This window comes from Manihot esculenta, chromosome 10, assembly GCF_001659605.2.
Source record: "Manihot esculenta cultivar AM560-2 chromosome 10, M.esculenta_v8, whole genome shotgun sequence".
Lineage (NCBI taxonomy): Eukaryota > Viridiplantae > Streptophyta > Magnoliopsida > Malpighiales > Euphorbiaceae > Manihot > Manihot esculenta.
In genome coordinates, this window is record NC_035170.2 from 1,989,484 (window position 1) to 2,271,493 (window position 282,010).

General features: G+C 32.7%; 31 protein-coding genes, 4 long non-coding RNA genes, 3 other non-coding genes and 1 pseudogene across 62 annotated transcripts; 18 read left to right on the forward strand and 21 right to left on the reverse strand.

Annotated features, from left to right (window-relative positions):
• The first annotated feature begins 457 nt into the window (after positions 1–457).
• On the forward strand, positions 458–17,849 carry LOC110604501 (nudix hydrolase 2). Of its 9 annotated transcripts, none has more exons than XM_043960597.1 (10): positions 459–859; positions 1,268–1,466; positions 1,633–1,698; positions 2,045–2,153; positions 15,558–15,586; positions 15,909–15,986; positions 16,736–16,801; positions 16,988–17,224; positions 17,326–17,373; positions 17,515–17,590. In XM_043960597.1, the coding sequence occupies exons 1-6, from the start codon at positions 657–659 to the stop codon at positions 15,921–15,923; spliced, it is 621 nt and encodes a 206-aa protein (XP_043816532.1). In that variant the 5' UTR covers positions 459–656; the 3' UTR covers positions 15,924–15,986; positions 16,736–16,801; positions 16,988–17,224; positions 17,326–17,373; positions 17,515–17,590. The 9 variants fall into 9 exon arrangements, with proteins under 9 accessions (XP_021625436.1, XP_043816532.1, XP_043816533.1 ...); XM_043960598.1 differs by having other exon boundaries at positions 16,779–16,801; XM_043960596.1 differs by having other exon boundaries at positions 15,558–15,986.
• Positions 17,850–19,146: 1,297 nt separating this feature from the next.
• Positions 19,147–23,868, forward strand: LOC110624958. The gene is made up of 5 exons (XM_043961128.1): positions 19,147–19,724; positions 19,957–19,976; positions 20,712–21,512; positions 22,078–22,606; positions 22,731–23,868. Exons 1-5 carry the CDS (start codon positions 19,223–19,225, stop codon positions 23,687–23,689), a joined length of 2,811 nt encoding a protein of 936 aa, XP_043817063.1. The 5' UTR covers positions 19,147–19,222; the 3' UTR covers positions 23,690–23,868.
• A 4,305-nt stretch (positions 23,869–28,173) lies between these two features.
• Positions 28,174–29,960, reverse strand: LOC110624488 (UDP-glycosyltransferase 76F1). The gene is made up of 2 exons (XM_021769667.2): positions 29,291–29,960; positions 28,174–29,214 (listed from the first exon to the last, which is right to left on the reverse strand). The coding sequence occupies exons 1-2, from the start codon at positions 29,760–29,762 to the stop codon at positions 28,316–28,318; spliced, it is 1,371 nt and encodes a 456-aa protein (XP_021625359.1). The 5' UTR covers positions 29,763–29,960; the 3' UTR covers positions 28,174–28,315.
• A 252-nt stretch (positions 29,961–30,212) lies between these two features.
• LOC110624489 (17.3 kDa class I heat shock protein) lies at positions 30,213–31,034 on the forward strand. Its single transcript, XM_021769668.2, has one exon. It carries the CDS (start codon positions 30,349–30,351, stop codon positions 30,844–30,846), a length of 498 nt encoding a protein of 165 aa, XP_021625360.1. The 5' UTR covers positions 30,213–30,348; the 3' UTR covers positions 30,847–31,034.
• A 10,515-nt stretch (positions 31,035–41,549) lies between these two features.
• On the reverse strand, positions 41,550–43,768 carry LOC110624456. Its single transcript, XM_021769611.2, has 5 exons — positions 43,336–43,768; positions 42,915–43,244; positions 42,422–42,788; positions 42,126–42,245; positions 41,550–42,028 (listed from the first exon to the last, which is right to left on the reverse strand). Exons 1-5 carry the CDS (start codon positions 43,552–43,554, stop codon positions 41,925–41,927), a joined length of 1,140 nt encoding a protein of 379 aa, XP_021625303.1. The 5' UTR covers positions 43,555–43,768; the 3' UTR covers positions 41,550–41,924.
• A 2,112-nt stretch (positions 43,769–45,880) lies between these two features.
• Positions 45,881–48,433, reverse strand: LOC110623878. The gene is made up of 5 exons (XM_021768893.2): positions 47,963–48,433; positions 47,489–47,815; positions 46,721–47,150; positions 46,521–46,640; positions 45,881–46,430 (listed from the first exon to the last, which is right to left on the reverse strand). The coding sequence occupies exons 1-5, from the start codon at positions 48,257–48,259 to the stop codon at positions 46,321–46,323; spliced, it is 1,284 nt and encodes a 427-aa protein (XP_021624585.1). The 5' UTR covers positions 48,260–48,433; the 3' UTR covers positions 45,881–46,320.
• A 25,248-nt stretch (positions 48,434–73,681) lies between these two features.
• On the reverse strand, positions 73,682–76,489 carry LOC110624959 (receptor-like protein 53). Its single transcript, XM_021770437.2, has one exon. It carries the CDS (start codon positions 76,377–76,379, stop codon positions 73,806–73,808), a length of 2,574 nt encoding a protein of 857 aa, XP_021626129.1. The 5' UTR covers positions 76,380–76,489; the 3' UTR covers positions 73,682–73,805.
• A 13,382-nt stretch (positions 76,490–89,871) lies between these two features.
• On the forward strand, positions 89,872–92,771 carry LOC110625038 (rop guanine nucleotide exchange factor 5). Its single transcript, XM_021770534.2, has 7 exons — positions 89,872–90,508; positions 90,595–90,711; positions 90,809–90,963; positions 91,107–91,181; positions 91,268–91,558; positions 91,665–92,021; positions 92,116–92,771. Exons 1-7 carry the CDS (start codon positions 90,226–90,228, stop codon positions 92,617–92,619), a joined length of 1,782 nt encoding a protein of 593 aa, XP_021626226.1. The 5' UTR covers positions 89,872–90,225; the 3' UTR covers positions 92,620–92,771.
• A 112-nt stretch (positions 92,772–92,883) lies between these two features.
• TRNAP-AGG lies at positions 92,884–92,955 on the reverse strand. Its single transcript has one exon. It is a non-coding gene; the product is annotated as a tRNA-Pro (tRNA).
• A 1,732-nt stretch (positions 92,956–94,687) lies between these two features.
• Positions 94,688–94,759, forward strand: TRNAD-GUC. Its single transcript has one exon. It is a non-coding gene; the product is annotated as a tRNA-Asp (tRNA).
• Positions 94,693–95,564, forward strand: LOC110625039. Its single transcript, XM_021770535.2, has one exon. The coding sequence runs from the start codon at positions 94,983–94,985 to the stop codon at positions 95,514–95,516; it is 534 nt and encodes a 177-aa protein (XP_021626227.1). The 5' UTR covers positions 94,693–94,982; the 3' UTR covers positions 95,517–95,564.
• Positions 95,565–97,356: 1,792 nt separating this feature from the next.
• Positions 97,357–99,604, reverse strand: LOC110625040. Its single transcript, XM_021770536.2, has 6 exons — positions 99,185–99,604; positions 98,649–98,715; positions 98,166–98,338; positions 97,911–97,986; positions 97,767–97,825; positions 97,357–97,646 (listed from the first exon to the last, which is right to left on the reverse strand). Exons 1-5 carry the CDS (start codon positions 99,305–99,307, stop codon positions 97,809–97,811), a joined length of 456 nt encoding a protein of 151 aa, XP_021626228.1. The 5' UTR covers positions 99,308–99,604; the 3' UTR covers positions 97,357–97,646; positions 97,767–97,808.
• A 9,733-nt stretch (positions 99,605–109,337) lies between these two features.
• Positions 109,338–109,880, reverse strand: LOC110625351. Its single transcript, XR_002489573.2, has 2 exons — positions 109,710–109,880; positions 109,338–109,623 (listed from the first exon to the last, which is right to left on the reverse strand). It is a non-coding gene; the product is annotated as an uncharacterized LOC110625351 (long non-coding RNA).
• A 2,879-nt stretch (positions 109,881–112,759) lies between these two features.
• LOC110624960 lies at positions 112,760–114,745 on the forward strand. The gene is made up of 3 exons (XM_021770438.1): positions 112,760–113,413; positions 113,879–114,442; positions 114,518–114,745. The coding sequence occupies exons 1-3, from the start codon at positions 112,760–112,762 to the stop codon at positions 114,743–114,745; spliced, it is 1,446 nt and encodes a 481-aa protein (XP_021626130.1).
• A 2,986-nt stretch (positions 114,746–117,731) lies between these two features.
• Positions 117,732–117,804, forward strand: TRNAA-UGC. Its single transcript has one exon. It is a non-coding gene; the product is annotated as a tRNA-Ala (tRNA).
• Positions 117,805–117,811: 7 nt separating this feature from the next.
• Positions 117,812–121,104, reverse strand: LOC110623861 (cucumisin). The gene is made up of 9 exons (XM_043960757.1): positions 120,991–121,104; positions 120,796–120,881; positions 120,525–120,616; positions 120,171–120,414; positions 119,570–120,080; positions 119,404–119,477; positions 119,109–119,324; positions 118,854–118,965; positions 117,812–118,780 (listed from the first exon to the last, which is right to left on the reverse strand). The coding sequence occupies exons 1-9, from the start codon at positions 121,093–121,095 to the stop codon at positions 118,028–118,030; spliced, it is 2,193 nt and encodes a 730-aa protein (XP_043816692.1). The 5' UTR covers positions 121,096–121,104; the 3' UTR covers positions 117,812–118,027.
• A 1,770-nt stretch (positions 121,105–122,874) lies between these two features.
• LOC110624961 (cucumisin) lies at positions 122,875–126,689 on the reverse strand. The gene is made up of 10 exons (XM_043960755.1): positions 126,564–126,689; positions 126,083–126,171; positions 125,752–125,843; positions 125,375–125,618; positions 124,771–125,281; positions 124,557–124,660; positions 124,214–124,438; positions 124,016–124,127; positions 123,704–123,917; positions 122,875–123,509 (listed from the first exon to the last, which is right to left on the reverse strand). Exons 1-10 carry the CDS (start codon positions 126,660–126,662, stop codon positions 122,977–122,979), a joined length of 2,223 nt encoding a protein of 740 aa, XP_043816690.1. The 5' UTR covers positions 126,663–126,689; the 3' UTR covers positions 122,875–122,976.
• Positions 126,690–129,213: 2,524 nt separating this feature from the next.
• Positions 129,214–132,926, reverse strand: LOC110624962 (cucumisin). The gene is made up of 10 exons (XM_043960756.1): positions 132,797–132,926; positions 132,303–132,391; positions 131,972–132,063; positions 131,644–131,887; positions 131,037–131,547; positions 130,844–130,947; positions 130,500–130,718; positions 130,312–130,423; positions 130,002–130,215; positions 129,214–129,877 (listed from the first exon to the last, which is right to left on the reverse strand). Exons 1-10 carry the CDS (start codon positions 132,893–132,895, stop codon positions 129,345–129,347), a joined length of 2,217 nt encoding a protein of 738 aa, XP_043816691.1. The 5' UTR covers positions 132,896–132,926; the 3' UTR covers positions 129,214–129,344.
• Positions 132,927–134,639: 1,713 nt separating this feature from the next.
• Positions 134,640–138,663, reverse strand: LOC110625331 (cucumisin). Of its 2 annotated transcripts, none has more exons than XM_021770948.2 (10): positions 138,497–138,663; positions 137,801–137,889; positions 137,611–137,702; positions 137,284–137,527; positions 136,685–137,195; positions 136,233–136,336; positions 135,932–136,150; positions 135,644–135,755; positions 135,340–135,553; positions 134,640–135,258 (listed from the first exon to the last, which is right to left on the reverse strand). In XM_021770948.2, exons 1-10 carry the CDS (start codon positions 138,596–138,598, stop codon positions 134,732–134,734), a joined length of 2,214 nt encoding a protein of 737 aa, XP_021626640.2. In that variant the 5' UTR covers positions 138,599–138,663; the 3' UTR covers positions 134,640–134,731. The 2 variants fall into 2 exon arrangements, with proteins under 2 accessions (XP_021626640.2, XP_043816791.1); XM_043960856.1 differs by having other exon boundaries at positions 135,644–135,758.
• Positions 138,664–143,667: 5,004 nt separating this feature from the next.
• LOC110624611 (cucumisin) lies at positions 143,668–148,118 on the reverse strand. Its single transcript, XM_021769819.1, has 10 exons — positions 148,034–148,118; positions 147,853–147,944; positions 147,675–147,766; positions 147,152–147,395; positions 146,491–147,004; positions 145,415–145,518; positions 145,117–145,335; positions 144,885–144,996; positions 144,587–144,800; positions 143,668–144,277 (listed from the first exon to the last, which is right to left on the reverse strand). Exons 1-10 carry the CDS (start codon positions 148,112–148,114, stop codon positions 143,754–143,756), a joined length of 2,196 nt encoding a protein of 731 aa, XP_021625511.1. The 5' UTR covers positions 148,115–148,118; the 3' UTR covers positions 143,668–143,753.
• Positions 148,119–154,329: 6,211 nt separating this feature from the next.
• LOC110624612 (ras-related protein Rab2BV) lies at positions 154,330–156,378 on the forward strand. Its single transcript, XM_021769820.2, has 3 exons — positions 154,330–154,476; positions 154,559–154,786; positions 155,487–156,378. The coding sequence occupies exons 2-3, from the start codon at positions 154,622–154,624 to the stop codon at positions 155,970–155,972; spliced, it is 651 nt and encodes a 216-aa protein (XP_021625512.1). The 5' UTR covers positions 154,330–154,476; positions 154,559–154,621; the 3' UTR covers positions 155,973–156,378.
• Positions 156,379–156,582: 204 nt separating this feature from the next.
• On the forward strand, positions 156,583–158,510 carry LOC110624963 (annotated as a pseudogene).
• On the forward strand, positions 158,375–163,980 carry LOC110624396 (mitochondrial substrate carrier family protein B). Of its 5 annotated transcripts, XR_002489406.2 has the most exons (9): positions 158,375–158,831; positions 160,401–160,577; positions 160,692–160,841; positions 161,133–161,234; positions 161,317–161,387; positions 161,508–161,575; positions 162,028–162,133; positions 162,262–162,352; positions 163,116–163,980. XR_002489406.2 is itself a non-coding variant. In XM_021769510.2 (7 exons), exons 1-7 carry the CDS (start codon positions 158,634–158,636, stop codon positions 163,355–163,357), a joined length of 1,008 nt encoding a protein of 335 aa, XP_021625202.1. In that variant the 5' UTR covers positions 158,375–158,633; the 3' UTR covers positions 163,358–163,980. The 5 variants fall into 5 exon arrangements, 1 of the variants encoding a protein (XP_021625202.1); XR_002489405.2 differs by having other exon boundaries at positions 162,028–162,352; XR_002489408.2 differs by lacking the exon at positions 162,028–162,133.
• Positions 163,981–164,777: 797 nt separating this feature from the next.
• On the reverse strand, positions 164,778–171,388 carry LOC110624739 (protein FAR1-RELATED SEQUENCE 4). 6 transcript variants are annotated; one of them, XM_043961077.1, is made up of 5 exons: positions 170,617–171,388; positions 170,357–170,453; positions 166,002–168,193; positions 165,846–165,899; positions 164,778–165,271 (listed from the first exon to the last, which is right to left on the reverse strand). In XM_043961077.1, the coding sequence occupies exons 3-5, from the start codon at positions 168,045–168,047 to the stop codon at positions 165,122–165,124; spliced, it is 2,250 nt and encodes a 749-aa protein (XP_043817012.1). In that variant the 5' UTR covers positions 168,048–168,193; positions 170,357–170,453; positions 170,617–171,388; the 3' UTR covers positions 164,778–165,121. The 6 variants fall into 6 exon arrangements, with proteins under 6 accessions (XP_043817012.1, XP_021625706.1, XP_021625705.1 ...); XM_021770014.2 differs by having other exon boundaries at positions 166,002–168,197; XM_021770013.2 differs by having other exon boundaries at positions 170,357–170,498.
• Positions 171,389–172,751: 1,363 nt separating this feature from the next.
• LOC110624138 (protein DA1-related 2) lies at positions 172,752–178,406 on the reverse strand. Of its 2 annotated transcripts, none has more exons than XM_021769246.2 (12): positions 177,891–178,406; positions 177,542–177,687; positions 176,403–176,487; positions 176,186–176,309; positions 175,116–175,236; positions 174,854–174,937; positions 174,558–174,677; positions 174,196–174,408; positions 174,054–174,116; positions 173,816–173,934; positions 173,339–173,397; positions 172,752–173,256 (listed from the first exon to the last, which is right to left on the reverse strand). In XM_021769246.2, the coding sequence occupies exons 1-12, from the start codon at positions 177,952–177,954 to the stop codon at positions 172,943–172,945; spliced, it is 1,512 nt and encodes a 503-aa protein (XP_021624938.1). In that variant the 5' UTR covers positions 177,955–178,406; the 3' UTR covers positions 172,752–172,942. The 2 variants fall into 2 exon arrangements, with proteins under 2 accessions (XP_021624938.1, XP_021624937.1); XM_021769245.2 differs by having other exon boundaries at positions 177,542–177,711.
• Positions 178,407–190,078: 11,672 nt separating this feature from the next.
• LOC110624486 (serine/threonine-protein phosphatase PP1 isozyme 4) lies at positions 190,079–193,826 on the forward strand. 2 transcript variants are annotated; one of them, XM_021769665.2, is made up of 4 exons: positions 190,079–190,552; positions 191,186–191,745; positions 191,894–192,123; positions 193,516–193,826. In XM_021769665.2, exons 1-3 carry the CDS (start codon positions 190,351–190,353, stop codon positions 192,080–192,082), a joined length of 951 nt encoding a protein of 316 aa, XP_021625357.1. In that variant the 5' UTR covers positions 190,079–190,350; the 3' UTR covers positions 192,083–192,123; positions 193,516–193,826. The 2 variants fall into 2 exon arrangements, with proteins under 2 accessions (XP_021625357.1, XP_021625356.1); XM_021769664.2 differs by having other exon boundaries at positions 190,080–190,552; positions 191,894–192,118.
• A 551-nt stretch (positions 193,827–194,377) lies between these two features.
• Positions 194,378–203,093, forward strand: LOC110624485 (protein NEDD1). Its single transcript, XM_021769663.2, has 10 exons — positions 194,378–194,804; positions 195,108–195,220; positions 197,910–198,170; positions 198,270–198,374; positions 198,961–199,026; positions 199,195–199,416; positions 200,400–200,972; positions 201,478–202,083; positions 202,356–202,532; positions 202,610–203,093. The coding sequence occupies exons 1-10, from the start codon at positions 194,645–194,647 to the stop codon at positions 202,715–202,717; spliced, it is 2,391 nt and encodes a 796-aa protein (XP_021625355.1). The 5' UTR covers positions 194,378–194,644; the 3' UTR covers positions 202,718–203,093.
• A 4,544-nt stretch (positions 203,094–207,637) lies between these two features.
• Positions 207,638–211,618, forward strand: LOC110624964 (putative disease resistance protein At1g50180). 2 transcript variants are annotated; one of them, XM_043960924.1, is made up of 2 exons: positions 207,638–211,003; positions 211,199–211,618. In XM_043960924.1, exon 1 carries the CDS (start codon positions 208,088–208,090, stop codon positions 210,983–210,985), a length of 2,898 nt encoding a protein of 965 aa, XP_043816859.1. In that variant the 5' UTR covers positions 207,638–208,087; the 3' UTR covers positions 210,986–211,003; positions 211,199–211,618. The 2 variants fall into 2 exon arrangements, with proteins under 2 accessions (XP_043816859.1, XP_043816858.1); XM_043960923.1 differs by having other exon boundaries at positions 207,645–211,004; positions 211,206–211,618.
• A 2,869-nt stretch (positions 211,619–214,487) lies between these two features.
• LOC110624869 (probable disease resistance protein RF9) lies at positions 214,488–217,508 on the reverse strand. Its single transcript, XM_043960925.1, has one exon. It carries the CDS (start codon positions 217,353–217,355, stop codon positions 214,503–214,505), a length of 2,853 nt encoding a protein of 950 aa, XP_043816860.1. The 5' UTR covers positions 217,356–217,508; the 3' UTR covers positions 214,488–214,502.
• Positions 217,509–219,093: 1,585 nt separating this feature from the next.
• On the reverse strand, positions 219,094–220,276 carry LOC110624873. The gene is made up of 2 exons (XR_002489487.2): positions 220,192–220,276; positions 219,094–219,520 (listed from the first exon to the last, which is right to left on the reverse strand). It is a non-coding gene; the product is annotated as an uncharacterized LOC110624873 (long non-coding RNA).
• A 9,817-nt stretch (positions 220,277–230,093) lies between these two features.
• On the reverse strand, positions 230,094–234,768 carry LOC110624872 (folylpolyglutamate synthase). Its single transcript, XM_043961130.1, has 10 exons — positions 234,653–234,768; positions 234,440–234,473; positions 234,030–234,113; positions 233,855–233,911; positions 233,661–233,721; positions 233,367–233,422; positions 233,157–233,234; positions 231,427–231,591; positions 231,055–231,348; positions 230,094–230,120 (listed from the first exon to the last, which is right to left on the reverse strand). The coding sequence occupies exons 1-10, from the start codon at positions 234,766–234,768 to the stop codon at positions 230,094–230,096; spliced, it is 972 nt and encodes a 323-aa protein (XP_043817065.1).
• Positions 234,769–237,596: 2,828 nt separating this feature from the next.
• On the forward strand, positions 237,597–241,570 carry LOC110624965 (putative disease resistance protein At1g50180). The gene is given in 3 exon segments (XM_043961135.1): positions 237,597–237,646; positions 238,168–241,168; positions 241,368–241,570. Coding segments are annotated over 3 exon segments (3,096 nt in total). The 3' UTR covers positions 241,413–241,570.
• LOC110624871 (putative disease resistance protein At1g50180) lies at positions 241,335–243,531 on the reverse strand. The gene has a single exon (XM_021770292.2). It carries the CDS (start codon positions 243,304–243,306, stop codon positions 241,693–241,695), a length of 1,614 nt encoding a protein of 537 aa, XP_021625984.1. The 5' UTR covers positions 243,307–243,531; the 3' UTR covers positions 241,335–241,692.
• Positions 243,532–255,204: 11,673 nt separating this feature from the next.
• LOC122724895 lies at positions 255,205–259,445 on the forward strand. Its single transcript, XR_006352290.1, has 2 exons — positions 255,205–255,787; positions 257,129–259,445. It is a non-coding gene; the product is annotated as an uncharacterized LOC122724895 (long non-coding RNA).
• Positions 256,111–261,027, reverse strand: LOC110624868 (putative disease resistance protein At1g50180). Its single transcript, XM_021770287.2, has 2 exons — positions 257,114–261,027; positions 256,111–256,479 (listed from the first exon to the last, which is right to left on the reverse strand). Exon 1 carries the CDS (start codon positions 260,940–260,942, stop codon positions 257,139–257,141), a length of 3,804 nt encoding a protein of 1,267 aa, XP_021625979.2. The 5' UTR covers positions 260,943–261,027; the 3' UTR covers positions 256,111–256,479; positions 257,114–257,138.
• LOC122724896 lies at positions 260,789–261,399 on the forward strand. The gene is made up of 2 exons (XR_006352291.1): positions 260,789–260,922; positions 261,114–261,399. It is a non-coding gene; the product is annotated as an uncharacterized LOC122724896 (long non-coding RNA).
• Positions 261,400–261,992: 593 nt separating this feature from the next.
• LOC110624870 (folylpolyglutamate synthase) lies at positions 261,993–270,336 on the reverse strand. 4 transcript variants are annotated; one of them, XM_021770290.2, is made up of 16 exons: positions 270,106–270,336; positions 269,825–269,976; positions 269,672–269,737; positions 268,955–269,064; positions 268,326–268,386; positions 266,848–266,931; positions 266,673–266,729; positions 266,479–266,539; positions 266,114–266,160; positions 265,895–265,972; positions 265,157–265,321; positions 264,785–265,078; positions 263,952–264,030; positions 263,590–263,742; positions 263,096–263,256; positions 261,993–262,424 (listed from the first exon to the last, which is right to left on the reverse strand). In XM_021770290.2, the coding sequence occupies exons 1-16, from the start codon at positions 270,302–270,304 to the stop codon at positions 262,368–262,370; spliced, it is 1,824 nt and encodes a 607-aa protein (XP_021625982.1). In that variant the 5' UTR covers positions 270,305–270,336; the 3' UTR covers positions 261,993–262,367. The 4 variants fall into 4 exon arrangements, 3 of the variants coding, with proteins under 3 accessions (XP_021625982.1, XP_043816862.1, XP_043816861.1); XM_043960927.1 differs by having other exon boundaries at positions 268,955–269,140; positions 270,083–270,249; XM_043960926.1 differs by lacking the exon at positions 264,785–265,078.
• Positions 270,337–272,133: 1,797 nt separating this feature from the next.
• Positions 272,134–273,848, reverse strand: LOC110624150 (probable glycosyltransferase At5g03795). The gene has a single exon (XM_021769270.2). It carries the CDS (start codon positions 273,294–273,296, stop codon positions 272,226–272,228), a length of 1,071 nt encoding a protein of 356 aa, XP_021624962.1. The 5' UTR covers positions 273,297–273,848; the 3' UTR covers positions 272,134–272,225.
• A 1,332-nt stretch (positions 273,849–275,180) lies between these two features.
• On the forward strand, positions 275,181–278,669 carry LOC110624131 (PRA1 family protein A3). The gene is made up of 7 exons (XM_021769237.2): positions 275,181–275,654; positions 275,826–275,866; positions 275,968–276,046; positions 277,778–277,864; positions 277,944–278,032; positions 278,133–278,204; positions 278,292–278,669. Exons 1-7 carry the CDS (start codon positions 275,497–275,499, stop codon positions 278,393–278,395), a joined length of 630 nt encoding a protein of 209 aa, XP_021624929.1. The 5' UTR covers positions 275,181–275,496; the 3' UTR covers positions 278,396–278,669.
• Positions 278,670–282,010: the final 3,341 nt, after the last annotated feature.

The following is a 282,010-nucleotide window of genomic DNA, read 5'->3' on the forward strand; positions in this document are numbered from 1 at the left end:
TTTAAATTTAAAATTTTAATCATTTAAATTTTAAATTAAGTGATTTCAATCAGACCGGTTCGGTTCGATTCAGTTTCTGATCAAAATCAGTTCGATTCGATTTTCATAAACACTAAAATTTCGATTTTTGGTTTATTCGGTTCGGTTTGGTTTTAAACCGAACCGACCGAATGCTCACCCCTACTGGATACAACCCTTGCCTCTTCCCAATCGGCGTCGGCTAGGGGTGAGCAATATTCGGTTTAAACCGAAATAACCGACCGAACCGATTAATTTCGAAAATTTGATTCGATTTTATTTTTAATTCGGTTTGATTCGAATTTAATTTTTTGAAAAATCGGTAATTTCGGTTCGGTTCGATTTTAAATTCAAAATTTTTTATTAGACCGAACCGAACCGAAATCACCTATACTACGTCGTTTTAAAATGTACCCTTATTTGCCCTAAATCTAAAAGTCGTGCCATTGAGTAGAGACGCTAATCTCCATTCTACGCCGCCTCACGTCACACATGCCTCTGCCTCTTCTCTGAGCACTGAGCTCCACCACTTCCAGCGGGTCCACTGTCCACCGTCCAACCAACCTCCACTCTCCTCCCGACATCGATCGATTAACCATCGCGGCTAACTCGGGTCATCGATCTTCACTACGTTGCGGATGTGCGACTTAGTTAGCAACGTCGACTCCTCCACACAATCGTCGGCGTCGGTCGTCGCTCTCCACGCAATCGTCGGTCGTCGCTCTCCAGTCCATCGGCTCTCCGCGCCGTCAGCAACTTGGTTGTCCTCAATCCTCTGTCTTCCTCAGCCCTCAATCTTCCTCAGTTCTCAGTCCTCAATCCTCATCAGCAACTGTAAAAGGTAAGTAATTTTTTTTTTATAAAGAGTATTGAGTCACTATTGAGAAAAGTGTTGGTTGTGTAACTTTCTTGTTTGAGGTATCTTATTAAATGTTCGATTAGCTCCTAATCCATGTATATTTTCTTTCTTATGACCAACATTTTACTCGATTTTCAGCTTGAGCTTGCTATGTACGTAAGAATTTAGTGTGTTTTGGGATTATTATTCTAATGGTTGAATTTTAGAATGTTGTTCTTGTGCCTGCGTTCTTTTGCAAATTTGAAGTTTAAGATTTGAAATGAGTTTATCTTCATGCCTGAAATATGGAAAGTTTGCTCTCGTATATGTCTACTAGAATATGAGAAAATTTTACATGGTTGGGGCAGATAACTTTTTTTTTTCCCTCTATTTATTTGTGTGCTTATGCAGGCCCCTTGACTTAATTTACTGTGAATCTGTGTCAATTTTGGGAAATTCTGCACCAATTGAAAATGGTGTTAATCATGTTAAATCGCTTCCTGCATCTAATGATGATCATGAGGGTGTAATAGTTTACATGAAGGAGCCTATGGAACCTGACGTATTTCTCACCTTGCTCAGAGCTTCATTATCACTGTGGAGGCAACAGGTATTTGTTACTCTAGTACAATTTTATCTAAGCATGCCTATGAGTTAATATGTTTACTGGTAAATCAGTTATGTGGTTAATCAAGTATTTACTAGTTTACTCGCTAGTTTGAGTTAGTAGCAATTGTGATAGTACTGAAATGCCTTTTAGCTTATCTTTTATGCAGGCGAAGAGGGGAGTTTGGATTAAGTTACCCATTGAACTTGTAAATCTTGTAGAAACTGCAGTTAAGGTAATCATTTTATGCTTCTGTAAAATGAAGTGGCCACAGTATGTAAGGGTTGATGCCCATATAATTATCCAATTACTCTCTAATTATGATCTCTTAAGATAAGTCAATTATGTGCATTTTAGATGGAGTAAACAGTCAGTTGTACACCCAACAATTTTATCCTGTGAAATATCGTAAGGAGCCCATCTTGTTGCATTATTTTCCAAAAGCAACTGTGGTAGGGTTGGATATATTCATTCTTGAATCAAAATGATAATTTTGGTGGTCGCCTATGTGAAATTTTATATGGATGATTCCCCTTTTGGTGAGACATGAAGTTCAGGACAAACATAAAATATTTTTACAGGAAGGATTTTGGTACCACCGTGCTGAGCCAAGTTACCTTATGCTTGCTTACTGGATTCCTGAAACTGCAAGTACAATCCCTACTAATGCTTCACATAGAGTAGGTATTGGTGCTGATGATCTGAGATCCAATAGAATAGGGTTTTACAAGGGTTTATGTATTACAGAATAAGGCTTAAGTTTCCTGAGGAGGGGACTCCTCTTTTATACATTGTCTTGCTTGCTGGTGACGTATAAAGGCCTCTCCAGGATTGGGCCACGCGTCTCTGCCATGCGGATTCGGAGGTACTAGGGTATCAGCCGCCTGCTCCATGCGTAACGGCCTCTGATTCTCCTCGTGCGTACGTTTAAGCGGATCTGCCAGGCTGTCTGGTGAATATTACTCTGGATCCTGGGTTGGGCCGAAAGTCGGGCCGGACACTAGGCTTGAGAGGAGAGAGCCTGCTTCGTGTGGCCTGGGCCGTTATGACTGAAGAAGCTGGGCCGAGCCCGGTCTTGAAGGTTGAATGAGCCAGGCTTGTTGGGTATATCAGATACGTGGGCCTCTATGTTATGGGCCTTTAGCGGTGGTTAAGCCCCTGGTCCGGGGTGAAGAAATCCATCGGTCATCAATTGCCCCTTCACCTTCTCGGGAGTTATTGCTCCAACTGCCGAGGGGGTGAATATCAAGAACCATTATGGCCGCGTCTGTTCGTGTCTAGGTGTCTTTATAATACCCTTTCCTCTTTTTATCGTTGCGCAGTTTCTGAATCCTATATGCTCTTTCCTCTTTCGGGCTTTTCTTTACTTTCCGCGTTTTCTGCTATCTTTGCTTTCTTGTCATCATTATCTGGACATGTCCTTTCTTTCCTTTCCCATGAATACCTTTTAAGGACTCTGACGGCATTAGTTGAGAATTCGGCTCCCCTGTCCTGCAAAATACAAACTTTCGGATATATATTAACATCGCCTCCTTACCAGTCCCAGGCATTCTATGGGAGCAAAGGGATTTTTCTTTCAAATTTGTCTGTCTATTTCCTTCTTCCGGCGGGATTTTTGTATTGCCCCAGGAATTTGCTTTGATCTCGCTTTTATCATCTCGACGGAAGATTATCCTAACTTATCTCTGTTTTGGGACCCTTTTGCAGTACCTGAGATGAAGATGAGTCAATTCAAAATTTTTGAGGATTGAAGGTTACCTCTAAGGAGTTGGAACGTTGTTTCGGAGATCCTTCTGGTAGGGCGGTCGATGGGTGGGACCATTCGGCAAGTTGCTGAAACTACTTCGTCCAGGATTTCTGGTCGACCTCCCCCCCCCCTGTTATCTTCTTTTGATATAAATGGAAGTGGCGCAAATGCTCAGCTTATTGTTCCTTTTGATCTGAAGTACCAGTATTATTGCTCCCTTCGATGTGAAGTACCAGTATTATGTGAGACTGGGATCTGCTGCACTCAGTCAAGTCTCCAGCGATTTCTTCGAATGTGTACTTCGCGATCTCTTCGGGGCCATAGCCCGAAGACTTATGTTTTTCATGTGTGGTGCACAGCCGGCATACAATATCTGAGCTTGTTCGAATGTACCGTGCATCACATTCGGGTAACCGACCGTTTGCCCAGGGGGACAGTGAGAAATGCTTATGGGAATCAACTTGTTCAGTTCCCCTATAATAGCAGGACAGATCTTGGCCTTTTCTGAAAAACTCACATTCCGAGCTGCGAGAAGTCCTCCGAACTGAAGACTAGAATAGTAGGGTAGGTGATAATCATAGATGATGAAGTATCTGGATATGTAAATCCTTTAAGGGTGGTCTTCCATTCTGTAATGTAGGCCTTTGTAACGTGCTGTAATGTACTTTTCCTTTAATGAAATGCTTGTTTTTCATACTTGAGCTTGTTCTTTTCTCTGTCATGGATGAAGTACTGATATTGCTCTTCTTCGTAGCTTTAGCCAACTAACTTTTGTTCTGTTTTTTTTTTCCAAGCTGAATTGACCGTATTTCGTGAACTTCTTCTTTTAGTCGATGAGCCGAGCCTCAGGCCTATTTAACCAATTGGACGGGCGGTTTTACTCTTCCGAGCTTGACTAACCGACCTGTGAGCTCGGTCTTTTCTTGATGGATTGAGCTTTGAGCCTCCTTTAGCCGACCGAGCTCTCAAGTTATGTTTTCCGAGCTAGACTAATCCGACCTGTGAGCTCGGCCTTTTAATCCTTGAGTTAATTTCTGAGCTCTCAGCTCTGTATGATCCCGAGGTGCTCTTGGCTCCTCTTTCCGATCTCACAGCCTTTGTTTAATAACGATAAATCAAATCTTATAACTTTTTAAGTGATGAGCAAGTCTGACCTTTATCATGCTCCCATTTGCTTGTACTTTTGAGTCTTTTCATGACTTGCCCCTCTGTTTCCTCGGCATTTACCATAGGGATGGTAAAGTAGTAGGCTAAGTTGCTCTGACTGATGAGTTGGGCTTGTATTATGTGGATGGCGAATGGGCTTTTAAATGATGGGTTGTCATCGTGTACTTGGCCCTTGATAGATGTAGATAAGCCCAGCGATCATCCTTTTGCCCCTTTACCGTCTCGCCGGTTATTACCTAACCGTTGAGAGGGTAAACTTCGAGAACAATTAATGATCGCGCCGCTCCAAGACAAAACTGTTCAGATCAACGCCCTGCCTCATAATTACCTTTCGTTTCGAATTCCTTCTGTCTTTTGAAGAACTAGCTCTTGTCTGCTCTCTGTCTTCCTGCAACTCCTTGTACGGTTTTTCATCCCATCGTGTTCTCAGGTACGCTTCCTTGTTCTTCCATGGCAAGTTCAAAGCTTCCTGATGTTTTTGACCTTGAGTCGCATATTACACCTTCCAACATAACTAAGCATATTTCTCGGAGGCTCTTAGATACTCCACTGTATCTTATTCGAGCGCCTCTTCCCAATGAGAGGATAGTTCTTCCTTACCCTCCCCCTCCTGGTTTGATCGATCCCCAAGAGAATCGCCGTATAGTGTTCTTTCTAAAGCAAAGGGAATTCGGTCTGCCATTTCCTTTTTCCCCTTTCTTTACTGAGGTCTTCGAATACTTCGGGGTAACTCCTCGGATGTTATCCCCAAACTCTATTTTATTCATGTCTTGTGTTGAGTGTATCTGTCTGGGTTGGGGTTTTACACCCACGGCCTGTCTGTTTGTCACCTTTTTCCGCCTGGTTAGGGCGAAGCAAAACTTCTATTACTTTTCCCCCCGTAATGGGTTATCTCTTCTCACGGGTTATAAGGATTCTATAAAGGGCTGGGTAGAGAATTTCCTTGTGGCGGAGCTGAAATTAGGGTCCTGCCGATCGTGGGAAGTAGATCTAACGTGGGGAGAGATCTTTCCGGGCTGTAACGATTTGCCCCAATTGAGTCTTATTGAGCAGGTGGGGCTGCTTCGACTGACTTCCGTTGAGAGGAAGTATGACGTCGAAAAGTGTATGTTTGCTTCCAACCTTAGGGATATCCGTGACACGGGTATAGTGCTTTGTCCAGTTATTCTGTTTCTTCTTTGCTCGTAATATCAGAAAATATGCTGACTCTTTATAACTTCTTGTTTTTTGCAGCTTCTGAGGTTAAAATGGATGGCATCAATTTCCCCAAGAACTTTGACCTGTCTCGGGAGAATATGCATGCAATTTTTGACGCCTTTGGGGATGGGCGTTCGGTAGCTGAGATTGCTGCGGAGCTGGCTCAGATTGCTTCCTTCAAGAAGGTCAGCCGACCTCCCGTCAAAGCTTCTTCTCGAGCTTCCAAGCCGAGCTCTCGCAGCACTAAGTCAGCTCGGCCATCAAGCCGCGGTGGGTCGAGCTCAACTTTGACGCTTGCTGAAGGGTCTAGATCTGCTCCAGCCTCCTCAGAGGTCGTGAGGGAAACTTCCCTAGCTATTGTGGAGCAGACCCAAGTTCTTGAACAAGTGGAGCGGGGTGCTGCCCATTCTACTGAGGGGGTGTCAGGGGGAAAGTCTGAGTCCCCTGTTGAAGACAAGGAGACCTCTGGGATAGGGATGGAGATCATCGTCCTAGAGGATCAAAGCCCAGAGGTTTCTGCTAAAGGTGCCCCTGCCCCTGTGAGGACTGAGCCTGAGGGATCTGAGGGCGTCCCATCAAAGACCGGGGGCAAGCGTCCGACCCCTTCTGGAACGCCTGCCCCATCTCCTGCTCGGAAGAAATCCAGGACTGCTGCGGGTCCTTCCCCACCTCTTTCTCCCATTGGGAAGGGGAAGGGTGTTTCTGCTGTTCCTTCGTCGTCCCCTACTGACAACGTTCTGAACCTATCAGGCATCACTTCTGAGTCTCCGGCCACTGCTGTTGCCGCACTTCTCCGGGAGTGGATGTTCGGCGGAATAACAGAGGCTTCGGATCCTCGTCTTCTGGCCCTGACTGGTTACTTGGCCAGTTGTACCAAGGAGCAGGTGTCCTTCCAATCTCGCTCCCGTGAGGAGCTCGGATCCACGATTAGAGAAATGCTTCTGATGGTAAGTTATTTTTTTCACTTCTCTTTGAGTTTGCTTTGTTTCTTTTCTTGACAATTGTTCTGCCGTACTAGGTGTCGGGCCTATTTATGGAGGTGGATGCCCGTGACCTCTCTCTCCGGGAGTCCGTGGACCGCCGGATCGAAGAAGAGCGTCGCGATGAAAACCTGACTGCCACCAGTGAAGCGAGGGGCCACCTGGCGGCCGCCCGGGAACAGATCCAGTCTCTCCAGGTGGAGTTGCATTCTGCGCTGGAGGCCTCTAAAAGAGCTGAGGACAGAGCGGCTGAGGCGACAGAACATAGCAAATCCCTGGAGTCAGAGCTGTCTCGTACTCGCGTTCTCCAAGAGTCCGATGAGAGGGCAGCTGAGGTGGAAGCTCGTTGTGTAGAGGTTGTAAAGCAGCTGTCCTCTATGACAGCGGCCCTTCAGGAGAGGGATGAGGCTGTAAGCCAAAAAGCTGAGGTCCAGCGCCAATATGAGGCCTTAAAGGCCGATTTTGAAGGGCTTCAAGCTCACCTGAATGAGGTGAGGGCTCAGAGGGAAAGTGCCCTAGCCCGGGTGGAGGTCCTTGAGCAGGAATTGGGCACAAGTTCTGAACGTATCAAAGATCTGTCTTCATCGGCTGAAGAGTTCAACTTTCGCCAACAACAGCTAAAAAATGAAGTCAGGGCTTTGGAACGTAAATGTTTAGCCCTGCTCGAGGTGGTAAAGTATGCCGAAGGGAAGGCTCAGCTAAAGCGTGAACAGTGTATAGCGGAGTATCAGGAGTCTGATGAGCTGAAGGTTAAAATTGAACAGGCCTGTGAAGCTCATCTTCAGGACTACAAAGACTCTTCTGAATTTAAGGAATTTGTAGCTGAGGCTTGTGAAGAACATCTTGATGAGTATAAAGCTTCTGGTGAAATGAAACAGGCTATCATTGATAAGGCCTTCCGCATGTATGTAACTGGCTACAATCGCGGTTTAAGAGAAGCTAGACAGGCTCCTGATATTCCTTTGGCCAAGCTTCGTAGGCGCGAAGTGGACTCAGATGGCGAGTCAGTGCTATATGGGGAGGATGATTTCCCTTTGCCCCGAGGAGATTCCCGAAGGAACATAGACCGGCCATCTGAGTCTTCTTCAGGGGAATCCGAGCTAGGGTCGGAGGAAGATGATCCTGATTCTGAGAAAGAAGGCCTCCACCCTGGGTCAGAAGTTGCCCCTACTATTAATGTTCAGAGCTCTGGCCCAAAGGACACCGAGCTTCTTTCGGAGGTGACTGTAAATAGAGATAATATAGGCGAGGGTGTTCTTACTGATGTAAGTCCTTTAAGGACTATTTATCCTCCCACCTCGCCGGAGAGATAAATTGTAACAGTCATTAATGAAATATCGGTTTCCTCTTTTTTGTTTTTCATATTTCTTGAAATTTATCTTTCGTATTTGTGATGTGAACTACATATTTTCATTCATAAGCTCTGAATTAATCTTAAGTTGCGAGCTCAGCTCTTAGCTGATAGTCTGAGAGATCAAATCTCGTACCTTTTTAATGGCAACAATCATGTCTATTTTTTGCTTTTAGTCCTTCTTTCTTGGTTGTGACTTTGTATATTTGTTTTATATAAACTGATTTAGGCTTTGATTATAGCCTTTTTATCCTCCTAAGGATTTCTTCATTTATGAGTCCTTTTGGAGAGAGCTCGGCCTTTTTTATTAGCCTTTATTCCTTCAGCTTTTGAGGATGTAAGTCTATCCGTGCTGGGAGCTCGGTCTTCAGCCTTGGTGAACATAGATCTATCCGAGCTGAGAGCGAGGTCTCTTGCTCTGTAGCTAAACTTTTATTGTTAGCATCTATTTCGAGATCGGCGCTTTTTTAGCTATTAGGCCTTGTGCCTTTTTAGTAGGTCGGAATCTGACTATCCGAGCTGGAAGTTCGGCCTCTTCCTTCGTACCTTGAGTTTTTTTTTTTTTTTTTTTTTTTACAGCTCTGGGCTCTTCTCTTTCCGAGGTCGGAATTGGATTTTATAAGTTGTCCCTGCATGTGGTGTGGGGAAATTTTTCATTTCGGGAGGCTCTTAAGTCCTTCACCGACCTATTTTTGTTTCCAGGAGATCTTACGGGATCCTGGTTTTCTTTGAATTTCCGGGACGACCTCGGGGCCTCGCCGGTTGTTTTTGTTTCCAGGAGATCTTACGGGATCCTTGTTTTCTTTGAATTTCTGGGACGACCTCGGGGCCTCGCCGGTTGTTTTTGTTTCCAGGAGATCTTACGGGATCCTGGTTTTCTTTGAATTTCCGGGACGACCTCGGGGCCTCGCCGGTTGTTTTTTGTTTCCAGGAGATCTTACGGGATCCTGGTTTTCTTTGAATTTCCGGGATGACCTCGGGGCCTCGCCGGTTGTTTTTGATTCCAGGAGATCTTACGGGATCCTGGTTTTCTTTGAATTTCCGGGACGACCTCGGGGCCTCGCCGGTTGTTTTTTGTTTCCAGGAGATCTTACGGGATCCTGGTTTTCTTTGAATTTTCGGGACGACCTCGGGGCCTCGCCGGTTGTTTTTGATTCCAGGAGATCTTACGGGATCCTGGTTTTCTTTGAATTTCCGGGACGACCTCGGGGCCTCGCCGGTTGTTTTTTGTTTCCAGGAGATCTTACGGGATCCTGGTTTTCTTTGAATTTCCGGGACGACCTCGGGGCCTCGCCGGTTGTTTACTTTGGGGTTTTGTACAAGATTCAGGCTCATTGGCCTTACTGTCGCTTCGTCATCTCAGCTGGTTTTGTGCCTAACTGAGGCCTTGTTTCAGGGGATCTTATGTAGAACGTTATTCATGAAGATAATCACATTGTATAAACAATTTTTATTTACTCATGTCTGTCAAAATACAACGTTTTTTCTTTACGAATATTTCAAGGAAAATACCTTTTTAAGTGTTGGATGTTCCAAGCGTGGGGCTCGGGGTTTCCTTGCATGTCTTCGATTCGGTATACCCCTGGCTTGACCACTTTTGTTACCTTGAAAGGTCTTTCCCAGGTTGGTGCTAATTTGCCTGCGGCTACTCTTTTTCCTGTAGCTTCCAGGTTTCTTAAGGTCAAGTCCCCTACCTTCAAGCTTCTTTCCCTGACCTTTTGGTTGTAATATCGTGCTGCTCGTTGTTGATAAGCAGCAGTCCGGACTTGGGCTTCTTCCCTGACTTCTTCAAGAGCATCCAGGTTGCTTCTTAACTTGTCCCCATTAGTGTCCTCACTAACAAATTGGACTCGATGAGTGGGGATCTGCAACTCAACTGGAACTACGGCCTCTGTGCCGTAAGCGAGTGCGAACGGTGTTTCTTTAGTGGGTGCTCTTGGAGTAGTTCGGAGTGCCCATAGGATGCTATTGAGTTCTTCTGCCCAATTCTCCTTTGCACCATCCAGCCGCTTCTTTAATCCTTGGAGGATTGCTCTGTTAGTGACTTCTGTTTGGCCATTAGTCTGAGGATGAGCCACGGAGGAGAACTTATGCCATATGCCCATGTTTGTCGTGAAGGTTTTGAAAGTGCTGCAGTCAAATTGTCTGCCGTTGTCTGAGATAAGCACTCTGGGTATGCCAAATCTGCAGATGATATGCCCCCATACAAAATCTATCATCTTTCTGGCTGTGATTGTGGCTATTGCTTCTGCCTCTGGCCATTTCGAGAAATATTCCACAACCACCACTACAAATTTCCTTTGCCCCGTAGTCTTGGGGAAAGGTCCCAGGATGTCAATTCCCCACTGTGAGAAAGGCCATGGACTGGATATGCTTGCTTGAGGAGTGGCAGGGGTCCTGATGGCGTTAGCAAATCTCTGACATACGTCGCACCTCCGGACAAACTCTTCTGCTTCTTTTTTAACAGTGGGCCAATAGTATCCTTGCCTGAATATTTTGTTGGCTAATGTCCCTGCTCCCTCGTGAGCTCCACATAGGCCTCTATGTACCTCTTCCATTATCCGCGTAGCCTCTTCCGGGCTCACACATCGGAGCCATGGGCTGGACTTCCCTTTTCTGTATAAGGTTCCCCTTATTACTTGGTAATTGGCAGCTCGAGCTGCTATCTTTCTGGCTTCGTCTTTATCTTCAGGGAGCTCACCCTTCTCTAAGTATTTTAGATAAGGACTTATCCATGTTAGGCTTTGTTCCACCTGCAGTGTCGTGTTTGCCTTTTTGAAAGCAGGTGTACGGACATGCTGTATATATACTTCATCGGGAAGCTGTTCTAGTTCTTCTTTGGACAACCGACTAAGCAGGTCTGCCTCCTCGTTTTCATCTCGAGGTATCCTTTGAAATCTGACGATAACTCCCCGACTCGTGAGCTCGGCCTCTATAGTTTTGACTTTATCAAGATAGTTCTGCATGATAGGGTCCCTAGCCTGATATACTCCCGTGACCTGGTTGATCACCAATTGAGAGTCGCTATTTACTTCGAGGTCGGTTACCCCTACTTCCAAGGCTACCAACATTCCATTCACCAAGGCCTCATATTCGGCCATATTGTTGGAAGCCTTGAACTCCATCCGTAAAGCATAACATACTTTAAAGCCCTCCGGCCCTTTAAGCATTACCCCAGCGCCACTGCCCTCAGCGCCTGATGCTCCGTCTATGTGTAGTTTCCAGTTAAATTCTTGGGAAAGCTCTCCCTCTCCCTCCTTTCTCAGTGTCTCCGAGGATGATCCTTCCTTCTTCTCATTGAATGAGCATTCTGCTATGAAGTCAGCCAACGCTTGAGATTTTATAGCTGTCCGAGGTCGGTATTCCAAACAATAGGGGCTGATCTCTACGGACCAAGCCAACATTCGCCCTGAAGTTTCCGGCCTGCGTAAAATCTTCTTTAGGGGTTGATCTGTCATCACAACTCCTTGATGGCCTTCTAAATAAACTTTGAATTTCCGGACTGCCAACAACAGGGCATAAGCCGATTTTTCTATGTTTGAATATTTGACTTCGGTATCTCTAAGCACCTTGCTGACGTAGAAGACAGGCTTCTGCTCTCCTTCTTCCACCCTTACTAGTACTGCGCTGACTGCTTGCTCTGAGGCTGCCAAGTATATTAGGAGTTCTTCCCCTTTTATGGGGCTGCTGAGCACGTGAGGCGAGCTGAGGTATTCCTTAAGCTCTGTGAAGGCTTTTTGGCAGTCTTCTGTCCATTCAAAATTCGAAACCTTCCTCAATTTTTTGAAAAATGGTAAACACTTTTCTGCCGACCTCGACATAAATCGGTTAAGCGCCACTACTCTCCCAGTTAATCTCTGGACGTCCCTTACACAGGTCGGCTCTGGCATATTCAATATGGCTTCTATCTTCTCCGGATTGGGCTCGATGCCTCTTCCGCTCACCATGTATCCCAAGAACTTTCCTCCTCTGATGAAGAAGGCACACTTTGCTGGGTTCAACTTCATTCTGTACTGATCTAATACCCCAAATACTTCCCTCAAATCTGTCGTGTGTTGTTGGAAAGTTGAACTTTTGACCACCATGTCATCCACATACACTTCCACGTTTCTGCCGATCTGGTTTCTGAAAATTTTATTCATCAACCTCTGATAAGTTGCCCCCGCATTTCTTAACCCGAAGGGCATAGCCCTATAACAGTATGTTCCATCTTCGGTTATAAATGAGGTCTTGTCTTCATCCGTCTTTTCCATTGGGATTTGGTGGTAACCAGACATAGCATCCAAAGAGGACATATAATCAAATCCGGCCGTTGAGTCGACCATTTTATTAATGTCAGGGAGGGGGTAACAATCTTTAGGGCAGGCCTTATTCAGGTCAGTAAAATCTATGCACATCCTGTATTTGCCATTTGCTTTTTTAACTAACACAGGATTTGCCAACCACTGCGGGTACATAACTTCCCTAATAAAACCTGCCTCTTCTAGCTTCTGCACTTCCTCCCGGGTGGCTTGCTGCTTCTCTCTTCCCACTACTCTCTTCTTCTGCTTTACAGGCTTGGCCTCGGGGAGGACATTCAGTTGGTGTGTCATCACTTTTGGGTCAATTCCCGGCATGTCCGAGGGCTTCCATGCGAAGGTCAGCGAGTGACTTCGGATCAGGGCCATGGCTTTACCTTTTTGTTCTTTGGTGAGGCCGGCATTGAGACTGAAGACCTTACTCGCTTCTTCTTCTGATAGGGAGAAGGTCTCCAGCTCTCCAACGGGCTCTGTCCGGGCTTCCTTTGTCTCATCCCTGACCTCCAGAACTTCCGAGTCAAGCGCTTCTCCGGTTGAGCTCGGTTCCGTCACTGTGGCCAAGTATACTGCCCTTGCTTCTTCCTGGCTGCCCTGTACTATCCCCACTCCTTCCTCTGTTGGGAACTTGAGTGCCAAATATCTGATGCTAGTAACAACTTCAAAGTTGAACAACGCCGGTCTCCCCAAAATCGCGTTGTAACTCAGCGGGAGCTTGACCACCAAAAACACCTCATGATGGGTACGAGCTCTGGGCGCTTCTCCCAAAGTAAGAGCCAGCTTCACTTTTCCTTCTACGAGTACCGGTGCCCCTCTGATCCCCTTGATTGGTGCCTGGTCTCGGACTAGCTGCTCTTCCGGAATCCCCATCTGCTGGAACACTCTGTATGGCAACAGGTTGACCTTGCTCCCGTCGTCTACCAAAACCTTCTTTACCCGATAATTATGAATGATGGCTTCAATGACAAGCGCGTCATCGTGGGGCATCTGAATGCCCTGAGCATCTTCTGAGGAGAAGGTGATGGTCAGGGGAGAATGGTCAACGATCTGCATGACTTCCGCATTGCTGGTCTCTCCTTCCCGGTTTCTTTTCTTGCCTCGACGGCTCATCCGTCCTCCCGTTCCTCCAACAATCATGTTGATGGTCCCACTGGACCCATCATTCACTGGACCACCTCCAATTCTTCTCGGCGTCTGAGCTGCCGGGCCGGGCTGAGGCCTCTGCCCCTCCGATTTCTTCACAAAATTCTTTAGGTGCCCCCTTTTTATCAACCTCTCGATTTCTGCTATCAACTGGAAGCAGCTGTTGGTATCGTGGCCATGCGTCCGATGATATTGACAATACTTGTCAGGATTCCGTTGGTCTGCTTCCGACTTCAAAGGTTTGGGCCACTGGAGAAACTCCTTATCCTGGACAGCCATGAGCACCTCGGCTCTGGACGCATTTAATGGAGTCGGTTTCTCCAGGACCCAAGGAGGGAGCACTCTTGGTTCAAGAACCCGAGGAGGAGGAGGCCTTTGATCCCTTCTTTCCCAGGCCTGCTTATACGGCTCAGGCCTCTTTCCACGCTTCTTCTCGTGTTTCTCCGGCCTCCCCTCCTCCGGGGCTTTCTCTTTTCTTGCCACCCCTTTGGCAAATCTACTCGTTACTAAGGCGTCATCCTGCCTTATATACTTTTCTGCCCTCTTCATCAACTCGGCCAGTGAGGTCGGAGGTTTCCTGCTCAGAGAACCAAAGAACTCGGCAGAGGTTGTTCCCTTTTGCATGGCCTCTACCGCCCTTCCTTCGTCAAGCTCGGGAATCTGCAGGGCCTCCGTATTGAAACGGGCGACATACTCTCTGAGGGATTCACCAGCTTTTTGTCTCACTGTTTCCAGATAGCTCGTCTTCCTATCTGCTGGCACCCCGGCTACGAACCGGCTGATGAAGCGGGTGGCAAGATCTCCGAAACTTTTAATGCTTCCGGCCTCCAGGCTGTTGAACCATGCCCTCGCTGGTCCCGAGAGCGTTGTTGGGAACACCTTGCACATCAGAGCATCTGACAGAGTTTGCAACTCCATGAAGGTCTTATAGTTCATGACATGCTCTCTCGGGTTACCAGCCCCATTATAGGCCGCCATCGGCGGCATCATAAACTTCTTGGGAACGGTCTCCTGCTGTACTAACTTTGAGAAGGGAGAAGAAGTAGGCAAGGAGGTTTGACTCTGATCTTTCTTACCTAGCTCGGCCAGGAGCTGCTCTTTCAACCTTTTCAGCTTTTGGTTCATCTTCTCATCTTCAGGGCTGGAGCTTTTGCCCAAACTGCCTTCCTCCTCCTCCGTTTCAGTTCCCGTTTCCCTGGTTGTTTTGGCAGAATAGTTGTCCGCCTCCTCATTTTCTATCAACTCCCTTGCCCTTCTCCCATGGATCCGGGCCTCCGGTTCTTCTTCTTCCCTGGCGTCATGGCTGTTAGTTTGGAGGCGGTCAGAGGTGGGTCGGGGCTCATTGGTTCTGGGTTCTTCCACCACTGGGAGTGTATTCATTGGGGTGCTAAGTCCCCTCTGTTGCATTATCTGCCCCAACCAGTGAGCAGTAGTCTGTAGCTGGAGAGCCATAGTTTGAATGTCCTGGTTGGACAGGATCATGGTGGGAGTATTCCCTGCCAAGCTTGGCGAGGGATTAAGAGGAATAGGCGTTTGGTTATTCAGCGTTGTAGGGCTAGAAAAAGAGAACTGCTGCCCTTCTTGGGCAGAGCTCAAGTCATTTGGGGTGTTAAGGTTACTTTCTTGGAGGTTTGCCATCGTGGATCTCAGTGGGTTTTGAAAGTGAAAACTCCGGTGATGAAAAGATCTCCTTCGTTTCCCACAAACGGCGCCAATTGATGATCTGAGATCCAATAGAATAGGGTTTTACAAGGGTTTATGTATTACAGAATAAGGCTTAAGTTTCCTGAGGAGGGGACTCCTCTTTTATACATTGTCTTGCTTGCTGGTGACGTATAAAGGCCTCTCCAGGATTGGGCCACGCGTCTCTGCCATGCGGATTCGGAGGTACTAGGGTATCAGCTGCCTGCTCCATGCGTAACGGCCTCTGATTCTCCTCGTGCGTACGTTTAAGCGGATCTGCCAGGCTGTCTGGTGAATATTACTCTGGATCCTGGGTTGGGCCGAAAGTCGGGCCGGACGTTAGGCTTGAGAGGAGAGAGCCTGCTTCGTGTGGGCTGGGCCGTTATGACTGAAGAAGCTGGGCCGAGCCCGGTCTTGAAGGTTGAATGAGCCAGGCTTGTTGGGTATATCAGATACGTGGGCCTCTATGTTATGGGCCTTTAGCGGTGGTTAAGCCCCTGGTCCGGGGTGAAGAAATCCATCGGTCATCAGGTGCTATTGTCATTAATGACAAAAGAGAGGTATTTTCTGCAACCTCTTTTACAGTTTCCGCTTGCTCTTATTCTGCTTTGCTTTTATTTTATGTCACTTATCCTTATTCTCTTTAAAACAGATATGTTAATGTTCTTTACTTTCATCATTCCTCTAATCCAAAAGCTGAGTTTTCTATTGATATAAACATAGGTCTCAATTTAGTTCATCCCTTTCCCCATGTGTTTGCTGTCTAACTCTCACATGTATGTTGTTGATCTTAAAATGGGAATCCTCTTGGCTGTTAACTTCTTGTTTTAGACTCACATACATATATTGCTGGTCTTGAACGAGAATCTTCTTGGTTGTTAGGTGCTTGTTGTCTAGGAAAAAAGTGGCAGATTTCGAGGAACAGGGGTGTGGAAAATTCCCACTGGAGTTGTTGATGAGGTACATGCCTATTGCCTACAGTGAGGAGTTATTCAATGCTTGACTAATCATTTCACTTCATGTTTATTTATTTATTTAACCGTTATGTCTTTTTTTTTTTTTTGATATCTGATTTTCTTTGTCTTGGTGGGGTTCGTGAAGTAATCCTGTAAATTTTCTTTGTTTGTTTGAGAAGAAAAAGGAGCCTCTATTTTGGAATTGCATGTTAATATATATTTCTCTTGGTATTCAAATTCTCTTGTCTTCTGGTTACAACCGATAAATGATTAGAATACAATAATGATTATAATTGCAAGTGTCATACAAATTTCATATAAATTTGTGTTGTTATTCACAAGTGTTACAATAATGATTAATTTTTATCATAATTAATAATCACGAGTATACTATTGTAACATAAACAAATTCTCGTTTAAGGTGCAATAGAACATGGTGGAATCTGATTTCTTTCTTTTGAAATTAAAAAATATATACCAATTTAATATTAATTAAATTCTCTTTCACGTAGAATAAAGGAAGATCATTTTTAAATATTTTTATAATTAATTTAATAAACCTCTTAAAATTGCATTCACTTAATTTGATAATAAATGCGATTTTATTCCGATTTTCAATCTCAATTTCTTGGGTGGACTTGGCTCATTCACAAATAATTTCATGGGAGAAACTGCCTATGGAAAGTAAATGAACTGTGAACTTGGCTCATTCACTGATCAATGATCAATAGCTTTCTTATTTATTTTTTACAGTACTTGGGTGGACTTATAGCATAAACTGTTCATTTGTCTTCAGGATATGGGGCATCTTCTGGCAAGGTAAATATATTCTATGAGATCAATTATCTGTATTTTTTAAATTAAAATCTTGAATAGCTACCTTTTTTCTCCAAAAAAAAAAAAAAACTATTTGTCTCAATAATTTATGCCTACATGTTCATTTGTCTTCACCTACAATGCTAATTTTACATGCCTGATCAGTTGTTATTTGTGGAATTTTAATAGCCCTCTGAGTTAAACACATACTCTGATATAGAGGCCGTGTACAATTGTTTGATGAATGAATATGAAGTTAAGGAAGAGGATTTGATCTTGTATGGCCAATCTGTTGGAAGGGGACCTACCCTGCATTTAGCTTCTCGTTTAGAGAAGTTGAGGGGAGTTGTTCTTCACAGTGCAATCCTTTCAGGCATACGCGTCTTGTGTCCTGTCAAGATGACATTTTGGTTTGACATTTACAAGGTGAGTTTAGTGCCAGTTTCCTTGATATTCTATTCCTTTTTGTAATAGTAAATTACATTTCTTATTAACTTTTAATTGGAGAACTTGTCTATTACTTGCAGAATATTGACAAAATACGGCAAGTCAATTGTCCAGTTCTTGTTATACATGTAAGTTCTTGTCATTGTTATTCTTCATAATATTGCATTACCAGATAACTTCAGTTATGAAAACTTAAGAGTGTAGAATAGTTTCACATTGATTGAATGGAAGAAGGAAATTGAAGCAAAGTTTGAAGAGAAGTATAATAGTTTGCAGAAACTTGTAGAAGACCAAAATCAGATGATAGCTCAAATGCGTGAAGAACTACAGGCAGCGAAGATGGGACAGCAGTCTTCCTCATTGATGCCATCATCATCTGATAGTCCTCCAGCTCATAGATCTCTTGGTGATTCACATATGGATTAGCATGATGTCATTACTCACTGACTTAAATAATATATTTTATGATATGAACTTGATACTAGTTGGATCCATTATGTATTTTGAGATATTTTAAGTTTCTTAGTGTTGAACTATAGTAATGTTTTGGACTTTTAGATTGCAGAATTATGAAATGAAGTTGATGTGTATATATTGTTTTTGATGTTTTATGTATTGGAATGTGTGTGTACATATTGATATTATAGCAGGTTTATGAATTTATTGAAAAAATGATATGAATCAGATTTAAATGTATTTATTAGTGACTAATCAGCCACAAAAATAAATTAAATAATAAATATTTTTTTAATTTTACTATTAATTTGGGACGAAATATCGAAATAGCGACTAATTGCTCTTCTCTGATACGACTAAATAGCGACCAAATTAGCGACAAAAACAACGACCATTTCGCGACCAAAATTTAACGACCAATTTACTTCCACATAGCGACCAAATGCTCTTCTCTGATGCGATCAAATAGCGACTAAATAGCAACTAAATTAGCGACAAAAACAGCGACCATTTAGCGACCAAAATTTAACGACTAATTTACTTCCACATAGCGACCAAATGCTCTTCCCTGAGGCGACCAAATGCTCTTCCCTGAGGCGATTAAATAACAACGAAATAGCGACCAAATTAGCGACCAAAACAGCGACCATTTAGCGACCATTTAGCGACCAAACAGCGACTAATATTTCTAATACCTAATTTGCCATGACACCAAATTAGCGACCAAAAAATGGTCGCTGATTGGTTGCTATTTTAGCGACCAATTTCCAGATTGTCGCCAAAAATTTAGCGACTGGCCAAACACCGACCATTTCATTTTGGTCGCTAAATGGTCGCTATTTCATAATAGCGACCAAATTCTGCCTTTTAGCGACCAAAATTTTGGTCGCTAATTCACTATTTTTTTGTAGTGTATATTAGTGTTTAATCTTTCCCTAGTTAAAGGTTTTATACCTACTTGAATTAATCTTATATGAATATATTTATACTTTTTACTTCAATGGTGATTTAATATTTTTGCTGATAAAAGAGTTATTTTTTTAAAATATTTACTTAGCTGAAAATCTATTTCCTCAGTTTTTATAATTTGTTTTAAAAATATTTAATTTTGAAATTTTATAAATCTGTTCCTCATCCACCTTAAGATCTATAGCCTTGATAAAATCTTCTAATATTAATTCATTTTTATTTATTACCTTTTTAATTTTTGAAGAGTCTGAATCATCTGATTTAGTTGTACTTGTAGATTTATACAAAAAATAATTTATTTTTTAATTATGAATTATGTTGGGTCCACTCCCTGTTCTATCCTCAAAGACATCTACCAATGGCTAGCTCAGTTGAGATATTAAGAATCCATTTTAACGGTTGTGAATTAGTTTTATATATATATATATATATATATATATATATATATATACATATATATATGGTTCGGAGCTGGTAACAATTTCCACATGTATGCAGTTTTATAAAAATCCGCTTAGTTAGATCCTGTAAATTAACCAAAAGAGAGCAAAAATGGAAGAAACTCCAGCAGGTTCGCCGCCTCCTCATGTGCTGATCTTTCCTTTTCCAGGACAGGGATTTGTGAATCCCATGCTCAATCTAGCTGAGCTTCTTGCCCTTGCTGGTCTAAAAATTACCTTCATCAACTCCAACCACAACCAAGAACGTCTCATACGATACACCAATATTCAACCTCGATTTGGCCGATACCCTGGATTCCAATTCCTGACTGTATGGGATGGACTTCCGGCCGACCACCCACGTTCCGGTCACCGGTTCGTGGAGCTGTTTCAGTCGGTGAAAACGGTGAGCATGGGAATGTTGAAAGAGATGGTGATTGGAATAAGGCCAAGAGTTAATTTTATGATCGGAGATGGGATTATGGGATATTTGATTGATTTTGCTGATGAGTTTGAGATTCCAATTCTTCATTTTCGAACTATTAGTGGTTGCTGCTTCTGGGCTTTCTTCTCCATGCCTAGCGTCATTCAAGCTCATCAACTTCCTGTCAAAGGTATGTATTTACTTCCATAATCAAAAGAAGATGACAAGTTAATCATGGATATTAATATTAATTTGTAGTTAATAATATATTAATTTTGCTACTCTATTAATTAATATATATAATAATAAAAAAAATTTTACCTTAAAATTATTATTTAATTTTATTTTTTATATTATAAAAAATTGAGGATATGAACATTGGAATGAGGACAAGAAATTTGCCTGCTTGCTTGCTTGCATAGGTACATACGAGCTCGGAGTCGTATGTGCACATCATTTTTGTCTAATAGTACAAGGATAATACGAATATATCCGGTGTTTGGTTTATTTGATATTATAAATATATATTTTTAAAATTAAAGAAAAAAGGAAATAAAATTAAATATCCGAAATATTTTTTGTACCATCATATATTTTAATTTTTAAATAAAATGAAATTTTAATTTTGAATTTAAATTTATTATATTTTAAAAAGTCAATATTCTTTTATAAGTAAAAGTTTTTGAAAATATTAATAATACAAAATTTATTAATTTTTTATGAGTACAGATTTATATTTAAATTCAAATTAAAATCTTTTAATTTTTTGAAAAATATCTTAAGGAAAGGGACATGGATTTTTTTTTCATACCTTGAAAAAATAATATAGAAGTATAAAATAAAAAGTAATTTATTCAAATGTAAATCTTTTTAATAAATAAAGAAATTTAAAGAATATAGTTCTTTCTTATTATCTTATTTTTATTTTTTAAGTGAAAATAATAAATTATTTATTATCCAAAAGAATTGAAAATATAAAAGATAAAAGAAAAACTATATAATGATGTTATAATTTTAGGAAAAATGACAAAAAATATCTCACATTCTAAGAGAATAAAAAATTATTAAATTTGCAATTTCAGGAAAGTAGTAAAAAATATAAAATTTATACTTTTACTATTTTAACACTCATTTAGAATAAATTTGTATAAATTAACATTATTTTTTCTGGTAAAAGTTGTATTTATTGCAAAGGGAGGGAATATCTTTCCGGAATTCATGTCCGGAATACGATCATGAGACATGTGAAGTCAGTGTCATCGCAAGAAGAACAAGAACATTACCTTCTTATCAGGAAGGTAACTGTTGCATGACTTCCTCATTTCTTGCAATAAAATTTTCAACTCCCCTCAATTCTAGTATTAAAATGGATCAAATTAAGGCAACTCATTTGAGTAAAATGGAAAAAATTACTCCAAGTTCTCCTCCTCCTCCTCCTCATGTCCTAATCTTCCCTTTCCCAGCACAAGGCCATGTAAACGCCATGCTTAAACTAGCTGAGCTTCTCGGCCTAGCTGGCTTAAATGTTACCTTCCTCAACTCTGAATACAACCATGAACGTCTTGTTCTATTCACTGATATTCAAGCTCGTTTTGCTGAATATCCTGGTTTCCGGTTCAGGACTATATGGGATGGTCTTCCAGGTGATCACCCACGTTCCGGCGACCGGTTCATGGAGATGTTTGAATCAGTGAAGATGATAGCTAAGCCCATCTTTAGAGAGATGTTGATTACAATTAGACCACCTTTGAATTGCATTATAGGAGATGGAATCATGGGATCTGTTGTTGATGTTGTTGCTAATGAACTTCAAATCCCAATTATTCATTTTCGTACTATTGGAGCTTCTTGTTTCTGGGCTTATTTCTCTCTACTTCATGTCATTGATGACAAGGAACTTCCAATTATAGGTACCTGTCTTCTTCTTCTTCTTCTTTTGGTAATTCCGACATTTTCAAGGAACAGAGAATTGTCGGATGTTTAAAACTTGAACTAGCACATTACAAGACAAATACTTCGTTATTGAGTTAGTGGTCCCTGCATGAACATATACGTATTGTTTTTTTTTTTTTTTTTTTTTTTTGTCCACACTAGAAAAACAACAGGTGAGCCTAGTCACTTCTTGTGTCCGAAGAAGGGAAGAGCAAATTTAATTATTTTTATTTTAAATTTATATTTTAATTTATGTTAAAATAGTAATTTATATTATCACATTATTAATAAGTAGTGTACAATTTTTAATTAAAAAAATACATGTAATTTAATCAATTCTCAACTTTAATATATATAATTTAATTTATATCAAAATAATATATATGATATAATTTTTATTTCAGTATTTTTACGGTATTCATAAATTACTATTATTTATTAAGAAGGTGATACTATATTACTTTAATACGACTTGAAATATTAGACTCTAAATGAAAACACGGCGAAATCACCGGTGTTATTTTGATTTTCCCTTTGAAAAATATCACTAAAAAGCTTATTAGCTCATTGAGTTGAGTTGAGTTGAGTTGAGTTGACAGCTAACTTCCTAAGGCAAAATGGAACAAAGCTCATCAAATCCTCCTCCTTCTCCTTCTCCTGCTGCTGCTCCTCATGTATTAATCTTTCCTTGCCCGGCCCAGGGCCATGTCAATTCTATGCTCAAGCTAGCCGAGCTTCTAAGCCTTGCTGGTCTTAAAGTTTCCTTCTTGAACACAGAGCATATCCATGAGCTTCTGATCCAGTTCACAGATGTTGAATCCCGTTTTGCCAAGTATCCAGGATTCCAATTCATGACCATATCTGACCATCTCCCTGTAGATTTCCCACGGACGGGTAATCTATTATTGGAAGTGATGGAGTCAATGGAAGTTAAGAGTAAACCAACTTTCAAGCGACTTCTGATTGAATCTAGGCCACCAGTAAACTTTATCATAGGAGATGGAATCTTTGGATTTCCTCTTGATGTTGCTATTGAGCTAGGAATTCCAGTTTTTCGTTTCCGTACAATTAGTGCTTGTTGTTTCTGGGGTTACTTTTGTATTCCTGATTTGCTAGAAGCCTGCGAACTTCCCATCAAAGGTAAAATCTGCGTCTCTAGCGTTGCTTTTTGCTGGAGGAGTAGTTGAGTTTGAACTTGTTTACAGATATTTGATAATAATTCTATATTTTTTCTGACGAACAACTGTTTGTTGTGAATTTGAAGGAGAAGAAGATATGGACAGACTTGTAACAAAAGTGCCCGGCATGGAGAAGTTTCTCCGGTGCCGAGATCTTCCAAGTTTCTGCAGAGTTAACGACATGACGGATCCCATTCTCCTAATGGTCCTCAACGAGACAAGGCAAACTCCTCGAGCACAAGCCCTCATCCTCAACACATTCGAAGACCTGGAAGCACCAATACTATCAGAAATCCGCAAGCACTGCCCCAAAACCTACACCATTGGACCCCTCCACGAGCTCTTGAAAACTAAACTTAGAGCCATAAAGAAGCAAGAATCATCGTATCAATCTTCCAACAGTCTCTGGGAAGTTGACAGAAGCTGCATCACATGGCTGGATACTCAACCTTCTGAATCTGTACTCTACATAAGCTTTGGAAGCATTACAGTGATGACGAGAGACCAACTCATGGAATTTTGGCATGGGATTGTTAATAGCAAGAAACGATTTTTGTGGGTTATAAGGCCTGACTCTGTTACCAATAACGATGGTGAAGTTGAAAAAATTCCTGAGGAGCTTCAAGAGGGACCAAAGGAAAGAGGATACGTTGTGAAATGGGCACCACAGGAAGAAGTTTTGGCACATGAAGCCATTGGTGGGTTTCTAACACACAGCGGATGGAACTCCACGTTGGAGAGTATAGTGGCTGGTGTGCCGATGATTTGCTGGCCTTATTTTGCAGATCAGCAATTGAATAGCAGATTTGTCAGCGAAGTTTGGAAGCTTGGATTGGACATGAAGGATTTGTGTGACAGAGGTGCTGTGGAGATGATGGTGAATGATCTGATGGTGGATAGAAGAGATGAGTTTGTGAGATCAGCGGCTAGGATGGCAGAGTTGGCGAGGAAGAGTGTTAGTGAAGGTGGGACCTCTTCTTGCAATCTGAATCGTTTGATTGAAGATATAAGGTTGATGAGTTCTGTGCAAGCACATGATAATTGACAAAGAGTTGCTGATTCCCCTAAAAATGGAGCTTTATGTTTTAGAATTAAAGAATAAAGACTGGAAGTCATCGTCAAGTTTTGGAAAGTTGTGTTTGGAGTTGTAGCTTAATTAGTTTTAATTAATCCCTGATTATGATGCCATTTATGATTAATAAGAGCTTCGTTGTACCAATGAAATGAGTGGTTTTAAGAAAAAAAAATTATTTTTATAAATAAAATAAATACTCATTAACGCGAACAATATTTAATTTCATCCCACTTAATCTTAAAAAAAAAAAAAACGTTTCGCTGTCAGATGCTTGTCGCTAAATTCATTTGTGGTTCTGTATAATTGCGAGTTGATTGCAGCAACCAAGCAGAAACTGTCAGAGATTTTTATTTGATTTTTGCCCTGGAAAATTATAATGACAGTGATGTGATGCGAATACTTGGTATCAGTCTGGAGTTGGTTCCATTCGACTGAGAATCTGTGGTCGTTTGAGCTTCCTCCCCCTTTCGTTTTTCTAGTGTTGCTTCCCTTAGCTAAGAAGAGGAAGATTCGATTGTGATCGAGGAAGATCTCCCTTCGTTTCTATGGCGTAGGATTTCCATCGTCCCCAGTATATCTTGCCATGTGTGGTATTTCCTATACTAATTGTTTGCTCTTCTTTACTCCAGAGGCTTTGGTTAAACTGCCATGGGTCTTCTCCTCAGGTTATTAGTTGGTTAGCAAGGCTGTAGCCATTTTTTCAAGGAGAGACTTCTCTGATGTAGACAGAGGCTTATGGTATCCAAGAAGATACTGGAAATAAAATGGAGGAGATGATGAAGTAGAAGCCATTAAAGATTTTGATGCTTAAGTGAGCAGAGCAAAGTGGTCCAGAAAATAGATTACAAGTTGCAACCTTGAATATTAGAATGATAAGATAAGATATAGTTGATCAGATTCTCAAGATTTTGGCAAGAAGATCCCTTTCCCCTTATAGAAAAATCCACTTTCCCCTTCAAATTTAGAGGCTTCCTCCATCATTAGCCTTTTAATTGCACTTTCTACATTTCCTCTATCCAAATTATTTTCTAGGTGTATTCCAACTCCCCAAACACTGCTCACATATCTTGCATTTACCATTTGGTCCCCAAAATTTGGCTGACATATCATAGGGACCCCTTCACAGAAACTTTCCAAAGTTGAATTCCAGCCATTGTGAGTCCAAAACCCTCCAGTGGCAGGATGCGCAAGCACTTCCTGCTGGGTAGCCCATTTCACTATAAGTCCTCTGTCTCTAATCATCTCCAGGAACCCATCAGGCAATGGTTCTAACCATGCAGTACGGGTGAGCAGTATTCGGTTCAAATCGAAAAAATTGATTGAATCGAATTAATTTTAAAATTCGATTCGATTTTTATTCAATTCGATTCGGTTCGATTTTTAATTTCAAAAATTTCAATTATTTTGATTCTGTTCAATTTTGATAAAAAAAATCAAAAAATCAAATCGAACCAATTATATTTTTAATAATATAGAGAAATTAAATTATATTAAAATTAAAATATTTTAATTAAATTTTAAAATATTAAAAATAAAATGTAAAAAATAAAAAATTTATTAAAAATTGAAATCGATCAAATCGAATCGAATCGAAATAAATCGATTCGATTCAATTCAATTTTTAACCAAAATTGATTCGATTTGATTTTTATAAATAATAAAATTTTAATTTTTAATTTATTCAGTTCGGTCCGATCGAATGCTCACCCATGCAGAGCCATTAACTAATCAATAATTTTATATAGATTAAAGTTAGACGGGAAGTCATGGTTAAAATTATTTAATTTAAATTTAAGTATGTTCTGAATAGATTATTTTATTATTTTTCAATAATAAAATATATTTAAGTCGAAACAGTTGAATATTAGTTGAAGAATAATGTGATAAATTATCTTCCATCACTATTGCCATCACCGTCTATCACCCTTAGATATGAGTAAACTTTACTTTTCTAAAAGTATAGTTTTAGAATTTATTATTAAATATTAATAATATAAGATAATAAAATCTTTAATTCTTTTATATAATTAAATTTAATAATGAATGAATTTATACTTAATTAATATTTCAAGTCTTTAAAATTTTTTCTCTATAATTCGAAATTACACATATTAGTTGAATTTTTAATTCTTTTCTATAATTATCTTCTTTATTTATAAGTGATATGTTGCATATTTAATTAATATATAAAATAAGATAAAAAAAATTGAATATTTTATTTTTATAAAAAACTATTTTTTTAATTATTTTTAATTCTAAAAAATAAAATAAAATATTATGATTTATTCTCTGTTAATCAACCATTTTGAATTTGAAATCCGAATAGGAAATACATTTAAAATTTGAGAAAAGATATTTTATTTTTTTTAATAGGTGAAATGAATTCATAAAAAAAATATTATTTTATAAACTAATATTATATAACTAAATAATTTTATATTATTTTATATTATTATTTTATTTTAATATGAAGCTGGACCCAGTATTGGTTCAAAATTCATGAAGCCTTCCTGACAGATCGGTCTAATATCTCCAGTCCCAATTCAGATCCACAGAGCAGATCGAGTCACTTACAAATTCAAGTCCATCCACCACAGGCTCAGTCCGGTGATGTGACGTGTTGAGGGACAATAAGTCCAATCACTTCGCAGTCCTACACCCATGCACGCATGGAGAATTAAATGGCCATCTGTCGTTGAGAGAACGTCTGACATTTTTATATATACGAACCCGCATGATAGAAGTATGTGAATCGTTACGCGTCACTAACAAACAAAAAGGAATGAATAAAAAGAGAGAAATAATTTTCTGTCTATCTAAACTGAATAAAAAGAGAGAAATACGTTTTTGTCTATCTAAACTTACACAAGTTACTTGTAAACTCTATTCTGAACATCCAAGTAATATAAAAATTTTAATACTCTTCGACCAAACCACTAGTTAAATTGAATAAAACGTAATTCAATTGATTTGGTTACTCAATTTAGTTTAACTTATTTACATTTTATGTATAATTAATTTTTAACTCATTGTAAACCTAATTTTATTTATATTAATAAAAATTTAATAACAAATATTTAATTTAGTTTAACTTTACCAAGTTTATTAAAACTTGAATGGAAAGAATTAAATAAATTTTTGAAATTAAAAAGTAAAATTAAATTAAATTAAATTATCAAAATATAAATTAAATCGATTTTATATGTGTGAATAAGAATAAATTACAATAAAAATAAATCGAATTACCAACAAATTTTATTAATGTATTTCAAAATTTAACTTTTAATTGAAAATTATATTGAATATATACACAAATTTAAAATAAGTTGGTATTATGAATGAAAATTCTGAATTTATTAATAATTTTTAAGAAAAAAAATAATGCTAAAATTTACTACTAACTTTTCAAATCTATTGATAATTTCAAATTGATTTTTGATCCATTAATAAATTTTAAAAATTTGGTGTGTAAATTACCAATAGATTTTAGATTATCAATAAATTTGAAAATTCTCATAAATTTTAATACCAAAATTTTATATTTTATGTATTTATTAATGAGTTTTAAAATTGATTGTTAAATTTATAATACACTCACATATTTATTTTAATTAGATAATACATTATTTTACTTAAAAAAATTAAATATAAATTAATTAATCACGATATAATTTTATTTCAATTAATCCTTTTATTTCATTAATAAAAAATTTATTAAATTCATTTAAATGATATAACTTGAACGATACTGTATCAAGTTAGTTAAATTTTAAAAATATAATTTAAATAATTTTTTTTAAAACTGAAAAAATATGATTTAAATAGTTAAATCGGCGGTTCATTGATTGTCCGATTGATTTGCATTATTTTATATGATTTTCTTACATTAAATCTAAAAGAATTCTATAAATTTTTATTTGTGCAAGAGAATTAAGGGAAACCGAGAGAGAATAAAAAAATTGATTATTTTATATTGTTTAGATAAAGATGCATGAATGTAACTTTTGCGCTCTACACGTTTCTCCACCGACAGTTTTTTTAACTTCTTCGGAAACCGACAATGAAATTCAGTCATAACAAAAGCACGTGACACTGATAAAATGTAGACAAAATTATATTGAATCTCCTTCTATTTTTTTAATCTCTATTTTGAATTTTTTTTAAAAAAAAGGGTAATTTTTTTATGATTATAATATTTTATTAAATATTTTTTCCTTATTTACCTTTCAATAAATAAACTATTTTTAAAATATTAATTAGATTTATTGTACTTGTATAAATATTTTAATTGAATAGTAATATATTTTTTATCTCTATTTTTATTAAAATTTAATATATTTTTTATTTTCTTTAATTTGTATGTAAAAATATTAAATGGCAAATTTAAAAAAAAGGATAACTTTTTTCTCATTCTAGTGTTTCTTTCATTTCATTGAAATGTCATTGCAATTACGTTTGGAGCTCAAATTTTTCTTTAGTTAAATTTCGACAAGATTCTAAAACAAGACCCACAAATTTGGAAAACACCCACATCACAATCACAGTTTAATTAGGCATCGCTGGCTTATTGAATGTCCTAACAACAATGTCTTATCATTATGCCTGAAAAATAAAAGACTCTAATGATAAAATATGACTAATCAAGCCATCCAAAGATTGGCTTGAAGACCCATCTTTGCTCAGGCAAAGCTTTGCCTTCTCCTTCAAATTCAAGGTCCTGTTTCTGATCTCTTCTCCTTCTTCCTCCACCATTAATCTTCTGATAATCTCCTCCACCTTCTCTCTTTTCAGCCCACTTTCTATCTGAACCCCAACTCTCCACACATCACTTACAAATCTTGCATTAACTCCTTGGTCACTGAAGCAAGGCATACAAATCATAGGAACTCCTTCACATATACTCTCCAATGTGGAGTTCCATCCATTGTGTGTCCAGAATGTAGCAACAGCTTGATGAGCCAGCACTTGCAATTGTGGAGCCCATTTCACTATGTGTCCTCTCTCATTTACATCCTCTAGAAACCCATTAGGGAGATGCTCGAGCCATTGCTTGCCTTGGACTAATCCGGGTCGAACCACCCACAAGAATGGTTGCTTGCTGTTGGCTAACCCCCAAGCTATCTCCAAAAACTCAGCTTCAGTTATTGCAGCTATGCTACCAAAACTCACATATATTACTGATTTTGGTGCTTGTTTGTCTAGCCAAGAAATGCAGCTTTGATCTTGAGTTAACAAGCTACTTGATAAAGCATGAGAGCATTTGTGAAATGGGCCTATTGGGAATACTGGGATGTGAAATTCATGGCGAATTGTAGCTAATGCAGATTGCTCAAGCTCTTCAAATGTGTTCCAAATGATTCCTGAAGATGACTTTGTTTCATTAACCATGTTGACCACTAATTGATAGAGTAGTTCTGGGTGGCATGTTTTGACCACTGGAAGATCCTTCACCTTCAATGGCGGAAACTCTACCACTGGCTCTTCTATTTGAGATTCTGATACAAAAATAAATAAATAAACAAACAAATACACACTGTGCCAATCAGTTAATCAAAAAGATCATATCTTTACCTTGAATTGGGAGGTACCCTTTTTCCCTTAGAAATGGGAAGGTAGAAAAAATAAGAAAAGAAGAAGCGCCACTAGTTCTCAACACAAGCCTTGGAAGGTTAAGGCTATTAGAAACAGATTGTGTGAAGTGAAAGATAGCATCTGAGATCAAGCAAGAAACAGGTTCATCAGAAACATCAGATAACAATCTAGACAAGCAATCTTGAAACGGGCCAACACATTTGATGTTAAGAAGTGAAAGTAAAGCTAAGACATCTGTTGTTGAGGCCTCAGTCTCTGTCAAGTTTTCTTGAATGAAATGGAAGTTGAAGTGGGGATATTTTGAAGAGTCTGGAGAGTTGAAGGTGGTGTGGATTATTGTGATGGAGAAGCCTTTGGAATGGAGAATGTTTGCTAGTTGAATCATTGGGTTGATGTGGCCTTGCAGTGGTAATGGAAAAAGAACCAATCTTCTTCCCTTCCTTTGCTCCATGGATTCTGCTTGATTTTCTTAGCTTACCTGAGCTTCTGAGCTTTGATTATGAAGAATAATAGGTGTTCTGCTCTGCTATGCCTCGACATGAGCAATTGAACATTATACAATTTCTTCAACTTGTGAATCTCACGTGCTTACGTATTTTAACCAAGAGTATTTTTATTATTTTTCTATAAATAATAAACATTATACAATCTCACGTGCTTACTTGAACATTATACAATCTCACGTGCTTACTTGAACTTGTAAGAGTTTATAAATGGGCGTCAATGAACTCCTCCCCCACAACTGGAGCCCATGGGGAATGGGCTCATATTCTCTCCACGCAGATACACCGTCCACGTTGCTTCTCTCCATTTTTCTTCTACATTCGGGAAAGATCTCTTATCGTCTTCTTCATGAACCATCATGAACTCACCAGAACTACAGAACCTTTGAGATCCATCACAACACAGTTGAGAAACTTCTCTATATATACCTCATTCCTTCAGCTCTTCAAATCACAAAGCAAAGAAATCCCAACAAAGCCTTCTAAGCAATCTTATTCTTCTCTCAATTCTCATCTCAAAAACAGTCAGGAATTATGTCTCTTATTCCAAGCAGTTTCTTCGGCGGCCGGAGAACCAATGTCTTCGACCCCTTTTCTCTGGATATCTGGGATCCATTCCAAGACATCCCATTCCCAAGCACAGCTCTCTCAGCTCCTCGCTCTGAGCTCGCAAACGAAACTTCAGCGTTTGCCAACACACGCATAGACTGGAAGGAGACACCGGAGTCTCACGTTTTCAAAGCTGATCTTCCAGGGCTGAAGAAAGAGGAAGTGAAAGTGGAGATAGAAGACGGCAGGGTTTTGCAGATAAGTGGAGAGAGAAGCAAAGAGAAGGAAGAGAAGAATGACAAGTGGCATAGAGTTGAGAGATCAAGTGGGAAATTCATGAGGCGATTCAGGCTGCCGGAGAATGCGAAAGTTGATCAGGTTAAGGCAAGTATGGAGAATGGAGTCTTGACAGTGACTGTGCCTAAAGAGGAGGTCAAGAAACCAGATGTGAAGGCTATTGAGATCTCTGGTGGAAGAAAATAAAGGCTAAATTCGATCTTTGGTGTGTTCCAGTTTGGTCTGAAATGGTAATATAGTACCATGCAATAAACGAGTAGATGTCTGTGATCTTCATTGTAATGGGTCTTATGGGCTTGTTTTGTATGGAGTTGTTGTTTTAATGTACTACTGAGTTCTCTTTGTCAATAAAGATTTGAGCTTTGTGTTTTCTATTTTCCATTGTGCATTGTGAATTTCTGCGCTTGATATTGTACTCTAAAACCTGGAGCCTGTCTACCTCTGCTCATAACTAAAAACTAAGCCTGCCTGTGTAATGGGGTTGGTTTCCACTTTCCAAGCTTCCAGTTTCTGATCGCATAGCCCAATGTTCCAAGCACTGATGGAGAATGATTATGAATTCACCATGAAAAAAAACGACCTTTTTTGCTTGTTAATTAGTGGAATATAACGAAATTCCTTTCAGAAATAGAATGTTGACAACTTTTTTATTTTTTGGGTACACAAAGAAGAACTGGAGAACACTAATTCACTCTAGAATATTGATTCGGTGGTCTATATTTCTGAGTGTTGAGGTTTGCGGTGTCCATCCTTGTGCGATGCTACTCTCTCTTTGTCGGTATGCATGTCTTGCGATAGTCTTTACTCTTCCGATGAGGCACTTGCAGCCTGGTTGATTTGGGTCTGGATTTGATTCGGTCTTAATCCATTGATAGGGTCCTTATTCTCTGTCTGGGTTGAGTGCTATTTTTATGGGCTGGTTCCATTTGGTTTGTCCTTGAACATGGGCTTGTAATTTCCTCGATCAATGGAATCTCTCAATCTTCTTATGGCTTGGAAAAAAGAAGAAAATCACATGATTAGTAGTAAGCATGCCTGCCCAAAACGGTGAGCAACACAGCAGTCATCAGTAAGGAGTATAAATATAATGTGGAAACTCCTAATAGGTTTGTCTCTTAATCTTAATACTAATCCTCATTTTTTTAACCATAATTAAATTATTAAATTTATATTTAGATTCCGTTTATTTAAAAAAAATATTATTTTTTACATTTTAAGAAAATTAGTAAATGGAAATATTTTCTTAATCTAAAAAATTAAATTATTTTTAAAAAATATGTTTCAAGATTCACATATGATTTTCAGCCAAGACCATCATTGACTTTGCTATTTTATTTAGGAAAATTGGAGGATAATCATTTGGGCCTGATTGAAATATTTACAAAAACAATATTTTAATTGAATTTTTACGCTATCCAAAATTTGCATTTCTTGTGAAATAAAATATTTTTTTGATTAAAAAGAACCATTCCACATTTTAAATATGAAAATGATTTTTTGTAAACCTCTCTATTTTAAACGAGGGTTGATTATTAATATCCTTTGTTTACTTTGTTAAGAAATAATGATATGAGTAATCAAGTTTTTAATTACTGTTTAATTTAATATATAAATAATTTAAAACCCTAAAATCAAAGCAGAAGAAATTTTAAAAAAAAAAATTGTAGAAAGAAAGAATCTCTTCGAGCATCATTCAGTAGGTCATGCCTGTTCTTAAAGAATTTTGAGCACCCATGTGCTGACAAGTGACAACTCTTCTGAAGCCATGGATTAATTAATTAATTATTGATTAATTGGTTATTAATATTTTTTTTCTTGCTTAATTAAAGATTTCACATCCTTATACAATAAATAAAGGCTCCTTCTCTTGCTATATGAACCAATGAAATTATAGCTGACTTCAGATTTTTAATTGGAACCCAAGTATGGAACTACCCTCTACCGACTCTCACCAATGTTTTTTTTTTTTTTTTCTAAAATTCAAACTTGTTTATGAAGTTGTATCCACTATGGTTATGGATTTGTTAAATTAATTAAAATTTTATTATGTCTAACATAAAATCTTTGTCAATAAACATTCGGTAAACTAATTTAATTGTTGATATTACTTTGAATTATTTATATTATTTAATTTATATAATTTTAAATATTTAAATTATTTAGATTTTTTATTAAAATTAAAATAAATTGATCAATAATTTTTTAATAAATAATTAAAAAATTTAATTTTACAAAATATAAAAATATTTTAATTAAATAATTTTAAAATAAAAATAAATTAGTTAATTTTAAAAACTCAAGATCTGATAATATTTCTCCCTAAAATTTTTTTGAAGCTTGAAAGGTAAACAAACGAGCAATTGTTGATATAAATGAAATCCAAAAAATTTGTAATAATATTATATTTTGGAGTTTAGATAATAATTTTTTTTTTAAATGGGATTGGAGATTAATAGTAGGATTTAAAATCTCTCAGATTTATTCAAATATACTTATCATCAGATTAAATACGTGAATATTAAATAATAATATTTTAAAAGTAATTATAAAATTATAATCAGAAGCAAATGCATGGTAAAGACTAAAAAGGTAATTACACAAGTATTAATTATACTTTGTCTCACAAAGATATGTTTAATTTTTTTTTATCCATTGTACACTGTTTCTAATTTTTAGATAATAATTTATTTATTAGCTTTTTAATAAATTTATATTTAATATTTTTTATTTCATAATTTTTATTCATTTTATTTTTAGAAGATAATTTTTTTATTAAATTTTTAATTATATTTATTTTAAAAATATTAAATTTTATTAAATAGTATTTTGAAATATTTATTAGAAATATATTATTAAGTATAAAAATAAAAAATAAAAAATGAATAATAATTTTAGAGCTATTAAAAAAATAAATAAAAATTATGAGACCGTATATATTAAGAAAGTAAAATTTATTAATTTTAAGAATAATTTAGTCATATAGAGAATGTGAATGATGTATATTATATAAATTTATTATTTTAGCTATAATATTTATAATTTTTTAATAGAAATAAGGAGTAAAAAAAGACATGAACTAATATATTTTTTATAATAAAATATTATTTTTTAAATTTAAAATATCAAAATTTTAATATTTTAATTAATATAATGGTAGATGAAATAAAATTAGCAACGTTGGCCGGAAAGGAGTTATGTTGTAGTTGGCTAGAACTTACAAGAAAAAAAGCATTAGGTGGTGGTGGACGCTAACGGCAGTCACTCCGACGCTCAAATTAATATTTTAAAAGACAAAAAGAATGTAATGGATTACTTAGAATTTAAATAGTATTAAAGATAGCATACATTTATCTCTGTGACCACTCTCCTTTTATATTATAAGGAGATAGAAATAAATATAATATTTTCTGTGAATCCGGCAATGATATGGCCGACTGCTCAATAAGAGGTATCGCTAGGTAATAACTTGGTAATCCCACAATCTCAGGTGAGATGGGAGTGTGTCTGATAATGGTAATTTTATGCCAAGACTCGGCCTATCTGAGGAGGAGGGTAGTTCAACTCCATCCCTTTCAACGCCTAGCTAGTATAGTATATTGTACTTTGCTCCCATTGTTTTCACGAACAAGCATCGAGCACATCATTTCCTTTGTCACAAACAAATATAGAAATAGAACTTCGCCTTCAATTGGTGGGCTTAATAATGTTGGGGACGATAAGAAGGTTTTTAGACTTTCAAATGCTTCTGCACACTCTTCTCCTCATTCAAACTTGTCTTTTCCTTTCAAAGCCTTAAAGAATGGGAGGCGCCTTCTAACTGAGTATGATATGAACTGATGAACTGATCCAGGGCAATGATCCACCCATTCAGCCTTTGCACCTCATTAATGGTTTTGGGTGCTTCCATATTTTTGGATGGCATTAATCTTTTCAAGATTTTTCTCTATACTTCTTTCTAAGATTATATATCCGAGGAACATTCCCGCTTTTAATCTAAAAGTATACTTCTCAGGATTCAACTTCATATCCGTCTTGACCAGGATGTTAAAAACTTTTCGGATATCTCTTGGATGGTCTTCCAAGAATCAACTCTTTACTACCATATCATCCACATACACCTCAATTGTTAATCCCACCATTTCCTTGAAGCTTCCTATCACCAGCCTTTAGTATGTTGCCCCTGCGTTTTTCAATCTAAAAGGTATTACTTTGTAGTAAAAAAATCCTTTGTCTGTTAGGAACGCGGTCTTTTTTACATCTTCAATATCCATCATGATCTGGTGATATCCTGAAATGGCGTCAAGGAATGAGACCACTGCGTGTCTTGAGATCGAGTCCACTAGTCTATTAATGGATGGTAATGGGTAATAATCTTTCAGACATGCTTTATTTAGATTAGTAAAGTCCACACACATCCTCCAATTTCTGTTAACTTTCTTTACTAGAACCACGTTGGCCAGCCATGTAGAATACTGGATCTCTTTTATCAACCCTACACTTAGAAGCTTACCAACCTCTTCTTTGATCACCTGCTACCTCTCTAGTGCGAACTTCTTTTTCTTTTATTGGACCGGTTTGACAGTCTTATCAATGAATAGCTTATGGGTGATGAGAGCTAGGTCTATATCTATTACATCCCTTAGAGACCAAGCGAAAGAGATTACTTGGATCTTTAGTTGAACCTTCGTTGCAATACCCGGCTAGACCCCGGCATCAGAATTCCTATTTTCCGGTGGAATCTCGGATGTCGGAAACCTCTAGAAGGGTAAAATATATTTTTTCTAAAATGTTTTCATGTGTTTTAAGGTTTTAAGTAAGAAAGAAATTGAGTTTTTGAAAGAAAAGCACCAAGGAAGGAAATCCAGGTTCGGCCGCCGAACCTCATGTTCAGCCGCCGAACATGGTGCAGTTTAGGGAGCATCTTTGGCCCCCAAAGGTGGTCTGGCCAGCCACCTATAAAAGGCCCCATGTCCGAAAATGGGCGAGTTTTCTTCTCCATTTTCGGGTAAAGATGAGTTCATGTCCTTCCATGGTTAGTTTTGATGTTTTCCTTCAAATCGTTCACGTTTTTTATGAGTTTTAACTTGGTTTTGAAGTTTTTAAGCTCAAAATCGAAGTTGTGAAGCTTGGAGACCTCCGAAACTCGTCTTCCTCAAATCTCCAAGTTAGGTCATGCCTTCTCTCGATCTTCAAGAGGTAAGCATCGATCCCCACCGTCTTTGATGTTTGAGCAAGTGTTATGAAGAGTTATGGGGTAAAAGATGCATGATTAGAGTAGTTGTAAATGTTAGGGTTTAGGTGAGTTAAATGATGAAATGTGAGTTTATTGTATGCTATATGTTAATGTGGTTGGGGTATAGGCTAGTTTTAAGCCCCTAAATGCTTAAGAAAGTGTTTATGCATGTTTTTGCATGGTTTGGTTTGAGTTTGGAGGATTTGGGAGGCAAAATGTGCATGAGAGGCTTGAGATTTCCCATTCTGGAAGAACTCAGGTTCGGCTGCCGAAGCCATGTTCGGCAGCCGAACCTGCCTGGGGAGGCAGTTCTGGCTGCCGAACCTTGCCCCCGAAAGTTTAGACTTTCGGCTCTAGAGGGGATTTTCGGCCGCCGAACCTGCCCCCGAAGGTTGGTGAGTTTCAGCTCTCGAACCACTTTCGGCCGATGAACCTGCCGCCGAAAGTGGCTGAGTTTCTACTCTGGAGGGACTTTCGGCCGCCGAACCTGCCGCCGAAAGTGCCCTGTTCAGCCTTCCTTTGCATGCTTTCTATGATTGTTTTAAGGTGTTTTAGGTGGTTTTTGGAGGGATGTTTAGAGTCATGTTGATGTATGTTTGGTCCCTCATTTGAGTCCACCTGTGTAAGTTTGGACCCGAGGAATCGAGGACCCCAGCAGTGAGATAGCTGCTTTAGAGTCTTTCCAGAGTCAGCCTGAGGTGAGTAGAATGGATCTCTATGTTTCAAAGTAAATAAATTTTGAGCATGTTCATGCATCACGATTGCCATGATATATACTAGGTTGTTTGCATTAGAATTCACGAATATATTGCATTGCATACTATGATGTTGATGTGGATGGATGTTGGATGATCCAGTAGTCCTTGATATGATATGATATGGTATGATACAGAAGTCCAGGTCGAGGCCCATTCTACGCCCCTAGCACAGAGTAAGAGAAAGTCCAGGTCAAGGCCCATTCTACGCCCCTGGCACATTGGAATGTTATGTTATGTTATGTTATGTTAAGAGAAAGTCTATGCCCCTAACACTATTGGATATGTAGAGGACTATTGGTGACAAGTCCATCCTTGATGTGAATTGTTTGTGATGTGATGCATTTCATGCGCATAAATTTTAATATACTGTTTTTACTATTCTGCTCACTAGGCTCTAGTAGCTCACCCCTTTCCCTTAAACCCCAAGTTTGCAGGTTCGGGATAGACCAGGAAGTCAGCAAGAGTAAAAGTTATATGTATGTAATAGTTAGTTGTGGACATGAAAGATAATGTAATGTAAGATATTGTATAGAACTGTATTGAGGATTAGTATTGTGCTTGACCCTAGGGTTTATGGTTAATCCCTTTTGATACATGATCTTTATATAATGTTTTAATAATATGATGTAAACCAAGCTTGATGTATGTAATGTTGACCCAGCTAGAGCATTTGATGAGGGCTCTAGTGTGGGGTTTTTATGTATTCAGTTTCAGTGCATGCACAGGTCGAACTTGGTGAATGAAAAAGTTTAAGTTTTTATGGAAATGTATGATTATGTATGGGATTTATCAGGTATGACAGGTTGTATGTTAGGCTTGCTACGGATCCCGGCGACCTTAAATCGATTTGGATCCTAGCGCAGGTAGCGGTCCGATTTCGGGTCGTTACATTCGTTTCTCCGATTAATGCAGTGCCAAACTGCACCTTTTGCTCCTTCCCTATTTGGATCTCTTCAACCAGATCCGCAAGTTCTAGTTTTATATGAGATTTTGATTTTTCCAACAAGTCGATGGGCACAATTTCTTTTCTGAGGCTTTTTGCAGGGTATTCGTAATCTTCTTTGGTTGATTTCAAACTATCTCGAACCACTGCTATTCTTTCGGGAGTTGGAAGCTTAAGACACATAACACCCATATTAATAACAATACCGTGGCAATTTAGGACTGGACATCCGAGTATCATGTTATATGCAAATAGGATGTCTACCACCACAAACTCAACATACAAGTTTCGCCTATACTTTTCATCCTCGAGTACCAGGTGAAGGTTGATGGTGCTCAGTAAACCACAGTTTTATCTCCTAACCCTACTAAAGGGTAGGAGACTCTGACAAAGTAGTTTTTATCCAAGCCCAACTTGTTAAAGACATTTAATATAAGAAGGTTAACATAACTATCTATATCCACTAGTACTCTTCTTACTTAATACTGGTTTAGAAGAATTTAATGATCAGCGGGTCATTTTAGAAGAATTTGATTGCCTTGTCTGTAGGGCCGAACCTTACCTCTTGCCTGGTCCATAGCTCTTGATGAACACATAGGACATCCTCTGCTACTCGCTTATTTTTCCCTTTACCCTTGTGAGGTCATTAGGTGATGACATGCACTATCCTGGCCGTTTTCAAAAACAGGGAAGGAAAGCTCCTTCTTTATAGAGCAATAGAGAACAAGAGCCTGATATATACCCAAGTGATCAGAGAGAACTCAAGGATTTTCCCACAACGGAACTAAATGATATAGCTGAAATTAGATTAGCGACGTGGCCGGAAGGGAGCTATGCTGCGATTGGCTAAAACCTGTAAGAAATGAAGCATAAGGAAATTGTGGATACTCACGGCAATTACTCCGACGTTCAAGTCAGTATTTTGAAAGACAAAGAGAATATAATAGACTACTTAGAGTTTGAGTAGTATTAGAGATAATGTACCTTTATCTCTACAACTGCTCCCCTTTTATACTGCAATGAGATAGAAATAAACATAATATTTCATGTGAATTCGGAAATAATATGGCCGACTGCTCGATAAGGGACATCACTAGCTAATATATGGTAATCTCGCAATCTCAAGCGAGATGGGAGTGTATTTGATAACGGTAACTCTATACCAAGACTCGGTCTATTGGAGGAGGGCAAGTCTTATTGACAGACTGAATGTTGAAGTGTGCTGGTCTTCCTTTCATCGGGCGAAACCGTATTTCCCACTTATCAGATCTCTGCCACATGGCTACTATTTTGTGATGAAAACTCCTAACTTATTTTGAACGGATATTAATAAAAATTATAAATAATTTTAAAATTATAAAAATAAAATATTATTATTAAAAATAATATTTAATAGTAAATTATAATTTATTTAGCTCTTAAAAAATAAAAATAAAAAAAGCTTAATCGGTAAATAAATTAAATTGAACTTAATTAATAAAAAATTATATTTTAATACAAAGTTACGAGGCTCTATGGATAAACTACCAAAAAACAGATTTTTATACAAAAATTTAGGTTCTTTTATAGTTTAATATTTATTCCATTAATGTATAGTAACTAATCTTAAATATCAAATTTGATAAGATTATTATTCTCATATTAGAAAAATTATATAATTACATTTATATATAAATATATTTAAGTAAATTTAAAAGATTTCAAAATTTTCAATTTCCTTAAAAAAAATAAGTGCAAAAACATTAGCCGGTTTAATAGTTTACTATATAATAACACACTTAAATAAATTATTATTTTATATTTATAAAATTATAATTTCAATTATATTTTTTTATTATTAAAAATTAAATAAATTATTATTTTATATCACAATAATAAAAATAAATATAATATTTTTTAAATTATTACTCTTGATATATGATTAAAATTTAAATTTTATTTATTTTATGAAAAATATTTTTTAGTCTTTGAAATAATTAAAAAATTAAATAATAAAAAGTAATTTTTAATAAAAAAATATTTTAATAAAAAGTAATTTTTTAAAAAAAACTATATTTTACATATTAAAATTGTTAATAAATTTTATTTTTAATATTTATAATTATTTCCTTAAATTAATTTTAATAATAATATTAATGACTAATCAGTCAAATCTCAAAAAAAAAATTAAAATAAGACAAACTCACAATATTTACGACATTTAGTGTCATATCTGAAATTAATTTAAAATTGATTTGTTGAAATTATTTAATTAATAAATTTCTATTGAAATTAATGAATAAATCATGTTTTAAACAATTAACATTTAAATTCATAAAATGAAATATTTCGTGGCTTAATTACTGTAAGCCATATTTTTTTTTTCCTTTAAAAAGACTTTCTTTTATCATTCATAAGAAAACTTGATAATTGGATGTTTCATAATATATATGCAATTTTATTAGGTCTAAATTTAAAAAATTTTAAAAAAAAATTTGAAAGCTAAAAGGAGTATTATTCTTTTATAAAGTGTAATCTATTTTTGACTTAAAATTGAATAAATATAAAAATAAATAAATAAATAAATAAATAAAAGCTGATCGTTTCATTTCGGCGCGGTGGAGTGATGCCAACTCAGCTCACATGCATGAGTGTTGCTTAGGTGGTGTCTTTTACTTCTTTACCTTTTTTTTTTTTAATTTATACACTTCCAGTGGCTCCCTCCCTTCAAAATAAAGAAATTTCATAGGAAAATTAAATTACGTTTATTCAATTTCCCAGATCAGCAGTATTCGGTTCAAATTGAAAAAATCGATCGAATCAAATCGATTTAAAAGTTTAGTTCGATTTTTTATATATTTCGATTCGGTTCGGTTTTTAATTTCAGAAATTTTAGTTATTTCTGTTCGGTTTGATTTTGATAAAAAAAAACTGAAAAAACCGAACCGAACCGATTAGTGATAATAATATATATAGAAAAATTAAATAAGATTAAAATATTTTAATTAAATTTTAAAATATTAAAAATAATGTTTAAAAAATAAAAAATTATTAAAAATTAAAACCGATCAAATCGAACCGAATCGAACCGAATCAGACCGGTTCGGTTCGGTTTCTGACCAAAATCGATTTGATTCGGTTTTCATAAATACTAAAATTTTAGTTTTTGATTTATTCGATTCGGTTCGATTTTAAACCGAACCGACCGAATGATCACCCCTATTTCCCACCGGTCTACTACTTCACACTTAAGCAATTTCCTTCCTCCACCTTTTTTCTCCTCTTTTTTTTTTTTTTTTCTTTTAACTTTCTTGAATAAAGCCCTATTGCCTTTCGATAAAGATAAATAATGAAATCCCTATTACCGTTTTTCATTTTTCTCTATTTAAATAGTTATCGTTGACGATTAAAAATTAGTTCAAATTGAATATTTATTAAACATTCTAAATAAAAAAATTAAAAATTTTAACACTAAACATACTTATAAAACAAATTACATTTATTTCCATTATAATGATAAACTGATGCTCATAGCTTTATTGTTTTACACTTGTTCTTTTCAAAGAAAATTATGGTTTTGACTTTCTATTAAAAAATAAAAATAAAACATATTCCCTTAATAAAAAAAAATATTCATAATTAAATATAAATTATTATAAAATATATTTAAATTATTTATTTTCCAATAGTATAATTAATTTTTATTTGTTAATCTCTACAAGTTACAGCCAGCTGTCTACTCAACATGCATTTTCCAATTTGGTACTTACCATGTTTTCATCCCTTTCTTTAAAGCCTATAGCAGTGGCTCACAACTGTAACATGCAAATTTTCAAATCTACAAAGCTTTTATTTTATTTATTAAATAAATAACAGATATTGAATAAGTTGATCACTGGATCAAAGTAAACAGATGTTGAAAACCCATTGAAATCATAGCACAATTATTAAATTTTTCTCCCTAAAAAAATTCATAGACAATATCAAAATGCATTTTCTTCTTATTCCAATTCATGCCATGGGAAATAACATTCATTTTGACATAAATACATATATTATACACCATAATTTCAATAAAATAAAATACCCACCAATAAACATAATCTGCTTAGTATTTTTCTAAGATAAAAACACAATTTTCTTCCTCCATTGCTACTTTTTTTTCTTGCTGCTATGCCCAACAACTGCTGCAAACTTTTCCCTTGAAAAAAATCAGGATTTCTTACTGCTGCTTATTTCTTGTAAGCTAAACTTGCATTCTTGAATTTCTTTAATTGAATCTTCTACCTCTATAATGTCCAATAAAACAATTACTGATTTCTTGTAAACTTGTATGAATTCAATTCTTGGTTCAATACATCCACTCTTGAGGCACACATTTTTCATGACTGAGCACATTTTCTGCACCTACATCTCCCTTCTGCTGGGCCAATCTGCCATTTTCAATGAAAGCATCTGCAAAACCCCCCCACAAGGAAAAGTTTCATACATGAAATTTTCAAAAAATAAAGTGTTAAAAAGTATCAAATTCAAGTAATTTCTCTTCGCATACCATAATCAGAGCCAAAAGCACCATTAAAGCGTGGCTTGGTATGGCCTTGCATGTTCAAGTCCTTAAGCTTCGTATCTAGAGACTGAACAACATTTGCTGGAGCAAGAACCCTGGAGCGAGCTGAGCATACAAGAAAAATTGAACACTTGATGTTAATTTATGTAATTCAGAAACCACCAAGAGCCTAAAGGATAGCAAAGGATTCTAAAATAGGATCAAAGTTAGGCAAATAACTAGAGATGCCCCCGGAAGATCCCTCAAATATGCAACAAGATCATGGCAGTAGATAGTTTTACCTGATTTCTTCTTACGATCAGAGGTTTTGGTGTATGTGCGAGGCAAGAAAACCCCAGTACCAGCACATTCTCTTTTAGCGTTAGCGCCACCGAGAAAAACACCAGTACTCTTGCCTGAACTATTGTGTGATTGCTGATGGTGTTGGTGCTGAGTTGATTTCACTTGAAGAGGCGGCCAAGCAGACTGAGGGAGACCCAGAGGAAGCATACATCTTCCTTTTTCATAGGCCATAACCCTTCTCCCTCTTCTCTGGTTTTGGTATTGTTGCTGGTGCTGGGGCTCATCTTGTTTGCTTTCTTTCACTTGCTGCCTTCTGCAGACTGAGTGGCGCAGTGGCCTTGGTACTTGTTTCTGCTTCAAAGGATACTGCAAAGAGAGATCAATAGTTAAAATAACTTCTGTTTGATTAAATTTCAAAACTATTCCCCAACCATACTGGCTCTTTTTTTTTTCCTCCTTCCTTCGTAGCCAAACACAGGGTAGCCAATTTACCTGATTCAACTGACAAGCACTCTGACCAAAACTTTGGCTCGACGAAAACCCAGTTCTCCCATTTTCCTCTATGGTATCTGGATTTTTGCTCGTCGCAGGACGCAGCAATCCCCTCCCTTGTTTAGAACTATTATTCTTGTCTTCAATTCTCATCTTTAACATCGAAACAGGACCAGCACCCACAGATATCAGATCCCACGGGTCACTTTTTAACCCAAAGGGCGTCGTTGGAGGGGAAATCTCACCGTTTGAACTGCCGCTGCTTGACAAGAACCCACTTCCAATTCCACCGAGTATTGATTCGGGTGATCCGGCCATGATCCAATTTTTCTATCGAGTCATACAAGCAAAAACACATCAACCCCAATTCTTCTCATCCCCAGAAAACTCAAAAGCAAAATAAATCTGATTCGATAACTACCTTATGAGGCTCAACAGCCACTTTCTGTGTTAGGCGCCGAGTCAAGCCAACTAGGAAATCTTCCTCGTCATCGCTCTCCGTTTCAGTACAACTCAGAACGGATTCAACCGGGGAACTTAAAGCAGAAATGGAACCAAACGAATCAAATTCGTAAGGAAACTCAGCGGGGAAGCAGAAATTGGATTCAAGATCAGTTGTATAATCATTTTCTTCGTCCATAGTAGCTATTCCCAATTCCTCTGCAGAAGAGAACTCAGATAGAAGAGAACACTACAGGTGTTTGAAAAGAACAGGCATTTACAGAGGTAGATATAGAGGAGGTACCTGGCGGTGGAAGATTTAATAATTTCCTCCGTTGGAGCCTTGCTGGGTTTGCAGAAGGGTGGCCCTAAGAAGGAAGGGAAAGTGAATAAAAAAATTTGAAAAATTAATTTGTGGAAGTCCACGTATGCTCAGGTGGGAAGCACGTCATATTTTCTGCTTTTCGCTGTGACCATGCATGCATACATTTTTTTTTTTTTTTAAAACTCCCCGTTTTAAATAAATCAAATATAAATGAACTCTTCTTCTTTTTTTTAAATAGTTTTTCAAAATTATGTTAAAGTCTTTTTCAATCCGTATTGTTTTTAATTTAAATAAAAAAATTTTATCATAAATATTTCAGTAAAAATTTTGATCTCACATACATCAAATATACTTTTTTTTATAAATAAATATTTTTACATTTTTAAAATATGCTAAAATTATACATGTATTTTTATTTTAAAACTTAATATTTGAATTTTTATATTTCGTTAAATTTAAAATCCTTTATAAAAATATTTTATTAAAAGTAAAATATAGAAATGAACCTATTTACTTCTGAAAAATTAATAAATATGCGTTTGATATAATTTAAGGGTTTAAAAAATATTAATTTTTTTTTATCATGCATGTTGAATTGTATTAAAAGCCCACGGGGGCGTTTGGATATAAAGTTAATTTGGCTAAAAAAATATAAAGAATCTAGTTCAAAAGTATGAGAAAAAAAAAAAAGCCCAGTCCAAAAGGCTTCCAAAACACATCCACCACTCCATCTTCTTCGACCTCGTCCACAGGCACCAACGAGAAAAAGCATTAACTGTTGGCGATCATGTGATGACAGAAAGCTCGCATACACACATTTAACTCATAGCCAGAAGGTAAATTTAAAAATTTACACTTTAAAAAACTAGAAAGACAAAACATTAAAAAAAAAAAAAGACATACCCAACTCTTACCAAACTTAATAAAATTAGTTTCAGCAAAAGATATCACTTGTAAACAAAATGATATAAACAGATATGCAAAACCACAAAGATTCAAAAACTATACAATTAAAAAATCAGGATTGGAGGAGTCGACGTGATAAATGACATCCTCACCGAAAACAAAATCTCTTTTTGGTCTTTGCTTTTTTTTTTTTTTTTTCAGCAATCCTATGAAAAAAAAAATACTAATTACTTAAAGTATTTTAACCATTTTAAAGATTACTAAAGAAAAAAATTAAATGAAATATTAAGATATAAGTACTAGACTTAATAGGGGCATTCGGTCGATTCGATTTAAAATCAAACCGAATCGAATAAATCAAAAATTAAAATTTTAATATTTATAAAAATCGAATCGATTTGATTTTAATTAAAAATTGAATTAAACCAAACCAGTCTGATTCGATTTTGATTTTTAATAATATTTTCATTTTTTATATTTTATTTTTAATTTTTTAAAATTTAATTAAAATATTTTAATTTTAATATAGTTTAATTTTTTATTATTAAAAATAACATATTATTATTATTACTAATCGATTCGATTTAATTTTTTTAATTTTTTTTTATTAAAATAAAATCGAATTAAAATAATTAAAATTTTTAAAATTAAAAATTAAATCAAACTGAATTTTAAAATTAATTCAGTTCGATTAATTTTTTTAATTTGAACCAAACCTACTCCCTGACGAGACTGTGAATGGTGGTATACACGTTAATTTTGGATATGAAAATAATTTATTTTATTTAATATTTAATTATATCTCCAAATTTGAATAGTTTTCGGGAAATTGGGAGTATTTTTTATTTAATATTTTGAAAATGGGAGTTACAAATTTCGCTGTTTCTTGGACACATGCACTTTACGGGAAAAGTAAAAGAAAAGGGTACATGCACTTGCCAACAGCTGACGGGCGACAACTGTCTAACATCCTACCGCTTTTTTCCTTCTTTTCTTAACATCCTTAGCGCCTGAGCTTTGAAGAATAAAGTTCACTTATCCATTTTGATTCTTTTTGTTATGACGTTAAAAATTGCTAATCAAATAAAAAAGTCATTTAAAGTATATTAAATTATTAAAAAGAACATTGAATAAACTTTAATGGAAATAATAATAATAAATTGCTTTTATTTTTATGAAATATGTCAAATACTTATATCCTTAGTTCCTGTATTTCAATTTATCAAATATAAAAAGTAAACAATAATTCTCCCTGTTAACAATAACAATACAAGCAAAGCCATTAACGAAACCCTAAGAATTAAAGAGCTGTTCTTATTTTAATCTTTTAGCTGCCAAGGGACATTACAACACTAGAAGAAGGTTCAAGCATGAACTTTCTCAAAAGCTTCTATTTTCCAGGAAAATCTTCCCCTAAATAAATAGCATAAACCACATACTATGCCTAGAAAATCAAAACGCCATTGTCCCTTACAAAAGAACCCTAATTTCAACACATAACCCACTTATTACAATAATATAATAATAATAAAATACCTCTCTTCTACTACACTATCTGGCTTCATTCCTATTGCTGAATCATCTAAAAAAACTTCCCAAAAGAACCCAAAAACTAATAATCCTACCTTTCTTAAATTCTCATTTCCCTTCTTCAGTTCATTTTCCTATGAAAAAAACCACAATATCATCTACCTCTGTACTTGTCTCCTGTTTCTCCAACAAAAACAACTCTTATCAGTATGTCCACTCTTGAGGCAAGCCTATTTCATGGTTGAGGACACTTTCAGCTCTTAAGTTTCTCTTCTGCTGTGCCAGAATTGCATTCCTTCTTGCCATTAAAGCATCTGCAGAAGACCAAACATCTTCCAAGCTTAGATTTGAAAGTACTAGTAAATTAATCACAGTGATTTAATTAATTAAAAGGGCTTGCTTACCGTAATCAGAGGTTAATGAACATTTAATGCGTGATTGAGCTTGGATGTTCTTGTTCATTTCCTCGAGATTCAAATTTAAAGCATGAATCACTTTTGCTGGGAGTAGCACAGTTGAGCAAGCTGAGAAGCCAAATGGGTTTCAGATTAAAGTCGAAGAAATTGCTTGGAGAAAAGATCGAGTTCGTTGAAGTGGAAATTACCTGATTTCTTCTTGGAATCAGGGGGGTTGCCGTATCTACGAGGCAAGAAAACACCAGTACCAGCACATTCTCTTTTAGCACCAGATCCACCGAGAAATACAGCTCTCATGCCTGTGGTGGAGTGTTGCTGTGATTGATGGTTTTGATTTGATTGAACTTGAAGAGGTGGCCAAGCAGACTGTGGTAGACCCAGAGGACGCATGCATCTCCCACTTTCACAGCCCACTACGTTTCTAGCTCTGCTCTGGATCTGTTGTTGCTGGGGCTGGTGCTGGTAGTGGGACTGTGTCAGGGGCTGCGGGTGGTGCTGCTGCTGAAGATGGGGCTGTGGTTGTGGCTGAGCTTGCCACCCCACCTTCACTTGCTGTCTTCCCCAAACTGAAGGGCACTGAGGCTTTAGCAGCTGCTCTTGTCTCACTTGAGAATGGTACTGCAGTAAACAGAAATTAAGACCCATTAGCCCACCAAAAGAGTTTCGAAGAAAATGCTTTTCTATTTTACAAATCAAAAACCCACTTAAATCAAATGCGCTTAGAGCTAAATTTAAGCTGAAGTTCTCACATCTAACTTCCATTTTAATATTTCTTGGGAACAAAACAGAGCAAATCCATTTGCTTAGCTACTACCCACTTGTTAAGCCAAACTAAACAAGCTTTCCCGTTTCATTTTTTTATGCCAAGAAAGATTTCCTCTACTTGATTTCACTTTCGCGTCCTCTTCTTGACATTGAATCAGAGCATTTCCTCTGTCTTAACCTGTGTATATTACCTGATTCATTTGTGAAACAGGGTGGCCAAAGCTCTGGCTCGAGTAAAGCCCTGGATTCTGATTTTTCAGAGTAGTGTCTGGATTTTGGGTCCTTACAGGATCCAGTAACCCCCTCCCTTGATGGCTACCGTACTGGTTGCCTTCATTGCTCATCTTTAACCTAGCGACTTGGCCCGCAGCCGCGGATATGAGATCCCACATATCGTTTTTGGCCTCGAAAGGCGTTGTTGGCGGCGACAGAACCCCGTTTGGGCTACCGCTGCTTGAGACGGAGCAGCTTCGCATTCCACTCAGTGTCGACTCGGGCGACCCGGCCATGACCCACTTCTATTGAGTAAAAGAAAGGCAAAAAAGCACAAAAGAAAACGTCAAAAGCCTTCTTCAGTCCCATCGCGATAACCGAAAAAGCACAGAGAATCTCGCACGAATAACACAAAATTAGAGACAGAGAGAAAGCAAAAGTGGAAATAGTACCTCGGGTTTGAGAGTGAGTTGTTGAGTCAGCCGGCGAGTTAACCCAGCTAGAAAATCGTCTTCATCACTGCTCTCTGTTTCAGTAGAGCCAACAACGGACTCATCCGGCGAGCTAAGAGAAACAGAGGATCCAAAGGACTCAAACTCGTAAGGAAACTCAGTGGGAAAACTGAAACCATGCTTACACTCAGAACTCAACCCATTATCATTAAAGTTCTCCTTGTCCATGAGCAACTCTTCCTCAGTAAGAAACTCAGCAGGAAGCCAAGATTCAACGTTTTCAAGAAACAGAGACATAAATAAAAATCTTCAGAGGAAGGAAGAAGAGGTAGAGATGGAATGAAAGTTGCTGGTAGAGGAAGATTTAATAATGAGGCAGAAGAGTTCGCTAGGTTTGCAGGAAGATGGGCCAGCAAAGAGAGAAGGGAAAGTGAAAAGGAGGTGAGGGAGAGAGAAAGAAGGGGGCCAGTAGAGAATGTAGAAGACAACCTGCTTTTATTAAGGTTTCAGGGTCTCATTGAGACAAGATTTACAAAAATAAAAAATAAAAATAAAAATAAAAAAATTATTAATTATAAAGAGAAGGATGTGCAAACAACTGGAGTGGCCAGTGGTTGGAAACAATTGTCCTGCTATGCCAGAGACCTGCCATTTGTCCATAATTAGGGTAATCATACCTAATTATATGAGCTAATGCTGGGTTGTTATTTTTACCTTCCCAGTAATATATATATTTTTATTTAAATCGAAATTTTATATATTTAAATTAAAAAATAAATTTATAAAAATCGATTCAAATAAGTATTTTTCTGGTAATTTTGGGGTTTTTTTATAACAGGATTAGTGGGTTAATGAATCTAATCAAGTAGATTCTTTTTGTTAATGAGAAGGATGATTTTGAAATTTGTGTTTGTAATTCCAAATTGGGGAATTATGGAATTTTGTTTCCTTATCCCCACTTTTGTCTTGTTAGTTTTGAATCAAGTTGTATTTAGGTTTTAATGTTGTTTCTGAACCCATTTTCATTTGTTTTGCATATATGTTAGATTCAGTTTTTTTAGTACTCATATTTGTTTTATAGATACCTATGACTTCCGCTCATATTAGTTATTTTAATAATGATTAATTATTTAAAAATTTTATTATTTAATTTTATATTTTAAAAAATTTATTAATTAGTCATTTTATTAATTTTAATTGTTAAATATTTAAAAAAAAGTTTAAAAATGCTCCTAACATAAAAAAAATTAATTAATAGATTTTTTAAAATATGAGAATCAACTAATAAAATTTTTCAAATTATAAAATTAAATATATTAATTAATAATTTTGTTAATTTTAATCATTAAATATTTAAAAAAATTAAAATGCTCCTAACATAAAAGAATTAGTTAATAGGCTTTTTAAAAATATGAGAATCAATTAATAAATTTTTTAAAATTATAAAATTAAATAATAAAATATTTAACTTGTTAAAATTAATAAAAATACTAATTAGTAAAATTTTTAAAATATTAAAAATAATTTAATAATAAAAAATTAACTAATAAAATTTTTAAAATATTAAAAATATTTTAATATATTTTTTAAAATCAGTGAATCAATTAATAAATTTTTTTTATAGTATAAAAATTAAGAATTTATTTCATTGGGATTAAATTAACTAAGGAAGTTCAAAATTCTAAAATGTTAGCGGCTTGTTTGATTTTTTTTTTTTTTTTACAATTTTCCAGAGACTTAAAAAATTTATTTTCTTGAAGTAAAGGAAGTAATTTACTTGTTCAGAAATAAGTTACTCTCTGAAAAATAAATTTCTAAAAAATAGAAAAATTGAATCAAATAAAAGCTAAATAATAATTTTTTTAATTATTATAATAGTAATTAGCTAAATATTATAGGAACAAATTTTACATAACTTACTGCTTTAAATTTTAAATACTAGTATTTTAACTAAATTAAAATATTAAATATATTTATAAAGTTATTGTTAAATAAAATATTGATATATGATAAATTTAAGAAAATTTTCCATTATTCAATCAAAAACTCATTTCTTATTGAAAAAAAAAATTTCTAAATTTAAAAAATATTTCATACACAAAGTTCAGTATTTAAAATTGGTTTTATTTTGTTAAATTCTACCTTGCGACTTTCTAAAAATCATTAATAAGTTCAGGATTTTTTAAATTCTATTTCTTCATTATTATTAAATTAATATTCTTTATTATAATATTTGGTTATTTGATTTATTTGAACAACTTCTCATTGTAATTAATTACATATAGTTACAGTAGAAAATGCAAAATAAATATAACAAATACATAAAATATAATCATAATTCATGATGAATAAATATTAAGACTAGATGTACATTGAAATGTCAAATTTTGAATAAATTTAAAATAAATAATTTTTTTTAAAATTTTTATATTTAATAAAAGTAACAATATAAAAATTAAAATCTCTTGAATTCTTGCGATAATTGGTTTTGAATTAAAAGTAAATATTATCAAAATTGTTAAAATTTTTGTAAAAAATAATTTCATTAAGGTTATTTATATCAAAATTATTTAATAACTTTTTTTATTTTATCTTTTATTTTTTGTTTATTTTAATTTTAAATTTATTTCTTATTTTTAATTAATAATTGCTCTTTACAAAAATTATTTAAATTTAATAGTGACTATTAGAAATTTTTATAGACTATTAATACTTAATATACTTATAATTAATATTAAAATTTTATTATATTATTTTGTTATTTTAAAAAATAATAATTTTTATATTTTTAATGATAAAAAATTATGTTTAAAAATAATAAGAATAATGAATAAATTAAATCAATTTAAATTTTATTATTAATTTATTTAATATAAAACATTTTAATCAAATTCTATTATATTTAAATTGATTATAAACAAATAAATTTTTTTATAAATAGAAATTAATTGAATTCTATTAATAAATTCAATTCTTTTCTTAGAAGAGTTGCGTATTAAACAAAGGGTTTAAGGTTTTTTTATCAGTTCTATTTTATATTTCTAAAATTTCATTGGAAAAATTGATTTATTTCAAAATGCTGAAAATCTTGATTTCTTTCATTTTCCTAAATCACTGTTCTAATTTTCACCGTAAAATATGTTATTACGAATATATATATATATATATATATATATATATATATATATATATATATATTTATTTATATGACTGAAAAATAGTTGAATATGATATGTCAGTTTAAAAAAGATAATTTGTGATGGTTTTAAATAGTCATTGGGACGCTCATACCAATAAATTTCTTAGGGGGGGAGTGTATAAGAGAACTTTTGATTATATGAGTTAAAAAATCTAATATATAATATCTTTTATATAACTAGATCTCATCGGAGCTTTGACCATATTCATAAGGCAAACCTTTTATCATTTCGAGTGTTGATCATTATGATGATCGAATTTTTTTTTTATGAATGAGACTTAAGTGACCGAAAATTACTGTTCATTAAGATTATAACACTAACTCCTTTTGAAAATTGTTAAATTTAGGTCAGCCTAACTCATTCAAAAATTAGTTCAAGGAAAAAGACTGTCTATAACTCATATAAATGGCACGTTACCAGTGGCGGAGCCAGGAGCTTTCCTTTGGTAGGGCACCACCGGCTGTAACTGCACTGCTGCGGCACCACCGGCTGTGCCGCTGCGGCATCATCGGCTGCGCTGTTGCCGCACCATCATCCCCTTCAAAGCATTTTCCGATCGCCGGTACGGCACGTGCCCCCTTGCCGTACCCTCCTCCGCCCCTACACATTACCCATTTCGACAGCTGATGTAGTATTCAACACATCTCTTTACGTTTATAATTTTATTGGTGCGTGACATATTCATGAGAAATCCAACATCGGATGGGAGGTTATGATATTATGTTAAATTCATGATATGTCTAACTTACCCCAAAAATTAGCTCAAAAAAAATATTGCTTATGACTCATATAAGGGACATATTATTCTTTTTTACAATTGATATGAAATTCAACAATATCAATTTGTTTTAACGGATCCACATATTTTTTATATCGATTGTGATTTCGAAATTTGATGTTTATATACTATTTCGTTTTCTAGTGTTTTTCCTCTTTTAAAAGAGGTTTTTTTTTTTTTTGTTCTAAATAAGAATGCTGTAAGAGTTGTAGATCTTTTATCTAGATTTAGACATTATCTGATTAACCCATAAATTAGCAGTACTTATTTTAGAATTTAAATAGCAGTTTGTGAATTTATTTTTTTTACAATACTAAAATAATAATTTAGCAGCCATTTAAAGAAATTCAATGTTTTACTATATCATAATACATTTTAATAAATTATTTGTTGTATATTTAAAAAGTTATAATTTTAAATACACTTTTTTATTCATTATTAAAATAAATAAATTATTATTCTATGTTACGGCGACATCGATACATGTTATGATTTTTAAATTATTATTATTAATTTATAATTACACTTTAAAAATATAAAAAAATAATTTTACAATCCTTATTTTAAATTTATTTTTATAGTAGTATAGTGAATTTGTATATATTTAATTTGCATACTTTGTTTATTTTATAAAATGAAATATTTTTACTTTTTTATAATACTTTTTAGAAAAGTATTAATGCAATGGTTGAATTAGCATGATCAATATGTATAGAAAATCATACAAAATGCATTGAGATCTCATTAAGATTTAGGGGTGAGTTTATAATAATTTACTTTACAAAGGGCAGTTTTACAATTTTTCTTATAATGATATTTCTACATGGTCGGTTATAAATAATGGACTATGATGATTGGGTATTAGGGAGTAAAATGAAAATTTTTAAAGGCTTAAATAGTAATTTATACCATAACTTAATTAAAAGTTGAAGCTAATGACAATGCAATGCAATCCATAATATAAATGAGAAATGATTTATATCATTACCTTACTGAATCTAATTTTCTAAACGTCCATTCTTTTGAGAAAAATAAAAGAAAGATTCTTTTAATTTCTTGTAAATCCTCCCAACTGGTTAATACTAATAGGAATCTTAATTATTAATCAAACCCATAATGTTTAGTAAATAAAATGTTTTAATAATTGTTAGCAGTTCAAACACTCAAGCTATATTAATGTCTTGAAGTTATAAAAATCTCTTTTAAAAAAAAAACTTGATGACCGTCGGGCTTTTTTTTATCCTGAGTGAGGCCGGGCCCAAGAGGAGAACATTAGCCCAAAGCCCATCAAACCCTCTTTAAGCAAGATCGACCCAGCATTTCAAGTCTAGATCCGGATGCGCGGGGTAAACCAGGTCCACCCTGAGCCCGGGTCCAATAAAAAGAAGTCCAGCTCAGTGAAGTAAGGTGGGAAAGAATAATAGGCCCAAACATCTCACAACCCTAACCGCATGCACGCTGAAGAGAATTAAATGGCCGCTTAGCATGGGAAGGAGCTCTGACACACCCGTACGTACGGAGCTGAGTGACATAGACAGCTAGTATTGTAAAGAGGGGTAGATATACATGAGAAACAAAAGAAAAGAGGGGGCTCCCTTCTTCTTCCTTCTCCTTCCTGGACTCCATTGTTATTTTCTCTTTCAACTCTTGCTTAAATATATTACTCTAATTCATAAAATCTGACTTGAATGTCGGAGGGTCTCCACCGGGGCGTCCCTAATAGACCCCTGACCGTTTTTTCTTATTTTACAGGTTATTTCATAAAATAGAACATTGAGAGACCCATTTGATGGACCCATATGATAGACCAAGAAGAAAGTCAGATCTATCATGAAAAAGGGGGAAAAAAGATCTATCAAAACTATATTAGATGATTATTTAATATTGCTTAAATTTTTAGTTAAATCTATCAAAATAATTTTTAAAAATTATTATTTAATAAATTATTTTTTAATGAAATAAATTCTTGATACTTTAATTCATATGGACTAATTAACATTGATAGTCATATGGGATTTTGAGTGAAAGAATTATTTGAATCTTAATAATCAAATCAATATGTTTGCTAAATAAAATAAAGTGCCAATAATTGTTAGCGGTTCAAACACTCAAATCTTTATTTGATATTAAAGTTGTGAAGTTATAAAAACCTTTTTTTTCAACACGGAAATTATTTTTAGATAATTATTTATTATCATATTGTTTTTTTATAATATAAAATAAAGTCTTTGTATACAGATGGTGCAGTTAAGAGTTGTCCAGAACCTGTGGGTTGTGCTGGGATTTTTAGAAATAGTAACGGTGATTGAATTCTTAGCTATCAATCTGTCTTGGGTACTTGTACAGCAATTGAAGCTGAGAGGCATTCTTTTGGGCCTTCGGACAGCATGAGGGGCATTCTTTTGGGTCTTCAAACAGCATGGGATAGAGGATGAAAATTTGTGTAGGTTCAAACTGATTCACAGGTGGCTATGCAATTAATTAAGAAAAGTTTAGATGGAGCAGGCCATGTTAGAAATCTAGTTTATGAGATTACGATTTTGGTGGGTTATGCATGAAAAGTTTATTTCAAGCACATCTTTCGTGAGACTAACTCTGTGACGGATTGCTTAGCAAAATCGTCAGTTGGTGGCCCTCTTGGGATGCAAATTCTGGAAACGCCTTCTATGAAGTCTCGTTACTATTTGCAAGCAAATGCTGTTAGAGTTATATGGTATTGTGACTTTGCTTAAAGGGCTTAATATCCTCATTGCTATGTAAAAAAAAAAAAATAAAGTCTTTGCACTTATAACTCATATTGAAAGTTTTATTTATTATCTTATTTTATTTATTATAAATTAAAATAGAAGATCATACTTAAAAAAAGTAAATTACACTCATATATTTAATCTGATAATAAATACATCTGAATAAATCTGAGAGATTTCAGATTCTATTTTTTCAATTTTTCATTCTTATTTAAAAAAAAAGTTAAATTGCATTAATACATGACTTTGAAATTTAACTCAAAAGTACATTTACTGCTGTGACTGCCAAAGTTGAATATGGTTTGCATAATTGAGAAGTAGCAGTTCAATTAATTACCTTTGGTCATTGTGAGTAAACCAAAGGCACAGTCAAGTCATTTGAGACATCTCTTGCATTATTTGTTATTATTGTTGGTTTGGTTGCATGCCTAATTCCTTTGCTCAAACACTTACCCTGTTCTTCTCTTGTTTCTTATTATTTATGACTGTCTGAAAAATCAAATCAAAAGTCTTGGACTTTAACTCTTTAGATATATCAAAACCCGTAAATGATAGTACCATCATTTTAATTTAATAATAATATTATTAATTACATCTTTGTGACGTGTTCAATGTAACACGTTTCAATTATTAACTATCTATATACATAAATCAAAATACTCTCTAGTCAAATGAAATTTTATAAAATGATGAAATAATTATTTTTTCAACTGTATTAAAAAATATAATCTTTTATTAACATTATTAATTACAAATATCATAAGACTATTTCATTAGAAATTTTATGTATAAGAAAATTTAATCAATCAAATTTCAAACAAATAAAAAGTTAAATGCACGAAGGAAACTCAAATTCATATTATGAGAATTTTACTTTGTTTAAAAAAATCTGAAACTCTAAAGAAATATGCTTAGGACAAAATGAAAATTCAACAAATACGAAAAATGAATTTCATAATTAAAACAAAAAGTAAGTTATAACAATTAGTTTGCGATAACGTATACAATATATGAGATTCAAAAGGATTAGGTGAATTTTTCCATTTGATTCGACCAGCAGAAAGTTCCATTTATGAGATACAATAATTAAACCACCAACACTTTAACTCTGTCAAAACTTAGAGCGGAAGGATAAATTTTTTAAAAATTCGTACTACAATAAAATATTGAATGCGAGTGCAATAGACTTTAATGACTAAAGAGTTAACCTCTATATAAATTAGGTGAGTCGTGCACAACATGACGAAATTAAGATAAGGTGTTGATCTCAAACACGCTGGTATTCTCCTTGGTACATCACCGACATCATGAATGTGCATGAAAAACAGACTAACATGACGCACACAACAGACATGGTGTTAGTTAAGCGGCAACCACATAAGGCGAAAGCATATTCCTGTCAAGTCCAATAGGACATGACGCAAGGGGTGTTAGAATAATCAACCAGTATATATATCACTAATGTAACCCAAAATTGATTTCTCTCGCTTGGATTTTCTCTGTTTTACACTCACTGAGAAACTCTTGAAAATACTTTCTCTTTTCTCCCATAAGCTTTCTCTTCTTTTTTTTTTTTATTTTATTTCTCTTTACACCACTACAAAGATTCATATCTGATTTAAGTGTTGGGAGTTTTCACTGGACATTACTGATATACCATTGATTGTTTTTTCATATTTTGCAGACCCCTTTCTTAATATCGATCATGGAGGAACTCATATCGATTCATAAGTTTGATCAATAATGCCTATCTAATTATCAAATGGATTTTACTTGTAAAATGAAGAGATTAAGTTTTAAAACAGCTCTACTTAAAAGAGGATTGTTCCTAAATATCACAGTTTCGTCTATAATTCCATAATATAATTGATTAATTACGTATGTAATGATTGAAAATTATTATCTCATAAAACTAAAAGCTAAGTTAACAACGATGTAAAAATAATTGCATCGGTCTCTTTGCAATAGTTAAAAAGCACACTTAAAAATATTACTATATTAAAATTAAAACATTTAATATATAAATAGTATAAATTAAAAATTCTTAATATTTAAAGAAATTTAATTTTTAATTTTTATATTATAAAAAAATTTATTAGTTGATTCCTGATTTCATTTAATAATTATCAAAAAGAAAGTTTTAAATTATTATGTTAAAATAGTTATGAACTCAAAATAATTTATTACACTCCTATTATACTTAAAAATGCATAATTTTCTTTTCATTAGTTAGTATCAGTTGAATTTTTAAGTGATTTTATAATCAACTTATTATCAGTATAAAAGTAAATGTGAAATCTCTTATTTATTAAACCATACTAATTAAATTTTTAAAACCATTTGATAATTAATTTTATATTCACTAAAAATAAATATACACACAAATTAATGAACATATTTTTTCATATTTGTTTTGATTTTAAAACAATTCATTATAGTCGTTGATGCTATCATTAACTACGTTGAGTTTAGTCAGATATCAAAATATAAATTGGAGTAGAAGGCAGGTCTTAGATTTAACTCTCAACCCTCTTCCCTTTGACTCTTATAAAAAAAATTAAAAATAATTTAAAATTTGATAAATTAACGAAGCTAATTAGTAAAATTTTTTATAAAATTAAAAAATTAATTAATTTTTTTAAATAATAAAAATTAAATAATAAAATAATAATGACCAAAATTAATGAAAAAATTGATTATTAATTTTTTCTTTTTAAATATTAGGGATGTGTAATTTTTTTTTAAAAAATTGAGAGATTAAATATTAAATTTTTTATTGAGTAAATAATATATATATTTTTTAATTTTAAATTGTTAACTGTTTTTTAGTATTTAAAATTTTAAAATATAGTAGTGAATTAAAAAAATATTGGCCATTAATTAATAATAAAAAAATTAATAAAAGCATGATTGAGCAAAATCAAAGGCAGAAGCCAAAAGAAGTAAAAGGTCCAAAATTGGTTAGGGTGGACAGATTTTGCTCGCCCAAAATTGGCACCAGAACCCTTAATAATATTAGCGTGTATGGTCAGAACACAGCAGACACCTCAGCTCTTGCCCTACTCTCCTTCTCCGTTTCATGGAAATCTCGTGATTTGTCTTGTGACCTGATCTTTTCCCTCCGTGTAATATCTTTGGCTGCCTTGGAATCTGAATCTTTGCTTACGTGTCTATAGTACAGATTCGGCAGCTTAACTGTCGTTTGTCTTTTACTTGCTCTCTCTCCGCTCTCCCCGCCTCTTTTTGCGCCTAATCCTTTTCCATTTCGTTCTGCCGTTATAACGCCCGTTATACCTTTTTTTTTCCTTCAAAATCCTTAAAATCTTAAAAGGATATTTTATTAGTAAATTAGTTTTAAAAAATCATATTGATATAAAAGAATAATTTTTTTACAATATTTTTAATTTGAAAAATAAATTTTAAATATTATATGATTATTTATTATCATTTTATAGGAAATATTTCGTTTCTGACTTTTTTTACTTATTTATATTGAATTTTTTCTGTGCACTAAAAAAATAGAAAAATATAAAATCATAATTGTGAAAAAAAAAAAGATCTTTTAATGCTTAGTGTTGTACAAGTGTTAGCGCCGTCCGCCTGAGCTTTGTTTGGAGGCCGTTGGCTTGGGGGAAAAAAGAAAAGGCCCGGACCCAACAAGCACTATGAACTAGAATTGATAAATATTCCCGCCAAGAGGGAATAAATAATAAATTTATTAAAAAATTATATTTATATTATATATTTTTAATAAATTTCAGGAGGAAGCAAAAGAGGATTACTTGGTGGGGTCCTGACTCACCAGTCACCAGTCGAAAGGGACACCGCCACCACACCACATCACACCATTTGGTAAAAAAATACCACCAAAATTAAAATAAAAATAAAGAAAATAAAGAGTTGTTTAAAGAAAATTAAAAAAAAGAAAAAAAGAAAAAGTAGAAATTTTGATTTGATTTTGATAAAACCTGATTTGATGGGAATTGTCGTATTAAAATAAGTCTAAAATTTTATTTTTCTTGTAGGGACAGTGAGAAAATCCAAAATTAATGGGTATACGATAAGGTAGGAAAAGGAAATAGAGAGCGTATGGAGGACAGAATAGTCATTTGAAAATGACGTGAAGTTCTTGGCGGTGGTGAGAGATCATTGCTTGCGATGGTCAAAATAAAGCTGTGAAGATATCTCTTCTTCTATACTCAATCGAGTGTGCCTTTCCCTCTTTGCTTACAGTGATCTCATTATTATGTCTACACCTAGGCATTAAGTTTTAAAAAAAATTATTATTTAGTTTTGATATTATAAAATTATTTTTTAAATTTTAAAAAATTTATTAAAATTTTTTTATTATATCTAATCATTAAAAATTATAAATATTTTTTTAAATATCTTTAATATATAAAAACTAATTAATAATTTTTAAAAAAATTTTAAAAATTAATTAATAAATTTTTTAAAATTATAAAAATTAAATAATAAAATAGTTATCAGTAAAATTAACAGCAAAATATTTATGACAAAATCTAAAGCCCTTCAAAATTTTATAAAAACATTATTCACTGTAGTATGATCTTTGAAATATTTTTATTTATAAAATATATTTTAAAATAATAAATTAAATAAAATTTAAATAAGAGTTTGATTGAAAATTAAACAAAATAAATCAATTACAGAGTGTATATAATTCAATTTAAAATAATATTTAATTAAAATTTAAAATAATTAAATTTGAATTTGGATGGAATTAAAATTGAAATTAAATAATAATAATATTTAAAAATGAAAAGATATTTATTGAACTATAAATAATTAATTAACAAAACGAGGGTTCGAGGGAGGAGACCAAAAGAATAGAGAAGAGTGGGGCTCTTTCTTTGTCTGCCGGCCAGCCTGCATCAACTCCTTCTCTTCTTCTTTTATTATAACCCTGGAAATTCAATTATCTCTTTTTTTTTTTAAATACTATTTAAATTAAATAATAATAATAATATCTAATAAATAAATTAAAGAAAATAGTAGTGGGAGACTCACAAGTATAGTACAGGTGGGGCCTTGGGGGGCTTTTATTTTGCTTGAGTTTCCCGCAAATTTCTTTCAAATTTCCCGCCGAAAGCCACGGACTGAATCGACCCTACTCATTTCTCAAATCTCATGTCCTTTTCCATCTAACTACGTATTATTATTTCTCACCAAAAACAAAAACCAAGTGTCCTAATCTTCTTTCAAAATTTGAATTCAACGGTCATAATTTCTATCCGTCTCTCCTGTCAATATCTATTTCTTATTTGGTTTAAATTGATGGCTTTTTACAAAAAAAATAAATTTAAAAAAATTAATTATAATTTATACCCATGCTATTTTACCATACAAAACAAACACTTACAAAATAAAATTATAAATTTAAAATTAAATAAGAGAATATAATTAACATGGTCACTCTCAACATTTGACTAAAGGAAGGAGGAAAATACCCATCATCAACCACCATCTTGCTATTTGAACTTATTGTATTGTTATATTCCAGTGACAGCCCAACTTAATATTCATGCATTGATTTTTCTATCACAGCCAATCAAAAAAATCAATAATTTTTGTATTTCAAAAATAATAATAATTATTAAACGGATAGGATCTCTAATCATTGAAATTTGATTTTATAATATTGATCCAACTAATATATTTGTTAGATTTAAAATTCAAATACTAAAAAAATTGAGAGTCAGCTATTTTAATAATGTGAATTCAAAAAAAAAAAAGTTGCATAATAAAATTAATATAAGCGGAAACTGATAAATTAAATATTTATATCAAATTTAATATATAATTAATTAAATATTTTTTTAATTTAATAATTATTAAACTCATGAAATAAACTTGTGAAACTCAATTAATTAATTTGTTGAAAGTTCAAGGTTAGTAGTATTTCACCCTTAAATTTATCTTAAATTTAATTTAATTATTTAATTATATTTAAATGAATTTCTGAATGTTTATAAATTTATAAATTGAAATAATAATAGTTTCAATCTAAAATTATGTTAGATTGGAGAATTATTATATTATTAATTATATTTAAATTTTATACCTCATTTGAATAAAATTTTAAATATATGAATACTTATAATAAAATTATATAATAATTACAATTCTCTAATTTTCTAGGACTTAATTAAAAAAAATTATCCTTGTAACATTATTTTATGTTAAAAAAAAGTGAAAGGTGGTGAATGGGACATGAGAAACTTGAGTAGCTATCAAGTTTTCCATTATAAACGTTTTTTTTTTTCCAAGTGAAGTCTTTCCCTGCTCTCCATTATCGACTATCTTTTGGCCTAGACCACCTTCCATTTGCCCAACCAGATGACTTTTGTTTGTTTCCTAGGAATCCATTGATTCTTGGGAAAAATTACTTATTAATCTTAGTATTAGTTGATTTATTTATTTCTTAAAAAATATTAATTAAATAATGTATATATTTTAAAAATTTCAAAAAAATAATTTTAAATTTAAGATTTGAAGTTAATAATCGCTGGACCACTGGTCCTAAATCCCCGTGGAGTCCTTGTAGAAGAAATATGTCTAAAATCTATAGCTTACCACAGGAATTGAATTATTGGCGCATAACTCAGTCTACAATTGAATAGACCGAGCTAATCATAGATGGATGAATAGGAAAAGAACCTAATTACACCATACTTCTATTAACACAATGCCCCTGTCAACACAAGTACAGGAAAAAAAAAGAAGGAATATATCTATATATAACTCTGTATAATAACAAGAAGTGATATTATAATAGAGTGACGATTATATATTAATAGATATTAAAAAAAAATTAAAAAAAAAATTTGAACTATTCTAACTAGACTCATCCGCGCATACTAAAATTTTATTTTATTTATATCTCGAATAATGAAAAAAATTCGGTATGAATATGAGCAATAATGATTTTAAAATTTAATGAGAGGAATTTTTAAACTTTGTTTTCAAAACTATAAAAATTATTTAATATATTATCAAAATTATAAAAATTAATTGATTTTATTATAATATAAAACTAAATAATAATTTTTTTAAATTATGGAAGGGACCCAGCTCGATATTAAATAAAAAAATAAAAGATTAAGTAATCGGATACAACTGGGTTTATCCATTGATTTTACAGCTTGAAAAGGTGAGCAGTGATCTTATTGTACCTTTGGTCATCATATTGTCTTTGAGATATTGTGATGGGCACCTAATTTCAGAAGTTTTATTTCATGATGTAGGGGTGGGTCCCCTAACACATGCATAGGATACCATCAGATTTAGGTGCATGTAGGGTAGCTTGTCCTTCAACAGAAGTCATCACATGGGACAACGGTCAAAATCTTGAGACAAGTGACCTACTATTTATTTATTTATTTGTACTTAATTTTAACAATTAATTTATACTTTTTTTTCCCTTCTCCTCCTCGGAGATAAAAGGACAGAAACAGTTCGAGAGGGCCGAGGAAGAAATAACATAATTTGAATCGGGTCAAAAAATAATTTTTCTTTTTATATAAAATTTAATTTTATTTACTGGAAAAATATTTTAAACAAATTTTTTTTTTCATAAAAATAAAACATTTCCTCACACATGGAAAAAAGTATCATAACATTTAGCTCAATATACATTATTTTAAGGAATTATATTTTATTTTATTTATATTAATTTAAGTTTTTCTTTTATTTCTTACAAACAGCCCTCAGACGAGTAGGGAAGAAAAAATATAATGGAGGAAAGTTTAATATTTAATTTTAATATTATAAAAAAAATTTAATTAATTAGTTAATTAATTTTAATTATTAAATATTATAAAAAATTTAAAATACTTTAAGTATTTAGCTGTTATTTTTAGTAAATTTTTTATAAATTTAAATAACCAAATTATAAATTTTTAGTAAATTATATGAATTAACTGATAAAATACTTATTAATTAATAAAATTTTTAAAATTTTATAAATATATTAATATATTTTTTAAAATTAATAAATTTATTAAAATTTATAAATATATTAACATATCATATGAATTATTATTATTATTATTATTTTATATAAATTAATAATCAAATGACTAAAAAAATTTCAATAATTATATTATTTTACATTTTAATTTAAATATTTAAATTCTAATTTAATTAGCTTAATATTTACTCAAAGTAATTTTAGAAATTTTTAAAAATTAAAAGTAAAAGTTAAGATAAAATATTAAATGTAATATTTTATTATCTTTTAAATATAAACTAATTATATATATATAAATACTATTAATTTATATTTAATTATAATTAAATATATACGGTTAAATATGTTAATTTCAATTGTGGATAGATTTTGTTCTGTATTAATAATTTATTTTGGATTAAATAATATATTTACTATAAAATATTTATAATTATTATTTTAAAATAAAATTTATTACTGTTAAAAATATAAATTATATATTTAATAGTTAAATTCTTTAATTTTAATTTTAAAAATTAGTTAAAATTATATTCAAATATAACTGTTGAGTTAATTTATTTAAAATTTAAAATTTTGAATTAAAATAAAAAATAATATAAATATTAGACTTTTTCGATCAATTGATCAATTAAAATCCAGCTAAACAACTAAATTACCATATAGATTATCAAATTTAAAAATTTACAAATGGACTAAAATTACATTAAAATGTAAAGATTAGACTAATTAAATTAAAATTAAAGGATAAATACATACAAAGGTTGAGTTTTTTCGAATCAATTAGCTTTATTTTTATGTAGTCGGTAAAAAAAACAGCTTTTTGAAATGCTCTTCCGATTTTGATTTTTTGAAATGATCGTCTAACTCAATCATTTAGAATAGTCATCTGATCTAATCTATTCGAGTGGTGATCGACTTAGAAGTTATTCGATTTATTGGAGTAGCATTCGACCTGTGATGTCTTACGTGTAAAATTGTTCAACTTAGTCTATTGAAATAGTATCCGACCTGATCTATTGAAGTGATCTCTCGATCTATTGTTTGTCAGATTATTGTACTGTTTTACTACCACCTGTTAAATACCCAAAAATGAATTTTAAATTGTCATATAAGTGGCATTCTATTCACAGGACATTCTCCAAAATTTGGATGCCTAACCCTTTCTTATCATAAAACATGGAATTTCATTTGTTTTTATAACTATATATGCTTAATATTTATGTAATTTTAATATTTAATTTACAAATAAATTCTATGTTCTTATCATAAATTAAACTTTCTTTTTAAGATAACATTGTTAAATATAATATAGATTATGGTTATAAATAGGATATTATAGATAAGAAGAAGCCTGTCATTCAAGGAAAAGTAAACTAAGTAATTATACCAATGCTTGCTTTGCAAGTGATAGATTAACAATGCAATTAATTAAACACTAAAAAGTAAGATTTTTTAAAAAGTAATTTTTAAAATTATCCATATATAAAATTTTAAGGAAAAACAGAGCCTTAAAGGAATTTAATAACAATTTTTTTCTTATATGCTATCAGATGTATATTAATTCCTAATAATTAACTAGTACAAAAAAAAAAAAAAACTTAGAATCTTAAATGCTAAGCAATAATAAGCTTATCCATGTGATTAACACATCAATAATTAGTTACCCAGATCTGGACTCTAACTTGATTTTGGACCCATACACAAAGAACAAGCACATCATCATCAATATTAAAAAAAAAATATTTTCCATATTCTTACAAGAATTGATTGGTTATAAGCTACAATGAATTTAACCCTAAATCTTAAAAACCAGACAAATTTGCATAATATGGGAGACTGGAACATCAATATGTCTCAACCTTTTGCAACATTTGGTGGTGTTCATTAAAAAATATATGTAGACGAAGGTGTTGTTTTATTTGAATTTTTGTGAAAAGTCCTATAGTTTTCATAGCCATGCATTAGGAATAGGAAAAATAATGGATTAACATGGTATTTTTTTAGGAGTTTGTTTAATATTATTGTTACAATATTTATATGAGTTGAAAAAATAAAAAAAAAATAATTCAACTAAATTTAAAAGGCATCATGATGACATGTACAAGGATTACAAATAAATCTAATAGATTTTAATTCGAATTTTTTTTAAAGCTAAGAGTTATCAAATTTAAAATCTAATTTAATTAAGTATCGCACGATTTGGATGATTTTTGATATTGGAATCGCCGAGCACGATAATTTGCGTCTAATTTTCTATTGAAAACTTTTAAGGTTTGGGCAACTATTTCACTTTTCATTTTTCTCAATTGAAATCATAAGCTCATGTTAGTAAAGAATGAATAACCATCAAGACCTTTTCTTATTTTAAATTAGGAGTTGGATTATCACAACCTTATTATCTTGTGGGAAAGATTAAAGATTTAAATTACCACAATTTTATTTTTCTCGTGCAAGAAAAATTAAAAGTTGATTTCCACAATTTTTTTTATTAGATTATCATAATTTTATTTATTATTGTGAAAATAAATTAAGGGTTGAATTAACACAAACTTAAAATTACATTATCACACAGGCTTGTTTATCTCATGGAAAAAATTAAAAAGTTGAATTACCACAATTTTATTTATCTTGTGAAAATAAATTAAAAGTTGGATTATTACAAAATTATTTATTTTGCAGGGAAAAAACAATTAAGAGTTCCATTACCGCAATCTTATTTATCTTGAAAATTTAGATTTTTCGTTATCAGAATTTTATTTATCTTGCAGAAAAAAAAAAATTGGAGTGTGATATTTCAAAAAAGAGTTCTTATAGTTTTTTTTCTTAAATATAAAGTCAAATTAAATTTGTATTTGTTTTTTAAATTAGAAATTGGTAGAGTAGAATTTGAGATCTCTTAGATTTACGTAGATGCACTTATCACTAAATTAAATCTGTGAGTGCAATTTGCCCTTCCTTTTGATAGCCTAAAATATTGAAAATAAATATTAAAATTAATTCTAACATGTATTAATTATAATAACTACAAACATTTATTCTAAAAAATGCAAAAAAAAATTTGAAGTTGTATGTCTTAGGAATTAAACATTTTGAAAGGAAATGATGATATTTATGTTTTATAATTCTATTTATAAAAATATCTTCAATATTATCTATGTGTGATTAGTGGTGAGAATCGTTGGTTTCAAAATTGAAACGAACTAAATAAATTAAAAATCAAAATTTAGTATTTATAAAAATTGAATCGAATCGATTTTACCTAGAAATCAAATTGAATTAAACTGGTCTACTTCAGTTCGATTTGATCGATTTGAATTTTTAATATTTTTCTTTATTTTTTAAAATCATTTTACACTTTATTTTTAGTATTTTAAAATTTAATTGAAATATTTTAATTTTAATATAATCTAATCTTTATCGGTTCAGTTTAATTTTTTTTTATCAAAACTGAATCAGACTAAACTGAAATAATTAAAATTTTTGAAATTAAATATCGAATCGAATCGAAATGAAAAAAAATTAAACCAAAATTTTAAATTATTTCAATTCGATCGATTTTTTCAATTTGAGCTGAATACTGCTCACTCTATACCTGTAATTATCCTTTCTTTCAAAAACATAAAGATATATTTATTTTTTTGTATAAATAATAAATTTATATTATATTTCTTTAGACTCTCAATTTATATTCTCAATTATTAATTATATTATTGAAAAAATAAAAAGTATATTAAAAATTTAATTAATAAATTACTATTAAAAAATAATTTATAATTTGAACTAAATAAAAAGAGAAAACAAGATTATAAAATTATTATATATTAATGATATGGAAAATTCAAAACAAAAGAATTAATTTTATAATCTCTTAATTCTAGCTAGATAAATTACGAATGAATTTTTTTTTAAATAAAAAAAAAATCGAATGAAAAAGTTGATACACAATCCTCCATGCAAAAAAGAAAATTGACCTCAAAAGAAACGCTATGAACATGGATAGGGCAAAGTTCGATTCTCAGAAAGAATAAATTTCCACCGCACTAATGTATAAAAAACCCCAAAGCAAAAAAGGAAGAAAAAGATGTTCTTGTGATTGGCAACAGAGAAAGTGCAAGAAAATCGTAAGAAAAAGTGATAAAAAGACAAAATAATGATGCAATAACTAGGTAAGATACCATATAGAAGACGGTATGGAGGAGAGACATGTTTCATTGTTATACGAGAAAGGAGTTTAATGTGTCGGATAATGCCTTGTTTGGGGAGATTCTTGGAAGTTGCCTTCCACTGCTTTTGCTTCTCTGTGTCATCACTTTTGATTTAATCCCCTCCTCCATGTCTCCGCCGTGTCACCACCGCCGACTGTCTTTAGCCTTCATTATTAAAAAGCTTGTTGGTCTAGCTAGGGTTTTGGGTATTAAATTAATAGTTGAGCATTTTCATTTTCTTTCACTTATTAGTTTGATTAACTCTTAAATTTAAAATTAAATCACTCATTTATGATAAAAATTTATTTAATGCTATTATTAATGATTTTTGATAATTTGAGATGCAGAAAATAGAATTTACAAAGTGTTCTGAAAAATTTAATATGAGAGAGGAGTGTTTTTATCTTGCTTTTCCCGTGGCGTGTCACGTCCTTTTTGATACAAATCCACCTTTTCTTCAGTATGGACTCGTACGTACGGATAATGCAGTGATCATTTCTGTGTCAGGCGGCCATTTAATTCTCTCCGGCGCGCGAGCGGACAGGGTTGCGAAGTGACCGGGCTTATTGTCCTTTATTCTCATAACAGGGTTGGAAAGAAAGAGGCCGATCCCAGGAGAGGCCTGGTCTCAAAGCCGAATGGACTGCGCCGGTCTGACTAAGGGGTTTAATAGGAGTCTGGTCTCGAAACTGAGTGGGGTGGACCAAACTCAGTCGGGAAGCGTTGGGGCCTCTAAGTCACGGACCGTCTTGATGGGTCAAGCCAGGGCCCGGGGTAAAGAAATCTAACGGTTATCAATTTTGATTTGTTCTTTAACAAGTTTCGAATCAGGATATTATAAAAAAAATTAGAATATATTTTTTTTCCTTTTAATTAAAGTCTTTTTCAACAATTTTTTTTTATTAAAAAATCCAAAGTGTAGATGAATCAAGACTGAATTAATTATAAGTTCGATTTCATAGTACGATTTTGGTTTTAAATAGTTTTGATGGTTTGGTTTAGACCGGATCAAACCGGCAACTAATTTCAGTTCAGCCACAAATACAGGAAACTTCAAATTCAATACCTATCTTATGCGATTATGAATTCGGTTCCAAAGAACTATTGATGAATTTCAATTCCAATTTTAACCGGTCTGGTTTGAAAGTCAAAACCGGACCCAGCCTGTAAGCAGCTAATGTGAATGTTTATGCTTAAGGATCACTACTGCTCTCTAATTACAAGATTCGTGCGAGTCTGTGAATATAACTCAATATGAAGACATTGCACCAGAGACTTGCCAGTTGCAGACATGGACAAATCATGCATTCAAGCCTTTCACGGGCTCTGCACACAGAAGAAAAAAAAAAAAAAAAAATTAAGGCCTTCATCTTCATGGCACTTACAGAGTTCCAAGTCCCCACCAGAATTGCTGGCAGCTTCTATTCTGGGTTTTTGACTATGTAGAAGCTTACATTTAATACCTCATACAATAACTTACGAACTGCAATCAAGCTTCACCAAATTATAGGGACCACATGCAAATTCTGCCAATTTTTTATGTCAACCTGTGACCCTACTTGTCTCCAGTTTCTAGAATTAGGTCTTCAAAATTTTCGGATCTTAGCTGGACCTGAAAATGCAATTTTCCGAGTAGAAAACAAGGAGTTTGCTGAAGCAAAGATTGAAAAAAGAAAAGGGAATTAAATATATCACATGATTTACAAATGTACACTTGAAAACATGCATGGCTTGAAGAACTAGTTATGAAGAAATGAATGCATGTTCTTCAGCTTATTTTTCAAAAATTAATTTGTACGTAGAAATAATTTATTTTGCATTGTCTGCTTAAAATGTTAAAGGATTTAGGAAAAAAAAAACAAAAACTCCACATCCGTATCCTGCCAATACAGGTTGCCACCTAAATCCAATTTCTTCTTCCTTTGATGTTGATGTTTGTTGCCTCTTTCCATTGTCACATTTTTCCAGTGGAAATCCACACAATCCCGGGTTTCCTTCATATGAACTGCTATCGAATGTGTTGAACCCAAAATATTTGTAGAAATGTTAAATCTGTCCCTCTTATCTTTAAAAACCCATCCTCTCTTTAAAAATTTTAATATCTTTTCCTTTCTCTCATATTTTCTTTTCTATAATTCTTCTCCCTTCCCATAATTCCTCACTTCTGTCACGATTACGATTCTTCTTCATTCTCTCATATTGCTGGATCGATTTAGTTTAAAATTAAACCGAATTGAATAAATTAAAAATTAAAAATTTAATATTTATAAAAATCGAATCGAATTAAATTTTATTTTGATTTAATTAATTTAAATTTTTAATAAATATTTTAGTACTTTAAAATTTAATTAAAATATTTTAATCTTAATTATATTCTAATCTTTTTATATTATTAAAAATAATATATTATTATTACTGATCGGTACGGTTCAATTTTCTTGATTTTTTTTCTGATAAAAACCATAATGAATCAAAATTTTTTAAATTAAAAATCAAATCGAACTGAAATAAATAAAAATCAAATTAAAATTTTAAATTAATTCGGTTAAATCAATTTTTTCGATTTGAACCGAATACTCTCACGCCTGTATATTTCTCTCAAATTACTCTCACATAAGTTTTTTCCTTTTTTTATTTCTCTAAAATTACTCTCCCATATTTCTTATCTTCTGATTCAATAATCTATCGCCAGAGTAGAATTTTTAATCAAGATAGGTATGTATTTTTATTAATAATTTTATATTTGATAAAATTAATATAAATGAAAAGATTAATAATAAAAAAATATTTTTATTTTTATAATTTTATCTATTTAATTGGATGAAATAATGTGTTAGTGGGTACGTGAAGTTGTAGTAATCTTTCATACAAGTAAATAATTATAAATTATTTATAAATTTATGCGATATTATTGTGTTATTTATAATTAGTTAGTAAATTTGTGCGTATAGAAAAATTATAATTTATATGTACAGTGATAGAATAAATTAAATGAAAAAAATTAACGTTGTATTTATTTTTGTAGAATTATATCATAGGATAATTTTTACAAATAAAAAGCTAAAATTTATTTATATATGGTGTTTGAAAAACGTTTGAGTTGGGATGAAATTAATAAAATATAAATACCTTTATATATATATATATATATTTTTGTCCATATTAAAAAATATAATATATTATTAATTGTTATTATATATTTTTATTTTTTATAATTAAATTCAAATTTAAATGGTAAATAAAAAAATTTTTTTGATGTATATTTTTTACAATTAAGTACAAATATATTATCAAATATTTAGATGGAGAAATTTTTATTGGAATAGAAATGGGTGAAAATAAAAAAAATTAATAAATAAATACTTTAAATTTATATAAATATATGTTGGAAAAAAATTTTATAAACATATTTAATGTGATAAAAATAGAAAAATTTTGCAAATAAAAGGGTGAAATTTCTTGTTTGGAAAAATGTTGAACTGGGATGAAATTGATAAAATTTAGATATTTATGTTTATATAATTTTTTTTTGTCTATATTAAAAAATATAACGAGAATTTGACTTTAAAACTAGAATTTGCATCCACGCAGTTTATTCGACTTTAGAACTAGAATTTGCAGCTTCGGAAGAGTTTCCGAGAAATGGGTGAATGAATCTTCTATTTTATTGTATCCAAGATCTAAAATTTCCAAATGTTTGCAGTTGGAGATGGATAATGGAATTCTGCTTGGCAACTGATTGCCATTGAAGTTCAAGTACCTGAAGCTGCTGCCTGCTGAAAAAGTTTCAGGGACGGTTCCATAGAAATTGTTCATGCCCGAATGCAACACAGAAATGGTGTCGCTGAAATTTCCCAAACATTGTGGGATGGAGCCGCTAAAAGTATTATTTGACAAGTCAAGAATTTCAAGAGATTTCAGCTTGCAAGCTGCAGAAGAGACTTCTCTTCCCAGTTTATTGGATGAAAGAATGAGAACACGTAAGTTGACAAGTTTGAAAATTGAACTTGGAATTGGGCCATAGAAATTGTTATTGCTCAAATCAATGTATCCTGAAATGGACCCAAATGACCTGTGAGCTGATTATTCTTGAGGATTAAAGTGTCCAACTTGGGTAGGGTAAAAAGAGAGGGTGGTATTGCTCCATTTAACAAGTTATTGGATAAATCCAGATGGCGCAGAGTTGACAGCCTGCCTAATTGGAAATTAAGGGATGGAGCCTGTAAATCGATTATTTGATAAATATAAATAAGAGAGAGTGAATTCTTTCTGTCCACCTCTGAAAGGAGTTATATTTAAATAAAATTTTTTATTTTTGTGTTTCTATTTTAACAAATATGAGCTTTGGATGAAGTGTTTGTTTTGGTCTGTTTTGTCTGGTAGTTATTTGCATGTGTTGTGATTGTGTTGCACTATTCTCCTTGCTTGTAGATAATTAGTTATCGATTTGCATGTGATTTTGCAACACATGCAAGATCCTTAGTTGGGAGATCTTCAAACGGAGCCTTAAGAGTTTTGTAGTATCACGGTAGTCGGTAGTCGGTAGTCGGCGCTATAACCTGTTCAGTTTCTATGAGTAGGTCTCAATAGCCTAAGTGGCATAGCTCCGTCCTTGTGAAGTCCACTAACCCCTACTCGACAGGTGCACAAATTACTTCCGTTCTCCAGGGATTTTTTTGTTGTTGCTACTCTTGGCCTGTCTTTTGGTATTCTGTCGTGACTTGTGAGTTGAGTTAGCTTTTGCATGTGTTGCTTCAGGCGCTTCCTAAAGATAGTGGCTTCTCTCCTCCTAGGCCCTTTTGGTCAGAAAAAGCTACGGGGGAGGAGTTAACCTCTATAGCTTTTTTTTTTTTTTTTTTTTCTTGGTTGACAACGATATCTATAGAGGAGATGGGATATCAACTGAGTCTGAATTCGAATCTCCTGCTTCGCGCATAGGGCTCCACTGTTTTTTAGCTTCTTTTTCTTTATATCTTTTATTAATGGGTCTTGTGTTATGTATTGTAGTTTTCTATTCGCACTGCCGAAATCGCATAGGGGCCAAGGGGAGCCTTAGGCCGCTGAAAATTTTAAGTTACTTAAGGATATCTAAGAGAAATAGAGTTTTTCATAGTTTTTTAGAATAATCAAAACTTAAACCTAAAAGCGAGTATTTTTCCTTTTATATGTTTTCTTTTATCCGCTAATTACGTATTGACAGAACGTATATCATTGGACCACCTATCTCTGCTACGTTGATACGGACGTATGAGGGAATCAGATCTCTGCCTCATGCGTAACGGCCTCTGATTCTCTCTGTGCGATGGGTCCACAAGGCAGATGGAGGAGTCTTCCTTTTGGTTCTGGGCTGGGCCGGAAGATAGGAATAAAATTGAGCTGAAAGGGAGTCGGCCCGAGAAGCAGTGAAGGCTGGGCCGACCTGGTTGAGAAATTTAGAGGGGGCCTGATATCGAGGATCGAATGGGCCTGATCTGTCAGTGCATAGGATGTGTGGGTTTTCGGATGATGAGCCATTGTCACGGGCTTAGCCCTTGACCGGGTAGGAGAAACCCAGTGGTCATCAGGATGGTTAAATAATTTTTCGTTGATCTCAAATAAACGGTAGAAAAATTACTATTAAGTCATTTAATTTTTTTAGAAATCCATTATTCATTTCTGTTTGAAAGTTATCTAATTAAAAAATATTTATATTTTATAAAATCAAATTATTTAATTTTTCTGTTAAAATATTTATTAATTTATCTTGAATATTTATATTATTTACTCCATAAATTTAAGACTACAGGTTGATTAACTGTTTTTTGGACCAAATAATTTAATTTTATAAAATATAGAAATGTTTTAGTGGAGTATTTTCAATATAAAAAAATTTAATAAATTTACTAAAACTCAAGAATTTATTTATAATTCTCTATGAATAAAACTCTAATTTCTAATATTATTTTCAGAACAATCGCCCTTAGTCATATGTGATTATTTCTAATCTTCAACATCAATTCTATGTATTTTATTTAATTTTTTTAAATATTTATAAAATAAAATATTCCTCATTATTTAATTTATTTTTTATACTTTATTTTTATTATTAAAAAGTGTTACATGTTCATTTATATTTTAATATGTTAAATTATTTACTAAAATTTAAATTTAAAAAAAAATTATGAGTAGTATTTAGATTATTTAATAGATTTCATCGACTGTTTGACTAAAAAAATAAATTTTAAATCTCAATAAATGAGTTTATAGATAATGAATTAGATTATTTAAATAAAATTTTTTTAATATATATAAAAATTAAATAGTATTTTTATGGATAATCGATTAGACTAGGAAGAAAAATTCTAAACACTCATATTCAATGTTTTATTCTATTATTACCACTAATTATGTGATTTTTAGTTTTTTAATATTTAACATAAATTATAATTATGAAAAAAATAATTATTGTTATTATTATTATATTAAATAAATTTTTTAGTCATATTATTACCACAAATAAATATTTAACTTTTTATTTTTTTTAATACTCTTGTATTATCAAATTTAAAAATTTATAATAATATTAAAAAATAAAAAATAAAAATTCAGAGACGATAAATAAGAGTTTTTATAAAAACCTACAAAGTATGTTGATAACTTTTAAGAATTACTATTACATTTTCAATATTCTTCCTAAATTTCAAATACTATATTTTTATTTTTATTGTTATTTTTTTAAAAAAATTGAGATTTAAAAATTGAGCGAGTAGAAATTGAAATATCTCGAATTTATTCAGATGCACTTATCACCGGACTAAACTGTAAATATTATATTTTTATTATTTATTCAATTAGTAATTTTAAAAATTAGAAACATCTAGACAACACATAGCTAATATGATAAATATCAGGAAATATTACCTGGACTTGTATGAACAATCTTATTTTTTGAACCTTCTTGGCTTTTGATATCCTTCAACCATCTTCACAAACCATGCAGGCTTCCTTGTTTTAAACACAATATATCCCATTGCAATACCAAATATGACTCCACATCCATACCCTATCAATACTTGTTTCCATCCAAATCCAAACATGGATTCTGAATCATCTTCTTGAGGTGATGCTGTTGGCTGTTGCCTCTCCCCATTGTCACAATTTTCCAGTGGAAATCCACACAATCCCAAATTTCCTTCATATGAACTGCCATCAAATGTGTTGAACTGCTTTCCTCCAGGTATGGATCCTTGAAGTCGATTATATGAAACTCGAAACACTTGCAGAAATGTTAAATCTGCCAATTCCATAGGAATCCTTCCAACGAGAAGATTCCAAGAGAGGTCTAGTGATTCCAAATTGGACAACTCCCCCAATGATGTTTGAATATTGCCTGTGAGTTTATTGTGTGATAAGTTGAGTAGCTTAAGTGATTTAAGCTCTCCAAGTGATTGTGGAATCATCCCTGAGAATTTATTGCTCGACAAATCAATGGTTGTCAGAAGTGTTTGGATTTTCACCAACTCAATCACTAATCCTTTGAGTGTCAGAGTCACAGAATAGTCATAAGCATTATTTGGCTCTCCCATGTATTTCATTTTCACATCAAAGTTCATCATTGCTTTGAAATCATTGAAATACTCTGAAGGCAAAGGTCCTGTAAACATGTTCTTAGAAAGATCAAATATTCGTAGCATTGAGAATGAATAATTGGCGGAGGAATCATTCACCAAACCATGCAGCTTATTAGATTGCAGCACTAGAACTTGCAACCCTGGAAGAGTTCCAAGAAAATCGGGGAACGTGTCATTTAGGACATTGTTGCCAAGATCCAAAAATTGCAAACCTTTACAATTACAGATGGATGATGGGATTGTCCCTTGCAATTGATTGCCATTGAAGTTCAAATATCTCAAGCTGCTGCCTACTGAAAATGCTTCAGGAATTGTTCCATGGAAATTGTTCATACCCAAATGCAAAACTGAAAGGCTGGTGGTGAAATTCCCCAAACATTGGGGAATGGAGCCATTCAAACTATTGTTTGACAAGTCAATAATTTGGAGGGCCTTTAGCTTGCAAATTGAAGAAGGGACTTCTCCTATCAATTTGTTGGATGAAAAGAGAAGAGCCGTTAAGTTTACACTTTTGAAAATTGAATTTGGAATTGGTCCTTGAAACTTGTTATTTCTCAAATCAATGTAATTCAATTGATTATCTTCGAAAAATGAACTTGGAATCTGACCACTGAGATTGTTGTTTCCCATTCTCAAATAATAAAGTTGTGTAAGATTTTCAAGCGAGGAAGGAATCTGGCCATTGAGATTGTTGAAGGAGATGTCAAATAATGAGAGTTGCCATAAGCTTCCAAGTGATAATGGAATTTGACCAATGAAATTGTTATAATTGAGGTATAAGGCAGTGAGATTTGTAAGATTTCCAAGAAAAGATGGAATTTGACCAGTGAAATTGTTGTAAGAGAGATCCAACATATGGAGTTGTGTAAGGCTTCCAAGTGATGACGGAATTTGACCACTAAAATTATTATAACTCAGGTACAATGAAGTGACTTTCTTAAGATTTTCAAAAGAAGATGGATTTAGAGCATTGAAATTATTATGAGAGAGATCTAATATGGAGAGTTCTGTAAGATTTTCAAGTGAAGATGAAATTTGACCACTGAAATTGTTAGTAGAAAGATATAATGAAGATAACCTTTGAAGATTTTCGAATGAAGATGGAATTTGACCGTTGAAATTGTTACTAGAGAGGTCTAACACTGTGAGTTTATTAAGATTTCCAAGTAAAGATGGAACTTGACCACTGAAATTATTAGTAGAAAGATATAACGAAGATAGCTCTTGAAGATTTTCAAATGAAAATGGAATTTGACCGTTGAAATTGTTATGAGAGAGGTCTAACACTGTGAGTTTCTTAAGATTTCCAAGTAAAGATGGAACTTGGCCATTGAAATTATTGGTAGAAAGGTATAATGAAGAGAGCTCTTGAAGATTTTCAAATGAAGACGAAAGCTGGCCACTAAAATTGTTATGAGAGAGGTCTAACATAGTGAGTTTCTTAAGATTTCCAAGTAAAGATGGAACTTCACCATTAAAATTATTATTAGAGAGGTACAATGAAGAGAGTTCATGAAGATTTTCAATTGAAGATGAAGCTTGATCACTGAAATTATTGAAAGAGAGGTCCAACTGAGATGGAATTTGACTTTGAGAGTTGTTAAAATCATTGTAAGAAAGATCAAGGCCAATTACATTACCAGTTTTGTTATCACAAACGACACCATCCCATCTGCAGCAATCCGTGCCTTCTTTCCAGGAATCTGTCTTGGGATAAAGAGATATGCTGGTGGAGGATACAGTTATCATGGATAAGGATATCTTCAATTGAAGCAAAGCAAGACTCTGGTCATGCTGGCACAACATTGCTGCAGAAGAAGCTTGAAAATGAATGTGAAACAAAAGGAAGCATAGAAAGTGAGGAAGCCATGATAGACAGCCCATTCTGTTGAAGAAGAAATGGAATGCTAAATTGAGAGTTGGAGATATATGCAAGAGTGTTGCTATTTATAATCTGGTGAGTGAATTTGCAAGTTATGACTTGTTTGTTTCTTATGAATTTCCACACTTTGTTTTCTTTTCTATATGTATGAGTGGAAAATTAAAACACATAAATTATTTAAGCAGTGTTAAAGACAAAATAATGAGTTGACTTGTCTTGTCTATATATTTCCAATACAAATATAAAATTAAGCAATTCATTATCATGACATTTTGGCAATTTACAAAAATAATAAAAGTCTTTTTCTTTGAATACACATAATGTTTAATTTATTATTTAAATTAAATCATCCACACAAGTTGATGAAGAATGAAGACAGATCTCAGGTGGAATGAATATCATATGTTACATGTCCCTTTAAATCATTTATGGTAAAAGTTTCCCATAGCAGCCATATATGTCTGAAATCTGGATGAGTCAATCTGCATTTTTTTAAATACTGTTTTAGATTTTTAATGTTATTTGAATATGATAGAAAATCACAATATATTAAGTAATATATTTTTTAAATAAAACAGCCAATTAGTCTTATTTTGGGCAGGGGACGACCACTTCTTTCCCCTGCCCAGAGGTGGGTTTAATCCCTCCCTACCTCTGGCAGGGCTGTGATAAATAAAGGGTTTTTTTTTTTTTTTTTCTTTATTTCTTCAGATCTGAGCTTCAATGAGAATTTATGTCTATGAATTTAGTCTTTTTATCGTTAGTTTTGGTTTGTCTGTATTGGTTGGCGTGCATGTAAGGTATTCTTCATTGTTATGTTTTCTTTGGTCCTTGCATGTCTGAGGAGAAAGTCTTCCATTTGCGAGGAGATCTTGTCTCTGGAGCCTTCCATGGTGTTTCTCTTCGTTTGCGCGCTCCGATTAGTTCCAGAGGAAGTGTGTTATCTTTTTTCTCTAAGATCTCTTCAGCCTTTCCCTTAGTTGGGATGGTTGATCTCAAGGCTTTTAGATTGTCGGTGAGTTCTAATTAAACTTTTTTATTTTAAAAAATATATTAAAATATTTATAAAATATTAAAAAAAAATCAATCATTTATTAATTTTAAATATTAAATATTTTAATAATTAAATTTTATAATATGAAAAAATTTATTAATTAATGCTATAATTTTATAAAATATAAATTAATTAGTCCTTTCAATTAAAATCTTAGACTTTTTTCGTCATTTAATAATAAAAATTAATTAATAAAATTTTTAAAATATTTTATTATATTTTTTAAAAATTAATGAAGTAATTAATTAATAGAATATTTTAAAATTTTAAAATATTTTAATATATTTTTTAAAATTAAAATATTAACTGATAAATTTTTTTAAATTAGAAAAATTAAATAATAATTTTTTTATAAATTAGAAAAATTAAATAATAATTTTTTTAAAAAAATTTGAATTTATTTTATCACCATCTATTATAAAATAATAATAATAGTAAAATTTTGGGCCTGCATAATAATAATAATTTAAGACAAGACGATTATTATTATTATTATTATTATGACAGTCTGGACTAAGGCAAGGATTTTATTGGCTTCCCAACTCAATTCCATTTTTCCTTGTCTAAATTCATTGACTTGACTTGTCTTTTAAAATCAATTTACCTCCCTTCTTAACAATTGTGGCCGTAATAATATTTTTCTATCATTTATGAATTATATTAAATATTTTATCGTTTAGAACTATATTTGAAAAAAAAAAAAATTCAGTGAAATATATATTGTCTATGACTTATTTTGTATAGAACATTTTTTTAACAAACTAATTTACTTTTTATTTTTTTATTTTAAAAAATAAAATATATTAACAAATTTATATAAAGATAATAATAAAATTTTTAAAGTATAAATAATGACTTAATTTTTTTTAAATTAAAAATATTTTTTATTAACTAATATTTTTAAAATTTTCAAATATTAAAAAATATAAAAAATATTTTTATGAAAAAAAAAATCAAAATATTCCACATAGTTGATTGAACGAGAGTGTTTATAAACTAATGACTAAAATATTTTTCAAACTTCTCTTTGTTATTACTTTTTTCCATTTAGAATTATTTATGATTACACATTACTTGAGTGATATTGTATAATAATCGTTCAAAATAAATTATATGCTATAATCTTAAAATAGGGATCATGTGGCAAGGTCTGATAAGTCTCGTTCAAAATAAGTCATGTGCTGTCACTTTAAGATAGGGATCACGTGGCAAGGTCTGATAAATCGGTACGTGGTTCCACCTATAAAAATGAAGATCCGAACATTGTGACACCCAATTCTTTATCAAGACTCGGCCTCTCATAAATAGGTTGAGTCTTTATATAAAATTATCTTTAATCTAATAAACCCCTATTACACCTATAATCACGGAATCTCCTAGCAATTAGCCGATACCAATTGGATTTTTAGGAAATATAATAATTAACCTCATCTTCTTATAGTATAAAAACTAATGATCACATACAACTACTGTTAAGTTCAAAACATTACATTACACATGCCCTTCTTTTTCAGTTTATTGACTTGAGGGTCGCAGTGGCTGCCGTAGGCGTCAACCACCTCACGTTCTCTTTCTTGCAGATTAACCAATCACAACATAGCTCTGTTTTAGCCACATCATTTGGTTCCATTGCTGGAAAATCCATTGAAATCTCTCTATTCATTTAGATTAAAACCGGTCTCTTATCCCTTTTCTCTTAAAAAATAAATCTTTCTTTTCTCTCTCTCGAAATGGCTGACTGTTCACGAGCTGCTCTAAGATTACTGCCATTGTGGACAAAACACATCCTCTATGGTCAACGAAACAAATCTCAACTATCAGAACAATGAGCAATTGCTCCAATACATCAAAAAGTTTCAAGTCACTCTCAAGCAATATAAAGCTTGGGGGGAGGCATCATTCATGACTCCCTTGGAGGGAGAGGAAGCCTCCGTAGATACCCCAAAGACTAAAAAAAAAGCGATCCAGACACGATCCAAAGAGAAATCCAAATTCGAGGAAGAAGAGTTATCAGACGATGTTTTAAAAGATGTGGATTGGAAGCTGGTACGGGATGTTCAAAGGTATTGGAAGGAGTAAGAGGAGGACTATGACTTGGATGATGCCTCACTCCTATCAAAAGAGATCTTAGGAAAAATGACAAGAAAGTCAGATGGCCTTTCAAACTCAATTCTGAGAAAGTTGAAAGGTGAGAGAGGACCAAGTACTGTCATTTTTACAAAAACCATGGACATACAATGGAGGAATGCTGACAGCTGAAAGACGAGATCGAGAGGTTACTAAGGGACGGCACACTTTGAAAGTTTGCTAGAAAAGATAAAAGAAAAGAGTTTAGAACATGAGATAGAAACACTAGTCAATCCTAATGAAAATAAACCCATAGGGGTTATTTACATGATTATAGGAGGACCGAGTGGCAATAAGGATCTATAGAAGTAGAATGTCACATATATTCTGTTCCGAAATCAAACCTCGAGTTTTGAAATTGGTCAAGTTAGATGACCGAATCTTTTAATTATTCTTGAAAGTATACTTGAAATATTATCAATAAAACTATGATGTATTCTTCAGTCTTTTTTGATATATAAATCAAAAACATTGGATGGAAAAAAGCACAATGACAAGAACAATGTCATAAGGCGGGTATCCGCCAGGCAAGCCACAAGGGGAGAATCCACCAGGTACATGTCCAAGTCTTAGTCCCGATTAACTAAGACATTTTATGCCAAGCCATAAGATGGGTATCTGCCAGGCGAGCTAAAAGATGGGAATCCATTAAGGACATGTCTGGGTGTTAGTCTCGATTAACTAAGGCATTTTATGTCGACGCTACAAGGCGAAAATTCGCTAGGCATATATGCGGCATTTCATGCCAGCGCCACAAGGCGAATACCTACTAGGCATATATCCGGATGTTAGCCCTGATTAACTAAGGCATTTCATGCTGGCACCATAAGGCGAGTATCCTTCAGATGAGTCACAAGACGAGTATCCACTAGGCCACACAATCGGGTATTAGTCCCATTTCAAAAAAAGTAAACAAGGCTTTTTATGCATAAGGTGGGTATCTGCCAGGCCACAATCTGAGTGTTAGTCCTATTTCATAAAAATTTCTAAGGCATTCTATACGAACCCACAAGGTAAGTATCCGTCAGGCCACGCAATTGGGTGTTAGTCCCATTTTACAAAAATTTTCTAAGGCATTTTATGCTCAGACCACAAGGCGGATATTCGCTAGGCGGGTCTTTGGGTGCTAGTCCTAAAAGACAAAGGCAAATTTCTATTAAGAGATGCCACAAGGCGGGCAAGTCTTTGGGCGTTAATCCTAAAAGACATGCCAAAAAACACGACAAAGTGGGTATCCGCCAGGCACATGTCTGATATTTGTCCCGATTAACTAAGGCATTTCATGCCGATGTTACAAGGCGGATATCCCCCAGGCAAGCCATAAGGTGAGAATCCGCCAGACACATGTCTGGGTGTTAGTCCCATTTCACAAAAAAGTAGGTGGATATCCGTCAGGCCATAATTCAGGTGTCAGTCCTATTTCATAAAAACTTCTAAGGCATTTTATGCCAAGCCATAAGACGGGTGTCCGCCACGCCACGCAACCGAGTGTTAGTCCCATTTTATAAAAAGTTTCTAAGGCATTCATGTCTAGGCCACAAGGCGGATATCCGCTAGACAAGTCTTCGGGTGCTAGTCCTAAAAGACAAAGACAAGTTTCTGCCAAGAGGCGCCACAAGGCGGACGAGTCTTCGGGTGTTAATCCCAAAAGACAAAAGCAAATTTCTGCTAAAAAATGCCACAAGATGGGTATCCGCTAGGCGAAAATCCGCCAGACACATATCCAGGTGTTAGTCCCATTTCACAAAAACTAAACAAGACATTTTATGACAGGCCACAAGGTGGGTATCTGCCAGGCCACAATTCGGGCGTTAGCACCATTTCATAAAAATTTCTAAGGCATTCTATGCCAAGCCACAAAGCTGGTGTCCGCCATGCCACGCAATCGAGTGTTAGTCCCATTTCACAAAAAATTTCTAAGGCATTCATGCCCAGATCACAAGGCGGATATTTGCCAGGCGAGTCTTCGGGTGCTAGTCTTAAAAAACAAAGGCAAGTTTCTGCCAACAGACGCCATAAGGCGAACGAGTCTTCTGGTGTTAATCCCAAAAGACAAAAGCAAATTTTTGCTAAAAAACGCCACAAGGTGGGTATTCGCCAGGCGAGTCACAAAGTAGGTATCCGTCAAGCGAAAATCCGCCAGACACATGTCCGGATGTTAGTTCCAATTAACAAAGGCATTTTATATCGACAACACAAGGTGGGTATCCGCCAGGCAAGCTACAAGACGGGTATCCGCTAGGCCACACAACCGGGTGTTAGTCCCATTTTATAAAAAAATTTCTAAGGCATTTTATACGCAGGTCACAAAGTGGGTATCCGCTGCGCTAGTCTTTGGGTGCTAGTCCTAAAAGACAAAAGCACATTTCTGCCAAAGGACACCACAAGGCAGATGAGTTATCAGATGTTAATCCCAAAAAGACAAAAGTAAATTTCTGCCAAGAAACACTACAAGGCGGGTAGCCACCAGGCGAGTTTTCAGATATTAGTCCTAAAAGACAAAGTCAAGTTTCTGCCAAAAAGCACCACAAGGCAGATAATTGTCCGGCGAGTTTTTGGATGTTAGTCCCAAAAGATAAAGATGAAGATGAAGGTATGCAATTCTTACACAACTACTGTTAAGTTCAAAGCATTATATTATATAAGCATTTCTTTTCAGTTTACTAATTTAAGCGTCGAAATGACTGCCGTAGACGTTAATAATCTCACGTTCTTTTTTTCGCAGATTGATCAATTGTAGCACAACTCTATTTTAGCCACATCATTTAGTATATTAATTTAAGTGAGATAGATAAATTTATGTTTAATATGTCTATATATTTTTATTAAGATTATGTGAAAGATCATTGATAACCCTCACTGTATATATAAAATTTAATAAAAAAATATTTCTCTCAATATGAACATGTCGCAAGTCTTTGAAGACCAAGTCCCTCAGTTTTTAAAAGTGTTATTATGAGAATGTTACTGTTCTTATATTTTTCCGTTGAAAAAATGTGATAATCTAATTAAATCTTTAATAATTATATTAAAATTAAAAAATAATTAAAATAGAATAAAGGAATCAATAAAAACTATAGAAAGAAAAAAAATTAAATAATAAATAAAGGATTGTAATTTTTGTTTAATAATTTCGCGTGTCTAGTATTCAAAGTGTTAATTGGACTTATATCTATTATTTGTGAAAAAAAAATTACATTTACTATGACGATATACACATCCCAATTTATCCGAATTTGAATTAATATATTATTTTTAATACTTGGATTCATTTTAAATTTAATTAATATTTACTTTGAATCGTTTATTTATTATTTAAATTTAATAATTATTATTTAAAAATATCTGAAACTATCTAATTTTTTAAATTAATATTTTCATAAAATATTTTTCAATAAAATTTACATCTTAAAACTTTAACAGGTCTAGTAAAATATTTAAATTCTATACATTTTAGAATACAAAGTACAAAATATATAATAGTATATAAAAAATATATTTTTACATTAATTAATTAATTAAATTTAAATATTTTAGATTAGGTTCGTAGATTCCCTATTCTGGTTAGCACCATCTTTGAATCCTGATTCAATCCGGCCAGGGCTCCAATTCTGTTTATTTGGGTTAAGTTTCATCTGTGTTTGTTCTTCTAAATTGGGCCTTGTATTTTCTCTTGTATCAATGAATATCGGGCTTTTTTTCGTTAAAAATTATAAATTAACTTATTATACTTTAAAAAATGGCATACGTTAAATATACTGATTATAAATAATTTTCAAAAAAAAATTAAATTACATGATGATGTGTTTAACCTTTTAGGAATAATTGCAAACAACTATAACCTTTACTATTATAATTTTATCCAATTTTAACATATTCAATCTTTCTTGTTTTTTTAATAAACTCACTCTAACTGTGGTATTGGATTTGAAGAATTAGAGCGAAATTCTGAAATTAGAGAGAGAAGTGACTAAGAAGGTGGTAGTGTTATTGCTGTCAAATTTTCATGGCTGACGAAAAGTAGGCTTCGATCTCAATTCATCTTCGTCTGGTGGTGTATAGTTTTAGATGGTCCGTAGACGTTGGTTTTGTGCTCTGTTCTTGTGAAGACGTCTTTTGGATCTATGAGGTAAGGATTGTTGTCTCTGCAAGATGAGCGTTGTACTGCTGGCGTTTAGTCTGGCCATGGTCGATTGGCGCTAGAGTTTAGTTGAACAATTAATTGTAAGTGATGATCTGAGATCCAGAAAATAGAGTTTTACAATGAATTCTGTAAAACTGAAAAAAGCTTATCCCTAAAGGAGAATATTTCTCCTTTTATATGTTTTCTTTTGTCTGTTAGTGATGTGTAACAGAATGCATGTTATTGGGTCACCTGTCACTGTTGCGTTGATATGGACGTACAAAAAAATCAGATCGCTGCCCTATGCATAACGGCCCCTGATTCTCCCCGGGCGCGCATGCGGATAGTCCCACAAGGCGAATGGGCTGAATTCCTTCCTGATTCCGAGCTGGGCCGAAAGATAAGATTAAGACTAGATCCAGAGGGAATCTATTTATTGGGCCGAAAGGACTGGGCCGATCTGACTGAAGAAACTAACTGGAACCCGGTCTTTGAGCTGAGTGGGCTGAACCTGGTTCTTGGAGGAGGCTTAGAAGCCTTCAGATTATGGGCTGCCCTAATGGGTCTGGCTTTAAATCAGGACGAAAAAATTCAGCGGTCATCAGCAGGTATATTTAATTAGATTGCATGGTTAAGAGTATATTAGCTAAAAAAAAAGTGTTGAATAAAATTATTGAAAGTGATTTTTTTTTTCTATTATATCTTATTATGAATCTTTAATTGCACAAATTTATGACTTTGTACGAAACTTATTATAAGTCTTTAATCAATAAAAAAATAGTGGATAGAGCAGAACAAAATGGGTAAAGTAGGGACTTTAGCCCTTTTTGAAAATCCTATTAAAACTTTTATATATAAATTTATTAATAATTTTATTTTTTAAATTAAAATTAAATAATTGAATATAAGTTATTTTGTTAGAAATGAAATGTCCAAAAATAAAAGTCGTTAGTAATTATTAAATTAGTTGTAAGGTTGAATTATAAAGGCGGGATGCGGAAAATAAAATAAAGAGAATAAACTTTGGAAAAGGTAGAAATTGAAACCATACTCTATACATTTGGATGTAAAAAAGTCAATGCTCATTTTCTCAATTTCTCGCAAAGCCCAAACCTTTTGTTTCTTTTAAATCTTTGCTTCTTTAAAGATAGCCGTTGGTGGCTCACTTTTGCCTTTATCTTTTATTATTATTATTTTATTTATTTATTTATTTTTTTAATTTGAGAAGCTCTAAAAGGTTTGGGACCATACAGCCGTAAAAGGGTTAATGTGTCCTGTGGAAAATTTGCATGAAAACTCACCAACTCCTCCTATACTATGAATCTCATGCTTTGTCATAATCATACCAAGTTTAGCTTTAACTTTCTCAACCATCTCACTTTAAAATTTATATTAACAATATTATATATAAATTTATTAATATTTTTATTTTTTTAATTAAAACTAAATTTTTTATAAATAAATAGAATATTGTTATTTAACACTATTTATAAATCAAAACAATTGATTCATTTTAATTTTAGAATCAATCCAAATCAGATTTGATCTGATTCATAATTCAAATCGGTCCGTAGACAGATATACACAGCGAAGTGTATATATATACTATATAGTACATTATGCATCGAAAACCTCAAAAAGCAACCCTATATCCCTAAACGGCTAGGCCCCCAAAACTTACATCCATTCAAAATTCACGGACAAATTTACCATGTTACCCTTGCATGTGGGCTGTTTTATTATAAATTACCACTTCTAAGTTTGGTAATAAAGATTAGTTAATCTTATAAAAATAAATAAATATTAACTAAACATGGAAGTTTTTTAATACAAAATTTAGCTTAATTAACTCGGAATTACAGCTACAAATTCTCCATTTGAGATCCAATTATAAAGAATTATATTCTAAATTTTATGTTGGGTCACTTTTATTTTTTACACAATAATAATATATAAATTAATTATTATAATATTATTTTATTTTTAAAATTTTTTTCAAAATCTCTTTTACTATTTAATAAAATTTAATATTTTTAAGATAAATATTATTAAAAAATTAATAAAAAACTATTTTTTAATATATATAAAAAATAAAATAAATAAAAATTATGAGTCGAATAAGTAAAAATCTTATAATTATAATTATGATAGTTGACCAATGAGATCATATATATTAAAAATTAAATAACGTAAATAATGTAAAATAATTAAGTAAAGTGCTTTAATTGAAAAAAATCCAACAATAGTAAAAATACATTTAAGATCTTTAATTTTCAGCGTAACTATTGGTCCAATCCTTACTATCTAAATGTAGATTTTGACAATTTTTCCTTGAGTAGCAATTAGAAATTAGATAAATTCTTAACCTTAAATTAATTCTACTAGTGACTTAATTATTAAAAGTGCCAAAAAAAAGCATTTTTATAAATTAATTATATCTGTGCTAAAAATTCAATCTATATTAAAACTCCGTTTACTTTTAAAAATTAATTTATATTTGAAAAGTAATTTTTATAAAAAATAATTTTTATAAAAATATTTTATGTGAAAAATATTTTTTAATGAAATAATTTATTTTTTATTATTTAATTTTAATTTTTAAAAAATAAAATTTATTAAAAAAAATTATATATAAAAATTTTAATGATATTACACGATAATCATCTAAAAATATATAATGTACTGTCACTCAAAAATAGAATCACGTGGTAAAAATCTAATTAGATAAATCTAATTAGATGATATTTGGTTTCACAGAAAGAAAATGAGATTTAGATGTTTTAGGTCTGCTTTCGTTCGACTCTTCGTCAAATACTCACCCTCTCCTAGAAAGGTGGAGTCTCATAAGAAATTATTATTAGCGATCAGCAGACCTTCTTTTACGTTTGTAATTATATAAATCTCAATCAAATAGCCGGTGAGATCACTTATCAATGAGCCGATCACATTATTATCAAATTACTATAAAATATTATAATTAATTTTATTTTTTTATAAGATAAAAGTTAATCACAAAAATAAAAATATATTATTTTCTTATACAACTACTACTCAAAAGTATTATAATTCTTTCGCTCTTTTCTTCAATTTGCTGACTTGAGAGTGTCGGAATGACTGTCGTAAGCATTAACTATATTACTTTTTTCTCTTACAAGATTAATTAATTACAAATCTCACCGTTCAAGAAAAAGAAGTTAATTTTCTTAAAATTATTTATTTTTTTATTTTAAAAATATTTTTTATTGATTAATTTTTTTAAATGTCTCAAAGACTCAAACACCCAAAAATATTAAAAAATATTTTTCGTTAAAAAAACAACCTAAATTCATTTCATAACTTCAACCTAACTCACCTGCTTCATAAAATAAATTATAGGTGAGCAAATAAATTTTTAATAATTGCAACTATAATTATTTTCAATAAATACATGCAAAACTATATAATTAGTGGGGCTAATTTGAAGCTTAACAATTTATTGTCAACTTATTGCAAAAATATGTTAAGATAAGCATTTCTTTTTTTTTTTTTAATTACCATCAATGGGTATTTAGATTAATTTTTAACCTAAAGATTAAGTTTTTTTCTTCAAGTTATTCTAATAGCTATTTTTGTACATTATAATTTGGTAATTTCAAAATAACTAATTCTAAAATAATCTAAAATTTTGAATTTTAATTCATTCAACGTTGGTTAAGGCTTATAAACTTAAAATGCTAATTACTAGTAATTTAATATTTTTGCGGTCAATTGAAATTTTAAATTTTTATTTTTTTTATTGATTTGAGTCTAAATGTTTGTAAAACTAGTACAAAGTGGAATTTTTTTAATATTTTAATTGTACATTTTTTTTATTTGAAATTTATTTGTAAAAAAAAATTAAATAAATTTTTATAAAATTATGTATTATTATTTTTAATTTTCCAAATAAAATAAAAAAATAAAATCTTACAAAATACTCAATTTTACTAACATATCGGTTGACTATAATTTTTTTAAGAGATTTATAATTTAGTTTATGAGTATTGCCATTATTAATAAGTCAGTCTCTACATTTTCAGAAATCTATTAAAATATCTTTATTTTTTCTCTTTGTCAACAAAAATAGTCATTTCGTCTATTTTTAATATTTTCTATCGTTAAAAATATAGCAAAATACCAAATTATCCCCTTCTTTTCATCCTCCTCCTCCTCCTCCTCCTCCTCCTCCTCCTTCTTCTTCTTCTTCTTCTTTGATTCTTTGGTTCTTCTTTTTCTTTTTCTTCTTTGATTTTTCTTCGATTTTTCTTTTTATTCTTCTTTAACGAGGAGTTTTTTCTTTTTCTTTTTCATCATTATCATCATATTCTTCTTCTATTTCTTCTTCTTCTTCTTCTTTTTCTTCTTTTCCCCCTTTATCATCATCTTTTTTTCTTTTAAGGAGGAGGAGGAGGAGGAAAATGGACTATTTCGTTGATGAAAAGAAACGATAAGAACGTTTTAATAGATATGAGAAAAAATAATGACGTTTTACTAGATTTTGAAAAATGTAGGGACTGACTTATTAATAATAGTAATATTTAAGGACTAAATAAAATATTTTATTTGAGGGTAAAATTGAATTTTAAAAATTTTCTCATTCATTTTTTATCTATTTTTAACGAAAAAGATGATGAAAAGACTATTTTATTGATGAAGAGAAAAGTTAATATAAGGACTGACTTGTTAATAATGCCAATACTCAGAAACTAAAATATAAATCTCTCAATTCTTTTTCTTGAAGAAAGCATTGTTTCTAATTATTATATGTATATATTAAAATTTTTAGCTTTTTTTTTTTCTGATAAACATAAAGGAGATAATAAAAATGGAAAGTATTTTTTTTAAATAATCATCCGAATTTAATTTTAATGAAAGTGTATTTTAAATTAATGATTATGAACATGTTACACCAAAATCACTTGAAAAATGGCTCTAACGTTGATTTGCAAAGACGATATGTTGATTTGCAAAGACTGATATCGTATTCACTTGCATGCGTATATATATAATGAATTTTCAAAAAATGTTTTAATTATGATCAATGTTTTATTTAAATAAAATCATAAAGTTGTAAATTTTTTTTTTAAAATTGAACAGTATTTTCTCCTTTATTTATAAAATAAAGCTATTTTATTTCATACAATTTAAAAATATATAATTAAAATGAATAAATTAATAAATTTTATTTTATATATTTTTTAATATACTCTGTTTTATTTGATTTATTAAAAAAAATTATATAACGCATATTATTTGATGTCACTTAAACGAAACTGTATTAATTTGCAAGAAAAGGAAAGTGAGGTAATTGATATCTCTAACAATCATTTCAATGTTCAAAGTGTAAATTAAATTAAAGAACAAGTGTAATGATCTGTTTTATAGTTAAGAATAATTGTGTGAGAATATATATTTTAATTTTTGTATTTATTAATTTTTATATTATAAGAAAATAAAATTAATTATTAAAATTTTTATAAATTTAATTAATATCGACTAGTAAATAAAAAATCTCGCAATTATAGATATATTAGGGATTGTATTATCCAACGGTAATTTATCGTGAGACCTCATTCTGTAGGTAAGAACACAAATCTTAACAAAGAATTGAGATTTGTAGCATTCTAATATTCTTTTTTATAGATAAAACCATATACTATCTAATTAAATTCATGCCAAACACGAGACTTTTATATTTAAATGATAATTTATAATTTATTTTGAATAATTATAATATTTTATACAGCTATATAAATAAATTATTATTTCAAATAATATATGAAAAATGATAATTTTTTTAAATAGAGTAATATGAAATTAGAAATTTGAAAATAAAAAAAATATACTTAATGTAATTTTCTGGTTAGGTGGATTACGTTATGTTTAAATTTTGAATAGCTTAAAAATGAGTAAAAACAAAAAAAATATTAATGTTTCTCGTCATAAGGACCACCAACAAAGTACATTTAAAAAACATTAATTTCATGACATTTTTTTCAAAAAAGAAATTGTGATTTAAAAATACAGAAATACAATCCTTTCCACTAGTGGTACCGATAAGGGCAAGAGTGTAGTTTCACTACCATCGTCACAGTCGTCCGCTCAAAAGCATCTGGCCGCTGTATTTTATTATTATTTTGAATGTATTCTCTACTCAGAGACTGAAAGCGAGAGAGAGAGAGAGAGACGTTAGCCATGGCATGTGTCCATTCTCAGTTACCGTTTTGAGCTTCAAAATTAAATTTCAATTGAGAGAGAGAGAGAGAGAGAGAGAGAGAGAGGGGCACAGTAACTAGAACTTAGCATACAGCGAACCGAATCTGACTTTCTTTCACCTCACATATATCCCAGTCATGTGTGTTAACAGCAACCTGAATCTACCATGACCCACTTCAAAATCAAGCTGTTTGAGTTTTTGGGTTTATCACTAATGGGGTTTCTCTGAGCGAAAGAAGATGTCTTTGGTGAATCTTACAAGAATCTGAGCTTTTGGGGTTTCAAAAAAATTTATTCTTTTTCATCAACAATGGAAAGTGCAGTGAATAAGAATAGTGCAGCAGGAGGATTTGACAAGAGCACAAATGGGTCCGAGTCAGTGACTGAATCAAGAGATAGCAGCAGTTTGAGTTCTGTGTCTAGTTCTGCGGAGGAAGTGAAGTCAGTGGGGTGTGCTTCGCCTTCTCCTTTGGGTTGGCCTATAAGGAAAGCTGGAGAGTGCAAGAACTTAGTAGCCTCTGGAGGAAATGAAGATCAAAAGAAAACTCATTCGGAGGATTCCAAGTTCAAAAAACTAGGATCGAAGATTTCAGGTCGGTGTCTCTGTTTTTCCTTCTAAAAAATTTTCAAAATTTAAATGCTCCAATTTGAATTTTGAATCCATTTCAAATTTGTGCAGAGATTGATATGATGAAGGAGAGGTTCGCAAAGTTGTTGCTTGGTGAAGACATGTCAGGGTCTGGAAAAGGGGTTTGCACAGCTTTGGCTATATCAAATGCCATTACTAACCTCTGTGGTATGCTCTGCTCTCGATATTTATGTGTTTTTGTGTGTGAGAAGTGCTTAAAATATTCAAATTCATTATAATTTAATCTTGGTTATGCAACATCTAGTTACTATTTTTGGGCAACTGTGGAGGCTGGAACCACTGCCCCCAGAGAAGAAATCAATGTGGAGAAGGGAGATGGAGTGGCTTCTTTGTGTTGGTGATCACATTGTGGAGTTAATACCCTCTTGGCAAACGTTTCCTGATGGTAGTAAGCTAGAGGTGAGTTAACTTCTAGGCCAAATTTAATTCCGAATTTTAAACATAAAACTTGCTTAATCTGTGTAGAACCCCTTTTTTTTATGAGAAGGTCGTTTTTCCTGTCTTTTCTTACTTCCAAGTGAATAATTTTCTGCATTTTGTAGGTCATGACTTGCAGGCCAAGATCAGATCTTTTTATCAATCTCCCAGCTCTGCGAAAACTGGACAACATGCTTCTTGTAATATTTAGTAATACTTGTTTAATTTTGGTATCTGTAAACTTCTTGTATTCTGAATGATCAACCGTCTGAACCTTCAATGTCAGGAAATACTAGACACTTTTGCGGATGCAGAGTTTTGGTATGTTGATCAAGGCATTGTAGCCCAAGATGCAGATGGGTCAACTTCTTTCCGCAAAGCAATTCAGAGGCAAGAGGAGAAATGGTGGCTGCCCGTACCCCGTGTTCCTGCAGGTGGTCTTAGTGATAATTCAAGAAAACAATTGAACCATACACGCGAATGTACACATCAAATACTAAAAGCTGCAATGGCAATCAACAACATTGCCTTAGCTGAAATGGATGTTCCTGATTCATACTTGGAGTCACTTCCAAAGGTGTAGCCTTAGAACTTGATCTCTCTCCGCTAGCATGTAATAAATTTCTTCTACTTCGCATGGATTTGTAATGACATTTAGTTCTATGTAATTTGTATTTTTCCAGAATGGGAGAGCTTGTCTAGGAGACCTCATATACCGGTATATTACTACGGATCAGTTTTCTGCAGAGTGCCTGCTCGATTGCCTAGACCTGTCCACTGAGCATGTTGCTCTTGAGATTGCGAACCGTGTAGAATCTGCGATATATGTGTGGCGTAGGAGAGCTCATTCAAAACCTCAAAATAATCCAAATCGGTCTACTACAAGGTCATCATGGGAGATGGTCAAGGACTTGATGGTTGATGTAGATAAGAGGGAACTGCTTGCAGAAAGAGCCGAAAGTCTCCTGCTTTCCTTGAAGCAACGTTTCCCTAGTCTAAGCCAGACCACATTAGATACCAGCAAAATCCAATTCAACAAGGTTGAACTTCCTCCCTTTAGCAGGTTATTGATTCCCTTAAAGTGCATTATATTTCTTGATTCATGTTAACTAGACTTGCCATTCCAAAATCCAGGATGTTGGAAAATCCATTCTTGAAAGCTATTCAAGAGTTCTAGAGAGCTTGGCATTCAACGTCGTGGCTCGTATCGATGATTTGCTATACGTTGATGACTTGACAAAACATTCAGACAAATTATCAGTTCCAACAGTCAGTGTCATTGCTCACAAGAAGGTTTCAATTCCCTACTCTGTGCCTGTCTCAGGCACACCATACAAAACATTTAGTACACCGACTTTTTCGCCTGCATCATCGCTCATTAGCCCTGCAAGGGGAGAAAGAACTCCATTTCTCCACAATATTACCACCTCCAACAACAGCAACAAGCCTCCCCGTCGTGGGTTCGGAGTAAAACGAGTCTTGACAAGTTATCTTGGTGTTGATACAAAGGCAAAGCTGTGTGGGAATTCAACTGAGGCAACATGTCCTAATACAAACACAAATGGCGCAGAAGGTAGAGGGCATGAAAATGGGACAGCTAAATCATATCAAGATGCACCAAAATATACAGTAGACTAAAGCAGTTAGCTAAGAGATTGGTGGGCAGAAGAGAGTTGACATATGTTAGTATGAGATTAGGAATAGTTTATAAGATAGAATGCCTCTTGCTGTAACAAATTATTGTCGTTTAATTTATTGGTTAAATGGATTGTTTGTCTTGTTGATTTTCACTGATTTTACATCATATCAGGAACTTTGATAAATGGTTTATTTTGCTTGTCTTGTTTAGTCATATGTTAGAAGTGAAGTTCAGGAAAGAAGGGGAAAAAAATTATCAAAGTGGGGGCATTCCGAGAATTGAACTCGGGACCTCTCGCACCCTAAGCGAGAATCATGCCACTAGACCAAATGCCCGTTTTGTTTTCCTGTGATTGTTTTTATTATTTATAATAACTTCATTATTATAATTTTTTAATTTCAATTTATTTTTTAATTTATAATTGAATAATAATAAATTTAATAAAAAAATTATTTTATTAACATAATAAAAATTGAAGAACTAAATTGTCCATTATTAAAAAACATGATTTGAATTGTTGGTTTTAGTAAATTTTAAAAAACTATACAGTTAATTATCAAAAATAATATCATTATTGATTAAATTGTAAGATAAGAATTTATATTCGTAATGTGATATTAAATATAAAATATTATTATCCATACAAATAATCGTATTTAATAAAAGTTTAATAATACAATATTAATATATTTCACTCAAGCATTATTGTTGTTGTGATGTGGTAATTCTTTGTATGGAAATTAAATAAAGGTTGTTTTCTTTTCAAAATAAGTGACAAGAAAAAAGTCTAGACACTTATTATTATTGTTATTGTTTCATTGTGAAAATAGAGAGGCATTTTATGAGTTAACTCAAAATAGATAAATTATCATGTCGGTACCAATTTTGCATAAATTTCATTATTATCAATTTAATGAATAATGATGAATACTTCTTGCTACGAATTCATAAATTAAATTAAATTAAATTAAATTAAATTAATTGATAAATTTTATTTTTAAGCAAATTATTTTGAAAAAACCATTACTTTAAAACTTTTAAAATTTAAAAACTTTTAAGATGTAATTGTTATAAATACAACTCTCTATTTTTTTTTCCTTTCTATTATGATCACAACCTCTTTAATGCCGATCTAAATCTAATTTCTGAGAAGAGAAAGTTATTTTTTTTCCTGACTCAGCATTAGTTGCTTTTTCCTATTGTTGAATTGGAGTTGAGCAGATTTTGAAATTCTACTAGATGATTGTTTTAATATACTTTTTATCTTTTCACTTACTTTTGTTGGTCTATTAGTTGATTTGTATTGGAGTTCTTGCAAGCAAGTGTGGTGACTTCCCATCTCAATTTATGTCGTTTCTTTGGTGGTAGGAGAATAACTCGCGGACGTATACAGAATAAATTTAGAGTTTTCAATTCATTAAAACCTACAAGAGAGTGAGATGACTAGAGTTTTACTGTCTCGATTAACTATAGTGTGTGCTACATACATAATGAAAATCTATTTTTTTGAAACACGATTTAAGTCTCTATTTTATACCGAATTTTTCTTACAAGTCTATTTCGTTATTCTCCTAATTTGGTCAATGAAAAGGTTATGGTCTTAGACTTTCCATTAGTAATTTCAAGTTTGCTCTTCTTTCTCTAATCTTTCGCTTATACCGAATTTTTCTTACAAGTCTATTTCGTTATTCTTCTAATTTGGTCAATGAAAAGCTTATGGTCTTAGACTTTCCATTAGTAATTTCAAGTTTGCTCTTCTTTCTCTAATCTTTCTTAAGCGACAAGTTTTATGTGTTGAGCCGCCATTGTTCTTTCTCTTTGAATCTATTACTCAAGTCAAAAAATCAAATTTGCTTTATCCTACTAGGGTTTTCTTATGGGTTGAGTGTATATGAACTTGCATTTTCTAGTTACTTTAAATCTGGATTATTAAGCCTCTGTATGTCTTTAGATTTAGATCCGGTCTTAATAAATTCTTTTGCCTCTTGGCAAAAAAAAAACTTCATAAAAAAAATTCTACAATTAAAATTAATTAGATATAAAATAGTTTGATAGCTTATCAACCAGGTCGTTGTAGTATAGTGGTGAGTATTCCCGCCTGTCACGCGGGTGACCCGGGTTCGATCCCCGGCAACGGCGATATTTTACTTTCTCTTTTCTTTTTCTTTCCCACTTTTGTAAAAGATATTTAAACGGTTGCGTATTGCACACTCCTCCTGTGCATAACCGTACTTTTCTGTTAGTTTCACTTTAAGCCACTTTCCCACCCATTTCCTACGACGAAGAACAAACTCGTCACTCCACCTTCTGATCAAATCAGAAATTCGTCAATCAAATCAAATCGAGATCACCTCAAATCACGATGACCACCAGCATCCACATCTCCGCCCTCGACGGCATCGTCAATGTGAATTCTCTCTTCACTTTCGCTGTCTTCGTCGGTCTCGCTTGGAATCCAACCGACCCCAGTAGCTCCCTTGTCAACGATCCCACCTCCCCTTGCGTCGCCGGCCCCGCCATCGTTGAGAACATTGTCTCCTTCCACGTCTTCTCCTTCAGCTCGTTCCTCTTCTCCAGCTTGATCGCTCTAGCACTCAAACAAGCTCTTCGTATCTCCAAAACCTCCGGTTTTCCCTCTAATTCCCATCACTTGCCCGAGTTATACGTGCGCGTGAACAAGGGTTCTTTTCGCGTTGGGATGCTGGCTTCGGGTGTTGGGTCGGTTGTCGGGTGCGTGTTCTTGATGCTGGCTTTGATTAATGTGGTTCAGTTCAAGCTTGGGACTTTGGCTTGTGGAAGTGGGTTTAGCTTGGCTGCTGTTGTACCTCTTGTGATTTTTGTCTCTAGTGCTCTCTTGATTTATTCTTGCATCGTTTTGTATGCCTTTTTTTGTTAGATTACATCCACGAGGTAAATTAATAATATATTTATGAGTTTGTCTGTATTTATGAATCTTTTCTCACTTGTCTGAAATTGAAAATGGAAGTGCTTTTATTTTCGTGTAATAATTTGGGGAAGAAAAAAAAATCTGTTTTTGGATGCTTGAGGTTATTAATGGGGTGTTTTGGGTTTTTAGTAGCAAAAAGATAAAGGGGTTGTGGGCGGAAGTTGGAATTTCGTTGGGTTTGTGGAAAAAGGGATCTTTGAATGTGCAACCCTGCAAATTGGATTTTAGATAAGAAGGAAGAGTTTGCATGTGTTAGGTGCAATGCGATTAATGCTTATGAGTTGAATGTGATGTGAGTAATTAATAATCTATTTATGAAGGGGGGATGAATTTTAATGCAGAAATTAACGTGCCCTGTGATATTAAGAACTGACTGTGATTGATGAGGATAAGAAGCCAGAGTTTGAAAGGACAAAAAATTTTGATAGACACAGATATGGTTTAGTGTTTCTTCTTAATTGCGTTTGAAATTAAAAGAAAAACAGACTCTCAAGTAAAACAAAACAAAACAAAACCCTGAATCGACTTTTTAGATTGTATGGGTGCTCGCCGTTATCAGTTAGTTAGAGTTGCCCTGAACTCTTGGGAATTAAGATAAGTAGGCTGAAGCATGTGTTAAGTACTTGTGTTGCATTTGGGCAAAGCTAGTTCATCGTGTGGTGCTTAAAGCTGCGTGACAAGGAGATGGATATTAAAATGAAGCTTTCATGCTTTGAAGAAAATGGAGGTTTTCATCTGTTGTCAACTTCTTGTGAAAAGCTCTTCTTTGCTTCCTCAGGGATAAAAAAACAGAAATGGAGGTAGCAAAGACCAGTGAGCAATAGATGTCATGGGCTTGAAAATGTCGAGGTAATTATGGATCTATTATGAATGGAGTAGATGCTGCAATAAATAAAACCACATTGCGTCTGGTGCTGCGGCCTCTATAACTAATGGAATTTACGTGTAAACATCAGCAGTATAAAATCTTAGGAGGCTGAGAATTTCTTGTGCATTGAACTGAATTTGAACTTAGAAAATGGCAGCTCTCTTGTCTATTTGCTCGGTGATATTCCTGATAATACTCGGGATCGCCAGGTTTAATGGAGTTGATGGAGCTGGAGAATGTGGGAAATCGGCTACACAAGTTGAAAATGCTGCAGTTTCTGAATGATGTGCTGAGATAAGGACAATGGATAAGGATCCAGCCTGCCTTTGTACTGTTATGCTTTCTAATACAGCCAAGAGTTTTGAAGCCAAGCCAGAAATTGCAGTCAACATTCCCAAACGCTGAAAAATTGCTGATCGTCCTGTGGGCTACAGCTCATTTACTTCTCTTTTCCCCATTTCATCTTCAAATCTCAGTTTTATTTACAGCCATATTTCAATTGTTCTATTCAAACTGGCTCGTCTCTTGCAACTTATACATTGCTTTGAAAAGCAACATCAGTCATGGTATTTTATAATATACTTGCTTATATGAATATGCTGTTCTCTAGAAGCTTTGATCTAGTTCTTTCTAGCCAAGAACTGTAACTTTACATCCATGCATAAATGCTTCTGAGCTCTTTTTAGCTAGTTATTTATGCTTATATAATCTCTGCCCAAACAGTTCTTCATTTTTTTGAATGCTTCACTGAGAACTGTGAAAAAATAGTTCTTTGGAATAACGATATTTCTCGCAGTGGAAGTCATTTCTGTTCATGACCACCTTCATATTTCATTCTCTTTTACCATTTAACAGTTATAGACAAATGCTTAAAGCTAACCTGCATGGATCTGTCTCACAGTAAGATATGATCAGGCTTGAGAGAGAGAGAGATTTAGCTCTTACTTTATCAAACTCTTTAAAACAAAACATCATATACTGTGTAAAACATTAGTTAGGACATTTTTTTACCCAGCTAGAGTTAAAAGGGGAAGGAGATCGAGAGAGTTGAACCTTCAAGTTCAACTTTGATACAGTTATATCAGACTAAGCCTGAGACCGCAAAGAGTCCTACAATACCAATACATAAAGCCTCAACTCCCTCTCTAATATAGTCTAATATATTTATCTTCTTATTTCCATAGTATTGAGGAAGATCATAGTCATCATTCCTGTGACATAAACAAACAGAATATTTTTAAGTCCAATAGATGATGGGTTAAAGGCAAAGAACAAAATTAGTAGAAAATAAAAAGATAAATTAATTAATTATTTATTAAGGATTTGCTAACCTTAGCTTATAGATGCTAATTTTTCATATTATGGGGCTAAAGCTAGTAGTAGAGTGAACCTGCATAATCATATTATCAAAATTAATGAAATTTTCATAATTTATAAAGAAAAAAAAATAATTTTTCATATTTTGGTTCACATACCCTGCCACCAATTCCCTCTTGAAGCACTGTTTGAATTGTTGCCATTGGAATCATCACTTTTATCATCTTTCTTCAACTGTTGATTAAAAAGAAAAGAAAATTCAGTTTAATAAAGAATATACAATTAATAGTAATTAAAAAAAATTATAAATTTATTTTACATTAAATTTGAGTCTAGTCTAATTCATTTTAAAATTTAATTTAAAAAAAAGTCTTTGCTTAAAATAAATGCGAAATTTAAGATTTTATACTCACACTATGATGAGATTCAGGGTTATTGGTCCTGGGAGAATAATTCTCTTGGCCACCATAATAGATAGATGAGCTGAAATAACAAGGTTCTGCTGTCTCATTTTGATAGATAGAACTTGCATCTTTGCCAAGTATGCCAGTGCTGCTGCCTGCCTTGTTGCTTTGAGAAGAATTACCTGAAAAGAACCCAATTAAAAAATTTTAAATTAAAAATTCTATTTTCATTCCACTAATAAAAAAATAAAGATACTACTCTAGACCTTAAATTATAATAAGATATAATGTTGAGTTTTTTTTATTTATTTATTTTTTTAATGGAACATTTAAAGTCGGTGCATATTCTATGTATACCCAATCTAGTTAGCACACAAATCAGACAAAAATCTACAGTTGAAAAACTGTTGGGTTAGTGATTCTGACAAGTTGTACTTAGACAAGTTGATGAGAGAACTTGAAAAAGATGCTAATCCAGGAAAGAGCACATACCTGGATTCCCATATTTGCCTCCGCCACCTTGATTTCCCATGATCCCTGAAGAGTCCCTCCCCAGCCCCTAAATTTTGAAGAATAATAACAAAAAGATAACAAACTTTATATCAATATCTTATATTAGGCTCAATCAAAATAACAATAATAATAATATAATTTTTTTTTAAAAAAATAAAGGAAATGCAAATCTAGATTCAAGATGAACACTAGTTAGTCAACTATGCATTACAGTAACATTGATAGGGACATGAAAATTGATAAAACTGTATCCATGGATTGGAGGCTATGGATTATCCAATGAAAAGTAATAGAGAGATTTTTTTTGGGTTATTTTTTAAAACTTTTGTTTGTTTTTTACTTTATGAAATAAAGAATTGAAATTGATTGAAAAATACCCATGAAAGCCAATGAAAATAAGTATTATCACATGAAGCTACCATCTTTATCAATGGAGATTAATGGGCTAATAATAATATATCACAAATGGGTCCAAGAAAAATCTGATAGAAATGAATCAAAAAGAGGATGATTACCGTTGATGGAGAAGAGAAAATAGACCCAAAAACACTTGAAGAAGAAGAAGCAGAAGAAGAATCTTTAGGACCAAAGAGATGATCAAAAGAAGAAGCACCACTCTGTTGTCTCTTGTTTTCCATGAAATATACCTAATAATTAAGACAACAGATACCTTAACCAAACTCTTCTGTCAACCAACTAACAAAACTGTACTGTTTCTTTAAGAAACTATAACGACCTCCAAAGAAAAGACACTAAAAGGGGAAAAAAAGAGGTAGCAGAAGCAGAAGCAGTAATGGGTAGATAAGATTTGCAGAGCTAAAGAACAAGAGCAAACAGAGAGCACGTGAAGATAGAAAGATGATTTGCAGAGTTAAGAGCAAATGATGTCTGCAATTTATAAGCCCAAAAAGCAATAGTTTTGTCTTTGGATTCTATTTCTAATTTGCCCTGCAGCAACCCATGTGCCTCTATTCAATTTTCTATCGACACATGGATTCTTCATCTTCTCTCCAGGTGGAAAATCCTTCTATCTCCAACCCCTTTTAGCCACGTGTACTTTCTTGTCCATATCTTTGACTCTGTTTTAATTTTCTTTTGCTTTCTTGCTGTTTGTTTCATGGGAAAGTGGATAAGGTCGTTGCCTTACCCCTTCAACTTGGGCTCTTGGGTTATGATATTATTTTGCCTCTTTTGCAAAAAATGGTTGACCCCTCATCCGATTCTTTATCCATTTTTTTCTTTTTCTATTCACTTACTGAAATCAAAGAAGATATGAGAGGTGGCTCTTCCCTGGCTCCAAATCTTTCAAGAATCAATGGCGGAATATATGTTTTGTAAAAAGGAAGATGAAGTATGTTTTTCACGTGCGTTTGCATGCCTTTCTTTAATCTTTATCATGTTCATTGTACACAGCAATTTTGTTCCATTGTTCGATTTTCTTAGGAATTTTTTTGATAAATTAAATAAAACACATATTTATATAAATATTAATTTTTTTAGCTAATGATTATTTATACAATTTATAAAATTATTTTTTATTTTAAATTCTCGTTCCACCTTATTTAATCTCTCTTTTTCTTGAATGGATTTTGTTAGTAATTAGGTGATCAAATGTTTATCCTCAACTACAGAAGTCGGCGATCTTCGAGGAATTTTTAAAAAAGAAAAAGTCGGCGATTGAGTTGGTAATTTCATGTAGTGCATGAGGATAAGGATTTAAATTTTGTTAATTTTTTAAATCTTTTATACAAAAATGAGAGGTTTAAAAAATTAAATATATATTTTTTTAAAAATAAAATTAAATATTAAAAATACATAAACGTTAGATTTATTTAGATATATTTATCATTAAATTAAATTAAAGTTATGAGTATATAAATATTTTTTTTATAAATTATTTAATATTTAAAATTTATTTATTTAACTAATTTAAATTTATATTCAATAACTTAATAATTTAACTTTATTAACAATATTTTATTTTTATAATATGCAGTAATTTTATTTTTTATGTGAATTTTTTATATGGAAATATATGTGTAAAATTATGGTATTAATTTTAAAATTACTCATTATTTTATTTCATTAAATTTCATGTGTACAAAGATATCATTGAAAGTAATTGACTTTTTTGTTTGAAAATATAATTGACTTTTATATGTTAAAAAATGCAACTTTATATGTTAATTTAAAAATTTGCTAAAATTGCAAAAGGTTGAAAAAATAAGTTTAAACTGAAATATTAGGATTAAAATGTGAAAAATATGTAAAATTGAGTCTTTTTTTAATCTAATTGTAATGCATTTTTTTTCAAATTCAAAAAGAAAATCTCAAAAAAATTCTGTATAATTAAATTGAAACAAAATAAGATTGAAATTTACCAACCACCGACTTTAAAAATGGAAGCGTTCATATTTGATTTCAATTAAAAATATTCCCTTAAGTAATTAACTAAAATAAGAATCTATATTTTCAAAAAAATTGTAACTTTCATATTCTAAAAAAATTATCATTTTTTTAGAATATAAAAAAATAATGATTCTCTTCCTTTAAAAAATTAATTATACAGAGACTTAATTTAATAATAAGTGCATTTAAATAAATTAAAAAAATTTTAAATTTTACTATTTTAATTTTTAATTTTCATTAAAAAAATAAATTTATTATTTTTTAATAAAATTAAAATTCAAAATTCAGTCCAATTAATAAAAATCAACTAAATCTAATACAATTTATGATTATAATTTATCTTTCGTCTAAATAATTTAATTATTTTTAGTTTATTCAATCAATAATCAAATTGAATTCGATAAATATAAGTAATCTGTAAAGAGCATTTAATGTTGATTTGACCAAATCAGTCGGTGAAATCTTATAATTTTGAAAATATTTAAGTTTTTCTCTTTAAATAAAAATAATAGATTGAAGTAGTATTTGATAGCTTTCAAATTTATTCGGATGTATTTATTATTAGACTAAATCTATGATAATAGATTATTATTTTTTATAATTTTTTAGTATTTGAAATATTTAAAGAATTTAATTAATAAAAAAATATTTTTTTATTAAAAAAAATTATTTTAAAAAAATTATTATTTTTAAAATAAACAATTATTTTTAAAATATTAATAATTTTATTTGATCAAATTTTCAATCTAAATCAAATACTGTTTATCTCTAATTTGAATTTTTAAATTCTATTCTTGACATTTCAAAGTTTTACAATGCAGCGTTATCTAATGATTATGGATATGGATTATGTATAAGTTGATCTGTTAACATTTTCTCAAATAATTTAATAAAATATTTATTTTGAAGAGAAATTAGTATAGAAGTATAATAATTTAAAGAATAATATATGGAAAGAGAATAAAGTGGGGATAATATAATAACAAGGTAGATTACTTGTTACTTATTGCTGTTGTGCCATAATGCAAGTGACGTGGATGTATAGGATTGGAGGGTACTTATCTTTTCTTAAAATTGTTGTTTTATAATTATAGGAATCAAGATAATATTGATCCTAATCTTGGAATCATTAGCACCAAATCCTTTTAATTAAATTTATAAATCATTGGCTCTTTTGAAGATGACAACCACCTATGCAATTAGTTTTTGATAGGAATTAGGAATTTCATCAACATCTTGATAAGATTCTCTTATTTTAAACAAGACAAATTTCTAATAAAATGCTACGGTTTGCCTCTTTCTTTACACTGTATTTAGATAAATAAGTGAAAAATTTTTAAAATAAAGAAAGATAAAATTTTAAAATTTTCTTAATCTAATAATTTAGTGGATTGAAAAAGTAAATTTAGAGTTTATAAAATTTTCAAAAATTATATTATGATCGCTGAGATATTAGTATTCAGATTGAAATCCAACTCTAAAAGAAAAGTCAGACTCAAAATCTGATTCTATCAGACCTCTCGCAGTTAAAGCAGACTGAAGGCCCGAACTCATAAGAGAAGAGTCCAACTCATTTAACATTGAGAGTAAGAGAGCAAATTCAATTATGCTATAATCTTATCAGCACTGTAGCAGGAGAATAGTTATATGTTCTAGAGAATAAAAAAAAAAGAATAAAAAAGAGAAACACGATCCATCTAGACCAAATTCCCTGATAGATGCAAAAACCCTATTTTCTTTCTGAATCTCAGATTATCACATACTTTTTATAATTTTCTTCAAACACAAGATTTATTTAATATAACTATAGAATTACTTTTTGAGAAAAATAATTTTTAAAAAATATTAAAAAATTATTTAAAATTATTTTTAACATAATTTAATCATAATAACACTAAAATATCAATGAAACGACATATATATGCAAGTAAAGTGACAAATCAATGTCCTATTTCCTAAAGTAGTAAAGTCCTATTGTCATTGATGATAGGGGCCAACTTTAGATTATGTGGCCATAATTCATGTCCCTTTTATCCTTTAATTTATTTATTTAAAATGAAAAAAAAAAAAAAAGATTATATGCTAACTACAATTTTCTAACTATCAAATATTTATCTCGTAAATTAATTAAAAATTGTTTGTTTGATTATATGCTAATTATAAATATACTTTTTATATGGAAAATCATTGTTTTTAATTATTATTTTATTAATCCATTGTTGGGGAAAATTGAATAGCAAAGTGTATAATGATAAATGTGAGATTTCTCAAGTCTGAAAATCTATTACAAAATTAATTAAAGGAAAAAAAAATTCTTTGACCAGTAGAAGAACATATATATGAACGATGATTCTGAGATGATAAAACGACAACGTATGAGATATAGTTGAAGAATTTAGTAGGATATCTTTGATTCTTTAGGTTCGTTTTGGATAGCTTCGGATAAGTGCAAACAAAAACAAAAAATATATATAAAAGAGAAAAAGAGGTCAACTTTTATATATATATATATATATATATAATTTAAGGCTAAAATATTTTTGAGGAAGGTTCCATTCAAATAAATTAGTTAATAAAATATTTTTTATCAAATAAAAATTAAATAATTTAAAGAAAATTAAATAATTTAAAGAAAATTAAATACAATTAATAGACTATATCACGCGAATTAACTTTTGAAAAGAATAATTTTTTATTTTTTATTTTTTATTTTCAAAAAATAATTGACATATAAGTGATTTTCTAAGGTGGGTCATTGGTACAGCCTCTATGGATCTTTGGCATTTGTCCAAATCTTTTGCTTGCTTTACCGCTTCACTAAAATTCCCGTCTGCCTTCTTTCAACTTTATTGCTTTCTATTATTGCACTAAAATAACGTGTTTTTATTTTTTTAATTGATGGTTAAATTTAACTTTTTAAAATTTTCTAATAATTTTATATTGTTAGATTAAAATCTAAAATTCCTTTAATTTTTTTAATTATTGTATGGATATTGATGTGATTAAAAATAAAACTTAAATGTAATTAATCAATTTATACAAAAAAAATATGAAGGGATTGATGTTTATGGATATAACTCCAACACAGATTAATAAACTCATGAGTGAATGTAATGAAATATTTTGAGTTTAAAATTAATTTATAAAAATTTATTAGTTTTTATACTGTAAAAAAATAAAATTAGTTATTGAATTTATTAAAAATCTGACTAGTACAAACTAATGAATATAAAATTTGGTAATTATAAATGAAATGAGAATCTATTACATTATATTTAATAATTTTTCATGAAGAATCAACCTATTCAAAAGATGACGAGTCTTAGTGATGCATAGAGTGTATGACGTCTTGATTTTCTTTTGGAAAACTTATGTGGCTGCATACTAACTTATTAGATCCTTTATACGTGATCTTCCTTTATACGTAACCCTACTTTATGATAACGTATTCCATCACACGCCTCACTAACTTATTTTTATAAATGGATAATTTTTCTCCATATATTATATTCATCAAGTGGAGAATCATTTAGGAAAAAAAGTCATTAAAATTTAAATATTTAATTTCCTATATTATAAACAATGTTTGATTAATGAAATAATTAATATTTAATTATTACAAAATTAGTAAAAAAAATCTAAAATTTTCATCAAATAATCTATTTCTTTTATAAAATCTTATTATCCCCACATTAATGAAATTATATACATATATTTTTTTTATTTATTTAGTAAAAAAGAGAGAAATTAGATGAGAATCTCAATTTATAAATTTTATTAAAAAACTAATATATTTATAATAAATTAAACGTGTGAGTACTTCAGAAAATAGATATGAAAGAGTGGATAGATGAAGGAAAATTCTGGAACTTTGGCAGTCAAAAAATAGGGAAATTCACAGCAAATTGCACAAAATGGGAGAGGAACATATTCTAGTTGGATATATAAAGGTAAATGAAATAGAAATGTCAAAAGTTGCGTATTGCAACTCTCGTTGAGAAAATCATATTTTAAAAATTAATTTAACCAAATAATTTAGTGTGACATGGGATTTCAATGTCAAATAGAGTCATAGTTCTAGAAGAAGCATTGAATCGGGAAAAAAAAAAAAAAGAATGCAAATGTGACATGGGTGAGCCTAAGCTATTTATGAATTGAAAAGGAGATGCAATTGCATGGTAGTGAAGGAGGCGAAGCAACCAAGTCAAATTGCACCAAAATATAGAATCATACATATGTAATATTCTTTATCTTTTTTTTTTTATTATTTTTTTATTCTTTTCTGGGTTCTGGAATACATACATGTAAAGTCATTTTAGGTGTAGTTAGGGTGAACAGTATTCGGTTCAAATAAAAAAAATTGACCGAATCGAATCGATTTAAAAATTTAGTTCGGTTTTTTATACATTTCAGTTCGGTTCGATTTTTAATTTCAGAAATTTCGGTTATTTCAGTTCGGTTCGATTTTGATAAAAAAAACCAAAAAAACCGAACCGAACCGATTAGTGATAATAATATATTTTTTCAATAATATAGAGAAATTAAATCATATTAAGATTAAAATATTTTAATTAAATTTTAAAATATTAAAAATAAAGTGTAAAAAATAAAAAAATTATTAAAAATCTAAACCGATCAAACCGAACCGAATCGAACCGAATCAGACCGGTTCGGTTCGGTTCGGTTTCTGATCAAAATCGATTCGGTTCGGTTTTTATAAACACTAAAATTTTGATTTTCGGTTTATTCGGTTCGGTTCGGTTCAAAACCGAACCGACCGAATGCTCACCCCTACGTGTAGCCTCTGAATTGCCAAAACGTGATGAATAATTGGCCTACATGGAATGGTCTCGAAGCATTTCAGTTGGGTTTTTTAAATTCAATTTTAGTCAGTTTGATTCCTACTTTTTAAATTGAGTTATTGATTTGAATTGGTTGAAATTTTTAATTTTTTATATATTTATCGTCGAAGGCTTTTTGTCTTTATGGGCCTTGAAATGTAATAATATTTTGTAGGTAAAAAAGAAAATTGATTGACATGTCACATTTGAATTAAAAAAAAATACTCTAAGAAAAGTGAGATGGAATAATAATGGTTTATTTTTCTTTAATTAATGTTTCGAGCATAACACTTTTAAAATTTAAAAATAACTATTTGTTCGTTTAGTGGATCCTCTTTATATGAATCTAGATGAGTAAATCAATTTAGAGTCTGAATACCACATAATTCATACTACAAATTGATGTGGTAGAAAATAGAATTGAACTGCAATTAGTCAATCTGTAAAAGAGAACATGCGAGGTGGTTGGTGTTTATGGACAACCATTCTAATGTTCAAGTTAATCAACTAATAAAATGAGTGAATGTAATTAATTTCTTTAATTTAAAATGAGTGTGTAAAAATGTATATTTTAATTTCTGTGCACATTTTTTTTTATACTATAAAAAAAGATGAAGTTAGTTATCAAATCTTTTGAAAATTCGACTGGTATCGACTATTAGATAGGAGATCCTATGTTTGTAGGTATAGTGGAGATCTATTAGGTTACATCTACTAACGTAGCTTTTCATGAACATTCGATCTACTCGAGGGAAGGCAAATCTTAGTGAAGCAACTAAGTATTGTCCTAATCTTACTTTCTATGAGTGAGACCTTTGCGACCGTGTATCAGCTTATTAGATCTTTATAGGGATGTCAGTTGGGCGGGTTTTCACGGGTACCCGATCCGCTCAAACCCTATTAGGACGGATTTGGGTTTTTACAAAACGGATTTAGGCGGATTTGGATTTGAAAAATTTTACTTGTCTCGGATTCGGGTAGGGTTCAGAATTAGATGATCAGATACCCGTTACCCGAACCTGATTAGTATATCACAAAACTAACCCTAACCCTAATCCTTAATTTCTTTTTTTCATTTTTACTTCCCTCCCTCCGTCGGCACCTCTCTCCCCTCTCTCCCCTGCTTCCCTTCCCATAATTCTCGATCGACTCCTCTCTCCTCCACTTCATTGACGACTGCCGGCGCAGGCCAGTCGGCATCTCCTTCTCTCTCCAGTCGGTAACATCTCCCACAGTCCCACTTCCCAGTCAACGCCTCTCTCCCCCACTTCACGGACGAGTGCCGGCAGCCCAGTCGACACCGGCAATGTCTCCTTTCTCTCCCCAGTCGACGATAAATCTTCTTTCTCCCGATATCTCATTCTCTCTCTCCAATGGCCACATCTCCCACTTCTTAGTCGGAGACAACTCTTCCCTCTTCCCCGGTCGGCATCGGCGACATCTCCTTCTCTCTCCTCAGTCGGTGACATCTACTCTTTCCGATTGACCATTCTCTCCCCCACTTCACTGACGACTGCCGGAGACAACCCTTGCCTCTCCACAATCGGCGTCGGCGACATCTCCCTGGAACTCTCCTCAGGTTTGCAATCAAATTTTTTGATAATCAAGATCTTTTATGTGATTAAAGAATTTTAGAATTTATGAACTATTAATTAGATTACTTGGATACGGTTAAAAAATTTAATTATTTGTTATTTGATTATTGTTCTCCAATGTTTCTGCTGGGCATTTCTGAGTTGTGCATATCTTAGGGATAGTTTTAGGTTGAATAGCTAATTGAGGTTGATATTTGGGTTGTGCAAATTTTCTAATTCAGGTTTGATATTTGGATTATAATATCTAAATTTTTAATTTTTTTTTTCATTGAATTGAATTTAAAAAAATCGGGTTCGGTCGGGTTCGGGTACTGTACGGATATTGTTAAACAGATTTAGAACGGATACGGGTAATAAAATTAAAATACTAAACGGATTTGGGACGGGTTCGGTAATTTTATATATAATCGAGTTCGGATTTGGGTACTCTCAATTTCGCGGGTACCCTACCCGTTTACATCCCTAAATCTTTACCATGTGGTCTGTCTTATGGTGACAGCTCATGATTTATTTTGAGCGATTATTATATTATATAAGAGATCTCTCCATTTGTCTTTAATTCTTTAGATTCGAACGTTACAGTTGTCTTCACGATCTTAAACACGTGGCATGTCTAGATTGACTCTTCATGCTTGGGTCGTTTTGTCTTTTATTGAGAATAAATGATAATTACTTTGTTTCTTAAACCATATTCAAAATTTACGATTAAAATCATAATATAAAAACCATTATTCTCCATCCATTTTCACTTTTTCTTAACTGTTTTCTACTCTTCAAAAAAGACTCAACTGCCCATTCTCTCATTCTCGTAATTCCTTAAAATAATTTTTTTTCAATACTCCTTTTATAATTATATAATAATTTTAAAATATAAAATTATATAAATTTTTTTACATAATTATAAGTACTATTCTATTAATACAGAGTCAATTTATTAAAAAGTAAAATACTTTTAACGAGTATTTACTTCACTTATAAAAATTAAATTTTCGAATTCACTTAAAAATAAAAGTGATATATCACTCTCTCGATACTTATTAATTAAAATTATATAAATATGAGACGTGTTCAAATAAGTATAATTAATTTAAGATGGGTAAATATAATTTTAATATATTTAAATTTAAATAGAGAAGTTTTCACGCATTTCCTTTTTAGGGTTATTTTATGTGCAACTTAAAATACGATTATTAATCAATTCTGGCATTTTACAATTGTATCCCTCAATTAGTCTAGGAGTGCTTTAACGTTTCAGCCCTTCACACTGTCTTTTTCGTATACACTTTGGTCATTTACAATTTCACCCTTAGATTTTCTTCGGCCCCTTTTCATGGTGTTTTTTTTTGGGGCCTAACGTATATTTAGCCACTGTTTTTTTTGACTCCTCTACCAATTATTTTCCAGTAGGCTTAGTCCTTTAGAAAACGACATCGTCTCAATGTTATTGGCTCTCGTGGAACCCAGCATGCATGCATTTTGATTTTAAAATTATATTTAAAAGTAATTTTTTAAATTCATAATTTTAAAATTATATTTAAAAATAGATTTTTTTAAAATTTAAATATTTAAAATATATATTTTTTAAAAAATTAATTGTTTAAAAATAATATATTTTTTTAAGATTTAAGTGTTTATTATGTTATAATTGAGCTGTTTGATAAACGAAGATTTTATTTATTTTTTATTATTAAATCAGGTTAAATTTACAAACATATTTACTCTTATTTTTCTAAATTAATAATTTAAATATTTTTATTTTAATTTTATAAACTAAAAAATAGACAATTGTTTTAAATAAAGATAAAAGAATTTTTAAGTTGATGGAATTAAAATATAGATAATAAATAATTAAGTTTTTTCAAAATAAGTTATTAAATTTAAGTCCTAATTGAAGCTATACATATAAAAGACAAAGAAACATGCGTGATTTATGGGCAACAAGCAGCCGTATAATCAAGAAACAGTGTGTGTGAAGTAATCAGTAAGATTTCCACGGCTTGCATTGAAGGTTTGAGCAAGATAACTGCCATGAGCTTCTGCATTCACCTTCATCACCATCACAACACTTGCACTCAAGCCCTAGTGTAGCAAAGAAATTCGTCGAATTCACTGCAATAATACAAACCCAAAATATATATATATATATATATAAATCTTAAATCTTAATTAATTAAATAAAATCTTAAATAAAGTACCTTGTTTGAGTGATAGCGCTCTGGCTTCACCGCCTCCGGCTGGGTGCTGATCATGAGACATGGCAACGATGATCAACAGAAAAACAAAAGCTGCAAGAACCTTAGGCATATTGATTCTTGTTTATGAAAATGTAGGTGTGAGAGAGAATTTGAAGGCAGTGGCTTGAAAATTAGGTATCACAAGTCTGGAAGATATATATAATTTATTATTAGTATAGAAATGATAATGGGCAACGCGTTTACCCCTCGCTTAAGTCATGTGTGTGTGGCCCACACAAAAGATTCATTATACTCTAAAAAGAAAAACGTAGATATTGATTATATCTGAAATAAATAAAAGTATTTACAATTCAAATACACCTTTAATTTGCAAAAAAAAAATAAAAAAAAAAATACACATGATGAAAGAGGATGGTCTTGTGCATCGGAGCACACGTAAATGGAGAAAAGAACTGGATGGTGAGCCAGAGTTGGAAGATACTGAGGAGGATATGGAGGATAATACTAAGGGGGAGAACAGATGGAGCGCCGTCTTTTCATGATATGGTGGTTAATGAAGGCGGAGACACTAGGGTTCCTGAGAATATTAGTATTCTTAATACTGATAATGTGACTGATGTTCTCTCGGATAAGGAGGCTGATGAGGAGAAAGATGAGCTTTGCCCTGAGATTCGGTTGTCTAGGAAAGAGAAAGAGATGTTGTATAAGTCATGGTCTCGTTCTTTGTTGATCAAGTTAATGGGAAAAAACAATAGGTTATACCTATTTGTTGCGAAGGATCAAGGAGCTGTCGAAACCTACTTCCCCAATAGATATTATTTCTATTGAGAATGGGTTTTACTTGATGAAATTCAACAGTACTGATGATTATGAATATGCACTCCTAGAGGGACCTTGGGTTATCGCAGACCATTATTTGACTATTCGCAGATGGTGCCCGGAATTTGATCCTTTCCAAGCAACTTTTGAGAAGCTTACCATATGGATTTGGTTTCCTTGCCTCCCAATAGAATATTATGATGAGAATTTCCTTATGAGAGTGGGAGCTAAGGTGGGTAAACTAATAAGGGTGGATACAAGGACGAGTTTGGTTTCTAGAGGCCGGTTCGCTAGGATGTGTGTTGAAGTTGATCTTTCTAAACCTCTTCTTTCAAAATTCAAACTGCAAAAACGTATTAGAAAGATTGAGTACGAGGGTTTGCACATGATTTGTTTCAAATGTGGGAGATTTGGTCATGTTGCTGATCATTGTCCGGCGAAGACTCATAGTAGCAACCCTGACGTACCGGTGACGGTGACTGTGGTTGACAATGAGGGTGTTGACGCAAGATTCAAAGATGTTAATCCGGAAATTTTAGAAGATTTTGGCGAATGTATGATGGTCCGGAAGGAAAGAAAGCGTAATCCTAGAGGGCAAGGAAGGCAACAAAATAATCAAGATAATGCCAAACAATGAGATTCTAGGAAGAAAGATCTGTCGGATAAGGATGGGAATCGATTTCATACTTTGAATGAAGTTGTAGAGGAAGATGTGGTGGTTAATGAGAAAAGGGTCTGATCAAGTGCATGGGGCTACAGAACAACACATTTCTACTACTGCTGGGTCGAAAGGGAAAGGGGTCCAGGTTGAAAGAAATTATGGGCCTAAGAATATTCTTGCTACTATGCTGACAACTCATAGTGGTAATAGAACCAGCCCTCATGTTCCAAGAGCGAAACCAGTGAGTATTAGTGGTAAGGAAGTGATCCCTTGTGCTTCAAGGACAACACCTGGGTCTTCTAGTGTGAGACCTGCTGTGTCGAGACAAGTAACTGCCGAGAAAGAACATGTGGTGGTCAGGGGTAGTAGAGGGTCGGATGAGGTTCATAAATGGGTGGTTGCTCAGAAGGATGGTAGAGTAGGTCTTGCAAATTTAGAGAATCCTACCGTGTCTGTGGATAATCATAAAGACCCTCAATTCCCTCATCCTTCTGCGCCAGATAATGTTGGTATAATAGAGAATAATACTATGGAGATAGATACTGCATTATTAGGAGCATCAACCTCAGTTAATATGGGTATTGATCAGGCGGAAAGGAATGGACATGTGGAGGGCCCTGTGGATGACCTTATGAGTATTTGATTTCTCTTAGTTTTTCTCCTTTTGAAACTAAGATATCTCGTGGGTATATGGTGCTTTTTACCCTTTTCCTTTATTATTATTATTTTTTTAATGATTATTTCTTCTTGAAATTGTCAAGGGGCGGTTTTGTCAAATTTTAGAAGGGCTGTTAATGAATATAGAAGGCTTTATAAAATTGATGTGATAGCCTTATTGGAGACTCGTGTTTCTGGATCCCAAGCTGATAAAATTTGTAAAGACTTGGGGTTTGAACATTGGCTCAAAGTTGAGGCTTTTGGTTTTAGTGGAGGCATTTGGGTTTGCTGGAACAATAATGGATTTGAGTTGGAAGTGCTAAACACTCATCCTCAATTTATTAATTGCAGAATCAAGCCTACTTGGGGTTCTCCTTATTGTTAGCTTTGTATATGGGAGTCCCAACACTGGCATTAGACGCATGTTATGGGAGGACCTTAGACTTTCTTGTTTGAATATGGATGAGGAGTGGGTGGTATTGGGAGATTTTAATGCTGTGGTCTCTATAGAGGAACAATATGGGTATCGTACTTATAATGCCAGTGGTTCTAGAGAGTTTCAGGATTGGCTTTTTGATACTACTTTGGTGGACATGGGGTATGAAGGGGTGCCTTTTACTTGGAGTAGGAGTGATGGGAGAGATGGTATTAAGATGGTTAAATTGGATAGAGGAGTATGCACAACGGCTTGGCGGTGGAGGTTTGCTGAGGCTAGGATTGTTCATCCTCCTAAATTCCATTCGGATCATTGCCCTATTATTTTATCTTTGGGAGAGCAACCTTTGCCAAATGGTAATTTCTTCCGTTGCCAAGCGGCTTGGTTTGCTCATCCTGATTTTGTTGATTCTGTTCGTACTATTTGGAATCATTCTAATGAGCTGTGGACAATATTGAGAGTCTACAACAAGGATTAATGAAATGGAATAGAGAGGAATTTGAAAATATTTTTGCTAAGAAACATCAACTTTTGAGGAGAATTGAAGGGGTACAGCGTGCTCTTGCTTTGAACGAGTACTCTCCTAATTTAGTCAAGCTAGACTTTCTTTTACATCAGAAGATGGAGGAGGTTTTAAAACAGGAAGAGCTTTACTGGTTCCAACGATCAAAGGAAGAATGGATTGTCTCTGGTGAGCGAAACACTAAATTCCATCATCTGGCTGTTAAAGTTAAAAAGAAGAGAAAATTAATTTCGGCGCTTCAAGACTCTAATGGGCAATGGGTGACTGCTGAGGCTTCGTTAGAAAATTTAGTTGTTCAGTTTTATAAGGGCTTGTTCACTAATGATTCGACTTATGTGTTGTCTAATCTTGAAGGCATTGCTTGTCGTCGAATCCCTGAGGAGCTTCGTGCTGACCTTGAGAAATCGTATGAGAAAGAGGAAGTGGCTCGAGCTTTATTTCAGATGGCACCTTTTAAAACTGCTGGTGAGGATGGTTTCACAGCAGGCTTTTTCCAACGTTCTTGGAGTGTTTTAGGTAATGTTGTGTGTGATCTTGTTTTGGGTGTTTTGCATGGTAATCCCTTGCCTGATAGGCTAAATTCCATTTTAATTACTTTGATTCCGAAGGTTGAGAATCCGACCCATATTGCTCATTTTAGACCAATAAGTCTTTGTAATGTTTTATACAAAATTATTACAAAGACTATGGTTAATCGGTTAAAGTATGTTATGCCATTCTTGATTGGCCCGGAACAAAGCAATTTTGTGCCATGAAGGCAAATTGTGGATAATATTGTTATATATCAAGAGGTGCTCCACTCGATGAATAAGACTAAAGGGGTTAAGGGTTATATAGCTTTGAAGATCGACTTGGAAAAAGCCTACGATAGACTTAATTGGGACTTTCTTGAATTAGTGTTATCCAATACTGGGTTTTCAGATGCTTGGATCAATAATATTATGAAGTGTGTCAGCTCGGCTACGTTGAAATTACTATGGGATGGTAAAAAATTAGAAGGGTTCAGGCCTTCCCGAGGGGTTCGGCAGGGTGATGCTATGTCCCCTTATCTTTTTGTTTTATGTATTGAGCAGTTGAATAATATGATTGCTGCATTTGTCAATGAGGGGTTATGGAAGCCTATACCTATATGTAGAGGAGGACCAGCTATATCTCATTTGATGTTTGCCGATGATATGGTCCTCTTCGCTGAAGCCTCGGTTGAACAGATGGGTTGTATCTTGAAGATTTTGAATGATTTTTCACTTGTGTCTGGGCAACGAATAAATTTCAGCAAGTCCTCCATATTTTTCTCTCCAAATATTACTTCAGATTTGGCTGAAAGTTTAGTGAATATGGCAGGGATGGCTAGAACTGATAGTCTTGGCAGCCATCTGAGGATGCCTTCGATTCATGGTAGAGTGGGTCCAACTTCATTTCGGGAGGTTATTGACAAGATGAAACATAGATTGTTTGGCTGGAAGGCCTCTACGCATTCTAAAGCAGGGAGGGTCACTATGATTAGCTCGGTTCTTAATGCAATTCCAGTGTTCTTAATGCAGATTACAGTGCTTCCTATTTCAGTTTGCAAAGAAATGGAAAAGATATGTAGAGACTTTTTATGGCATGGAAATTCTAGTGATAAGAAGTTGCACCTGGTCAATTGGGCGACGGTGACTAAGTCTAAACATATGGGTGGACTGGGTATACGTTGTATGAGACACATGAACTAGGCACTTGTGGGGAAGCTAGTATGGCGAGCTTTGCATAGTTGTGATGAGTTTTGGGCTAAATATTTGTTTAAGAAATATGCTGCTGGTAGAGCTTCATGGGATATGAAGATGAAAAGTGGAGCATCTATGAATTGGAGGGCGGTGTGTTTTGGTTTGGAGCTTCTTCGTAAAGGAATCAGTCACAATGTGGTTTATGGGAATGAAATACTCTTTTGGACAGATTCATAGCTGTCTATAAGACCTTTAATTGAGTTCGCTTTGGTGCCTGCTTCCCATTTGAGTCTATCAGACAAAATTCGCAACTACTGGATGTAGGATGGAATTGGGATGTCTTGAGGGAAGTTCTTCCCCAAAATATTTTGAGCTTCTTGCAACTGTTAACTCTATCTAATGGTATTGAGGATGCTGATGGCGTGATTTAGAGCAGAAACTCATTGGGTAGGTATTCTGTTAAATCAGTATATGAAGTTCTTTTAAATTCTAATGGGAAAGACCATTAGCAGGTTTGGAAATGGATATGGAAGGCTAGAGGAAACAACGGGTTAGCATGTTTATGTGGGAGGTTGCTCATGGAAAAATTATATGTAACGTAGAGAGGAAGAAGAGATGTTTCACTAATTTTGATGGTTGTGGCTTATGCTCTTCTGCACCGGAAACGATCTTTCATGCTTTAAGAGATTGCCCTTTGACAATGCGATTGTGGAATCAACTTGGTGTTGAACAAATTGAGAATAATTTTACCAATGATGTGTTTAGGTGGCTAGCCTCTAATTTACAGAGTATTGATGCTCAGATCAATGGTGTTTCTTGGGATATTGTGTTTGTTGTCGGTTTATGATGGCTATGGAAGTGGCGAAATTTCTTTGTCTTTGATCGTGATTCTCACCACTCTAAGCTCTCATCGGATTTTATTTTGAAGGAGGCCAAAACGGTCCAGGTGGCATGGTAGAGAGACTCGCTGCACAAGGATGGGTTGAAATATTTATCCTTCATTGCTTGACAACTAGGTGGCTTAGGATGGGTAACTGTTAACACAGATGGTAGTGTGAATTCTCGTGGTGGAGGTTGTGTTGGTGTCTTCAGAGACCATTTCGGTTGCTGGCTTGGCGGTTTTACGCTTGCTTTGGGTAGATGTGATCCTTTGGACGCGGAGTTGTGGGGAATTTACAGTGCTTTAAGGTTGGCTTGGGAAAGAGGGTGGAAGAAGATTGAATTACAATCTGATTGTGCAGTTTCTGTGGCTTTAGTTCAAGGACAAGGTCAAGGAGCTTTCATAATTGCTAATTTATTAAGAAACATCAATAGCCTTTTGCAGTAAGATTGGGAGGTGGAAGTTAAAAAGATTTTTAGAGAAACTAATAGTGTTGTGGATCATTTTGAAAGATTAGTAGTGGCAGGAGAGGCTGAGCTTGTGTGGTTGGATAATCCCAACTGTGAGGCTGACTTACTGCTAAATGCATATTATATTAGAGTTGTTTGGCCTAAATTAATTTAATTGGGATCTCTCCCTCCTATATATATATATATATATATATATATATATATATATATATAAAATAAAAGTATTATTTTAAAAAATATATATTTATTTTACATATAATTTAATGTTGGTCGAACTTCATCTACTCCGAACGAGATCGAATTAAAGAAAATAACACTGACCCAAATCTCATGAATCCCCTTTAACTGATCAATCCAGCATTTTAAACCTTGATCCAAACACGCTGGCTGGGCCGAGTTGTCCGCAAGTTCAAGTCCAGTGAAAAGCAATCTAGCCCGATGATGTGATGTAAGAAATGATGACATGTCCGGTCACTTTGCAATCGCAATCCTGCCTATACGTGCGCTAAAAAAATTAATGGCCGCTTGACTTGAAAATGAATCTGACACGTTTATACATACAGTTCTGATTGATAAAAATAGATAGTATTGTAATAGAGATGTCATTAGACGATACTAACAGATAAAAGGAGAATAAATAAAAAAAATAAATAATAAAGGAGAAATATTTTCTTTTTTATAAATTTTATTTTTTAAATCTCATAATCTCCTAATTAATATTTAAATTTAATAACACGCATGCTTTTCTTAATTTTATTTTATAGATAAATTTGCAAGTAGCCATATAAATTGACTTGACTTGTTGACTAAAAAGTCTATAATATGTATGGATTACAATATGAAAAATAACATCATGATTTAATTTATGTCTTCACCTTAGTCAAAAAGAAGAGGACTTCTTTGACGGGGAGGAAACCCAGATGTGGATTAATTTCTTCATCTGCAAATAATTAATTAAAAAAAATCATTACCACAAGATCCGATTCAACAAATCCAAAAACACTTTTTTTTTCTAGCCTTAAAAAAACTACAAACTACTTCAGCAAAACGGCTATACAGCATAGGTCCTTATTGACTGGGATTACGTGTTGAGAGGATGAGTAATTTTTATTTTTTATATATATAATTTTTTCTTTTTGTCGTTTTTAGTCCTTTCTGGTTTATGGGCAACAGATTCATTCTTATTGTACTAATAAATTGAAATTATTATATTCAGTGTTTCAAATGCATTACCAAAGAAACTTCTTACTACCTAGTATACTAACAAAGATAATTTAATCAATAATTGTTTTTTTTTTATTTATTTCTTTTCAATGACTGATTCTAGACTTCTAGTTTTATTTTGAAATCAGATTATAAGCAAAATATTTTGACATAGTGAAGAAATTTCTTCCAAAATAATTAATAACAAGAATAAATTAATCCATAAATGTCTTGTTACATTCATATTATTTTTATATGGTAAAAATCTAAGTCTTTATTAATATAGTAGAAATTTTAGCCATAAATTAATAATAATAACAATTTAAAATTTATTGTATTATTTTTATTAATATAGTATAAAATATTGATTTATTTATATTTTTTTATAATATATAAAAAGTGAAGTTAAAATTATAATAATTTTTTTTCCAGTGGAATTATAAGCCAAATTGCTTGGCAGATACTAATGAATTGTTGAAAAACTGACACACAGCTTATTTTTCAATTGAGATTAGGACTCTCTTTTGTCTTTGATTGATTTTTCTAATGGATTTATTTTGGAAATTTCTTGCATCATCTTAGTTCTAACTATTAAAACCCAAGTACTAAAATAGCTAATAAGTATATTAAAATTTTATTAATATATTCTTTTAAAATTAATTAACAACATGGGGATGTAGCTCAAATGGTAGAGCGCTCGCTTTGCATGCGAGAGGTACAGGGTTCGATCCCCTGCATCTCCACTCCATGTCCTTTTTTTCTTTTTCTTTTTTTTTTTTCATTAAAAAAACTGAAATCGATATTCATAACTGGAGCAGATTACACAGAAAGAAACAACAAAATGCCACAACAACAAACAACTGCATTGGTGCATCATTAACTAGATTTTCAAAAGCAATCAAATTTATTGATCAATGGAATTCCACCCATTTCTAGAGAATTCAAACGTAAATGGCAAATCTCAAACTACTCTTCAGGATCAGAAACAAATGCCATAATGGGACTTCTCACTTGATGCACCCCATCATCCCAAATCAAACCACCTGAGTAGGAGCTTGCAGATCCACCAAAGGTAGCTTCAACTGTCACAACAAATGATTGCTTTTCTCCCACAGACTTGAAATACAGAACACCTGGTTCAACTTCGATACTAAGACCCGACATAGCTTTTAAGATTGCCTTGTAAGTAGACGATGAGGATCCAACATTTGTGACAGTTCTGTGAAAGACGCGAGTTACAGATTTCCCAGGAACAGCAGATAGAGCAAATGAAGGATAGTTTAGATCCCACACTGTTCCATTTGTTTCTTCAGAACATGCACTGTTGTCCCCTGTCACAAGCTGAATTTGTGTCTCATTATACCCTTGTCCGCACAAAAATTTCACGTAATCAATCTCTGAAGCATCGTATACCAATCCAGGATCAATGGCTTTTACAGGATTTATGTGTCCTGATCCGTAAGCAAACTCTGCATCTGCATTAGAAGCAGCACTCATGGGATAGGCTGTTGTCATTAGAGCAGACTTGATTGCAGCAGGAGACCATGTTGGGTGAAATGACTTGACATAAGCAGCTGCACCAGATGCGTGAGGACAAGACATTGATGTTCCAGAGATTATGTTGTATGGAACTACTCTGTTGTCCCATGGTGCTCCTGTCACTGTTGTAGCTCCTGACCATGCTGCTAAAATGTCAACTCCAGGAGCTGTCAGGTCAGGCTGCAGGTTGCCAGAATAAGTTAATAACAGAGACAGAGTAGATGAAAATGAAATTGGAGAAAATTTCTATTACCTTGAGAATATCACTTGTTATTGGATTAGGTCCCCTTGAAGAAAATGAAACTACATATGGAGCAAATGTATCCTTAAACCCAACACTCTTCAATATTGCAGCAGTTGCTTCACTGGTGAAAGATCACAGAATTAATTCAACCATTGCAGAAGATACTATTGCCTAAACTTTAAAATGTAGTAGTGCATGTTAAGACTTATAGATTTGCATCTGCTCATTGTATGAGATCCTATTAATGGAGAATTTTGCAGATACCTAGTGGAATTCAAGTAGTTCAAAATATCTGTTTGATTGCTAGATGTTATTATGGAAACTGGTAAAGCGAAACTGAAGGCCACATCTTGGTAAAAATCATCAGGCATTACTACTCCAGCTACACCAGCAACTATGGTGCCTTCTTCATCGAAACCGTTACAAACAACTACTTTTCCCCTGGCAGATGTCTTGTTCAATGTGTCTAGGCTGCAAAACCTGCATTTCAGAACAAAAACTCAGTACAACATTTTCCAATTTTACATCTGCTGAAGTCCTAGGATTCATTATTTTGTACCCTTCTGATGTATCTCCACCATTGATGATTGGGTACATGACATTTCCAGGGTCAAAAGTATTTATAGAAATTCCCTGCAATTGAAGAATGAAAACTTCTGGTTTAGTTACCAATCCAGGAGATGACACAATGATCAAATGATGAACTTAAACTTGTATGCTCTTACCTCATAAATTGCTCCATTTCCTAATTTCACCTGGCTCACGAACTTCCTGTCAATGGTGCTAGCAGCCACAGAAAGAGACCAAGGAGAACAATTTGAGACTGATTCAGGATCAGGGCCTTCGTTGCCAGCAGAATTGGATGTGAGAATCCCATTCTTCATTGAATGGAAAGCTCCAATTGCAATTGAATCCTCAAAATAATCCGTAGGCCACCCTCCAACTGATAGAGATATTATATCAACTCCATCAGCAATTGCATCATCAAATGCTGCAAGAATGTCAGCATCCGAACATCCATCAGACCAGCAAATCTTGTACACAGCAATTCTTGCAGAAGGAACGCCTCCTCGAGCAGTGCCTGATCCAAGGCCTAGTAGGCTTGCCTTGCTTACTATGTCGCCTGCTGCTGTTGATGCAGTATGAGATCCATGGCCTTCTGAATCTCTCGGGGAAGGGATTTCTTCAGGGCCAAATTTCCTTTGGGTGTGGTAATATCGAGCACCAATTACTTTGCTGTAAGTTCACACACAAATTATAGAAGATTTCAGTTAGAAATCCCATGAAAACTTATTTTGTGAGTATCAGGATGTTTTGAGGCTTTACTTGTTGCAGGTGAAATTGGAGGGTTCTTGGCAAGTGCCCTTCCATTTGGCAGGAGGTGGACCAAATCCTTCATCATTAAAACTTTCAGACTCAGGCCAAACTCCAGTGTCGAGCATTCCAATAATGATGTCGCTTTCAGTAGTTGATCTTGTAACATTCATGGGGAAACCCATGAAGTCCCAGGACCTTGTTGTCAGGAGTTTCTTCGTTTGACTTGGGAACACTGACACTATTCCTTTCATCCCTAATCCAAAAAGAACAATAAAAAAACATTAAGCATTCTGAAAGTTGGGATTTCTTCTAAACAATTTTATTTTATTTTTAATGATATGGGAGTCATTAGCATACACCTACCAGCCAATTTCTGCACCTCCTCTTGGGTCAGCTTAGCTACAAAACCATTGAAGCTCCTGTGATAGCTGTGGAGTAAATAGTCTGGCGCCCCACTGGTCAATGCAATATCCATTTACCAAGTTAGATTGTCTAGAAACCTTAATATTTATTTATTATGCTTAAAAAGATTAAAGAAAATGGGACGTCAGAGACATTAAATTCATAAATTTTTGCATTATAGAAAAAAAAACATTTATATTTAATTTATTATTCTAATAAGTGAATAACCAACCTGCCAACAACTTGTAACATGGTGAGGTGAAATGCTGATGCACTGAATTCACCTTTTGGAAGGTCACCCATGTACACAATATACACCTGCTTCCACAAAATGAAATTATTATTAAAAAACAAGAAAAAAATAATTTGGAAAATAAAAAATAAAAGTAATTAAATTCAAAGAACTATATAAGAGAAAACGAAATGCCTTTCGAGCTTCATGGGGTGTGGCATTGCAGCAAACGAGTAGGGTAGAGGAGAGGCCTATAAGATTAAGAAGAAGCCAAACTAGGGAAAAACTCTGACTTCCCATTTCAGCAAATCTCTTTGCATGTATGATGATGAAATGTGAAAGAAAATAGACTCGGCTTTTATAGAAGCTCAGAAAATAAGTCAGCTAATTTTGCTTCCATCGGATTTTCAGACATTTATTGTTAAGCTCGTCAACTAAGAAAATATCAAAATCCTGCCTGCCTAAAAGTTAATTATTTTTACATATATATTTTTTTATTTATGCATTGACTTCTCTACATTGTAATAATTTATCTCCTATGTATCTGATTTTTTATAATTAATATGAATATTTAATTATCTATGATTGGAAAAAAAGAAAAGGAAAGTTCAATCAAATCACAACATTGTATAGGGCGATGATGCAAATGTTACGCACAGTACAATGCAATTACACTAGAAAACATTAGTGTTAAACATCGAGGTGATTTACAGATTGTCAACGTTAATTTGGATTTTTCTTGATTTCTTTTTTTTTTTTTTGATAAATTATTTTTTAATTTCTAAATTATGTAATAATTAATAAATGTTTCACTCAATTTTAAACTTGAATGCTTTCGTTTCTGAATTTTTATTTTATCGAAAATACCGTTAATGAAAAAATAGAATCATTGAATTATCTTTCAAGTTTTATGGTACTCAATCTTTCTACTTTAAATTTGATAGAAATATTGAATTATCCTTATAATTTCACAGTACTCAATCTCTCTATTTCAAATTCACATAGATAACTAGTAAATCTATGGAAAGAATGAGATTTAGACACATGATGGATATAAATTCATACCAATAACTAGTAGATCCATAAAAAAAATGAGATTTGGACACATGATGGTATATGAATATCGGGTTTGGTATGAATGAATGTCGATAGCGAATGAACTAAATAATGAGCTAAGAACAATAAATGTTTTGGGTTCTAAATATTTTTGAATGAACTAAATAATGAGCTAAGAATAATAAATATTTTGGGTTCTTAGTATTTTTGGAGATTATGAAAAAGTATGAGTTAAAGAGATCGAAAACAAAGTGTCAGTTGGGTTTTCTAAAGTGATGAGGATTCTCTTCCATATGAAGTACAACGGATAGATGTTCTTTCGAATTGAGCAATTGTAATAAAGACTTTTTAGTCGACTTATTAATAATATACTATTACTTGAAGTTAGAGATGCAAAAGCATACATATTTAAGATGTTGTACCATCGAACTTAAAATTAGTAATTAGAGCTACTAGTCCCTTACATAATATCTCAACTAAATTTTCTTGATCAAACCTCGTCCTAACCTGTTTAGGATATCAATTTAGATTTAAATATACTTAAGCTATTTGGATAGAGCATACACATGGCACGATCCTAAAAAATGTTTAATTTTATATGTTATCTCAGACCGTTGAACATCTCATTTATAAAACAACCTCTCTCCTTGTGTTGTCTAATCTGGGGTTGGTAATGATACGCAAGACGAGTACGAATCATGGTTACTGGACTTGGAGCAACATAACTTGTATTTGGTTACTCATCAGAAATTGATACAAATTGACTAGAATCTTGAAACAGATATCATTGGACTTGGAGCAACACACTTTCGTTTAACATGATTTGAAGAATATGATTTGTGCTTGGCTGAATTTAAAAGACCATGGGAATTTGAACTTTTAACTCTAAAATTTGTCCTTAACACGCGATTTATTTTTCATTTGTGAATTATGGAAACTTGTGATGTCTCTGTTTGATTTTTTTTTTTTTTTATCCTCTTTACATTTCTTTATAAATTCTACCAACTAATAAAAGTTGAGATATTTAAAGTCAAGAACATCTCAAAAACATTTTATTTTATTGCATTTATTGCAAAAGGGAAGTTTTATTTGTTGGCTTAGTTTGGAAGGAATGACAAATCCAAACTACTGAGAATCCTGGATAATATGTGCTAAAATAGGACTTCTCACTTTATGCACCCCATCATCCCAAGTTAAGGAACCTGAGATTGCAAAATTGCTTAACGCAGCTTCAACTGTCACAACAAAGGATTGCTTTTCTCCCACAGATGTGAAGGAAAGAACATCTGGTTGAACTTGGATGTGAAGTCCTGGTGGAGTGTTTATAATCGCCTTGTAAGTAGCTGAGGATGATCCGACGTTTGTGACAGTTCGGTGGAACTCGCGAGTTACAGAATGCTCCAGCAGCGCTGACAGAGCGAAAGAAGGGTAGTTTAGATCCCACACTGTTCCACTTGTTTCTGCAGAACAAGCACTGTTGTCTCCAGTCACAAGCTTAAGTTGTGTAGCATTGTACCCTTGTCCGCACAAAAACTTAACATAATCAATCTCTTCAGCATCATACACTAATCCAGGATCAGTAGCATTTACAGGATTTATATGACCTGATCCATAAGCGAACTCTGCATCGGTATTTGCAGTAGTACTCATAGAGTAAGCTACAAAGAGCAGTAAAAACAAGAATGGTGGATCCAATCAGTATCTAGACTAGAACTTGAACCATCAAAAGATGTCAGAAATAGTTAAATATGAATTCGCAACAAAGAAACTTTGATTGTCTGATTATTTTAAGCACCATAATGTTATTGAATGGCTTTTACACATACTTTCTTCTCGCAAATATAACCATTACCAGTAGTCATTAGAGCTGATTTGATGGCAGCAGGAGACCAAGTTGGGTGAAAGGACTTTACATAAGCAGCTGCACCAGAAGCATGTGGACAGGACATTGATGTACCAGAGATTATGTTGTAGGGAACTACTCTGTTATCCAATGGCGATCCTGTCACAGTAGTAGCTTCAGACCAAGCTGCTAAGATGTCCACTCCAGGGGCTGTTAGGTCAGGCTGCACACGATAAAGAAGTCGCTCACAAATGGAGGGAAAAAAAAATTATGACATGCAAGAAAGAAAAAGGAGAAAAAAAAGGAGACATTCTAATTCACCTTGAGAATGTCAGTTGTTATGGGATTAGGTCCCCTTGAAGAGAAGAAAATAACATAGGGAGCCAATTCATCCTTCTCTTCTATGCTCTTCAATATTGTTGCAGTTGGTTCTCTGGCAAATTATCAAACTGTACTGAATCAATACTATGTAATAGAATTATATTATGTCCTTTCCAGTCAAAAGTATCTCGAAATTACCTTGTAGTGTTCAAATACTTCAAAATGTCAGCTGAATCCTCTGAGATTACAGGGGAGATTGGAAAAGGGAAACTAAAGGCCATATCACTGTAAAATCCTTGGTCCAATTCCATAACAGAGCCAACAGCACCAGCAGCTATTGGCCCCTCCCCGAAACTGAGAGAATCACAAAGAACAATTTTCCCTTGCACCAAAGTCCGGTTCAAGGTACCTTGGTAGCAATATCTGCAAACACATAGATCAACTTTTATGTTAGACAAATTGTCATGCCAATTTGATTTCAAATCAACACTTTGCATCAGTGGAATATGGGTTTGACATCTTTAGCTTAGATTCCATTTACCTGGAATAGGTACCATTGCCTTCTGAAGTAACATTTGGTGCATCACCACCGTAGATGATTGGGTATGAAGAGTTTCCAGGCGAAAAAGTATTTATGGAGAATCCCTACAGCAGAGGAATATCACATTAATTAAGGTTATGGTTTAGTAACCAATTAAAACAGAATATAAATCAATAAATTGGCCTAATCAATAGACTGAAGCATGCACTCTCACCTTATAAAGTGCTCCATTACCCAACTTTACTGGGGTCAAAAACTTTCTGTCTATGTTGCTAGCTGCAACAGAAAGAGACCAAGGTGAACAATTAGAAATTGATCCAGGACCGGGGCCATCATTACCGGCAGAATTGGATGTGAGTATGCCATTCTTCATTGAATGGAAAGCTCCAATTGCTATTGAATCTTCAAAATAGTCCATAGGCCAGCCTCCAACTGAAAGTGATATTATGTCAACTCCATCAGCAATAGCATCATCAAATGCTGCTAAAATGTCAGCGTCTGCACAACCAAAAGACCAGCATATCTTGTAGACAGCTATTCGAGCAGAAGGAACCCCTCCTCGTGCAGTCCCTGAGCCCAAACCAAGTAAGCTTGCTCCATTAACAATGTCCCCAGCAGCAGTTGATGCAGTGTGACTGCCATGGCCTTCTGAATCTCTGGGGGAAACAAATTCCCCTGGGGGAAGGTTTCCTTCAGAGTCATAGTATCGAGCTCCAATTATTTTGCTGTGATTATGGGGGAAAAATGTTAGAAGATAAGAAAACAATATACATATGTTGTGTCTCCTTTTGTAAGTTCTGTAGCAATTTAAAATTTACTTGTTGCAAGTGAAATTAGAGGATGTTTGGCAAGTTCCCTTCCATTTGGCAGGAGGTGGACCAAATCCTTCATCGTTAAAACTTTCAGATTCAGGCCAAATTCCTGTATCGAGGACTCCAATAATGGTATCACTTTCTTTAGTAGATCTTGTAACATTTTGGTGGAACCCCATGAAGGTCCAAGACCTTGTCGTATGGAGTTTCTTCTTTTGACTAGGAAACACGGACACTACACCTTCCATGCCTGAAAAAGAATTTCAGTCAAGATTACTAAATCGTGTGTATTCTCTTTTGTCCTGAAAAAGAAGTTCAGTCAAGATTACTAAATCGTGTGTATTCTCTTTTGTTTCAGCATAATATTTTAGAGGCACTCCCACCTGCCAGTTTCTGCTTCTCCTCTTCAGTCAATTTAGCAACAAAGCCATTGAAACTCCTATGATAGCTGTGCAGCAAAATATCTGATGCGCGACTGAATAATGCAATTCATTTAGAGAGTTAGCTTCTTCATTAACTCCATTGTTTGTCATACTTGAACACATTTGATTATTTTGTTTATTTTTAGATATCTATTATAAGACATATTATCACATGCATCATGATCATTTTTAAATTGACACATTCCAATGCACCACCCATGAACCTTAAAAATTTTTTCATCCTAAATGTCTTATTTTTCCCTTGAAATCTAAGGTATGGTTAAATGTTAACCTGCCAACAACTTCTTGTAGCATTCTGGAATGAAGAGATGCTGCAGAAAATTCGCCCTTTGGACGATCTCCCATGTACACAATATAGACCTGCATAAAAAAAATTGCCAAAGATTAATAAAGTGATTCAAGTAAATTTGTGCTGTGTTTGTTCTAGTGAAATTATAAGATATATATTTCCATCATTACCACTAATAAGGGTAACTATAGCTTTTGTATTTCAATAACTAATATATATATATTTTTTTAAAAAAATAAGACACTTAGGATGAAAATTTTTTAGGATGCCTGATCAAGGGTGAAATGCCTAGCTATGTTGAGCAAAGTCATAAAACTAATGCATGATTTTTAAAACAGGGCAACAATTTTATGTGCTTATATGCTCAAGTAAGTAAGACACAATAATTAAATGAAAGTATTAACACAAGTCATCAAATTCAAAAGAATGGCAGCAAGTAAGGGAATATAATATAATTAAATGCCTTCCGATCTTCTTGAGATGTTCCATGGCAGCTGATGACAAGAGTAAAGATGAGGCTTATTAGTAGAAGCCACGGAAGACGGGAATGTTGATGTGCCATTTTAGGAGGTTCCTCTGCGTAGGAGTTTTTTTGTGCATGTGTGAAAGAACAGAACATGAATTAATTTATAGAAGGAAAAAGTCAACTTAATCTTCATAGCTTTCTCAGACTTAATTCATAGAAGCAAGAAAGTCAACTTACTTCCATAGGGTTCTCAGACATGTATTGTTAAGCACGTCAATCAAGAAAAGTTGTTCCAAAGCTGGCTAGTTACTATCTTGTTTAGTTTAGGAAAAATATAACAAAATTCCACTTAATATAATGATATGCTAGGACGATATGCCAAATATCCTAACAACTTAAAATAGTTAGGAAATGGACCATAATGCATATAAGATGTTAAGGATCCTATGCCTCTCCTTGCATGTCTGAATTAGAATTTGAAGAATTGGAAATGGTAGACTGGACTGATTAATACCATAAGAATAGTTGTCCTGAGTTGAATATAGAACCAGAGAGTTAATTAAGTTCTTATATCACATTAGTCCATTATCAATCTAAAAGTTTGAACATCCAGGAAATGGTTTACAAAAGCATAGAATTTGATGTTACTTTTTTTCTCTAATATAACAAACAAAAGCTAAATGACAAAAAAAAAGGACACAAATTTCGCAACATCATCCTAAACAAAATTGAATGCAAAGACATCCAAGTTGTATTGTTAGTATCCACTGACACCTTCTTTGTACTAAGTTTATGTTATGTACATATAGATACATATTTCTGAGTGTCCAATTGATCGATATTGGAGTTTGACATTTTCTATTTTTCTTGAATGAGTTGTATTGAAACTATCAAGACAACAATGTTGAAAAATATTGAAGTATGCAACCTGTCAAAGCTTAAAATCATATATGGTAGTGTGACACAGTAATGCCCCAACGAAAATTAGTATAAAGGTGTTGATTGTCCTTCTTCTAATTAATACGAGATCACCCTTTCAAACATTCCCTCAGAAGTAAATTTAGTTACTAAAACCGTTGGAAACAGAATATTTTTGCTTCATCGACATGGGGAAATCACTGTTGCCACTATAGACTGCAGATAGGATAAAATTATTCGCTTATTAACCTTTGATTGAATGCTTAATTGTACAGTAGAAATGAGGAGAATTCAATAAGGGAAATGAAGAGAAAAGAAAAGAAAGAACTGTAATTTCCTTCAGGTTGTTGGGACAGATTAAGGAGATAAATACAATTTCTTCCTTAAGCAAAAGGAAGAAAGTAACTATTTTGCCCTCAATATTTTCTTATGCCTAACTATAGATATAAGGACAATAAGTAATTTTAATAATTATTTGTCACATTCCTAACGTGTCCTTCCAGGTTGGAGATAAATATTTGGAGAGAAATAAGAGAATGTGGAAATAAGTTTTTCCATCCATTGTCCTCTTTTTCCTCTTTACTATCCAGAGAATTTGAGAAATTGGACAAATTCTTTTTTTTTTTGTTTGTTTTCTCTTCTCTCCATTTACTTAAATCCCAAAAAAGATTAAAAAAAAAAAACTTAATTGAGTGAATATCATCGTCCAATAGGAATTATTTCTTCAGGCATTTATCAAACAAGCAGGATTATTTCTACCGGTTTGCTAGGTGATAATCCTAATTAAGAGGATGCAAAATTCATTTCATGTTAACATCTAATGGGGCAGGAGACAAAATAGAGTAAATGGGGTGAACTGGTATAAGTTGTCACAGAAGGCAAAATTAGGGTTTCCATTTCTTGCAAATTAAAAAAAGAAATTTACTGAGTTGGTTACATATCACTAGAAATAAAAATGTATCAAGATCATAACCAGCAATTTTCACCAGTGTTAAAAGAGAAGAGATACCCGGTTGAGTTCAGAAACCCCAAAACATCAGTTCCATCGCTACAGCCATTGGACATGGAAACTGATAAGGGCCAGCTGAAGGCCACATCATTCTGCACTGCCGCAGAATAAGCAATTACGGAAGGACAAAGCCCTTACTTTTTCTCGCTCTAATGTTGCCAGTTTTAGCGTATGCATCAATTACTACATTGCAAGTTTATCGAAAAACCTCCATGCTCGATCCAGATTACGGGATTTACGCAAGCCATTCATTAGAGCATTGTATGCAACTACATTTGGAGCAAAACCACTTCTCATCGTCTCATCTCTTAAGATGAAAGCTTCATTCACATTACCAGAAACTGAAAATCCATGAATCAGGTTATAGTATGCGAAATTATATGGATTGAACATTGAAGCCTTTTAGTAAGAAGCCTGAATAACAATTTTGCATAAATGCTGAAATCTGGGTTTAACAAAATGCACGTAGGCGTTTCGGTTAATCAGGGAAGCAGAAGTTGCTTTTCTGAAATGGAGGGCAGTTTTGAAATTAAAATATTTATAGGGTAAATTTACTGTCCTTCCAATTTTAAAAAAATCCCTCTGAAATTGATGACTTATTTTTCATTTGTGGATTGTGGAATTGTGAAGCCTCTGTTAGATTTTATTTAATGTCTTTATAATTGAAAGCTTCTACCAACTAATTAAGAAGTTCAGATATAAAAATACAAGAAATCTCATAAACATTCTATTTTATTCATTTGACATAAAAAAAAAAATTACATTGCCAGGCTAGCAGACAGAATCCAGTCAAAGTAAGCTTGCTTTTACCATATTTGTTGGCTTAGTTTGGAAGGAATAATTATCTAAAACTACTGAGGATTTTGGATAACATGTGCTAAAATAGGACTTTTTACTTTATGCACCCCATCATCCCAAGTTAAGGAACCTGAGATTGCAAAATCACTTAACTCAGCTTCAACTGTCACAACAAATGATTGCTTTTCTCCAACAGATGTGAAAGAAAGAACATTTGGTTGAACTTGAATGTGAAGTCCTGGTGGAGCGTTTATGATCGCCTTGTAAGTAGCTGACGATGATCCAACGTTTGTGACAGTTCGGTGAAATATGCGAGTTACAGAATGCCCTGGCACGGTAGACAAAGCGAAAGAAGGGTAGTTTAGATCCCACACTGTTCCATTTGTTTCTGCAGAGCAAGCACTATTGTCTCCAGTCACAAGCTTAAGTTGTGTAGCATTATACCCTTGTCCGCACAAAAACTTAACATAATCAATCTCTTCAGCATCATATACTAATCCAGGATCAGTAGCATTTACAGGATTTATATGACCTGAACCATAAGCGAATTCTGCATCCGTATTTGCTGTAGTACTCATGGAGTAAGCTACAAAGAACAGTAAAAACAGGAACAATTAAAATTGAATTTGCAACAAAGAAGACGATTTGATTTTCTGATTATGTTAAAGCACCATAAGCCATTACCCTTTTATCACAAATTTAATTATTACCTGTAGTCATTAGAGCAGATTTGATGGCAGCAGGAGACCAAGTTGGGTGAAAGGACTTTACATAAGCAGCTGCACCAGAAGCATGTGGGCAGGACATTGATGTACCAGAGATTATGTTGTATGGAACTACTCTGTCATCCAATTGAGATCCTGTCACAGTAGTAGCTTCAGACCAAGCTGCTAAGATGTTCACTCCAGGGGCTGTTAGGTCAGGCTGCAATCGTTAAAGAAGTCGCCTCTGTTATGGTGGAGAAAAATTTTATGACGAGGAAAGAAAAAGGGAAAAAGAAGGAGAAATTCTTCAATTGACCTTGAGAATGTCAGCTGTTATGGGATTAGGTCCCCTTGAGGAGAAGGAAACAACATTGGGAGCTAATTCATTATTCTCCTCGATTGTCTTCAGTATTGTTGCAGTTGGTTCACTGGCAAATTATCAAATAAACTCTATTGAATCAATACTATATACTAGAATTATATTATGCCGTATTTTGAGATTACCTTGTACTGTTCAAATACTTCTTAATGTCAGCTAAATCCTCTGATATTACAGGGGAAAGTGGTAAAGGGAAACTAAAGACGTCATCAGTGTAAAATCTTTGCTCCATAACTGAGCCAACACCACCAGCAGCTATTGTCCCCTCCCCAAAACTGAGAGAATCGCAAAGAACAATTTTTCCTTGCACCAAAGTCTTGTTCAAGGAACCTTGGCTGCAATATCTGCAATACATTACACGATCAACTTTGTATGTTAGACAAATTGTCATGCCATATATTTGATTGTAAATCAACAGTTTGCATCAATGGAATATGGATCTAATATCTTCAATTTAGCTTCCTTTTACCTGGAATAGGTACCATTGTATAGTGAAGTCACATTTGGTGCATCTCCACCATAGATGATTGGGTATGAAGAGTTTCCAAGTGTAAAAGTATTTATGGAGAATCCCTACAGCAGAGGAATATCATAGTAAATAAGTAACCAATTAAACGGAAGCTATATCAATAAATTGGCCTAATCAATAGAAGCATGGATACCTTATAAAGTGCTCCATTACCCAACTTTACTGGGGTCACAAACTTTCTGTCTATGGTGCTAGCAGCAACAGAAAGAGACCAAGGTGAACAATTAGAAACTGATCCAGGTTCTGGGCCTTCATTACCAGCAGAATTGGATGTGAGTATACCATTCTTCATTGAATGGAAAGCTCCGATTGCTATTGAATCTTCAAAATAGTCCATAGGCCACCCTCCAACTGAAAGTGATATTATGTCAACTCCATCGGCAATAGCATCGTCAAATGCCGCTAGAATGTCAGCATCTGAACAACCAAAAGACCAACATATCTTGTAGATAGCTATTCGAGCAGAAGGAACTCCTCCTCTTGCAGTCCCTGAGCCGACACCAAGTAAGCTCGCATCATTAACAACGTCCCCTGCTGCTGTTGATGCAGTGTGACTACCATGGCCTTCTGAATCTCTGGGGGAAACAAATTCCCCTGGGGGAAGGTTTCGTTCAGAGTTATAGTATCGAGCTCCAATTATTTTGCTGCGTTTGTAAGAAAAAGAAATGTTAGAAGATAAGAAAACAATATACATGCACGGTGTATCCTTTTGTAAGTTCTGCAGCAATCGCAAACTTTACTTGTTGCAAGTGAAATTAGACGATATTTGGCAAGTTCCCTTCCATTTGGCTGGAGGTGGACCAAATCCTTCATCCTTAAAACTTTCAGATTCAGGCCAAATTCCTGTATCGAGCATTCCAATAATGATATCACTTTCTTTAGTTGATCTCGTAACATTTAGGGGGAACCCCATGAACGTCCAAGACCTTGTCGTGTGGAGTTTCTTCTTTTGACTAGGGAACACAGACACTACACCTTCCATGCCTGAAAAAGAAGTTAAATCAAGATTATTAATTCTTATATGGATTTTTTTCAGTTTCAACATAATATTTTAGTGGGTACACCCACCTGCCAGTTTCTGCTTCTCCTCTTCAGTCAATTTAGCAACAAAACCGTTGAAACTCCTGTGGTAGCTGTGCAGCAAAATGTCTGATGCATGACTGAAAATGAAATCAATTTAGAGAGTTAACTTCTTCATTAACCTCAATTGTTTTTTTCATATTTGAACATATGTGATTACTTTGTTTATTTCTAAATATCAATTACAGGACATACTACCACATCCATCATGATCAATTGAAATTGACAAATGTCAATGCACCACCCAAGAACTTTAAAAAATTTTAATCCCAAGTGTCCTTTTTATCCCTAGAAATATAAGATATGGTTAAACGTCAACCTGCCAACAACTTCTTGTAGCATTCTGGAATGAAGAGATGCTGCAGAAAAATCACCCTTTGGACGATCTCCCATGTACACAATATAGACCTGCATCAAAAATATTGCCAAAGATTAATAAAGGGTGTTCCTAGTGAAGTTCAATAATTATATCTATAATTTTTTTTAAAAAAAAAAAGATTAAGTAAGCCGCCTGCAATAGAACCTAGAACTAATTTTCACTAGGCTAATGGTTTTGGTCACTTGGCTTAACTATTGAGCAATGCAGTATGAACCTTTCTAGGTTCAGTGAAAGGACATGAACATTGAACAAATATCTTGAAAGCCTAGCTATGTTGAGCAAAGTCATCAAGTTAATGCATGATTTTTGAAATAGGGCAATAATTATATATGCGTTTATATGCTCAAGTAAGACACAATAATTAAATGAAAGTATTAATAGAAGCCATCAAATTCAAAAGAGTGGCAAGAAAAATGGGAAATATAATTAAATGCCTTCCGATCTTCTTGAGATGTTCCATGGCTGCTGATGACAAGAGTAAAAGTGAGGTTTATTAGGAGAAACCAAGTAAGATAGGAACGTTGATGTGCCATTTATGGTGTTCCCCTTGCACAGGAGTATTCTTGTGCATGCATGGAAGAACAGAACATGACATAATTTATAGAAGCAAAGAAGTCAACCCTCCATAGGGTTCTCAGACTTAATTTATAGAAGCAAGAAAGTCAACTTACTCCCATAGGGTTCTCAGACATTTTTTGTTAAGCACGTCGACCATGAAAAGTCCTTCCAAGCCGGCTAGTTAGCATCTTGTTTAGTATGAAAAGGATATGACAAATATTCTACTTAATACAATGATATGCTAGAAGGATATGCCAAATATCCTAAAAACTCAAAATATTTAGCAAGTTAACCAACAATGCATATCAGATGTTAAGGATCTTAACGCCTCTACCTTGCATGTCCAAATCAGAAGTAGAAACATCAGAAATGGTAGACTGGACTGATAAATACCATAAGAGTAGTTGTTCTTAGTTGAACATAGAACCAGAGAGCTTGTTAAGTTCTGATATCACATTAGTTCATTATCAAGCTAAAAGTTTGAACATCTATGTTATTATATTTTTTCTATTCTATTGTAACAATAACAAAAGGAAATAACATCCAAGTTTAGTATCCGTTGGTACTTTCTTTTGTACTAATATTATGTTATGTACATATAGATATATCTTCAACTCCCTTTTTTTTTATTTGATTTTTTCTAAGTGTATCTACATTGGAGTTTGACATTTTATATTTTTCTTGGACAAGGTGTGGTGAAACTATCAAGACAACGATAATGAAAAGCATTTGATACGAACCAATTAGCCTTATTTTATGGCAGACTTGGACGAGGCCGACGTTCGATAGAGATCCACAATAACTTTTTAAAAATAAAATTTTGAGATGCAAGACTTTTAAAAGTGTGACAAGAGCCGGAATCGAACGAAAATTCTACCGTTTAGGGGTCAATTTTGCATTTTAATTATTTTTTTAGATATTTTTGTAGTTTTATATATTAGAGTTTTTTCTATTATAAATAGCATTTCCTTGGCTATTTGAAACACTTTTCAATCTTTCAAAAATTTTAATAAAATTTTTCGGTTTCTAAGCTCTCATTTCTATCATTTTGTCTTACCAAACGTTATTAGTTAAAATTCAGTCCTATAGTGTAACAACACATTCTAATTTATACATAGTTACACTTTCAGAATAATCTGGTATTCTCCTCTGAACTTTCTTAAGAGGTGATCTTGCTTTGTCATACATTGGCCAAGCAGTAGTGATGGAAAATCACTATTAAGATAAGGTGTTACTATTTAGCTGGTTTTTGCAGATTTGATATTTCATTCCCTTGGAAGTAATTTCGTTCCTAAAAGCTATTGGAAACAAAATATTTTGCTGCATCTATATGGGGAAATCACTATTGCCGGACTATAGATAATACAGATGGGATATTTTTTTTTTGTTTTTTTAACCCTTTGTTTGGATCCTCAATTGTATAGTGGAAATGAGGATAAATTGAACATAGGAAATGAAGACAAAAGAAAACCAAGTAATTGTAATTTCCTAGACTATTGGAAATGAAGACAAAATCGATGCAAATGTTTGTTTCGGTTCATCAGGGAAGAAGAAGATGCTCTTCTGAAATGGAGGGTAGTTTTGAGATCAAATACATTTATATTATCTCCAAAATTTTCTTATTTTAGTCCCTAAGTTTTTTTCTTAACAGTAATTTTGATCTCTATATTTCAGAAATTATACTATTTAGTCTCTTTTGCTGTTGGCTTCACTATCTTGTATCTGAAAAACACAGAATTGCATTGCATCTGATACAAAAGGTTTGTCTTTTTTATTTGTTCATTTAGTTACAGGCAACACAAAGACTTCAATCAAGGATAGGTAACATGAGCTACAATAGGACTTCTCACTTGATGCAACCCATCATCCCAAACCAACGAGCCAGAGATCATAGGTTTGATCATTGTGGCTTCCACTGTCACAACAAAAGACTGCTTCTGCCCAAGAGACTGGAAGTAAAGAACATTTGGCTGAACTTGAATCTTAAGTCCTGCTGGTGCATTTACAATTGCCTTGTAAGTAGATTTTTGTGTCCCAACATTTGTGACAGTTCTCTGAAAATTCCGAGTTATAGATTCCCCATACTTGGTAGATAGAGCATAAGATGGGTAATTCAGATTCCAGACAGTTCCATTGTTTTCTGCAGAGCATGTGCTTTGATCTCCAGTGACAAGTTGAAGTTGTCTAGTGCTGTAACCTTGTCCACATAGAAATTTGACATAATCTACCTCTCCAGCATCATAAACTAAACCTGGGTCTTTAGCCTTAACAGGATTTATATGACCTGATCCGTACGCAAACTCTGCGTCCGGGTTAGTGTCAGGATTCATGTGATAAGCTGCATTGAAAGGTTAAATGCAAGGAGTTGGTTGACTTCATGCAATAGAATAACATACAGGGAAACATTCTTAGATATTACCTGTTGTCATCAGAGCTGACTTGATTGCATCAGGAGACCATGTTGGGTGAAATGACTTGACATAAGCTGCTGCACCAGATGCATGTGGACAAGACATGGATGTGCCAGAGATAATGTTGTATTTAACAAATCTGTTGTCTCCTTCTCTTCCTGTCACAGTGGAAGCTCCAGTCCATGCTGCTAAAATGTTCACTCCAGGAGCTGTCAGGTCAGGCTGCAAAGGATGATTAAGAAGTTACAAGAAGTAGAAAGAGGATGTGAAGTACAAGGAATTAAAATAAATAAATAATTTCCTTCAGATTACTTTTAGAATGTCCCTTGTTAATGGATTTGGTCCCCTTGAAGAAAATGAAACCACGGCTGGGGCCAACTCATCCTTAATTTCAATGCTCTTCAATATTGTTGCTGTCAGCTCACTGCTGGATCCAAAAAGAAATACAAATCAATTAGACCATGTAGCCTAGACCTGGCCACGATCCTATTCAGACCGTGAACTGAAATGGTTTCAGTTTACAAACCGGAGTGTAACGGCCAAATGTGGGGCCAGTTACAAGCCTTCCCCATTAAACCAAGACTGGAACTGCAGAAGTACCTATTCGAGTTTAAGTACTCCAAGATATGAGCTCCATCACTCATGCTTAATACAGAAGATGGTAAGATAAAACTAGCGGCCACATCTTTGAAAAATCCATTTTGCATGATGGAGCCAACTGCACCAGCAGCTACGGCTCCGGTTCCAATTGTTGCAGCATCACACAGAACAATTTTCCCTTCCACTAGAGTCTTGTTCAAGCTGCCTGAGATGCAGAGCCTGCATTTCAGTCATCTAAGTGTTATTACACACTGCTAAATCAGAATACTAAAGATTCAACAATCTTTATGCTCCTTTCTACCTGGAAGAGATCCCATCATATCCTGCAGTTTGATTTGGTGCTTCTCCACCATAGATGACGGGGTACATTGTATTTCCCAGATCAAAAGTATTTATTGAGAGTCCCTGTAATAGAAAAAAGTTAAATTATTATCATAGTTTAACAACTAAATCTTGAGAAATTGCATGATCACGTCCTGCACGGTGTGCTGCACTTGGGCTACGTGCTAGGCGCTCGGATTCAATCCTTTGGGATTGCATTTATGCCTAAATACCGAACAAGGACACATGGAGCACCTGTTGCCCTGCGTATGTGTGCTAGACTGCCTGTCTAGATGTCTAGCAGGAGACTTCCTGGGCCGGAATACCTGTCCAGGTATCTGGAGGGGACTTTTTAGGCCAGCGTTTACTCTATTTGGTGTCGAGCTCTGCCAGGCACGTGATTCTACCTTACAAAAGAAATTGCATGCTCACCTCATAAATTGCGCCATTACTCAGCTTCACCTTGCTTACAAACTTCCTGTCTATGGTGCTTGCAGCGACAGAAAGAGCCCAAGGCGAAAAGTTCAAGACACTTTCAGATATAGGACCTGAATTGCCAGCAGAATTGGATGTGAGAATCCCATTCTTCATTGAATGGAAAGCTCCAATTGCAATTGAATCCTGGAAATAGTCCATAGGCCATCCTCCAACTGAAAGAGATATTACATCAACTCCATCAGCAATAGCATCATCAAATGCTGCAAGAATGTCAGCATCTGAACATCCATCAGACCAGCAGATCTTGTACACAGCTATACGCGCACAAGGAACGCCTCCTCGAGCAGTTCCTGAACCAATACCGAGTAAGCTCGCATGGCTAACTACGTCCCCTGCTGCTGTTGATGCAGTGTGAGTCCCATGGCCTCCTGAATCTCTTGGTGAAGCAATATCTCCTGGATCTACTTCTCCTTCACTATGGTAAAATCGAGCTCCAACCACTTTGCTACAAGCACATATAAAATTGTTAACAGGTTAGGATATTCCTCCAAATTTTGCTTGTGGAAGTGAGAAACAAAGGGCTTAAAGTTTACTTGTTGCAAGTGAAATTGGAGGATCCTTGACAAACACCCTTCCATTTGGCTGGAGGTGGACCAAATCCTTTGTCATTAAAACTTTCAGCCTCGGGCCAAATCCCAGAATCAAGCATTCCAACAATGATGTCACTCTCATAGGTTGATCTTGTGACATTCAAAGGGAAACCTATGAAGTCCCAGGATCGTGTCGTGTGGAGTTTCTTCTTTTGACTACGAAACACAGACACTACACCTTCCATTCCTGAAAAAAAAAAAAGGATCAAAACTTGCATCAGAGTTATTAATTCTGATCTGGGTGTTCCTCTGTATCCTCTCTACACCCACCTTCCAGTTTCTGCTTCTCAGCTTCAGTCAACTTAGCAACAAAGCCATTGAAGCTCCTGTGATAGCTGTGGAGCAGCAAATCTGATGCACCGCTGTTGAATTTGATCCACTAGGAGAGTTAGCTCCAAGACATACTAATTCCAAATTAGATTTTGACCTCTAAAATTTGCAAGTCTAGTTAAATATTAACCTGCCAACAACTTCTTGTAGCATGCTGGTATGAAAAGCTGTCGCAGAAAAATCACCCTTTGGACGGTCACCCATGTACACAATAAATGTCTGCATCCGCAATTGCCAAGTTTTATTCAAATGTTATAGTTCTATCATGTCTATCTGCTAAGTTATAGTAAACTTTAATAAAGTTTTAATGTATGGTGGAGCTTTTTTTTTTTTTCTTTTGGTATGAAGTAGGCACAAAAATAGAGTACAAGTAATGAACGGCGGCTAGCCTCATCCTTCATGGTGTGAAGGTGAATATCTGGTTGGTAGATGGGAATAAAGAGAGTCGAACTCGAGATCTCACTCTACACCAGAGGAAGACCAACCAGGGAAGCATGTGAACTGGAGAGTTCACCCACTTCCGATGCCAAGATTACTCTCTAGAACCGATATGGGACCCATCAAGCTGTTTCTTATTTTCTTCATTAGGGGGAAGATTGTGCTGTGGGGTATAAGCTCTGGTTAAGCTAAAGTCAAGTTCTTCATAAGAGTTTTATATCTCACAAAAAGGAAAAGGACTTGTGATTTTGTTATTTAGCTTGCTAAACCTACAATGGCAGATAAGAATGAAACTAGAATGACTAAAATAAAAACAGTGCTAAGTAAAAAAGAGTGATAAAATTCATGGAAGAGCAAAACAAGAACTAATAGAGATGAAATTGAATGCCTTTCTCTCTGTTTCAGGTGTGCCATGGCAGCCAATAACAACACTAAAGGTGAGGCTTATAACAAAGAGAAGCCTTGGAAATGGGCAATTTTGGCTTGCCATTTGAGCAAGTCCTCCTCTGAGACTCAGAGATTGGAGCTTCTTGCTTCTAGTAGGAGGACTCTACAAGTGCTAATTTTCATGCAGATGCCAAACTAGAGCATAGCTTTTATAGATGTAAAATAAAGCACAATCGTTTGACTTTACAGTAAATTACAAAACCATTGGTAAGCCCGTCAACAGAGAAAATCCTTCCAAAGCCGGCCGGTTTCCATCAGGATTCTGCTGCCCATCACCGGACATGAAAAACAAGCCAAAATTAATTAAAAAAAAAAAAAAGGTTCAAGCTCTTGGCTTCTGGCTTTCCTATCCGTTTCCCTGAAGAGAGTCAAACGTCTGCGGGCTTTTTCTCATGTCATATTGCAGAGAAGTTGTTTTCGTCATTTAATTTTTAACTGATTTCTTGCATACACACCAAAACTAATTTCCTTATTTATTTTGAATATAATTTAGATTCAATATTTTAATAAATCAATTTTTATCTTTTTGGCTTTGTTATTTTCAAGTTGTTGATAACCCTTGTAATATGCAAAAAGGCAAATGGTTAACGACATCTAAATATATTATTATTATTTATAAATTAATAAAATACATCTTCTACATTATGTTTTATTTAGGAATAAAGGCCAGAAAAATTATGTAATTTTCAAATTTCTTTTATAATTAATTATATCTCATATTATAAAAATTTTCGATTAAATTATTTATGGCATAAGAAAATAAAAATTAAATTCAATTGGATATAAATTTTGTTTTATATTAATTGAATTGGATCACGCCTTGGATTTATCCTCTCTGAACAGAATCCAAGCTCCTTTCTTGGTTGGCTGCAAAATTTCCTTAATGGAGACAATAATGATGATAATGTGGATGTTATGTTATTCTGCCTTTTATGTTGGCATGTTTAGAAAGCTAGAAATTTTGCTCCTAATTCTTTGGTAACTATTGAAAGGGATAAGAACGATCTCGATGAATTAATCATTTTGGCAACTCCACAATCTCATTCTTTGCCTCAGTGGCGTTTAGTATCCACAAGTTCAAGGTTTGGAGTTAGGGTGACCATTTAGTCGGTTCATTTTAAAATCGAATTGAATTAAATAAATTGAAAACCGGTATTTATAAAAATTGAATCGAATCGATTTTAATTAAAAATCAAATTAAATTAAACCGGTCTGATTCAATTCGATTCGATTAATCGATTTAAATTTTTAATAAATTTTTATTTTTTATACTTTATTTTTAATATTTTAAAATTTAATTAGAATATTTTAACTTTAATATAATCTAATCTCTCTATATTATTGAAAATAATATACTATTATTACTAATCAGTTCGATTTGATTTTTTTGATTTTTTTTATTAAAATAAAATCAAATCGAAATAATTGAAATTTTTTTAAATTAAAACTCAAATTAAAATAAATAAAAAATTAAATTAAAATTTTAAATTAATTCAATTTGATTAATTTTTTCTTCTGATCACCCCTAATTTGTGGCTCTTTTACAATTAATTAGATGCGGCGACCCATATAAACAATGTGTGACTGCAAAAAAATCACATAAACATCTTATAATCTCATCAAATCTTGAAAAGGGTACTGAAAGAAAGCAACTTTAAAGAAAAATCTATCTGCCTTTTGATCATCCTGAGAAGCTGAGCTCCAGGCGAGGCTGAGTAAGAGAAGGAACCAATGGTATGATTTTTGGCCTGCCATTCTTTCAAGGATAAGCACTTCTCAGGTATGACAGATTATGTATATATAACTTCTTAAACAATAAATTCTGGTAAGTTTTCTAGGAATAATTCAAAAAAGTCATAATATTTTATATTTATTCAAATATCAACCCATGGAGTTATTATCAAAATTTCTTGATATTTGATTTATGGCATATATTAACTTATGGAGTAGTTATCAAAATTTCTTCCTATTTGATTTATTGTTTTTTTTTTAATTTTTTAAAAGAAATTTATTAATTTCCATAAGTTATTCAGTGAAATGGTCATCTTATGAAGCATGTTTTAATTAATTAAAATTTGTAGATAGTCTTATATAGACCAATTCACCATGTACAAGAAAGTATTTTTAACTCGAGATAATAAGAAATTAATTTTTTTTCACCAAATTTTAACGGGATTTAGTCTAATGCTTAGCAGGCGAGTTGATGATTTCCTTCTCAATTATACTTTCATTTCATTTTAAAAATATTTTTTAAAAAAATAAATAGGTACGCTATCAAATCATCAATTATCTAATGTTATTAATAAATTCCATAACCTAAACATTTTAACAACTCTCTTACATTAATATTAATTTATAGTCGTTGAATCTTAGAGTCGTGGAAGGATATCGTAATCCTTATATGACTATAGGCACTCCTCTCTTAAATTAATTTTTAAAATGAATTAGGCCTTAGACCTGACTTAAATTTAATATGGTATCAGAACCTTCCATTTGATATTGGGTCTCTCATGATTTTATGTACTAATAAAATTTTAGACGTATCCGATATTAAATCTCTCATAAATATGTCACGCACTAGTAAAATATTGGGCGTAAGGGGTGTATTGAATTCTATATCGATTGTGTAAAGGAGTAACGTGGATTTATATTAGTTATAGGTACTTCTTCCTTTAATTAGTTTTTCGTGAGTTAGGCCTGATAGTATTATTATATATTATTATATATAATTATATGTAATATTTATTACATTATAAATTATTCCAATAACTAAATATGTTAATTTGATATTAAATCTAGAATAAAATATAATATAAAAAATACAATTATAAATTTACATTTTGGTTGTAAGTTTAGGTTTATAGAATTATAAACATTTTTTATTATTACAGTAGAAACATTTTATATTTTTTTTCATTTCAACTAAATAACATTACTATTATCAGGTAAACCTGTATATTAGATGAGTTCAAGAAATTAAAAATGAAAGGGCAAAGGTAATAAATTCCATTAAACACTTACACTTTTAATTAAGACTTAAATAACATCAATTCAATATTTTTATTAATTATTTATTTATATTTTTATTAAGCGTGAAATAAGTATTCATTTAATATAATATTATTTTTAATAATAAAATATTTTTTTATAATATTTTACTTTTATAATTTTAAAAATTATTTGCTACTTCTATGTTTTTTCTTGATTTTTATATTAAATTTTTGGTATTTTGAATAAAATATTAAAATACTAAATTTTTATTTTTTAAAAAAACTATATTATGATTCACTTATTTTCACTTTAAAACCTATAATTCAATTTGTATTATTTTTGTGTCAAAATAGTATATGTAGCATCATGTCGTTAGCAAAATAGGGACAATTTTGTAACACTATTAAGAAATGTTAATATAGTAATTAAAATATAATTATTAATTAAAAAATAAAAATATAAAAAATATATTGTAGTTTTACTCATTTTTTATTTTAAAATTTATAGTTTAATTTGTGTTAAATTAATATTTTATGATATGATTTTCATATCAATATTTTTTATAACATTTAAAAATTATTACTTTTTATTAATAGCGATATTATATATACTATTTTGACATAAATTAAAATATTGATTTTAAAATAAAAAAATGGGTAAAATTACATAACACTTTTTATATTTAAAAAAAAAAAGAAAAAGGAAAGAAAGAGAGGGAAACAGGCTACTTCTCATGAAGAAAGGTAAATAGGAGCATTGTATGTGGAAGTTGGTGAACCAACACAAACATAGACTTGGTTAATACCTTTGAGGGTGAAGCAAAAAGGAGTAGAAAAAAAATTTTTTTTTTTCACTCAACTCATTTGTTTATAAAAAATTCTTTTTTACAAATAACAATTGGACAAAAAAAAACAAGTCTCATTCTTTGCCTTAGTGCCATTTAGTATCCACAAGTACAAGGTTTGAAGTCATCATTTAGTCGAATCGAATTAAATAAACTGAAAACGGGCATTTATAAAAATTGAATCGAATCGATTTTGATTAAAAATTAAATTAAATTAAATCAGTCTGATTCGATTCGATTTGATTTAATCGATTTAAATTTTTAATAAATTTTTATTTTTTATATTTTATTTTTAATATTTTAAATTTTAATTAAAATTTTTTAATTTTTAATATGATTTAATCTCTCTATATTATTAAAAATAATATACTATTATCACTAATCAATTCGATTTGATTTTTTTTTATTTTTTTATGATCAAAATGGAATCAAATCGAAATAATTAAAATTTTTTAAATTAAAAACCAAACCAAAATAAATAAAAAGTCAAATTAAAATTTTAAATTAATTCAATTCCACTTTTAAAACACCCCTATTTTGTGGCTCTTTTAAAATTAATTACATGCGGCTTTTGATAGTGTCTTCTTGGACTGGTGCAGGTTTAGTAGTAATCATTTTCTATAATATAAAGTAATATGTTTTAACTGTTATCTAATAGTAAAATTTAATTCCATTTCAAAAAAAAAAGTAAAATTTAATTATAATTAAACTTTTAAATTTAAGAACATGTCAAATTAATTCATAGCTAAACACTCATGAAATTAAGATAACTTATTTTTATGGTTTAAAAATAAAAAAAATAAAATTAATTATTATACAAGTGATATAAATATTTAATAATATCATCATATAATTATTAGATAAAAAAGGGATACGGCCAGGAAGAAAATTTAACTTATTTAGATGTTGATTGAATAGGTAATTTCTTTAAAAATAAAAAATATTCAATGAATAGATATACCTTAAGTTTTTTAATAAAATTAACTCATTAAAACTTAAATTGAATTTTGTTATTTGAAAAATAAAGTGAATTTTTAATATTATGGATAAGTGAACTTAAAATTTATTAATGTCTTAAAATTAGAAAAATTCGTACATTTATCTCAAATCTAATTTTTAAAAAAAAAATCACGAAAGTAAATTAATGAAATTAAAAAATTTTCTTAAAATTATTAAGGTACATATTTTAACGTACTCATAGATTTAGCCTAGTATTAAGTGTATTATCTATAAAATATAAGATATTTTCCATATTCAAATTAACTTTATTTTTCCTTCCAATAAAAGAAAAGCACACATGTGATGGTTCTTTATTTTTACAGGAATGCTTTTGATATGGTGATGATATGTTCCATAATTTTTATTATTTCACTACAAAAACAGTAATTGGGCTCCTCACTTGATGAACTCCATCATCCCAAATCAAAGAAGCAGAGACCATGGAATCATCTAAGCTCCCTTCAATTATAAGAGCAAAGGCCTGCTTCTCATGAACAGACGTAAATGAGAGTGTGCTAGGTTTCACTCTGATTTGAAGTCCTTGAGGCGAAATCACAGTAGCTTTGTATGTCGAAGTTGGTGACCCAACATTTGTGACAATCCTATTGTAGACTCGGCTAATAATCTCTGAAGGTGAAGCAGCAAGTGCAAACGAAGGATAGTTCAGATCCCAAACTGTTCCATTGGTTGCTGTAGAGCAGCTGCTGTTGTCGCCGGTAACCCTTTGCAGAAGACTAGTATCGTACCCTTGTCCACACAAGAACTTCACATAATCGGTTGGCTCAGCGTCGTAGATTAATCCAGGATCAATAGCCTTAGAAGGATTTATATGTCCAGCTCCATATGCAAATTCAGCTTCAGGGTTGATTTCAGAATTCATTGGAAAAGCTGAAAATTTCAGGCAAGCAAGAAATTAGACTTTTAGTGAGATAAAAATAGTTCACTAAAGATAAATTCGTTACTAAAAGATCAGTAACGAAATTAATATTCGCCACTAGATCACAAAAAACTGAGATACTAAAAATTTACCGGCGATTTTTATGATTAGTGGCGAAATTCTGGTGATTATTCATAAATTTTAGTACACTTTTAGTGGCTATTTTATTTTCACTTCTAAATTTTCGTCACAAAAATTCAATTTGTTGTACTGACGTATACATCAACATATATAGTTAATCATGATCTTCAAGAACTCACCGGTAGTCATGAGAGCAGATTTGATGGCAGCAGGAGACCATGTTGGGTGAAAGGATTTGACATAGGCAGCAGACGCAGTTGCATGTGGGCAAGCCATTGAAGTTCCTGAGATTATATTATAAGGTACTCTTCTTTTATCTCCTTGAATTTCAGTAACTGAAGAGAGTAATGACCAAGCAGCAAGAATATCAACTCCTGGGGCAGATATATCAGGCTGCAAGATCCATATACATTTAAAAGATTAGCCTATCATATTTAGAAGATTAGCTATTTGAACAAAGTCCTGTGAGTTAATTACCTTTAGAATATCAAGAGTAATTGGATTTGGACCTCTTGATGAAAATGAAGCCACATAAGGAGCCAAGGGATCATTTGCTGTATTACTTTTATATATGGCGGCAGCTGCATGTCTATAATTTGTTTGAAGAATTGTTAAGCTCAAAAATGACCTTGACAGTCAGTAGATTAAATCTCAATACATGATAAATCTAATAAATATAGAACTGAGATAGAGCTTATTTTAGACAAACCGTGTTGAGTTTATGTAGGAGAGAATGCTGCGACCGTCGTCACTGCCAAGGTAAGAAGCAGGCAATGGAAAAGAGAAAGCAACATCTTTAGGGCCTGGGTCTTGCATTACAACGCCAGCTGCACCAGCCATGAATGGAGCTCTCCCTGAAACTGATCTATCGCAAACAACTATTTTGCCCTTCACTAAACTTGGGTCCAATGAGTTTGTAGAGCAGAACCTGCATTTTTGTTACATATATCTGAATTAGTTTCCATTTTCAACTCTTTTGTTATATAGAAAAACAAAATTTCTTTTACCTGGACTTGGAACTTGTAAAATTTCCAGTGATGTTTGGAGCATCTCCTCCATAGATTATAGGAAACATGGCATTATTAAGATCAAATGTGTTTATGGAAATACCCTGGATTGATCAGCGAAATCATGTAAAAGATCACAAATGAAGACTAACAAATGTCTCAATCGCATATGTTCTAATAAAATATTTATTATTTATGTTAGCTTGAATTTTGACAAGTTTTTCATTATTCCTAATTTTTATTCCATCCTAAAATTTTTTTTTTTAGGTTTTAATTCACAGTTATATCCAAAACTTTATATTTTGGATAATAAACTAAATTTTTTCAATGCAATTGAATCTAAAAAGTTAATAGTAAACTACAATATAAACCTTGAATTTTTATATTCATAAACATATAATACTTTCATTTAAATTTTATATTAAAAATAAATTTATTTTATATTTACCATATGATAATATTAAATATGTTATATGGAATAAATATTTATTATAAATAAATTCTTATTATATAAATTATTACGTATAAATATTATATAATAAAATATTTTCTTAAATATTTATACTCAATATTATAAATTATGTACATGTTTTTATATGTGGAAAACCTTTACTCCATATCAATATATTGAATAAAATAAAATACTATAGATCTTAGTTCCTAAAGTTTTTTTTTTACAATTTAAATTTTTATTAATTTATAATTTGTATATAAAAGTGGGAATGGAAAGTAAATAAGTTAAAATAAAGATATAGATTTTAAAAACTATTTTATTAATTAACAAAACTACAGAGAATATATTATAATTTATAATAATTTTTAAAAATTTAATTTAGTACTCTTTCTATAATAATAACAAATTGAAAAAAAATTAGTTTTATTATAAAAATTTAAAATTTAAAATATAAATATGATTACTGAACGTTTGAATTTTTTCGTTCAATTAATCTTTGTGATAAATATTGTAATTTTCTGATTGTTATTAGTTGTTATAGATGTAGACTTTATAGTCAATATATTGTATCTTATGCCTATTTATTCTAACAATATGTTATAGAATTACAAGCACCCATTACCTCATAAGTTCTGTTATTTTGTAGCTGAACCTTGGTGAAGAACTTTCTGTCGATTGTGCTGGCTGCAACAGAAAGAGACCATGGTGAAAAATTTGTGATAGTTTTAACATCAGGTCCATCATTTCCTGCGGAGTTTGAAGTCAAAATCCCATTTCTCATAGCATGAAAAGCTCCAATTGCAATAGAATCCTTAAAATAGTCTAAAGGAATAGATCCCCCAATAGAACTAGATATGATATCAACTCCATCAGCAATTGCATCATCAAATGCTGCAAGAATATCAGCATCTGCGCAGCCGTCTGACCAACAAACTTTGTACACAGCAATCCTAGCCGATGGAACTCCGCCGCGGGCTGTTCCTATGGCAAGGTCATACAGGCTTGCCTTGTTAACTAATCCCCCAGCCACAGTTGAAGCTGTATGTGTTCCATGGCCTTGTGAATCTATTGGAGATTTGAGATCATGTGCACCAAATAAGCCATCGCTTTTGTAAAATTTTGCTCCGATGATTTTGCTGCACATATAGAGATCATGGATCTATTGAATTTTCAAATGAAACATATTATTATATTTTGAATTCATTGGAATCAGGTCTGGATATATTTTTTCTGATTTAATAATAGTTCCCATTATATTTGTATATGAGTTGTTGGAAGTTTACTTGTTGCAAGAGAAATTGAATGAGACATCGCAAGAGCCCTGCCATTTGGAAGGTGGCGGACCAAATCCTTCGTCATTAAAGCTGGGAGACACTGGCCAAATTCCAGTGTCAATCATTCCAACAATGATCTCGCTTTCAAGATTCGTTCTTTTAACCTCCTCGGAAAATCCCATGAAGTCCCATGATCTTGTTGTATGAAGCTTCTTCTTTTCATTAAGAAACACAGATACTACACCTTTCATTCCTGCATTTCCAGATCAGTTACACTGTTGTTCATCACCTTATTAAAGATAACACCACTCCCTTTTCTTGCCACTCCCTTTATTTATTTATATTTGGATATATATTCCATAATAAAAAAGAAATTAAAACTACTTTTCAACATTAGAATTCTGAGTTAGGACTTGGGTTTCGTTTTCTGGTTCCGCAGACGACTGAATTTTTTTTATTTTTTTCGAAACGACTAGAGTTCAAGCTTGCACTTCTCGGCAATGGAGTTCTATTAAAGAAAAAATACACCAACCTGCAATCTTTTGCGCTTCATATTCAGATAGCTTTGCAACAAACCCAAGGAACGTCCTTTTGAAGATCAGTACACTTTCAGAAGAGAAATTTCTAAAACAATATGAATCTTATTTAGTGAGATTCATGAATGAAGTAGTTTTCACCCATAAATGATTATACACAGTATAAAACCTAACCTGCCAGTGGCTTCATGTAGCATGCTCAAGTGGAGAGATGAAATGGAGACTTGATCCGTATCAGGCCGGCGACCCATATAAACAACGTATGACTGCAAAAATTCACATAAATATCTTATAATCTCATCAAATCTTGAAAAGGGTACTGAAAGAAAGCAAGTTTAAAGAAAAATCTATCTGCCTTTTGATCATCCTGAGAAGCTGAGCTCCAGGCGAGGCTGAGTAAGAAAAGGAACCAAAGGTATGATTTTTGGCCTGCCATTCTTTCAAGGATGAGCACTTCTCAGGTATGACAGATTATGTATATATAACTTCTTAAATAATAAACACTGGATAATATATTAATAATTTTATACAAAGTAAGAAGTTTTCTAATATCAACCCATGGAGTGATTATCAAAATTTTGATTTACTGTATATACTAACTCACGAGTCATTATCAAAAGTTCTTCCTATTTGAATTATTGTTTTTTTTTAATTTTTTAAAAGAAATTTATTAATTTCCATAAGTTATTCAGTGAAATGGTCATCTTATGAAGCCGGTGTTAATTAATTAGAATTTATAGATAGTCTTATATAGACCAATTCACCATGTACAAGAAGTATTTTTAACTAGAGAAAATAAGAAATTATGTTTTTTTTTTCGCCAAATTGTAACGGGATTTAGTCTAATGCCTAGCATGCGAGTTTAAAAATACTTTAAAATTATTTTTTTAAAATATAAATAGGTACACTATGAAATCATCAATTATCTAATGTTATTAATAAATTCCATAACCTAAACATTTTAACAACTCTCTTACATTAATTTACTGTATTATTATGTTTTATTTATAAGTCAAATTCTAACCAGTTCACGAAGGACTCCAATCTATGAGTTTGCTATCAAAGGAACTTGATGATCTAAAATCCAGAAAATAGAGTTTTACAAGAGTTCTGTAATAATAGAAAAACTTAGTTCTAGAGGAGGGCCTTCCTCCTTATATCTGTTTCCTTTTGTCTGCTAGTGACGTATAAAGGCCTCTCTACTATATGACCACTTTTCTTGTCGAACGGGTTCGTTCATTCGTACGGACAACGCAGAGACCCTCCTGTGTCAGGCGGCTATTTAATTCCCTTCGGCGCGCGAGTGGACAGGACTGCAAATTGACTGGGCTTGCTGCCTTTTCCCTTCACGACCGGGTATCAGGGAAAGAGACCGAGGCCCAAGGAAGATCTGGTCTTAAAAGTGAGCGGACTGAGCCTGATTCATTTGGGGGGCTTAGCAGTTTTTAGATAATGGGCTGGCATCAGAGGCCTGGTCCTAGGCCGGGGCGGAGAGATCCAGAGATTATCAGAACTGATCCAGAAATATAATTATACGTAATATTTATTACATTATAAATTATTCTAATAACTAAATATGTTAATTTGATATTAAATTTAGAATAAAATATAATATAAAAAATACAATTATAACTTTACCTTTTGGTTGTAAGTTAGGTTTATAGAATTATAAACATTTTTTATTATTAGAGTAGAAACATTTTATATTTTGTTATTAGATGAGTTCAAAAAATTAATAATGAAAGGGCAAAGGCAATAAATTCCATTAAACACTTACACTTTAAATTAAGAGTTAAATAACATCAATTCAATATTTTTATTAATTAATTATTTATATTTTTATTAAGCGTCAAATAAGTATTTATTTAATATAATATTATTTTTAATAATAAAATATTTTTTAATAATATTTTACTTTTATAATTTTAAAAATTATTTACTATTTTTATGTTTTCTTTTAATTTTTATGTTAAATTTTTGATATTTTGAATTAAAAATTAAAATATTAAATTTTAATTTTTTTTAAAAAAATATTATGATTTAATTATTTTCACTTTAAGATAATTTATATCAAAATAGTACTTATAATATCATATCGTTATCATCTGATACCGTAAAAAAATACTAATATGGTCGTTATCATCTGTAAATTAATTCTAAATTATCGTTATCTCCCTGGATTCAATCTTAATTCTACATTCCGGCCCAAGCTCTGAACCATGAAGGAGGCCCACCCCCTCCATATGGATCCCTCAGCACGCGCACCCAGATAGAATTAGAGACTGTTACGCATGGAGCATGAATCTGATTTTCTTGTACGTCCGTATCAACGTGACATGGACATGTGGTCCAATGACAGACATCCCGTCATACGTCGCTGACAGGCAATGAAAATAGATAAAAGGAGGATTGCCCTCCTATAGTAGGGGACTTTTTTTTTTTAGGAGCTTTTACAAAAATCCTGGTAAAATTCTACTTTTCTGAATCTCAGACTACGTATATTATTTTGATATAAATTAGAATATCGGCTCTAAAATAAAAAAATTAATAAAATTACATAACACTTTTTATAATTTCTTTTAAAAAAAAGAAAAAAGAAGAAAAAGGTAAGTAGGAGATGCTAGCTTTGTATGTGGAAGTCGGTGAACCAACACAAACATAGACATGGTTAATAACCTTTGGGGGTGAAGCAAAAAGGAGTAGATTTTTTTTTTTTTCACTCAACTCATTTTTTTATGAAATATTCTTTTTTAGAAATAACAATTTTTTTTAAAAAAAAAAAAGCAAACTAAAGTAAAATTTAAACATTAATATATGGGATTATAGTATAGTTTCAGTTGTTAGCAACCATCATTATTATTGCCTCACTAAAAGTCAGATTTTTAAAATTTTAATAAAGTGTAATTTACCTGCATTATATATTTTATTAATAAAAAAATAATATATTAATTAAAATTATTATAAGTTTTATAATTAAATTTAAAATAATAAACTTTTAATAGATAGATGCATATACACTTTAATATAGTTAGATACGAGACTTTCTTTAACAAAATCATACTTATTTGTGAGATAATTTAGAATTAATTTACACATATTATCAATAAGAGTTCATTTATTTTATCGGTTCATCCGTTACTCAACTGAATTTAATTTAATTTTTAAATAACTAAAATTTAGTTTAATTTTTAAACTCATTTAATAAATAAATTAAATTAGAGTTGATTTATTTTTAAATTGGCAAATATATTCGTAAACAGTTTTGTAAACAGTTTTATAAAACATATTGAAATTTTAAAATTAATATTATAATAAAACTAATCTAAATTTTATATATACGTTTACAAGGAAAATCTAATTTTTTAAAAAATCAAATTTAATTTTTTTAAAAATCAATCTTATATAATTTAATTATACTCTTAAAATTTAAATTTATTCGGATCATTAAAATTCAAGAATTTATTCATTATCATTGTATGAACTAATTTTTATATATTTATTTAACATTAATTTAAACTAAAATTTATTATACATATAAATAAATAAAATTTTTCGTGAATTATTTAAGACTAAATTCAATAAAAATTCGATTCATCTAAATTTATTTGCTAAACGAAATAAACTTAATTTTATTATCCACTCGAATTCAAAATGAGTAAAACTTGAATTTAAAAATCATTAACGAATTAAGTTTGAACTCTTTAAATTTCGACTCAATTCGATTTAATTTATTTACGGTCTTCTAAACATTTAAGAAATAACTAATAAAAAAATTAAGTTATTTAGTAAAAAATTACTTTTATCATTTGAAAAAATAAAGTTAATTTCTGCATTTTTATATATAAATTTTAATTTATTTTTTATTTTTTAATATTAAAATTAATTTATAAAAATAAATTATTTTTAAAACATAATTAATTTAATATTTAAAAAAATTACTTTTATCATTAGATTTAATTTATTTACACTCTTCTAAACATTTAAGATATGACTAATAAAAAAATTAAGTTATTTGTTAAAAAATTACTTTTATCATTTGAAAAAATAAAGTTAATTTCTGGATTTTTATATATAAATTTTAATTTATTTTTTTATTTTTTTTAATATTAAAATTAAATTATAAAAATAAATTATTTTTAAAACATAATTAAATTATAAAAAAATTTCCCATGTTATTTTTTTTTCTAAACAAATTGGAAGTTAATCTGATCAAATCATGAACTACTCACTTCTTTTATATTAACTTAATTAAAATTCTTCCATCATCTGTAAAATCATGTGCATTTATATAATTAATTATATTTATTTACTATATTTTTTTTCTCACCGCATTAAATTTTTTGTTTATACAAGCTCAATGATAATGAAATATCACCATATGTATGGTCATATACAGAATCTCGTGGAGAGACACATCTAGACCTCTTGAATTCAATAAATATATAAAGGAAAATTTATTTTTTAGTATTTAAAATATAGCGTAATTAATGGATTCGTCTCTCTATTTTTAAAACTCAATATTTTCATCCATGAGATTTAATTCCGTCAAAATTAGAGATCTCTGTCAAAAATATCATTAATGATAGGAAAAATAACCGAACTACCTTTTCTATAACTCAATATTTTAGCCTCTGAAATTTAATCTTTATAAATTTATAGATCTCTCTCAAAGAATTGAAGGAAAAATACATTTTCGTCCCTAAGATATTACATAATTAACAGATTTGTCCTTCTATATTTTGAATTTAACACGTTAGTCTCTAAAATTTAATTTCGTCAAAATTCAAACAATAAAATCTCAAATTCAATCTTTATAAATAAATAAAATTTTCAATAAATTTAAGATTTAAATTCAATAATAAAAATAAAAATATATAAAATTTAAATTATTAAAAATAAAAAGTTAAAACTCAATAAAAATTTAATAAAGTTAAAATTCAATAGAAATTATTTTTGTGATATTATTCATTGTCGATCACTGCTTGCTATTTAAAAAATTTATTAAAATATCTCTGACATTTTAAAAAGTATACAAGTTAATTTTTACATTAATTTTAGTCGTGAAATATTATAAAAAAATTTCTAAAATCCCCTAATATGGAGGGACTAATTAGTAAATTTTTTAATAATTCGAGGAATTAACTAATTATTTTTTCTAAATTATAGGGACTAAATAATAAAATATTTAGTGATAAAATCAATAGATAAACTAACTAGTAGAATTTTTAAAATGTTAGGAACATTTCAATATATTTTTTAAAATTGAGAGATTAAGTAGTAAGTTTTTTCATATTATATGATTTTTTTTTCATTTTATTATTGATAAAAGTATTTTTAAAATTATATTTATTCTCTTTCCTTTGATAAGTTGAAATTATTGACTTAATAGAAATTTTTTATAGAGAGATCTTGAATTTTGATGAAATTAAACAATCTCTTAAATTTTGATGGAATTAAATTTTAAGAACGAAAGTGTTGAGTTCTAAAAATATATGAACAAATTTATTAATTAATTATGTTATATGTTAAAAATTAAAAATAATTTAAATATTTTTTTTAAATACCTCTCTCTCATAATTTTTTAAAACTTTTTTATTTAATAAAAATTTTAAAAAAATTAATTAATATTTATTCATTTTCAATTTTATTTTTTATTAAACATAATAATAATTTTTATAGTTTAATGAGTTGGATTAGAAAATAGATCTTCTATTATAAAGATATTGGATGGAGTTTAGAGGAATTAAACCCTAAAACACCTCAGTGTTCAATTCAATTCTGATGATCTGAGATCTAGAAAAATAGGGTTTTACATCTGTTTCCTTCGCCTGCTAGTGACGTATGACAGACTGTCTGTCATTGAACCACCTGTCCCTGCCACGTTGATATGGACGTACGAGAAAATCAGATTCCTGCTCCATGCGTAACGGCCTCTGATTTTTCCCGAACGCGTATGCGGGTGGTCTCCTGTGACGGATGGGTAGGCCTCCTTCTTGATCCTGAGCTCCATTGGGTCGGACGTGATGAGCCGGCCTGATCGAAAAAGTCAACTGGGGCCCAGTCTTAAGACTGAGTGGACCCTCACATAATAGGCTGGTATCGTGGGGCTGACTCCAAACCGAAGTGGAGAAATCAGCGGTCATCAAATACATTTGTGGCCACTCATCTATCGACACAATTTATTATTACATATACTAATTTCACTATTTAATTTGAATTCCCAAACTTAATATGTAATTATTTGTCTATTGATATTGAACATTTTAAATACCAGGTGTAATGGAGAAATTGCTATTTTCTTTTCATAATATAACTAATAAAAAATTAAATTTAAAAAAAAAAATTCTGTAACCTCGTATATCTTGAACCAATCAATTCAAATTTCAAATTAAAATATCATGGATTAAATGTGAAATTTATTTTCAAATTTAAAATAAAATTATGATTGCATAATCAAATTATCCTAAATTTAATTTAAAAAAAAAATTAGGAACTAATCATGTTCAAATTTTATTTTTATAAAAAAAAATTAGAATACAAATTCCAACTTTCAATTTTGGATTTTTTTTAATTAGAAAGATATGATATAATAATTTAAAATTTAAAGCCCAGGAGTTTCGCTCCTTAACCCAAATGAAAAGCCGTTTTAAATGGCTTTTCGTCCGTTATTCTGTTTTTATTCTTCTCTCCCTTTTGGAAAACGCCTCTTCTCCCTTCTTTTCCCTCAACTTTCTCCTGCACCAAAAGCTTCCAACTTCATTTCAATTTTCAATTTCCATTGATTTTTTTTCTTTCATGGTATGTTTCTTACTTTCACTTTCAATCCCTTTCAATGCATATCTCTTTTGTTATGTGAAATGTTTATGGATCTGACATGTAGGTTTTGGAAGGAGAACGATAGAACAAGAAGAAGTAGAGGAAGAATAAAATAGTAATAATTTTAATGGCTTACAAGGTGGATCATGAGTACGATTACCTTTTCAAGATTGTATTGATTGGAGATTCAGGTGTTGGTAAGTCCAACATTCTTTCCAGGTTTACTCGTAATGAGTTCTGCTTGGAATCCAAGTCTACTATTGGCGTGGAGTTTGCTACCAGGACTCTTCAGGTACCCTTTATCATCTCCCTGAATTGGGATCTTTGCATTTTTTTCCCCTAATTTTTTTCCTTCACTTGCTCATTCCCATTTGCTTTTTTTAATTTCTTTTGCGAGAATAAACACATATTTAAATCTCTTATAATATGTCTTTGAGACAAAATTTCCATTGAAAATCTCGAGTTCGAAATTTATCGGAAAAAAAAAAACAAATGCCGTTGTTCTTATTACTCAATGTGATCATGTGACACTGAAACATGATGAATATGAACATTAATTTTTGCATAGGAAATATGAGTTTGCATTGTGGAGTTGATGATAAGCAGAGATATTATTATGATATGTGCATATTCTGATGAGATTAGCAATTTTTATATAGTCATTTGGTAATTTTGGTAAGCAGTGTGGTGGGAAACTGGTAGGTATTAGAATTCCCACTGGTGGGTTTGTTCATTGAAATTATTTGTGAAGATTGAATTAATCAAGCTTAGTTATTTATAAAGTAATCAGTAGTTGAATATAGGCACCTTAGATCTTCAAAAAATATACATTATGCATCTTAGTATCCAAAATTATATGACCATATGATTATGACATTTTCCCATAATTGAATTAGGGGTAGGATTTGTGATGTTGGGTAGTGAAATGGTGGACTCCACACAAGTGTTGCAGTTGTCTGTTTCTACAGCTTAAACTTCTAAGTTTGATACAGGTAGAAGGGAAGACGGTCAAAGCACAGATATGGGACACAGCTGGTCAAGAAAGGTACAGAGCCATCACCAGTGCATACTACAGAGGTGCAGTTGGTGCCCTCTTGGTTTATGACATAACAAAGAGGCAAACTTTTGACAATGTCCAGAGGTGGCTTCGCGAACTAAGAGACCATGCAGATTCCAACATTGTGATCATGATGGCTGGAAACAAGTCTGATCTGAACCACCTGAGAGCAGTCTCCTCAGATGATGCTCAATTGTTGGCTGAGAAGGAATGCCTTTCATTTCTTGAGACTTCAGCATTGGAAGCTTTAAATGTTGAAAAGGCATTCCAGACCATTCTGCTTGATATCTACCACATTATTAGCAAGAAAGCTCTTGCAGCACAGGAAGCAGCTAATTCAACTGGACCTCCTCAGGGAACCACAATTAATGTTGCAAATCTTTCTGCTAATACAAACAAGAGACCTTGTTGTTCTAATTAGCAAGATCCTGAAGTCAAGCATTCCAGGAAATTTTTTCAATTTTGGCCATTTGACAGAAAAGGGAAGATACCCTTTTCACCTTCTGTCATATACTCTTCAGAGAGGCCATGTGGGAAGGAGGAAGGTTTATAGTTGCTTAGAAATCAATTCAGCAAATGATCAAAAGGACATCCTGTGTTAGTGGAGGAGTATAGCTGGAAAAGTGCTGTTCCTCTAGAGTAGGTAATTAAAGAAGGTTCTCTCAAATTTGTGACAGATCTTATAACTGATTAATTCTTTGAATTTTAGGAATTATGGTAATTAAGAATGCATTGTTCTCTCAATGATCAGCATTGCATAGTTGAACAATTTTATACCCTTTTCATAATTGCTGTAGGCAAATTTATATGAATTACCGAAAGGTAACAATTGAGATTGTCCCATATGTATGATTACAAGCAATTCCTTGGAATGAATAGTTGTCTTTTCCTTCATGTCTAAATAAGTGTGTGTGAAAAAGGCAGCAAATTTGGCCTAATCCCAAACTGCTTGACTTGCTATTTTATTTTGCACAAGATTCAAAATGATCTCCACTGAAAATTAATGTGATGAGCTATAAAAACTGACCTGATTAACCTGAGTTTTGATTCAAAATTAAATTAATGATTTTGGACCAAATTCACTTCACAAGCAAAACTTCTGGTAATGAGAGAATTCCAAGATTTTGGACATCTGATGAACAAAGCCTTCAAAATCAAAACTGATCGTGTCTCAACATTAGCTTTCTTCAACATCCTGTTTGGTGATCTCAAAGAGGACTTCCAGATCATGCAGTAGTTGTGCTTAAGACATGGTTATTCGAACACTTCCTTCATCCGTAAGTGATTAAAAAGGCACAGAAAATAACATTTCGCTATGGAAAAACTTGTCTAGACTCGGTTCATAGTAAACCAAGACCCAATAATATAATGGGATCCAAATAAAAATTAAATGCGACTCATTTATTTGATTCTTTAAGGTCTAGATAAGAATTGCCCTTTCTGGAAAATTAGGTATTGATCTTATGCAACTGGTTTTTGTATTACAGCTATCCTACTGACTCAGAAAAGCAAATCCTGTCTCAACAGACAGGTCTGTCAAGGACTCAGGTGATTTTTCTCACTTCAGTTTTCCTTCCATTGTTTGCCATTTAACTTGTGTCTTCTCTTAACTTCAATACATGGTATCTGAAGCATGCCCAACTGCTTCACTCGCTGCAAGAATCAACCTGAAAGTGTATGACTTGCTAGAGATAAAATAGCATTTCAGTGAAAACTATTGTCTCTGCAGGTTTCTAATTGGTTTATCAATGCAAGAGCCAGACTTTGGAAACCAAAGGTGGAGGAAGTCTACAAGCTTGCATCTCAGCAAGCTCAAGCACCAATTGAAGCAGCTAACAAGAATGCCAGTGTTCCTCCTCCTGATTTCCCTTTGGAGAAATTGTCTCAAACCACTCATCACCAGAAGGTTGAGCTACTTGATATATCATCTTTTAACTATTCATCAAGCCTTCACCAAACTGCTAACAGTGGAAGTAATACTGAGATTTCTTTGGCATTAGGACTTCAATTTGGCAATCTTTTTTTTTTTTTTTTTTTTTTTGACGAGATATTTTCAACCGTGTCTACAAATTACTAATCCTTTAAATTCGTGAGTGCCATTTGCAATAGTGCTATCTTCAAGATCGAACCTGATTTCTCCTTTGAGAGTGAAATGAATCTTGCTATTACACTCAACATAGCAAAGATATAACAAAGTGCTATTAATGTTTTATGGAAAATTTTATTTCCAATTTGTTGTATTGGATATATTACTAATTTTGTCTTTATATTATGCCATAACTAATATTTACATCTTTATATTTTTGAAGTAAATTAAAAATATCCTTAAATTTTAAACAATCTGTTTTTTTTTTTTTTAAAAATTTACCCATACCAGAAAAATAATAATTAAATCTTAATCTCAATTTAGTTGAATTTAATTATTTAAATTCCCATGCGAGCACACGTGGCAAGCTACCAATGGAGATAAGCATCAAAATACTTGCAAAAGCACCCTATATTGCTGACATCTGTCAAGCAAAAACACGTCACTGCAAATCCAACTTGCAAAGAATATTCCAAATCGAATTTCTACTTATTCGACCTCCCAATCACTCCCCTACATCACACTCTACGTAATAAATTAATATCAGCTGTTAGATCGCTTACTCTTTTGTCAAAGTCAATGATATCATTGTACTATAAAACAAATCAACGGCTGACGCTGTTTTGGCATATCACAAACTGAAACCACGAATCGTAAAGGTCCAAAACAGACGAAGCACCAAACGACGAATATTTTAGATGCCGTGGTTAAATAAGAAAACGACGTAGTTTCTGTGGATTGTTGGTTGTCGCAGTTGTTGTTCTGCTTTACTTTCACCATAAGCAGAAATCACAAATTCCCAATCCTTCGCAAGAGAAGAAGAAGAAGAAGAAGAAGAAGAAGAATTCGAGGAAATTCTTTATGGGATTTTGATTGCTTCACGAATTGGTGAACGGAAGTCTTATATTTTTTCGTTTTTCCCCTTTCTTTTTGTAATATAGAGGGGTTTTATGCTCAAATTTTACCCTTGCCTGAAGAGGAGGGAGAGAGAGAGAGATGCAGACAGAGGCAAGAGTGGGGGTGGTGGTAGAGGGAGGGGCGAGGGCTCTCAGTTCGCAGAAGAAACAGCAAAGGCCAGTGCAACAGCAGCAATCGCAGATAGGAACAGTTTCGCAGCTCATGGCCGGTGGTGTAGCCGGTGCTCTTAGCAAGACTTGCACTGCTCCCCTCGCGCGCCTCACCATACTTTTTCAGGTTTTCTTTTTTCTTCTTTTTTTTCCCCCTTTTATCATTCAATCGGTGATCATTTCTTTTTGTTGGCTTTTTTTAAGGTTTGGTTAATGGATTGAGGTGATTAGTTTAGTTCCCGGTTTGCTTGTTTGGCTTGTGTTATTATTTAATTTCGTTAAAGTTCTTTTTTTCCTCTCTCTCTCTCTCTCTCCAAGGAGGTATGGTATTGGGGTAATGTTTTCGGGGAATTTTTTTTTTTGTATGCTTTTAACTTGCTATGTTTTGAGCCATAGAGTTGCCTTCTTTGTTCCCATGGTAGCTATGAGCTTATTAAACACACCATGGACAATTATTGAGAGGATCTGGTAGAATTAATGTGGAGTCTAAACAATGAGAACATGAGTTTATTGTAACATGTGGGAATGGAAACAAGTTGTTTGTATCAGTGGATAACCTGGTGAAGTTGCGCATCAGTGAAGTTGAGAGAGAACTCAAGTATGTTGCAGGATGGTGTGTGTTTGAGTGAACAAGCAATCAATTAAATAATTTGGGAACTTCTGCTACTAGTTGTGACCATCAATTATTAACTATTAGCTTGTTGCTAAACAGCTCCTCTTCATTTCCAAATGTTTTGTGTACACTAATGTAGGTTCCGAGGTTGGGATTTCAGTAATTTGCAATGTCAAGGATAGAGCATATATCTGGAGTTTATGTGTGTATCTTTGTTGGCGTTATAATTCTCGCTTGATGCTTGGGTTCTAGGAATTTTAAGACGTGGGTTAAAAATAGTTTACCAAACTTCACAAAGGATCATCATGGGTGAAAAGTAATGATTTATTTAGTACTTTTGATAAATTCAAGTTCCTGGACTTATTAGGGCAGACTTTTAGTCCTACTTCGATGTTATGAAGTCTTACTTGTAGACACAAAGCAACAGAAATTTTTCATAGATGTCCTTTGTGCGCTGGATAATTCTTGCAAGTGATATTCATGCTCAATCATCAATTACCAGTTATATGGCATATCGTTTAGATGTTAGATCCTTCCTGTAGAGAAGTACAGTTCTCATTCTTATGCTTAATATCAATACGGTTGCATACTTCTTGTGGATTCTTATTATGTAGCAGTAGTGAAAGGGGAGGCTATAGTTTGTATTTATAAGTCTATGATTTGTGTATGAAATGAGGATAATCAATTATGGTTCATCACTTCATATTTTAATTTGTTTGATGATGCATTTGCATTTAACTTTCTTGTTTCATTATCTTGAATGTGCTAATTTCTGATACACAGTTGTCACAGGTTTTGGCTATGGATGAGATGAGCCCAAACCTGCATAGGGCTCTCTTCTGCGGCTGATGGCTATAGACACATGCTTATTCTTTCGTTTTTTTTGCTAATCATAAAGTTTTTGGTTGGTTGGTTGGTTGGTTGGTTATTTAAGGCACCATGCTGCCTCAACAAAGCTTTGAAAAATTATGGTTGTTTTGAACCTTAGCATCTGCCAGATGGTTTTATGAGCACTGGTTATGTAAAATTCCTAGTTTCCTACTTTGGATTGAGCACCATCTCTTAATGACATTATCTGTGTAGGTGCAAGGTATGCACTCTGATGTAGCAACATTGAGAAAGGCTAGCATATGGCATGAGGCTTCTCGAATATTAAGGGAGGAAGGATTTAGAGCTTTCTGGAAAGGGAATCTCGTCACAATTGCTCATCGGCTGCCTTACTCTTCTGTCAACTTTTATTCATATGAACACTATAAAAAGGTTTATAAAATTGCATGAATGATTACTGAAGCATGCTTTGGTTGCATTGATAGTGCAGAATTTAAGATTTACTTCTCCTAGCTCAAACTTTGATGAAGTGAATTTGTGTTGCAGTTTCTACATACGATACCTGGACTAGAAAGCCACAGGAAAAATGTGGGTGGAGATGCCTTTGTTCATTTTGTAGGTGGTGGAATGGCTGGGATAACAGCAGCATCTGTTACATACCCATTGGACCTTGTAAGAACACGCCTTGCAGCTCAGGTAAGACAAGCTGTCTTTATTCTTGGAGAGATGGTGCTCACATCCATGTTTTTAGCTTCCTTATCTTTACCTGCTCCCTGCTTCTAGTGAGGCTAGTTGTCAACATATTGATTGGCATGTTTAGGGACATGAATAAGATTATTTCTCAAATTCTAATTCAGAATTTCTTTGAGAAAGAGTAAAAAATGTTAGCCTTCTATTCACTTTTAAACTTGTAGTTCTAGCTAATAACTATTCTATTTATGTGTTAATTTCCTTTGTTTATTAATTGATTTTGTTCTAAACCTGCAGACAAATGTGATCTATTACAGAGGCATATTGCATGCATTACGAACAATTAGCAGAGAGGAGGGTGTACGGGGACTCTACAAGGGACTTGGAGCTACACTTTTGGTATCATTCTGTGGTTATGCATAACATTTACTCTAGAGAATTCCCATGATTATATATGTATATTGATTCAATATTAATGCAGGGTGTTGGGCCAAATATAGCTATCAGCTTTTCAGCGTATGAGACCTTACGTTCTTTTTGGCAATCACACAGGTAATCATCCTAGTTAGTTCAGCAATACTATGGTTAAATAAGCCTTCTTATGTACTATCCTCTTAAACCAACTTTCAGTTGTAAATTATTATCTTCTAAAATTGTCTACTTTTGTTTCAGGCCCCACGATCCTACAGTGGCAGTGAGTTTGGCTTGTGGCAGTCTATCAGGCATTGCATCCTCAACAGGTGATCAGCCTGAAATGTGCTAAATGAAAGGCATCTTGCAAATTTTAATTGAGATTTAGTAGTATTTTGATATGCAAATGAATCATGCTCTTTTCTCTTGAAAGTTAAACTCAGTTAAGTGTCCATTGTCCAAGTTTGTCAATCATGATTAATGTTTGTGGTATTTTCTGCAACAGAATTGCATATATTGATTGAATAATCTTTCTACTGCATATTTTCTTTGAATAGCTGCTTTATCCATGTCATATATGCTCCTTATGTTCACCACAAGACTAGGAACAGGATATATAAAGGTTATAGCATTTTTTTACTTGCCACAGAACTTTACTGACTGTATCAAATGTTAATTAGCAGATGTCAAATGTCCGGCAAACATTTCATCAGGCTGCTTCGTCTGATTAGATGATGTCAATGTCTAATCGTTATAGCTGTTTATTATACTTTTGATGCAGAGAAGCAGGGTGTGGTGCAGGCTCTGCATTAAGTATCTAACCAGACTGACCCCTAGAGCCAGAGACCTGACAGGAGTTATTTTGTATCTTTCATTTGATAATTTTAGTAAGGAAGACAAAGGAGAAAAAATAAAGAAAAAAAATTGCAATTCATCCAACTTTGTTTCTATTTAATAGTTTCCATTGCATTAACTTTATTTCTCCAACATTTCATGTGGAACTTGTCTCCCCAAGCATTGCGTTGATTCTGTAATAGGTGGCACTACTCTCAGGAGAACTAGTGCTGTTCTCTCAGTAATCAAATGCGAGAGGTTTCCTCTTTGAGGTATGCTTCTCAATTAGGTTTCCTTTGCCAATTGCATTAATTTAGGATATGGAATCCTTCAAGCCTTATAATGCAGTTGTCAAAGGTGAAGCCCATTGTTTTGTATTAAAAGGGTTAAATTCACAGTTTATTTATTTATTTATAAAGATGGCTGCTTTGGAAAGGTTAATTCACAGGGGTTTCTTCCTTCTATAATTTACCTTCAATGACGTGAGAACATTTTGAAAATAAAGCGTTGATGCAAATGCATGCACCAAAATGAAATTTGACACGCACCTTGTTGATATAAACTAGTTTTCTCTTCCTAATTGATTACATTTATTGCTCATGTTAAGAACTATTGCACATTAAGGATAAGCTGAACTATACTGGAAGCAGCTATATCCGAATTCTCTTCGTGAACTATGTTCCATTTGTTTGAGATTAAATATCGCTTGTAATTGTCTGCAATGCTGCATTTTCGGTTGGCATGCTATGCCCAGGTAGCCTCTGTTATGGCAGGATTTGATTAATGGTGATGGATTAGAATTTTACAATATCCTGTATGGAGTGTTGTTTTTTTTTTTCAATGTTTCATTTGCTTTTTAAGATTATTATTCCATGTGACTGACTTCTCTAATACTTGGTATGCACTGCATCCTCGCTCTATGCATGTATGTGTGTGAATAGTTGAGACTTGCATAGTTTTCATTACCGCTCGATGCTAAAAAGAGTCAACAATGCTCGATTAATGTCTATTCATAAAATTCTATTAAACATGCAGCAACATTTCCTCTTGATCTTGTGAGACGACGGAAGCAATTGGAAGGTGCAGGAGGCCGGGCCCGTGTTTACACAACAGGTCTTATTGGCACATTCAAGCACATAATTCGCACCGAGGGATTTTGGGGTCTATATAGAGGCATCATGCCTGAATACTACAAAGTTGTACCTGGTGTTGGCATTTGTTTTATGACCTATGAGACGTTGAAATTGTTGTTAGCAGATGTTACTGCCAAATTATAGCTGCTATGAGCATATCTCAGAGGTTGACGTTCATACAGAAGAAGCGTGAACTGTTAGCCAAGTAGCGTGATCGGCCATACTCTTATCAGTTTTTTCATGGTGGTTGATTTTGTGAAGCTACTGTGAGAATTATATGACTCTGTGTAGATATATCAAAGCTCCATCTATTTCAAGTGTATTCTCAACATTTGTCAAATTCACAGAAATTAATACCTTGGTGATCCTTTTTTAGTAGTCCAGTTTCTTATCACCAGCGTCGGACATGCAACTGAGATACTGGGTTTAAAAACATTTGCAGTTTCATCTCATCGGCTCAGGAAACTTCATGAAAGTTTAAGTCGGAATGATCAGTCATCTATTTGGTTATCTTCCACAATTTTGTTTTGACGTTTAAGACCTTCAAATCCCTAAACCAAATTTATGTTCTTATACGTGTTCCTTCAGGCATTTGCAATTGTATAAGGAGAAGTGTTATTCTTGAGCTTGGACAAGTGCAGTTCTTTTAATAGCCTTTGGCATTCTCACCAATTTGACGTACGCTGAATCTGTTGACAGCATTACTGTCTTGTTTCTTACTTCCTTGACCTTTTATTGTGATGATGGTGGAGATTTCATTTGTCTAAGTGGTTCTCTCATTTCTCGATTGACGTACATGTATTCAAATGTTTACAATTTCACTTTTCAATACTTATGAAATATTCATTACTTATTGATCAAAATAGCGAATTCACAATAGATGATCAATAGAAAAATCAGTGATGTTTCTATTATTTGATGGAGAATTTTATATTTGGTGATCATATCTAAAGGCCCTAATATATGTTCTTTGGGTAATTGTACGTAACTAAATTATTTCTCTTTTAACTTTTTATCAAATTCTCTTAATAATGTAATAATTAAGCAAAATACTCTTCACATATTAATTTCCTTTAATTTTACAATTTAAACATTCAGTTCGAAACCAACAAATCAAATTCAAAGCCAACTCAAAATTCAGTGGATAAAATTGTCAATCAACCCGTCTTCCAATTCCGATTCAATAAAACTGCTGATCGATTTCAATTTCTATTCTGATCTGATCATTTTCCAACTGATTTTTGAATCAGAACTTTTGGCAACGAGACTAAATTCTCATCTGAATGACTGCAATACGGCTACAATCTGTTCCACAGAATTACATTCCATTTTGGCTTATCAGGCATGGCACAAGTGAGAATTAGTCCATGAAAACCGGAATATTTGACAATGCAACCGTGATATATACAACATTTTTACTATAATCAATGAATATGATGAATTTTCTACAGGTTTCATCATGAGTAATGATCAACGGTTGCATTTTCATGAAAAACACTAGGCAAAAGAGCCAACCTTACATGAAGCATAGTAACACTCCAAAACAATAAAAGCTTTTTGCATATGCTACAAGTGCAAATTAATCTAAAAACACTGATTTTTTTCAAGAGGTTTTACAATCGCATCTTGTGAGGGCCTGCCCCATAAATGACTTACAGTCCTGTTGACAGTAAACAGGAGGAAATAAAAACAACTGTATACATGAATAATTTATGCACAAGTTAAAGCCAGCTTATCCTACTTTTCCAACTTCAGTTGGTCACTGAAACAAAATTTTTGTGGACTGCACAGCAGACTTCTCATACCTTGGCCAATGATCGTACCTGCAAATTGGTTAGGTTGTTCTTCTCCTACAGTCCTATAGTCATCAAGTTCTACAGAATCTTTACATGAAAATACAAAAGCAGGCTACCGAGGAAGTCGAGCCTCAGGCAGATGAGATGGAGCCATGCTATGAAATTGTGTTGATGTCATACTATGAAACACAGTTGGAACCACATTCTGTAACTGTGCTGACACCATATTATGTGATTGCACAGCACTTAGGTCGCACATCTCCTGCCCCAAGAATAAAATGGAAAATAATAAGAAATGCATGCCATTAACAACTTTTCTTCACAACTAGGCTTCAGGCTGGCATATTTAAACACTCGAGTTATATGTTGCTATGATCTGCTTAGAATGCTTCTGGTTTGCAAATAAAGTGAAGGTAAAGGAAAGAGGAGTTGGCAAGAAAGAGAACAGAATAAGGGAGATAAAGGAGGGAAAAAAAATGAAAAATTCAGGACTTCTTGTATGAGTCGATGTCTAATCCTCTATAGCTGAATTTATTAGTTATTCAACTGATGAGGTTAATTTCCAGCCTGCCAATACAGAAGAGAAAACTAACTTGCTTTCCTAAGCAACTAACTCTAATAGCTGCACAATAGCTTATCTCTAGTGGTCCTCTTTGATGCCGACATATACATTAAAAACGAAGATGAAAATATGTAAAGTTCAAGTATTCCAACAAAGTTGATCCCTCTTCCATGAAATACTCAGACAAAGAGTATTACGCTGCATTAAAACTAAACTAGTAGAATAAGCAAAAATCCTCAATTTAAATGGTAAGTAAGATGTGAGTATCACAAACCACTAGGTGGAAGCTATCCGGCACCCCACCATTAACAGATCCTGATTGAGGTACCTGACATGCAAAGAAAAAAATTATCTTAACACCATCCATTAGTGAATACGGTTCATGTATCAACACTATAAAGGAAAGAGCAAATTAGTTACAAACACAAACTACCTTTCCTTTTCTAAATGTGTTACTTTCATCATTTTCCTTTTCCTTTCCAGCTTCAACTCTCCTGGAAGAGTTATTAGCACTAATGGAGTGAGCATCTGCTACATCTTTGGATGTAGAAGCACTATGATTCTCTTCCTCAATGCTAACTAGGGTGGTAGGACCAACACAATTCTCAACAGAGTTGTTCAGATTTGCACATTGCTTCAGAGCTTCTTTTATGGCACATAATGCAATATTGTAACTCTCTTCAGAAAGCGAACCCTCTTCACCCAATATTATTGCTCGTCGACATAAATCATTGTAACGACGCACCTTAGTTTGCACCTCATCCAGTCTCTCACTTATAGAATGCCTACTCAAAGCAGCATTTGTCCACCGCTGCAATACATATTTAGGCGGGATTCTGAACACACCAGACATTTGTAGAACGACGATAGCATGCCTGCAGAGATAACCTTTGTATTCAAATGAACGACATAAGCAACATATCTCTGATTTTGATTCATTCCACTCCACCATATAGTTTTGATTATCCTCAAAATCTTTTACAGTATAAATTGTGGTAGTCTCATCCTCAGTTTCTTCTTTCTTAAGATGACAAGCAGCTGCTCCCAAAACCTCAAATTGAAATTTTTTGAAAATCTCATGCGTATATACAAATGACATTTGTTTCTCAAAAGGTGATGGAGACTTCAACTCAGGTGTTTCATGCCATGAATCAAAATCTGCTCTGGCTTCTTCCTCATACATATCTTCAAGAATTAATCTGTATTGCTCTATAAACTCTCTCATTGATGTTTCCCAGCGCACATATTTGTCCAATGAAGAGTTCACGCTCTCAGAGCGCATTATTGTAGACAAACCAGCAAAGGACACATCTCGCATGAAAGTAGGAACCCAATATTTACGATCATCATACAATGATTGTACCCATTCAACCTCTCTAAGATTAAATTTTTCAAGCAATTTCCACCATCTCTTTTCAAACTGTTCCTCTGTCCATGATTTAAATATACACTTGTTAAATTTTACCATAAAACTATCAAGCCATGGACTCAAATACTCCAGCTGCCGGGGGATCTTCTCCAATATGTGCCACAAGCAAAAACAATGGCGTGTTTGGGGAAAGACAGCTCCAATAGCTGTTTTTATGGCATTGTTTTGATCAGTGAGTATTACTCTTGGAGCTCGCTCCCCCATGGCAGTAAACCATGTCTGCATTAACCAGAAAAAGGTGTAAATTGTCTCATCTGCAATCAATGCACAACCAAGCAATACAGGTTGAATATGATGGTTCACTCCAATAAACAGAACCAAAGGGATTTTGTACTTGTTGGTGAAATATGTAGTATCAAAACAAACAACATCACCGAAGTTGTTGTAGTCTTCCATTCCTTTTGCATCAACCCAGAACAAGTTTCTCAATTTATGTTCTTCATTGAAATCAACAGCATAGAAAAACTTGGGGTTTTCTTCCTGCATATGCATAAAAAGTTCAAGTAGTATTTGAGCATCTCCTGCTTCAAGTACTAAACTTCTTCCTTTATCATGCTGATTTCTCATATATCCATCCAAACAGTCAACATTTTGATATGCGCCAAATAATTTGGACACTGCAGTCATATTCTTTCGTCTCCTTATTCTAGCATCATTCTTAAGAGGATCAGCATTTCTGTGGCTTCGAAAGAAGTGCACCTGGGCTGGTAAGAGCTCATGATTATGCTCCTTCACAAAACTGTAAATATACCATTTCCCATTAGGTCTTCTCTTCACATGCAAGCTTGCTTTGCAACCAATTTTTGGAGAAGGTCGTGGATTAATCGCATCATCAGACTGCTGTTTATTTCCATATCTTATACATGAGAATTTTGCATCAATGAACTCCCTTGATGCCCTTGACCTCCTGCTACTCAATTTGGCAGTACCAAACCCAACAGACTTGGCATATTCTTTGTAAAATGAATATGCATCTTCATGTGAATCAAAGACCATATCATCACGTGGTTCATAAATTGTACTGCCAGTGGTGATATTAGAATCCATTACTGTAGAAGAAATATAAAGATCCACTGTGTCCAAAACTGTGTCACATCAAAGTCTATAGTCTGTGGGATATGTCATATACACTGTTCAAAATTCCCTCCAGTGGAGATAATATAAAATTTTGTCTCAACAACTCCAATGCCATGCTGCCTAAAATGAAAGCACAAAGATAGGACAAACCAATATCAACACAAAATACGCTATGAAGCATATATTATTCTTGAACACAGCACACCCTTGATCCCAAACTAGAGAAATTGATTTTGGACAAGTACATACCCATAAAATCCAAAAGTAATTTAAGACCTAATGATTGTGCAAATCAGTGGCAGGATGGGGTGAGTTTGGAAAGGGTTATAAACAAACCATTTAAAATTACTTGGACGGTTTCAAATTCACTTAACCAAAATAAACCCTCACCTGTTACTTTAACTGATCATAATAATAAAAACAATAAATATTATTATTAGCATCATCATCATCATCATCAAGTTTAACCATTTCAATGTCTTACAATAACTAAGGGTGGGCATGGACCAGAGCCAGGCCAGGCTCTACAAAAATAAGATCTGATGTCCAGATCAAGCATGCTCCACAAAGCCTTTTGTTTTCAAGCTTAACCCTAAATGAAACAACTAAGAAAGGGAAAGAAGAAAAGCCAGCAGCCATGCCTGACAGACCTAAAAGTCATTTAAAAAAGAAAGAGCCCATGTGTAATGGCTGCGTCCCTCTAAACACTATCCAAACCACCCAAAATTCCACCTTTTTAGTGAAATCAGTTGGATTCCAGGTACCCTTTTAATGGCACATTTGCAATGACAATAAAAATGCTACACCAAAATACATCTACTCAGAGAGTGGAACACAAGATTTTTGGCCCTTAGAAAAAAGGTACAAATATTTGGATTTAGCAGCTTGCAATTCCACTCTGTGAGGTTACCAAATCCCCTTCACTTACTTGGATTTACAGCATGCAAATATTTTCTACATGAGTCATCCAAAAGAAAATAAAGCATAGCTTTTCTCTTGAAGAAAGCAAGTGTTGATATATTAAAAATTCAATTCCTCTATTTCTCCTTCACAGAAGAAAGAAAACCCCCAACATAAGCCCTAAGCATCCTCACCCACCATCCCATCCTATCTCCCACCCCTTCTGTCTCCCAAAATAAAAATATGATCCTCTTAGACTCGATTATTACTCTTATTCAAAATCCCAAATGTCTGAGGGCATATTTTCATCATGCTAAGCTTTTTGTTCATTTGAATTGTGTCACCATTCTGCTTTATGTGCTCAGTTATATATATTAGTTCAAACCTATGGCAACCCGGTGGTGCAAATTTATGCCAGGAAAAATTCATCAATAACTAATTGCAGAGTATGTTAAATGATTGAACTGACATTCATTCAGTTGAAAAGTTCTACTATTTTTAATAGACTGACAGCACCTAATAAAAAGGCTGGTTATAGTAAATGTGATTTGGTTATCATAATGATGCACACAAGTTCTCCTTTTTTTGGGTGCATATGCAGATATTTTTCTTTGAGATTTCTCACACAGATTTTGATGGTGCCTATGCAGAATTGCTTTTCTACTTATTCTAGCAATATGAATTCACTTGTTCTTCATTGAACTGGATGATTGATGATTGGAGATCCAATTTCAACATATCAGGAATCCAAATATAGTGTTCTTTATGAATCAGATAAAGTGCTCTTTATGCATCAGATATCATAGTTCATTTGGAGAACTTGTAGGTACCTAAGATTGAATTGCCCCAGTTTGGTCTTCAAAACTGAATAAACAAAACTTAATGGGAATACAAACTGAATCGAATAAGGATAAAAGAAAAAATGAACTGAGCCAAATGACAAATCAGTTGAGGGCTTTTAAAAAAGAAAAATTTAAAAAAACAAAAAACAAAAAACAAAAAGAAAGAGCCAAAGATAGCTGGATTGAAATAATTGGAAATTTTTTTGAGAGGAAAAGGAGAAAATTGCATGCTAGCTACAAAGGCAGTCCACTTCCCCAACCATTCCAGTAGATAAAGGCCAATGCTAACCTTACAAAAATGAAATTTCAGATGCAAAAAGGAGGGTAACCAGTTTTAACATTGAATGACTAATCTAAAATATGTATATTCTCATCCTGCAATATTAAAAATGTATACTAAAATCGTCATCATTCCTTAACTTTTTCACTGCCTTGAAGTCATTGGAAGTTCATTTCAACGACTACCAACTATACATAACATCCTGGACAAAAGAAACAAAAATGTTCAAGTTATAACTAAAAAAAGCTAGTGCTTACTTAACACATTCGCTGGGTTTCCCCGAATTTTGGGAAATCAACAAGCTTCAAAATCAATGATTTGCTTTGCACCAAATCTGCTTGAAGAAAGAATGAGCTTGAAAAAACAGGCAATAGAAAAGGGAGGATTAACAGTCAGCACCTGAGAAAAAGCACAAATTTGTGCGTACCCATCAATCCAAACACATATATGAGTATGAATGCAAACAAACAGAGATAAAAGAGAAGAGGAGGAGAAGGAGGAGGAGGAAAGAACATACCAGGAGAGGATCTGATCAGCGAAAGATTTGATAGCCTTTGAATACAAGGAGTGGTACAAGCAAGTAAGATCTGGAATTCTAACTTGGTGAGAAACAAGGAGAGAAAAAGTGAGAAATTAACTGTGAGCGGAGAGAGCGCAGCTTGGTGGCGACAGCGAGGCTGAAATTCTTTTGGTGGTCATGGCAAGCTGGAAGTTGTGACTTCATCGCAGAGTCGCAGTCCGCAGAAGAGTTTAGATGAATTAGGGTTTCTCGGTTGCCATGGATTATTCTATCAGCGATTAAACCAACTCAACCCGATCTTGTAATTCAAACCGAGAAGTCGGTTCGATTTGAATCTGATCGGTCGGGTCCATTCAAAATGACGACAAGTCGACAACCACCTGCCATTGGCCTTGTTTCGTTGTGCACATCACCCGCTCGTTAAAAATCTTCAACGTCTCCACGTTACTACGACGTTGCTTCATTGAGGCATTTCATCAAACCACTTCGACACAATAAACGAAGAAGAAGATACATACGGATTAGGTTGATATCTAATGGAAGAGATTTCACCAAGACCACAATGGAAGAACAACACAACTGTTGTCTTATAGCTGATAGATTAGGAGCGATAGGAATTCTATATCTCGAGAAAATAATTGATTTAGTTGCTGCTCACTGCAGTGACTGAACATTTTCTGTGAGTTTGATGTTGAAAATGATGGTTTAACGGTTGCCTACTGTAGCTTATGGGTCATAGGCTCTTCCACGGCGAACCCCATGGGTTACACACAGTTGAGCCAGTGTCAATTGTGTTCAATTGCCAACATTAGTGGACTTCTTTTTTTGAATGGAAAATTAGCAAAAAAAAATATTTAATTAGTATATTATAAAAAATTTATTAATTAATTTTTTAATTTTAAAAAATATATTAAAATATTTTTAATATATTAAAAATTTTATTAATTAATTCTTTCATTAATTTTAATTATTAAGTATTTTATTATATATTAATTGATTATTGTGGTCTCATTATATTATCAAATAAAATTTAATTTAATGTGTTTTAGTCATTTTTGAACTTATGAGTACCACAACTTAATTCAAAGTATAATTAAGCTAATTAAAAAATTTATAATTATTTTTAAGAAAGTTTTTAGAGATTTCCCATTTTTGTATTTTCTAATTTTATTTTATTATCCTTCATAGTAATTTATAATAATTATAAAAAATTTATAAATTATGATTTAATTGAAATTGAAATTTTATTTTTTTTAAATAAAAATTAAGAGAATAAAATCTAATATCTCTCAAATTTATTAAAATATATTTATCATCAGTCTAAATTTATGAATGCAATTTAAATTCTATTATTTAAAATATTATTAAAATCATATATATAATTATAAACCTTAAGATAATTTTATTCTCCTAGTTTATTATTTATTGGAATATAATAAACTTTAAACTTGTAGAAAAACGAAAGCTAAATGCCCAATACAATAAACCTAGTCACAACATCAGAAGATTATCACTACTGCAACATAGCTCTGTCAGCTCTATAAGCAAAGAGAAGCCTTTAGTAGCCATGTATTCAGGCTACACTGAGGCATTTCTTCAAACTAGTTCGACCCAGATTTGGTTGGCACCTGATAGAATAGATTTCACCAATGAACCAAGCCAAAAGGGAAAAAAAAAAAAGGGACCAGAAAGAAATAATGGAAGGGTAGTAAAATAGGGGAACCACGCAACAGTCATGGGTGATCTGTTTGGGTGAGGTGAAAAGGGAGAGAATCTGCAAAAGAGAATGAAACAAGATGCTTGGATTAAGAAATTACCAAGTATTAGAAAGCAGGGTGATCGCGGGAAAGATTGGAATGAGATTCTGCTGAGAAGGTCATGACTCATGAGAGAATAAATTATTTTTTGAGAAAAGTTTTTAATGATTTTCAATCAGTGGATCGTCAACCAGTGGATCGTGAAGAGCCAAATTGTATACACCTCTGCAATTATATATACTTCCGCTTAAAAAAAATTCAAATGAACTCTTGCGAAATCATTTATAAAATCATTTTCTTTAAAGATAAAAATTTTGTTAAGTTAAAAAAAATCAATTTTTCAATTCCAAGCAGAAAATTTGATAAAAAAAAATTGACTAAATAAGAAAATGTAGATGCATATTATTCAATTTGAAGAGTGATTGCTGGACATTATAGGACCCTGAAGAAAATTTAAAGGGGGAGCTGTCCAAACTTCCGCTATGAGCTCAATCCTCTGGAGGAGAAAAGCACTATAGAAATTTAGATCAAAGAAGAGATGGAGCAACATATAACCTTTGTTAGTATTACAATGGGAAATGCCCAGTAAGCCGGATATGATCCAAAGTGCGACGTAAACCATACTTATTGACAGCAGCATTAGCAGCCCTGAATCCTCCCCCATAGGCTGGTGAAGCATCATTGGCAATTTGATGCTTGAAAAACTCACCCAATTTATTTTCAACATTGGACCTCCCTCCCTTTTTCGACGATGATGATGAAGAGGAAGCTGCCGATGTAGATGGCATGCCTTTAGATGGTAAAACTTCTGATTCGAGCCACATGTATGATAGTACTTGACAGATTCCTTCCTCTACCTCAGGATTAAGATTACGGTAACCTGCAATACAGAAAATAAATGAAGAGAACAAAGAGTGTCTGATAAAAAGATTCCTAGTAGAACATTTTCATATGGGTGTCACCTTTAAGGCGTAACCAGCCATGCATCAACTCATGGGCAAGAATAGCACCTGTTAGTAGTCTGCATCGATCAAGGAAATTAATAAACTGGATTTTCCAAAAAAGAAACATAAACAAAGCAATAAATGGAATTATTGAAAAAAGAAAGACAAGTGAAAGTGAAGCATGCTATAGATTTGGTTGATATTTTGTTTCCATTGATCTACTTATGCATGGCTTAACTCATTTTCTATTTCTTGTTTGTTTGTGTTTTGAAATCCATGATGCAGGAATGCTTTAACAACCCAAGCCTCAAATTTCCCAAATAAAAGACAAAAATATAATGGAAATTTCGTTTTTATAACTTCCTTTTTCCCAAGTCAGTTTTAAAAAGAGCAAATTTGAACTATATAGACGGATATTTTGGCTAAGTCAGATGCCTGACTCCAATCAATAGATGACAAATTGATATTGAAGTCAAAACTGCCACTAACTATTACCTTGGAAGACCATAAAGAACAAGAATAGCTGTAACTTCACAACTTTTCCGAGTCAGCTTTTGTGGTTGAGTTCTAATTCCAACTAGTCGATTACCACCAAGTCTCGGCCTCCGCTGTATCTGGATATAATCAAAGGAAAAGAGAAAGCAACTTGATATCAATTTCATTCCTCACTCATAAACCACTAAGTTAGTAAAACAAAATCAAATAGCATTGCTGTCTCCCATCATACACATACACTGGTAACAGTCTGCTCTTCTGAAAGGCATAGACCCCTTGTTTCAGGCATGTGATGATATCCCTGGGAAAATAAATAATTACATAAATAATGGCAATTTCAAACACAAACCTAAATGATATAGCAAGAGATCTCATATTACATATTTCTCCCCAACAATAGCTTCATTGAGTGCTAGTCTTTCAACAAGAAGCATGGGAATTTGCTGATCCAGTTTCATGTTCATCCCTTCATAGTAGTCTCTAATGGCATGGTAAAGGGGTTGGCAATCACCAGTGTCCATAATAGCGGATTCCATGCATTCTAAGCATAAGTTCCGTCCATCTTCCAAAGAATAGTATTTTGTATCCCAAGACTTAATGATGGCAGTAAATGAAAGACAAGAAAAATAACCAATAACTATTGTGAGTAGACGAATTTGATTTGAATACTATTTGATTCTCCATACATTAAGAGATGACTCTGTTGGACCAGACAATTTATTGTGCTAGCTTAAGCAAATACCTCCAAGCGTTCACAACTACAGCATCGAGGTGTGTTATCATGCTCATGTGATGGGCAGTATTTTTGAGACCAAAAAGGATGGCATCTATACTCAATCAAACCAGCTTCATTTGTTGGTATCTGAAAATGTTTCAGAATTGATGCTAAGAACATTTCTCATTACAAGCAGTTAATATATAAAACAAGTGAAAAATCATATACTTCATACGCATGAAAAAGCTTCCACATTGTTTTCATTAACAAACTGCAATTAGTAAATTTTTTTTCAAAAAAAAGACTAGTATTTATTTCCTTACATATTGGAAACAGACATCACATTTGGGATGAGTCAACTCTTTGAAGCAAACCTTATGATATGGATCCCTACCTGACAAAGAAAACTTGAATCAACAGAAAAAGAAAATTGGGTTAAGAGCTAGATGAAACTCAAGTTCAAATTCATCATTGGGCTTGTTTACTTTGCTTTGCAATTTTCAGACATTTAGCTCACTCGATGGAATGACATATATGGTAAAACAAAATTGGAAGACACTAGTGAAACATAAAGGAAGAAACTACCTCATTTTCAGTAATAGGGTAACCACAATAAGTACAGCGAAAGCAGTCTGGATGAAAAAATTTTCCCATGCATCCCAAGTAATTGCCATAACCAATGTTGCCATGGCAGCCACCACACAATCTGCATGTTGCCGGCATAAACATTCAGGACCAACAACATTCACAATTGGAATACTCCAAATTTTCAAACTGACAGGTGGTTCCTTTTTCTTTTTTCATTTTCCATTTTGCAAGCAATTTCTTGTTCAAATAAGCAAGACAGAGGAAAGCTAAAGAAAAAACATATGCAAAATATGACTCACAACAAAAACAGAAATTTGACAGTGTTATGCTACATTTCCCCATTAAAGAAACAGAGACAGAGGATCTTCCTAGTGGTGCACCATGCAGAGAAGTCAAATGTTCTTAATTCTTTATTACTATTCTTACAACCAGAGGATCATCTCGCTTATGTCTCAACTCAAACTAGTTGGGTTAGCTATATGAATTATCTTCCTCTGTTCCACTTGGTTTAGGACTACAGCTTCAAAATGATCTGCAGCTGCTAAGTACTTTCTCATCACTTACACCATCCTAGATCTGCCCTTTCACTTTCTTATCTCCCATCACTTCATTTGCTTAACCTCCCAAACTGGTGAAATAGTGAAAAAGGGTTTACTAGTGAACAATGTATGTTAATTTCAGATAATAGTTCTTGATATCCAATCAAGTTTGCAAATTTAAGTTTTGTGAAATAAGCAATCCATATCCTTGCCACATGCGTATTAATATAGCTAATAATATATAAACTGATGATTAGCCCTGACCTAGATCAAGCAACATAGTACTGGTAAATATTCAGTTGATGTTGAATTTCAGTCATTATAATTAATTCCTCTTAATAGACTCAGATGGATGGCTAATCACGCTGGCAAAGGACACACAAATGGTGCTTGACTGGACCAACAACCCAATCAGTTTATCAACACTACTAGATGTCAAATTAACAACTGAAGTTTGATTTATATCCTAAGAAAATGTCTTGTGGAACTGAGCCACATATACGTTGTAGCTATGATTTAAATTCTTACCTAAAACCTGTGTTACAATATTGTGGAGGGGCATAAGGAGCATAAGGAGGATATCCGACCGGATTAAGGCTATCATGAAGTGCCCTAGCCTGTTCTTCATCATTATCTGTTCTGCATCTATATCCTGGAAAAGATTCAATTTTCAGTATGAGAACAAAGACAACACTGTGAAATTAAAACATAAGAAGCCTGATAGATATATAAAAATTTTTAAAACCTGGTCTCTTCCAATCTTCAGCCTGAGAAAGTGCAACAGCATGATCTGCTTCCTCCTTCTCCTTGTCAGCTCTAGAGCGCTCGTCCTGATTATAGTAGTGAAATTTTCTAAGCAACCAAACAAATACAAGAAGTTTCGGTAGTTTAATTGTATGATATTTATGAACTAGCTCTTCTTTTCACCATTTTCCTCCTCATTTGCATATAGAACAATTGAATCAGCAAAGTCAGGCATTCCAAAATCCAAAACGCCCATAATGACAGGAATGGTTTATATTAACATCTGGAATATGAATAAACCATGTACTCATATATTTGTTATAACTATATTTGATTTTATCTTTCCTTTTATTGTTAAGCACAATGAGCAGAGCATTGTCATCTAAAAGATTTTCTCTAAATTATACTGACATAATCCTGAGAAACGACACTGAATATCAGCTAAAATTAAAACATTGAAGTCTTCACTTATCATGTAAACAGTGCCAGGATCTAACCGCAATCATACACCTAGTGCAGACAGGTTTTCAACAGAAAGAGTATGATCTTTACTGATTAATCTAGAAATGCCACAAACTGTTTTCCAGCTCCTTAGCATGTGGAGGTGACAGCAAATTGGTCTAACTTTTTTTTCCATGGTTAACCTAAAGTATAGTATATTGTATATAAAAGAAAGGCTTGTCTAAGCCAAGTGGCTTGCACATGAAGTAAACTTTTCGTGTGGCACAAATAAATAAGCATCAAGTCTTGCAAAGAACCTATGTTACAATAACTTACAAGTTACAAGCAAAAGTCTTAAACTTGCCAATGCAAACGTACCATGCCCTCCAAAAAAGGGTATTAAAAAGTAAAAAAGACTAACAAGCATAAAAAGAATTTAATAAAATTAGAGAATAAATATCTCTTCAGATTTCTAAAGTGCTTGTTACAAGCTATTTTCCATTCAATCTTACAAGTTGCAGAAGAATCTGAAAACTTACTTTTAAGCTTTTTTGCCTGCTTAAAAGCATCAAATGAATATATTATCACGATTAAGAAAAATACATACACATGTGCGGTTAGATGATAAGATTATGATGAGTAACGATTGCGATAAATTAGACAAATAAAAAAGGAAGATGACACGCAAAAAGAAGTTACCAAAGATCTAGCTGGTGGCCTCCAGCTGACCATGTTTTCCTCCCCGAGACGCGGCGGATAACGGCTGCCTCCCCCGCTGCCACCTCCACGACTAGGCCCACTTTTGAAAATCTTGCTAAGCCATTTCATAAACCGAGATTTTCTCTCTGCGTATGAAGAAACAAAGTCCCCTGCTTAACATAAGAGTTCCAAAACAAACCCCCCCACCCAGCCCACACAAATACAAATAGTTGCTATAATCAGTGAACAGACAAATGAATCATCCAAAAAAAGCATCGAAGCAAACAGAAAAATATATAATTTTTTCACAAGCTAAGTAAGAAATAAAAATGAAAGACAATGATCATACCATAAATGCAAGGATTAGAGATATGGTTGACAGCTGAAGTCGAAGAAGAAGATGGAGGAGCCATGGAAATCGAAAGAAAGCTATTTGTAAGTACAGAATTGTTCGGAAAACGATGAAATCAAAGGAAACGCAAGGAAATGAAAACGACAGAAAGAAAGGAAGAAAAAGTAAGGAAGAGAATGAAGAAAAGTGGGTAGTAGAGAGAAGAACAAGAGGGAGGGAACAACGCAATAGGGACATTGTTGATTAAAAAGGGAGGAATTAGTAAGAGGGAAACAAAAGAATCTGAAGAAAGAAAGGAAGTGAAGAGAAAGAGATTCTTGGCTTGAGAAAGGAAGAAGAAAGAAAAGAAAAAGAAAAGAAAAGAACTTTAAGAGTGATCGGGAAAAGATAAAATGTGGGGAGAAGAGGGAATCTGCTGAGGCGGAGAATATTGAAGTGACGGTGGACGTCAGAGAATCAAAAGAGAGAGTGTCTTTTGAGCGCGAATAGGGTGGATTGGAGCTGGATAGGAACTTTTCCTTCTGCTCTGTTTGGCTTTGCTTCTTTCCTTTTCTTTCCTTCTGAATTCTGATTTCTGAGATTTTTATTTTTGGCGGGTAAAGAGATCGGATTATTGAAATGCCCTTAACATTCTCTTAATTTACAAAAGTGCCAACAATAAGGTCTTCTTGTGGGCCTTGTGTTACAAGTCAATTATAAAGCACAGAGTTAGATAAAAGGCTAAAATGCCAATTTTGTACATAAATTATATAAAAATATTAAAAATATCAAATTTTATTTTTTAAAAATTATTATTAAAAAAAATAATATCATCATTTATTATAATATAAAATCTTAAACTACCGTCTAATCATTCCATTTGACTTTATTTAGGTATATTTAATTTTTTAATGATAATTTAAATAAATTTTTAAATAAAAAAATAATATTTGAAAGGAGAGAGATTGCAAGTGAGAGAGAGAGAGAGAGAGAGAGAGAGAGAGTGATGAGTGGGTGTCGTTGTCCCTCTTTATTCCTCTTCATCATCTTAATTTATATATCATTAAGTGCATGTTAGAATTGCTATTATGTTGAGTATTGATTTACTTGTTTTTGTTGCAATTTTTTTTATTGAGTTTTTATATGCTATGAATTATTAATGCAATTAGATTTAAGTTTTGAATGAGTTATGAATGATTATGGATTGTTGATATAATGTCATTTTCTATATTTTTTGAGAGATTTGAAATTTGGGAATTATCCAATTTTTTATGAATTGAATCGAAATTGAATGAAATTTATCGATTCGATTTGATTCGATTATATTTTAAAATCAGTTTGGTTCGATGTAAAACTTTAAATCATTCAGCTTTTTAAATTTGATTTGAAATCGAATCGATCGAATGTTCTCTTATAGTTTACGATTCACAAACTCAAAAAAAGTCATGATTAAAACCACCTGAATTATCGAAAAACCATCTAGCGCCACCACCGTTTCCACCATTAACATAAATCCAAGTAGAGAAAAGATCAACGCATGCCCAAGAGAGAATCTGCAAAACAAAACACGACATACAACCATATGGAAATCCAAAACATACACACATTCTATAGTAGGGCCCTTGCTCATAACATCACCCCAGCAACAGCAGTCACACCCAAACCAACCAAAGCTCAAGGCATAATTAATTGGTCGACAGTCTGAATATCACACGAGGAGAGGCAACACGACATAACCGAGGAAAGCGCAAATGGATTGACGTATTCGTGTAGTTTGGAATTGTCGTTACCGACAGTTAAGTTTTCTTCCAAAGTGCATAGATAAAGATAAGACCGATAAAGGAGATGATGAAGCCCCTTCATGTTAATCAGCTGCAAAAAAACTCTCATGCACTGAAATCCAAACTTAACATTGACCACTCAAAACTAGATTTGAAAAACTAAACAAAACTATACACTGCCGATCAGACTTGAAAGTTGAGGCCAGCGCGCCACCTCTCGAACAACCAAAAATAAAACCCGCATTCTCTTTCTCATTCAGTTCTCACTTTTCAAGACACAGATTTTTCATTCGAAACCGATTATCTCTTCAACTCTTAAATTTAACCATTTTTTGTTATATTTAATTTATGGTTTTATTTTTAAAATTAATAATTCTTAAAGTGGGTGAAGAAAAAACTAAAGAAATAAGTGTTTTTCTTTTTTTTTAAGATAAAAACATAAACATATTTTTGGAAAATCAAAGATGTTAATCCATATGACGTTGGAAGAAGAAGCATACAAAGTTGTCTTTTAAATGTTACTTATATTTATTTATTAAATTTCCCTTTCAATTTCAATAACCACATGAGAATATGTATGAACAAACCATAATTATGCTTTTCATTATTTAAATTAAATTAAATTATGTAATACAAAATAAATTTAATAACTAAATTTGAAAGTTTGCATATTTTATTTTATGGTTTACGATAAATTAATAGATGAGTCAAGATATATTGGAAGTTACTCAAATTTTAAGTTTGACTCTCTCAATTTATTTATGATAATTATATTTAATTTATTAAAAATAAAATAAAATAAAATAAATACATAAATTTATTAGATGCATATATTAAGCTAAAAAAAACTTAGTTTTCAATGAATTCACACATATTTTTATCCCTTAATATATGTTTTTTCCAAATGACTGATGATAAAATTTAATATTAAATAAATGTATTTATCTTAAATATACATATTTTAAGCGTTGACTTAAAATTTTACAAAATTATCGCTTCTGATGTGTAATTATTTTCTTAAAATAAAACATTTTTAATTAAAATTTAAAGTTAACTGTAATTAATCAAATAAATTTCAATTGAATTAAATTCATTCATTTTTAGGTTTTCTAGACACGAATGAGAAAATTAAATTCACCATATCATGCACGGTGGGAGAGCATTTTTTTATTCTTTTTTTGTCAAAGAGAGAGCAGATCAATTATTCCCAAAATTATATCAAGATATCCAGCTGAGCACCTGACGATGATGGACAGCGGCGGATTCGCGGTTGAAAATGAAGGTTCAATTCCCCTGAATTTTAGTATTAAAAATTGAGTTAATAATAAAAAATCATTTACTTTTAATTTTTTTATAATCTTATTTTTTTTATCAATTAAAATTTAATTTTTTAAAATTTTTTAAATATATTTATTATTATTATATTATTAAAAATTAACAAAATTATCACGATACATATCACATCAATATTATATTATTACATCGTTTTAATAAAATTTAAAATTAATAAAAAAATTATATATTTATTTTTATTACAATTTTATTTTATATTTATATTTTTTTCTAATTAAATTATTTTTAAAATATTTAACTAAATGCACTCTATTATTTTTATCTTTATTTATATAATTGAAAACTTATCAAATTATTTTTTTTATTATTAAATATATTTAAAAATTACTATTTATATTATTATTTAATTTTTAAATTTTTACTGATAATTTTATAATAATAATTTATCTTAATATTATTTTAATTAAAATTATTACTGATTAATTTTTTTTAATTTGTCTAATACACTTATAATTTAGCATTACTTTTAAAATTATCATTAAAAAAATTTTATTAACTATGTTAGCCATGAAATATTAAAAAATAATTTAAAATAATATTTAATATAATTCAATTTAAAAATATTAAAATAATTTTTAAAATGCATTTTTTAAATTATTCTTTTAATTCTCAAATATAATATTAATCCACTACTTTTTTTCTAAATTATATTATTTTTAGAGTAAATTTTAAAAACATTAATAATATATAAATTAAATATTTAATTATTTAGTTTGATTTGGTTAAATGACTAAAAAATATATAATTTATTTAAAATTATAAATTTAGTTTTTATTCTTCTATCTTCTAAAAAAATTATTAATAAAATAAATAATTATAAAAAAATCTCTATATTTCTAATTTTATTATAATTCTATCATAAACTTTTAAAAAATATATATTAATGTAGAGTGATGTGATAATTTTATTAATTTTTAACAGTAAGTATAATTAAATAATTTTAAAAAATTATATTTTAATTAATTAAAAAATATATAGTATAATTATAACAAAATAAAAAATATAGATTTTTTTTATCATTATCTCTTAAAAAATCATGTCATTGAGAATTTTAATTTTATTATAAAATATATTTAAACTATTTAAAAATATAATTACTTTGACATCACAATCTGTTTGCATTTTTTTCTTTTTATGTGTTTAGATTGTTGCGTTTATTCCTTCTATCGCTGGTGGAGCTTCAAGGAGACTTGTATTTGTAACCCTGTAGTTGGATGGCACTGTTTTACCTTCCCTTGTCCATGTTCTTCAAAAAGAGTGCTATCCGTTTGGAAAGCTCGAGAGAATGGAAATCTCTTTTACCTGTTATCTCCGGAGTCTCTCTTTACCACTCAATGATCTCCTTAAATTAATGGGAGGATGTAAGCGGCTGAGATGTTCTGATAGGCTATTCTCTTGCAGTAAGGCAACAGATTTGGTGTTGTCTTCAAGTATTTGATTTAATTTATTTATTTGTTAAAATTTAATACGATGGATTTTTTAATTGAATTTTTAAAATTTTTAAAAAATTGTTTAATGTTTTTAAAAATATAAGAAAGGAACAGCTAATTAATTTTCTAAATAATAATATTTTAATAACCCGCTGCTAAAAAAGAAAAACAAATGAAAAAACTCAGAGCAGAGAAGATCGGCGGAGCAGCAGCGAGTGCAGTGAGCTTGAAGAGGAAGGTCAACAAAAAAAGGAGATTCTATTGTACATTCACATCAGCGACTGCTTTGGCCGCCGCCCCAACATCCATCGCTTTCGGCAACTGCCGAAGTGTGATCAGCAATCTTATTTTCCTTTTTTGTCTTCTGCCTACAATTTCCTGAAGTCTGGAACTTTTTTTTTTATTCCAAACTTCTTCTACGACCATCAATGTTTCATGCAATGTACAATTTTTTTTCTAATAATAAATCATATTTTAATTTTTAAATTTTAATGTAATTAATAAATTAATTTTTATATTTTAAAAATTAAAATTTTAAATTTTTATATAATTAATTTATCTAAATTAAAAATTATTCGATTTATAATTTTATTAGTCAATCGGTAAAAAAAAAATTAACATTTCAAACACATAAAATTGTGTTTGAAATAACTTCTGGACATTTAAATTATTTTTAATATTTTATATTATATAAATTATATATTGATATTTAATTTTTAGTGTAATTTATAGATTAATTTTTATACTTTTAAAATTAAAATTTTAAATTTTTTATATTTAATTTGTCTAAATTACAGTTTTGTTATTTATTTTAGACGTTTAATTTAAAATTAATATCAATTTTTTTTTAAAGTATAATTTTTTTAAAAATATTAATTATAAAAGTTTATAATCTATTTAAATGTTAATTAGTACCATTTAAAAATAGTTAAATTTGTAAACATTTTTAAAAATTTTAAAATTATAAATATTAAAATATTTTAATGAATGAAAATTAAAAAAAAGTATTATAAATTAATTAAATAATATATTATAGATAAAAATTAACAAAATTTAAATGTTATTTTAAATAAAAAATGAATGATCCAAATATTTAAATGATAATAGACAATATAGATTTGTTACAGAGAGATTTAAGTGTATAATTTAAAAAATATAGGAATTTATCTATTAATTATGTTAAAATTCAATAATTCAAGTGTAGTTTATCTATTTGAAAATGATAGTCAAAATATTTCAGCACTTTTAACGAAAAAAAATTAATTGAGGGGCTCTAATTTAGATAAACTAATTATAAAAAAATTTAAATATTTGGTTTTAAAAATATATATACCAAATGTATATACCGATTAGTCAATTATATTATTATTATATTTTTATACGATAAAATTACATTATAAAATTTTTAAGTAGTTTTTAAAGGTAAAAATTAAATATGAATTTTTGCACTTTATTTAAAATAAGGTTAAATAAAGTAAGAATTTTTATTTTGAGAGTCTAGATTTTTCTTAAATAAAGTTTTTTTCAAATGTTCTACTTTCATATTATTGTTTAGGAAGAAAATAATTTTTAAATTATTTGGAATATAAACTTTTTTTCGTATACCATAAGAGGATGTTTTTAACTACAGGGGTGATAATCCTTCTAATATGAATAAGAAAGCATACTTTTAATTTGAATTTTATATTTTTTCTTTAAAGAACTTTAAGTCAAAACATCTCATTTATTAATAAAATTCAAATAATTTCATACAAAATTTTTATTTATAATATAAAAATTTTCATCTGTAATTTGATTATAAATTCAAACCGGTTCAATAATAATATTAAAAATATAAACCGGTCCATTATTATTTTTTAAGTTGTGATTTGTTTATAATAATAAGTAAATATTATTATAAATAAATAAACGACACATATTAAAAAAATTTAAAAGTAAAATAAGTTTTAAATATATTTTATATAATATTTAAAAAATATTTCATAAAAATTTATTTATAAATATTTTTAATTTTGGAAGAAATAGACTTTGAAGATTTGTTTATGCTTAATTAAGCTAAAGTAGAAATTATAATCTTCAATTTTAAAGCTATTTTTGCTTTGAAGCCCCGATGGAGGGTCTGCTCTATCAAGGCCCAAACTCATTCTACATTTAATGGATTTGCTGAATAAATAAATAAATGAAATCATAGTTAAAAATTCCACACGGATGAGAAAAATTAAATTTTTTTTTAAGTACAGTATAATTAATAGATTCATTTTTATATTTTTAGAATTCAACACTTTTATTTTTAAGATTTAATTTTATCAAAATTAGAGGTATTTCAATAAAAAATATCATTAATAACTGAAAAAATGACCAAACTACCATTTTTAAAACTCAATATTTTAATATCTGAAATTTAATTTTTATAAATTTATAAGTTCTTCACTCAAAAAATTGAAGAAAAAAATATATTTTTATTCTTAAAATATTACATAATTAATAGATTTATCCATCTATTTTTTTGAATTCAACACTTTAATTCTTAAAATTTAATTTTATCAAAATTCAATAAAGAAAATCTCAAACTCAATATCCATAAACAAATAAAAATTTCAATAAACTTAAAGATTCAAATTCAGGAAAGGTAATAAAAATTAAAATATATAAAACTTAAATTATTAAAAATAAAAAATTAAAATTTAATATAAATTATTTTTATAATGCTGTTGGTGGTTGATGATTACTCGTCAATCGAAAAATTCATTAAAATGACTTTAATATTTTAAAAAATTTATTAATTAATTTTTCATTAATTTTAATCATTAAATATTATAAAAAAAAATCTAAAATATCCTTAATATGGATGGACTAATTTGTAAATTTTTTAATAATTTAAGGTATTAATTAATAATTTTTTAAAACTATATAAACTAAATAATAAAATATTTAGTGATAAAATTAATAGAAAAACTAACTAGTAGACTTTTTAAAATATAAGAGGCATTTTAATATATTTTTTAAAATTTAAAGATTAAATAGTGAGGTTTTTTATACTATATAAATTAAATAATAATATTTTTATTTTTTTAATGATAAGGGTATTTTAGAAATCATATTTATTCTCTTTCTTTTGACCAAATATAAATCATTGACTTAATAGAAATTTTTTATGAAAAGATTTTGGATTTTGATAGAATTAAACTTTAAGCATGAAAGTATTAGATTCTAAAAATAGAGAGACAAATCTGATAATTATATTATACCTCAATGACTAAAAAATAATTTTATCAGCAAAAATTGAAAATACATCTTTTAAATTTGATAAAATTATTAAATTTTATAATATCAAAGGGCTACCTCAATTTTATTACCTTATAGAAATAAATTATTTTTTAAATTTCACAAAATTTCATATAGAAAGTGGAATCTAAACTATGGCATTAAGAGAGATTAGGGTGGTTATAAGATCTTCAATAATTTGTGGATTTTGCATTTTCTTTTATTTATCAGTTGAAGAATGAATTTTAATTTTAAAAAGATGAAATCCCTCAATTCAAACACTGCCCAATTGAAAATTTTATGAAATCTCTTATTTGTCAAGAGTTTATAATTTCATGAACATTTTCATTTTGAGATGCTTTTCAAAACTGTGAATTTGGTTTACATGTCAAACAAGAAAGATCGTTAAAATACACATAATAAAAAATCCAAAAATTGTTTTTTTTTTCTTCTCGTTTATAATATAGCCTCTAAGTTTTAATAAAATTTACACTTTAATTTTTCTATTTTAATAAAAAATTATATGATCTCTAAAATTTCATTCTATTAATAAAATGATAGTCTTTCTATTTTAATACAAAATTATTAAATCTCTAAAATTTTATTCTATTAATAAAATAATTATTTTATAGTAATCACTTTTAGATTATAATAATTTTAATCCTTTAAATTTTATTTTTTTTATAGTAATTATCCTTTAGTTTCAACCATTTATAACGCTTTAGTGTTTATTATTTTAATATTTATAAGAAAAAAATTAAATTTTTAATTGAATATATGATTTGTCATCAAAACTCGCTCTATTCTGAATATATCAAATTTTAACACAAAATTAATGTTATCATGCATCTTCCAGCGTATCCTCACTACACTTGTAATCGCGGGATCATGGGCCTTTTAATTGGTGATATCATTTGCAGCCGATCACATTATCGTCGGATTATCAAAAATATTATATTTATCTCTAATTTTTTACAGTATAAAATGAGAAAAATCATAAAGGTAAAGATATAATATTCTCTTATACTACTAAATTCTAAGCAATTCATTACATTTATCTTATTGTCTAGTATATTGATTTGGTTGTTAACACCCACTACCTCACGTTCTCTTTATTGCAGATCTAACTAATCACAACACAATTATATTTTTCAATCGTATAGATGACTATTTGATTAATAAAATAAATATTAAAGGTGAATTGTTTAATATTATAAAATTAGAAACTAAATAGAAAAGGATTATATTAGAAATTACTTTTTCTTTTTATAATTTCTCAAATTTTAGAGGATTTCTATTTTTGTTAGCTCTTTTGTTTACTTAAGTGAAGTTTCAAAATAAAAGAGATGTGAAATGTGAGGCAACATATACCTACTAACATCTATTGTGTATGCAACTCAATGTCCAATTGAAGAAAGTTGGCCACATCTACAAGCAAAGATCCACGGCACAACAAAATGGTATGGTGGGCGAGTCACCCATGTTCTTATGGCAAAAAAACACTAAGAAATTTTTTTTCTACACAATTAAATAGAAAGACCACCTACAATTCTAAGAAGGGAATTCACTAACTCCAAGCCAAGCAGAGATGATTTGTCACCAAATGCAACAAGCAAAGAGATTGATTTAGCACAATATTTTTTTAAAAGAAATATTATAATATAAATTATTATGTTTAATCATGTGATATTAATGCCAAAATTCACCGACACTAATTAATTAAAAAATTTCAAATCCTTTTTTTTAATTACGAATAATTAATTTTTTTTAATCAAAATTTCACTTAATTTTAGAAATGTATTGTAATTATATTCAAAGACATTAAATAAGTTTACACAAAACAATTTCGAACCCTATTTTTGAAGGTAAAAAAACTTCAAAATACGAATTGTGATTTTTAAATAATTAAAAAATACTTGAAACTAAATGAATTAAAAATTTTAAAATTCAGTACAGATTCCCGATAATTTAAAATAAATTCTGATAATTTCAGACATTAAAAATATTTTTTTTTACATAATAAATAAATAAAATTAAAAATTTTCCATTTCAATGTATTTTCATATTATATATAATGATATAGCATGAAACTCAAAAAAAAAAAATATATTGATAACCGCTGGATTTCTCCACCATGATCTGGGGCAGACCCGTGATGACAGTCCATTACTTGGAGGCCCTCAAATATTCCGCATGAATCAGGTCCAGTCCACTCAGTTTTAAGACCAGAGTCCACCTAGATTTCTTAATCAGACCGGCCCAGCCTTTTCAGTCTAATGATCAGATCTCTTCTGGGCTCAGTCTTGATCTCTTCTACCAACCCAGCTCGGAGGAAGGAAGATGGCTAGCTCGTCTGCCTGGTGGGTCCATCCACAGGTGCGCTAAGGGATAATTAAATGGCCGTTACGCATGGAGCAGATATATGATATTCTTGTACGTACGTATCAATATGGCAGAGACAGATGGCCCAATGACGAGAAATTTATTATACGTCACTAGCAGACAAAAGAAACGAATAAATGGGAGAGGGGCATCCTCTTTCTCAGACTAAGTTTTTCCTAAACTTACATAACTCTTTATAAACTCTATTTTTTGAATATCAGATTATTAAATATATTTTGGATTTGATAAAAAAAATATTATTAATTTTTTATTAACTAAAAACTAAACTAGAATATAAAGATTTAGAAGTATTTGTAGAGTTTTTAGAGTCTATCATTCCATTCAACTTGCATAACCCTTAACTCTTATAAAGTCTTTTTTGGATTTGAAATAAATATTGAATTTTGATACAAATATTATCGTGAATATTATTTTTTTTCTCTAAAATTTAAATAAATTATAAATGATCGTAAATTTTGGTCTAATAAAAAAATTTAGTGTAAGTATTGAATATTTTAATAGAATAATTAGATTACACATTAATTTCACTATTTAATATGTCTCATAGTATTTTATATAATATTTTAAACTAAGTTTATTTTCTTAAAAATAATTTAACAATTATTTTTGTTACGATAAAAAAAGAAAGAAAGGATTTTGATTTTTTAAAAAATTAAAAAAATAATTAATTAAATAAATAAATTTTTAAATGAAAATTTAAAATTTTTTAATTAAATAGTCCATATGCAACATTTTAAGGGACTTATAAAGAAAAATTTAAAGTCCTTGTGATATCATAAAATTGAGGCAAAAAGATCCTATTAATCCATTAATTAATAATCATTTAATTATAAAAATTTATTTTAAAATTATATAAATTAAGTAAAGGTTAAATAATTAATATTTTAAGTAAATAACTAATAATTTAAAAAATAGAAACTATTTAATATATTTAAAAATTAAAAAATAAATAATTTTACTAAGACTAAGTAGTGAACTTTACAGAAAGATATTACAGGCTGCCCATGCCGCATGGAAATTGCAGCCGTATCTGGTGGGTTCGATTTAAAATTGAACCAAATTAAATAGATTGAAAATTAAAATTTTAGTATATATAATAATAAAATCGAATTGATTTTAATTAGAAATTAAACCGAATCAATCTGATTCAATTCGATTCGGTTCGGTTTGATTTATTTTGATTTTTAATAATTTTTTTTTATTTTTTCAACACTATTTTTAATTTTTTAAAATTTAACTAAAATATTTTAATTTTAATATAATTTAATTTCTCTATATTATTAAAAGTAATATATTATTATTACTAATCGATTCGATATAATTTTTTTGATTTTTTTTATCAAAACCGAACTGCACCGAAATAACTAAAATTTCTAAAATTAAAAATTGAATCAAATCAAATTGAATAAAAAACCGAACCAAAATTTAAAATTAATTTGATTCTGTCGGTTTTTTTGATTTGAACCGAATAGCGCTGACCCCTAATCTTTAGGGCTGAGCATTTGATCGGTTTGATTTAAAATCGAACCAAATCGAATAAATTAAAAATTAAAATTTTAATATTTATAAAAATCAAACCGAACTGATTTTTATCAGAAATCAAATCAAATCGAACCGATCTGATTCGATTCAGTTTTATCAGTTTCGATTTTTAATAATTTTTTTTATACTTTATTTTTAATTTTTTAAAATTTAATTAAAATATTTTAATTTTAATATAATTTAATTTTTTTATATTATTAATAATAATATATTATTATTCATCAATTCAGTTTATTTTTTAATTTTTTTATTAAAATTAAATTAAAATAAAATAATTAAAATTTTTAAAATTAAAAATTAAATTAAACTAAATTAAATAAAAAATTAAATTAAATTTTAAAATTAATTTAATTCAATTAGTGGTTTTGATTTTAACGAATGGAGGTATTCCCTTCTTGTAATTTTTTGTTTTCTACGCTTTTCTTTTCTCTCGTATAAACAAAATTTTAGTTTTTTATTATTTTCCTTCTCTTTCTTTCCCACTCTTTTTCCCGAGAAAATATCTTTTTGTTCTACTTCTACCCCACCAAGCGAGTGTTTTTTTGAACACGCACAGCACACTAGAAGGCACGAAACAACCAACGACGACTAGAAGACCAAAAAATCGTCAAAAACTCTTTAGCCATTCTGATTTCTAGGGTTTTTTTTGGGGAGAAATCAGGGGCTAAGGAGGGAGAAGGAAGAGGAGGAGTACTAGAAGAACCGATGGCAACACAAGGGCAGGCGTCGATGGACCCTGCCATACTGGATGATATCATCAAACGGCTAACGGAGGTCCGATCAGCGAGGCCAGGTAAACAGGTGCAGCTCTCGGAGGCTGAGATCAAGCAGCTCTGTGTAGCTTCTCGAGATATCTTCATGCAACAGCCTAATTTGCTTGAGCTGGAAGCTCCCATTAAGATTTGTGGTATGTTCTATACATAAAGATACAGACTTTCTTATCTATATGTTGTTTTTGGTCTGGGTTTTTGAGGGTTTCGTGAGATTATGTTGAGGGGTTCTTTCTGCAACATGAATTGCTGAGAGGTGTTCATCACTATTTACGTGGTCTGCTTTTTTCGTTACAAAGTTCTTTACTTGGTATGGTACATTTCAGTAGAATGTACTCTATGTTAGGAATATGCTTTTTTAGTCTATGGTTTGATATACTGTTACATTGCTCACAAACTAGGTGAGGAAAAATCAACTTTTAGTTCATGTAAATTGGAAAAAGAAAAATTGTATTAGGGGATTAAGTGCCTTGTGAGTTTTGATATTACATTGTTTGACATGAAACCGCCGAACATATACCAGCAAAAATCTTTGTTTCTTGTCTTGAGTTTTGAGAAGGTAATATGATTCTTGCACTTGCTCAAGTCTCACCAAAAGCATTTGAGGAATTTATTCAATAAATATATATTTCTAAATAATCAAAGACATGTATATGCTTTAGATTAACTTGGTGGAAGACACATGATGTGATTATGTATTGGAATTCATTGTAATAATGGCCTTTATTTTGTTCTTCCTGACCTTCTAACGATTCTTCTTTATATTTCAGGTGACATTCATGGGCAATATAGTGATTTACTAAGGCTTTTTGAGTATGGAGGTTTTCCTCCTGAAGCTAATTATTTGTTTTTAGGTGATTATGTTGATCGTGGCAGGCAGAGTTTAGAAACAATTTGCCTTTTGCTTGCCTACAAGATTAAATATCCAGAGAACTTTTTTCTTTTGAGAGGAAACCATGAATGTGCATCAATAAATCGGATATATGGATTTTATGATGAATGCAAGCGGCGGTTTAATGTGAGGCTTTGGAAATCCTTTACTGACTGCTTCAACTGCCTTCCTGTAGCGGCTCTTGTAGATGACAAAATATTGTGTATGCATGGGGGGCTTTCCCCTGATTTGACAAACTTGGATCAAATTAGAAATTTACCTCGACCAACTGCAGTTCCAGATACTGGTTTACTATGTGATTTGCTCTGGTCAGATCCTGGTAGAGATGTTAAGGGATGGGGGATGAATGACAGAGGAGTTTCATATACCTTTGGTCCTGATAAGGTGTCAGAATTCCTGACAAAGCATGATTTAGACCTTGTCTGTCGTGCACATCAGGTTATTTACTTTAGCTTAAGTTCTTAACTCCTTTTTTAATGTCCTAATGCAATTCTTCCCTTTCTGGATGTTGATTTAGCCTTCTTTTTTTTTTTTTTTCTGTTCTTTTCTCCTGCCCTGGGGGGATGTTGCTTGGATGGGGTTATAGGTTGTGGAGGATGGGTATGAATTCTTTGCAGAAAGGCAGCTCGTCACTATTTTTTCAGCGCCCAACTATTGTGGTGAATTCGATAATGCTGGTGCTATGATGACTGTAGATGAAAATCTGATGTGCTCCTTTCAAATTTTGAAGCCTGCTGAGAAAAAAGCTAAATATATGATGCCAAATAAAATGTGACAGCTGCAACATCTTTTATCCATAGTCTCTTTTAAGGTCAGGTAGATAATTTGCTTTTTGTTTTACAGTTTTAGCATGGTTGGGAATATGATAATGGTTAAGTTGCTATGCTACCAATGATTTTGTTTATATTTTTTGTGTTTATTTCGGGCTTCATCTTTGTAACATCTTCTTGACTCTTTTGTTTGTTTTTTCATTAATTTTTTTAGTTATATTGATGCATTAATGAAGTGAACCATAATCAAGAATCTATTTTGTATGCTTGAGGACGTAGGACTAAAGTTTTCTTTTATTATTATATTTATTTCTCTCTTGAGTACCACTTGAAGAACATGCTTCTCATGACTTACTCTTATGTATTTTGTTTTTTTTTTCTTTTCCCTTTGCTCTTGATTGAGTTCAAGTATCAATCTTTGTCGCTTCTAATAATGATTACACTTGGTCTAACAAACTTTGAATTTGCATTTGGCTATATTTGGACTTATGCATTTAACTTAAATTTTATGTTGCAGCATCTCTGGACCTATTTATTGTCATGAGGTATGTTTGATTCTTAGATAAAATGCCTTAAAGAGAGTTTATCCACTTGAAATATTAGTTTTGTAGGCTCTTCAGTAGAAAGCATCCAGCCCCCATAGTGTACTGAACTTCTAATGATTTTTGAAGAGGAGCATACTTGAAAGTTGGAATTTCTGATTCAGTATTGTTATTCATCGTCATGCATGCAGTATTCTGTTACAGGTAGTTATGGTAATACTTTCAAGGGAAATTTACTATTTAGTCCTTATGTTATTGGAAAACTCATTAGTTGGTTCATTTATTTTGGAAAATACATGAAAACATTCCTGGCATTTAAAAAGCCTACTTAATAGTTAAAATTAATGGAGAGACTAACTAGTAGATGTATTTTTTAAAATTAAGAGGCCAACTAATGAGTTTTCCATAACATAGTAACTAAGTAGTAATTTTTCCTACTTTCAAAGTCATACGTCCAAAGACCTGGGTCTGGACTAAGGATAAGGATTGATTCATATGTTCGGATTTTTTGCATTGACTACGACTTTGCTGATTTGGTCTTTGGACTTGTTCAACTTCCATGTGTAAGCATCTCAAAAGCTGGCAATCTTCAGTTTCAGCTTCCTTCCTTGCAAGCTCAAAATAATTGTTTTTGTCACTTTCTTTTATTTATTTTGAATTCCTCATCTATCTTTCTTTTCCTTTGGTTTGGGATTAGCGCTTAGTTGCTATTGTCATCTTCATCTCTTCTCTTTGTGTCTGGACTGTGATGTGCAATATGTATAAACTTCTCCAATATGTTTTTTTTAGACATTATGGTTTGTTCTGCTAATATGAATTGAAATTGAATTGTCTTAATTTCAGTGGCATGTAAATTGATAAAAGCATCCTTATGCTGGCTGTCATTTTATTTGCAGGGAAATTGGCTGACACTGAAGATTGCCAGCCGTTGATATTTCTAAACTGTGAGAGTTGAAAGGGTCTTCTTTATGCTTAATGCACTGTAGTTGGGGGTGGAATCTTTTGGAGTTTGGAGGCTGATGCTTTTGTGGCTTACCAAAAGGCCATGATTCATAAGAAGCGACTTCTTTTTTGGAATTTCTTTTTGGTCCTTTAAGTTTCTTTCATATTCCTGGTGGTCCATCTGTATATAAATTTGTCCTGGAAATTCAAATTTGTGGTTTTTGGGTATTGGCAATGAAATTGCTCTTACATTTACCACCCAAAATAGATTTTAGTTTTCCTAATTAACGTGTTTGCATTTTCATTTGGGCATATTACAAACATGGTTAATTTTATTTTTTTCATTTTAGCGATGGTTTTTTTACCAATTTAATGTGCCACCTTGTTTAGCTCAAACTCGGAAGTAAACATCCTAACCCAATGCCAAAATAAATTGAATATTTAAATGTTTTATAAGTTTAAAGTTTTTGAGTTAATTTACTTTAATGTATTTCTTTGAATCTCTATTTAGAGTAAAATTTTTTGTAATAATTTAATTAATCTTTTTTTATTAATTTGCTTATTTGAAATTAAAAGTAATTTCTTTTTAATTTAAAAAGAATTCAAATTTTTATGCAATTGATTTACATGGCTGTATTTTTAAAATATATATTTTTTAATTTTAAAATGACTAACATATTATTTTTAAAAAATAAATTTAGGATTATATTTTTAAAATAAGTAAATATATAAATATTTTTTTAAAAAAACATTTTCATAATTTTCTAAAAAAGATAACTTTATTACAGAAAAATAATTAAAGCAACCGAAGGCGCCTCCTTTAACACTCCCCCACCTCCGCGGTTCCACTGCTCTACTCATTCAAATTTTAACACCACCCCAGTTTCCCATTCTCTCAATCTCGGATAGGGTTTATCATTTTGTTTTGTTAAATCAAATACTAAGATTCAAAAGCAGGAACCTGCCTTGTAAAATTCACTGTCATTGTTAGTTGCAATCGCTAAAAATCTAATTTTCCGTCAAATTCGAGTGTAGGTGCTCGATTTTTCTTGGGAAATGAAATTTGGATACGGGGTATTCTAAATGATGAATTTGGCGGATCCATCAATGGGGCTACTGGCGGCGAGCGGAGGCGACACTATTAAACTTTTTGATGTTTCGGGGGAACCGGGAGATCCCTGCATCTTGAGCTATACTCCGTCTCCGGGGTGCCTGGTCAACTCAGTCAAGTGGAACCACACTAGTGAGTCCCTTGCTCTATATTTTGGTTGAAATGTATTAGCTTTATGGTTTTGATGTCTTGTTTACTTGGTTTGATGAATGGTCTAGCTTGTTTACTAGCTGAATCTGCATTTTCTTGTTTTATGAATTTTTAGAGCTTGTTTGATTGGTGAGAAAGTGAAGGAAAATGAACAAAGGAAAATTTGAACTTCTGTTTGTCTTTAAATTCTGCTATGCGAAACTGAGTCAGGCTTTTAGATGGACGGGGATTTGGATATATATACATGCGAGAGATTGATTTCAATTGGGGTTTCACCTTCTGCAGATTTGGTTGTGGCTAGTGCTGGAGAAGATAAGAAGATCTCCCTCTGGAGGAAAAATGGGCAGAGCATGGGAACTATTCCAGTTGCTGGGACAGATAGTGGAGACAACATTGAGGTAATTCTATGTAAATTCTATCATGTCATTGGTTTTAGAAATAGATTAAGTTCAGAATTACATAAATCTTCAAATGTTTATGGAGGAAATGGTGATAAAGAATTTTGTTTGTGACTCAGAATTCTTTACAAACAACCACATATTGTGTTGAGTACTAATGTATGAGTTGAAGGAGAAGGAGATCCTCTCAATATATGCAGTTGGTTTCCCGTTAGACAACAGTTTTCTTTTTTTTTTTCAATTTTTTATATAACAAGCATGAGTGAGTCGCCTCACAAAATAGTGTTTTATGTGAATTTGATGTTTTTATATGAATTTCATGTCTTAAGTTATGTGTGAGAAGCTTTATGAGTATCAAATGGAAATCCTTAGACCCTTAAGAATGAAATTGTAAGCCAGAACTTAGTTTTGTTCTTTCAGAAGTAACTGAAGAATGAACAAAAGAGCAATTCATGATGTAAGATTTCTGCTGTGTGCTTCAACTATCAGCAATTAGACTTGTTTGGTAATTGAAAAAGGAACAGGATATGCTTAGATCAATCAAATACTTGTCTAAAATTGATGATATCTTGCATGCACTAAACACAATCCCCCATGAATGCTTTCTGTGTTTAATGCTGCTCTTTTTGCATTTAAACATTTGACATGGTCAGGGTTTGTGGATGAGTGTTTGAGGGGAAGATATCTTCTTTTTACGACCTATGATTACTAACCAGGTTCATTAAGGGAACCTGAGACCTCAGCCTCTTAAGTGTTGAAGCATTCAAAAATTGAATCAAACTGTGGATGCCCTCTTATTATTAACTTAGCTGGCTTAAATACAACTTGGTGTAACAATCACCTTAAAACAAGGAATATGGAGGTATCCCTCCTACAATTTTGGGAATTGAAAACTAGCAGAAAAAAAATAACTAAATCATAAACTTTAAAACATGAGATACAATTATGTGATTCCCATCCTTATCTCATCTGCTTCTTATCTAATTCAGATCTGCTGGTATTTCCTTGATCCAATCTAGTCTGGTGTCTGTCCTCTAGATTTTCCAGGTTTGAATCGTGTGGATAGATTAGTGGATCAGGATCTGCTTGTCCTAAGTCCTAACAACCTTGTTCTAGAGCACATCATCCATGGTGAAGTTGTCATTTTTGCGAACAGTGTTCACTAGTTTTCCATGCCGTCACTCTTGTTTCATGCTGTCAGTAGAGCGGGGTTTCTGCATCAAATGCATTAAGTTTTTCTGGATTTCTAATTTTCAGGAATCTATATTGGCTATTAGCTTTAGTAACAAGGGATCCAGATACATGTCCTCTGGGGGAAGTGGTCAAGTAGTAAGAATCTGGGATCTACAAAGGAAGCGCTGTATTAAATGGTTGAGGGGTCACACCAGTACAATAACTGGTGCTTTATACAATTGCAAAGACGAGCATTTGGCTTCAATCAGTCTAAGTGGGGATCTTATCCTTCACAATCTTGCATCTGGTGCAAGGGCGACAGAACTCAAGTGTTGACTAGCCAGGTTCATTAAGGGAACCTGAGACCTCAGCCTCTTAAGTGTTGAAGCATTCAAAAATTGAATCAAACTGTGGATGCCCTCTTATTATTAACTTAGCTGGCTTAAATACAACTTGGTGTAACAATCACCTTAAAACAAGGAATATGGAGGTATCCCTCCTACAATTTTGGGAATTGAAAACTAGCCTAAAAAAAATAACTAAATCATAAACTTTAAAACAGGAGATACAATTATGTGATTCCCGTCCTTATCTCATCTGCTTCTTATCTAATTCAAATCTGCTGGTATTTCCTTGATCCAATCTAGTCCTTGTTCTAGAGCACATCATCCATGGTGAAGTTGTCATTTTTGCGAACAGTGTTCACTAGTTTTCCATGCCGTCACTCTTGTTTCATGCTGTCAGTAGAGCGGGGTTTCTTCATCAAATGCATTAAGTTTTTCTGGATTTCTAATTTTCAGGAATCTATATTGGCTATTAGCTTTAGTAACAAGGGATCCAGATACATGTGCTCTGGGGGAAGTGGTCAAGTAGTAAGAATCTGGGATCTACAAAGGAAGCGCTGTATTAAATGGTTGAGGGGTCACACCAGTACAATAACTGGTGCTTTATACAATTGCAAAGACGAGCATTTGGCTTCAATCAGTCTAAGTGGGGATCTTATCCTTCACAATCTTGCATCTGGTGCAAGGGCGACAGAACTCAAGTGTTGACTAGCCAGGTTCATTAAGGGAACCTGAGACCTCAGCCTCTTAAGTGTTGAAGCATTCAAAAATTGAATCAAACTGTGGATGCCCTCTTATTATTAACTTAGCTGGCTTAAATACAACTTGGTGTAACAATCACCTTAAAACAAGGAATATGGAGGTATCCCTCCTACAATTTTGGGAATTGAAAACTAGCCTAAAAAAAATAACTAAATCATAAACTTTAAAACAGGAGATACAATTATGTGATTCCCGTCCTTATCTCATCTGCTTCTTATCTAATTCAAATCTGCTGGTATTTCCTTGATCCAATCTAGTCCTTGTTCTAGAGCACATCATCCATGGTGAAGTTGTCATTTTTGCGAACAGTGTTCACTAGTTTTCCATGCCGTCTCTCTTGTTTCATGCTGTCAGTAGAGCGGGGTTTCTTCATCAAATGCATTAAGTTTTTCTGGATTTCTAATTTTCAGGAATCTATATTGGCTATTAGCTTTAGTAACAAGGGATCCAGATACATGTGCTCTGGGGGAAGTGGTCAAGTAGTAAGAATCTGGGATCTACAAAGGAAGCGCTGTATTAAATGGTTGAGGGGTCACACCAGTACAATAACTGGTGCTTTATACAATTGCAAAGACGAGCATTTGGCTTCAATCAGTCTAAGTGGGGATCTTATCCTTCACAATCTTGCATCTGGTGCAAGGGCGACAGAACTCAAGGATCCTCATGAACAGGTTGTTAATTTTCTTGCATTTCCATACTGCCATTCTTGTATTGTTGGTTAGAGTTTCTGGATGCCAAGCTAATTGTTCATCTGATGGATTTAAGACCAGGTACTGCGGGTGCTAGACTATTCCCGTATTAGCCGCCACCTTTTGGTGACCGCAGGGGATGATGGCTCAGTACATTTGTGGGATACAACTGGTCGCAGCCCAAAGGTTTTTATACTTAAATGCTATACATGTATATAAGTCTCAAATATGGCTGAATAAGTTTGATGCATGAGTGGGACTTTCATATTTCATTATGTTAAACCTATATTTATCATTGGGTATACATTTTGAGCATTCCATTGGAAAGTTAATTGAATTTTGTGTTGCTTTTACTGTTGCAAAGCTGAATAATTAGAAATGAATTAGGGATATGATGAGTGTGAATCAGGGATGCTGAACTTGAATGTATACCGTATAAGGACATCAGAAAAACAAAAGAATATCTCCCTTTATTTGGCTCTACTTCTCACATTTTTTTACAGAAATTCTTGATGTTTCATATAAATTAGCATGAAAAGTTCAGGTTTTTTTTAGTTAAGTATTATGGATTGACCTTCTCATTTTTCAAGTTCTTAAGTAATTGTGGTTTCCAATTTTGGCGTATAATGAACATTACAATTTGTCTAAGTTTTTGTTTCACCACTTTTATATTAAAATTTCTCCGCCTCTGCAGTCCCATGTTCATTTTTTCTGCTAATATCTTTCAGACACATAGTAATAGCATTTTTTTACTCTCTCTTTTTCTCAATAGATTTCTTGGTTGAAGCAACATTCTGCTCCAACTGCTGGTATTGGCTTCTCACCATCAAATGATAAGGTCTCATGTTTATTTTGTTCACTTACTTTCTTCCCTTCTTCCCCATTTGATCATATGAAAAAAAAAGAGACACTAACTTATCTGCTTTAGAATAAGGAGGCTTATTTGAGGATGTAAGTTGTGGTAGACAGCTAATTTATTGCTGTTTTTAACATTTTCCCCATGCAGCTAATAGCTAGTGTTGGACTGGATAAAAAATTATACACTTATGATTCTGGGTCTAGGAGACCATCATCTTGCATATCTTACGAGGCACCTTTCTCTTCATTGGCATTCAGAGAGGATGGCTGGATTCTGGCTGCTGGAACTAGCAGTGGTCGAGTGGTGTTCTATGATGTTCGTGGAAAACCACAGCCTTTTACTGTTCTTCGTGCTTATGGCAGTTCAGAGGTGGATTTTGTTCTTTCCATTGCTTTTTGCTGACTAGGACTTTATGGCCTCACTGATTTTCATACTGACTACATTTCTTTAGTTTGACAACTGGTTATTTGTGCTCATTAAATATTGGTTATTGTTATCTGTTTGAATTCAATTTTCTTACCTTTGTGAAATTAATAATTTTTTTATCAATGTGCATCTGCAATTTGACTTTTATTTGGTTGATTGTGGACCTGTTGAAATGTTATACTACAACTGCCACTTGTTACAAGGATGGTTTATGGTATGTAAATCTAGGTTTTGGGATCTTTTTGAGAGTAAAAACCCCTTACTTGTTAATAAGATGGAACCTGGTTATATCTGGAGCTTATAAATAAATGAATGAGAACCATTGGCATTGACTTTTTTACTAGCTTTCTGCTTTTCGAGGGTTAAATTGCATACTTAACACAATGATCAATAAGAAAAAACACATCGTTTGAACTCTGCTGCAAAAATAAGTGAAAGGGATGCTATTGTATTATTATTTGTATGTATTATAAGAATTATACATGTGACTGCACAGTATTCTTATTTGTATATACCTGAGTACTAAGTTTGATCATTAAGCTGATCATTGTGATGACCTATGTATGGCTATCCTCTTTGCCATCAGTGTGGCTTAGTTGATGGCCACTTTTTAGAAGGAGCTCAAAAGAGTAATTAATGGAACAATGTGTTAGCAGGCTTTAGTTACTGCTTTGAATTCACCAATTAGGTTAATAATGAGGATCCCTATTGGGATATCACTGATATGCATTCACTGTCTTGCTTCCGAAATACAGCCTTGGTACATCACTGCACCATCCAAGAGTTTTGACTTGAATAAATAATCATGAAGAGTTTACTTGACTAAGTAGTATTCCCCATCTCATAACCCATTAAATTAAACCACATATTTTAAAAACCTTGATTCTTCTAATTTTACCTGGCACTAAGCTAATTGGTATCATCAGGCTGTTACAAGTTTGTGCTGGCAAAGATCAAAACCAGTTGTTGTAAATGAGAGCACCTGCACTGCTGAGACAGCTCTTCTGGGAGGTGCTGTTGAAGATTCCGTTCTTATGCCTGATCCTCTTCCCTCTGTAACATCATCAAGTGTTTCACTATCTACAGCAGTGTCGAGTTCTCGTAATCTTGGTCGTTCTGGTCTTTCTGTGGAAGCATCATCTCTTCCATCAACTAGTAGTGAAACTGCATTGAGTATGCCTTCTTTTGCAGAGGAAACACCACATCGAAGCCATCTGTGGCCAAGCGGAAAGCTTTCAAGATTACATGCTCCTCGTACAAGTTATAATTTTAAGGATGACATGGAAGTGTTTTCCCCTCTTGTTGATGTCCAGCCTATCACACCTTCACTTTCTAAGCTCTGGGATGATCACGCAGCAATGAAACAAGATAATATATCAATTGATAAGAAGTCCTCATCTTTGTTGTTTCCTTCAGCTGGTAGAAGATTTCCTTTTCCAGAGGATGGGACAAATGATCATCCGATATTCGATTGGAAAGCCAGTTCAACTTCCAAACAGGTCTGACATCAATTGTTTAATTCTATGATATCTGCAATATTTGAATTTATCAAAAATTGGGAATGAATTAGAGGAAATATTTACTGAAGTATATTTTCTTTAATGATCATGCGATTGTAGTTCACTTTATTGTGGTATAATTTTCATGCTGCGCTTGAAGAATTAATCAACTTTTTTCTTCCTCTGAACATTTGGAGCTACCTTGAAATTATTCAGAAAAGCTTTTGCTCAATTTTTCCTCAACTGCATGATGTTTCCTGAACTCTTATCCTATAAAGTTCTGAGATTTTGTGACACTCCTTTTACTATTGAAGATGGCTCATGATCCTATTTCTTTTTATCTAATTAACTAAAATAAATGTCCTCAAATATTTATTGTTTTTTCTTTGCCGTTTCTTGGGTTTCCTGTATAATTTTGAACTGAATTTGATTTCCCTAGTGAACATGTTATATGATACTCTCTTCACACCTGTGATATTCCATTTGTTTTGTCCATTTTGTGCAGGAGGAGACCAGATCTTCTTTTTCACTATTGGGGGGATCTACTCCTGCTCCATCTTCAAAAAGTGAGGATTCCTCCATCACTCCTCCAGAAGCTTGGGGTGGAGAGAAACTATCTGACAAACTTACCCACTTACGACAGCCACTCAATTTGCCTTCTCGTTTTGGGATGTTGACTTCTGGGGTCTTGCATGATCTTCCTTCTTCGGCTTCAACGAGTCAGACAATTATTAACTCTTTGACAAATTCAAACACAAGTTTTTCAAATCTGCGCCCAAGAGATGTTTCTTCAACTCAGGAAAGTTCATCAGGATTTTCAGAACTCATTTCCTCTAGTTCCATAACTCAATCTCTGAGTACAAAAAGCATCATTGGACAAACCAACCTTGATGTTCCAGGATCAGGCTCTTTGACTCTTCCTCGTAGATTTTCAACTTATGCTGAGAGAATAAGCACAGCTTCTTCCTTAAGTGATGGGAATTCAATTTCAGTGGGTTCTCCTAAAATTAAGAAAACAGGTGCTGAAACCAGGGAAGAGCTTTTGAGTAGCTTGTTATCAAGGTCTGACACATCGGCTGTGACAGAACAAGGGATTCTTCCAGCAGTAAATGTATGCACACTATATTGGTTCAAAAGAGTTGTAGCGTTTTTGGGAGAAAAGTTCAATGTGTTATGCTTCACCATTATAGATGCCTTCAATGCTGTGCATTGAGTTGAAAGCACATGCCATACTTGGATCTCACCTTATGCAGCACAGGCTAATTATTGGTGGTTGCTTAGAATACAAAATTGCAATGTCATGCATGTGATGAAATGATGAAGATTTATGTTGTACAAGCTCATCACTTTATCATGGCTAACTAGTTTGCTTTCTGGTGTTAGGGAGGAATCTCACAACCAAATAAAGCCCTTCAGCTTGATTCACAGCAGGGAAATTCCTTCACGCTCCAGCTTTTTCAACGTACTCTTGAAGAAACTCTTGATTCTTTCCAGAAATCCATCCATGAAGACATGAGGAACCTTCACATTGAAATTCTAAGACAATTCCATATGCAGGAGGTGTGTACGTAACTATTGGACTTGATTCACCTTTTTCTTGTTTATTTGCAGCCTGAAATTTTGGATTCATTGAACAGATGGAATTTTCTAGTGTTATGAGCTCAATTCTGGAAAATCAGGCAGAGCTGATGAAGGAAATCAAGTCGCTTCGGAAAGAAAACCAGGAGCTTCGCCAATTACTTTGAGAAATGAAGTTATTTGTGATCGCTAATGGATTCTGGAATCTGTTCATTTGCATGGCTTTGCACTTTGTAGGTGCCTTCCTGTACTTCAGGCAAGTAGGAATGCTTCTCTCAGCAATTGTGCTGAAAGTTCAGAAGGGGGAGAAAAAGGACATTAGATTTAGGATTCTTATTCCTTGATCGTGTAAATAGATGCCTTGTCTCATATGAAATGAAAGCTTGTAATTCATTCGGTTTAAGATGAATTGCTAGGTTAATTTTATTATCTTGTTCGATTTTGGGATTTATCTTGGTTGTTTAGCTGAGTAGCACTGTTGTGTTAAATGGTTGGATTGTGATTTTGGAGCATTGTGAAATGCAAGTAACTGGCTTGAAAATTTAGAGACTCGAGTTTCATGGAATGCTAATCTTTCAGGCTTGGGAAATTGGTGACATAAAGATGAATGTATGGATTCATGAACGACACGGGTTGCTTTATCCCATATGGGTTCAATCTTCTATGAAATTGTTCCATAGTTTCTAATTTTGCATTAGCCTTCTATAAAAAGTGCTGTGCTGTGCACGTGAAGTTCATATGTTCAGGGAAACAGGACGAAGGTACGGATAATCCAAGTGGAAAGCTACATGAAAACCATGCAAAAGACTGAAACTTAGCCCCCGTGACCATGTGTACACGAACTTTGCATCTGCTACAGAGAACAATAGAAGCCTTGATCTGCAAGATACATGTCTTTAGAAATATGAACTCTGCATCTGCCACAGGAAATTCAAATGTTGGTTTAGTTAAATAATGAACAAGTCTAGTTTCATCCTGTTAAAGAAGAACCACTTTGTTGCGAAAATTAACAAGAGCTGTCTGATGGGCATCGCCAATTGCTGTCCATAATTGGTGATCACAATCATAGGGGGTCATCAAAAACATGAAGCACATATATGAATTATGAACTTGTGTATTGCATGCCATTGCCAATCGCATAAGACTATACAGAAATCCAGAAATCTATACTTGGTATCATATGAGTATACATTAGATTTGATATATCAATCATAACCACAAAGTATTTTACACACAGCACTGAAAATACATTCAAACATTTGTTATACATCACTGTGTTATTCATGGAGAAATAAAAGTGAGAAAAAGATTAATGATGACAGAATAATGTTTTGAAGGACTTCACCACTCAGTATATGAGATGGATGGTATGTGGCGCACTTGTCAAAATCCTCTCCTTCGGCTCCTCCTATGACTTTAATCCTCGTTTTAACTGCTGTATTCACATCGATCTTCAGTTCTTGAATGGTGGCCACTGATTTCAATCCTTCAGTAATCATCTTCAGCTTTTCCAGAAACACTAATCCTAAAGTCTTGAGACATGGCATTGCACCTTCGATTTCCCATTCTTCAAGTGTATCCAAACTTTCAAGAGTAAGAGTCTCAAGTTGAGGAAACCCATTAGCAGAACATACCATTTTCGACCCCTCGTATGCATTAAAACGCAACAACAAAATTCTCAGACTAGGCAGCTTCTCTAAAATACCCATCGGATCTCGCTTCAAATAAGACTCCATCAAAGTTAACTTGGCAAGGCTTGCTGGTAAGTGTTTCAGGTTGTGATGCAGGGAATGTGGATCTTCTGGTATGACTCCACGTAATTCCAGTTTTATAAGAAGATGACAATGAAGACTAGAAAATGGTTCCAAATTAGGAAATGGAAGCCAACTTTCCATCACCATTTTCAAGGAACGAGACGGCCTAATCTAAAAATGGGAGATCTGAGAACCACCTCAACTTCCTCTATTGTCCTGAAAACTACTGCTAAATTTCGGAGATTAGTCAAATTCAGTATTGCATCCGTTTTAATAAGAAGCTCTGCATATACCCACTTCAAAGTCTCCAACTCTCTTAATTTATCCAATCTAAACTCCCCTATAATAATTCCTTATCTAATAACAGATGACTCGAGCATTCTAATTTCGATACTGCAGCAGGTAATATATTAGCAATATTAAGTCGAAGATCAAGAGTATATAAACTCCGCAGATTACCTGTGGATGACGGTAATGATGACGCCGTAGAGAGACACTTGGCTCTATTGAATATTACACAATTGTATAGTTCAAGATATCTCACCATCGGATTGTATGACATACTAATTTATTACAACCATTAAAGTTTGATTATCAATTTTAGAGATGAGAGGACGAGAAAGTTGCATATAATCTTAGAGTCAAGGTTTAATCGTTAAGAAAACTATTATCTCATTTCAAGAGCAATATGTAATGGAAGTGCTACAATGATTGCTGCAATGGTTGAATATGCAAGATTTTAAACCTTTAATACTTATTTTTCCAAAAGAAAATTTTAAGGTGTAAATTATATCTTAAGACTAAAAAAAAGAGATTTCAAATAAATACGTTACGTTCCATATAAGAGTAAAGCCAAGAGCATGATGTATGCTATAGAGTGTGATAAAATTGATATGTTCTATGCTATGAGTATAGTAAATCAATCTGACTCTAGATGAGCACACTATATGTCATGAATTGGACATAAAGACATTTTATATATTTATTAGATTATTCATGATATTATAAAAAAATAGTTTGTAAGTGAAAAATTATAGGAATACATAAAGAAGAGGAGATTTAGACGAGTGTAAATCTAATTCGATATATTTTCTAGAAAAGTAAGAAGTTATAGTTTATTATTTCAGGGATTAGATACACACAAAATGAAAATTTTTTATACATAAAAAATTACTTTAGGTTTTGTAACGAAAAGGAGTACAAAAGATGTTTTGTATAAGTTAGTGTAGATAATAAGATAATAAGTTAATGCATTTAAATTATTAATTGCATCGTGCAATTTATGTATACTATTTTATATTTGTGATATAATTATGAAAAATATGTCAGACAAATAATAAATATTTCATCACATATAATTGATTTTATTATTTAGTGAGATAAAAAAAATAAGACAATTATAAGTTTTATTTTATTTGTGGATAAAATTAAGAGTTTAAAAACTGATCATACGAGATGTTATTTTAAAGATATTGAGAATAATAGTGGGAGATTATTATATTTTATAATGATTTTATGTAAATAATTCATATTATCTGTCTTGACAGTAAAATTGAGTTTTATTTTAATACGAGTAACTTGAATAACTCAAAATTGAATATTAAATATGCTCAAATAGAGACATACACTCCATTATAAATAGAAATGATATTGTAGTATGTAACTCATACTATATGTGTTTGTGATCAATAATGGGAGTACAAGCGCTGATCTCTATTTGTTAATGTGTGAGCCTTTAAAAATTATAAGTCTAATTTATTAATGTGTGAGACATTAAAAATTATAAGTAATTTTATTAATAATTTTAGAACTTTGATATGGTATTTGAGACTTAATTTAATATCTGATATTTTAGAATATTATCTATGAATGATATAATTTGATGAGATATTTTTACAAAAGTAAATTGAATTAAGGGGGAGAGTATGGAGACGGGAGAAAGATCATATGAAAGTGGAGATGTGAGTAACACTATATGAAAATATTACATTAATTTTGTATTCATTGACCAGTCAATTATATTTAATAAATTATAATTATGAATATATAAGAAAATAATTAAAATTATATGGATATTCAATGTGATAAATAATTTAGGATAGTATTGTAATTATTTTGAATTTCATTATTTGAGCGGTTATATTGATCTAATAAAAATATAAAATTTGAGTTTTCGAAATATGCATAAATTACTGTCTATTTGTTAAGTACGAAAATTATAGTGTATATATTATCATGTTGTATTATTTGTGAGTCTAAAATAAAAAAATTATAAATTCAAAATAGAGTAAAAAAAAATAAAGTTTGAAATAAAATTTTAATAATAGTTCGTTTTAATTTATTTTATATAAATTAAAAAAAATTAAAATGACTTAAAATTCAAATCTTTACCACTAATATGGTAGAAGGCTATGTACTCTTGTTCTCTCTCCCTGCTCTTAATAAAAAATTGCTTTTCACTCTCTGCTTAGAAAATACGGTTTCTACTTTCTGATGCATTGTGTGATCTCTTGTATTTATATGGAACAAAGGTCGTGAAATCTGAGAAAGTATTTGGATCCTTGTAGAATATACTATAATTCTATGTATCCTCTATGAATATATATGCATGGTTCATTGTAGCTGATTATGCATGGGTAAAGTGATACCATTTATTTTATTCCAATTTTGAAAAATTAATGGATTTTTCAACAGTAAAATAATAATTTTTTTTTGTCATATTTGTTTGCTCATATTTCTTAATTCTTACAAATATTTAAAACTCATTTCTCTACTTTCTGGTGCTATACTTTCTCCTTCCTTCGTCCTCTCAAGATTTTTTACTCAATAAATTCTCAGCTTTTAATTGATTTATCTTTCATCTTTCAGCCATTGTATATTCCATATTCTACATATCTTTATGCAACTGGATAACGGGATGTGTTCTTCACACAGAAATAGTAAGCAGGGTTTAACAAATGAAGAAATTTCCTCTGTTTTTTCCGTTTCTTTTTCCTAGTTTTTCATAAAAACTCCAGTAACATTCAGTTTACTAACTTCTTGTAGCAGTTTCAAGAGTTGGTAAAATCGTCCTTATAAGCTTCGTTTTAATCATTGTTACAGAGAAGCAAATAAAACAACTGACTTGCTTGATAACTTGGCTGTCCACTTGCCCATTGGTTTGCATCGGTTCATGACTCCTCTGAGAGAGCAGATCGAGGTTCTTATTGAGATAGGCAGGGGGTGACTTCTCTAAATACTGAAAGCTTTTGGTTGCAGGCAGGCCTGTATATGAGCGAAGTGCAAAAAGATAATCGATTTAGTTGAGAAACCATTAGTACAGTTTATGAGAAATTAGTATTACTGTTAGAAAAATGAAAAAGAAAAGATGAGAAAAAGAGTAAGAATATCTATGTAAATCTATAACATGAATACGTAAAATTTTATATACATCTGGTTATAATTTTACATCGCAGGTCCGTATGTTTCCCTTAATAATGGCTCTGACAGGAAAGCTTTGTCGTGACTGGAATTATTGTCCTTTGTCGATTTTTCTTTTTTCCAAGCTTTCTCCATCAATCGCGGAAATGATAACATTATGAAATCGGTCTCCGAGATTTTTTTTCATCGGGAAACTGTCTCTGATATTTTTTTTCATTGGGAAACTGTCTCCGAGATTAAGATTATAAAACTTCAGCCCGGGATTAGAGGCCCAACTCCACTGTCTCGAGTTGAGCGTTGTTCATCCAAAGTTTTACGGACAAAAGTTATGATTGTTTCTGGTCGGGTAAAGAACAAAAAACAATGGCAGAGGTTGTCGTTGCTTTAGTTGTCCAAAGAATCGCCGACTTGCTTACTCAAGAATTAACTTTTCTGAGAGATGTGAAGGAAGATGTTGAGAGTCTGCAAGGAGTACTGAGACGGATCCAGTCTTTCTTGAAGGATGCAGACTGCAAGCAATATCAAGATGAGCGTGTTCGGAACTGGGTTGCTGAAATCAGAGGCGTAGCTTATGATGCTGAGGATGTAATAGAATCCTATATTCTTAAGATTGCAACACGTAGAGTAGAAGGAGCACGTGGAATCACCAAGAAGGTTAGCTCTATTTTCATAAAAGTTCCTCGTCTCCGTGTGATCAAGAGCCGGATCGAATCCATCCGAAACAAGATTGAGGCAATTTCTGCTAGTATGCAGACTTTTGACATCAAACTTGATGCTGAAAGAGCGGTTCCAGGTTCTGCAAGTGAGATGCAACAACGACTGAGAAGATCCTATCCACATGATGAGGACGACGTGATCAGCTTTCACGCAATCAGGAGGGATATTAACGCTCAGTTGATGATGGCAGCAGAGCGACGCCAGGTTGTTTCCATAGTAGGAATGGGGGGACTTGGTAAAACAACTCTTGCCAAGAACATATACAATGACATTAATGTGAAGCAACACTTTGATTGTTGTGCTTGGGTCTTCATATCTCAACAATACACTCCAAGAGATCTGTTAGTAAGAATCTGGATTGATGTTGCGTCTACTACAGATAAGTCAAAGTTGGAAGCAATAACGGAGGAAAAGCTTTTTGCATCTACTAATATAGAGTCCATGAAAGAGGAACAATCGCTGAAATCCATGTTGGAAAGGATGGAAGAGGAGGATTTGGTTAAAAAGCTCTATAAAGTGTTAGAGCAAAAGCGATACTTGGTGGTGCTCGATGATATTTGGAATACTGAAGCATGGGATTGTTTAAAACGAGCTTTCCCAAATGGGAAGAAAGGAAGCAAAATTTTGTTCACAACCCGTAACAAAAGCCTTGCTTCTTATGCTGATCCGTCGATAACTCCAATGGAACCGCCATTTTTGACAAATAATGAAGCATGGGAGCTTCTCAGGAGAAAAGCATTTCCCGTCGAGCAGAGTTGCCCACGAGATCTTGAGATTTTGGGGAGGGAAATGGTGAAAAAATGTGGAGGATTGCCCTTAGCTGTTGGTGTACTTGGTGGGATATTGGCAACAAAAAAATCTTTGAATGAGTGGAAGACAGTTCAGAAAAACGTTAATGCACACTTTGCTATGTTGGAACGAAAAAATCAATATGGAGGAGTGTATGGGATATTAGCTATGAGCTACCATGATTTGCCTTATCACTTGAAGCCATGCTTCCTCTATCTTTCCCAATTTCCAGAGGATTGGGAGTTTCACAAGAGGACACTAATTCGAATGTGGATTGCTGAAGGCTTTATAGCACAATCGCAGGATTCAGCAAACCAAACAATGGAAGATGTGGCTGAAATATATTTGGAAGAGCTTGTAAGCAGGTGCATGGTTCAAGAAACTGAAAGGGACCACACTGGAATTCATGTCAAAATTTGCCGCATCCATAGTCTGATGCGAGATACCTGTATATCAAAGGCAGGAGATGAGCATTTCGCTGGAGGCATTGAACACCGAGACGAGTTTGCAACAAACACTAAATCTCGCTTTTTGAAGTCCGCAACGAGCCAGCCACGAAGAATTGCTGTTCATCCTCGTATCGATGGAGACAATGCTGGTAAGAGATTCTATGTGCCGTTGGTAAAATGTGGTGATCCACATCTTCGTTCCCTTCATTACTTTGTTGATCAAGACAAATATCGTATGACTAGGGGGCAAGAAATTTACATTCTCAGCCATTTTCGACTGCTTAGAATCTTAAATCTTGAGAATATATATCTGAGCAAATATCATGTACCTGGAGATATTGGCAATTTGATTCACTTAAGATATCTTGGATTGAGAAATACTGGATTATGGGTAACAACGAAGTATCTGTTTGTGGTCTCCACTTCTTTACCACCATCCATAGGTAACTTGAAGAGTTTGTACACCCTTGACGTACGAAAAAATTCTTTGGAAACCTTACCTGATGTGCTGTGGAAATTAGAAAATTTGAGACATTTGTTAGTAGAGCCTGAAGTTGATGGGCAATTGCGGCTGGATACATTAACACACTTGGAGACTTTGAAGTGGGTACGAGCTAAGAATCTAATTGCAAACAATGCATTGTGCAAATTGACTAATGTTCGAAATTTAGGAATATATTTCAAAGAAACACAGGAAGTGGATGTTGTCCTAAAATCTCGCATTTTTGAACAAGGCCGTCTTAGTAGCTTGAAGATGTCGATCTCAGAAGAGGGTTCATTTCCAAATTTGGAATCACTTTCACGTTGTGATCATCTTACGAAACTAGAGTTACAAGGAAAAATACTAGAAGATCCCGAAGAATCACTCCGTCACAATCTGAAATTCCTGCCAGAAAGCCTCACCAAGTTAACTTTGTCTCATTCTCTGTTAAAGCAAGATCCAATGTGTATTCTGGGAAATAAGTTGCATAATTTGAGGTTTCTGTTCCTGCATACATTATCTTACGAGGGTTCTGAACTTGTGTGCTCTGCGAATGGATTTCCGAGACTTGAGATTCTTACAATTGAAGAGTTAGAATTAGAAGAATGGCAAATAGAGGAAGGTGCAATGCCCTGTCTCAGGACTTTAAAAATAAAGGCTCTAGATAAACTGAGGATGATTCCAGAAGGTTTCAAGTTCCTCGTTAGCCTCCAAGAATTGAAAATCATCGACATGGCAGCATTTGCAAAGAGGGTTCAAGTGATTGATGGAGTAGAAGGAGAGGATTTTGACAAGGTGCAGCACATAGGCATCCATGTCATTTGACTATTCATGGGGATGCAAGGTAATTTTATTTTAACTTTTTGACTTAGTTAGCACATAAGTCTTAATTTAAGCTCAAATTACCTGAAAATTCAAGAAATTATATTTTTTATTTTTGCACTAAATCAAAAAATCAAGAGAAAAAAAAGAAATTTCCAATATTACCCATGAGTTAAATGAGATATGCAAGTTTAACTAAAAGAATCTTTCTTTTTGGTCATAGGTTGATGAATTGGAAACGGACTCGGAAGACTCGATGGAGGAGTGACCATGTTGCTGAAAGTGCCAAAGTTACCGTCTTCACATCACAAGCTTTGTTCTTGTGTTGCATAATTGATCACATCCATCTGATCCTACTCCAATACTGTCACTGTAAAATTTTCTTTTCACGTTGTAATGCAAATTCCTGACAGATTTTTACTTGTTATCAGAGTGGTGATTTTAAATTTTTGATGATAATAGAGAGATGAACAATGAATCTCATGCAACGGATGGATATAGGTTAAATAGAGACACAGCTGAACAGTGATGGACCTTTCTAAAAATGTTAATATGGAAGTGTGTGTATGCGTATATATTGAACTTCTTGTAATATTTTATTCATGAAATAAAATAGCATTTTTCCTTTCTTCTCAATTCTTATTTTTGTACAATTTTTAAATTTGATTAGATATATATAATTTTTAAATTAAATATTTTTTATCTAATGAAAAACAATCTTTAGAAGTTATTTGCGAGTTAGGTTTCCACCTATTTAAGAATTTAAAAACCTCCAAACTAAGTTGATGGATTAAGAAAATTTTCCTTTAAAGAATTTTTAATATTTCAAACAAGATTTTTCTTTCAATAATAAAAAAATTAATAACAAAAAAAAAATCATATATTTTTTATTTTATTGTAATTATATTTATATTTTTTTTTAAATTAAAATCTAACTTTTTAAAATTATTTTAATTGTATTATATCCTTCTTATACAGTTAAAAACCAATGAACTAATGAATTTATCTGTATTATTTGTCACGTTAATAAATTTTAAAAAATTAATAATAATCTAAAATTTTAAAAAAATATATAATAAAATTAAAAATATATTTTTTTATAATTGTCTATTTTATCAATATTTTTTTAGGAGATGGAGGAATAAAAATTAAATTTATAATTTTAAATAAATTATATATTTTTTAGCAATTTAATTAAAGTTAGGTTAGATAATTAAATATTTAATTCATATATTATTAATTTTTTTAAAATTTATTTTAAATATTAATATATTTAAAAAAAAGGTGCATTAAAATTGTATTTTAAAGTTAAAAGAATAATTTAAAAAAATATCTTAAAAAATTATTTTAATATTTTAAAATTAAATGATATTAAATATTATTTTAAATTATTTTTTAATATTTTATAATTAATATATTTAATAAAATTATTTTTTAATAAAATTTTAAAAATAATACTAAATAATAAATATATTAAATAAATTAAAAAATCGATGGATAATAGTTTTAATTAAAATAAAATTAAAATAAATTATTATTATAAAATTATTATTATAAAATTATTAATAAAAATTGAAAAATTAAAAAATAATATAAATAAGAATTTTTAAATATATTTAATAAAAAAAACTTGATAATTTTATAATTTTTAACTATAAATAATAATAGGTATATTTAGTCGGATATCAAAGTCATGAAATTTAATTGATAAAAAATAAAAAATATAAATAAAATTACAAAATAAAACTTTTTTAAGATTAATTTGCGGCGTGGTGAGATTGTATTAACATTATAAATAAATATAAATAATGGGAGGTATAATTAAAATAATTTTAAAAAATTATATTTTAATTGATATAAAAAATTATATATTATAATTATAATAAAATAAAAAATAAAAAATTTTTATTATTATTATTTCTATAAAAAATTATAAAATAAATTATATTTTAATATTTAAATTTTAACATAATTAATAAATCAATTTTTGTATTCTCAACATTAAATATTTTAATTTTTTATAATTAATTTATTTAAATTAAAAGTCTGTTGATCCATTTTTATTATTAAAAGGATGAATATTTTTTTATTATTTTTTTAAAAAAGATAAACTATATTTAAATTTTTAAATTTTAAAATAATTAATAAATTATCTCTATATATTTAAAATTATATATTTAAAATTCTCATAATTAATATATTTTCATCTATTATAATTTAATTATTTTAATTTTTTATTTTTTAATTAAAAAAATACTTAAATTCTATTAACATTTATTTATAATATCTCAATTTAATTAATTTTTAACACTTTTTTCTTTAATTTTTCATTCATTAAAATATTCATAATTTTAAAATCTTTTAAAAAAATTTACGATTTCAGCTATTTTAAATAAGTCTTAAATAAATTGCTAACTTTACTTTAAAAAGAAATTGCACTTTAAAAAAAAAAATTTAACCCTAGTTTTAAATTAATATTTATAATAAATATAAAAAATTTAAAATTTTATTTTAAAAAATATAAAAATTAGTTTATTAATTAAATTAAAATTATTTATATTTAAAATTTTATTTTAAAATATATAAAGACTAATTTATTAATTATATTAAAATTTATAATATAAAAAAAATTAAATTTTTAACACTTTTTTAAAATTTTTTATTCATTAAAATATTTAAATATTTATAATTTTAAAATTTTCAAAAAAAAATTACAATTTCAACTATTTTAAATAACTCTTAAATAGATTGCTAACTTTATTTTAAAAAAAAATTTAACTCATCCACTACCTTTAAATTAATATTTATAATAAATAAAAAAATTATAATTTTAAGCAAATTTAATATAAAAAATTTAAAAATTTATTTTAAAAATTGTAAAAATTAATTTATTAATTACGATAAAATTTAAAAATCAAAATAAAATTTATGTAATATAAAAAAATTTAAAAATACTTTAGATATTTAAATATTTATTATTCTTTTAACATGTGAAAAGATTTTTAATTTAAAAAAAATAATTATATAAAAATTTAAGTGTTTATTTTTTAAAATATATTTGTTAATTATGTTAAATCAATACTTAGAGTGACAAGAGTATACATTAAATTTGATATATAAAACAGATAACCACAAGTATTTTACACAGAATGCTGAAAATACAGTCCAACATTTTTAATACATCATTCTATTAATTATTGATGGAGAAATAAAAGTACTGAAATAAAATTTATTAAGGAAAACAACTGATCACAATATCCAAATCATTCATTGCTTGAAACCCCTGCATATATAGAATGGCCAACTAGAATCATTTTATGATGCTGAAATTTTATATATATATATATATATATATATATATATATATATATATGCTGAAATTATATATTTTTAAATCTCTTGAAAATAGTTTCTAAATCAATAATTGATTTAATATTTATGAAATTAATATTTATTTATTTACATATACGAATAAAATAATTATAAATTATATTAAAAATAATTACCTTGCTATTATACTTTAAATATAATTGGCTGGAAGGGTAATGTGCACCTTATACGAGTCAACGATTGTATTTCTGGATTGTATTACTGAATTCTTGAGTCGTGGCATAGCACCTTCTTCTATTAACAATTCTAAGGCATTTAAATCAACAACACGAAGAGTCTCAAGTTGAGGAAACCCATGGGCAGAGCAGACCATTTTAGACCCCTCGTATGAATGATAGTACAACTCCAGAACTCTCAGATTAGACAGCTTCTCCAAAATGCCCATCGGATCCCGCTTCAATTTAGAATTAAACAAAATTAACTTGGCAAGGCTTTTTGGTAGGTGTTCCAGGGAATATGGATCTTCTGGTATAGCTCCGCATAATTCCAGTTTTGTAAGTTGATGAAGACCAGAAAGTGGTTCCAAATTAGGAAATGGAATATCCGCTCGCATTCGCATTTTCAAGGAACGGAGACGGCCTAATCCAAAAATGGGAGATCCTATCACAGCCATAACTTCCTCCGTTGTCTTGAATTCTACTGCTAAACTTCGGAGATTGGTCAACTTCTGTATTGTATCTCTTTTAATTAGATGCTTTGCAGATACCACCTTCAAAGTCTCCAAGTGCCTTAATTTATCCAATCTAAACTGCCATATCAATTCCCCATCCAATAATAGATGTCTCAAGCATTCTAATTTCGACACTGCAGCGGGTAATATAATTACACCATTCCGTCGTAGATCAAGAGTATATAAACTCCTCAGATTACCTATGGACGATGGTAATGCCGCCACGCACCTACACTTAACTCCATCAGTCATTCCACCACCGACTAATCCCAGATATCTCAAATGAATCAAATAACCAACTTCCCCAGGTAGGCAACGATCATATTGCCATATATAATCAATTTTTAAAACTCTTAGCATTCTGAAATTCTCAAAAATGAACCTTGCTTGCTGCCTTGTCATATTGTACACACTTCCACGACCATAGATCTTTCTCATATCAGGTTCAATCAAATAGAAAGGAGACCGGAGATACAAATCACCACTTTTTAGTATCTTTCTGATAGCAGGTTCAATCAAATAGAAAAGAGACCGGAGATACAAATCACCACTTTTTAGTGAAGGCACATAGAAGTCCGTTTTGCGTCCATCTTTCCCGAAAATGCGAGGATGAATAGCAACTCTACGCCACTTATTATTTGATGTCAACTGCAGAGTGGATGAACTACTATTTGCCTTTGCGTCCTCTGCGTGCTGTATAACTCCAAGGAAATTCTCACTCCTTGCCTTTGAAATACACATATCACGTATCAGATCATGAAGTCTGCAACTTTTCACACCTATTCCAGTGTGATCTCTTTCGCTTACTTGAACCATACACCTACTTGTCAGCTCTTCCAAATATTCTTCACCCACATCTTCCATCGTCTCTTCTTCTCCACCTATTGATGGTTGCAATATAAAGCCTTCGGCAATCCACATTCGAATCAATTCCCTTTTCCGAAACTCCCAGTCCTCTGGAAATTGAGAAAGATAGAGAAAGCATGGCTTCAAATGGAAAGGCAAGTCATCGTAGCTCAAACCTAATATCCCATACACTCCTCCATATTGATGATGTTGTTCCCACTTGATAAAGTGTGCAATAATATTTTCATGCACACTATTCCACTCCGTTAATGACTTCTTAGTTGCCAATAGGCCTCCAAGTACAACAATTGCTAATGGCAATCCTTTGCATTTTTTCACCATTTCCCTTCCTAATTTCTCAAATTCTGGTGGGCGAGGGAATGTTTTCCTTTTAAGAAGTTCCCAGCCTTCGTCGTCCTTCAACAGTGGTGGTTCCACCACTGAGCTCTGTGGATCAGCATGAGAAGCGACCACAGTGTTTCGGGTGGTAATTAAAACTTTGCTTCCTCTCTTACCATTTGGAAAAGCACGTTTCAAATAATCCCAGGCCTCAGTTGTCCAAATATCATCAAGAACCACAAAGTAACGCTTCTCTATTAACGTACTATGAAGTGTTCTAATCAGATCTTCCTCTTTCATCCTTTCCAACAAACACTTGAATTCTTCATCTTCCTTCATCTTTCCCACCTTGGATTTAAGTGGTTGTCCCCCTTTCATATCCTCCAATAACTTTGCTTTATCTTCGTTGGATGCAGCATCCATAAGGATTCGAACGACAACTTCCTTGACAGAGAATTGCTGAGATATGAAGATCCAAGAATGGAAGTCGAAGTTTTGCTTCACATCAACGTCATTGTATATCTTCTTGGCAAGAGTGGTTTTGCCCAGCCCTCCCATCCCCACTATGGAAACAACACGCACTTGCTCTTCCTCCATCATCAAACGAGCTTTAAGATCACTTATTACAGCCTCCAAACAATTGACATACTCTTCCTCAACATGTGGATCCGGTCTTCTGTATCGTTGTTGTCTCTCATAATTAGATCCTTCTCCCTCAACAAGTTGGATGCCGTAGGTCTGCATACTTTTGTTTATATCTTCAATCTTAGATCCGATAGATGTGATCTGGGTTCCTATACTGTGGAGATAGGAAGCCTTAGTGAACATGAAAAAAGCCTTGTTAATGAACCCGCGTACACCTTCTCCTCTACCCCTTGCAACTTTAAGAAGAAAGGTATCGATGACATCCTCAGAATCATAAGCGAGGTCTCTGATTTCAGCTACCCAGTTGCGCACTCGCTCATCTTCATGATGATGACGGTCGGCATCTTTCAAGAAGCATTTCATTCGCTTGAGTTCAGCTTGCAATCGTTCAAGTTCACCCCGCACACCATGCAGAAAAACTGCTTCTTGTATGAGCAAATCAGCAATTCTTTGAATAGCCTCAGAAACAACAGCCTCGGCCATTCTTCTCGTTCCAGTGTCTTTTTTTTTTTTTGTTACCAAGAAGGGAAGAATCGGAAGAGTTTGTTCTGCCTGAGATAAGCAGTGTCTTTAACTCGTCAAAGGTCGTTAGCGGTGGTAATTTATTATAGCAGATTTCTGATACTTTCCTTAATGAAAGTTGCGGTTAGGGGTGAGCATTCGGTCGGTTCGGTTCAAAACCGAACCGAACCGAATAAACCGAAAACCGAAATTTTAATGTTTATAAAACCGAACCGAACCGATTTTGGTCAGAAACCGAATCGAACCGAACCGGTCTGATTCGGTTCGATTCGGTTCTGTTTAATCAGTTTCGAATTTTAATAATTTTTTATTTTTTATAATGATTTATTTTTTTTAGTATTTTAAAATTTAATTAAAATATTTTAATTTTAATATGATTTAATTTCTCTATATTATTGAAAAAATATATTATTATTACTAATCGGTTCGGTTCGGTTTTTTCGGTTGTTTTCTGATTAAAACCGAACCGAACCGAACCGAAATCACCGAAATTTTTGAATTTAAAAACCGAACCGAATTGAAATATATAAAAAATCAAACTAAATTTTTAAATCAATTCGATTCGATCGATTTTTTCGATTGAACCGAATACTGCTCAGCCCTAGTTACGGTGAATAGACGCCAGCAAAGATAATTTCAAAAAAGAAAAAGAAAAAGCAAAGATAAATATTCTTTGAGGAGTCAGTTGAGCAATGAATGGGGCCTCCGTTTTCCTGCTTTCTGCTTTTTTACTGTGACAATAATTAGATTGGACATAAAGGTGTCAGCTTTGAGAATAAAGGTATCAATGATGTCCTCTGCCTCGTATGCGATGTCTCTGATTTCAGCTATGCAATTGCGAACGCGCTCATCATGGTCTTGCTTGCTATCTGCATCTTTCAAGAAGCACCGAATCCGCTTCAGTTCAGTTTGCAACTGCTCAATTCCCTGCCGCACGCCATAAAGTGAGCTTGCTTCACGAACAACGGCATCAGCAATTCTTTCAATGGCAAAGGTAACAATAGCCTCAACCATTGTGTTCTTTTTTTTTTTTTAATAACCAAAGAGGTGAAAAATATCTCAACTTGTTTAGATGATACACTTTTGATGGGTATCTTTGCTTGAGGAAATAAGGAATTGCATTTAGAACATTTCATTTTCTTCTTAATCTTTCCCTAATGTCTTCTGTGATTATTGATTCTTTGCTAGGAACGAGAGCAAGATACTAGGCTTTGGAGCAGAGCAAACCAAAAATTAAAAGTGAAAAAGCAATTAGCTTCCTCTTATTTTTTGCTTAAATAAATAATAGATGAACAATCTAAAGATTCTCAACATTTAAAGAGGTAATAGATGAACAATGAATATAATACAAATTTTAATAGTAAAGGAAGTAATGAGAAGAATTGGACTTTCATTTACTATAAAGAAAGCAGTAATTTATCTATGTGAATTATTTTTTATTTATTTGTAATTGACAATTGAAACACTCTTTTTTATCAATTTTATAAGTTCTTATTTTTATTTTATGTGTTGATCAAATTAATCAGATAATAGGAATCAATACAATTAATTGATCAAATTAAAAACTTTAAAGATAATAATAATTTTTCATATTACTTTAGACCAATCCAATCTGGTTCTTAGAAAAATAAAAGGGTTAAGATATCATGTAGTTTTCTTCTGCCCTTGTTAACTGAGTGATAAATCCAAGACAATAATGTTCATACCCAAGAACAAATTTATTATATTAAACAATGAGTTTGTTACATGATTTTCAGAAAGGGAAGAACAAGAATTCTGCCTTGGAAGTGATTTGTAGTTCATTACAAGAATTGTTCCTGTTTCCCCAATGGCCTGGTTACAGATAAAATAAAGACAAAAATTTTAAAGTTTCTGCCAATTCATTGTCAAAATTCACTGAAGTTTAAACAGCTCCTCAAATACACAACACAGAAAATCAACAGCATATCACATTTGTGGGAGCACAATTGACAAGCGCTGCCAGAGAATGATCAAAATCTTTTATAACCAGCTTGCCTTCTATATCCCAAGCATGCAACTGGACAGCTTCAACTAGGCCCCATGTCTCACTATTTGACTAATCTCAGCACGTCACCCACAAGATGTAATGAGCCAGTAACAAGGACCTGATGAATCATGAAGAAGAAGTTAAATATCTGAATATCAAGCATAAACTAATATAAATGCTGCTTATATGACAACACCTTATTTGACTCAGAGCTGAAAGCAATTCATCATCAAATCCTCAGTCCTAGGTCAATTTGCTAAGAGCATAATAGTACATTAACAGCAAAGTTACTACTTCGTATGCCCAAGTTCAGGGAAAGCTTGCAAGTGTTACATGCTGCCTTATTGATGTGTCAACTTCATATACCATCGGATGAATACCGAAGAAAACAACTGTGATATCTAACAAGGGTCTCACAGAATATAAATAAATGTGTTTTTTCCCACTTTTTGAAATTATCCAGTGAGTGGCCTGGCAAATATGTTGGAAAAAATCAAAAGGGTCTGCTAGAAACAACAGCTTATGAGCAGAAACAACAGCAATGACACTGATTATTCATGTCAAGTTATTTGATTAGAGGGTTCATTAAAAAGGTGAAATTCTTATTACACAATTGTCTGTTCCACATAAATCCCTAAAATAACTTATGCCACAATACAATATGGGAAATGAAAAAAGAATTCACAAATCATAAATTCAGTACGAGGAGTCCACTTCAACGATATTTTCAGAAAATAAATTTTTATATCGCAGGTTATATAATAGAGCAGATGCATTAATCAGCATTACCTGAATGCGAACAGATCGATTTTGATAGACGCTGTCCCTGAGCCATTTAATAGCCAACGGAAGAGAAGGAAAGACTGCCATGATCATTTAATGCTGGCCCTCTGGATTCTTGACAGGGTGATTTGACCAGTGATTTGGGCAAATCACTTGGCCAGATCACTTCTCCTTTGCAGTTGCTGGGCTGGTACTGTTCACGCCCTTTTCTGATGATGTGCTTGATTTTGCGATTGGACCGGTGATCTTGGTCAAATTATCTGGGCAATTGGGCAAATCGGCAAATCATTGCCCCGATCACTTGTGACTATGGTACATTCAGTCGATTTGCCCAACGATTTGGGCAAGCAGTGGGCAAATCACTGGGCAAATCACTACATCTGGGCTGCCTCCCAGTAGCGCCCTGTTTTCTGTCTTGGGCTGGACTTCAGAATATTGTTCAGCAGTCTAAGGAAGGGGGATCCAAAGGAACCTCCTCCACAACATGGATAGTAAAACCTTCATAGAATTTCTTCAAACGATGCCCATTAACTTTGAAAATTTTGCTTGTTTGTGGACTCCGTATGTCAATAGCTCCATGTGGATAGACATGCTCAACCAAGAATGGTCCAATCCATCTAGACCGAAACTTTCCAGGGAATAATTTGAATCTTGAATCAAAAAGTAAGACCTTATCACCAACCTGGAAGTGTTTTCTGGAGATATTTTTGTCATGGAAGGCTTTGGTCTTTGATTTGTAATCCCATGAAGCTTCATATGCATCACGCCGAATCTCCTCAAGCTCTTGAATTTGCAATTTTCTGTGAACTCCAGCCTCTTTTTCATCAAGGTTACATCTCTTCACAGCCCAATAGGCTTTATGTTCAAGTTCCACAGGTAGATGGCAGGCTTTCCTATAAATCAGCCTATATGGAGACATCCCAATTGGAGTCTTATATGCTGTCCTATATGCCCATAAGGCATCATTGAGGCGTGCACTCCAGTCCTTGCGATTTGGGCAGATCGTTTTCTCCAAGATGGACTTGATCTCCCTATTTGACACTTCGGCCAGCCCATTCGTTTGAGGGTGATAGGCAGTGGAGGTTCTATGGATGACATGGTGCTTCTTGAGGAGAGTTTCTACCACCTTGTTGCAAAAATGGGTCCCTCGGTCACTGATTATGGCCTTGGGCAGACCAAATCTTGAGAAAATGTGGGATTTTACAAAGTCACAAACTGTTTTAGCATCATCAGCCCTTGTTGCCTTGGCTTCAATCCACTTGGACACATAATCCACAGCTAGGATTATGTAGGTGTTGCCAAAGGAAGGTGGAAATGGCCCTATGAAGTCAATACCCCATATGTCAAAGATTTCACACACCATGATGGGGGCTTGTGGCATTTCACTGCGGTTGCCAAGGTTTCCCGTTTGTTGGCATCTTGCACATGACCTACAAAATAAATAAGAATCTCTGAAGATGTTAGGCCAAAATAACCCACATTCAAGTATTTTCAAGGCTGTCTTGCGTGGCCCAAAGTGTCCTCCACAACTGTAAGAGTGGCAGAAAGTTAGGACAGAAGAAATCTCATGATTTGGGATGCATCTCCTTATGACTTGGTCTGCACAATGCTTCTATAGGTAAGGCTCATCCCACACATAATACCTTGCATCTTTCTTGATCTTGTCTCTCATGTGTTTGGGCAAATCAGTGGGCAAATTACCTGTGGCAAGGAAATTAGCAATATCAGCATACCATGGTTCTTCTTCTTGGACAACAAAGAGGTGCTCATCGGGGAAGGTCTCATTGATGGGGCATGGCTCCATTTCTGAAAAAATTCTGCTGAGGTGGTCAGCCACAAGGTTCTCCTTTCTCTTCTTGTCATGAATCTCCAAGTCAAACTCTTGTAGCAACAATATCCAGCGTACTAGCCTTGGTTTGGACTCCTTTTTCTTGATTAAATACCTCAATGCAGCATGATCTGAGTATATAATCACCTTTGTCCCAAGTAGATAGGACCAAAACTTCTCCAATGCAAACACAACAGCCGGCAACTCTTTTTCCGTGGTTGAATAATTGCATTGTGCAGCATCTAGGGTGCGTGAGGCATAGTGAATGACATGAGGATTGTTTCCTTTTCGCTGTCCCAATACTGCACCTACAGCAAAGTTGCTGGCATCACACATGATCTCAAATGGAAGTGTCCAATCAGGTGGCTGGATGACTGGGGCAGAAATTAGCAGTGATTTGATCAAATCAAAAGCTGTTTTGCAGCTGTCATCAAATTCAAATGGGACATCCTGCTGTAATAACCTGCACAAAGGCTGTGTTATCTTGGAGAAATCCTTGATGAACCTCCTGTAAAAACCAGCATGTCCAAGGAATGATCTAATCTCCCTAATGCTGGTTGGATAGGGCAGATTTTTGATGGTGTCAATTTTGGCTTTGTCCACCTCAATCCCTTTTGCTGAAACAATATGGCCCAAGATTAAGCCATGGCTGACCATGAAGTGGCATTTCTCGTAGTTGAGAACTAGATTTGTCTCCAAACACCTCTGAAGTATCTTCTCCAAGTTGGCTAGGCATTCGTTGAATGAGTTGCCATACACCGTAAAGTCATCCATGAAGACTTTAATAATTTTCTCCACATAATCAGAAAAAAATACTCATCATGCACCTTTGGAAAGTGGCTGGTGCATTGCAAAGACCGAAGGGCATCCTCCTAAATGCAAAGGTGCCAAATGGACATGTAAAGGTGGTCTTTTCTTGATCTTCAGGTGCAACGAGAATTTGATAAAATCCCGAATATCCATCTAGGAGGCAGTAATGACTTTTTCCAGCAAGTCTTTCAAGCATTTGATCCATAAATGGCAAGGGAAAGTGGTCCTTCCTTGTGGCTGTGTTGAGCTTCCTATAGTCCATGCAAACTCTCCACCCATTTTGCACACGAGTGGGTACTAACTCACCTTCAGAATTGGGGACAATAGTAATCCCTGTCTTCTTTGGTACCACATGGATGGGACTCACCCATTTGCTATCAGAAATGGGGTAGATCACCCCAATATCTAAGAGTTTCACTATCTCCTTCTTTACAACCTCCATCATTGGTGGATTTAGCCTTCTTTGAGCCTCACGAACAGGTTTGCACTCATCCTCCATAAGTATTCGATGCATGCATGTTGAGGGTGATATGCCTTTGATGTCCTCCAAGGTCCAACCAATTGCTTTCTTGTGCTTCCTCAACACATCAAGGAGCTTTTCCTCTTCTTCTTGGCTTAGCTGGTTGGAAATAATTACTGGAAGTGTATTTCCAGCTCCCAAGTAGGCATATTTGAGGTGGCTGGGCAATGGTTTCAGTTCTGGTGCAGTTGCTGTTTGTGCTGATTTCTGCTGTTTGCTGTCTGATTTGGGCTGTGATTTGAGCAGATTATCTGGTGAACTGGGCAAATGACTCTCTTTCAAGTCTGTCTGCTCCAGTGATTTGGTCTGTGATTTGAGCAGATTATCTGGTGAACTGGGCAAATCACTGGGCAAATCGCCCACATCCAGCAAGTTACAGCAGTCTGCTGTTTTTTCTGCTTCAGTGATGTTGCTGTCCATTTCTCCTTTCCAGCAAAGACCATCATAAAGTAAATTTTCTTGATCAAAATCAAAAATTTCTTGGCTTAAATCATCAATAACATCAAGGCCATAAATGTAATACCCGGCTAGACTCCGGTATCGGAATTCCTACCGTCCGGTGGAATCTTGGATGTCGGAAGTCTCTAGTAGGGTAGAAACATGTTTTCATAAAATGTTTTAAGGTATTTCATGGTTTTAAGTATGAAATTAAATGAGTTTTATATGAAAAGTTTTTGGAGGAAAATCCAGGTTCGGCCGCCGAAAGTCAAGTTCGGCCGCCGAACATGGCATGCATGCGGAGGCACATTCGGCCCCCGAACGTGGCCTGGCCAACCACCTATAAAAGGGTCCCTTAGGTCCGCACGGGCGAGCTTTTTCTCCCCCGTTGACGGCCAAGGTGAGTCTCCGCCACCCCTCCCTCGATCTTGAGTGTTTTCCTTAAATCTTCCATGATTTTCACGGGTTTTAACTTCTGTTTTGAAGATCTGTGAGTAAAGAGCAAGTTTTGGGTACTTGGAGGTTCAAAGAGCTCAATCTCTCTATCTCCAAGCTAGGATCGCCTTTCCTCTCGTTTCTTCAAGAGGTAAGCTCGGATCCACCCTTGTTATGTGTTTTAAACAAGCATTAAGTTGTTTTATGGGTAGAGATGCATGTTTAGGCTTGTTGATGAGTTTGTGGGTTTTGATGTTTTGATACAATGTATGTTGATTTTTGTGTGTTTGAAGTGTTGTAGTTGGGGTATATGCTAGTTTGAGACCCCTAGGTGTAATGTATGATATGTATGCATGTTTTAGAACTAGTTTATGCATGATTTGAGGTTTTGGGAGGCAAGAGGTTCATTTGAACCAAGTTTCTGCCCATTTGGGAGAAACCAGGTTCGGCAGCCGAAGGAACTTTCGGCCGCCGAACCCCCTTGTGGAGGCAGCATTCGGCTGCCGAAGCTTGCCCCCGAAAAGAGACTTTCGTCTCTGTCTGGGACTTTCGGCCGCCGAAGGTGCCGCCGAACATGCATGAGTTTCGCCTCTGTCTGGGAGTTTCGGCCGCCGAAGGTGCCGCCGAACCTGCCTGACTTTCGGGTCTGGAGGGACTTTCGGCCGCCGAACCTGCCGCCGAAAGTGCCCTGTCCAGCCATTCTTGCATGTTTTTATGTAATTGTTTTATGATGTTTTAGGGGGTTTTTTTTGGGGAATAGTTTAGAGTTATGTTCAGGTATGTTTGGTCCCTCATTGGAGTCCACCTGTGTAGGTTCGGACCCGAGGAACCGAGGACCCCAGCAGTGAGCCAGTTGCTACAGAGTTTGTCAGAGCTAGCCAGAGGTGAGTGGAATAAACCTTAAGTTTTAAATTAAATGAAATATGAATTTTGAGCATGATCCATGCATCATGAATGCCATGAGATATAGTAGGTTGTTTGCATTAGTATTCACGAATATGTTGCATTGCATTTATGATGTTGATGTGGATTGGTTATTGGATGATCCTTTAGTCCTCATATGGCATGATGATGTTACGACATAATATGGTATGGAAGTCCAGGTTGTACCCATTCTACGTCCCTGGCACGATGTAAGAGAAAGTCCAGGTTGTACCCATTCTACGTCCCTGGCACAGTTGGACTGTATGATATGTTATGTTAAGGGAAAGACCGGTTGTACCCATTCTACGTCCCGGCACAGTTGGACAATGTAGAGGACTAATGGTGACAATACCATCCGAGATGTGATTTGTTGTGATGTGTTGCATTTCATGAAAGCATGAAATTTTAATATATGATTTCACTATTCTGCTCACTGGGCTTTGTAGCTCACCCCTCTCCCCTAACCCCAGATGTGCAGGTATAGGGTAGACCAGGAGGTTAGCCAGAGTTTTGAAGTATGTTTATGTAATAGTTAGATTGTGGACATGACAATTGTACTATGATGTAATGTAAGAGATTACAGTATGTTATGTAATGAGGTCTATTGAGATTATAGATGTGCTTGACCCTATGAGTATTGTAATCCCTTGTTGATGCATGATCTTAGATAGTTGATGATACAGATGTTAGCCAACTCAACACATGTATATCGCCCATTGGGGCATTGATGAGATCCCACTGAGGGGTCAAGTTTATGATTATGTTAGTGCATGCACAGGTTGAGTTTGGTGTATGAGGAATGAATGAAAGAAAAGTTTAAATTTTTATGCATGTTGTTGATCATGTATGGGATTATACAGGTTTACAGGTTATTGTCAGGCTTGCTACGGGTCCCGGCGGCCTTAAGCCGATCTGGATCCTAGCGCCGGTAGCGGTCCGATTTTCGGGTCGTTACAATAAACAGGAGAAACATCATTGGGGAATTTCATGGCATCATAAACATTAAATTTGATAACTTCCCCTTCAAACTCCATAGTTAATGTGCCATCATGCACACCAATTTTAGTTCTTGCTGTACTTAAGAATGGTCTTCCAAGTAGGATATCAGAGGTGGTGTTGCTCTTGTCTTCCTCCATGTCAATAACATAAAAATCTGCTGGAAAGACTAATTGGTCCACTTGCACCAACACATCTTCTAGCACTCCTTTGGGGTAGACAACGGATCGGTCAACTAATTGGATCACAATGTTGGTGCTCTTGAGTGTACCTGCATTTAATAAATTAAAAATGGAAAGAGGCATGACATTTATTGAAGCTCCAAGGTCACACATGGCCTTCTTTATCCCTACATTGCCTATTTTGCATGAAACTGCGAACATTCCTCTATCCTTGCATTTGGTTGGAAGTTTCCTTTGGATGACAGCTGAAACACACTCCCCCACACTTACCTTTTCACGTTCAGCAAGTTTCCTTCGGTTGGTGCATAGCTCTTTGAGAAACTTGACATATCTTGGGATTTGCTTTACAGCATCAAGTAGGGGAATGTTGATTTCCACCTTGCGGAGTATCTCAAGTATCTCTTTTTCTTCTTTCTCCTTTTGGGACCTTGCAAATCTTTTGGGAAAGGGAGGTGGTACCTTGAATTTTTCTGCTGGTTGCTATTTCTGCCTTTGACTAGATTCTGCCTGATCTGTTGATTTGGGCAGATCACTTTCTGCCTTCTCTGGTGATTTGGGCAGATTGTTTGGTAGTCTGGGCAAATCACTGGCAAATCGCTGCCCTGATCACTTTCTGGCAGATTCTCATCAGCAACCTGTTTCTGCAATTTTTCAGACTTTCTGTCTTCCAGCTCTTTTCCACTCCTCAATGTGATGGCACTAGCATTTTTTCTTGGATTTATCTCAGTTTGGGAAGGTAACTTCCCTTGAGACTCATATTTGCTGATTGAAGTGGCCATTTGGCTAACTTGTTTCTCAAGATTTTGCACGGTATTTGCTAAATTCTTCACAATCTCTTCAAGAGCTGCATTGGAGTTCTGTGGTGCAGCTTGAGCTTGGTTCCTTTACTGGTAGCTTGGATATTGATTTCCCCTTGCATAACTGAAATTTGGATGGTCCCTCCAACCTGGATTATATGTATTTGAATAGGGATCATACCTTCTTTGCCCATTGAAACCTCCAACAGCATTGACTTGCTGGTCCTCCTCTTGAAGGGAAGGACATAGATCAGTTGGGTGGTTGTTGGCACATATTCCACATGTCTTGGGCTACTGTATCTGCTGGACTTGTTGGGTTTGACCCACAACAAGGCTACGGACAGCATTGGTGAGTTCAGAAATTTGAGATGCTAAAATGGACGTACTCACCTCATTTACCCTTCTTGATGGCTGCTCTTGGTCTCCAAATTGCTGAGAAGCTGCAGCCATGGTGGAAATTAAGTCCCTCATCTCTCGAGGTGATTTTCTTTCAATTGATCCTCCACATGCTGCATCAATAAATTTTCTCTCTGAGGGTAGTAAACCTCCATAGAAGTACTCAATGAGAGATTGGTCAGAAATATCATGTTGAGGGCAGCTTGTGCACAACTTTTTGAACCTCTCCCAGTACTCATACAAGCCTTCAGAGTGCTTTTGCCTTATGCCACTTATCTCTCGACGGATGCCTATGGCTTTTGAGGTTGGGAAGAATTTTCTCAAGAATGCTCTTACCATATCAGCCCATGATGTGATGGATCCGAGTGACAAGTAGAATAGCCATTCCTTGGCATAGTCGTCAAGGGAAAAAGGGAAGGCTCTAAGTTTGATGTCCTCTTCTGGAATACCATCGGGTCTCATGGTTGAGCACACAACATGGAATGCTTTCAAATGCTTGTGAGGATCTTCATTCTCTAGGCCTCTGAATTTGGGAAGGAGATGGATCAGACCTGTCCTTAATTCAAAAGGTGCTGTCAATGGGGGATATGCAATGCATAAGGGTGCTAGATCTCCTGCTGGTTTAGCTAGCTCTCCGAGAGTCCTCTCCCGTGGCTGTGGTGCTTGGACGGGCACATTTCTAGCTTGTATTTCAGCTTTTACAGGTGCAGCAGGTGGTCCCGCCATTGCTGGATTTTCTGCCATAACCAGAAATTCAGTTTCAGGTGCAAATTCAGCAGTAGTTGGTGCGGTGATGGAAACTTCTGCTGGTGCAGAAATTTCTGCAGCAGGGGCAGCAGTAGCTCTGTGAGATGGTGTTGTTGATGAAGATGATTTTGAGGCTTGGTTCCTCAAATTTGCTTGCTTCCTTAAGCTCTTGGCAGTCTTTTCAATCTCTGGGTCGTAAAGAAGATTGTCTTTACGGCCAGACCTGGTCATAAAGGGAAAATACGTTAGTTTAAATCAATTCCCTGGCAACGGCGCCAATTTTTGATAGGCGGTTGTCGAAGCCGTAAAAAATAAACCTATTAAACAATCAACAATAAACTTGTAGATAGTGGCAATAGGGTCGAACCACAGGGAATTGACACCAAAGATTTTCCTAATAATGACTAGGTAAAGTAAATAACAAGTAAATAAAAGAGGGGGGGTTTTGTTTTGATGATAATGAATTAAATGGAAAAAGAAAGCAATAACTTAAAGAGATGAGAATTTCAATAAGAGAAAAACTTCTAGTTGAAGTATGGATCTTTTTCAGATTGTTTAGAATTGATCATTGATTCTTTAATACTCCTATTTATCTCAATAAATTAGTTTAGGATGAGGAAGACGCTTCTCACAATCCAAATTCCTCCTTAGTTCTAGTTTGATTAGGAAACGTTCGCTAATCAAACACTAACCAACAAGTTGCCAAGGAACGTCCTTGGGGCATTGTAGCATCGAACAACTGCTGATTGCATTAAGACTTAGAGAAACCCAATTCTATTCTTGCCAACCGCGTGGTCAAGTTTAGATTATGCAATTTGATTAAATGTGTATTTGAATAACCTAAGCAATTACGAACCTAAATCATTCAAACAATATTACTTAAGCAATTTAAAATTAATGGGCCCTTATTGATTCTAAAAGCCAAGTAATAATTATGGAAAGCCCAAATTGCATAAATATTGAAAATAAATAGAAGTTTGACAATGGATATTAAATCTCCCAATTCATCACAAAATCTAAAATTCACCAACTTCAACTAAAAAAGAAAGGAAATTAGCCACTCATGGTGGACTAAATACACAAAAGATGGAAAGAAAAGAAAAAGGAAGGAAGCTGCAGAATTTCTGGAGAGTTTCTGACGAGTTGAGTTGCTCCCTAGATGCCTTTGCTAGTTTGGAGGCTCTCCTTTTATAGCTGAAGAATTCTATCCATCTAGGGTTTTGAAATCCCTTTTTGATTTGGTGTTTGACTCCTCTTTTGATGTTGAATTTAATTGCAATTGGAATTCCTTGGATGAGAAACTCTTTCGTGGCTCTTGGTTTTATGTTGGCAGTGATTGGGTTGGATTTGGACTTCTGAAAATTCGGATTTCTGTTTTCTGCCCAACTTCCCACTCTGCTGTCAGTTTCTGCTGTCAAAGTGATTTGTCCGGTGATTTGACCAGTTTCTTCAAGTGATTGGGCAAATCACTGACCCGATCACTTTTTCTGTGAGTCAGTCCAATTTTTGCTCTCTGTCTGTTTCTGCTGTCGAAGTGATTTGCCCGGTGATTTGAGTGTTTTGGGCAAATCGCTGACCCAATCACTATTCTGTGAATTTCTGCACTTTTTCTCCAATTTTCCAATTTCTTCCTTTTCTGTAAAAATAAGATAAAAATCATAAATTAAATTAAAAAATGTGTAAATAAACAATAATAAATATGATAAAAATGTGGCTAAATTAAGCTTGATCAAATACACTGATATATTCGGTACAAATAACGCCTTCTTGAAGTAGACACCTAAAACATGAATTCCCCGGTTATGAAGAACAAGCTCTAGATAAATCTTATCAACCTAATTTGCATCAGCAGATGGATAATTCTATAGCATAAAAATTTAAGAAAATAGCTCACTTCAGTTCTCGGCCATAATATTTCACTTGGTGGCTTTCGCCTAAAAATGTGTTAAACCAATTTCATCTGAAGATGCTTCTTGCTCAAGAACTTACCATGAGTAGCACATGTTTTCATCAGTCGTGGAAGAAGCAGCTGAGGATCCCGTACTGACATACAATTGAACAATAATATCTGCTTGGATATACACAAAACTTCAAGCTCAGTATACACCCAGTGTTTAACCCATAATCAAGTTCAAAAATTCATAATGCATGTGTGCAAGCCCATAGAAACAGATGAAAGAATCTTTTTAACAAGTGTACATAGTTTAACAACAAAATGCTATTAGACGGTCATGTTTATGGACCAGTAAATGATTGCAGAGGTAAATAAGAACTTAATTCTTCTTGCTCTTGATGCAAAAGAAAAGGTCAGGCAGGACCTTGGCCCCATGAACAGGCTTGGTAGCGAGTAGTGACCTTCACGTTAACTATATATGTGAAGGACTTCCATTCAAATTACTTAATTTTTTTTATGAAGTACATTATTTTGCCAACTCATATAGAACCTACTTCATTTCTGCTTTCTGAGGCATTTTCCTTGGCATGCAATTCAGAGTTTTTAAATGACAAATGCAACTTATGTCCAAAGAAATGGTTCTATGCTAGCGTTGTCAGAGCTTTCTAAGTATCAAACATGCCAACCCATGCGCATGTGTGCGTCAAACCACCATCTAAAGGAATCCTAAGTCACCCCATCTACTCTGCGATGCCAGTACTCATTGAGGGATTAACCTTACCTAACCACCTAAACAACTGTCTTCTTGCAGAAACCTATTTAATTTCAACTTCAATTTGCATCTTCATCTACCAGATCCAGAAAAGCAGGATAAGTAACAAGGTATAGACTTCCATAAGTACCTGCATGAGATTTTTCCCAGATTTTCCATTATGGTACTTGTCAACACATTCAAGCATGGATTGAAAATTGTTCTGTGATGGACAATTCAAGGTGTTTTGTGGGTAGTCATCTTTAATGGCAAGAGAAAACCATCTCGCACATACTTCCATGCTTTCTGGACTATGGGCTCCATCAAAATAAAACACAAGATCTCCATCGCTCTCATTGTTGATACAACGATCGGGAACAATTTGAGCTCGCCCTTGCAGACAGGCTGTTGTTAGCCCTTTAATAAACTGCTCAGGTAGTGAGCTCTGTTCCATGCAGATAACTTTAAGAAGATGTTATCAAGTAAAACAAAGCTTGCAAAGAGAAACATGTACATAACTTACGGTTTGCTCCAAGTAGGAGATTTCAAGGTGATCAGTCCTTTGAAGCCATTTAGAAGATAGTGCAACAGCAAGACCAGCATTTATATACTGGTGCTCACCTTCAAGACCAAGTTTTAGACCATTCAGCAAGTTGGAGTCTAATGGTGGCGCCACTTGAAGAGGTACCTGCAAAAAACATGTTTTCCTGAGTAATACGTAGAAGGCTGTAACTTGATCCTTTGCTATACTGCATAAATGAGATAACTTTGCCCTATTAAGGAAACCATTGCAGCAAGTTTTTGTGTGGACCAATGAATTCCCAATTACAGGAAAGTTATGTGGTGATTTTCTTCAGAAAAACAGAGCACATAGTCAAGGACTTTTTGGACACATAGAAGAGATTTCTGATATGATAAAAGTCTCAAACTCTCATATATGAGGCCATAATTTACCAATGCTTAAGCTATCAGAGAACTAAATGCATCTGTGGCTTGAGAGAAGAAGTAGACTGATAAAAGCTTATTACTTCAACCTGATTGTTTAACGACTAATAAGAACTCTAGTTTAAACACAAAATTAAATTCACAATTTATAATGATTGATACGGATCCAATAGGACAAATTTCTAACAATGGTGTGGAGCAAACTTATATCATTCCAATGGATCGAAGAGTAGTTCAAAATCATATTCATATAATCCATATATATTTGGGGCGTGCTTTAATTCATATGGGACAGATTTAGTGCAACACTTGCAATCATAGGCTGAGGGAGCCTAATCAAACCTATGGGCTAAAACTACATAAAGGAAAGCCTAAAGTGAAGATCAAGTAAGGCTTTTGTGAAGATTCAAAACTTTGTTATGATGGGCTTACTAGTTTTATTATTTAAACACTTGTTTTATTTTAGTTTTGTTTGGGCTTGTATTCTGGCCATATTTTATCTTTTAAGTTTTAGAGTGTTGGGCCATGTTGTGGGCTTATATTTTAATACCTATGTGTTATTTTAGTGTGTGATTAGGCCTGGGTCTTATGTGTTTAAGTCAGGCCCAAGAAGAGTGTCTTAGGGTTTTATTTGTTTTTCTCCTTACTATATAAGGATAAGAAACAATTGTAAGAGGGAGCTTCTAATCAAATTTTCAGAATTATTTTCATGCCTTTGGCGTGTATTGCTTTGAGTGAGAGTAAGGATTTGCTTTCATCAATTGCACCAGGAATCTTGGCTAACTTATCAACTATTCGTTGTGGCGTTTGTCGGATTCTCATCTAAATCCTTCAATCATTGGTGTTTCAGCTTCTCTAAGTGTGGGGTGCCATAGGAGGTGGGTTTATCATATCTTTGGATTCCATATCTACTTGTGCGTGTGGGTTTGAGGCTTGTGCCATAGAGATTTCTGATATGATAAAAGTCTCAAACTCTCATATATGAGGCCATAATTTACCAATGCTTAAGCTATCAGAGAACTAAATGCATCTGTGGCTTGAGAGAAGAAGTAGACTGATAAAAGCTTATTACTTCAACCTGATTGTTTAACGACTAATAAGAACTCTAGTTTAAACACAAAATTAAATTCACAATTTATAATGATGGACCAATTCACATAAGACTGAGATGAGAACGTCATGAATGTTGACTGGCAAACATCGATCTTTATCATTTGAACTTTGAAGCCAAAGTTTCAGCAAGCGTTTCTTAAGTTATGTAGAATTGTAGATAATAAAACTAAGTGGTGCATGAACTGTGCTACTTACATCTCGCTTAGAAGCCTTCTCTTCAAGCACATGCATTGCTTCATCAGGTTGAGGCACTGTGAATGGTGGAACCCCATGCTGTATTCAAAAGAGGGAACATGAATTAAAATGAAAAATTAAAGAAAATAACAGTAATGGTTAGTCAAACTGGATTAAGCTAAGAAGCAAAACCCTTGGCATAGATTATATGCCTGAATGAGTAGTAGCTACAAAGAACACCTTAAAGATGCCAGCCTTCTCTCCAGCAATTTCTCCGAGAGTATTTCCTGTCAAAGCATTATGTTATGAGATCTAAAAAGGTTTGGAAATGCATGACACTAAACTCTAATACAAGTCTATCTGCAGAGTATGTGAATGTGACAAACTCTGGATTGAGGATACGGTAATTAAATAATGTCAACCAATTATTTAGGGACTTTTTTAGTTCTGAAATTAACTAAAAATTAACTAAATGTTAAACAACTATGAGCAATCACCTAACTTAAAATAACTAGATGAACTAACCAAGAATCTCCATGTGATCATATCCAAGGGAAGAGATACCACACACAACAGGTGTTTGAACCTGAAATATGATGCTGTGTCAACTCACTTTAGTTGTAAGACAGAAATAAAAGGATTTCCAGCATGAAGATCTCAACATAAAGCAGTATTTGTTTCTCAATAAACTGCTTCTTTCAAATAAGTATTACACATACCACATTTGTTGCATCAAACGTTCCGCCTAATCCAACCTCCAAAATAGCAACATCTACCTGCATATGTAGATTTAGTAAATCTGAATCCGATCTTCATCAGAAATAAAACTCATACATGTGCAAAGTCCAAATAGAGAGAGGACGTTAATGAAGTTGAAAACTGTGCATATCAAACCTGCTCTGCTGCAAATATCTTGAAGGCAAGCAAGGCGAGAAAGCGGAAGTAAGTAGGCATTGGTATATCTTCAGTAGTTTTTTCCTACACAAAAACTTTCAATTGAACACCAGAGAAATCATTGCCCACAGATAAACACGTACAATTTCATGCATGCATACACACACATAGAGATTTTAAGTAAAATAGAGAACATCTTTTCCATCCATGATTATACATGATATGATAGCATGACGTTCAAGAAAATGAATAAGTGGTTTTCTTCAGCCATTATGTTTAGCTACAGTTTCACCATTATCTTATGATAATAAATTCTGCAGGTACATTGAAGTGTAACCTATATCCATAAAAGTATACAGAAGTGAACCACTTAAGAGAAGATAAAATTGATATCATAAGATATCAATTACAGAAATAGAAAAAGTATCATAGAAATCATCTTCCCTGCAAATATCCATCAAACCAAATGTTTTTACATCCCTCACTATCCCCAACCACAACACAGAAAGGCAGCAAGCAAAGAAGAACAGCTTTCCGATTGTATATTATATCCCTTATCGCCAAATCTTCCCCTACAATTGATGAAAACTTGAAATCTGAACCCAATGATAATCTAAGATTACCAAGTAACCCGTGTATACAACATTATGCTCTTCATGGTGGCACTGATACAGAGCAATATACAATCATGGATTACCACCAGTCCTTCGCTCTTGTGCATAAAGCAATAAGTTACCATAATCTTTATTTTCTTGGATTAAATTATTAAACTTTTCAGCTCTTTCCATGTCAAAAAAATTGCTACTTCAATAGGAACCTGCTTATGTCAATCCAAGTAAACTATTGAACAAAACCATATTCAATACAATTTTCTCTTCCTCAGTTGGGACCCTCACAAACTAAATAACTAGAAAGAATCAACCTTATTCATATTCTTAATTACACATCCAATTAACATATGCAATCATGTAGATATCTGAAATATCATATTACTCTTCAGATTCCTTTCTAATTAATCTAGACATCATTCACTCAAAGCAACTGATTCAATGCAAACCAAATAAAATTTTAAACTGAAAACAGTATTTTTTTTAAAAAAAAAAAACAGACAACAGAAACAAATCTTGTTCTTTTCAATAATGAAATCTGAGCAGCCAAGGTTTGGTTTGGTCTAACTTCAAGCAAAATGGAACTGACTCTTTCAATTCCTTTCCGGAACTAAAGTAAATCATCAACACTTCCATCGTTTCATGGAACATGAGCAGCAAAACTCTTCCATTAAAAGTTCAATTGCCTCAGATTTCTCACAATTTGTTAAATAACTTACCTATACACCACAATTTGATGTTAGGCATATTGTACATCAAGTCAAGCATCCACATACTAAAATGCATTTCTAACGAATCTTAGCTGCATCAAGGTAGGAAGAGTTAACAAAAAAATTATGTTACCTTCAGTCTATCATAACACCACCAAAAGTATGCCAAAAACTTTTCTTCACAAATGTCCTCACTGCAACAGTCAACAAGAAACCACAAAATCTTAAACTAGGATGAAAATGATGTACAAGTACAACCATCCAAAGGCAAAATATTATCACCTAAAGAACGGAAACTGAGTGGAAATTCAAATACTGTAAGAAAATCATATTTATTTTGTTTAAGGAACATGGACAAGTGTGCCTTTCTCCTATGTACACCAAAATAAAGGTTCTTTTTCTCTCCTCTCTGGCTCTTTCATTCTCTCAAATGGAGACTAACAAGATCATTAGAGTAGGCACGATAAGAACATATTTAACACTCACTTAATGGCCTCTCTCCATATTCTGCAGGAATTCATCACCAGAGAGGACTGGCAAGTTTCAGAGATTTATCATTTGGCACCATCTGTGCAAATTGAACCCATGACCACATGAACATGGTGACACCTAAATCTAAGAAATAAAACTAAAAATGGAAAAGATATTGTAGTATTTAATTCATACTATATGTGATTATAAACAATAATGGGAGTATAAGCGCTGATCTCTTATTGTTAATGTGTGAGACCTTAAAGATTATCATTAATCTTATTAATAATTTTAGGACTTTGATATGGTATTTGAGACTTAATTTAATATTTTTTATTTTAAGATATTATCAAATAATTATGAATGATGCGAACTGACGAAATATTTCTACAAAAATAAATTGAATTAAGATTGAGAGTATCAAGATGTAAGGAATACCATATAGACATATCACATTAGTTTTGTATTCATTGATCGGTCAATTATATTTATCTGTGAATAGATTATAATTATGGACATATAAAAAAATAATTAAAATCATATGGATATTAAATATGATAAATAATTTAGGGTATTATATATATTGTAATTCTTTTGAATTTCATCATTCGAGCAGTTATATTGACCTAACAGAAATAGAATATTTGAACTTTTTAAGTATGCATAGGTCATAGTCCATTTGTTAAGTATTAAAATTGCAATGTCCATATCATCATACTCTATTATGTGTGAGTGATAAATTAAAAAAAATTATACACCTAAGATAAAGCCGAAAAAAATAAAAGTCAAAATAAAATTTTATATATCATTGATAATAGCCAATTTTAATTTATTTTATATAAATTTTATTTTTTAAAAATATGATTTAAAATTTAAATCTTTACTAGTTATATGGTAAAACGTCATATACTTTCATCTCATTCAGATTATAAATCAAGAAACTCTTTATCCTCTTATAAAAAATTGCTTCTCACTCTCTGCTTAAAAAATACGGTCTTTGTCTTCTAGTTAGTTTATTTTCTTGTGAATGTCGAACTATCTTTTAATTGCATCGAGTTGAAACAAAAAGTGTCGGTTGTTGAAACTTGAAGGAGTATTTTGAATTCTTATAAAATACACTATAATTCTACGTAACTCTTGTGAAAATATATTAATGATTTATTATATCAATTACATATGAATTATGTGATACAAATGAAAGTGAAATGCGGTTGTTATTTATTTTATTTTAATTCTAAAAAATTAATGGATTTTTTATTAAAAAAAAATTAATGGATTTTCGAACAGTAAAATAATAATATCTTTTCTTATGTGGTCATATTTGTTTGCTCATATTTCTTACTTCTTACAAATATTTAAAACTCATTTCTCTACTTTCTGGTGCTATACTTTCTTCTTCCTTCGTCCTCTCAAGATTTTTAACTACTCAATAAATTCTCAGCTTTTAATTGATTTATCTTTCATCTCTCACCCATTGTATATTCCATATTCTACATATCTTTATGCAACTGGATAACGGGATGTGTTCTTCACACGGAAATAGTAAGCAGGGTTTTAACAAATGAAGAAATTTCCTCTGTTTTTTCTTTTTTTTTTTTCCCTAGTTTTTCATAAAAACTCCAGTAACATTCAGTTTGCTAACTTCTTGTAGCAGTTTCAAGAGTTGGTCAAATCGTCGTTATAAGCTTCGTTTCAATCATTGTTACAGAGAAGCAAATAAAACAACTGACTTGCTTGCTAACTTGGCTGTCCATTTGCCCATTGGTTTGCATCTGTTCATGACTCCTCTGAGAGAGCAGATTGAGGTTCTTATTGAGATAGGCAGGGGGTGACTTCTCTAAATACTGAAATCTTTTGGTTGCAGGCAGGCCTGTATATAAGCGAAGTGCAAAAAGATAATCGGTTTAGTTGAGAAACCATTAGTACAGTTTATGAGAAATTAGTATTACTGTTAGAAAAATGAAAAAGAAAAGATGAGAAAAAGAGTAAGACTATCTATGTAAATCTATAACATGAATACGTAAAATTTTATATACATCTCGTTATAATTTTACATCGCAGGTCCGTATGTTTCCCTTAATAATGCTCTGACAGGAAAGCTTTGTCGTGACTGGAATTATTGTTCTTTGTCGATTTTTCTTTTTTCCAAGCTTTCTCCATCAATCACGGGAATGATAACATTATGAAATCGGTCTCCGAGATTTTTTTTTCATTGGGAAACTGTCTCCGAGATTAAGATTATAAAACTTCAGCCCGGGATTAGAGGCCCAACTCCACTGTCTCGAGTTGAGCGTTGTTCATCCAAAATTTTACGGACAAAAGTTTATGATTGTTTCTGGTCGGGTAAAGAAGAAAAAACAATGGCAGAGGTTGTCGTTGCTTTAGTGTCCAAAGAATCGCCGACTTGCTTACTCAAGAATTAACTTTTCTGAGAGATGTGAAGGAAGATGTTGAGAGTCTGCAAGGAGTACTGAGACGGATCCAGTCTTTCTTGAAGGATGCAGACTGCAAGCAATATCAAGATGAGCGTGTTTGGAACTGGGTTGCTGAAATCAGAGGCGTAGCTTATGATGCTGAGGATGTAATAGAATCCTATATTCTTAAGATTGCAACACGTAGAGTAGAAGGAGCACGTGGAATCACCAAGAAGGTTAGCTCTATTTTCACAAAAGTTCCTCGTCTCCGTGTGATCAAGAGCCGGATCGAATCCATCCGAAACAAGACTCAGGCAATTTCTGCTAGTATGCAGACTTTTGACATCAAACTTGATGCTGAAAGAGCGGTTCCAGGTTCTGCAAGTGAGATGCAACAACGACTGAGAAGATCCTATCCACATGATGAGGACGACGTGATCAGCTTTCACGCAATCAGGAGGGATATTAACGCTCAGTTGATGATGGAAGTAGAGCGACGCCAGGTTGTTTCCATAGTAGGAATGGGGGGACTTGGTAAAACAACTCTCGCCAAGAACATATACAATGACATTAATGTGAAGCAACACTTTGATTGTTGTGCTTGGGTCTTCATATCTCAACAATACACTGCAAGAGATCTGTTGGTAAGAATCTGGATTGATGTTGCGTCTACTACAGATAAGTCAAAGTTGGAACAATACACTGCAAGAGATCTGTTGGTAAGAATCTGGATTGATGTTGCGTCTACTACAGATAAGTCAAAGTTGGAAGCAATAAAGGAGGAAAAGCTTTTTGCATCTACTAATATGGAGTCCATGAAAGAGGAACAATCGCTGAAATCCATGTTGGAAAGGATGGAAGAGGAGGATTTGGTTAAAAAGCTCTATAAAGTGTTAGAGCAAAAGCGATACTTGGTGGTGCTCGATGATATTTGGAATACTGAAGCATGGGATTGTTTAAAACGAGCTTTCCCAAATGGGAAGAAAGGAAGCAAAATTTTGTTCACAACCCGTAACTAAAGCCTTGCTTATTATGCTGATCCGTCGACAACTCCAATGGAACCGCCATTTTTGACAAATAATGAAGCATGGGAGCTTCTCAGTAGAAAAGCATTTCCCGTCGAGCAGAGTTGCCCACGAAATCTTGAGATTTTGGGGAGGGAAATGGTGAAAAAATGTGGAGGATTGCCCTTAGCTGTTGTTGTCCTTGGTGGGATATTGGCAACAAAAAAATCTTTGAATGAGTGGAAGACAGTTCAGAAAAACGTTATTGCACAATTTGCTATGTTGGAACGCAAAAATCAATATGGAGGAGTGTATGGGATATTAGCTATGAGCTACCATGATTTGCCTTATCACTTGAAGCCATGCTTCCTCTATCTTTCCCAATTTCCAGAGGATTGGGAGTTTCACAAGAGGACACTAATTCGAATGTGGATTGCTGAAGGCTTTCTAGCACAATCGCAGGATTCAGCAAACCGAACAATGGAAGATTTGGCTGAAATATATTTGGAAGAGCTTGTAAGCAGGTGCATGGTTCAAGTAACTGAAAGGGACCACACTGGAATTCATGTCAAAATTTGCCGCATCCATAGTCTGATGCGAGATATCTGTATATCAAAGGCAGGAGATGAGCATTTCGCTGGAGGCATTGAACACCGAGACGAGTTTGCAACAAACACTAAATCTCGCTTTTTGAAGTCAGCAACGAGCCAGCCACGAAGAATTGCTGTTCATCCTCGTATCGATGGAGACAATGCTGGTAAGAGATTCTATGTGCCGTTGGTAAAATGTGGTGATCCACATCTTCGTTCCCTTCATTACTTTGTTGATCAAGACAAATATCGTATGACTAGGGGGCAAGAAATTTACATTCTCAGCCATTTTCGACTGCTTAGAATCTTAAATCTTGAGAATATATATCTGAGCAAATATCATGTACCTGGAGATATTGGCAATTTGATTCACTTAAGATATCTTGGATTGAGAAATACTGGATTATGGGTAACAACGAAGTATCTTTTTGTGGTCTCCACTTCTTTACCAGCATCCATAGGTAACTTGAAGAGTTTGTACACCCTTGACGTACGAAAAAATTCTTTGGAAAGCTTACCTGATGTGCTATGGAAATTAGAAAATTTGAGACATTTGTTAGTAGAGCCTGAAGTTGATGGGCAATTGCGGCTGGATACATTAACACACTTGGAGACTTTGAAGTGGGTACGAGCTAAGAATCTAATTGCAAACAATGCATTGTGCAAATTGACTAATGTTAGAAATTTAGGAATATATTTCAAAGAAACACAGGAAGTGGATGTTGTCCTAAAATCTCGCATTTTTGAACAAGGCCGTCTTAGTAGCTTGAAGATGTCGATCTCAGAAGAGGGTTCATTTCCAAATTTGGAATCACTTTCACGTTGTGATCATCTCACGAAACTAGAGTTACAAGGAAAAATACTAGAAGATCCCGACGAATCACTCCGTCACAATCTAAAATTCCTGCCAGAAAGCCTCACCAAGTTAACTTTGTCTCATTCTCTGTTAAAGCAAGATCCAATGAGTATTCTGGGAAATAAGTTGCATAATTTGAGGTTTCTGTTCCTGCATACATTATCTTACGAGGGTTCTGAACTTGTGTGCTCTGCGAATGGATTTCCGAGACTTGAGATTCTTACAATTGAAGAGTTAGAATTAGAAGAATGGCAAATAGAGGAAGGTGCAATGCCCTGTCTCAGGACTTTAAAAATAAAGGCTCTAAAGAAACTGAGGATGATTCCAGAAGGTATCAAGTTCCTCGTTAGCCTCCAAGAATTGAAAATCATCGACATGGCAGCATTTGCAAAGAGGGTTCAAGTGATTGATGGAGTAGAAGGAGAGGATTTTGACAAGATGCAGCACATACGCATCCATTCATTTGACTATTCATGGGGATGCAAGGTAATTTTATTTAACTTTTTGACTTAGTTAGCACATAAGTCTTAATTTAAGCTCAAATTACCTGAAAATTCAAGAAATTATATTTTTTATTTTTGCACTAAATCAAAAAATCAAGAGAAAAAAAGAAATTTCCAATATTATCCATGACTTAAAACAGATATGCAAGTTTAACTAAAAGAATCTTTCTTTTTGGTCATAGGTTGATGAATTGGAAACGGACTCGGAAGACTCGATGGAGGAGTGACCACGTTGCTGAAAATGCCAAAGTTACCGTCTTCACATCACAACCTTTGTTCTTGTGTTGCATAATTGATCACATCCATCTGATCCTACTCCAATACTGTCACTTTAAAATTTTCTTTTCACGTTGTAATGCAAATTCCTGACAGATTTTTACTGTGTTATCTGAGTGTTGATTTTAAATTTTCGATGATAATAGAGAGATGATCAACAAATCTTATGCAAAGGATGGATATAGGTTGAATAGAGACACAGGTGGACAGTGATGGACCTTCCTAAAAATGTTAATATGGAAGTGTGTGTATGTGTATCAGATCATGAACTCTGCATCTTTTCACACCTATTCCAGTGTGATCTCTTTCGCTTACTTGAACCATACACCTACTTGTCAGCTCTTCCAAATATTCTTCACCCACATCTTCCATCGTCTCTTCTTCTCCACCTATTGATGGTTGCAATATGAAGCCTTCGGCAATCCACATTCGAATCAATTCCCTTTTCCCAAACTCCCAGTCCTCTGGAAATTGAGAAAGATAGAGAAAGCATGGCTTCAAATGGAAAGGCAAGTCGTCGTAGCTCAAACCTAATATCCCATACACTCCTCCATATTGATGTCGTTGTTCCCACTTGATAAAGTGTGCAATAATATTTTCATGCACACTATTCCACTCCTTTAATGACTTCTTAGTTGCCAATAGGCCTCCAAGTACAACAATTGCTAATGGCAATCCTCTGCATTTTTTCACCATTTCCCTTCCTAATTTCTCAAATTCTGGTGGGCAACCATCCTCTATAAGAATATCTTTTGGGAATGTTTTCCTTTTAAGAAGTTCCCAGCCTTCGTCGTCCTTCAACAGTGGTGGTTCCACCACTGAGCTCTGTGGATCAGCATGAGAAGCGACCACCGTGTTTCGGGTGGTAAATAAAACTTTGCTTCCTCTCTTACCATTTGGAAAAGCAGGTTTCAAATAATCCCAGGCCTCAGTTGTCCAAATATCATCAAGAACCACAAAGTAACGCTTCTCTATTAACGTACTATGAAGTCTTCTAATCAGATCTTCCTCTTTCATCCTTTCCAACAAACACTTGAATTCTTCATCTTCCTTCATCTTTCCCACCTTGGATTTAAGTGGTTGTCCCCCTTTCATATCTTCCAATAACTTTGCTTTATCTTCGTTGGATGCAGCATCCATAAGGATTCGAACGACAACTTCCTTGACAGAGAATTGCTGAGATATGAAGATCCAAGATTGGAAATCGAAGTTTTGCTTCACATCAACGTCATTGTATATCTTCTTGGCAAGAGTGGTTTTGCCTAGCCCTCCCATCCCCACTATGGAAACAACACGGACTTGCTCTTCCTCCATCATCAACCGCGCTTTAAGATCACTTATTACAGCCTCCAAACAAATGACATACTCTTCCTCAGCATGTGGATCCGGTCTTCTGTATCGTTGTTGTCTCTTATAATTAGTTCCTTCTCCCTCAACAAGTTGGATGCCGTAGGTCTGCATACTTTTGTTTATATCTTCCATCTTAGATCGGATATATGTGATCTGGGTTCCTATTCTGTGGAGATAGGAAGCCTTAGTGAACATGAAAAAAGCCTTGTTAATGAACCCGCGTACACCTTCTCCTCTACCCCTTGCAACTTTAAGAAGAAAGGTATCGATGACATCCTCAGAATCATAAGCGAGGTCTCTGATTTCAGCTACCCAGTTGCGCACTCGCTCATCTTCATGATGATGACGGTCGGCATCTTTCAAGAAGCATTTCATTCGCTTGAGTTCATCTTGCAATCGATCAACTTCACCCTGCACCCCATGCAGAAAAACTGCTTCTTGTATGAGCAAATCAGCAATTCTTTGAATAGCCTCAGAAACAACAGCCTCGGCCATTCTTCTCGTTCCAGTGTCTTTTTTTTTTATGTTACCAAGAAGGGAAAATCGGAAGAGTTTGTTCTGCCTGAGATGAGCAGTGTCTTTAACGTTCGTCAAAGGTGGTTAGCGGTGGTAATTTATTATAGCAGATTTCTGAAACTTTCCTTCATCTTAGTTAGCCACGTGATCAGAAGGTGTGCAGGCAATTCCATTATAAATTTCTCTGTTCTTATCCCTTAATGAAAGTTGCAGCCAATAGACGCCAGCAAAGATAATTTCAAAGAAAAAAAGGAAAAAACGAAGATAAAGTGTCTTTAACGTGTTGATCTTTAAAATATAAAAATAAATCTATTAATTATGATATAACTAAGGATGAAAAAGTAATTCTATTTAATGTAAATTTACACGGGCAAAGCTAAATTTTATATTTTAGCCGGTTATTTATATAATTTCATAATATTTAGCTAATTAATTTTTTAATTTTAACTAAAATTTTTAAATTCATATGAATTCAACCATATTTAGATGGTAATTTCCTAAAAAAAAATAATTTAATAATCAATTCTGGTTGAAAAATTGACACTAATCCAAGCTAAAATAGATAGGGTGCAAAAAACATGACAAAAATTACCCTTTAATTAAAATATTTTATAATAGAAGACTTGTTTATAATATAAATAGGGAATTCAGAACAGGAGACTTATTTATAAGAATAATTTATAATGTTGTTTCAATTTTAGTTTAAAATGAAAAAACAACTTATTTTAGCATGGAATAAAACATTTTATGTCCTATTTATGGTTTAAGACCAATGTAAATTGCTGAATTCATCAGCATCAAACTATATTCACGTGGCCCAACATTACAAAAATATAATTTCTACTTAATAGGGCTAATTCAAGCGGATTTCGTATTAGAAAATTAATTCCTATATTAATTGAATAGTTATATTTTTTTATTCTTTGATTAAAATTGGCTCAGATAAAGTAGAGACCCACATCAATAAAAAAAATTACTGATTGAGTAGCCACGTCAACATATTTTATTCACATTTTATTATCACTAATCTTTTAATTTGGCTAACATTATCGAAAAACAAACGAACTAAATTGAAATTTTATATGATTGGGGAAAAACAAACGAGCAAAGATAATTTCAAAAAAAAAAAGAAAAAGCAAAGATAAAGAGTCTTTGAGGAGTCAGCTGAGCAATGAATGGGGACTCCGTTTTCCTCCTTTCTGCTTTTTTACTGTGACAATAATTAGATTGGACATGACTAAGATAGCAGGAAGATCGTCGGATCATCACCGGAATCTGACCCTAACACTCAATTACTTCAATTTTTTTCATAGATTAACGTCTGTTTAACACCTAATCTCACAGACTATTTCATGTAGCAATTGAAATGTCAAAAACTATTATAGTGAATTTTCACAATGTAGGAACTAATAAGAGATGTATTATAATTGAGGAATTAAAATATATTTTACCCTAAAGTACTTCGCAGCTTCCACCGTCAAATGATGAAAGTGTCTTTATCTTTTTCTTTTCTTTTCTTGGTTGCCAAACACTTACAGAAAAGTTGTAGTTAATAGACGCCAGAAATAGTCGATCATCATTCATCAGCCAACATAAAGAGTCTTCGAGGAGTTAGTTGAGCAATGAATGGGGACTCTGTGCAATGAGCCCACATTAACCGACCGATGCATGCGCTATGTCCAATCCATCATCAATGTGAGCTGCCGTCTCTGCACTGTCATCAATCTGTTTTTCAAAATGGAGAACTGGTGTTTGAAAAATAAAAATATTTTTTGTAAAATATTTTTTCATCATTATTTAATTTTAATTTAAATAAATAAAATATATTAATAAATTTATATATAAAAATTTTAATAAAAATATTAAAGGTGAAAAGTAACTTTTTATTTTGAAAAGTGTGAGTCATTTTATTAAATATAAAAATTTAATATTTTTTAAATATAAATTACTTCTCAAAAATAAATGGAATGTTTTTCTCAAATTGTATGGATACTTTAACAAATTTAAATTGAATATTTATATTGTAATGTCCTAAGCAGTGACGAGGACTTCCCCCCCATATTAAGAGAATATTAAATTTGTAATAAATATATATAATTTTTGAATGAAATATTTTTTATCTAATGAAAAACAATCTTTAGAAGTTATTTGCGAGTTAGGTTTCCTAAACAATCTTTAGAATTTTTTTAGAAAAAATTCTAGTTCATATGAGAATAAAAGTTAAGCTAAATTCTAAACAATCTTCCATTTATTCTTGAAAAGTAATTTATATTTTTATCTAATGAAAAAATAACTCGCAAATTTAAATGATTAAATAATAATATAAATAATAATTCTTAAATAATTCAATAATAAAAAAGAATAATTTAATAATTTTGTTTTGGGAGAGGTTGGATGCATGTTTTGGGTGTTTGGAGGGTTTAGGAGGCTTGTATGCACAAGTAGCTGAGTTCTGGATGAACTCAGGTTCGGCCGCCGAAGGTGGTTTCGGCCGCCGAACCTGCTTGTGGATGCTTGGTTTGGCCGCCTAACCTTACCCCCGAACTTGGACTTTCGGCTCTGGAAAGTACTTTCGGCCGCCGAAGGTGCCGCCGAAAGTGCCTGACTTTCGTCTCTGGAGGTAGGGTTCGGCTGCCGAACCTGCCGCCGAAAGACCTCTATCCAGCTTTCCTTTGCCTGTTTTTCCATGTATGTTTATGATGTTTTAGGGGGTTTTTGGGGAGATGTTTATAGTTATGTTAGAGTATGTTCGGTACCTCATTTGAGTCCACCTGTGTAGGATCGGACCCGAGGAACCGAGGTGGCCCACACAGAGTTAGAGTTACAGAGACTGCTCAGCAGTTGTCACAGGTGAGTAGAACTAACTATGCATGTTTTAAAGTTAATGTTTAAAGGTAATGACAGTATGAGCATGAGACACGCATCATGAATGCCATGTGATACTAGGTTGTATTGCATTAGAGATCACGAATATGTTGCACTGCATTATTATCATTGTTGATGGGATGGACCAAGGCGATCTCAGTAGCCCGTGATCTGTTATGCCTAGATAAGACCTGTGTGAGCTCCGCAGTAGGGGCCGGGCACTAGAGCATGTAGTGACCTTTGAGAGCTCCTTTAGGGGCCGGGCACCGACAAAGAGAGTTCTGGGGTCATGTCTAATCCGAGATGTGAAAGACTTGTGATGTGATGCATTACATGAAAGCATGCAATGAATGAATGAATGAATTGTTTTTATGGTTTCTACTCACTGGGCTTTTTAGCTCACCTCACTCCCTTAACCCCATGTTTTCAGGGCCACAGAGAGAGGACAGAGTCAGCAAGAGTAAAGAGTATGGCTAAAGTTATGTTTATGTAATAGAAGTTTAGTGGACATGTATCTTATTGTTTAATGATATGATGTAAATTATTTTATGTACAGTTATATATAGACATGTTTTGACATGTAATGTATACAGAGTTATAGTTTGTGCTTGTCCCTAATTTATGGATAATTCCTTTGTATAAGGATCCTGTTTTATTTTTCTTGATGAGAAATGTGTTTAACACAGCCTGATGTATTATGCTGACCCATCTAGATGTGGTTCTATATTTTCAGACATAGGGCATACAAGTTAGACCGGGTAAATGAAAGAAAGTTTTAAGAAAGATTTTAAGTGAAGTTTACAGCTTTTATGATAAGTTTTATTGTTTTTATGAGTTTATGTTGATGAGATCTAAGCTTGGTGCCTGAGATGTTGACCCAACTGGAGCATTTGTTGAGGGCTCCAGTAAGGGGTTTTTTTATGTTTACAGCAACTGTATGGTACCTTAGCAGGTATCACTCTTAGGGATGTCAGGCGGGCGGATTTTTACGGGTACCCGATCCGCCCAGACCCTATTAGAATGGGTTTGGATTTTTACAAAACGGATTTGGGCGGATTCGGATTTAAAAAATTTTACCCGTTTCGGATTCGGGTAGGGTTTGGAATTAAATGATCGGATACCCGTTACCCGAACCTGATTAGTATATAATAAAACTAATCCTAACCCTAATCCTTAATTCTCTTTTTTCATTTTTACTTTCCTGTCTCTGTCGGTGCCTCTCTCCCCACTCTCCCCTCTCTCCCCTGCTTCCCTTCCCACAATTCCCGATCGACGCCTCTCTCCTCCACTTCACTGATGACTGCCGGCGCAGGCCAGTCGGCACAGGCGACGTCTCCTTCTTCTCTCTCCCCAGTCATCGATATCTCATTCTCTCTCCAGTCGCTAACATCTTTCACAGTCCCACTTCCTATCAACGCCTCTCTCCCCCACTTCACGGACGAGTGCCGGCAGCCCAGTCGACACCGGCGATGTCTCCTTTCTCTCCCGGCGACATCTCCTTCTCTCTCCTCAGTCGGTGACATCTACTCTTTCCGATTTCTCTCCCCCTTTTCACTGACGCCAGCCGGAGACACCCCTTGTCTCTCCACAATCGGCATCAGCAACATCTCCTTTGACTGGAAATCTCTTCAGGTTTGCAATCAAATTTTTTGATAATCAAATCTTTTATGTGATTAAAGAATTTTAGAATTTATGAACTATTAATTTGATTACTTGGATACTGTTAAAAAATTTAATTATTTATTATTTGATTATTGTTCTCCAATGTTTCTACTGCTGGGCATTTCTCCAATATTTTTTCTGCTGGTGCTGAGTTGTGCATATTTGGGTTATAATATCTAATTTTTTTTTCATTGAATTTAATTTAAAAAAATCGGTTTCGATCGGGTTCGGGTATTTTACGGGTATTGATAAACGGATTTATAACGGGTACGGGTAGTAAAATTAAAATACTAAACGGATTTAGGACGGGTTCGGAAATCTTATATATAATCGGGTTCGGATTTGGGTACTCTGAATTTTACGGGTACCCTACTCGTTTACATCCCTAATCAGAGTGCATAGTATATGTTCAGTCCAAGCTTAGTATCTTTAGTATAAAAAAAGTTTTGAGTTTTTATGGACATATTTGATCATGTATGGGATTATTTCAGTTGTTCAGGTTTTATAGCAGGCTTGCTACGGGTCTCGGCGGCCTTAAGCCGATCTGAATCCTAGCGCCGGTGGCAGTTTAGACCGTTACAAAGGGGTACTGGTTTCTGGGCTGTTACACCTTGCCTCTCCACAATCGGCGTCAGCGACATCTCCTGGAACTCTCTTCAGATTTGCAATCAAATTTTTTGATAATCAAGATCTTTTATGTGATTAAAGAATTTTAGAATTCATGAACAATTAATTTGATTACTTGTATATTGTTAAAAAATCTAATTATTTGTTATTTGATTATTGTTCTCTAATGTTTCTACTGCTGGGCATTTCTCTGATATTTTTACTGTTAGGTTTTTCTAATTCAGTTTTGATATTTTGGTTATAATATCTAAATTTTTATTTTTTTTTCATTGAATTGAATTTAAGAAAATTGGGTTGGGTCGGATTCGGATATTGTATGGGTATTGTTAAATAGATTTAGAATGGGTACGGGTAATAAAATTAAAATACTAAACGGATTTGAGATGAATTCGAAAATTTTATGTATAATCGGGTTCGGGTTTGGATACTCTAAATTTTATGGATACTCTATCCTTTTATATCCCTAGTTTTCCTGCTCTCTGCTTTTTAATTCGATTCAGTTTCAAATTAAAAAAATTAAATCAAATTAATTTAATAATAATTATATATTATTTTTAATAATAAAAATTATTAAATTATATTAAAATGAAAATATTTTAATTAATTTTTAAAATATTAAAAATAAAATATAAAAAATAAAAAATTTACTAAAAATTTAATTCAATTTAATTTTTAATTAAAATTAATTTAATTTAATTTTTATAAATATTAAAATTTTAATTTTTAATTAATTTAATTCAATTTAATTTTATACTGTTGGCTCCCACACTCTCCTTTTTGGAGATCAAATCCAATCATCAGTTGTCGAAGAAGTTGCCTCACCCGCAAAGCAGCCGCCAATCACTTCTTTCACTGTTCAGATAATCTTCAATTGCTGCCTACTATTTTTTACATCCTTTTAATATAAAATATTAAAATATCACAATATTATTCCTAACTCTTTACATTATTTTTAACGAAAAAAATATTATTGTTTATATATATATATTTTTTAATATTATATTATATTATTTTATTTTATTTATTTATTTATTTTATTAAAAAATTTTATATCATTTTATATATTATTCCATATATTTATATGTATATTTTTATTTATTTTATATAATATATTATAAATTAATTAATTAATCATAAATATTATTTATAATTAATAATATATTAATTTAAATTAAATTTTTTATAATTATATAATATAAAATAAATTAAAAATATAATATATTAAAAGAGTGAAAAAAATAAAAATTTAATTAAAAATTTTAAATACTCCAAAGCTATAAAAAAGAAAAAAGCTGACCTGTCAGGAGTCAGGTCCAAGCAAGATAGCTAGAAGATCGTCGGATCATCACCGGAATCTGACCCTAGCACTCAATTACTTCAATTTTTTCCATAGATTAACGTCTGTTTAACACTTAATCTCACAAACTATTTCATATAACAATTGAAATGTCAAAAACTATTATAATGAATTTTCACAATGTAAGAATTAATAAGAGATGTATTATAATTGAGAAATTAAAATATATTTTACCCTAAAATACTTCTCAGCTTTCACCGTCAACTGATGAAAGTGTTTATTTTTCTTTCTCGCCAAACACTTACAGGAAAGTCGCCGTTAATAGACGCCAGAAATAGTCGATCATCATTCATCAGCAAACATAAAGAGTCTTCGAGGAGTTAGTTGAGCAATGAATGGGGACTCTGTGCAATGAGCCCACATTAACCGACCGATGCATGCGCTATGTCCAATCCATCATCAATGTGAGCTGCCGTCTCTGCACTATCATCAAATCTGTTTTTCAAAATGGAGAACTGGTGTTTGAAAAATAAAAATATTTTCTGTAAAATATTTTTTCATCATTATTTAATTTTAATTTAAATAAATAAAATATATTAAAAATTTATATATAAAAATTTTAATAAAAATATTAAAGGTGAAAAGTAACTTTTTATTTTGAAAAGTGTGAGTCATTTTATTAAATATAAAAATTTAATATTTTTTAAATATAAATTATTTTTCAAAAATAAATGGAATGTTTTTCTCAAATTGTATGGATACTTTAATAAATTTAAATTGAATATTTATATTGTAATGTCCTAAGCAGTGAGGAGGACTTCCCTCCCATATTAAGAGAATATTAAATTTGTAATAAATATATATAATTTTTGAATTAAATATTTTTTATCTAATGAAAAACAATCTTTACAAGTTATTTGCGAGTTAGGTTCCACCTATTTAAGAATTTAAAAACCTCCAAACTAAGCTGACTTCTTTTAAAAATCTTTTAATATTTTAAAATTTTATTTTCTCTCAATAATAAAAAAAATTAATAGCAAAAAAAATTATATATTTTTATTTTACTATAATTATATCTATATTTTTTAAATTAAAATTAAAATTTTTAAAATTATTTTAATTATATTTTATCAATAGTTATATCGTTAAAAATTAATAAATTTACCATGTTATTTGTTATGTCAAGCAAATTTTAAAATAAAATTAATAATAATTTAAAATTTTGAAATAAAATTATAACAAAACTAAAAATATATTTTTTTAACAATTATTTATTTTATTAATAAATTTTTTAAAAAATAACAGAATAAAAATTAAATTTATAATTTTAAATAAATTACATATATTTGAAATCATTTAATTAAGTCAAGTTTGACAATTAAATATTTAATTCATACATTATTAATTTTTTAAAATTCTGTGGATTAATATTGTGAGTGAGAATTAAAAGAATAATTTATAAAAAAAATTAATATTTTTAAATTGAATCATATTAAATATTATTTTAAAATTTTAAAATATTTTATAATTAATATATTTAATAAAATTATTTTTTTAAAATAATTTTAAAAATAATATTAAATAGTAAGTATATTAGATAAATTAAAAAAATAATTGAGAATAAATTTAATTAAAATAAAATCAAAATAAATTATTATTATTATAAAATTACTATTTAAATTAAAAATTAAATTATTATTATTATTATAAAATTTCGATTAATTTTAAACTTTACTTATTGGGTGTGATGATATTGTATTGATGTTGTAATTTTGATATTTTTAATTGGTAAAAAAAATATAATATAATTATAATAAAATTAAATATAGACTTTTATTATTATTTTAATAAAAATTTATTAAAATTTAAAAATATAAAAAAATTAAAAAAATATATTTTAATATTTTAATTTTAACATAATTAATAAATCAATTAGTATATTTTTTAAAATTAAACTTTTAAACTCTTTTATAATTAATATATTCAAATTAAAAATTCTTCATTTATTTTTATTATTAAAAATATAAAAATATTTTTATTTTTTTTAAATAGATAAATTATATTTAAATTTTTAAATTTTAATATAATTAATAAATTAATCGTTATATTTTTAAAATTATATATTTAAATTCTTTTATAATCAATTTTCTTTTATTTATTATAATTTACATATTTTATTAATTTTTTATTTAAAAAATTATTTAAATCCCCATTAACTTTTATTTATAATATTTCATTAACTAACTTTTAATATTTTTATTTTTTAATTTTTTATCTATTAAAATATTTCAATATTTATAATTTTAAAATTTTTAAAAAAATTATTTTTAATTGATATTAAATAATCTTTAAATAAGTTATAAATTTTATTATAAAAAAAATTTACTTTTAAAAAAAATTGACTATCTACTAATTTTAAATTAATATTTATAATAAATAAAAAATTATAATTTTATATAAATTAAATATAAAAAATTTAATTTTAAAAATATATAAATTAATTTATCAATTATATTATAAAAATTAAAGTGTAATTTATATAAAATAAAAAAATTTAAAAGAATTTTAAATGTTTAAAATATTTATTGTAAAATTAGTTCTATATGGAGAAATCTATTATTTAAAAAAATAATTATATATAAATTTAAATATTTAATTTTAGAAATACATATTTTTATAACGTGGACTATGTTTTCCTGCTCTCTGCTCTAACTTATAAAAACATATATTAGAAAATTTTATTTGAGAAGTTAGTTGAGCAATGAATGGGGACTCTGTTTTCCTGCTATCCACTGTGACAATAATTAGACTGGACATGACTAATGAGCCCACATGAATCGACCGATGAATGCTCTGCACGGTTCCATAGATTTCGTGAATCGTATTGTACCAAAATGATATATTTAATTTGTTTAATTCATATTTTATTTTAATTTATTAATAATTTAAAAAGTAATTATTTTTATAAAAATAAGTTATTTACTAAAAAAATTTACTTTTTAGATAATAAGATGCTTGAGCCCAATAAAACTTAGACTGTATATTTATTGTTTTAATAAGGATGAATATTTTTTGAATTAAACAGAAAAATTAAATTGCATTAAATTTAACTGAATTAATTTAATTTATTTGGTTCAATTTTCAACTCAATCAATACAGTTGAATTAGTGAATTTTTAAGAAAATTGATTTTCTGATCAGTGTTTTTACGGTGGAATCTGAGATCAACCGGCGAGATTAGCTCCCACTCTCTTCTTTTCTAAGATCAAGTCCAATCATAAGTTGTTGAAGAAGTTGCCTCACCCCTTCAATGGCAAAGCAGCCGCCAGCCTCTTCTACCACTAATTAGCCCTTTCAATTACAAACTACTCATCGGAGAAGCCCTTCCATGGGTGTTATTTGCTCTTTCTTTTCGCATTTATAGATAATTATTTTTTTTTTAATTTAAAATCAAACTCATCGATTACGCACCCTTAATTTAAATTTAAATTTTGATCTTTTATTAAAAATCAAACACTAAAACACCATAAAGTTATTTTACACATGTTTTTGGATAAATTTTAAAATTGTATGTATTTATATGTAATTAAAATTATTTATAAATATATAATATAATTAATATTTTATTATAAATATACATATTTTAGTATTGGTTTTCTACTTTTTGAAATAATTTTAATTATAAATGCATGAAATAAACTTATAATTCTTTATATAATATACTCTTAAATTTTTATTATATATATATCTTTTAATTAAAAATTGTATGTTTATGTTATATGTAGATATAATATTCTCACAAATAGTTTATAAAGTGTTAACATTAGCGTTTATTATTCATTTTTATTGTTTTTTGTTAGAAATGTAAAATTATTTACTATTTTAATCTAATTTTATGATAAAACTCATGATTTAAATTGAAATTGAAATTTAACATTTTATGGTTAAAATAAAATTAAAATAATAATTAAAATTGATGATTTGAGATCTAGAAAATAGGATTTCACAAGAGTTTTATAAGTTTAGTCTGAGAGGAGGATACTCCTCTCCTTTTATTTTTCTCCTTTATCTGCCAGTGACGTGTAACGGTTTCACTGTCATTGGGCCACCTGTCTCTGCCATACAGATACGGACGTACGAGAATATCAGATCTTTATTCCATGCGTAATGGCCATTTAACTCTCTCCTGACACGCATGTGGATGGACCCATTAGGTGAATGGGCTGACTACCTTTTCTCCTCCGGACTGGACTGGTTGGTGAGATTAGAACTAAAACTCAGAAGAGATTTGATCTTGGGACGAAAGAACTAGGCCGGCCCAATTGAGAGGCTTTAGAGGGGAGTCTGGTCTTTAGGTTGAGCGGGCTGAATCTGATTCATGCAGGAGGTTTAAAAGCCTTCAAGTAATGGGCTGTTATCATGGATCAGCTTTAAGTCGGGAGGGTGAAATCTGGCGATCATCAAAAATCATACTAAAATTATTTAGAATCAAACTAAAATTAAAATTTAGATTTAAATTTGGTTCATAAAAATCCAAAAAAATAAAATTTTAAATCTGATTTGATTTTTTGCTACAACTGTGTCAAAATCAAATAAAATACCATTACTTGCGAGATTTGTGAATTTTTTTTTAAATTAATTTTCATTGATTTTCAGTTAAAGTAGATTCATTGTTATATATGGTTTTTTTTATTATTCTTATAACTTTGATATTTCAGATTTACTCTCTCACTAGATTAACGATGGTTTGACACCATTGTTGAGGATTAAAGGCGGATGACCCTTAGCCTTTAGGGATCAGAGTGGCGCAACTGTTGTTTTTATCAGGTTTGTGAATCGGATCATATTTGGATAGTCGGGTCTAAAATTTTTTAGGGTTTTTTTTATCTAGATTTCCTCTCGTTTGTTTAGCTCTATATGGGCTTTGGATATAATTAGGCTATAGGCCTCTTTTCAATAAATTTATCGATCTTCTTCTTCTTGACCTGCAATTTCTCTGCTTTCTCTAACAAAAAATTCAAATTCTAAAGTTTTCAGCCATGTGTAAATTAGAGGGATATTGGTGATTTTAGGGGTGTGGCCGTGTGGGGCTTGTATGTAGAATGAATAGAGAGGGGAAAGAAAGGGAAAAGAGATAGGAATAAAGATGCGAGAGTGTGTTAGGAGAGAGGCAGAGAAAAATTGAAGATTTAGAGATTTTTTTGCATGTAAGCTAATTAAATTATTAGTGAAAATTTTTAAAGATATTTTAGTTTGGTTCAGAAAAATTAATTAATTAAAATTTTAAAATGTGATAAATATTTTAATATATTTTTAAAAATATAAAAATTAAATAGTAAATTTTCTCTAAAAAGATATATTTGAAATTTTTAATTTTGATTAAATAAATTTAAGCTTATAGTCAAATTTCAGCTTGCAAATGTTCGACTACTCAGCTCATGTAAAAGTTGATTTTATTTTGACTTATTAAAAATTTAGTTTGATGTTATAAACAAAGAAAGCTTCAAGTTATTAATACTCGAATAGGTAAATTCAAGTCGAGCTCTAAAAATTTGAGCAAACTAAACTTGAATTAATTTTAAATTAATTTCAACTTTACCAGTAATACCAAATACACAACAACAGAGAAATCTCAGCTGCAAAGATATGGAGGAAGAAGAAGATGAATTTTCTTCAAGGAAACATGAGGAACATCTACGCTTGTCAAGAGGGGCGAAGAATTTTCTTGTTCACTTCCATGGTAGGGTATTTATACTTTGAATTCTGTATTAAAAGCGAGAGCTTTTCTAAGTCGATGATTTGGCTTACAAGGGAAAAGGAGAAGCAGAAATCTACTGGAATTCTTCAAAGAGAGCATTTGCCTTTATTCCACCGAATAAAAATGTTTCCACTGAAGATGATTTGAATGTCAAGAATGGGAAAATCGAAGGAGGTACTAAATCTGAGATTCGGGTTTCGATTGGGAACTGGAAGGATGAACCTTCGTTGGCTTCTTGGGCGACAAAAGAAGGTTATTCACTTAACCTTTACGCCTACTAAAATCTAGTTTCTTTCTTTTTCTATTTCTTGAATTTTTTTTTCTCGGGAAAATTTATATTCCGTCATTATGTTCGAGGCAGAACTTGAGTGTCTTTAGTTTTAAAATTTGCACATTGTAAATTGCAGTAGCGCTTTCACTTTGGATTAACAAGACAAAGCTCTGAGAATTTCATGCAATTTTCCTTCCAAACCTAAGAATCCTTATTCTCCATATAAAATTTTTATCAATCAGTGAATCTAGATGAACCAAAAGTAGAGTGAAATCCAAACAAACACAGATCATAATAGTTGCTGTTGCCCAATGAACCAGTAGTAGTGGAGTACAGTTAATTAAATAGTGTCTCACAAATACAGAAAATATTGAAAGATCATATTTGAATTTCTAAATTTATTCAAACACAATAACTCAATAAGACCCACAAGCATTGAATGGAGTTACCTAGAAACAAGTTCTAATACACTTACAATTCATTGAGTTTAGAACATTTCCTTCATCAAATCAAATACTCCACATAATTTGAACAGAAAATTCATCACCTTTCTCCTTGATCCACACAACACTTTCCATAGTTGGAGCTGCATGCAATCATATCCTTTCCATTGAGTAAGACTTCTCCCATAACTTTGAGGCCAAGAATCACAGTTTACCCAAGAATGAACCACCTGAAAAAAAAAAAAAAATCAATTTAATTCAACTGAGGAATAGAAAGAAAAACGAGTTCATATTAGCCATGGGATATGTGTGTTTGTTAACACAAATAAATAATAATAATAATAATAATGATAAATTAAAAATAATATTTTAAATTTTGAAATTTCAAATATACAGAATTATACTCTTTTATTGATTTCACTTTTTGAAAACATGATTTATCTTAATTTTGTTTTATTTCAACTTTATATACATTTTGACTAATTTATATGATTATAATTCTTAGACTTATTCTAGTCAACTTGAGATTTTAACAATAATGATCTCAATATCATGTTAGCATAATATAGCCATACATCATAAATAATTTGATATAATTGAAATGAAACTAATAATTTAAATTTAATTATTTTTTTGAAAATAATATATAATTGAAAAAAAATTAGATCATTAAACATTCTTTTTAATATATAGTTGGCAGTCACATATATACAAACTAATTTAAAAAGACATTATCATTTAAATATATTACTTATGTAATTAATTATAAGCATTCAACTATCTGTTAAAATATTTATTAGGTAGAATGTGTGTAACAAAAAGTGCTGTGTCTTAACAATAAAAGCAAAGTAATGTGTTCCTTGCCTTTGATGATGTCAGGCGAGTAGTGTTAGATTGTCGTGGAAACTGAGATGGAGGATATGTGTTTCACCTTGTCAAAATCCTCTCCTTCAACTCCATGTATCACTTGAATTTTCCTTGCAAATTTTTTTTTCATGTTAATGACTTTCAGTTCTCGGAGTTTGGTGATGAATTCTATTCCTTCTGGGATTTTCTCCAATTCCTGCAGCTTTTCTAAGTGCAAAATCTTGAGGCAAGGCATTGCACCCTCCTCTATTTTCCATTCTTGTACTCCAAGCCCTTCAAGTTTAAGAGTCTCAAGTTGAGGGAAACCATGAGCAGAACAGCCCATTTTTGTCCCTTTGTACGACTTATCTTCCAAGTGTAAAAAGCTCAAATTAGGCAGCTTCTGTAGAAAACTCATGGGATCCTGGTTTAGCCCAGAATTACTCAAAATTAACTTATTGAGGCTTACTGGAAGAAATTCCAAGTTGTGATGGAGAGAACTTGGATGTTCTGGTATCTCTCCACGTAACTCTAGCTTCTTCAAGGATTGACAATGTGAAAGTGGCTCCAAACTTGGAAATGAGCTTTCCCTTGCCAGTATATTCAAAGAATGCAGGCTACCTTTTGAAAAAATTGGAGATTTCATAACCAAATCAATTTCCTCCCTTTTGTTGAAACCTATTGCTATATTTCGAAGATTAGTCAATTTGTGCATTGCATTTTTCCTTATAAGACTTGCAGGATGAGCCCACTTCAAAGTTTCTAGGTTTCTTAAGGTATCCATTCGACAATACTCCAGAATCTTAAGCAAGTCTACAAACAAGTGTCTCAAATTTTTTAACTTCCAAACTACATCAGGCAATCTTAGTGACTGATTATTTCGTACATCAAGTGTACATAAGCTCCTCAAGTTACCTATGGAGGTTGGCAATGCTGCCTCCATGGATACTTTAGTATTTCTTAACCCAAGATACCTCAAATGAATCAGATCGCCGATTTCATTCGGTATATATTCAACTTTTAGACCCCAAAGATTCAATACTCTGAGCAGTCTGCATTCATCAAAGTTAAGACTTCTATGGTCAAATTTCATCTCATACCTTTGCTCTTTGAGGAAGTAGAAAAAAGAACGATGGCGTGAATTGCTTGGCATCAAGGTTATGGAATGTAATTGATCAGAATCTGGGGATATTTTAGGATGAACAGCTATCCGACGTGCCACAATATTCTCATGGTAGTGCTCAGAAATACCAAGAAAATTCTCCTTTCTTGCCATCAGCACACACATGTCTCTCATCAGATCATGAATGCGACATGTTTTGATGCCCATCCCAGTGTAATCCCTTTGGCTCACTTGAACCATGCACCTATTTGCGAGCTCTTCCAAATATCGTTCACCCATATCTTCCATTGCTTCATTTCCTCCCAGTAAAGCTCGGGACAAAAAGCCCTCAGCAGCCCACATCCTAATTAACATCCTCTTGTGAATCTCCCAGTCTTCTGGAAATTGGGAAAAATAGAGAAAGAATGGTTTTAAGTAAAAAGGCAAATCATGATAACTCAAAGCTAATATACCATAGACTCCCCCGTATTGATGATGTCGTTCCCACAGAACGAATTGTGCATTAATATTGCTCCGCACTACCTCCCACTCCTTTAATGTCTTCTTTGTTGCCAATAACCCTCCAAGTACAACAATGGCTAATGGCAAGCCACCACATTTTTTTACCATTTCCCTTCCCAAACTCTCATGTTCTCGTTGACAGCCATCTTTGATGAGAATATCTTTTGGGAATGCTTTCCTACTGAGAAGTTCCCAGGCCTCATCATTTGTTAAAAGAGGTGGTTCCACCGGAGAGCTCCATGGATCAGCATAAGCAGCAACCTCTTTGTTCCGCGTGGTTAATAAAACTTTGCTCCCTTTCTTTCCCTTAGCTGGAAAAGCGTGTTTTAAGCTATCCCAAACTTCATTCTGCCAAATATCATCAAGGACCACAAAATATCGCTTCTTCTTTAACACTTGAAAAAGTGTTTCAACTAGTTTTTCTTCACTCATCCTTTCCAGAATCGCATAAAACATGGGTGCCACTTTCATTTGCTTCAACATCAATTGAAAAACTTGTTCTTCCTCCATCCTTCTCTTCTGTTTCAACTCCAATTTAAACAATTGGACTTCCTCAGTCATCTTCTTTTTTTTCAACCCCATTTTAAACAATTGGACTTCCTCCATCTTTTTCTTTGGTTTCAACTGCAATTTAAACAATTGGACTTCCTCCATCCATTTCTTTTGTTTCAATTCCAATTTAAACGATTGGACTTCCTCCTTCCATTTCTCTGAATTCAACATCAATCGAAATGTCTGTTCTTCCTCCAGCATATCCTCTTCATTTTCTTTGGCCTCCAATCTCATTTGAGGAATCTTTTTCTCTTCCATTTTTACAGGCTCCAATTTAGACAGTTGTTCATTGTTCATCCTTTTCTTTTGTTTCAACATCAATCTAAACAATTTTTCTTCTGCCATCCCATCCACATCATTTTCTACTTTCTCCAACCTCATTTGAAGAAGCTTTTCCTCTTCTGTTGACTGTTGCTCTTCCTTTGCCTTTTTCTTCTGATTAGACATCAATTTAGCTGATTGATCCTCCACCATCCTATCCTCTTCATTTTCTACCCTCTGCAACCTCGGTTGAAGACGTGTTTCCTTTTCCTTAGACAGTTGATCTTCGTTCATTCTTTCATTTTGTTTCAGCATCATCTTAGATAATTGTTCTTCTGCCATCCTATCCACTTCATTTTCTACCCTCTCCAACTTCAATTGAAGAAGCTTTCCCTCTTCCGTGAACAGTTGATCTTCCTTTGTTCTTTCATTTTGTTCCATCATCGGTTTAGACAATTGTTCTTCCACCATCTTATCCACTGCTTTTTCTACCCTCTCCAACCTGAATTGAAGTACCTTTTCCTCTTCTGTAAACAATTGATCTTCCTTCAGCATTTTCATTTGCTTCAATGTCCATTTAGAAAACAGCTCTTCCACTATCCTATCCACTTCATCTTCTATCCTCTTCAACAGAAGCTTTTCCTCTTCCATCTTTACCAAGTCAAATTTATCCTGCTTAGATGTTACTTCGGTCAGAATCCCTACCAAGACATCCCTTGCGGAGAACTGCTGAGATATGAAAGACCAAGAATGACAATCAAAATGCTGCTTCACATGATTGTCATTGTATAATGCCTTGGCAAGTGTGGTTTTACCCAGTCCTCCCATTCCAACTATAGAAACAACACGGCGTTGCTCTTCCTCCACCATCAATTGAGATTGAACATCCCTTAAGCTTGCCTCCAATCTGATAACATCTTCATCTTCCTCATCATGCGGAAATGATCTTCTCAATCGCCGTTGCATCTCACTTGTAGATCTAGACCCTTCTCCTTCTGCAACAAGTTTGATGTTATAAGTCAGCATGCTTGTAGAGACACTTCCAATCTTATCTTGGATAGATTTGATCTGGTTTCCAATTTCATGGAGATAAGGAACCTTAATGACCATGGAAGTAACCCTCTTGATGAGTCTCCAAACTCTTTTTCTAGATCCTGTTTCAGCTTTGAGAATAAAGGTATCAATGATGTCCTCTGCCTCGTATGCGATGTCTCTGATTTCAGCTATGCAATTGCGAACGCGCTCATCTTGGTCTTGCTTGCTATCTGCATCTTTCAAGAAGCACCGAATCCGCTTCAGTTCAGTTTGCAACTGCTCAACTCCCTGCCGCACGCCATAAAGTGAGCTTGCTTCACGAACAACGGCATCAGCAATTCTTTCAATGGCAAAGGTAACAATAGCCTCAACCATTGTGTTCTTTTTTTTTTTTTAATAACCAAAGAGGTGAAAAATATCTCAACTTGTTTAGATGATACACTTTTGATGGGTATCTTTGCTTGAGGAAATAAATTGCATTTGGAACATTTCATTTTCTTCTTAATCTTTCCCTAATGTCTTCTGTGATTATTGATTCTTTGCTAGGAACAAGAGCAAGATACTACGCTTTGGAGCAGAGCAAACCAAAAATTAAAAGTGAAAAAGCAATTAGCTTCCTCTTATTTTTTGCTTAAAAAAATGGAAGGCATGCAACTTTTTTTCTTTCCTTTTTTCCTATTCTTTAGAGAATAGCTTGCATTTTTGCTTAAATACCAGTTGGTCTTTGCAATTTTGGTCTTTTAATTGTATTTTCTGGTGAACTGATTGAATTAAGGAACATGCATTGTATATTATTTATACTTGTTATATATTTGTAATTTGATTTGTTTTATATGTATAATTTTTATTAATTTTTTATATTAATAAAAGGGTATTTGTCCATAATTATATTCTTGCATATTATTCTGTTATTTAGAAAATAATTATAATAGTACAAACAAAATAAAAATAAAAATAAAAACTTACATTTATAAATTGTAATGTCAATGTAAAGATTCTCAACATTTAAAGAGGTAATAGATGAACAATGAATATAATACAAATTTTAATAGTAAAGAAAGTAATGAGAAGAATTGGAATTTCATTTAATATAAAGAAAGTAGTAATTTATCTATGTGAATTATTTTTTATTTATTTGTAATTGACAATTGAAACACTCTTTTTTATCAATTTTATAAGTCCTTATTTTTATTTCATGTGTTGATCAAATTAATCAGATAATAGGAATCAATACAATTAATTGATCAAATTAAAAAATTTAAAGATAATAACAATTTTTCATATTACTTCAGACCAATCCAATCTGGTTCTTAAAAAAATAAAAGGGTTAAGGTATCATGTAGTTTTCTTCTGCTCTTGTTAACTGAGTGATAAATCCAAGCAACCATTTCAGCGCACATCCAATTCAGCAGGAAGATAATAACGTTCATACCCAAAACAAATTTATTATATTAAACAATGAGTTTGTTACATGATTTGCAGAAAGGGAAGAACAAGAATTCTGCCTTGGAAGTGATTTGTAGTTCATTACAAGAATTGTTCCTGTTTCCCCAATGGCCTGGTTACAGATAAAATAAAGACAAATTTTAAAATTTCTGCCAATTCATTGTCAAAATTCACTGAAGTTTATACAGCTCCTCAAATACACAACACAGAAAATCAACAGCATATCACATTTGTGGGAGCACAATTGACAAGCGCTACCAGAGAATGATCAAAATCTTTTATAACCAGCTTGCCTTCTATATCCCAAGCAGTAGGACATGCAACAGGACAGCTTCAACTAGGCCCCATGTCTCACTATTTGACTAATCTCAGCACATCACCCACAAGATGTAATGAGCCAGTAACAAGGACCTGATGAATCATGAAGAAGAAGTTAAATATCTGTATATCAAGCATAAACTAATATAAATGCTGCTTATATGACAACACCTTATTTGACTCAGAGCTGAAAGCAATTCATCATCAAATCCTCAGTCCTAGGTCAATTTGCTAAGAGCATAATACTACATTAATAGCAAAGTTACTACTTCGTATGCCCAAGTTCAGGGAAAGCTTGCAAGTGTTACATGCTGCCTTATTGATGTGTCAACTTCATATACCATCAGATCAATACCGAAGAAAACAACTGTGATATCTAACAAGGGTCTCACAGAATATAAATAAATGTGTTTTTTCCCACTTTTTGAAATTACCCAGTGAGTGGCCTGGCAAGTATGTTGGAAAAAATAAAAAGGGCCTGCTAGAAACAACAGCTTATGAGCAGAAACAACAGCAATGGCACTGATTATTCATGTCAAGTTATTTGATTAGAGGGTTCATTAAAAAGGTGAAATTCTTATTACACAATTGTCTGTTCCACATAAATCCCTAAAATAATTTATGCCACAATACAATATGGGAAATGAAAAAAGAATTCACAAATCATAAATTCAGTATGAGGAGTCCACTTCAACGATATTTTCAGAAAATAAATTTTTATAACGCAGGTTATATAATAAAGCAGATGCATTAATCAGCATTACCTGAATGCGAACAGATCGATTTTGATAGACGCTGTCCCTGAGCCATTTAATAGCCAACGGAAGAGAAGGAAAGACTGCACTGTTTTTGCAAGTTCTAACACTAGATCCTGTATCATCTTTAACTTCTTCACAAACAGCATCTGTGTTATTGGCCTCTCCACCTAATAAGAACAAACGATATTTTATTTACAACCAAGAATGAGCAAAGCGCCTCCTTAAGTGCAGTAATGTTTTCTATTATCCATAATTGCATGTATATTGTATGACAAACGAAGTAAAAACAAAAAATTCTGACTGACAATATTATGCTGCCATTTTTTAAATATCCAATTGTATGGTACCCAATTCTTCGGAAAATAAACTACAGCAAAAGATTTTTGAGAAAGGAAATAAAAGCACTGTCATAAACAACAAAAAAGGTAGCATGTGTTTGTTATTTTATATTACATAACTACTAGTCTACTACTAGAATTCGTTGAGTATTTAATCGATACCTTTATCACCCTGAACAAGATTTTCCCATAATCTTTGCAGAGTAAATTGCCATGACAAATCAACTTGGGGTTCAGTTGGGGGTAAAGCATGAGATCCAACCTTGTAATACACTGATATATTCGGTACAAATAACGCCTTCTTGAAGTAGACACCTAAAACATGAATTCCATGGTTATGAAGAACAAGCTCTAGATAAATCTTATCAACCTGATTTGCTTCAGCAGATGGATAATTCTATAGCATAAAAATTTAAGAAAATAGCTCACTTCAGTTCTCGGCCATAATATTTCACTTGGTGGCTTTCGCCTAAAAATGTGTTAAACCAATTTCATCCAAAGATGCTTCTTGCTCAAGAACTTACCATGAGTAGCACATGTTTTCATCAGACGTGGAAGAAGCAGCTGAGGATCCCGTACTGACATACAATTGAACAATAATATCTGCTTGGATATACACAAAACTTCAAGCTCAGTATACACCCAGTGTTTAACCCATAATATCAAGTTCAAAAATTCATAATGCATGTGTGCAAGCCCATAGAAACAGACGAAAGAATCTTTTTAACAAGTGTACATAGTTTAACAACAAAATGCTATTAGACGGTCATGTTTATGGACCAGTAAATGATTGCAGAGGTGAATAAGAACTTAATTCTTCTTGCTCTTGATGCAAAAGAAAAGGTCAGGCAGGACCTTGGCCCCATGAACAGCCTTGGTAGTGAGTAGTGACCTTCACGTTAACTATATATTATAACAGCCCACAATTTTTATATGTGAAGGACTTCCATTCAAATTACTGAATTTTTTTTATGAAGTACATTATTTTGCCAACTCATATAGAACCTACTTCATTTCTGCTTTCTGAGGCATTTTCCTTGGCATGCAATTCAGAGTTTTTAAATGACAAATGCAACTTATGTCCAAAGAAATGGTTCTATGCTAGCGTTGTCAGAGCTTTCTAAGTATCAAACATGCCAACCCATGCGCATGTGTGCGTCAAACCACTATCTAAAGGAATTCTAAGTCACCCCATCTACTCTGCGATGCCAGTACTCATTAAGGGATTAACCTTACCTAACCACCTAAACAACTGTCTTCTTGCAGAAAACTATTTAATTTCAACTTCAATTTGCATCTTCATCTACCAGATCCAGAAAAGCAGGATAAGTAACAAGGTATAGACTTCCATAAGTACCTGCATGAGATTTTTCCCAGATTTTCCATCATGGTACTTGTCAACACATTCAAGCATGGATTGAAAATTGTTCTGTGATGGACAGTTCAAGGTGTTTTGTGGGTTGTCATCTTTAATGGCAAGAGAAAACCATCTCGCACATACTTCCATGCTTTCTGGACTATGGGCTCCATCCAAATAAAACACAAGATCTCCATCGCTCTCATTGTTGATACAACGATCGGGAACAATTTGAGCTCGCCCTTGCAGACAGGCTGTTGTTAGCCCTTTAATAAACTGCTCAGGCAGTGAGCTCTGTTCCATGCAGATAACTTTAAGAAGATGTTATCAAGTAAAACAAAGCTTGCAAAGAGAAACATGTACATAACTTACGGTTTGCTCCAAGTAGGAGATTTCAAGGTGACCAGTCCTTTGAAGCCATTTAGAAGATAGTGCAACAGCAAGACCAGCATTTATATACTGGTGCTCACCTTCAAGACCAAGTTTTAGACCATTCAGCAAGTTGGAGTCTAATGGTGGCGCCACTTGAAGAGGTACCTGCAAAAAACATGTTTTCCTGAGTAATATGTAGAAGGCTGTAACTTGATCCTTTGCTATACTGCATAAATGAGATAACTTTGCCCTATTAAGGAAACCATTGCAGCAAGTTTTTGTGTGGACCAATGAATTCCAATTTACAGGAAAATTATGTGGTGATTTTCTTCAGAAAAACAGAGCACATAGTCAAGGACTTTTTGGACAAATAGAAGAGATTTCTGATATGAGAAAAGTGTCAAACTCTCATATACGAGGCCATAATTTACCAATGCTTAAGCTATCAGAGAACTAAATGCATCTGTGGCTTGAGAGAAGAAGTAGACTGATAAAAGCTTATTACTTCAACCTGATTGTTTAACGACTAATAAGAACTCTAGTTTAAACACAAAATTAAATTCACAATTTATAATGATGGACCAATTCACAAAAGACTGGGATGAGAACATCATGAATGTTGACTGGCAAACATCGACCTTTATCATTTGAACTTTGAAGCCAAAGTTTCAGCAAGTGTTTCTTAAGTTATGTAGAATAGTAGATAAAACTAAGTGGTGCATGAACTGTGCTACTTACATCTCGCTTAGAAGCCTTCTCTTCAAGCACACGCATTGCTTCATCAGGTTGAGGCACTGTGAATGCTGGAACCCCATTCTGTATTCAAAAGAGGGAACATGAATTAAAATGAAAAATTAAAGAAAATAACAGTAATGGTTAGTCAAACTGGATTAAGCTAAGAAGCAAAACCCTTGGCATAGATTATATGCCTGAATGAGTAGTAGCTACAAAGAACACCTTAAAGATGCCAGCCTTCTCTCCAGCAATTTCTCCGAGAGTATTTCCTGTCAAAGCATTATGTTATGAGATCTAAAAAAGTTTGGAAATGCAGGACACTAAACTCTAATACGAGTCTATCTGCAATAAATTCCAGTGTCACAAATTTTCAGATGGTCAAAAAAGTAAGCGTACGTTAAGTCTTTACAAGGTTAGTAAGTGATCAGCAGAGTATGTGAATGTGACAAACTCTGGATTCAGGATACGGTAATTAAATAATGTCAACAAATTATTTAGGGACTTTAGTTCTGAAATTAACTAAAAATTAACTAAATGTTAAACAACTATGATCAATCACCTAACTTAAAATAAATAGATGAACTAACCAAGAATCTCCATGTGATCATATCCAAGGGACGAGATACCACACACAACATGTGTTTGAACCTGAAACATGATGCTGTGTCAACTCACTTTAGATGTAAGACAGAAATAAAAGGATTTCCAGCATGAAGATCTCAACATAAAGCAGTATTTGTTTCTCAATAAACTGCTTCTTTCAAATAAGTATTACACATACCACATTTGTTGCATCAAACGTTCCGCCTAATCCAACCTCCAAAATAGCAACATCTACCTGCATACGTAGATTTAGTAAATCTGAATCCTATCCTCATCAGAAATAAAACTCATACATGTGCAAAGTCCAAATAGAGAGAAGATGTTAATGAAGTTGAAAACTGTGCATATCAAACCTGCTCTGCTGCAAATATCTTGAAGGCAAGCAAGGCAAGAAAGCGGAAGTAAGTAGGCATTGGTATATCTTCAGTAGTTTTTTCCTACACAAAAACTTTCAATTGAACACCAGAGAAATCATTGCCCACAGATAAACACGTACAATTTCATGCATGTATACACACACAGAGATTTTAATCAAAATAGAGAACATCTTTTCCATCCATGATTATACATGATATGATAGCATGACGTTCAAGAAAATGAATAAGTGATTTTCTTCAGCCATTATGTTTAGCTACAGTTTCACCATTATCTTATGATAATAAATTCTTCAGGTACATTGAAATGTAACCTATATCCATAAAAATATATAGAACTGAACCACTTACGAGAAGATAAAATTGATATCATAAGATATTACTTACAGAAATAGAAAAAGTATCATAGAAATCATCTTCCCTGCAAATATCCATCAAACCAAATGTTTTTACATCCCTCACTATCCCCAACCATAACACAGAAAGGCAGCAAGCAAAGAAGAATAGCTTTCCGATTGTGTATTATATCCCTTATCGCCAAATCTTCCTCTACAATTGATGAAAACTTGAAATCTGAGCCCAATGATAATCTAAGATTACCAAGTAACCCGTGTATACAACATTATGCTCTTCATGGTGGCACTGATACAGAGCAATATACAATCATGGATTACCTCCAGTCCTTCGCTCTTGTGCATAAAGCAATAAGTTGTCGTAATCTTTATTTTCTTGGATTAAATTATTAAACTTTTCAGCTCTTTCCATGTCAAAAAAATTGCTACTTCAATAGGAACCTGCTTATCTCAATCCAAGTAAACTTTTGAACAAAACCATATTCAATACAATTTTCTCTTCCTTAGTTGGGACCCTCACAAACTAAATAACTAGAAAGAATCAACCTTATTCATATTCTTAACTACACATGCACAGGCGGATGCCCACACACACATCCAATTAACATATGCAATCATGTAGATATCTGAAATATCATATTACTCTTCAGATTCCTTTCTAATTAATCTAGACATCATTCACTCAAAGCAAATGATTCAATGCAAACCAAATAAATTTTTAAACTGAAAACAGTATTTTTTCTTTTTGAAAAAAAAACAGCCAACAGAAACAAATCTTGTCCTTTTCAATAATGATATCTGAGCAGCCAAGGTTTGGTTTGGTCTAACTTCAAGCAAAATGGAACTGACTCTTTCAATTCCTTTCCAGAACTAAAATAAATCATCAACACTTCCATCATTTCATGGAACACGAGCAGCAAAACTCTTCCATTAAAAGTTCAATTGCCTCAGATTTCTCACAATTTGTTAAATAACTTACCTATACACCACAATTTAATGTTAGGCACATTGTACATCAAGTCAAGCATCCACATACGAAAATGCATTTCTAATGAATCTTAGCTGCATCAAGGTAGGAAGATTTAACAAAAAAAATCATGTTACCTTCAGTCTATCATAACACCACCAAAAGTATGCCAAAAATTTTTCTTCACAAATGTCCTCACTGCAACAGTCAACAAGAAACCACAAAATCTTAAACTAGGATGAAAATGATGTACAAGTACAACCATCCAAAGGCAAAATATTATCACCTAAAGAACGGAAACTGAGTGGAAATTCAAATACTGTAAGAAAATCATATTTATTTTGTTTAGGAACATGGACAAGTGTGCCTTTCTCCTATGTACACCAAAATAAAGGTTCTTTTTCTCTCGTCTCTGGCTCTTTCATTCTCTCAAATGGAGACTAACAAGATCATTGGATTAGGCACGATAAGAACACATCTAACACTCACTTAATGGCCTCTCTCCATATTCTGCAGGAATTCATCACCAGAGAGGACTGGGAAGTTTCAGAGATTTATCATTTGGCACCATCTGTGCAAATTGAACCCATGACCACATGAACATGGTGATACCTAAATCTAAGAAATAAAACTATAATAGCTTCTATTCAGTACCTACTTAGGGAATACATTAGGGGAAAAAAGAAAAGGAAGAGTATGAGTCTTCCTCATTCAACTGATTTATAGATGAAAACATAAAATGCATTCACATACTTCCACAACTCACCCATCCAAACGAAATCTTTCACGAACATCAATGAGGTGAGGAGATGTGAAAAGTCCCGTGTGGAAGCCACAATGACGGAGTATAGATTCTGTGAAAGTGCATGTAGATCCCTTTGCAGAAAGGAAATATGGATTAGAGCCCAAACATGTATAGCAAATTTCCAAGAAATAATTGACTAGATAAGTACTGCAACAAGTTAGAATAGATTTAATTGCATGACTACTCCACGAAATAATTCTCATCATTAGCAATGTAAGGCATTTATTATGAAGTACAAGGACAGAGAAACTTAACAGCAGGGTGGACTGTCTCTAGGGAAATCACATAAGGTAGTCATGCAAAACTTCTGTTTTTCTTTTCTTTTTCAACTTGTTGGATAAAGAGGAAACTTTATAGCATACAAAAGATGAAAAAAGTTGGATGTATTTATTTTCCAGAATGCAAAACAAGCAACTTTATATTAGATATTCCTTTTAACTTTGAAAAGTTTGTACCAAATCCAATAGGAGAGCAACAATTAGCCAAGCTATCTCACCCAAATTTAAGTGAAAAGTCGTAAGAAGAAAGAAACTTCAGAAGCTGGAGAATGCATTTTGATTAATGAAAAAAAGACTCGTTTCCAAAATACTTTACTTCCTTTATAACAAAATTTAAGTAAACCAATCAACACTGAACAGTAAAAACACAAACGTTAAACCAGAAGCCGAACTTTAATACCTTTCCTTTGGTGCCTGCCACATGTATGATCTTCATTTCTGAGATTGCCTGGTCAAGTTCCAGCATCTGGAATCCACAAACCAAAAAATTCAGCTAAAACTACACTGATTTTAATGAGATAGAGATCTGGCACCAATAATTGCAAGAAACCACCTTTAAATAATCAAAGAGCAAATCAAAGCGATCCCCTTTGTTGCTCTTATCAGCACGACTACGTTTCGTTATCAAAGACGATAGAGCATCCATTGCTTCATCATATGGCGTCACTACACGCTTCGGGGATCCACTCCCACCTTCTGCCATATCTGGTAGACGCCAAAAAAATAAAAAACTGGATTCAGTGGAGAAGGTTCCAATCTGAAGAGGGTAAAAAAGCGTACAAGCAAGCAGACAACACACACACAAAGATACCTGTAAGGGACAGAGAAAGAGACCTGGAGAACGTAAAGGGGAAGCAAAAGGAAGAAGAGGAGTTGGGGCAGTGAAATTGTTATTGGGTTTATAGCGGATTGAAGAGTGGAGATTGGAGAAGCGAGTGGGTGAGTTTGGTGGAGTGAAGATGATGATGGGATTGAGAGCGGAAGGTTGAACTTGAACGCTAAAAACGACAGGGAATCTGATATGTTTTCCCATCTAGTTCTAGTGACGAGAGCCAAGCATTTTTGTCTGTCTTCGTTTTAAAATTGAAAAAATTACTATATATATTAGTTTGTACTTCATTTTAAAAAATATATTAAAATTTTAAAAAATTTATAAAATGATACTCTTAGTTAATTTTGACCATTTAAAATTATACAAAAATCAAAAACATCTTTACAAAAAAAAATAAATTATAAATATTTTATAAAATTAAAAAAATTTATTAATAAATCTTTTATATTATAAAATTTAAATAATAAAATATTTAATAATTAAAATTAAAAAATTACTAATTTCTAAAATTTATAATTTTAAAATTAATACACTAGTTAATAAATTTCACTATAGAAAATTCTTCTTTTAAAATTTATTTATTTTTATAAAATATTCTTTTATAAATTTTATTTATTTATTTATTTTTTAAAATTATTATTTATTAAGAGTGAGTATTGAGTTGAATCAATTCAAAATCAAATTAAACTCAATAAATTAAAAATTAAAATTTTAGTATTTATAAAAGATAAATTGATTTTAAATATAAATTAATTTAAATTAAATTGATTTAATTCAATTTGATTTGATTCTATTTAAAATTTTTAATAAATTTTTTTATTTTTTATATTTTATTTTTAATATTTTAAAATTTAACTAAAATATTTCAGTTTTAATTATAATTTAATATTTTTATATTATTAAAAATAATATATTATTATCACTAAATTCAATTTATTTTTTTTAATTTTTTTATTAAAATCAAACCGAATTAAAATAACTAAAATTTTTAAAATTAAAAATCAAATCAAATTTCTGAATTAATTAAATTCGATTAATTTTTTCAATTTAAATTCAATATTAATCATCTCTATTATCTACTTTTCTTTTTAATATTAAATAATATATAAATAAACTATTATAATTTTTTTAATTTTATTTTATTTATAAAGCAATATCTCATTAATTGTTATTTTTAAAGTAATATTTAAAATATTTATTAATATTTAACAAATTTTAATATCTTTAATTTGATTTTAATAAAATATAATTAAAATTTTAATAAAATATTATATTTTTTAATATATATAAAAATAAAATAAATAAAAATTAGAAGACGAAATGAGTAGTATTTACAGATAAACCTCCATATGTTTAACATTTTATAATTGCATCCCTAAAGCATTATTTTGTAGATAAATTGGCCCGTCTATAAGAATTAGTTCATATTTGTATATATATAAAGAAAAAAAAAAGGTCAAACCCTAAGTTAAGGTTTAAAATTAGCTCAACTTTCAAATGATTCTTTGTTTTATGTTAACGAAATTGAAATAATTTATTTAGAATTTGATGGATCAATTAACAAATATGATAAATTTTATTTATTCCACATTTTTCTAGCCAAAATAATATTTTTAATGAATTTCAAAACTATTTCCTCCCAACAACCTAACTATTATTTTTGCCATAAATTACCCAATATTTAAATGTCTTCTATAATTATTTTATTTTATTAATCTTAACATTATATTTATCTATATTATCACTATTAATTAAACTTTAACAATTTTAGAAATCTTGTTCAATAAACTAAACAGTTTTAAATATAAACATGAATTTGAAAAAAAAAGCTATTTTTGTCCAACAAATCAACTCTATAAATTAAAAACTGAATAAAAAAATATCAAGTATGATTACTCATGGCCGAAATGATTTTGTCGATTTAACTTGACTAATCAAAGTTGTGGTTTAATTGCAATCGTCAAAAATTGAAAGTGAATGCAAATTTTACAACAAAATTTGCATTATTTTATCGAATTGGCAAGTTTACTTAAATTTAATTATTACTCCATAATTTACACAAATTACACTAATTATTCAAATTACAACGCGATCGCCCAAAGAGGCAAATTATAAGAAGCGCTCAAACCCATTTTCTCTCTGCGTACCTTATGGTGTGCCGCCTAAGCCAAAGTTGATACATTATCATATGAAACGGATCCAACGGCTCTGGTGTTTCATTCCACAGTAAATGTTTACTCGCCGCTACACCCAATCTCCTCTTTCCCTCGCACGTATTACCTTTACACGTGCGATCCAGCACACCCTTCAATTCTTCAAGATCAAGCCCACCATTGGATTTGTACCCCACAAACACTGCAATCTCCTGCCACCTCATCACGTCCATCAACGGCAAGTCCTGTATCGGACGGCCACTAATCACCACCGGCACGCACCCGAAACGCAATGCGTCTGCTATCCCGGATACATCGGCTCCGTATTCGAACAAACAAAACTCGCTATTCGCAAGTCTATCTACAAAAGTCTTCTCATCGGACGGCTGATTTTCCATAAAGAAATCAGAAGCGCTTCTCAATTCGTTGACTAGGGCTGACTCTTTAACCCCATTGTGTTTCACAAAACCTCGATACTTCACCGTTCTATTCGCCGGCACTTGTGTCGAGTGAGCAAATGCTAGCGGAGGCAACGTTATGTCCTTGTGCGGGACAAACTTACCTTCCGGTGCAGGGAAGCAAGAGATCTGCACCGAATTCTTCTTCAACTCGACGAGATTTCGGTCCGATTCGTAGCCGAGACCTTGACACGAAACATAGAAATGATCGGCACCGAGAGTGCGATTCCAGTAGGGGAACTCCATTCGAAGTTCTCTAATTACGCGAGCAATCGTGCGCGTGGAGAGATTGGCCGATAAGGGGACGAAGAATAGGTGAGCTTCTTCTGGGTCTTGGGTTACAAAGGGGCTGTTTGACAGAGAAGAGAAGAAAAGAGATTCAACTGGAGAGGTGAAAGAGAAGGGCTTGGGAGGGGTGTACATGTAGATTTTGAAAGCTTCAAGCATTTTCTGGTAATTTGGGAACAATATGGTGGGCGAGAGGTATAGTGAAGAGGAACCAGTGATGGTTTTAGAATGAACATGGAATGATGAAGTGAAGAAAGTGAAGCATAGAAAGAAAGAGAAGTAATTGATATCCATTTTAACACGGAATGAAAAGCCCTAAACGATGTATTCTTTGAGATCTCCTGTGAACCGCGGAAGAAAGTTTCTGCTTTCAGATTTTGATTTGAGGTTGAAGATGAAGCGCGCAAGGTCAAAATCAAAGCAGACTTCAAGGCTCAACTACCAAAGTTAAGAAAGTCTTTAATAGCATTCTCGGACAAGAAAACAGTTTAATACAACCACGTGCCATATTCGACGCGCCGGTTTAAGTGGAGCTCTAACTGGCCCAGAAATTTTTAGGTGGGCTCGCTCTATCATGGAGAAGAGACATGATCGAAAATAGAAAAAGGTATACACAGAGAGTTCTGGAGAGACAAGTGTGCGGCTCACGTGGTTAGGCCTGGCCGTTACAGAAAGCAGAGAGGGGGAGAATTCAGGGAGCTTCACCTATGGAAAGAGAACAAGGGACTGGCTTAATCTACAGAGTATACGTCTGAAGGGTTATAACTTGTAAGATTTTCGGGGTTCTTGCCTGGCTATGGAAGAGATTCAAGCTAGTGGGCGCATATCATCCATGAGTAAAAGCTGTCTAGAATTTTGATGGAGCCGTTGGTGCTCTTTAAAAGTCTAACCTATTCAAACGAGAACAAAAGATTCTATCTGATGATTACTCCAAATTTCTAACTGCAGTAGCACAAGTAACAAAATTTCAATAAGATTAAACTGGCTCCTGCACCTACGCAGATCATTAAGCAACAGCTTCATTTTCTATTTTACAAATCCCAACTCAGCTCAATGTGTTATGAACTTATTTATTTATTTAAAAACCTCCTTAATTAATAAAATCTTCTGGATATTTCCAGCCGTGGTTCAGAACTGATCCAATTAAATTCGAATCAAATCATATTTGTGGTTCACAAACTTAAAAAGGATTGGACCTCTTTCTTTCTCCTAGTAATTCAGATGAAGAAGGTATCGGATTAACTAATAAAAGAGCACAGAGCATAGGAAAATTCCTCCAAGCACTCATTTGGGTTTACAAATTAATGTATATACTCAATGAATAAAAAATTACTTTTGTTTTATAATTTTTATTTTTTATAATATAATAATATATAAATTAATTATTATTATAATTCTATTTAATTATATTTTATTTTCAAAAAATTTCTTAAAATCTTTTTTAATATTTAATAAAATTTAATATTTTTAAAATAATATAATTAAAAAATTAATAAAAAAATTATCTATGAATTAAAAATTATAAAACGAAAAGAATAATATTTCATATTAATATATAAGTTTATTATATTTTAGATAATATTTTTAAAAAATTTTAAATTATATATAAAATTATATTAGATGAATATATACATTTAGGTGCGTAAAAAAATTTATTTAAAATATATTACATCATATTAGTTCCACAATTGAAAGGCTGTTATAATTGTTAGATTAGATCGACAAAGATTGAATTAAAATAAAATTAAACTGAAAATACAACTAGATTCCAAAGAAATACGGTACATTTGAAAAAAAAAATTAGAAGAAAATAAATAAGGAATGAATGAAAATAAAGTTAATTTATAATTTTATCATATATATATATATATTAAAGGAAATTATTTAAAAAAGTAATTTTATAATTTTTTATATGAAAAAGAACACTTAACCTTTTAAATTTATTGTTTTATTTCTGATTTAGATGGAAAATAGCAAGTGAAAAATAAAGTTTAATTCTTTTATTTTTTTATTTTCAAATAAAAAAAATACCAAGTAATTTTTCTCAATTTATTTCTCAATTTATTTCTCATCCTTTCTATGTCCACGCATCCAAACAGAGGCTTAGCCCAGTTCCATGGACCGAAGCGCGCCCTATCAGCAGCTACTTCTAGGCGGTGTAATTTGTTGTCGCGCTAGTCACACACGCTACAGGTCACCGGTTCGAGCAGCGCAAAAATCATTTTTTTTCTCCTTTCTTTTTTTTTTCCCCTCCGGTCTGTGTTAATAGAAAAATCGGCTGCGAAGCGGGGCTCGGTTTCTTAACCGCACAGAATATCCAGAAGCTTCTTCTTGGTCGGCCAGCGAACAATTGCAGCGTTTAGACGTTTTCTGACAGAGACAATTTGCCCCGTTAAAGCTTGAAATTTGTGATTTTTTTTTTCTCTCATTTTCGGTTGAGTCCCATCCAACGATCTGAGAAGCTATAGTATTGTTTAGATTGAAAAAAAGAGAGATGGATTGGGGAACTGTAACAGCAGAAGATCTAATCGGCGCTTTGAGGGAAGTAGATTGGTCTATACCTCCTCGTTCTATCAATGAATTCTTCTCTAAATTCACCATCCCTAGATCCTATCCCAAGTGGAACAGCCGCCTCAAGTGCAATCTCTACTAGTAAATACTTTCTCTTTTCTCCCCAATTTGCTTTTTTTCTTTTTAAATAAATTACCCTTTTCCTTATATGTGTTTTGCTATTTAATGTATAAGGAAGTCCTTTTTTTCAATTTAAGCTCTTTATAGCATTTGCTGGTTTGAGGTTTTTTTTTATTATATTTTTTTTGGCAGCTACAGGACAAACTACTTCATTTTGATAGTATTCGTTCTGGGTAAGCCAAGGAAGCACATATATTAGTAAATTAAATTATGAGTTCTGCGTTCTAATTCATTTCTGTAATTAGGAGTAGTTTTTGTTGTATTTTGGTTTCAGGGGTTGCATGTCTCACAAGGCCGATGGCTATTCTTGCTGCTGCTTTGACAGCTTTAAGCTTTGCTTTTCTTAATGATAGGTATTCTACTTTCATTATTGAATCTTTGATTTTCTTATGGTGGTCTAATGCTTCAATTGTATCGTTTTTCTCTTTGGTCTTTTAAAAATGACATTAGTAGTTCTAAAATTTGTTGGATCTTGTATGAGGGTGGGTGGTAATCATTTGTGTTATTCACAAAGTACAAATTTACCTTATGTTATTCATACGTAGCAGTGTGGGTTTTCCCTTCGAAGGTAGGTTGAATTAAGGTATAACTTCATGCTACTGAAATTGATTTTGCTGTTGCATGTCAAAAGAATTAAAGACATGCCTTTAGAAACATCTAAGTTGTTACTCTTGTGTCGTAGAGTATATGTGCATGTAAATACTGAAGGATTAAATCGTTGAAGACTCATGCTTAAAGTCGATGTAAAAGCTTGGGTATTTTGCGAGCCAGTCAATAGAGAGGTGATCACTCAATGATCACTGTGTTGGTTTGTTTAGTTACTTAAAATGCCTTGTCTACTTTTTAGCTTGTAATCTGACTATGAGATAAGCGTGGGCTGTCTTACATGCAATCAAGAAATGACATTTTCCGCGATAAAGAGAAGCATGGAGAAAATAACTTGACAATTTTATTATTTGGAGCTATATATGTACTTAATCAGACATCCCATTTCATAATGCTTTTTTTGTTAAGGCAATAGCACAGATACGTTTCTTCTTTGTTGAATCATGTGTTTATTCCCCATGTTTTTGCCATGTTATTTTCAAAGCATGGAAGTTAATCTACTATAGAAAGATAATATTTTGTTGTATTTCACAATAGAAATTATAATCTATTTATACATGAGGGACGGTATCTAAACAGGAAGAAAAATTAAGTTTATGATTTACAATCCCTAAGATTAAGCAATTAACCATCTATCAATATTTATTTTCTATATTAACATATTTACTTCTTATAACCTATATTAACATATTTACTTCCTAAAACCTATAACACTCCTCCTCAAGTTGGAGCATAAATGTTAATCATGCTCAACTTGTTACATATATAATCAACTTCAACCATAAAGACAACCAACTCAAAACAATCAAAATAAACAAAGGGTTAGAAGAACAGAATCCGTGAATAGTACCCGATGAACAAGTTACCGTGAACAGTACCTGATGAACAATGCCCGATGAACAGAGCCCTAAGTATCCTAAATTTCTAAATGTTTCCAAATTACCCTTTATGGGTAACCCAAATGGGGAACCCAAATGAGTAACCCAAATGAACAGAGTCCTAAGTCTCCAAATTTTACCCTTTGTGGATAACCCAAATGACCAGAGTCCTAAGTCGCTCTGGTACCATTTAGAAAGATAATATTTTATTATATTTCACAATAGAGATTATAATCTATTTATACATGAGAGATGGTTTCTAAATAGGAAGGAAAATCAAAAGCAACTGATCGATCTATCAACATTTATTTTCTATATTAACATATTTACTTCCTATAACCTCTTTAAACCATAACCTGTTTAAACAGAAAGGAAAATCAAGTCTATGATTAGACAATCTCTAAAATTAAGGAACTGACCCATCTATCGATATTTACTTTCTATATTAACATATTTACTTTCTATAACCTATAACATCTATCAACTCCACCCCATGACATGGCATGTAGGATATGCATATGCCTTTAACTTGTTCTTAAGTTTGCAGTGGGTACAGACTCTATTTTTCCTATTTTTTGGTGCTGAAGGTTTATTTTTCAGTTTTGCAGCTACTTTCAGTGAAAAGGTGACAAGAACAGTAAGAAAGTTCTCTCCACATTTGGCAGCAAAGATGAGGCCTCCTCACATGTTAGTTGATGCTCAGTTGCTTTTCTATGTTTGTTTGTCGATTGGATAGAAATTGTGCTTACCACACTTGTATTTACAGGCCTGTCATTCGTGGCCGTCCTTCATCCAAAAAATCAGTATTCATCTGTGGCCAACCTCGTGGGGTGTTTGTCTTCTTATTCTCAGCTGGTAGTTAGATTTCTCAAAACTTTATTCTCAATCAGTAGTTCAGTACTGGTCTGCATTGGTTCTATGAATTTTGCCTGATCAAATGATTTTCTTTTCTCAGCCAGTTTTATTCTGTGGTTCACTTCTGGCACTCTGCTGTTTGCTTTATGGGCATTTGGCATCGGCTTCCTTGGTAAATTCTTCATCCTATATATAATGATTTGAATAATTTCTTGTATGATTTTTCAGTTTTAATGAGCCAATATATTGTTGCTTGCAGTTACAGTTCTTCATGCAAGTGTCAGGACACCTAATCTGAAGGCACGCCTCAACACATTCCGGGAAGAATTTCGTGCTGTGTGGCGCAATTATAGTGAGCTGTGACTGGTCATGGAGTTGAAGAGTACCACTCCATCCCTGATTCTCAACTTCAATTTCAGTTAAGTTGCAAGTATTCTTTGTAAATATAAACAAATTGTCAGCTCATTCGATGGAGGGTGTTAGAAAAAAGGAAAAAAATTATTCTGCTTGATTTTCTTTTTTCCCTTCTGTGTTATGAAGTTTCCATATATTTTTCTTAAATAACTTTGAACTTCTTCTGTGATTTACCTGGAGTTCGAAAGTCAAAGAAAGAACTGTCGTTTTATTATCCTTTTTATTTCTTATTGTTATTATTTCTTTTTTGTTGCATCTATTTATTTTAATGAAGAGTTTGTTTGAATCTTGGACTAATATCAAATTTAAGACAAATACTTTGTACTGTTCTCCTCTTCCACTGTATCAGGGTATGCCATAATTCATTAGCCCTCCTCTTTTGCCAGGGAAATACTTGTCTGAATTCGATTCACCATGGATTGAAACACCTCTAAGATACAAATAAGTTGGTTCCTTCATGAAAAAAATAAATGGATTCACTTCAATGTCTCTTTTAAGTCCATAATGAATCGGATTTACCTAAAAATTTCTATACTGGCAATGCTCATAAGATGGTGCCGGTAAAGAAGGGAAGACAAAAGTGGAAGGTATTACTTAACAGGTTAATGATTATACTGATTAAGTGGTGGTGCTGGTTAATGGGTGGTATTATTAGGGGTAGTGCTGTGACAAATACTGTGATGGTTGTGGTTGCTGATATCAGACAATCAGTGGCTTTGCTGCAGCTGCTCAAATGCTGATGCGGGCTTTCGTTGCCGGTGGTTGCAGCAGCGGCGAAAGCCAACATGATCTTTCGTGGCCTCTGATTAGTTAGGTTTGGTGATGGAAGACTTTTTATACACTTTAATCGAATTATATAAATTCGATTAAAAAAGCAAATAAAAATATATTTCAAAGAAAAAGGAACTAATTTTACAATTGGATGATGAGAGACGCAAATTCTTGCAAGGCTAAGGCTTTGTTTGGCCAAAAGTTTGAGATCTTATCTGCACATTTTGAAAAACTTTGTTTCTATAATGACTTGAGAATCATTCTAAGTAAATGGTCTTGGAAATAAATGTCAGAGAAATAATCATCCAATTTTTATGCATAAAGAAAGGTAGAGAATCATTCAAATTAGAAATTGAATGAATTGTCTAATATCAAAGAAAAAGCAAATTTAGAAAATTGAGTTTTGACTTTAATTCATAAACACCAAGAAATTTGAAGTACAAAGAAGGCTACATTCTGATAGAGATACTCTAATCAAAAGTTGGTGTATTCTAACCATAATCAAGAGGTTTCAGATTTAAATGCCTTTTATTATTATATAAATCAAGAGGTTTCATATTTCAATACTGTTTAGAGAAAAAAATATAGACACTGTATTTGAGAGTAAATATGATTAAAATTTAAATAAATTAAATACGTAAAATTAGAAAATAAAAACAAATCTTGTTGTAGTTTTTTACGGCAGATAAAGTATAATAATAAATTCTTAAGAATTTAATGGTTAATGAATATAAATTTAGGGATTTTTAGTTATATTATATTAATTTTTAAAAATTTTAATTAAATTATAAATTAATAAAAAATTTAGCTTTTATTTACTTATCACATAAATATAATAAAATAATTCATATGAAATTATCAAGTAAACGAGATATTTAAGTTTTAAAAATAGATATTATTAAAATAAAATTTATAATTTTATTAATTTTTTAAAAATTTAAATTAAATATTTTTTTATACTAATCCATATAGTACAAATTTTTTATTTTATTAGTAATATTAATAAATAATGACATGAGGATATTTCTAAGCAAATGAATTATACAGTTGAGCATGTTCATGCATCATGAATGCCATGTGATGAAATAGGTTGTTTGCATTAGAATCCACGAATATGTTGCATTGCATTTATGATGTTGATGTGGATTGGATATTTGATGACCCTTTAGTCCTCATATGATATGATGATGCTACGGCATGAGATGGTATGGAAGTCCAGGTTGTACCCATTCTACATCCCTGACACTATATAAGAGAAAGTCCAGGTTGTACCCATTCTACGTCCCTGGCACATTGGTATGTATGATATGTTATGTTAAGAGAAAGACCGGTTGTACCCATTCTACGTCCCGGCACTTTGGAATGTAGAGGACTATTGGTGACAATACCATCCGAGATGTGATTTGTTGTGATGTGTTGCATTATATGATGGCATGAGATTTAAATGTTGTTTTCTACTATTCTGCTCACTGGGCTCTTGTAGCTCACCCCTTTTCCTTAATCCCCCAGGATTGCAGGTACGGGCTAGACAGAGAAGTCAAGAAGAGTAAAGTCTTATAATTGTAATAGTTAGAAAGTGGACATGATAAATTGTAAGATGATGTATAACTGAATAATTATGTTATGTATAACGATATTGAGGATTAGAAGTTGTGCTTGACCCTATAGATGTTGTAATCCCTTTTTGTTACATGATCTTAATGTTTATTGATGACTATGTTAGCCAACTCAACACATGTTATGTCACCCATTGGGGGTATTGATGAGATCCCATAGAGGGGTCAAGTTTATGATGATGATTATGTTCAGTGCATGCACAGGTTGAGTTTGGCGTATGATAGAATGTATGAAAGAAAAGTTTTAATTTTTAAGTATATTGTTGATCATGTATGGGATTAAACAGGTTTACAGGTTACATGTCAGGCTTGCTACGGGTCCCGGCGGCCTTAAGCCGATCTGGATCCTAGCGCCGGTAGCGGTCCGATTTTCGGGTCGTTACAAGTAGAGTGGTGCCCATGATCAGAGAGAGGATCAGAACAGCTCAGAGTAGGCAGAAAAGCTACGCAGACGTTCGCAGGAAACATATAGAGTTTCAGGAAGGTGATATGGTATTACTGAAGGTGTCTCCAATGAAAAGGGTGGTTCATTTTGGGAGAAAAGGTAAGCTAGCTCCACGGTACATTGGACCCTTTGAGATCTTGCAGAAGATCGGGAATGTGTCGTATAAGCTGGATTTACCTGTTTCTATGGAGAGAATTCACCCGGTGTTTCATGTTTCTATACTACGGAAGTTTGTATCAGATCCGGGTCAGGTTCTTAGTGAGCCTGATGTGGAGATTCTTAGAGATCTCACCTATACAGAACAACCAGTGCGGATCTTAGACACGCAGATCAGGCAGCTAAGGAATAAGGAAATTCCGATGGTGAAAGTCCTGTAGAACCACCATAATCTAGAAGAATGCACTTGGGAGACACGGGAGTCTATACTCCAGCAGTATCCATATCTATTTTGAGGTTAGTTTTCCTCCTTTTTATGTGTTTATTTGTTTGAGGAACATTCGAGGACGAATGTTCTTAAGGGGGGAGAATGTAATACCCGGCTAGAGTCCGGCATTGGAATTCTACTTTCCGGTGGAATTCAGGATGTTGAAATTCTCTAGAAGGGAAGAATTATGTTTTTCTAAAGTATTTTAGAATGTTTTAATGTTTTAAAGTTGAAATGGAATGAGTTTTTGAGAGAAAAGCACCAAGGAAGAAAAGCCAGGTTCGGCCGCCGAAGGTGAAAGTTCGGCC

What these genes read in the sequence shown, in the direction of transcription:
- LOC110624486 (XM_021769665.2), top strand. Translation starts at nt 190,351, where the DNA reads ATGGCAACACAAGGGCAGGCGTCGATGGACCCTGCCATACTGGATGAT. An exon ending in AGCTCCCATTAAGATTTGTG is followed by an intron (nt 190,553 to 191,185) that starts GTATGTTCTATA and finishes TTTATATTTCAG; the next exon opens with GTGACATTCATGGGCAATAT. An exon ending in TTGTCTGTCGTGCACATCAG is followed by an intron (nt 191,746 to 191,893) that starts GTTATTTACTTT and finishes ATGGGGTTATAG; the next exon opens with GTTGTGGAGGATGGGTATGA.
- LOC110624488 (XM_021769667.2), bottom strand. Translation starts at nt 29,762, where the DNA reads ATGGAGCAAAGGAAGGGAAGAAGATTGGTTCTTTTTCCATTACCACTG. An exon ending in AGGGTACCTCCCAATTCAAG is followed by an intron (nt 29,215 to 29,290) that starts GTAAAGATATGA and finishes TTTTTGTATCAG; the next exon opens with AATCTCAAATAGAAGAGCCA.
- LOC110623861 (XM_043960757.1), bottom strand. Translation starts at nt 121,095, where the DNA reads ATGGGAAGTCAGAGTTTTTCCCTAGTTTGGCTTCTTCTTAATCTTATA. An exon ending in GGAGGTGCAGAAATTGGCTG is followed by an intron (nt 120,415 to 120,524) that starts GTAGGTGTATGC and finishes TTTTTGGATTAG; the next exon opens with GGATGAAAGGAATAGTGTCA. An exon ending in AACTACTTGAATTCCACTAG is followed by an intron (nt 118,966 to 119,108) that starts GTATCTGCAAAA and finishes ATCTTTCACCAG; the next exon opens with TGAAGCAACTGCTGCAATAT.
- LOC110624959 (XM_021770437.2), bottom strand. Translation starts at nt 76,379, where the DNA reads ATGGGCTGTCTATCATGGCTTCCTCACTTTCTATGCTTCCTTTTGTTT.
- LOC110624150 (XM_021769270.2), bottom strand. Translation starts at nt 273,296, where the DNA reads ATGGATATCAATTACTTCTCTTTCTTTCTATGCTTCACTTTCTTCACT.
- LOC110624960 (XM_021770438.1), top strand. Translation starts at nt 112,760, where the DNA reads ATGAAATGGAATAGAGAGGAATTTGAAAATATTTTTGCTAAGAAACAT. An exon ending in TAATTACTTTGATTCCGAAG is followed by an intron (nt 113,414 to 113,878) that starts GTTGAGAATCCG and finishes TGTATTGAGCAG; the next exon opens with TTGAATAATATGATTGCTGC. An exon ending in GTGATAAGAAGTTGCACCTG is followed by an intron (nt 114,443 to 114,517) that starts GTCAATTGGGCG and finishes CACATGAACTAG; the next exon opens with GCACTTGTGGGGAAGCTAGT.
- LOC110625040 (XM_021770536.2), bottom strand. Translation starts at nt 99,307, where the DNA reads ATGGAAAACAAGAGACAACAGAGTGGTGCTTCTTCTTTTGATCATCTC. An exon ending in TTTTCTCTTCTCCATCAACG is followed by an intron (nt 98,716 to 99,184) that starts GTAATCATCCTC and finishes TTCAAAATTTAG; the next exon opens with GGGCTGGGGAGGGACTCTTC. An exon ending in AGGCAAATATGGGAATCCAG is followed by an intron (nt 98,339 to 98,648) that starts GTATGTGCTCTT and finishes GGTTCTTTTCAG; the next exon opens with GTAATTCTTCTCAAAGCAAC.
- LOC110624962 (XM_043960756.1), bottom strand. Translation starts at nt 132,895, where the DNA reads ATGGCACATCAACGTTCCTATCTTACTTGGTTTCTCCTAATAAACCTC. An exon ending in GGAGAAGCAGAAACTGGCAG is followed by an intron (nt 131,888 to 131,971) that starts GTGGGTGTACCC and finishes CTTCTTTTTCAG; the next exon opens with GCATGGAAGGTGTAGTGTCT. An exon ending in TCTAATTTCACTTGCAACAA is followed by an intron (nt 131,548 to 131,643) that starts GTAAAGTTTGCG and finishes TTACAAACGCAG; the next exon opens with CAAAATAATTGGAGCTCGAT.
- LOC110624396 (XM_021769510.2), top strand. Translation starts at nt 158,634, where the DNA reads ATGCAGACAGAGGCAAGAGTGGGGGTGGTGGTAGAGGGAGGGGCGAGG. An exon ending in GACTTGGAGCTACACTTTTG is followed by an intron (nt 161,235 to 161,316) that starts GTATCATTCTGT and finishes ATATTAATGCAG; the next exon opens with GGTGTTGGGCCAAATATAGC. An exon ending in AGGCATTGCATCCTCAACAG is followed by an intron (nt 161,576 to 163,115) that starts GTGATCAGCCTG and finishes TTAAACATGCAG; the next exon opens with CAACATTTCCTCTTGATCTT.
- LOC110624131 (XM_021769237.2), top strand. Translation starts at nt 275,497, where the DNA reads ATGGATTGGGGAACTGTAACAGCAGAAGATCTAATCGGCGCTTTGAGG. An exon ending in CTCAAGTGCAATCTCTACTA is followed by an intron (nt 275,655 to 275,825) that starts GTAAATACTTTC and finishes TTTTTTTGGCAG; the next exon opens with CTACAGGACAAACTACTTCA. An exon ending in TTTGATAGTATTCGTTCTGG is followed by an intron (nt 275,867 to 275,967) that starts GTAAGCCAAGGA and finishes TTTTGGTTTCAG; the next exon opens with GGGTTGCATGTCTCACAAGG.
- LOC110624870 (XM_021770290.2), bottom strand. Translation starts at nt 270,304, where the DNA reads ATGGGAAAACATATCAGATTCCCTGTCGTTTTTAGCGTTCAAGTTCAA. An exon ending in TTCCCCTTTACGTTCTCCAG is followed by an intron (nt 269,977 to 270,105) that starts GTCTCTTTCTCT and finishes GGCGTCTACCAG; the next exon opens with ATATGGCAGAAGGTGGGAGT. An exon ending in AGATATTTGCAGCAGAGCAG is followed by an intron (nt 266,730 to 266,847) that starts GTTTGATATGCA and finishes CTACGTATGCAG; the next exon opens with GTAGATGTTGCTATTTTGGA.
- LOC110624612 (XM_021769820.2), top strand. Translation starts at nt 154,622, where the DNA reads ATGGCTTACAAGGTGGATCATGAGTACGATTACCTTTTCAAGATTGTA. An exon ending in TTGCTACCAGGACTCTTCAG is followed by an intron (nt 154,787 to 155,486) that starts GTACCCTTTATC and finishes AGTTTGATACAG; the next exon opens with GTAGAAGGGAAGACGGTCAA.
- LOC110624964 (XM_043960924.1), top strand. Translation starts at nt 208,088, where the DNA reads ATGGCAGAGGTTGTCGTTGCTTTAGTTGTCCAAAGAATCGCCGACTTG.
- LOC110624739 (XM_021770015.2), bottom strand. Translation starts at nt 168,047, where the DNA reads ATGGATTCTAATATCACCACTGGCAGTACAATTTATGAACCACGTGAT. An exon ending in CATTTAGAAAAGGAAAGGTA is followed by an intron (nt 165,900 to 166,001) that starts GTTTGTGTTTGT and finishes TTTGCATGTCAG; the next exon opens with GTACCTCAATCAGGATCTGT. An exon ending in CGGATAGCTTCCACCTAGTG is followed by an intron (nt 165,272 to 165,845) that starts GTTTGTGATACT and finishes TTCTTGGGGCAG; the next exon opens with GAGATGTGCGACCTAAGTGC.
- LOC110623878 (XM_021768893.2), bottom strand. Translation starts at nt 48,259, where the DNA reads ATGTCTCTGTTTCTTGAAAACGTTGAATCTTGGCTTCCTGCTGAGTTT. An exon ending in AACTCACTCTCAAACCCGAG is followed by an intron (nt 47,816 to 47,962) that starts GTACTATTTCCA and finishes TTTACTCAATAG; the next exon opens with AAGTGGGTCATGGCCGGGTC. An exon ending in TTCATTAACCTCTGATTACG is followed by an intron (nt 46,431 to 46,520) that starts GTAAGCAAGCCC and finishes GGTCTTCTGCAG; the next exon opens with ATGCTTTAATGGCAAGAAGG.
- LOC110624456 (XM_021769611.2), bottom strand. Translation starts at nt 43,554, where the DNA reads ATGGACGAAGAAAATGATTATACAACTGATCTTGAATCCAATTTCTGC. An exon ending in TGGCTGTTGAGCCTCATAAG is followed by an intron (nt 43,245 to 43,335) that starts GTAGTTATCGAA and finishes ATGACTCGATAG; the next exon opens with AAAAATTGGATCATGGCCGG. An exon ending in GTGCTTGTCAGTTGAATCAG is followed by an intron (nt 42,789 to 42,914) that starts GTAAATTGGCTA and finishes CTCTCTTTGCAG; the next exon opens with TATCCTTTGAAGCAGAAACA.
- LOC110624611 (XM_021769819.1), bottom strand. Translation starts at nt 148,114, where the DNA reads ATGGCAGGCCAAAAATCATACCTTTGGTTCCTTTTCTTACTCAGCCTC. An exon ending in CTACATGAAGCCACTGGCAG is followed by an intron (nt 147,767 to 147,852) that starts GTTAGGTTTTAT and finishes ATATTGTTTTAG; the next exon opens with AAATTTCTCTTCTGAAAGTG. An exon ending in AAAATAACAGAACTTATGAG is followed by an intron (nt 145,519 to 146,490) that starts GTAATGGGTGCT and finishes TGATCAATCCAG; the next exon opens with GGTATTTCCATAAACACATT.
- LOC110624961 (XM_043960755.1), bottom strand. Translation starts at nt 126,662, where the DNA reads ATGGCACATCAACATTCCCGTCTTCCGTGGCTTCTACTAATAAGCCTC. An exon ending in GGAGAAGCAGAAACTGGCAG is followed by an intron (nt 125,619 to 125,751) that starts GTGGGAGTGCCT and finishes ATTCTTTTTCAG; the next exon opens with GCATGGAAGGTGTAGTGTCC. An exon ending in ATCAGCTCTAATGACTACTG is followed by an intron (nt 123,510 to 123,703) that starts GTAATGGTTATA and finishes TGCTCTTTGTAG; the next exon opens with CTTACTCTATGAGTACTACT.
- LOC110624869 (XM_043960925.1), bottom strand. Translation starts at nt 217,355, where the DNA reads ATGGCCGAGGCTGTTGTTTCTGAGGCTATTCAAAGAATTGCTGATTTG.
- LOC110624868 (XM_021770287.2), bottom strand. Translation starts at nt 260,942, where the DNA reads ATGGTTGAGGCTATTGTTACCTTTGCCATTGAAAGAATTGCTGATGCC.
- LOC110624138 (XM_021769245.2), bottom strand. Translation starts at nt 177,954, where the DNA reads ATGGCTCCTCCATCTTCTTCTTCGACTTCAGCTGTCAACCATATCTCT. An exon ending in TGAAGATTGGAAGAGACCAG is followed by an intron (nt 176,310 to 176,402) that starts GTTTTAAAAATT and finishes AATCTTTTCCAG; the next exon opens with GATATAGATGCAGAACAGAT. An exon ending in GTTCTTTATGGTCTTCCAAG is followed by an intron (nt 173,398 to 173,815) that starts GTAATAGTTAGT and finishes TGATCGATGCAG; the next exon opens with ACTACTAACAGGTGCTATTC.
- LOC110624872 (XM_043961130.1), bottom strand. Translation starts at nt 234,768, where the DNA reads ATGGTAACTTATTGCTTTATGCACAAGAGCGAAGGACTGGTGGTAATC. An exon ending in GCATCTTTAAGGTGTTCTTT is followed by an intron (nt 233,235 to 233,366) that starts GTAGCTACTACT and finishes TTTTGAATACAG; the next exon opens with CATGGGGTTCCACCATTCAC. An exon ending in CTGGGAAAAATCTCATGCAG is followed by an intron (nt 230,121 to 231,054) that starts GTACTTATGGAA and finishes TTTATGCTATAG; the next exon opens with AATTATCCATCTGCTGATGC.
- LOC110624871 (XM_021770292.2), bottom strand. Translation starts at nt 243,306, where the DNA reads ATGGCCGAGGCTGTTGTTTCTGAGGCTATTCAAAGAATTGCTGATTTG.
- LOC110624485 (XM_021769663.2), top strand. Translation starts at nt 194,645, where the DNA reads ATGATGAATTTGGCGGATCCATCAATGGGGCTACTGGCGGCGAGCGGA. An exon ending in TCAAGGATCCTCATGAACAG is followed by an intron (nt 198,171 to 198,269) that starts GTTGTTAATTTT and finishes ATTTAAGACCAG; the next exon opens with GTACTGCGGGTGCTAGACTA. An exon ending in TCTCACCATCAAATGATAAG is followed by an intron (nt 199,027 to 199,194) that starts GTCTCATGTTTA and finishes TTCCCCATGCAG; the next exon opens with CTAATAGCTAGTGTTGGACT.
- LOC110624489 (XM_021769668.2), top strand. Translation starts at nt 30,349, where the DNA reads ATGTCTCTTATTCCAAGCAGTTTCTTCGGCGGCCGGAGAACCAATGTC.
- LOC110625331 (XM_043960856.1), bottom strand. Translation starts at nt 138,598, where the DNA reads ATGGCAAGCCAAAATTGCCCATTTCCAAGGCTTCTCTTTGTTATAAGC. An exon ending in TGAGAAGCAGAAACTGGAAG is followed by an intron (nt 137,528 to 137,610) that starts GTGGGTGTAGAG and finishes TTTTTTTTTCAG; the next exon opens with GAATGGAAGGTGTAGTGTCT. An exon ending in TCCAATTTCACTTGCAACAA is followed by an intron (nt 137,196 to 137,283) that starts GTAAACTTTAAG and finishes ATGTGCTTGTAG; the next exon opens with CAAAGTGGTTGGAGCTCGAT.
- LOC110625038 (XM_021770534.2), top strand. Translation starts at nt 90,226, where the DNA reads ATGGAAAGTGCAGTGAATAAGAATAGTGCAGCAGGAGGATTTGACAAG. An exon ending in ACTAGGATCGAAGATTTCAG is followed by an intron (nt 90,509 to 90,594) that starts GTCGGTGTCTCT and finishes AAATTTGTGCAG; the next exon opens with AGATTGATATGATGAAGGAG. An exon ending in TGCCATTACTAACCTCTGTG is followed by an intron (nt 90,712 to 90,808) that starts GTATGCTCTGCT and finishes TGCAACATCTAG; the next exon opens with TTACTATTTTTGGGCAACTG.
- LOC110625039 (XM_021770535.2), top strand. Translation starts at nt 94,983, where the DNA reads ATGACCACCAGCATCCACATCTCCGCCCTCGACGGCATCGTCAATGTG.
- LOC110624958 (XM_043961128.1), top strand. Translation starts at nt 19,223, where the DNA reads ATGGAAGAAACTCCAGCAGGTTCGCCGCCTCCTCATGTGCTGATCTTT. An exon ending in TCATCAACTTCCTGTCAAAG is followed by an intron (nt 19,725 to 19,956) that starts GTATGTATTTAC and finishes TTGCTTGCATAG; the next exon opens with GTACATACGAGCTCGGAGTC. An exon ending in GGAACAGAGAATTGTCGGAT is followed by an intron (nt 21,513 to 22,077) that starts GTTTAAAACTTG and finishes CTAACTTCCTAA; the next exon opens with GGCAAAATGGAACAAAGCTC.
- LOC110604501 (XM_043960596.1), top strand. Translation starts at nt 657, where the DNA reads ATGTGCGACTTAGTTAGCAACGTCGACTCCTCCACACAATCGTCGGCG. An exon ending in TATCACTGTGGAGGCAACAG is followed by an intron (nt 1,467 to 1,632) that starts GTATTTGTTACT and finishes TCTTTTATGCAG; the next exon opens with GCGAAGAGGGGAGTTTGGAT. An exon ending in TTGTAGAAACTGCAGTTAAG is followed by an intron (nt 1,699 to 2,044) that starts GTAATCATTTTA and finishes ATATTTTTACAG; the next exon opens with GAAGGATTTTGGTACCACCG.